The sequence below is a fragment of the Centruroides vittatus genome, unplaced genomic scaffold (assembly GCF_030686945.1).
Source record: "Centruroides vittatus isolate TY-2023 unplaced genomic scaffold, ASM3068694v2 contig_502, whole genome shotgun sequence".
NCBI classification, from domain to species: Eukaryota; Metazoa; Arthropoda; class Arachnida; order Scorpiones; family Buthidae; genus Centruroides; species Centruroides vittatus.
The window spans coordinates 690,975-979,332 of NW_027122289.1; the positions used below are offsets into that span (position 1 = coordinate 690,975).

A 288,358-nucleotide genomic window follows, 5' to 3' on the forward strand; every position below is an offset into this window, starting at 1 on the left:
GCATGTCGCATCGCAGTGGACAAGGAATACTTCAGGTCCGAAAGGTGTTCGATGAGAAAGAGATACGGCGAGGCTGCCGACCAGAGAAGGATGTGAATTCCGTTCAGGCTGGTGAGAATTCACCATGAGACGTGCAATCGGGCATTATCTTGCTGGAAAGCACATTCCTTCGTGGTGTAGAGATTTCAATTTTAAAGAGTGTAAAAGAGTTTATATTGGGCGCAGAGCCATTTTGGTCGTGCCTCGAACATTGTGTGACTCCAAATTTAATATTTTATATTTATAAAAATACATTATACTAACGTGATATAAATTAAGGAGATTTTTATTTAATTCGTTTATTTTTAAGGTTATCGGAGAGGAATGAGATCATATTTCTGTGCCGAATTGAAACAACCCCTAAACACTGGTTTCCATCTGATAAATTGACTTGTCACCTGAGTTTTGGGGTTATTTTATTTGTCTAACACCTAAATAGGAGCCACTTTTCCAAAGAAAGTCCTCCAGGAAGATCCCCAAGTGTTCCATTGTCTTATTTCATCGATCCAATCTCTACTTTCGTGAATTGACCATGAATGATCTCATCTCTTTCAGTTCTTATGCATTCAGAAATTAATTATAATTAGGGAAAACACACGAAGCAAGTCCTTTCAAACTTTTAATTGGAAAATTATATGCTCTGAGAATAAATTTTACAATATTTACTTCAAATTTTCTTTACTCGGAAATCCGCCTCTACCACCCCTTTTCTTAAATACTCACGTATTGCACAAATACAACACATACAACGGTCTTAGGATTATTTTTGATTTTTATGTTATAGCTCTTCCTGTTTTTTTTCTTTACTTTATTGTAATTTGACTAGTTTTTGGGGGGGAACTTATTATGTATGGGGATAGAAATCAACTGCCTGACGGCATTTTCGAGAGTCAGTGTAATAAATAAATAAATAGCCTAAATAACTGAAAAGAGATACCATAAAACGCTAACGCAAGCATGCAAATAATCGTGTTACAAAAATTCGATTCCAAGTCACCCAAAAATGCCGTTAACTTTGCAACTATAGAATATATTGGCAATTTTTTAAATATTTTATAAATATCTATGCATGATCCATCGAATTTCAAAAAACGAATTGAAATATTGATATATAAAGAACATTCTTGTCCATCAAAATTGTCATCAAAAATATGAAGAGTGTAGCATTTTAAATTCACGAAAGATCACTATAAAATACCTTAACAACTATTGTAAAATTTCACTTAATTACGAGTATAATATTTATTTATTCTTTAAGTACAAATCTAGACAGATTGTCTTATTTTATTTTATTTTTTGGCTTTTTCCGCTGTGGGAATTAAAAGGGCCTTTCCTGAGATCATAAATATTGTGCATTTGGCCAGGCCCACAATGGGGCAGCTGGATGGTGAGGAATGGACCCGACATATTTGAGGCAAAACATTTCTTGAGGTTGCTCGTCCGGATTTGAACCCGGCTCCCAAAGTGCCTTAAGGCCGGGCAAACTAGGCAATGCCATTGCTATCGACGTGACGTCAGAGGCAAATTTTATGGTTTCTTTCGCATCATCCGGGTATTTGCACGGACTGGCAAACGTCTGGATCGTGTAAAAGTGTCCTTAACTTCCTCGGTGATCCGGCCGACGAGTCGGGTGAATCGTGTTAAGTAGATGGACATGATTCATGCATGCCATTATAATTTTCGAATAAATATTATTTAACAGCACGTGAGTTATTCACACGTATAATTCCACCTGTTAACGACTGGTCATTGTTTCCATTATGCAAATACCTTACCTATTTATAACTGTTGCGTAGCATCAATCAACTAGAGTCAAACGTGGACATTTTAAATAATTAGTTTCCTCAACTATCCATTTAAACATAATTTAATTTATATTGTGTTATATAAACACAGTATAATTTTAATAATAATTTTTGAAGATTTACAAGAAAAAATTTATTAACTGTTAAATACTTATTCGAGATAATACTGTTAATCATATTACATTATATTTTTAAAATAATTTCTCTATTAAATCAACAATATTTCCAATTTACAAGCTAATCTTATCGTTATATAATTAGATAAAACAGAGAAAAACAACAAGAAAAAACATCTGCAACTGATATTTTTCAGTGGCTCTTAATCATTTAATAAGTCAATTTATCATCAAGATGAAGGCCTTCTTCTTCCTCTTTCTTCTTGGAGTTATCGCATTCGAGTTTGTTGAAGGTAAAACTCAATTTTTTCCAATTAAATTCAATTAAGTTCCTTTGTTTCAATTAAATTTACTTTGGTTTCTAGCCGTGTCTGAAGTAAAATGTCGTGATTCTAACGAAGTATATAGAATATGTGGCACAGCCTGCCCCGACACTTGCGAAAATTACCAAAAGGTCGTGAAACCCTGCACCTCACAATGTGTTAGGGGTTGTTTTTGTAAATTCGGATACGTTAGAGCTCCGGACGGTTTGTGTGTCCTGCCTGAAGAATGTGACATGTAAAACATTTCTGTAATAAAATATTATTAAACTGGAATATTATCTATATTATTTAATTAATTTATAAGTTCATTTATTCTCTAATTTTTCGATATTATTAAAACGTTATATTATAAACTAAATTTAAAATATTTTAGAATTTAAAGGCAAAAATAACGGTAAAAATTTGAATCACGATCAACCAATTAGCGATTTTGAGGTGAAAATTAACTCCCAAAGGAAGTGACGTAAAAATAAATATTATACGTCACTTCCTCATTGAATCGCTAAGTTAGAATTACCGATTAATTCTTTTTTAAGAAGATTTATTAACCATAAAAATTTGTATAAGGCATTCATTTATACTTAAATATAATTATAAACTTGAGCGATAAACTCTTAATTAACGCAATTTTTTTTTTTTTTTTTAATATATACATTAAAATTCAAATTTTGCAAGATACAATGTTTTTATTAGAATGGCGCTAAGAAAACCAATGAAAATTAAGTTCATTTTAATTAATTACTGATTAAAATGAAGTTGGGAAGAAGAAGTGATGAATATTACGTCACAATAGAAATGGTGTCTAATAACTAAACTCAAGCTAATTTACATATTTGGAGAATTATTATTGGGGATATTGTTTGAATGTTAATTTGTATAAATCAACTCTATTCAGTATCATTGTTGTATTTTTTAAAACTACTTTTAGGTATTTTAGAAGTTATTCTATATTAACTTTAATGTTTGTTTTCTTTATCTCTTCTCTAGTTTTTTCTTTGTTTTACTATTAATTTAAGGAATTTTATCAAAAATTTTCAGGAATGACGTCACATTTTTCATTGCTATTTTCTTAATTAGACGTATAAAGTAACAGTCAAGCCTTCTATTCCTATGAGAATTCTGAATAATTAAATGTCATGAGATATATCTTTAAATGATTTTCTTGGTATTAAGTAAACAAAAATACCAATTAAACCTGAAAATATACACAATATTCAATTTCACCTAAAGACATGAAGAATTTACCGAAAATTTCGCCAATAGATGGCACCACGTAAGAGTTTTTAAAATTTAAAATTTGAAATTTTTTTATACGGTAACATTAGATAAAATTATATTTTTAAATAAATCATTAATAATAAATAATTTAAAACATAATATAAAATTTTTAAATTTAACTATTTAATTATAAATTAATTTTAATATAAATAAATACGTTAACTAATCGATAACTAGGCCCAAGGCTCATTTCATTCAATTATAGATATAAGGCCCCAGCTTCGAATATAATTTTGGGGCCCACTATGTCCCAAAACGCTTTTCTAATCTCAGGGTCGATGCCAGGGAGGGGAAGGTAGAGCTTTAGCCGTTTATAGAGAGGACCCGGCCAAAATTTGTATAATAAAAATTTAATTATAATACCTACGAAATCAATTTATGTAACTTCAACTACATAAAGAAGGGAAGAGAATAGTAATAAACTAAGAGCATTACATCAAAAGAGCTATATAGAGGGACTCGAGATGCCCCAGCCCTAGGATCCGTTATGGCTTTCCCTGGCCTTCAATGTTAATTATTAATTTTTAGTAGATATGAGTTGTGGTAATTTTACAAAAAGTCACGAAAATAATGCCGTTTTTTTCCATAAGTATAATTCTGTAGTCGAATTTTTCATAGTTAAACTTAATTTTGTCATCGAGCCTGTCTCTGTCTAGGCAATTCGGTGGGATAGGGGATCCCGTCTTTCGAGAGGGGGGCTGAGGATTTTTTCGGATCCGGAGAAAACTTACGGGTCCTTAGTGATTCCTAACCATATAAAATTAATACATTTACTCTTTATATATATAACTTAAATATACATCATCCATATTACATTAAGATTATATTTACTCATTGGCGCGTTATCCCTTCATGTGGCCTAGGCGATTTTGAATTAACGGACCCACAGTGTAGACTTCAGGCATTTTTCTTCTGGTGATGTTTTGCAGGAAATATTATATATATATATAAGATTGGTTTGGGGCTCCAGGCAATTTTCTTTCTTGCCCATAGGATAACGCGCCACTATATTTACTAACAGAAAATAAAATAGTTAAAACGGCTTTTTATTAATAAAGAAACATTGTAAATATTTCAATTGTTTTAAAAAATGACTATAGGGGCCCTCTCTACCCATGGATCCATATAAGCTATTGACGGCCCCTAGGCCTAGTTCAATGATAAATGTGGGATCCCAATTCTCTTCGAAAGTTATAAAAACATATAAAATCAATAAAACAAATGAAACAAGAAAGGAAAATTAACTTATATATAAAACATTTGAAAAACTATTTTATCCGGAGCTCGAACCAAAAGGCCCAGCTGACCATCTATTCAGGACTGCACTGGATCGCACGTTAATGAGATGTGCTGGTTATTCATTTGCAGCAGATAACAATTGTTGTGTTAATTTAACAAAAGAAAAATAGTAAAAAAAATAATACTGTTTCCGTTTTTTAGAAGTATAATTTTGCACTTAAAGAAAAATAACTGTTAAAGACAGATGGGTAAGTTCTTCAATTATTTCTAGACGCTATTCAGAAAAGAGCGCAGTGAGTAACTGAGGTGACCCATTAGTGAGGAAACAAAATGCAGAAAGATTTATAACTCGTATTTTCCCAGCACCGTCTCCGCTTCGCCATTACGTTAGAATGCAACTTTATTGCCTTTCACAATCTCGTTTTATTGTCGCACTTAAAAATTCTAACCGAGTTTGTGGCCAACTTTCTGCTTTGCTGAAACGACCCTTTTTTGCATTTTTATAAAAATATCCATTAAATATTATAAATTAGACAGAATTAATGAGTTTCCATTCTCCTTTATAGCGCTGTAGTTAAGAAAGTTAAATCTCTTTACAAAATGTTCGGTTCTAGTTTTAAAGGATAACAATTTTAAAAAAGCCTATTTCTATAGTCCAAACTTGATTCTAATGTTATTCAATTTATAAAAAGCTCACTGCGTTATTTTTAAAATTGAGCCTCAAAAAATTCATAATTAAACTCGTGTGAGTTACTATAAAACTCACTATATTATAATTATAATAGTATTTGTTTTTAAATTAACTGTTATGAATAAAAAAAAATCAGTTACATTCATTCATTTCTATCAGTCGATTTAATCGATTACATTTTTACTTTCCTGGCTGTTATATATAACAGAGGAAAAGTATGGCAATCGGTCAAAAAATGACCCCCAAGATTTTTACATTTTTGGACTTAGGACACTATAAAACGTCGAGAAATGCAAAAAGAATTCGAAGGTAATTGTATGTATGTGTGGGGGGCAGATTTTGTTTATTCACTTTGAAGCTTAATAATTCCTGCATTTCTCGCCAAAAATTTCTGAAACTTTTCATGGAGGTTTGCGTATTTGGGGAATTGATGCTATTAAATTTTGGTGATTAAAGGTCGAGAGGGTGGGAAGATAAAGGGGGTCGTGTGTATCTCCAGTAGGGTTGGACTTAATGACAATTTTATTCGTTATTAGCATTTACAATTTTTTATAAAACCCATTCCTACCCTCGAAATTAAGCTTTTTGCCATTTTATAATAGTTAAAAATATAAAAAGTTTTTAATAATAAAATATCATAACAGATGACGCCACACGCACTTTTAGCTGTCGCCGGAAAGTTAAGTAACTTGTTGCTGGTTTATTATATGTTGAACTTAATTGTTATGAACGAAGAAGAAATCAGTTACGTTCAATCATTATTTTAAATCTATGAATGAATTGTAATTGATTAAGAAATCTGTATGAATGAACTGCAATCGATAACTAACGATATTGTAATGTATCTATAATGTTATATGTTTATGATTATTGACGAATTGTAAGTGATTTGTCTTCCATTCATAATTTATTCTAACATAAAAATATATGTAATCGATTAAAATCTACATGAATAAGTTGCAATCGATTATTGACCAGTTAATAATGTATTGATGTGTTTACAATATTATAATACATTTATGGTTATTAATAACGTTTAAAAAATTACGAATGAACGTAAGTGTTCGATATTATCAGATAATATTAACTGTTGTACAGGTCGTAGTCAAAGCTTATCATGTACATAAACTCATTCAGATTTATAACTTGCAAGGAAAGAAGAGTTACGTCCCTCTCAACAGGCTTAAAATTTATGATTTGAACAGATTTAGTAAATACGACATTCTTCGTATTTTGCTTATCGAACTAAACAACAAGATAGAGAGATAAGGAAGAAACACATTAGGCTGAAATAAGAGACTTCAATAAAACGAAGTTTCAGAATTGAACGGTTGAATCGTCGGAGAGTACAAAATGTGACACTTGGCCACATAAAAGTAACATCAAAGCTTAAAATTGCTGGAAGAGAGAAAGGAACAGTTGAGTCACAACTTAGTACGGATGCTGGACGTAAGGGGGAGCTGTTTATAGTCTGAGTTGGAGTGGACATCACCCAATAAAGTGAATTTTCATTATACGATCATCGACCGTATTCAATGACAATGTCCCCTCTTTTTTATTGTCTGATACTGTGACGAACACTTTTTATGTCTCGTTCACGAGCAGATCACCGTCGAAATACCGTGAAAAACGAGATTCCTGTAATGGCTGGATCTAATAAGAAGTTTTATAGACGTTTGTATTATTTATCCTCGCCCTTTGTTGTCTTAAATATTAAAATAAGTCTCGAATGTGGAAGGGTAACAACACAGGATTTAATTTCTATCTACGAATGGGTGAAACGGTTTTTTTTCCTGTTTTTATAGCTTTTCTTTTTTTCATGTATGCATCTGTGTCTTTCACATAATTATTAATCGATTAAGTTCCATTGCTTGCATCATTAGGAATCGATTACAGTTCATTCATTCATAATTAAATCGATTACAATCCATTCACACTTTGTAATTTACGTTCTTTTGTTTCAAACGTAATCAATTACAATTCATTCATTAATTTAATCAATTTCGTTCATTCATTAAAAAAATAACCAGGAATGAACGAAATTGATTAATTAAAGCGTACAAAGTCTGTAATCGACACAAATTTCATTCATAAATACAAAATAAAAAACAAATATTTACAAAATTCGAATATATTCTTTAAATTAACACAGATATATGTAACAGAAAGTTTACTTGTTTATTTATTATTTCCTAAAGAAAATATTTAAATGATAATTCAATATTTGATTTTTAACATTTACTAAGCAAGTTATATTATCATTTTAATAATAATTAATTAATCTGATTATCCATAGATAGCACGACAAGGCATGTAGGATGAAAAATACTAGCAAAATTTTGCAAATAAATTTAAACTTTCAACAATTTTAATTTAAATATCTGCTTAAATGATTAAACTTTCTGAATTTTCAACATTGATCCTTGCAATCTGTAAACTCTGTAAACACAAAAGTAATGAGTAGGAAATTTAAGAACGTTCAAGAGTCACTTTATTACTAATGAAACTACCAACAAAATTGCACCTCCAAAACAAACGACCAAAATAAAGCATAACTACTACTACTAAAGTAATAAGAAGGACCTCTAAGTATTATTAGATTGTTCAGATATGTTCGAAAGTGCTTCATTTACTACACTCCTATATACTTAATCTTGGGAACGTCACAGGATGACATCACTCCCTTTTCCACCCTTTAATTTTTTTTATATATTTTTTCTTTAATATCTGATAGATATCATCAACAGAATTCTATATGTATATATATATGTATAAATATTTTAATTATCTCGCAATAATTTTAATTATAAATTATTTTTAGAAAGATAATTTTATAAGCTAGGCAATGGACTCTTATTCTTTCAATTTATGTAATTTCCCCTGAGATTAAAATTAAATTAAATTTATTTTTCTAGACAGGATTATCACGTGTATAATCTAGACACGTTAAGATAATATTAAAGATAATTTCTGATTATTAATACTTTCATTTATAACACATTATAAAAGGGGAAAAGTAGAGAATCGAAACAACTCTATTACTAATACTATAAATTTAAATTATCGTAGATTCTAGTGATTTTATTATTGTTAAATAGTAAAATTAAATATCTAGGTAATCATGTAAGGAAGTTTTATAGCCTTATAAGTAATAGATATTCGATACAAATGTTTTATGGTGATTAAATGGGATGTTATAACCTAGACTTATAATGATACAAGACAATAAATCTTTAAGTTATATAGAAGGGATCAAAGATATTTGTTTAACCAATAAAACAATCGACGAATGATGGAAAATTTTCATAAATAAATGTAATTAATTTTTATTTAAATGAAGATAATTTGATAAATATAATTAAATAAACAGATATATAATAATTTTTCTTCGATATCTGTTATCTGTGATTGTATATGAGTAAATTAGTTATTTAAGATAAATTATTAATAAGTTAATTATATAATAATGCTAGAACTTAAAAATAAATTAAAATTTATATAAATTATCTCTACAAATTTTAGATTTTAATAATAAACTAAAGATGGTGATGCTCTTTTAAGATACCGAATTAATTACAGTAATTAAAAATTATTTTACAACTGATACATAATTATAATTTAATTTTATGATTAATTAATTTATTAAGTAATAAAAACGTGTATATTTTTTATTAATAAGTCACCAAATAAGTATTCTTATTTTTAAACGTGTAAAATATTCTAATAAATTAATTAATTAAATTAAAAATAGCAATTTCATTTAGATAATAAAGATGGATACATAATTAAAAATTTAAATATTTTCTTAATATATAGCAAATAAATACAGCAAAACCTGTCTAAAACGGAACCTAAATAACACGGAAAAAAAATCCGGTTTAAACAATTTTTATTGTATTATTTTTAAATTTTGTATCTTAAATTAATTAAATAAATTAATGAAACGGCGCTAATTATAAATTATTATTATTTTTATAATGTATTTTATAGAAGGCAAATCTGTCTAGTTGCATGCATGGAGTTAGTTTCTATATCCAATTTACCATTCGAGTTATTTTACAATTTATACTGTTTAATCAGTCCAATGACGTCACAATCAGCAGATGTCGCTTAGTTGGTTCCGGAACATTTCCCCCGCCTTTGAATGTGAGAATCAAACAGTTGCAAGCCATCACACTCACGTACGTCACATATCAATCACGTAACTCGAACGATAAGAGAATAACAGGTGATTGAACAACTGGAGAGGTTTTAAAACTCGACAAAAGTTTTACGCTTTCTTTGTTCTAAAGCTTTAAGATGTTCTCTTAACAAATGCGAGAAAATATCCGGTGCGTTGAACACAGATAATACTTCCATTTCTCATTTTTGTTGCTACTGATGGCTGATAAGCGATACTTGCAATAATTCACTGTTAATGCTCTTTATTACTACCACTTATATTATTAAAACACGAATCTTCCATTTATATCTTGTGTATATATGTGTAATTTCTACAGATTTATTGAGATTTTTCTTTTTTTCTCTCCCTCTCGACGGTAGATGATGCTGAAAGAAATGAGACTTTCAGCTTTATTTAACTTTAAAAAATCTTTATTGTTATTCTAAAAAAATGTAAAAAACAAACTTATTGTGAAATTATAAAAAATATAAATATAATAATTTTTGAGAAACTGTTTGAAAGAAGGAGTAAAAATATTTTTTAAAAATAAATTATTGTATGTAAAATGTACACAGTTGAACCTCCATCAACGGCCACCTCTTAACAGCGGCTATTTTTTCAGGAACTTTTTAACAAAAATGCATATAGAATAACCTTTAAACAACGACCACCTCCCAACAAAGGCCACATCTAAACAGCGGGAAATTTTTCAAAAACTTTTTAAAACAAAACTGCATACAAAATGGCTTCCAAAAAACGACCATTTTTTATATTCTCTTGCCATGTTCGTAGGTTTGACTGTATGTAATAATGATATTTATGAATTAATTAAAATATAAAATATTATTTTATTGTAAATTTAAGGAGTATTTACAATAAAATTATTCGTCGTATATTTTTAAATAATAATTGTGAATAATTTTCAAATTGTATTATAATTAATTTATTATTTAATTATATTTTATTATAAATAATCTTTAAATATTAAATAAAATATTCTAAACATATTTTTATACATAGTTAATAAATAATATTATAAAAATTTAAAAAATTTATTAATTATATTTAAATCATATAATAAATTTTATTTTATTTCTTCTATCGTAGATAATAATAATAATAATATAATATATTAGTTTATATACATATATATTTAATTAATTTCGAATTATTTTTTATTTATTTTAATGTTGAAATAAAAATATAATTTTATTCCTTTATTATTTGTAAAAATTTCCTATCAATAGAAGAAATTAATCAATTTCACAAATATATGACGTAAATAAATATGACGTAATAATGTGAAAATATGAATGAAGTTGTAATGGATTGTTTATGAATGAAGAAATTGATATATTTTAAAAAGAATGTTATGAATGAAAGTATTTTAATTGTTACGAGTTTATTTATGAATGAAATCGACTAATTTTTATTTATTTACTCGTAAGTTAAAATAATAACGTAATAACGTGATTTTAAAATCAAAATATAAATAAATAGGCCTAAATATCTATGAAATTAATAAATAATAATTAGAACGAGTAATAATCAATAAATTAATATATTAATTAAAAATAAATTTAAAAAACTGTTTTTTTTTATTTTATTTTTTTTATATTTTATTATATTATATTCGATTTATAAACGAAAAATGATTTTAAAAAATTCTCTTAACGACTTTAAAAATTATAAATTTGTAAGTAATAATAATTAAATACACCTTGTTTTTCCTAAAATATTTTTCACCAATTATATAAATATACAGAAATATTCATTTATTTTACAGAATATTAATGAATAAACGTAAAAAAAATCTCATTAGTTAACTCCTATTGATAAATTCTCTGGCTAACCAAGATTAATTAGCGATAAAATAACTAAAATTAAATTATAATGAACTACTCCTCAGTTTATTTACATTGGTAAACAATGGGGATATACTTTCAAACAAATTTTAATAAGACATTATAAGGAGGGAAAATACTCTTAGATTTTCATCAAAATTAACAATATAAGTTGTTGATGAGAACTCATGAAGATATTACAGTCATCAACATTAATGCAAACTAAATTAATGAATGAATAAATCAGGTAACAATTATCAACACGTCAAACACATGTAAGAGAATTTTCGTAGTAGCAAAACTTTATATACGGGCAACAGTATCCTCTATTGAATGAATACATCTGTTGAATCGATGCATTGTCCAGCAGAACGTCCCTCGAGTATGTCAATTGTGAGAGAAAAGCCGGACCGGATAAGAGAGAACGCTCCCATGTGGAGTCATTTATCACCGCACGAAATGTGTAAACATCGACAATAATTAATATTCCCACTAACGCTCCTGCTCAAAAGTGGGTTGTTCTCAATACAAAGTTGAACCGTTTAAAAGGGGTTAAAGTCATCGTATTGACAAAACCTACTTTTTCATCTTGGACCATTTTCATAAGGGTAATGTGTATATTTAGATAGAAATTCATTAAGATTTACCGCCAAGTATCGTTTAAGTGTGTGAGAGATGTTTTAATGAGAAACTCATCATATCGTCGTGGGATTGAATATTTTGTCTTTATTTGTTATAAAATACGTTTAGCGAGGCTTTAAAAAATATAATACGTGCAAACCTCCAATTGAGGCCACTTTGTAGGAAGGTCTCTTTATAATACATACAAAATAACCTCCCAACAAAGACCAACTGTAAAAGGCTGTCATTTTTCAACATCTTTTTAAAAATTGGATACAAAATAACTTCCAAACAACGACCAATTTTCAAGATTCCATCAGTAGCCGTTGTTAAGAGGTTTTGCTGGGTTTAAATCTTAGAGAAGATATATCAAATTTGCTTCTTAATTCTTCACTCAATTAATGGATACGTGTGAATTAAATAAGCTTAAAAACTATAAATTTTATGTATATTTTAAAAAAAATGCATTCATAAAATTTATAAAACTCATAAAAATTATATTAATTAAATATTAATAAAATTATAAACTTTACTACTCATTAACTCACATTTATCCATAAATTAAGTTTAAAATTATGTATTTTGTGGTTTTTTTTAAAGTAAATTTTATTTTAAAAAATTAAAATTAAATCTTTATGTCAAAAACTATACTAATTAAATTAAGTATGCTAATTAAAACTATAGTAATTTATTAAAGTTAAATAAATAAATAAAAGTATATATTTTTTGGCTTTTCTTAAAGAAAACTTGATTGAAATATTTGTAAAATTAGTCAGAAATTCAAGTTCATGTAGCAAAAAATTGAATGAAGTTAGTAAATGTACTTGTTAAACCGTTAACAGTTTATCATTTCGTCGAAGTGCTCAGTTAGTTTTAATGGAGTAGAAATTTTTAGAGGTTGGCGAAAATAATTATAATTATCCGGAAACTGATGATTTAAGAAAATGATAATTATTTTTAATGCTTTAACAGCGGTTATTAATTATCATAAGAAAGACAGCTGACACATTCCACATAATAAGGCTTTAGTAGAAGACTTTTGAATGGAAAAATAGGATTAGAAAGATTAATGAATCTTAAACAATCAGAAAATAAGTTAAATTATTCGTTATATCGATAAATTCATTCATCTGTTTTATTTTAATTAATTTTTTTTGTTTCGTTTATCGATTATATTTCCATTTATTCGATAGAAATTATAAATTATATGCTTTAATGATCATTACAAAATAATTATTTTTTTATTAAATTTAATTAGTTCAAATTTTAAAATGATAGTAAATAAATGCATTTATGAATGAAATTGATTGTATTATTATAAAGAATTTTATTTGTTGAAATTTACAACATTTAGAGAAATAAATTTTACAAATTTTATCAATGAGTTGTAATTGATTAATAAAGATTTTATGAATGAATTGTAATTAATTAATAAAAATTAACAACAATTATCCATTTATATAAAATGGAATGTCTGTTTGTCTGTTCTCTATACATTTCTAAACTCTTTACCGATCAGCGCCAAATTTTTCGTAGTTAATCTTTAGGAACCCGTGGAAAATATAGGCTATCATATTTCTTTCTCCTTATTTCGACATCCCATTCCTCCCAATTTCATCCTCTTTTATTAACTTCTAAACCTTTCGACCTATCTGGGCCAAATTTTTCATAGTTAATTAATTAACTCCTTAACACTTCCTGATAAACATAACACTGCTAGAATAAAATAACAAAAATTTTAATATTGTTTTCATTTTTAATGATTGTCCTTATTACTTTTGCTTGAGCATATTTACGTGGACCTATTTATTAAATTTAAGTCATTAAAAGTAAATAAATAAATAAATAAATATTCGTTTTCATTTCATTATAAATGAAATAGAGAATTATATTTGTTGAAATTTACAAGATTTAGAGAAATAAATTTTTAAATTTAATGAATGAACGTAACTGATTAATATAGATTTTCTGAATGAATTGAAATTGATTAATGAAAATTAATCGTAAATTAAGGAGTAGATTTTAAAAATTATAAATTAATGTATTCAGATTAATTTAAAAATAATTTATGAATAAACGTAATTTAAAAAAAAAACAAGTAAATTTCTTATTTTACAACTAAATTTTATTGATTAATAATGTTTGTGTAAGGTAAATTACGTTGAAGAATAACGTAATTTAATGTTAAAAATTAATATAATTTAAAATATAGGCCTACATATAATTTTTTTATTTAAAACTGTTAAAAAATGAACACAAAATGATTAATAATGCTTTCAAATTAAATTTAAATTAAATAATAATTATTTGCTACAGTTAATTAATTAATTAGAAAATCGATAATTAAATCGATTATTAAAGATTAAACACAAATGAATAATTTTATTAAGTTTGCTGGCGATTTAAATGAATAAAACATTTCGAAATTAACGTAAAAAACGAAAAAATGAGAGGGATAAGAAATGGTTTTCTCACTTAATTCAACCGCAGGAACAATTAAAGACTAAAATTAAATTTAATCTGGTTGGGATGACAATAAAAAGCCATTGAAAGGAGGAGAGAGGGAAAAAAAAGCTGTGAAAAACCTCCTTTGATACTAGATGAGGTGTGTATTAATATGTAAATCAAGGGTTACATTTAAGAGAAAGGGCTATTGTCCATGCGTCAAGTAGACAAATCGCACCCAAAGGTCCAAAAGGTTGGTAATTCAAACAATGAGTGCTTCACTCTCTGCTGTCACATTAATAAGAAATTAAGTGGAAATAAACATAGCTAGTGGTGGATTTATTTAAATCTGTCGGGACTCCCGTTTGAAGATGGATCGATTTTACTTGGATGCTCTGTCTAACTCACTCTCTTAGTCGCAAAGGGGAGTTGAGAAATGACACCTCCGAGAGATGTTGGGAGGGTAGGGTAATTGTCTCTGTGTCTTCCCTACAGCTAGTGATGAGGGATTAGAGACTTACTACCTACCTTCAATTTAATCGTCTGGTTTTCTGAGTGCTAGAAGTTTCAGGACATTAATTCTTACGCACTAACCTCGGGGAACAAATTTTGCTTTTTGATAATGTTCCTTAATGATAAATGCTACGACAATCGTTAATTCTAGTGTTTTTAGTTTATATTTAATTGTTGTAATAAATTAAATAGTTCTTTTTCTATTTAAATTGTTATAAATTCTCGATTGCCCCTTTTGCTCGGCTTTTCTTTTCAGACATTACTAATGCAGTGAAACGTAATTTACAGGAGAAATAATTCGATTTATTTGTATATAAACGGAAGGAAAAAAAGACTACAAAATGTATTAAAATTAAAAAGAAATTAAATAAATAAATTATATGAAGTTTACTAACTTTTCTTTGGCTCAAAAAATTAAAATTTTGTAAAATAAGAATTAATTTTTACATTTATTAAATCAGTAATAAGTTATATTAATTAATATTTTTACTCGCAAATAAAATATATTAATTACCTTTCACCTATAAATTAAATTAATCAATTAACAACTCTATTCACTAACAAAATGAATCAACTACAACTTCATTCACAAATTAAGTAAATCAATTACGTAGTAACGAATCTGTATCAAAGATCAATTACATTCATTCATTAAATTTCACTTTCATTCACGAATTAAAACATGCAAAAGTCACGAATGAAAGTAATCGATTAATTAACGTTCGCAACGTAACAATCACTCGTTCGTACGTTTATCGAGTATAAAAATAATAAAAATAAGCTAATATATTAAGAAAAATGGAGGAAAAATGATTTTAAGTTAGTATAAATTAGATAAAAAGCAGAATCGGTTCATTAAACATCCAAGTTGGTATCTCTGTTTCATTTCCTGCAGTAGCTAAGCTATTCCCGTTTGAAGTGGTGCATGAGTAATTTCATTAACAAAGAGGAAAGAGCTCAACAACAGGTAGTGGAGCACACTAATTGACCTTCCCGGATGTTTGTATATTGCAGGCGTTAGTATAAAGAAGATGGTCCGACGTCCAATAAAACCATTTCCAACTCGTCGTTAGTTTGTCAACAGAATAAAAATTTACGACTTTCTACTACTTTACATTATATAGTGTTAAGTATTTAACGCTGGAAAAAAAAAATGTAATTTCTGTCTAATTTTTTTTAATTAATGTTGACATTACACGCTGTAAAAATGTGTTTTGAAAATTAATGAAGTTCGTACGAACATAATAATGATTTATGTGCTTGGTTTTTAGTTAATTTTATGTTTGTTGCTTGATAATTGTGTTGATTTAATTAATATTAAGAGAGAGAATGTAATTACTAATATCAATATTTTTCATTTCTGCTTAAAATTTTTATTTTATTTCCTGTATTTTCACATTGTTTTGCTCGTGTTGGAGCTTCGATTAATGCAATTATAACTCATAGTTTTCAGTTTTAATGGTTATTTTGTGCTTAAATTACATTAAAATTATGAATTTTTGATAAAAATTCGAATAATTCGTGATAAAATATTAAAAATTTAAAAAAATTTTTAAGGGTTTCTTTAGAAAAATTAAATTCTCGAATTATTTAAATTTGAATTGATAAACGTGCCATAAATTTTAATCAGTCTTCATCCTTTCTTATCTTACAGGTTATTATTCTATCCTACGTATCCTTTCTCTTATCCTATCATATGAAAGGACAGGAAAGAATAGACAGTGGAAGATATTGGAAAGATCCTCTGATATCTTCCTACTAAATGAAAGACAATATGAGAAGATATGAAGAACTGTGGAAATGATATGAGAAAATAGTGGGGTTTTTATAGGAGAAAAATGGGAATAATTAAACTTTTCCACAAATGTTAGGCTTTTATCCTTTTATCTCTTCCCTTATAGTAGGAAGATAGGAAAGATGGAGAACTTGACGAAGAAGAAGATGATAACGTAGATGAAATTTATTCTAAATATTCATAAACAAGCGAACATTCCTTTAATTAATTCAAAAATTTAAGAATTATCCATTAAAATTATACCAAATTTTTAGTATTTTATCATGAATTATTCTAATTTTAACGGAAGTTATAACAGACCCCGAATATTTCTCATAGTTTAATGTATATTTAGAACTAAAAATTAAGCAAAATTACAACAATAAATATTTAATTTAGTCACAAGTAAGTGGAATATTAACGGAAATTAACAAAAATGGAAGAGAGAGAGAGAGAGAAAGAGAGAGGAAAAAATACTAGACTTGAAGTCATTTTCCAAAGAGCAATATAGAAAGATAATTAAAACTCACGTTATCCTACCTGTAGATTTTATGAGACCAAGACGTAATGGCCTGTAAGAGTTCTATCCCTCTCCTCCCAATTACTCCATATTGCAAGGGTAATTAAGTAAACGAAACCATTAAATTTAGCGCAATCATTATCTCGATATAACAAATTGTTTTCTAACCATTCCTCAACTATAACAACACTTCGTACGCTATACAGAGGGAAAGAGAGAGAGAGAGAGATCATCAATCCAAAACTATTACTTAAAATACTAAAAAGAATATAAGATAATGGAGTTGTTAAAGAGATAATAAAACTTTTAGGAAGATTTATATTTTTAAATAACATATTTATAGCCTGGGGATAGAAGAAATGAATCGTCTTTTGTCTGTGCTCGTGGCAATTATGATCCCTCCACTCTCTACGCTTAACCTCAATTTCAGTGGACAAGTGAACATTAAATAAACATCTTAACTTCCGTTAACTACTCGGTGCCACAAAAGCATGCTCTTCACCCATGGAAACCCTTTTGGGTCCTTTTTATGGCAGAGGAGAGAGTTCCGGTCATTATGACTGGCGACGTCTGCCAGGTCGTTGTAAGAGTAGAAGAGGTCACGAGCTGTTTCCGAAATGAATGACTTCTTCCATTCTTTATATGATTCTTTTGCTCTTATACTTTAGCATTTTATGTAGAAACAGCGATTTTTTATGAACAAGACTTATCGTAAAGAGGTTTCTTCCGAAATTAATTTGCTACCGGGTCCTGTCTTCTATTAAATGTTATGATCTTTGATGGTTGATGGTATCATCTCTAAGGATTAATTCGTTAATTGTAATTAAATAAGTATCGTGAACGTAAATTATTGAAAGTATATATATATATATATAATTCAGCGAATGTTTAATGTGTAAGAAGCTACTTTTTAGCTTTGCTATTCTAAAATTTGCAAAATTAAAGATATAAATTGAGATTAAAGTTTTGTATATCCTGTCAAAAATGGCCTCCTTTTAAGAAAAAATGGCGGTTTTAAGTAAAAACTGGCTTACTTTAACTAAAAACTGATTCGTTTAACCTCAAAAACATTTAAATGCTTCCAGTTTTTAATTTATAATTTTAAGAATTTCAAAGGATCCTGTCCAAAATTATGAAATATTGTGAAGTAAAATATTAAGTGATGGGTTACCAATAAACGAATTTGAAGGAAAGGGTCTTCTATCACCAAATTTCGAGCGTCTTTAGAATAACAATGCCCTTTTGACCTGTCCGAACTCTTCATAAACGAGACAAATTTGCATTTTTAGAAAGGGGGAGAAAGCTTCAGGCGAGGTATTAAAGGGTATGCTTGACGTAAAACGAATTTAAAAGCGCAGTTTTAACAAATTACTTAACGAAACAAAACCGCACAAATAACACTCAGCACATGTATCCCAATTAGACTAAAACTGTGTGGATCGATTAGTTTTAACACCATCTATTTGCCACCGAGACGAAATGATCTCCTAAGAGCCGATGATTAGAGAGAGAACCTCCAATTTGTGGAATGCGTTGCAAGTAGCCCACTGCACATTCAATTAGTACGTTGTAACGGTTGAAGACAGTTAAGAATAGCATCCGTCCCCCCTCCCCCTAGTGAATGAGAATCTGCAAGGGTCATAAAAATCGAACAGGGGCACGTCACTACTATTAAAAGTCGGGTTCAAATACTGTTTCAATTTTTATATACACCTCCCCCTGCGATGGGGACGGCTTTAATTTGGGCTTTATGGAAGAATGGAGTCTAGATTAAAGAGGGGTCGTAAATTATGGATTAACAGCTTTTCTTATTTTACTTCTTTTTTTTCCGGGGTGTTTCCATCCCCCTTTTTTATTGTTTGGTGCGGTGTACCGCAATTGTATCGATCGTAAGAGGGATGATAGAGGATGAGATTTGTTACACGCTGGGAGAAATAAGAGGTAATGGCCATTTTATGCAACTAGCCAAACTGTTTTGGGCGTTGGGAAAGTGGGGGAACTTAATTTGAGGTGTCGTGCTAGAAGAGTCGCTCCAATTTATAGGGACAAGGCCTGTAATATTTCAGCTCAGTGACTTCTAACGCTACACATCATTTTGTATACTCTTGATGAGTTTTAGGATCTTCATCACTTTTTCTACCTCTCCTACTCACTCCGCTTGATACTCTGCTACGTATTTTAAATCATCTGACGTTGATATTTTAGTTTTTTTAAAGGTTTTTAAATTAAATTAATCCTTAAAATTAGTTTTTTATGAATTAATTTTATTGATTATCTCTTTTGCTTCTCAATTTGCGAGAATCTTAACCATTAAAATCGTTTAGAATTCGTTAAAAATGTCTTCGTAGATAATTTTAACGAATTTTTAAATAAATTTACAGGATTTTTACTTAAAAATTTAACTAAAATTGATTTAAAAATTAAAATTACAGCATAGAATTTATATGTAGATGCGTCATCTTGCACAGTTGTTAATGTACTTCTTCCCGGATTAAGAGCTAAATTTTAAAGTTATTAACTATAGATTATAAATTATTTAAATGTTTAATTGGTAATTTAATATATTTAACAATAAAATTTAATCAAATTAACAGAGAAAAATGTCACTGTTCTGACGAGTAATGCCATTAAATTAAATTAGGTTCGAACCAGGCAATGTATACGCCTTTTTTTATGTAGAAACTTATTAATTTAAGGAACCAATTTATAATATTTTAATTAAAACTTAAATCTACAAATCATAAATTAAAACAAAATTAAAATTACAAAGCGTTATATCGAAGTGTTAAGCTGTTAAATCCGATTCCTAATTCTAAAAGCCGAATAAAATTATCCAAAATTTATCTTTAGAAAACGCATATTTTTAATTATAAAAGTAAAGTTTACTTATATTAATTTATAAAGCGTTATATCGAGGTAAACAAATCACTATATCAAAGTAAATTAAAAAGCGCAACATCGGAGTGAATTCCAAACGTTATATTAAAAAAATTACTTACTAAACGTTACACTAAATTTCAGAGCGTTATATCGAAGCGTTACATCGTTAAATCCAAGTATTATTTTAAAAAAAAGTAGTTTTAAACCGTATAAAGTGAACTTTAAAGCTTAAACTTTCAATACTTAAAATATTATTAATTATAATGTTAATTAACAATTTAAAGTTTAAAGGTCAGTTTACCTTCGATATAACGCTCTGAAATTTATTCTTGACGTAAAGTTTGGTAAATTATCTTTATATTCACCTCGATATAGCGCTTTGTATATTAAGTTTGATGTACTTCGATATAGCGTACACGGTGTAAAACTAGGATTTAAGGGCGTAACTCTTCAATATAACGCTGTGAAATTCTGGATAATCGAATTAGGAAAATTCGATTATCTAGAATCGATTCATGAAACAAATTAATTTATAAAGTTTCTTAAAGTTAAATATAAGTAGACCGTCCGTAAGTCTGTCCGTCATTGTTTAAAATAATAAAGAGAGTCCCGGCTCTATAGAAAAGTTTTCTATTTTAATAAACATTGTTGGATTAATCTTGTTTGTCTTAATGGACTCTTATCAGATTTAAATTGGAGATGAGGGTTTAAAAAATTTACTTTTAATCAGGTTTATGTAGATTCGTAGCTTGTTCATTGAATTAATAAGGAAATTGGGCCGCTCGGATATCAACCAGAGAACCCCCATCCTGTAGTTCCGCATCTGATTAAACTGTCACGTGCAATTGACGTCAAGCCTGATAGGGACGGATCACCTGTCCCCTACCCGATGACGTCACCCGTGTTACATAACCAAAACGCGAATGATTACATTTCTGCATTGGAAACGCTTAATTTGGGACGGATTAAGGTACTGGATCTAACTAAATAGGCAATCACTTCCGGCGCAACTCTTCGTTTCGTCAGATCGTGCTTGCACCTTTTCAGAAATTGCTTTCTTTTTAGGGAATCATACCATGGTTTCTTAAGGAGTGATGATTATTTTAAAGAACCCAATATGGCTTTTTTAAAAATTCAAGACTTTTTGGGAGTCGAACAGCGACTTCGTAAGGTTCCACGACTTTGTAAACTACCTTATAACGCTTTTCTAAAGCCCAAGATTCTTAAAACGCCGAATATGGTTCCTAAAGCTCCATGACAAGAAATTCAACAATGGTTCCTAAAGTCCCATGGCGAAGTTCAGCAATGGTTCCCAAAGCCCCACGACAAGAAGTTTAGTGGTTCCTAAAGCCCTATGACAAGAGGTTCAGCAATGGTTCCTAAAGCCCCATGACTTCTTACAGAACCAACAATGGCCCATGAAGACTTTGAAGGACTTCATAAGGATTGATAAATTTTTAAAGAGCCAGCAATAATTTCTTATAGATCGGTGACTGTAAAGGAGCATATCATCTTAACTAAGATGATGCCATTCCTAGAAATTATATTATTTTTAAGAAGCCCAATAATGATTTTTGAGAATAAATGGCGTTTTTTAAAGAAACCAATTATGGTTATTTAAGAGTCATCGATTCTTTAACGACCCTACTGATATTTATATAGATTCTAATAAACATAATCTCATTCTCAGCAATTAAATTAATTTTAAGGAGCATTGATGGATCGTTCGGGGCAATCAAACAGATGAACCTTCGAGTGATTTTAACTCACGACACCTCTTTTATGAGGAGCATATAAACAAGAATTTTGGAGCATATTCATATATATGAAAGGATTTTCTTCAAGAGCCACCATAGAAATCCTACTGTGCTTTAAGGTGCCTTACTAACCAGTATTTTACCAGTAGCCCACACTACACACAGATGATGAACATTCTTAGAAATAATCCTATTTTTAAGGAGCCAAACGATGACTGCTCAAGAGGCAATGTTTGTTTTTAAAGAGTCATTGATAGAACGTACTCATTTGAAAATATTGTCGTGGGTTTGCGTCTGACCAACAGACTGGTCGCGTGAAATTTCTTCATGTGTCTAACCCTATTTAGGTGTTAGACAGGTGAAAAAAAAATCCATAGAAAGTCCTCCCAGGAGGAAGATCGTCCTTATGTTGCGATCTATCAAACCTGCTCCGTTGGTTGTGATAGGTACTAACAGATGATCTTCACTATATATTAAGATATGTATGGTTTAAATTTGTACAGAATATAGTTGTTAACAAATAGATCAATCTTGTAAGGTGTTAACTACCAGAGAGGGGAGAAATTAGGGGTTAAAAAGTCCCAAAATCAAAGCGTAAAGGAGAAGAAAGTTGAGCAATAGTTTAAAGACTAATTAGAGCAAATTGGTGGTGTAAACACAAACGTTTAAAGCATTAAAAGTTTAAGTTAAACCGTTCACAAAACTTATTTCTCTCCCCCTTCCCCCGAACTAATGACGTCAAAGCGCAGAATTCGTAAATACTAAATGAATGTTATAGCAGCAAACATAAATTAAATTGAAAGGTGATTTTAATAGTTATAATCTGAGGAAAATCCGATTAGTCTTTAATGAAATGGTCGTTTAGCATGACATGCAACGTTCTGAGCATGCTCTTGCTGTTGGCATAGTAACGGCACAGCATCAACATCATTAGAGACAAATGGAGGCCTTTTATCTTCGGATGCACGCACACAATCGCCTTCATTAGCTTTTGTTAGGGAGAAGAGACGAGTCGAGTGAGAAGAAAGAGTTGTAGGGACCCCCTCTTAGAACCTCCTAGAATCGAAATTATCTATATATATATATATATATATATTGCTACGATTTCCTTATGCAAATTCGACATGCTTTTCGGGCCCGGATAATAGGGGCGAAAGATTTTCAAACGTCACATCTCTGGAAAGGCCTCGGGCTTATCGCATTATGAGTTGATAGATGGATGGATCTCATTATAAAGCACGAATAGTGATGTTCGATACGGAATTTTATCAAAAAAATTTATAAGAAATGCATTTAGAGTGAGATAATTTGACAAATTTTTCTGTCGCCAACGATTACAATTAATCAGGCGTGAAAGGCCTCGTTTATTTTTGTATAAATGTTAGCAAATTATACTCATTGGAGGTTCTCGGTAAAGTTTTGTAGAAAAATATATATATTTTATTTTAGTTGAGTTTTGTAAGTTTTTAAGTTAAATTATGGAATTAAATCGTTGTAAGAAGGCGACGAGTTGAAGAAGGTAAAGAATAAAAAAGAGGATAAGAGAGTTGTAGGGAAAATACTAAGAGGAAAACAACGAAAAAAATAAGGTACGTTATAGGGGAAAAATAAGAGGGTTAAGGGGAAAAATAAGAGAATAAGAGTTGTAAGGAAGCGAATGAAAAGAGAAAGTTGTAAGGAGACAACAAGAAAAGAGAATAAAAAAGTTGAGAGAGTTGTAAGGAAAAGAATGACAAGAAGAGAGAGTTGCATGGCGAATGAGAAGAGAAGAAGAGAATAAGAAAGATGAGAGTTGTAAGGAAGAGAATAAGAGAGTTAAGAAAGTAGTAAGAAGATAAGAAGAAACATGATTTCTAAGAAGAGAAAAGAGAGTTGTGGAGCTCGAATATTTTATAGACTAAAAAAAAATCCTATATAATTGTAAATTCGAGGGTCCAAGAGCCTCTGATTTAGGTAGAAACTGTTAAATCTCAACTAATTTATAATTAGATCCTGGTTTAGGTATAAGCTAAAGAAGCTTAAGTTTATAATTATTTGGTGGAGAAAGTCCTCATATATTATAATTCGTAATAACTAACCTCGGAGTAATAAAAATGTTAATAAACTGTTAGATAATACAAATTTTAAAACTTTAATCGTGAAAGCGCGTCGCGCCGCTTTGTGAAGTGACGCGACTATAAATATAAATTTTTATTATAACATTAAAAATAAATTTCGACAATAAAAAATTTGATTTACTTTGTAAAATCAATAAGATTCTGACATATACGTACAGAATAACCTTTATATTTGAAAATTTTTAAAGATTTTCTATAAGGCGAATATTTTTTTGAGCACCCCAAAAAACTTTTCTGTATAAAATAAACAATAAAAATAATAATATTTGTAATTAAATTTGCGACTCGTAAACCTTATAACTCAATCACACACCATTACAAACGCGTCGTAACCACTTCGCCTCGCTTGAGCGACGCGACGCGACGCGACAATAAAACTTTATTTTTAATCACCCTCCCGACAACAGCATTAAAAATATAATTAAATTTTAAGCATTTTAAACACCGGTAGAACATAAAAAAATTCCCGTTTATGATTAAAATAGACGATATTAACTTATACATAAATCATTTCTTGAGTTTATACTTTGCTATCGAACTATCAACCTCACTTTTATATGACGTTATTATACGTCAAGATGACGTTATACGATGTTATTTACGAGGGGGTAAGTTGTGTCCGAAGCCAAGTATTTATCGCTGCTACTATCCACTTCTATACTTTGTACCTATAGTGGCTGGGTGCAGTAAACACTACCGCTGACCAGTGTTAAGACCGGACAGCACGTGGACTTATGAGGAAAAAGGCGACGTTATCAGGAACCATCCGAGCGAAACGATGCTAGGACCAGGCCGAATTGGAAAGGAGCTACCAATAGATAAAGTCGAATCTCTTGGGGATGTACAGGAATGTCTTTTAAGACTGTAAAGCTGTGAAATGTATACAAGAAGATACACTCGAATTTACAGAGATTCAATTAAATTTAATACAGTATATAAATATTTGAGTTTATGGTCGAAGGGATGGAGGCACTTAAGAGCTAGCGGAAATTTTGTTTTACGGGACGCTTGATAGAACTTTTGCACTTTTCTAAAGGGCCGCTGTGTGTGTTTGTATGTGAGTTCTCCTCTGTCGAGGATAGTGAGAGACTGGCAAAGGTGAGAATAAAGAGAGCAAAGATGCCTCTGATGCCATCACGCTACGATGATTTAGCGCGTGAAGTGTCCTTACTAGCTCAATTTTCTTTGTTTTTTTTACAAGATTTACGTGTAAATTATGAAATTCAGTTGCTTTTTTAAAAGTTTATACAAAGTTTATGTGTATATAACATTTAAGGATAACCTTAGCAAGGCCTCATCCTTGAATAGTCTTCACTCCATAGGCCTCAGCTTCGTTTTTAGGCCCCAAAATGATTACAGATTTATAAATCGAAGCGAATTACAAAGTTTACTCCACCAAATTGATAATTTTAGAAGTTTAAGTTAAATTTTATCTCTGAGCACGAAACACCCCTCGCAATTAGCTTCTTTAAATTATTAAAACTAATAAATTAAACGATCTCGAAAATAATTTTAAGCAAAATTATTATTTAAAGTTACAAAACGATAGCGATCTGTAAGACAATTTAAGGTGATTTAAGTAAATTTTTGCAAAGCGTTAATTAAAGCACTCGCACGAAATTAAAAGTCGAGTCGATGGGGAAGAAGAAGGAGAAGGAGGAGGAGGAGAAGGAGGAAGGAGTTTGCATTCGATCGAAAGAGAGAATTTAGAAGGTTCAAAAGTAGCTGTCAACCTCCTATCTGCACTGGAGGTGATGGACGTACCGAGACAAGATTAGGTTTATCCAATCTCAATTTTGGTGGAAAGCATCGACTTCATCCTTGTTGTTTTATGACTCCCTTCAGACACGAGCCTTATCTTTCCACCTATAGATCTTCATTGTCAATTGTATTCATTTAGCAAGCAAATAACTTGTCAATACGGACATAAGGATCTCGTTACGGTTAAGTTGGGTTCGTAAATCTCAGTTCTGTTATTAAATAGACAGGAGAAAACACGAAAGAATTGTTATAAAATCGTGCTTTTAAACACTTTCTATATTTTAAAAAGTCGTGATTTTTAAGTGTTTATGAGGGGAAATTTCTGAATACAGGGAAATTCCTGTTTTTAAGAAATGATTGTACGGGGAAAAGCCCTGATTTTTAAGTGATTAGTACGGATTTTTCAGAGGAAATACCCGAATTTTAAGTGATTTATATAAGAAAGTTCTGGTTTTTGAAGGATTATATAGGGAAAAGCCTTATTCTTTAAATGAATGTATAAGAAAAAGTTCGCAATTTTAAGTGATTATATAGGAAACGACCTGCTTTTTAACGTGATTAAATAGCAAAAAATATACTTTATTGGTGATATTAGAGCTAAAAAATTCTTCCAAATATGTTTTAAAAATTCTACTGTACTGTATTTTAAAATAGGAATTTTTTATTTACTTGTCTATAAGTGACGCGCCGCGCCGCTACGAATGGCGCATCGCTTGTCCTATTCTGTTAACATTAATTGTTTATTTATTAGTCTGTTGAAAGTAATAAATAAAACTTAGAAAAACTTTAAATAATTTATATTAATTTAATTTCGTTAATATAAGTGTCTTTTTTTAAGACTGAAATTAAAAAATTTATCATTGCATGCGCTCGGCGCGTCGTCGGATGACGTGACGAATACGACCAGTCGCGCCGCGTATAGTTTATTTTCTTTTTTTTTTTTGTTCGTTTTTTTTTCAAAAAATAATAACAAAGAAACATTTCAAACGATCTTTCGACGTAATTTCTAGCATGAACGCAAGTTATAATCAATAATTTCCTGCATAATTTCTCTTATATACAAATTTATTTGCCATTTTCCACGCTATAAAGCGTGACAGACAGACGTAGATTATTTTATTTTGAAATAAATCTAGTCTCGTATAACAACAATAAAGAGTAAAATTTGTGATCGATTTCGTGCAAAGATATTAAATTTTCTTTAATATTTTTATAGTAACGAGAGTACAGGGTGATCCAAAAGTTAGTTAACCAGCATAAAGACTAAATTCCTCTTTCTAATAATTAATCACATGTTGACAAACCTGTAAATAACGGCCACTGACAGGAACGTAAAAAATAGACGTTGTTCGGAGGTTATTTTGTACGCATCTCAACAAGAAATGTTCCTTAAAAAACGGCCGCCGTTTAGAGGTTGTCACTATTGGGAAGTTCATAAAAAACACACAAGTTCAAACTCGATTTACGCAAGACAGAATATACAGGATGGCCTAAACTGACTTTTAAACCATCCTGTATATTCACGACTGATATACCGAACGTAGAATTTATAGAATTGCGTATAAATTATCGAATTGAAACTTTTTTAATCATAAGAATTCGAGTTTTTCGAATATCGTACCCGACAGAAGCATGGTTAACTGACATTTGGGCCACCCTGTACACGTCCTGTACGTAAAAATTATAGAATTTTGTACAAATTATCGAATTAGGATCTTTTATCGTTACAGGAATGTGATATTTCGGAATAAATCGCAGAAAATCGAAAGCGCAATAACAGCTTTCACACGATGAGAGTCGCATCCTCATCCACTCCAGCGTCTCTGCTAGATGTTGATAAGACATCACTCGTCACGGCTCATGTTCTATCGCCGCGATCTTAAAATCTATAAAAGAGATTTATCTGGCGTGTTTAATTCTAGTCTAAACTAGTTTAATCCAAGCCGTTAAAATTTTTTCCAAAAAATTTTTATTTAAAAAAACAAAAAATTATCGCCTGTTTTGTTTTTAATATAATTTACAACTCTCCTCGCCAGATGGCGTACGGACGTAGGCGTCACGTGACGATTCCAAGATGTCGTCTGGTGGAGGTAAATTTTGTTTTGTTTGAAAGAATTTTCGTTTGAAAGTAACGAATGTTTGTTTATTATGTCGATTTATGCGCGCCGTGTTATTAATACCAGCTCCTGTGCGTGATTTTTCTACCATAAATCAGTTTTGCACGAGACTGGACGATTCTCGTTTGGTTTTTTAGGGTTAAGTATTTAATCACATTTTTGCTTTATTTTTCACAATTTTAAGCTTGTTTTTTTCTTATATTAACGTTTAAACGTTTGATAATCGATAAATTAAATCATTGTAACGTTAAACAATACAAATTTATTAAGTTAAAGCAAAAGATGGTGAGGTAAGATGTGAACTGAAGGAGGGATTTGCCACCCCCAGAATTATAGACCCCCCTGCACGAGCAGACGGTCACGTGTATGGTTCCGTTCACTTTTTGCTCCTATACAGCTCTGGTAAGATTCAACCGTCTCATTCAGAAGTGTAATTGTACCTATTATTTAACTTTTAGATGTCTCTTATGTAATTACAATGAATAAGTTTCTAAAACCATTTTATTTAAAGTCGTTAGATGTCTTATATTGTAAGGCATCTATTCTCAAAGTTATTGATCCGAGTCGGACTTAAATTGAGTTGCAGACAAATCATAGAATACTCGTTTGCTTCTGCTTCTTGTAAATATCACCCTAAATAATTGCATGTTGAAATATTTTATTTGTTTTGTAACCCAGTGTTTTTCAACCACTGGTCTGCAGAAAAATATTTGACTACTGAAGCTCAATTACAGATGTCATTTAAATAGTAATCTAGAGTTACTGTACATACTTTGTTACGTAACGTAACCCTGGACGAGTATACGTAAGCATAATTTGTAGTCATAATTACTTGATCTGCATAAAATTATTTATAATTTTATTGGTCTGTGACGAGAAAAAGGTAAAAAAATGCTGCGGTAACTTAGTGTGCCGCAGTGTTAAGAGATGCCATGTGCGTATATCTCTTACATTAATGTTCTTTTCTGATTAACTATGGTTGAGCAGAATAGAATTGTATTTTAGTAAAATGACTTGGTCATTCTGCTTATAACTAGTAGTCCATAGACTTTATTTTTAGATCACTGTTGTATAGTTTGACCTGACAGTTTTTTGGGAAACTGAAATTTCATGTATTCCAGGATTTCCCAGAAAAATGTCCCATATTTTGAAGAATCTCTCTTTAGGATCCTGTTTTGTTTTAAAAATAAAACTACAGTATGGCTGTGTGTAGTTTTACAAATTTTGCAAGTAACCACTGCTTTAAAAGTTACATTCCTCTGAAAAGTATGTAGAGAATCCTATCAACATATATAAACTAAATTAATAAAAATAAAATTGTATGGTTTTTGAATTTGCTGTTTACCATTAAATTGTGGTTTATCTATTTTTATGATAAATGCAAGCTGGCAGTAAGAAGGATTGGGTGTAGGTGCAGGTACAGGAGGGAGGTGCTGGGTGTCTTATATTGGCCATACCAAAATTTGATCAGTTTATTTTATTACACAAAATTAGAAGAAGTTTATAAGTTCTCTTCTGCAATTATACACATTTCTGAAGCTGTAATACTGCTATAAACAATTCTGAATTATTTTCTTCAATTCTTAAATTTGTTATTAAATTCTTGATGGTGATGTAAAAAGTAAACAATGAAAATGTACAAAGCACAAGAAGGATTTACTCACAAACTGAAGAATTTGATAGAATAATGGTAAATGAATTGTCAACAAATTAAACGAAAATTCCTTAATCTTGATTGTTGCAACATTGTAAGCAATTGGAAACAATGGCATTTTACAACATCTTTATTAACTAATTAAAATTAAACATGAACATAAACAGGCTTTAATTTAAATGAATTCATAATTTATTACATAAGCATTTTCAAAATTTCTTGGCTCTACTATCAGCTGATAAAGCCATGAAGCTTTGGATGGTCAGATGACTAAGATGGTTGACATCAACCTAACACACAGGAATTGAATCCAGGAGAGAAATTCTCCAGGAATTTTTGTGAGTGTGTCCTGGAAATGTTGGCCCCATTCTGCATTACTTTTCTGTTCCATTGTGGATCTGGCTGAACTCATGGTGGGCAAGAAAAAAGCCTTCTAAGTGCCCAAAGGGAAGAAAGAGTTTTTAAAAAAAGGTATTTATTCACAATATATTTATAAAATTATTAGAATAATTAAATCATTAGTACTACACAATACAGGTACTCCTCACTTTACGACCTATCTGCTTAACGACCACTCGCACTTACGACCAATTGAGTTTTGATCTGCAATTTGGGGAATCCCCTTTCTCGGCTTGAGTGTTGATCAGTGGCGAATGGTGACATGCGCACTAAGCGTACTATAATAGTCTTTTTATGAATAAATTTGAAGTTTGTTGCATAATTTGTATAATTTTACAACAATCCTAGATTCCCGGCGCAAGCTCCTCGCTTGTCGACCAATTCACTTAACGACATTGTCGTCGGAATTGAACTTGGTCATAAAGTGAGGAGTACGTGTATATTTACTTTCAATTATAAGATACAATTAACATGTGAAACTATATTTTATTTCACTTTAAATATTAAGATATGTATGTATGTATAGAAATGTATAGGGTCTTTCAAAAAGAATGCCACATTTTAATTTCTGTAATTATGCTAATTATTACCTAAAAGTATGCATCATATGCCGTGACAATTTCAAAATGATCCACCACATAAAGCAAACATCCTTGTTCCACAATGAGGAGGGATTCTGAGTTTACAAACTACAGAACACAGAACCATTCTCTGTTTCAGAGTTGCTATTTTCGTTCATGGTACCTCCTAGAGGCAGTAGACAAAGATGTTTGAATGCAGATGGTAGATGAAACTCAGACATTTACTTTATCAATTGATGTACAGTTCATCACATACTTCTCAGACAACAATTAGCATAATTACAGTAATTTAAAAATGGTAGCTCTTTTGAAGACCCTGTATATATACATATACATTATACTATATATTGAATGGCCAAACCTTGTCTTGATAGGAGTCACATATCACCTATCAGAAATATGCTAGATCCACATTCTCTATTGGAACAGAATTTTATATATATATAATTAAAACACTACAGTTATCAGTATTCTATAGTAAATATCTCTGTTATGTTAGGTTAAGAATGCATATGTTTGGGTAGGTATGTAAGAAAGGCTATCATAAACTTCGAGAAAATAAGTTTATAGTAAATTAATTTCTTTTCTTTTTATCTATTGATAAATACATATCAATGTTGCTCCTTCACTACTTACTGATAGAAGGTTTGAAGATTTATAGTTGAGACAGTTGTAGTTTAAATAAAATTCAATTCATTTGAACATACCTGAGTATTCAGGTTGTGTGTTATGGTTACAACCCGTGTGTATGTCGCACTACGTAATAGTCTAAAAACTTACAGAAACTCTGTGTAAGTAATATGTTTCAAGTTTTTAAAAGGAAATTGTGTAAATATACTTATAGTCACAGTAAGGGTCTAGAAGAGCCACTGTTTGACTATACACTATATAGTATAATACACATTGTATACAATATAGTATACAGTTTCTCAAAGATTATAAGATAAATCATCAACATTATCATTTTTAAAATTAATGGAACAAAGAGAATGTATTATATTTGAACAGCTGATATTTGTTAGTTTTCAATAATCTGTGAAATCAATGTGACAGATTTTAAGATTCTATAATAATTCATTGTAATGATTTGACCATTTAATTTACCATAGTAATGGTGAACTGATACCATCCGATAGTGACATTAATATATTGTTGATCCAATCTATGTTAATGATGTAGAAAGTTGTTTGATAGCAGGATATTGTTTCCTGTCATATTATTGAAAATTCTAAGTTTTATGTTTAACGTAAAAGAATTTATCTGCTTAATAAATTGAAACAATTTTTTACGTAATTAATTCTTGAGAATTTCTCGATGTTCTACTTACTGATCGTAATTAAGGTTGTAATATGCAATGAAAATGATTTCAATGAAAAAATAATTTTATATGTAATGTATGTTTTAATATAATGACAATATCTTAATAAAAAGTATTTAGAAAATTGAAAAGTTGAAAAATATTTTTAAGATTTACAATTCTAGAAATAAAAAATGCAAACATAGCTATAATTATAAACAGTGATAAAACTTGACACCATCTTTGTAAGTAAATAAAGAACTTCATGCTGGTTTCAAGAAGCCAACATTTATTAAACAAAAACTTGTCATTGGTCACAATCTGACCATTTTAAGCTTAAAATCCCACACTCAACAGCTTATGATAATTGTATGTATTCTATGCTAAATTATAGATTAAGCCAAAGATAATTACATCATGTTGACTTCCGAAACAAGCCACGATTTCTTTATTTATACCGTGATTATAAACTACTATCATTTATTATAATTTTTACAAATCACATTAAGAGTAATTTTTACTTAGTTTCATTATATTTTTAACAAATGGAATGAAAAAATAATGTATTTTTTAAAATAAATTATTTACTGGATGTTTTGTAAGCGAGTTCTTAGGATGAATCTTTCTTATAACTTTGAAATATTTTTTCTTTTTATCTGTCAAATATTTCAGTTTAAATTTCAGAATGTTAAAAAAAAGAAATTCTGTTAGAGCCATTTTTTTTTATGATTCTTCAATTTGAATTTTGTCCAGTCATCTTTTTTTGCCTATAAGTTTTTTATAGTGATACTATAAAAAATTGAATTTGTAAACCCAGTAGGAATCTATTTTATTGCAAAAGAAATTTATCTGTCATCCCGGTGTTGGATTTTCTAAAGAATAGTCTTATCCAGAGATCATAATTTCATAGAGTAAGTATATAATTTTTAACTAATGCAGGAAAAAAATTATATTAAAAACAATTAAGCTCTAATTTTTTAAATGTTAAAAACAGTTGCCTCCATAATCTTCCTCTGTAAAGCTGTATTCTGTGCGTGACATTTAATGCTTGACAGGAAAATCAAATAATTTTATACTGTAATAAATTGATTTTTTATTGGCTTTATCAGTATAATAATCATATTTTTAGATTATTATCCTAAAAAGTAGTAGCATTAAAATAGTAAATTTTAAGTGTAAAAATTTATGCTAATACCTAGATTAGATAGTTTTTTTATATCATATTTTAAGATTTTAACACAATAACAAATTGATAGATGAAAACGTATTCAAAATACCTCATTAAAGATAGATTAATAAGAGAAATAGATCTTGGATTTTATAAGTAGCTGTAAATAATAGTGTTAAATACTGAATACTTACATTATTCTGAATAAATTTTAATTAAATTTAATTAAATAAATAAATCTGACTTGATAGCCAAGATTCTTAAGCCGAATCTACTCTTGTGGGGATCTGGGATTAAATCTAGGAGAGTATCTACAGGAACAATGATGGGCAGTCTGTCCAGGATATATTGGGCTCCATCCCTCACTACCCAGTTGTATTATGGGCCTGGCCAAACTCACAATGGGTGTGGGAAAATAGTCCTCTTAGTGCCCACATGGTAGAAAGAGTTAAAAATGAGGGGAAATGTAAATGAAAAATAAATAAATCTTTCAAATGTAATAAGAATAAGTTTTAATAAAATAATTTATATGCAAATTCAATTAGAAGACAGACTTAAAAAACCAAAAATGTTAGTTTAATAAACTTATCTTGTTGGGTTTTAGTGATTTTGAATGTTTAATGCTAGACGTTTCTTATAAAATTTTTGGCCCACCGGTTCTGTTCCCCAAACACTGGAAGTTCAGTCGTGAGTTAGCACCTAGTCAGGACGGGCTGGTCGTGTGGAGTTTGTGTTTTCTCCACATCTGTAACAATCTGAATAGGGGCCAGTTACCTTTAAAAAGACCTCCTGGAAGGCATTCCCCCTAGGCAGATCACCCAAATGTTGCATTGTCATAACTTAACTAAACAAGCAAATGAAATTTTTAATTTATGAAGTATGAAGCATTAATATGATCCAAAGAGAATTATGATATTACTAGAAACTGTGATAAATATTTGCATATGAAATTTATTTTATTTTGTATTTTTTTAAAAAAATGTTGATAACTGCTTTACTTATATGATTAAAATCCAGGGATTCCCAATCTGGTTGCTATCAGCCCCTGAGGGGTTAATTGATTTATCTGAGTTGAGGGATTGGTAAATTACTATAGATCATTTGGGGGGTTGGTGGACAAATGTAGTATACAGTATTTAGAAATATAATAAAATATCAATTGTTATCATGCGTGTTTAATAAAAAAAATGTTATTAATTTCTAGTTGATATTTTATTTCATTCTTTTGTTGTTTATTTTTATATCATATCAATAGAAAGAGGTTGGTGAATTAGATTTAATTTTAGAAAGGGCTCACTATGCAAAATAGGGTCAGAAATCCCTGATTAAAATTTATTGTATATTCTCAAAGATAATAATCAAGCTGATTCTAGAAGCTTTCATCTTTCAAGAAATAAATCTATATTTGTAGGGAGTGTAGATGATGTGTCTATTGTACACTTTATTTATTATCAGTTAAATTTTTACTATGAAAGAAGAGTAAGTAGTAGATTTCAAGGATTTCAATATATGATTTTGAAATATAGAGAGATTTTATTTGAACATTTCTAATATTGATCAACAAGAATATAAAAAATAGCAAAATAAGATAAAAATTTTAAAAAGTTTCTCTAGTTTTACATAATTTAGTCGAACATGAAATTAATTTCATTTCTATTATATTAAATAAATACAATACCTTTTAAGGTAATAAAGGAAATGCAATCTGGCTGTTTACAAGAGCACTTTTGGCACTTTTGTTCAAGGTTTATCAACTACAGTAGATCTGATTCACTCTGTAAGATGTTCTGTATTCTGCACACGATAAACTTAGATTCGTGCTAAGCTTGGATAAAAGCACAAAAGAACTTTGTAGCAGATATATTTTTTTTGAACAGTATTATTTTTTAGTCTTTCTCAAAGCTATAATGTATAGTTGTATATAAATAATAGTAATTACTTCAGTAATTTATAAAAATGCTTATAGATTATAATTAATATTTAAATTTTTTATGCTGATAACTTGAAATAAAGTTTATAAGTATCTATAAACATTTTTAATAATTGGTTAGACTAGAATTGAAAATTTTTATTGCTCACCAAATGAAATTGGCTTCACTTCGACTAGTTGCCTAGTTTACTGATTCTGAAATTTAAAATTCCACTTTAAAAAAAAAACCGCCTTTTATGTAGGAATTATTTATAAATGAAACAGGAAAACAAAATTGAATATGAAAGAACAAATAGCAGTGTACTTTACGACTTCTGTTTGTTTTCTTTGATTTTCTTTGCAGAAATTCTTGCAGAGAAAGGATTCTAAAGACAGAATCTTGAAAATTCCTGATGATTAGCCACGAACCTCAAAACTTATTAAGCTTTAACTGTTTACTCATTTTATGTTGACTCTTTAATAATGTATTACTGTATTTAATTATTTTCTGAAGATTTCAAAAATGTTAAATCAGGCAAAAGAAATTACTAATTGAAGTTATATGTTTTGTGAGTATTGCATTAAGGAGTTGATTGAAAATTAATCAATTCATTCATTAAAAACATTTAAATTTAAATTATGTTGGAGTTTTGCATTAAGTTACTTGTATATATGAAAAATTTTAGAGGGTTTGATGCTTTCTTCAGATAAAACACTTAAAAACATGCAAAGTTATATAAATATCTAATGATTTAGATAGTTTTTTAGTGTGTAGCAATTTATTATTAAATGTAATTATTTTTTGTTACTTTAATCCAGTGGTTCTCTAACTTTTTTGGCATGTGACACACTAAAACATGAAAAATTTTCTGGTGCACTTTGTGTACAAAATTATAAATGTAATATGTTTTAAATTGTAAATAGCTTTGTACTATAATAACTGCTACTCTAAGGCTTAATTTAGTTATTAGTTTATCATGAATGTAATAAATTTCTGTACAAATTTTTTTTAAATTTATTTTTAGAATATATTTTCATATTTGCTAAACATCTTGCCATTTCTCTGTTGTAATAATTTAAAATGCTTTAACAAAAATTCAGTAAATGTACTTTGCTATAAACCATTATGCATTAAATTAATTTTTATAATATTTCTGTATTTATTAATTGTTATTTGCTTAATCCTATTTAATAATAATAATAATAAAATTTTTATAAACAAGAGATTACTGTATTATAACTTTCAATTGTATTAAATGACAGGTTATCTACTGTTACCATATTTAAACGAGTCGGTTGTCATTACATAAGAATATGAAGATCTTAAAATTGATTAAAATATCAATTTCCATAATAACATCATACTCAAATGGACGTAGCATGATTAATACCATGAATTAAGATGTATGTGTTTGGAATATGTGTTTTTAAAATCAAGATATTCAAATTTAGTTATCCAAACAGATGGATTATTTGTTGCTGTCATGTATATCATTCATTACGATGTCAGCATAGTCAATTAGAAACAAGTAATTGGGGAAAGTTTATTAATGAAGGGATTAATATACAAATTTTAGCCTCGGGGATACATTTTATGATTTAATATGCTTCCTATTGGATCCGCTTCTTGTATCGATGTATGTAATTAAAATATTTTTAATTCCTTTAATATAGAGTGAGGGCAGATTAATATTATAAATTTTAACTATATTTAAGATCATTAATATAATTTAATTGGCTCAAATTCAAGAAGTCAAATCCTTGATGTTTAGTGATTATAGAATTCTGTTTTTAAACAATAGAATTTAATTAAAGAATTTGAAAGTATTAAACAATTGAATATTGAATTGCGTGTTAGTTTATTTTTAATTTAAAATTATTAATGAAAAAATATTATTATTAATAGTATCTGTCAATTAGTTGTGTGACATAATGAAGCTCATCAATAATTTAATAGTGTTTCTCATCTATTATACCATCTCCCAGTAGTAACATAATGAAGGCTAGATGGCTGAGCAGTTAAGGTATCAGCCTACCACTCTGGAAGACACAAAAGCAAATACAGATGGGTCAAAAAACCCTGGGACTTTTTTAGGGTGGTCTAACCCTGATATGTTGGGTCCTGTCTCTCGGCTCTTCCGTTGTGAGCCTGTTAAAAAAAAACCCACCTTTAGTGCTCATGTGGTGGAAACAGTAAAAATAAATAACAACATACCAGAAAATTGCAGATGTTTAAAAAACTAATAATCTGAAAATGCTACATAAAAAATATATTAAAAAGGTATTACTGATTAAAATACATTATGAAGGATTGATTTAATATGAATTGTTTAAAAGTAATATTGAATATTATATATATGTATACAAGAGAGTTCAAACCTCCTTGCTTCATCCATGGTTCATTGATTTCCATTGCTGCACTCTCTGTTTTACCCTAGTTGCTTTTAGACTGCCCAGTTGTTCTCAATATAGATTATTCATAACAAAAATTTTATGATAATTCATTGATTTCCAGTGCAGCTATTTCTATATATCTTTTTGGTTGTTTGTTTTTTGTGATTTTAAGCTAAGCATTTTGTATATTTAGAATAGATTTGAATTTTAAATTACAAGACATCAATTTATGATTTTGATAGTTGAGTTTTGTTTTTAATATAAATTCTAGTTATATTTAAAACTTTTTAAATTGACTATAAGTCAATTTTAAAAAGTTATTTATTTAGCATTTAAATGTACCAAGAAATTTTCAATCAATGAAATTATGAAATACAATTAATTGTTGTTGTAATTTATTGTTGCTAATCTTTCAGTCAGAGCATTGCTTGTGTCTAGAAACTATCTGAAATCAAGAGATTACATATGATGATTATGTATTCTTCTCTTGTACTTAACTATCTCATAGCATTATTTTTCCATTTACTTCTGGTTCATTTGCTCTATATTTAATGGCAAGAAAGTTACATTATCATAATCATTTTGAGAAGCAATATAGCTTAGTATCAGTTCAGATATTTGAAGAAGTTTAAACAAAAAAAAAGTAAAATTACTTTATATAAGAAATTATAATTGATTTTCCAGCAAGATCTGTGATTTTATATTATTATGTATCCAGTAAATGAGTTATAGCATTGCCTCTATTTAACACAAAAATTATATATTGTATTTTTAACAACGTTTCTCTTTTCTTTGTATTGGAATTTTTATATAAATATAAGAAAAATTCTTTAATATCTAGCCATTATTGGAAACGAACGTGTGTGTGTGTGTGTGTGTACACACACTGTATACGTGTTCACATATACTTGAAGCATGTAAAAAATCTAAACAGCCACTGATGGAAACATAAAAAACAGCTATTGTTTGGTGGTTATTTTGTATGTTTCAAAAAGAGACATTCCTGAAAAAAGTAGCCACGTTTAAAGGTGACTATTGGAAGTTCGATTGTATTTACTTTGTTTCTTAACAATTATGCTATTCATTCATAATACAGTATAATCTGCTTATTGTAGTCATTGATATTGATATCACTCATTTTATATTATCAGAGCAAATCCGAAAAGTTAAAATACACTTACAAAAGTTATCTTACTGTAATCAGGGTTTGGTTATTGATGTCTTTGGGTAAACATGCTTATTTATACAAAGAGAGAGTAACAGTAACCAAACTCTATATAGGTATTTTTAAGCTGTTACACTATTGGTCTCGAGTGTTTTTTATAATGCATAATCATTATTAGTTATTGTTATATTTCAACCATTGCTTTAAATGTTAATTGTTGTAATCATTGTTTGTTTAAATTACATAAATTACTATTAATTAATAATAATAATCATTTAGACTTGATAAACACTAATGTTGTGTGTTTTTTCTTCAAAGACACTTGGCAAGTTTTCTATCAGATATCTTTATTCATTCTTGTCAACGAGAATGAATAAAGATATCTGATAGAAAACTTGCCAAGTGTCTTTGAAGAAAAAACACACAACATTAGTGTTTATCAAGTCTAAATTATAGAACAAGACACGGTTTCACAAAACAAATCAACAAAATAATAATCATAATTAAGAAAATATTGAGTTATACATCTATTAATTGTTTAACGTATCCTTTTAACTCATCTTTGACTGCGTGACTTATCAATACCCAACTCGTACCACCTTATATAAGCAGCCTTGTTTAATAGAATCTAACTAACGTTTTCGATCGTGTTTAACGACCTTCTTCAGGTTAGAACATCGAAAAAAATCGAACATAAGAACGTTTAGCAGTAACGACCGCTCGTTTGGAACGTTTTAAGAAGAACATTTAAATAGGATAGCGTGCGCCATCTCTACGTCGATGAGTATTAAATAATACAATACAAGAGAATAATGTAAAGATAGATAACAAACAGTGAACAATAATAATAATAATATATGCCTCGTGGGGATATTGAAAATAAAATACTAACAGAAGAATATGGTGCGTGCTGAACATCTCATATACCGAGGGAAGGGTAGGGGCTGTGCGGAGACTGACCGGCAGGTTCAGCGTAAGCTTCTGCAAATCCGCCTTTCTGGCGTTTACGTGTCGCCTGAGCGCCAGGCCGTAGATATTTTACTAGCCTCTCGGAAGTTTATGGATTGCCCTTTCTGGCTAGCTTTGTAGATATGCCATGCCCCTGTATAACGTAGGTGCTTTATGTTACGAACTGTTTGTATTAGTCTTGCTTGGGCCCATTCGGCTTGGACTTCCTGGGGATCTGCTAGGACATAAGTCGCCAGCGCTGTGCAAGGCTGTTCGTTTCTTATGTTTCTCTGATGTTCCGCTAGCCTTTCCTTGAGTGATCTTCTGGTGGCACCAATGTAAAATAATTTATTCTGCCTCCGTGCGTCCGTAATTGGGATTTTGTAAACTCCCGGGAGGGAATTAGTGTCCGGGGGGTCTTTATCAGCTCTTAACAGTTGGTACTAAGTGGGACTCCTTTGTATATTATTCTAACATAAAGCACCTACGTTATACAGGGGCATGGCATATCTACAAAGCTAGCCAGAAAGGGCAATCCATAAACTTCCGAGAGGCTAGTAAAATATCTACGGCCTGGCGCTCAGGCGACACGTAAACGCCAGAAAGGCAGATTTGCAGAAGCTTACGCTGAACCTGCCGGTCAGTCTCCGCACAGCCCCTACCCTTCCCTCGGTATATGAGATGTTCAGCACGCACCATATTCTTCTGTTAGTATTTTATTTTCAATATCCCCACGAGGCATATATTATTATTATTCTTGTTCACTGTTTGTTATCTATCTTTACATTATTCTCTTGTATTGTATTATTTAATACTCATCGACGTAGAGATGGCGCACGCGATCCTATTTAAATGTTCTTCTTAAAACGTTCCAAACGAGCGGTCGTTACTGCTAAACGTTCTTATGTTCGATTTTTTTCGATGTTCTAACCTGAAGAAGGTCGTTAAACACGATCGAAAACATTAGTTAGATTCTATTAAACAAGGCTGCTTATATAAGGTGGTACGAGTTGGGTATCCTTTTAATTTTAGAGTCTAAAATTGCAACTTTCACCAATTATAGCCTTATTTATTTAAACTGCATAATGTAGTTAGTTATCATTGTCAGCATAGATAGGCTTGCCTTAAAGTGATTACAATAAGAATTATATATACTTTGACTGGAGGTATGTGAAATATGTGGAAAAATTTTATTATTCTTCCATTTCCAGTAAAAACAGACTTATTTCACCAAGATTTGATGTAGATAATGATCTTCTATTGTTTGTTTTCTAATGTAATCAATGCTGTTGTGACAATACTTGCAGAAAAGAGGGTTTCCACTTTTGTGCATTTCTTTGTCTTGAAACTCTTTTGCGTGATCTTTACCTGTTATGTTCACAGCTAAATGACTTTCTTTGCATGTTTTTGTTTGCACTTTGAGTAGCCATTTACCATAGCATTTTGTGGCAGCAGCACGAGATCAAGTGCATGCATAAAGTGAGAATGAAACTTGAGTTCTATTGCTTTAGGTCTTAAAACTGGAAATTGCATAGAACAGTCAAAAATAGTAAATTTTACAGATTTATACATTTTTTTTTTGTTGCTTAAACACTATGTAGTGTAATAAATTCGAACACTTGGCATTCTTTCATCTTCATTTTAGTTCAGTTGATACGCATTTTAAATTACTCGTTTTCGGTATAACATGCTCCTCTTCAGCCAGCTCAGGACTTTTTAGAAACTGGGCTCTATTAGATGAGTACATATGTATATAGCTTACACATTTATTATTGTATATCTTCATTATTATTCTTTTCGGGCCAACACAATTAAAGGGTAAGTATACTGGCAGTACGGAACTTTACATTCACAGCCGTATACATATGTACTCATCTAATAGAGCCCAGTTTATAAAAAATTCCAAGTTGGCTGAAGAGGGGCATGTTACACCCAAAACGTGTAATTTAAAACATGTATCAACTGAACTAAATAAAGATGAAAGAATGCCAAGTGTTCAAATTTATTACACTACATAGTGTTTAAGCAACAAAGAAGAATTACGACACGGTTTTGGATTATCAAATGGATTTATACATATTAATTAAGACATATTGCTTCTAGTTATTGCTATTACGATCAATGTAAACACCATTGTGGAAAAAGTCCGGATAATCTGCCTTCCTCTAGTAATGACTGCAGTTTTCTTGAATATTTTCATATTTTTATATATTAGATTATGATATTTATATATGTTACTAGATTAAAAAAAAAACCGAATAAAGCATTTCATACTAGAAAAAAAATTTGTTTAGTAATTTATTTAAAATTTTAGAAAGAAACTGGTTTTCATTTTTTTTAATCAATGCACAATTTATAAATAAACAAAACTTAAAGTGGGTTAAGAATGTCAAAATTTTAAAGATATTTCAAGTAATATCAAAATATTTTGTCATTGATGAATTTCTGTTTTCAGTAATCAAATTTGGAAGATCTTCAAAAGATAAATTATTCCGAATGTTTTCATTTTAGAATAATCAGTTTCCAAAACTTAATATTGAAAAATGTGCACTTTGGTAATTGTTTTCTTTAATTATGTTAAATTCATTCTGAGAACGTAATTATTTAATGTGTTAAGAATGTTACATTCTTAATTATTCAAGTGAATATCCCAATTCTCAAAGCTGTGTGGTTTTGGTTAGAGTTTAAGTGCTTTCTCTCTTGTATTCTGTTAAGAAAATAATTTCCTTTTAATAAAAAACTGCCAGCATGCATTTTTTTTTACTTTATATATGGAATAAAAACAGAAAAAATATATATACTTTAGATCTCTAAATTTCATATTTATAGAAGTAAACCAGCTGTGTTTAGTTAAAAATGGATTTATCAAATTATCCAAAGACTCTCTGAAATTATAAGTAGTTATATAATGATCTGTCATAAAACAAGAATGAAAATAAAGAAAAATGTCAGAGTGGATGATAAATGGATTCAGTTAAGCATCCAAAAAAAAAAATAAATAAATTCACTTATTGTCGGAATGAATCTGACCGAGAGCTGTGTGTTTTTGTTCGACAATAAATATGTTAAACCAGCCTACCAAATGCATATAATCTACTTACAAATTTAAATATCGACCACAGTTTCATTTTACAGTATAATAATTCTAATCATTTTTATCATTTGTCCGTGGTTAAGATTAAAATCGTAATTATTATTTACTCATTGAAGTTAATTATTACATATGTCATAATCTTATGCTAAAATATTCAACAAAATAGCTTTAGAAATGAAGAAAAATTTTGATTTATAAATATTCAAACATTCTAATCTGTTGTCTTCAAGCCAAGTCTATAATATTTGAGAAACTTTATTAATACAGTACATAAGAAGCTTATTTGTAAAAGCAGCTGATGTTGGATCCATTTAGCAAAGGATAAGTGACCAACAAGAGGTGGATGCAATCAAGTACTAAGATTTCCAATATCAATGTTGTAGATTTATGCTTATGGGAGTACCTGACAATGCAGGTTTATCATGTCAAGCTATTTGCAATTCTAATACTAGTATAGTATTATTACTCTCTGATTAAGCAGCAATTCTGATGCTGGAGGAAATTTGTCATTTTAGTATGTATAATATATCAGCATTTGAATCCTTTTTATTCTACTTTCAGCATTATTTTTAAAACTAACTTTTAAGCTGTAATTAATAGAATTTAATTAACTAATTAATTCTTAAATTTTACTTTTGTATATCTAAATTAAAAAAAAAATGTCTTTTTCCCTCTTTTAATGAAATTAAATTAACTAAATTGCAAAAATATATATTAGAGACTATTATTAAGAACTACATTTACATACTGGAAATGCATTAATTCCCTCGGGAAGCTGCGACATTCTCGTTTTGAATAATCAGATGTTCAAATTACTGGCTTCCACTATGCTCTTAATATAAACATTTATGAACAAATGTATGATATGACAGTGCTATCCATTTGCTGTTTCTGCTCGTACTAGATTACACCAGCCATAACTGATTTATATAACTAAACATTTCTTTTAGTGGCTTCCAGATTTTTAAATTTCTGTTGATGTTATATATATTATATTATATATATATATTTTGAATTTCAGAAACATTAGAACCATGCTTGCTGAGTCAAGAAAAGATCCTAGACAGATCTTCTCCCGAGTTATGGCCTGAACAGAGTGAGTTTAAAAGTTAATTTCTATACTATTGTTTAACGAATTTTGTTTAGGATAATTATTTAAAAAAATTTACCAAAGCTTACAATCCGTTAAATTGTTTTTAACTTTAGTTGTTGTTTAAAAATATAATTTAATAAATAACTCCAAAAAACTTGATTTTTGAGTAAAGTCAAATGATATGCTGAATTATTGGGAATTACTAACTTAGCCTGATAATTTGGCATATCATCTGGAGTATATTTTTGAATGTTTAACGTATACAAAACCCAAAATTTTGTAATTTGCCAAGTGTATTTGGATTATAATAAGAATTTAATGCTAATATCTTTTGTTAATAATAATAATAATAATTAGCAATTTTTAAAGTATATTATATACTAAATTGTCATATTTTTAGTTCCTGGTGTGCTGGAATTTGTTGCAATAGCTTCAGTAAGTTTATTTTTATGCTCTCCTAAAATTTTAAAGACATTTGAATAGTTTAATAGCTCAATTTTCTTTATAGCCAACCACATCTGTAGATAATAATCAGCCAGAGTGGTTAAAAGACTTGGATCAAGAAGATGTTAACATGTTACAAGGTGTGTGAGTTGCACTTGTGAGGTTACATTTATTGAATTTATGTATGTAGGAGGTATTAAATACAATTAATTTATACATATACTACTATTAAACAGGATTTGGAAGTCTAACGGCGGCAGCATTGTTAGAAAAAGTTAAGGATTTACAGAATTTAGCATATCAACTTGGTTTAGAAGAAGGTAAATTAAACTTTAAACTAAGTCTTACATAGCAATAAGCATATAGCGTAACTAAACTATCTTCATTGTCATTTTCAGCTCATGAAATGACAAGGGGAAAGTTTTTAAACATATTAGAAAAAGCACCCAGAAGGAGAAAATGAATTTGATTAAATGCCATTGCACCTTGAGGTTATATTATTATTATTATTTTTCTCAAATTATTATATTTTAAATGTATAAAATTAAAATATAAATATGTAAAGATGATAAGAACACATTCAGAATGTATGTATTGCATGTTTGGAATGCAATGTCACATGTACATTTTTTGAATGAGTAAAAAAAGAGAAAAAGTTTTAAAAATTTTGATGTTGTCTCCAGTTCTGTGATGATCTTTTCCTTTAGCCGGCATCAATATTTATAACTTGATAGCAGATTTGCATGCTTTAAACAGTTACTTAAATTTTTATGTTTGTCAAGGTGTGCAATTGTTTGCATGTGACTTGTAAGCTAGAAGAAGCATAATAAAATTTTCACAGCTTCCATTTATAGATCTGCTTGTTATTTTATCTAGAATTGTAGGAGTTACAGCCCTTAATTTTCGGAAATAATTCCCTACAAAATTGTCAATCGATAAGACAGACAGACAAAGTTATACTTTTTTATAGCTTTTTGGCAAATCATTATTAGGAACAATACTAAGCTATTATGTACATTTTCGTTTGTAAAGTCATAATAAAACTGTGGCAGGAAGTAACAGATGCACTGGACATCCAAAGCCACCTGCACTTTAGGTGACACCCAAAAACAGGTGTGCTAACTCCATATTTACATTATACTTCGGTGTTGGGTCGCATGCACAATTAATAATAAGGTTAGGGGATTTATGCGGTTTTCAAACAGATCGTTGTGTCGTTGCAATTATATAATTATGGGGATCATAGGGTTATAAAAGAGGCCCCATGTGTCTAATCGCACTCAGTTTACAGATAAAAATCGGTGGTTTTGATAAAACATCATCAATAACCAGATAGGAATGTCAGGAGATGATAAATAACAACTATAATTACTCTTGACGTATGTTCATCATTCTGTTCCTACTTGCCAACAATAATTAATATAAGCCTTCCGTAAAGTAAACAGAATTGGTTTAAAGGTTAAAAGTTGACAGCGAAGGAAGTCATTCTTCGCCCATTTTGTATATTTACACACAGCATCACTTTTAGGATAAATCTCCAATTAAATTAACCACTTAAGTTCATGATTTATTAACTGTTAAATGACAAGAATATTATAAAAATATATAAATTTTCTTTTTATACTAAAGAATTTTAAATAATGATTAGATTTGTTAATGTGTTAAGCTATGAATTAATTTTTAATTAAAAAAAAATGATTTTGCACTTGAAGTTTTAACGAATTATACTTATAAAATAAGTTTTAAAAAGTATAAATTTGTTTATTTTACTGAATTTAAAATGATTTAAACGTTATAAAATATATTTTTTCGAAGTGAAAGAAGCTAAAATTAAATACAGAAATCATTTATTTATACAATTTACTAACAAAAGATATAAAAGTTTTTTTCTTCTTTTTTAAATTAAACATAGAAACCAAATCTCAGCAAGGAAATTGAATAAAAATCACATTTAGGCAACAGATGTTTATGAAAGGAAGCGCAGTTATTTCATGAAAAGGAAGAGGAGGAAAGGAAAAAAAAATGTAGGAGAAGAAAGGGAAAAAAAGGCAATTTGTAACAAAAATAGAAAAAAATGATAAATGAAGCGAATGCACATCAACAAATTGACGTAATGGTCGAGTTTTGTGAAAACTTTGTATATCGAGTCGTCGTCAAAGGAGCCGCTCCCATTAAGTCCCAGCATACACTGGGTTGTATGAGCTTCACGTCTAGTTGTTAATCAGAGAGTGAGTAAAGGGTTTAGTCGTCTCTTCCGTCTATTCCATTAAAGAGAAGAGAGAGAAGTACAAGACAACGGGGAGTAAATGTTGTGGACTTAATTAAAACAAAGTTGAAAATTATCCCAAATGTCAGACGACGCCAAGTAGAAGAATAACAGTTTTGAGGGATACGCATTGCTTTAATGAAAATTTGCATCTCCCATACAAATATTTATGATTCAACATTTTTTTTTTCTGCACTTTGTTTGAAGGTTTATCAAGCGTGTTTTATTATTATTATTATTATGGTTTTTTTTATCGTCTTCGGTTCGAATTCCTTTTCAGTTACTCACTTTAACACTTAGATAAGTCGTCGATAAGGGCGCCGATAATTTAGAAAATACGCTTACAAAGTTATGCTTTGTTTTCCAAGAGAGAGAAATAAATTAACACTAGAAACTCTCCGGGAATAACACATTTTAGATCCATTTTGTCACTTGGTAGCAATGGTTACACTCATTTCTTCCATTTTTCACCATCGATTAACTTATATTTTATGGTTAACTATGGGAATTATTGCTTATATCGGGGTTTAGTTTTAGCACGCCCGCTTTTCTTCATGTTTTTTTCGGTTATAAATCCCCCTTTCTCGCTGATTTTTTGCAAAGATGGGACACCTTTACAATATATCACGCTTATCTCATAGTAAAATCGGAATTCTTAGTTGAAAAGAAGGGTCGAGCTATCAGAAATCGGAGTTTAGACCCTCGCAGAAAGGAATTTCACACATCAACGCGATAAAAAAACATTAATTGTGATTCTTATCTAGGTAAGAAGATTAAATCCCGTGACTGACAAGGTTGTTGGAGAGAGAAAGAGGAAAAAAGAGTGAAGTCACTACACTTAAAATAGGTTTTTATACAGTTATTTTTGGGGAATTTTTGAATTTTTGTTGTTTTTTTCCCCTTTCTTTGTCCTTCCCCCCCTTTTCAATTTCCAAACTGCACTTTTAAGTGCCGCTATTATCCACTAATTACTCCAGTTTCAGAAGTAATTTAATAAGGCCATTACGATTGTATACTTGTCCATTAACATCAATATATAAATACTGGTTTAGATCGATCGTATTTCAAACTTAAGTGTGAACAAATGATTTACGGCACTCTCACCGCACCGGCATATCTCAAGTTTTCAAAAGTCACTTAATACCAAGAGTGGTTCAACGTTAATGGTACAGGTTGTGGCTCCGGTACAAATTTTACGACCTTTCGACCAGCTAACAATCCGCGTACTCGTAAATTCATTAAGAATCTCGGCTATACTAAAGTGACTCCGGCCCGATCACGTGACAAGGGGGGTTTATGCCGTCGCGCCAACACAACACGTGATTAATAACCGATGGGTAAAGTCGGGAAATTAGTTTTGCTGATGGGCTGAAAGCGAACTTCTATCAAGTTTGTTCGTTTTATTGCTTCCAAACCTTCATTTTCTAAAAGTTTTTCCGCTTTTTCCCCTTCCTCCTCTCCATATACTTAAGTTTTTTTTAAAGATTTTCACACTTAAAAAAAGTTGTCGTCTTCGCAGTGTTGTAATTATCGTACTAAATGTGTTTTTGATAGTCTACAATAGTTGCATGTGCTGTTTTTTATAGTCTGTATAGTTCCTTATACTGTTTTTGATAGTCTGTATCAGGGATCTCATACTGAAACGCAGCAAAGGGCCAGTCAAATAGATGTATGCCAGACGTGGACCGTATTCATTATTATTCGATAAATCAAAACATACTGTAGACCAAAAAAATGGCTCTAACAATGGCCCTTTGTTGCCCATCCTTTACGACTTACGTAAACCGAAGTTTGAATTTTTTTTCTATTGTAATCCTTGCAAGATGTTAGAAATATTGATTTTTGGAAAAGAAATCATCAAGGCCGCGGGCCGATGTGAGGCCTTTAAGGTCATTATCCGGCCCGCGGGCCGCCAGTTTGCTACACAGTTCCATACAATGTTTTTGATAGTCTGCATAGTTTTCCATGCGCTGTTTATGATAGTTTAGAACAGTTCAGTATACGGTTCTTATTAGTTTGCACTAGTTCATCAGGCGTTTCGCCAATTACTATTGATATTATGTAATTTTACCGCATATTGGTCCCTCAAAAAGGGTGTTTCGGTTGGATAAGCTTTCATTTTAGTCTTTTAATTTAAAAGTATATGTTCTTAGTTCGGCATTGAAACAAATGCTCGCTTAATAGATTAATGTTCTAGGAAAAGGGTTATACACTTTTGTGTAGATAGCTTTGAATGCGTCTGGAATAACCCATTTAAAGTAATTAGATGATCACTAATTGGGTAACACAACAAAGACGAGGACGGAATACATTTTCCGGCCTCTTATTACGCATTCGAGAAAGCTCGTTACCAACAGATTCGAACCCGAAACCTCCAGCGGTGAAAGGAGAAAGTTTTTTGATACATTGTTACCGCCGACAATAGAATTATTTCATCTTCTCGTCATCCATCGACATCAGAAAAGGATCCCAAATTTTCGATGCGAAGCCAACAGACTCGAACTTCCGGCAGATCGGAGGAAGAGACCGGAAGCGAGGTGGATGACGGGTAATTTGGGTAACATTCGGGGGAGGAGTCCCTAAGTCGGTTTCGTATCAACCATTTCCTGACGTTGCTGAATAGATGGTGAGGGAGACGAGACGGAAAAACTGCAGTTCAGGAAGGAAGAAAGTCGTTTGTTCAGATACCTTCCTTCAGGTCGAAGTAGCGACCTCTAGTAGACATTTCCGTAGATACGAGAACTGATGAATGATGGGGGCTTTCGGATGACGTCAGCGAGATTTATTAGTTTTGTCAGCCTCTATACAAGTTCAGACGTCGACGATTTTAACTCAAATTCTTTATTTAAATCGAAAAAATATTGAATTTTTTTTTTGTTTTTTAAATTAAAAATTTCGAAATAGTAATTAATTAACTTTAAAACGTATTAAATTTTAATTACATTAAAAGTTTTCCGTTTCGTAATTGACATAAAGAAACGTGAATGGATTGTAGTAAAAAAAAAATCCTCGTGAATGAAAGCAAATTAATCGCTTTCATTTACACGTGAATGAGACGAAATTAATCAATTTCACGTAATTCATTCATAGTGAAATTGATCTTTTTAAACGACCAGTTTTGTTTTTATGAATGGAAATGACTTTGCGTAGTAATTTTTTTTTACTCCGGTGATTATTATTTTTTTTTTTTTATTGAATAAACAGAATTTTATCGAATTTATTAATTATTTTCTGAATGCAACTCATCGTTATGAATAACATCGAGGTTTTTAAAATGTCAGTTAACCGTATTTTAATGTGTTCCGGTTACATTTTTGAATGTATACGGTGCATTTTTCTTGTATATAATTTGTGAAAACACCATTTAAAAACGCGATTTAAGTAAAATAAGAGAGCAATTTAGTCTACAGTGACAACTGACTTTTGAGCTACCTTGTTTATACAAATTTATTATTATTTTTTATATCTAAATATATAAATTTTATACATTTTTTTTTTATGTCGTGTTATAAAATTTATCGATTTCGCTCTATTTTTTTGTCGGCTTTTATCTTCAAATCTGATTATTTATTTTGACTTTATTTACTTATCCGTTACTAATTTGTTATCGTAACATATATAATTTTTTTTCCTCGTTATCTGCGATGATCTATTCCTTGATTTATCTAATACTTTTCTTCTAATCTAATTTATTTATTTATATATATTTTAAACGATGCGTCTCTACAGAGTAGAATATCTTTTAATTTATTGCTATTATACAGAAATGCATTCCTACACGCCCTTATCTGCCAAATGATCTGTCACACTCACGAATTTGACCCTCGTGTTCACAATGCACATGAATGCTTGGTTTCCCTTCTTGATCAAACCGATTTCGTTCATGAATGAAATCGATTATCCGTACAAAAATATTGTTAGGTAATTAGAAGATCGATTACTTACATAAATTAGCTTTAAAAAATTGATTACATGCACCAGAATTTTACTCATTTCTATCAAATAAAATCGTGTAATCGATTATCTACGTAAATTAATTTCTTTATATTATTATTATTATTATTATCGTCTAACGAGTCGCTCCCTACTTAATTTTGGTAGAAGGAAAAAAAATCTTACACAGCATTTATTTTTATTGCTCTTACTATTATAGTAAGGGCTTTAAAAAATGAGAAGGGGAAAAAAGTTTGCCAGGAGAAATTTTATCCTGGATGGTGGACAGACAGCCACGCGACGATAATCCTGCACACGTGTTCAACAGAATGCAGTAGTTGAGACATTTGATAAGTGCAAACTCACGTCAAAACCGAACATCCAACACCTGGCACTTCATGCAGGTGGCAGAAGTTTCTTGTATCTTATATTATTACACAATTTTTTTTTCTGGTAAATTAATCGAAAATAATATAAATTAATTTTATTTATGTGTTTCTTTTTACTTTAATTCGTAGGACAGACATACAGACAAGCTTAAAAAAACCTTTCGTAGGGCAGAAAAAGACAACGATGACATTTACTCTGATGTAAGAGAGAGGATGATTTTGACCAGAGGCTCCCAAATGAATTTCCTTTCCTACTTTACTAATTTTATTTACAACAATGGACTCAATGACGTAAATGGGATTATATACAATGGTCACTTCGTCATTTATATATATATAATTTCCTTTTTTTCAGTATATAAAAAAGAGCATCTAGAGCTATACTCCCTCAGGTTTACTTTACTAATAACGTTACAGAGTTTCTCTCTCGTGTTCCACTTGCTACCAGTCGGTGCCATCTGGAATATATCAAGTTCGTCACTCGAAGGTAAACTTTGTAACTTACGGACTTCGCTTCGTTTATTTTATTAATAACAATAATTATTGTTAAAGTCGTCTCTGCAAGCATCTGTCCTGTGTATACAAAACTTATAGCCCCCCTTTACAGTAGGATAATCTGATTGAAACTTTCAAGAACTCGGCTCTCTTCTTCTACTGTAGCACAAAATTTACGTTTGGAGAGGGGGCGAGAGCTCGGTACTAAAATACTTTTTTTTCCAGTAGCTCAATCTGCTTCGATACGCCAATCTGATGGTTTAATGGGCAGAATGGCATCGGTCCACGTGCCAAGGGTGCCCCGTTAGAGATATAAAGGAGGATTGGTTGATAAATGGTGTGTCCAGAAGCAAGTATAGGGCTCAGTTATTGTATTGTCGTCTTATGCCAATAAAACTGTCTAAGTCACATACCGGAACTCTAACATTGTAGCTGCTTCTTCCCTTTTGTTGTCATCCACTAAAAATAATCGTTGTTCCTGTCATGTGACGTCTATCTCTCGCACCCTCTTTTGAAGAAGTTCGCCCATCGCAAGACAGATGGCGCTAACGTTGCTTGGCCATTTGTCTTCTATTCCTTAAATATTGCTAAGTTTTTCGGTGGTTCCATCTTTTGACGTCGCTTTTTAATTTTCCTGATTTATTTCTCGTTAGCTTCCTTTGTTCTTTTCATACATGCGTGCTGAGAGTTTAAGATGATGCAGGCCTTTTATTAATGTAGTGAATGGTAGGCCTGTTGCTTCTTGTATTGTACTTTAAATCAATGTTTTCGGACTGAAAAATGCGGTTTTTTTTCCTAACAGAAAAGATTTTCTGATAAATTTATAGTTTTAGAACGTTCTGTGTTTGTGTAAAATTGGCAAAAGTTGCGTATAATTTTCAGTTTTCGTGTAAAAAACTGGCGTTTTCTCGTTGTAATTTATTTAAATGTCTTTTTTTCTTGGTAAAGAAAATTCAATTATTATACATAAAAATAGTTACTAATGTTTTTCAAATACAGTATTCCATATAAAGAATTACAGATGATATTTATATCACACTATTAACTTTATACGTTTTTTATATTAAATTTAAAATATTAAACAACGGTCTCATTTTAAATATATTTCGAAATATGAGCCCATATATATAATATGGTGTAAACTGTATTATATATATGGGCTGTAAAAAACTAAATTACTCTACTTTTCAAATGCTTAACGAATTCAGTTTACGCTTTCTGGCCAATCTTTATGTATCTTATATTTAAATTGTTTATTCTATATCGAGAAACACTTTTATGTTTATAATAAATGAAGGTAGAGGAGTTTCTCGATACGCTTCTTTATTAGGAATCCATTGGCCCATAGAAACGTTCAGCGTAACGAGATACACAAAGCAAAACTTTGACAGTAGGCCTCACATTAGTCAAATTTGATAAGGTGGTTGTTTCTATTTTTAAAAATTATATAATTAAATAGTTGTAGGCTGAATAGGATTTACGAACGGTTAAACATATACTGTACTAGAAGGGCCTCACGAAATAATAGAATGCATATAGTAGAAGGGGGCCTTGCAAAATAGTAGAAAGCATACTGTAAAAGGGGAGACCTCACGAAATAATTGAAAGCACAGTCGAAGTGGGCCTTATGAAATAATAGAAAACGGCCTAAACTTTACGATTACGCGGTTTTAGTTTCGAAGATCAGCTTACCCGAAACGACATCGTAACTATTTTAATTTCTGTGCCAATTTCGGTAATTAATAGACAATATAACTTTGGATGCTGCTAATCTCTTACTGGTAATTACAGTCGAATTGCCTTACTATAACACAGTGTAACAGAATTACTACAAAAGTGCTCCATAGATTGAGTTGCGAGCTTATAATTTCGTTAAATTCAGATTTTAAATTATACACTTATAAACGCTCCCAAACTGGTTAATTTTGGAAATTTTACGTGTTTCTTCGCTACTTATACAGCTTTAAAATGTCGACGTTTTAAAGTTGGAAGAATTGATTAACTGGTGTGACGAGTGGATATTTTTGTGTACCGTGCAGGCCACGTGTCCGTCACGAGGTCTCGCTTCTCTTCTTTCGACAATTAGATCTCAATTTTAAAGATGGCCATCTTGGAACCCAACAGTGAAGAGCCCTCGGATTACAAAGGTCCTTCCTGAAATCTCCCGCTGCGCTTCCTATTATTAATTGGATACACTACTTATTATTTTGTTACGTCACCAACTATTTTTTTTTTTAAAAGTAATAGGTATGGCCGTCTTTTGACCTTTTATAAAGGTCAGATATCGAGATATCAAAGCTTTTATGAGAGGATGGATTGTGTTTTTCAAGGGGGAACTTGCTTTAGACGTTGAATTTCCGTTTAAGGAATCAAAATTCGTTTGATTTTTTTCTTTATAAGTGTAGATTTAAAATGATTTTTAGCTTAGGTGTGCTGTATCAGTATTAAAAAACTTGATATATAGGCTTACACGTTCATAAAATCATAAGATATAGGCCCTAGATCCTTGCACATATATAGGTTTTATTAATTAAAAAATGGCTTTGTGTGTGTTATAATTTGAATTTCATCTTGTAAATTGAAGTTCGAGTGAGTAATAAGTTAAACAGATATTGTTACTCTTTTAGTAGCTTGATAATAGACGAACTTTCGTAGATAAGCTCATAGGCCTACGCATGATTAGATAAGAAGGAAGCCTCTTTGTTAAGGGGCCTCAAATAATAACAATAAAATTGCTTTTATTCGATCTGAAATATTTTAAAAATCAGCATTTGCAAGATAGAAGAGCCTTCATTTTGCATCCCCTTTTGAATGGACAGCATAGGAATTTGAATTGCTGTTTTTTTAAGGAAATGGTGGCCGAAAAGTCGCCTGTTTCAAAAGCTAAATTATTTATTATCTTATTCAAATACTATTACTCTTAAACTTTGAAAATTAGTTATCTGATTCTTGGGCCATTCTGTACGCTTGCATTAACAGTTATTTTAATTTTGTTTGTTGATTTTGAATAGGGCCTGTGAGATATGTGATAGGACCCTATTATTTACCGGGAGAGGGATAAGATTTTCATAAATGTAGAACCTTACCCCTCTCCCCGAGCCTTAATATATAAATAAAACAAATAGAAGCATTTTCTAATCAGTTATCAAAAGGAACGTTATCATGTTTTTTGTATAAAAGATAAAATTTTGGGGCCTCCCTGTCCAGGATTCGGATTAAAAGGCCCTGATGGTATCTCTATCCTACTATGGCGATTATATTGATATTAAATTATAGTTTGTCAATAAAAAATTAACTGTTCTCACTTCAGTAATAACTGGCTGGATGGTAGAGGGACCCAATAACCTAATCCGTTCGCCCTCTACCCCATTCCACCCTGTAAAAGTAAAGTAACAAGTGGGAATAAAGATAAGAGGACATCTAATCATCACCTCGCGCGCATCTGTTCATCATCATGTTCAATGTTTGTTATTAATGCATCGCGATAGACAACTGCAATCGGATATCATTTCTCTTGTAACCTATGCAAACAATCAATAGAGGGTTGTTAAGGATTGAACTCGTTTCTTTCCCTCTCTCCCCCTCCGGTTGTCTTTTTCCGAACGATTTAATTCTGCGTTCGATTACCAGTTAACAAATGGGCCGTCACTAACTGTTGGCTCGCGTCACGCAGCGGAAAATCCCAATAATTTTCATTAACTTGCTTAATAGTTAACTTAATTACTTCTTGTTTCTCCCTAGTCTTACGGCATTACGTCCTGTCTGGTTGTCTGTCCGGTTCTGCCTTTCTTCTTCTGTTCGGCATCGGTGACCGGTCCGATAACCTATTCTCTCCCTTTTGGTATTGTTTATCGAATCAGTGTGTAGATTGTTTATTTTTCCTGTTTCTTCTTCCGTCTTCAAAGGATTCAAGTTTTAATCTTTGTTTTCTTATGTATTTATATATTTTTAGATACATTTTGTAAAAAAAATTTATCGTTTATCTCGCATCAGTTTATGATGAGGTCGAAGGTCTTGCGAAGGACTTGCAGCATTCAATTTTAGGAGGCTTCAAAACTTGAAATGCTCAGATCTTATCGTTTATTGAAGACATCAAAACAGTTTTTTCCCCTCGTCAGATTTTGAATGTCAGCAGTGTTTTTAAGCCCTCATCAATGTGGAGTATCAAACCAGTTGCTTAAAAAAACAGAAACTCCTCGACATGTCTTCAATTTTGGCTTCAATAACTTGAGATTTTAGAAGCCAAAATTGCAGAACTCGCGTAAAATCATTTTTGAAGCCTGAATTTTGCAGCGTTCTGCATGTAAAACTACCGAAAATCCGATAAACTTTGACAGTTTTTGCAGGTGAAATTTATATTCTAAAAATACCAAAACACTGATAATCGAAATCACACCACGACTTGATATCACGTGCGGAATCAAGGCCATCAACAGAACCCAAAAACGGACTTAAAAAAAAAAATCAGTGCCGATGACAAGACTCCAAAATGTAAATTCCCCAACAACGCCCTGAAAAAACACAAGAAAGTGAACGGGGAAAAAATCATTTCACTCACTCTGCTCCTCGTCTACTCCCCACAACACGCCAAAAAGCAAAACAGACCAGACCACGTGACCATCTTTACTCAACCGTCCAGATCGAGGCGCGTGGCGATTGGCTGGAGGATTCGGGGTGACGTCACGTGTTGCTAAACAAACGCACGATGTCATCGGGAGACCGAGTAAAGTAAAGCAAAGCCTCCGGACCATCAGGATCGCATGTGAGCGCTTCCCCATTACAGGTGAGATGACATTTTACTTTCCTCAAGTAAACATTCGTATAACATTTCCCTTCTCGCAAACGCATCTATGCACTCCCGAATGCAGAGGGGAGAGCGTTGCACGTGTTAATTAAGCGTCTGATAACTTAATAGTTGTTTTTTGGGGGTGGCGAGGGATTCGCTGCGTGCCGTTACACGCTCATATACGTCACGCTTCTGCTCGATTTCGTTATTTGGCGTTGGGGTAAACCGAGTTCGGTTTTGGGCAGTCGTTCTGCCTGTTTGTTGACTCGCTCGAGTGACATCGATAAGGAGAAGGTCGGAGGTCGGCTGACGTCATCGGTTACACTTATCTATCCGGGGAGAAATATTATCTGTGCAGGAGTAGTATATTGTGCTCCTACTAATTGGCGATAAGGAAAATAGATAGAGGTAAATCTCGCTGCCTATACGTTTATCCTAATTTACTTCTCGAGGAAGTGTGGCTGCTCCTCCAACCACGCAAGGTCACGACACTCCGTCGGACGTGCTGAAACACGAAAGTTTCTGGGCGACCCGCGGGAGAAAGTGTGTCGATTCTGTTTATTTCTGTGGCCTTCCCGTAATGCATTACATTTTGGTACTTTTGAATGCTCCAAACTTATGCAAAGTACTGTTTTAGCACGTTGCACGCTCGTAGAAACGAAGGTTACATTTTAAACACTAAAAAACACCCTCAGGCTTCGTTAAAATGCGTGACTGGCAAAAAATCACGACTTTTTTACACCCAAAAAAATCGGCTTCCTAGTAAGAAAGAACCATTTTGCACCTTTGCCTTGGGAGCTAGAGTGAGTGAGAGAGGGGGTGCAAAAACTCGCTCCTAGTAGTTAGCGCCCCTTCTTCGTCTATTATAAAGTCAATAAGTGGAGCAACAAGTAGTCCAGGAGCCGAGTAAATGGAACCGGTATTCATTATCGAGACACCTAATTGGCATTCGGCATCGAATCCCGTATCTATCTATATTGAAGTAAACGTAATCTACATCGGTTCAACAACCCTCCCTCGTTTTACAGAGTTAAATAAGAGGTAAAAGCGAAGCGGAGCAGTTCAAGGACAACTGGTTTGTGTCAACGACTGCTTCATCTACTGGAGAAGTGAAGCTGCGACACTAAAAACGGGTCTGACTACTCCCCGCGACAATAATTAAAGTCTCAGTTCCTCTACGAATACGTAACTCTTCTCTTTGCCCCCGTTTACGCTTGCATATGAAATCCGCTTGGTCCGCAACAGGTTGCTGCACTTCGGCGGAAGTGACGTAACACGCTTTCAACAGGTGAGTCACCGCCTCCTCGAACCCCATCCTGGCTCGGGGTTGTGGAAGTGGAGAGAGAGAGACATTGACTCGGGGCATTTTTCTCCGCTAACTGCTCCTTGTTTTTTTTTTTAGGGAGTGGATGAAGATTGACGTCATTGTTAACCTCATGGCATGCAGTAAAACGGACGACGGTCACTGTCACGTGATTGCGATACAGCACTCCTCTTCCGAACCTCACATTCACCGGATCGCCATGGAGAGAAGGTGCGACCTGCACAGGTGGTGCTCGTCCCCCGCTCACCTGTCCGACAGCTCCTACTTTATCTTGAGTGCTGCACATCCCTGCTCCTCCGTTAGGAACGTCGCCACGCAGACGGTGGACAGAAGTCAGTCAGGTGAGTGACCTTCGAAAATTAATTCATTTTCTCCGTCCCCTCCCTCTGAGTTGCAGAAATTCTGCATCAGTCCAAAAGCCAAGTGTTCTCGGTGACGTCTCCTTGGGTTTGGGACGGCTGAGGCTCTTGCCATATCGCTTTATTTATTAAATCAGTACCCATTGTGCCCATTAATGGCATTTCTGTACCATAAATCAGCATTTAATGCGCTTAGCCATTCGTAGGTGTATTCGCAGCAATAAAAAGGGAGAAAGAACAAGAAGATGGGGAGGAGTGAACGACTTCCGAACTTGAACAGGAGTTTCAGATTTATCGTAGGGCCCATTATGGCAAACGAGATGACCGGATGGACTTTCTGCCCTCTGTAGGTCGAGATATATGACCGGAATCGGACCGTTACTGCTAACTGCGACTCTACCGTTCAGCTGTGACGTCATAGACGAGGCTTTCAGTATCCGAGAGCTCCTAATTCGCTGGCTCTTACCCTTTAGAAATCGCTTGGATCGTCCCCAGATTCCGGCACCACAAACGCATTGTTGAAGCTGTCACCTAAACAAACAAAGATCTTAGCGAAAGTCACTTTCTTATATTCTAATCCTACGATATATATAGCAAAGAAGGTCTCAATAGATTTCTTATATAGTAGGGTAGAGTAACATTCTATTTCAGAATTAGAAGAGAAGGGCCCCTGACACCGAAAACTTTATATTCACGTTATATCGAATCCACATGTGGCTCTTCTTGCGACTATTTCTTAAATTAAACACTTAGATTTATAGGAAAGACAATGAAAAACAGGCCTTTTAATGGGCGTTTTTGCTTAATTTTAATCCCAAAATCTAACGGCAACATTCAACTTGTGATCATGATCCTCGAACTGAGTTCTAGAAATACGTCCCCTGGCCCTGTATGACCTAACTGTTATAGTATAACCCCGTATCCCCAGGTGAACGTCCCTCAGACGTCAAAAACAATGATAGGCCCTACACCACGTGTCAAGGAGCCAGAAAACGGATGTCACGAAGAAGAATGACTCATACAGGAGCCAGCTTCCTATTTAACATCCTGCACGCTATTTACGCCCGAGAAGATACAGAAATATGTCAAATTAGATTAATAATAATAAAAAAAATCAGCAGATATATGATTTAATCGTTTGGGACCCATTGTTGTGGTTTAGGAGCCACTTTATGGCAGTAAATTTCGCCCTTTGTTGAGGGAACCGATCAGGTGAATAGTAAATTATTTACTATTGTCTTGAATAGTATCATAATCAACAATGTATATATGAATATTTGGGGGGGGTAAGAGTTTTATTAACCGGGTAATAATTTGGAGAATTAATCAAGATAACAAGTAATCCTACTCCGCAGTGATTAATGTCCAAATGCCGGAATGTTGCTGCAGCACTAAATTGGTGACGTAACGCCTGAAGTCATTACTCATGTGTTCGAAATTCTTCGAGTTCATAATCTGTAGTTTGCTTTAAAATAATTTCGGTAGTTCTCTGTTCAGTGTCCAAATTGAATTATTGCTTTCTAACGTCAAATTTAAACATTTTGGCCCTAGTCTTGGAGAAATTCACTTCTTCCAGGTGTTTTAAAATACTCGATTTAACGTTTTCCTGTTTTTTTTTAGAGTTAATTTCGGTGTTTTGTAGATTTCTTTTCATTAGATCCAATCTGACCTCCCCCCACAAATCGCTACATTCATAAAAGAAATATTCCAAAATTACTCAAATTACCTCTTAACCACTCGTGACGTCAATAAAAGCAGTAATTTTGAAGGCAAAATCAACTGCACGCAATACCCGGTTATTCATCTCGTAATCTGATGCCTTCGGGGTCCATAAACCGCGTCACGTGACCCGGAGGCCCTAGCTAGTTTTCTAACTTACTCACGTAGACGACTCCGAAATTTTATTCCCGATACGCATGTAAACAGCGATTAAATTTACGACCGAATTTAACATCGTTTTTGAGGCCTTATCGAAGCTTATAAATTCTAAACCAAGCGTGGCTTATGGTGCCCCATTTATGGTCAAGTTATGCGAGTGCTTTTTGTTAGTTAAGCCCTCGAAAATACCCTTATTATAGGCTTTTAACCGTTGTTTGCAAGGCCTCGTAATGATCCTCAGAAGTGCACAAAACCTCAATCGATTAGGAAAACGTAATGACGGTTCTTCTGCCAAAAAATAGACGTTATTGGCGCTCTTCCTGCACTTTAGAAAAATAATTCTTCGATGAAACTTTCCTTTCTTCCACTTTCTTTCGTAGACGTTATCTTCCATCACGTGATCGTCCACGATAATCACACGCGAAAGTTGACAGAGTGGTCGATTCACCCCAAGTATTTCGTAGTGTTCTTCCCTGTTTTGCTCAGAAAGTTGCCTTATCTAGAAAGGAAGATCATCAATTATCAGATGATAAGTAGCTCGTGAAGATTATTATATAGTTGTTCACTTTTAAAGTCCTTCGATTTGCCATAATAGCAAGCGAGAGATAATGCCTCCTTTTAACGTATACCAAACGTAGAGAAGGGGGAGGGAAAAAAAGCGCTAGCGCATGATGCGGGACCGTCCCACCGCATCCCGACCGCGTAAAAGTGCAGCGATCAGCAATTATCAATCGATGAGTTGTATTGGTTTTATGAGGGGTCGTTATAGAGAAGAAAAAGATGTAGAACGGAATCGTGCAGTCGATCAGACGTGCTAACTGGTTTGGCAGCAGCAATCGGAGGCAAATGACGCACACATAACTGCAGAAGGGGATTATCCGAGGAAGAGCCGTTATAGGCTATAAAGCGCCGACATATGGCTCCGATGGTGTCCACCACTTTGTCATAAATACAAGCTATTGCCGCGCGCCACTCCCCTTTTTTCGTCTGGCTGACTCACGTGTATTAATCACTTAATTGTTCTCTACATACTACACATTCGGACCTATCGTTGTATGGATTTACATTCTTTATCTTTGTATCCTTTGCCGGTTAACCTCATAATCTACAAATTGCCTTTCCATAAATGATGTAATTGCATTTACAATGCTTTCGACGTCATAATTACGTGTTACCGAATGAATTCCGAGTCCTCTTTATATAAAAAAAATATATTGTTTGACGTCACGAAAACTTCCCATGGACAAATTCGTAACACAATTTTCTTAGGCAGCTGGGTACTATAAACGAATCTCCGTTAGAGACCTTATTAAGTCAAGAGACAGACCTTCTATTGCTCTTATCAGCAAGCGTCAAGAATACTTCATATCTCAACTGAAAAAAATCTACATAGGCCCTTTGCATTTATCGAACCTCATAACCATAAACACCCCGAAAATGTCGGTTCTATCGAGAATTTCGACAGAACAATTTGAGATCTAGTTTACAAGAAAGCGAAATCGAAGAAAGATGAAAATTTCGAGGCCCCTGCAACGTCTCAAGACGTAACAAAAATGGAAACGGAGTGTGGCGTCATTGTAGAGGAAGAGTTTTAGGATAAAGCAAAGAGGCAATTTATCATCCCGCTCGCGCCATTATTCTAATAGCTTATAGGAAATGACAATGTCATTAAGGCCAGCTTTGAGGAATGAATAAATCTGCATACGTAATACAGTTCCTCTACATCCGAAATCATAACCGGGGATGCCCTTTTCCAACTTCTCCTTCGAAATTTCCACAAAATAAATTAACTCCTGATAAATGCCTTCTTTACTAACTGCTTTCCTTATCTCCTCCAGAGTCTTCTTCTCTTACACGATTACAGCTCCCGAGTTTGCAATCTCCCCCATACTTCAAAAATCTTATATGGTCACAAAACCTCCCCCCAAAAAATAAAAATGAAGTCAACTGCAGAATCCCCCAACGACACCATTTTAAAAAATGGCTCCTCGATGCCATCCTTTCAATATCAGAACATCATTTGTGATCCAGTAATCCACTCTGATACACCCAGCTTAATTTGCGCTCTGCAGGGGCCCCCTTTAGTAATAGGACTTTAGCCTATAAGGATCCATACCCGTTTATATCTACTACGTGCTTAATTCCAAGGCCTCCTACATCCCAATAATCCCTATAATGAATATTGTAGGCGCATTGTTGATAGCTCATCAATTAATAACTTTCCTCGTTCGATCTTCACGAGTTTTAAGAGGCGACTTGGCCCCCCCTTTTAAATAAATTTGTCTACGAGTAGGAATGATGAGGTTTTCAAGTAAATGCTCCTCTTTTTCTTCCTTTTTTTTTTATTGTTAAAGTGCAGACATTGTATAATTTTCCGATATTTTCCTCTCTTATGCAAATGTAAAAGTACCCGCTGTGTTGCCTTCTCAGTCAGGTTCAATTAATTTTTTCGAGGGTTAAAGGCCCTTTACAAGTTGATTCACTCCGTCATTTGTAGAAGTGAAGAGTTGAGATTTCTCTTGCTCTAGAGTCTTTTGCATTTAGGAATGAAAAACTTGATTTATTTGTTCATGTTTAAATAAATAAATAAATATATATATATATCTTATATTAATCTTGTATGTATATATATATATATATATACATACAAGATTATAGTTTCTGTATTGAAATCAGGAAAATTAAATATTTGCATCATAATAAAAGTATACAGGTTTAGTTTCGATTAATTTCGTGTTTATATTTGAGGATTTTACATTACATTACATTACACTTTAATCTTTAAAATTTCTTTGAAGTAGGGATTTTTCTTTGATGTTTAGAACATTTTCCCCAAATAAAGGAGTTTTCCCTATATGGAAGAAAAATTTCCCGTTATTTCTTTAGTTCGTTAAAAAGTACTTCAAATAGGGAATTTTCCCTCTCGAAATAGGGATTTGTTTCAAGTGGAGAAAATCCCTTAAAGTTCAGGAATTTCTCCCAATTAGAAAAAAAAAATTAACAACGCGAGACGAATATTTTAGTAACATAAACAAGAGTTTCCTAATTTTATAGGGAAATTTACTTAAATCATGAAATTTCTCTGATAAAATTATTTATTCAGATAAATTTTTAATAACTAAATAATAATTTTAAAAAATAAAGGAAATTCATACTAGAATATTAAAAACTAAGGAATTTATTAAAATATATAATTTTAGTTTAAGTATATCCCGAAAAGTTTCCTATTTTGTATATAAACTGGCTTAGAGGATGATAAAATCGATGGTAATCTTTCCTAGAAGTTCTTTTAAACACAAGAAATTCCCATGTTTACAAATAACGATTACATTGTCCTTGAGACAGGCGTGCAAATCGTCGAGACAAAAATTCAAATCCGGTAAACATCCAAAATAATTGATTCAAACGTTGCAAATTGCTCTACTACTACAGCAACAAATGGGTCAAGTCGATCGCGAAAGTGTATCATGGGCGAAAGTAAAAGAAGATGAGCGTTAAAGACAAACTGGTGTTGTCTGACAGGTTGGGCTAGGTAGTTAGCTGGCCTGTCCGTTCCTTGACCCCATCAGGGACACCTGCGGGCTATGTACCAATGGCCCACTGCCATCAGGACCAGTTTAATCCTTGTTGTTGGCCCGGAGCGCTACAACGTTCTCCTCCAATCAGCAAGCTAGCCCGGGGATGACCCCCGGCTGCTTCGCCCTCCCCCCTCACTAGCACAGCAGACCCAGAGAGACCTTTGCCCTATCGGCACAGCCGTAACCTTGTTTGTTATATTGTGCTATAAATGATTTCGGCTGATGCCACTACACTCGTCTCTCTCGTCCCCCCTCCATTTTTTTTTTTGAATGCTATTAGCTGATGCCCATAGTAATAAATTAATACCCGAATTTAATTAGTAATTGATAATGACGGGCTAAAATTTGATATTATAAATTTCTAATAAAAATTTCTGCGCTTTATCACAATAATAAACACATTCCCCTCCGTGCTACTAGAGCAATAAATATAAATTTTCATGTAATCTCTGCTTCTATAACAATTTTTTCATTGTTTAAATGTTAACATATTCTTCTACGTCAGGGTTTTGATAACCTATAATTAACTTAACTGATGCTACTTAAGTAACATTCCTGTTTTGTCACTGATAAATTTATTTTGGATTCTATTAGCGTTTTTTCCTCCTTCAAAGAAAAAAACTCCAACGTTTTTAATTGCTATTATAATAACAAATCAGATAATGAGGTTTATTTTTCTTTAAAACGGGATTTTTTTTCAATTATAAACGGATTTTTCCCTATTTTCCCGTCTATCTGTTTAAAATTCGTTGTAAAAGCCTAGTGTAAAGGGAAATTTCTGTGACTGTTCCGCCAATTAAACGGGAAATTTGTCAGGGAAATATCCCTAAATTTGTAATTAATAGGGAACATTGTTGAAGGTAACCTTCTAGGAAAGAGAGAAAAAATTATTTAGGTGTTTTTTCTTTTTTCCCTAAGATTGATTGATTATTTTCGGTAATATTATTTATTAATGACAAATTTGGGGAAATTACTCAAAATAATTAAGTTAGGGAAAAGTTGAGGAAATATCCTTAAGTTTGTAATTTAGGAACGAGTATTAATGGATTTATTCTTTAAACAAAAGAAAATTTTACTTGAAAACTAGGGAAATATCCCTGAATCTGTAATTAATAGGGAATATTATTGAAGTTATTATTCATAAAAAGGGAAAATATTCCCGTAATTTGGAGAAATTTCAGACAATTTTAAGGGATATTTAATAGACTTTCGAATGAAAAAATTTCTCTTAATTAATTAAAAAAATTGACAAAAATGTGAGGTAATAACTTTTAAACGACATTTCCGTCTCCCTAACTCTACAAATGTCAAAAATATTATTTTGTTAGGGATATTTTTTCCTGTTTTTTTAATTCAAGTTTTACGTTTGGCGATTTTCCATTGACGGACCAAATTGTGGCGACCGAAGGGCTAACCAGACAACCATTAGATGCGCTCCACCGATTATGGATAAAAGAATAACTTTTGTGTCAAGTAAACAACACTTTGGTTTCTTACTTGATTTACTTCTTCTCATCGTCGTCCTTTTCCTCCCCGGGGGCAACGCGCCGCAGTACGCGATGGGGGGAGGAAACGCACGCTAAAAGACCATAGACCTGCGCGCGCTAGGCGCGTAGAAAACAGATCGCACGTTCGAGCGGCTCTGTTTACGGGGGGGTGGCAGTACTCTCGGCGCCTAGGTGCGAGCGTTTTTATAACCCCCACGTCACAATCCCCTCGCTGTACGCAACGGGGAGACAATGCAAACAGGGGTAGACGCGAAGAGATAAGCGAAGCAGTAAGCTGTAAAGATGCTATTGACGTTGTTTGCAGGACGATGCGTGTGGGGGTGGCACGGTGAGTCACGCAGCCTCTCTCACTCTCTGCAGCCGGCGACAGATGTGGACGCGGAGGTCACCAGGCACTGACTTGGCTCCTCTCCTCTCTTTTTTTTACGATCTCCTTAGCTTTATCTTGCCTCCGTCCCTTCCCCCGCCGGTGACGTCAGGGCGGTGCACCTTCCCCCCTTCCAAACGACTCGGCGATCGACTTATCGAGTGTGGTTTGCGCACGGCCGGTCAGATCAGGTGAAGTGCAGCGGGGAAACGTGATTATTGTCGGTGTGCATACCTCTACTTGATGGATTGTATCCCCAGCGAATCGAGTATCCGATGCGGATGACCATTGGGTGATTAACAGAACGGATTTTACGGCCGGTGATCTTCCAAATGTCATCTCTCTTGTTTGTCACATTTCGTACTTTGCCTCTTCTAACTTCCTCCCTCCCCCCTGCTTCGACAACTATGTCGATTGACTCTGTACTTTAATTAAGCAGGGAAAAAATATTATCGATCCGTTATTAACTCCCGCTACAGTTTCTAGTGAACTGGACGGATTAGTGCTATGTCCTTTTTGGTAGTTTTTGAGCGCTCCTTTTCCCCCTCTCCTCCTACTTGCTTATTGTTCTTGGATTCTTTTATTGCTTCTCTGCCATGTTTGTTTTCACTTCTGATTTGAACACATTTCTTTCTTTTCTACTAAGCTCTAAAGTTTCGATTTTTCTGTTTATTATCTTTCTCTTTTTTGTTTCCTAATCTTTGTTTTCCATCTCTTCTTTTCGAACTTTTTTCCGCTTCTTCCTTTAAAAATCCTAATCTCACCTTCGAGCTTCTTTGCTACTTTAGTTCTTTGGCAAACCTACCTTTATGTTTAATATACTTCATTTCGATCTCTGCGTGGCCAGAAAGGTATGAAAAAAGAGCTCAAAAGTAGCAAAAATGGACCACGTTTTCGCGGAAACCTAAAGTAAAATTCATCTTCCCAACTTAATAAAATATTTTTATTCACCAAAATTGATTATAAATCATTCCCATTTTCAAGAACTTGATACAAATTTTGTCTTAAATATGTTAAATACAGTATTACCATCTAACCAAATTCACCGTAACCTCCGAATAACGGACACTTTCGATATCGAGACAATTGTCCGCTATTTAGAGGTAAATATAATAGAAGGGTCTTGGATTGTAAAAATGCCCGTTGAGGTGTCCGTTAATGCAGGTTTCACTGTATAAATAGCCTAAAAATGATTTTTTTTCCAGCGTAAATCGTTAAAAATGACGTTTTATACTCGAAAAAATAGTTTTTAAAACGTTTTCCTCTTCAAAATAGGCTGAAAGGTAGGCCCAGATCGGTTATAACCTTTAAAAATCCCTCAAAATTGATCGCAGAGCGCTGAAGATTCCAAAAAACATGGCTGTTTTAATCTGAAAAAATCTAACCATTAAAGCTTTTATAGACGAGAAAAACACTATTCATAAAAACCCCGATTATAAAATAGGATATCGCACCCTTAAAACCCTTAAAAAATACGATTTTTAAAGACATTTTTTAATAAATAAGCACCTATAAAGTTTGTTATACGAGATAAAGCGGAACACCTAAAAAAAAAAGCTGACATCACACACGAAAAAATCGACCACAAATCTTCTCATCCTCCGTAAACTAGCGTGACGAACAACACGAGCGAAAACAATCAGATGCAAAACATTTACAAAGTGCAACCCCATAACCCTACAGGCAGGTGGCTACAAAACTCGACAACCCCTAACCACGCCATCGAGCACTCTACTATTTACCAATATGCCATTGCCTACATAATTAAAAGCGTTGTAGGTGAGAGAGTACAGCTGCTAGCTAGAGTTATTCTATGATTTACGCGTTATCGACCCCCAAGCAGAGAAAAGAGAAGTATCTGACATAAAAGTTGTCGATCGTAAAGTACTATCCAATGCGTGGCAGTGACATTCTAGTGGTTTATGCTTATCCTGTATATCTGCGCTTCCGTTCTCTCGCTGCCTTATTATTTTACGCTGTAATTCGGCGGTCGTTTGCAGTCGCTAACAGTTGACGCTAGATTTATGACGTTTTTAACCCCCACCAAGCACATTTGAATGACTTCTACAGCTGACATTTGTTTGTTGCGCTCCGTTAATGTTTGGGCGCGCACAGAAAATAAAAAAAAGAAACTGAGGAGCGACAACTCTATAGTGCACACCTGCTGATAGCCTATGCATAAATTCACTTGTTATCATTTAAAACGGTTCGAGGCCCCCCCGACGATTGCCACCACCCCCATTTATGGGCGGAAAAAAATTGAAGAAAACTCTGCACGCGATTCTTGGCGCTCTTTCTCTCGTCTATGCAACCACACCCGGTTTTAATTTTCAGAACTCCTTACGTAGTCACCCCCTCGTTCATCAAACAAACGGTGCCATCTCCGAGGCGTGACATCAGGTTTTTAAATATAGAGAAGCACGCGTTTCGCCACGTGACGCAATAGGCGCTCGTTACCGGATTAAAAACTATTTTTGGAAGGATCGTAAAGGGGGAATTTTCGTAGATTATCGAGCACGAGCGCGCACGGATCGGACCACCTGAAAGAAAACAGTTGCCAAGACTGAAGTGCCACAGGGGTCTTCTATTTTCGTACGGTTAATTGTCACTGCACTTTGTTAAAACCGGGGGGAGGGCGCGACTTTCACGTGTTTGAACCCTCTCCCCCTTTGCGCGCCTGTAAATGCTCGTTTTATTTATTTTAACTGAAGATTTTTCTTGTTTCTTATGCTAGAAAACGCACACAGGCAGCACTCGCCTAGGACATCGGAGGGTCCTCTACCGGATTTGGTACAAGCGAGGTCCACGAGAGAGAGGAGAAGCAACATGGCGTACGCGGGGAGGATGTTGAGAAGTATGGCTGACGATTTTGATTCCTATTCTCGAAGTACACTTCAAGCCGAACTTGAGGTAAGTTTTCTTCTTTTATACTCCATTTAAATCGTATATCACAAGAAACAAGACACCTCGATTGCTCTATAAATTAATTTTATTGCTCTGGGAAACACGGCGAGGTTATTTAGGTATAGCTTTGGCATTTATCGCTACACAAACAAAAAAGCTGATTGTGCCCTCATTTTTAGTCTCGGGACTAGAATAACAAGCAACACGGGGCCAGGCAAGAGCCATCAGCTGACAAACAGGTTGCTGCCATCAGCTGATTGTTGTTGACTTCGACCCACCAGCTGAGGGATAACAACGTCACGTGATGTTCCCTATCTGGTAGGGAGGGGCTGTTGACAAGGGATTCCCACGTAGCCTTAACACGTGTGTGCCTTAGCCACCTTCTATTATTAGATCACGTCAATATTTCTCTACCAGTTTGAAACGATCCTCCGTTTGGTTTGTTACATCTCCTCGGATGATATTAAAGGGGCTATTTTTTTAATATAAAAAGAAGCTTAATGGGGACGCAAATTTTCTCTAGTCAGTTTGGTTGCAAAATAAGGGGGTTTGGCGTGAGTAGAAACGGTGTAGAAGGCTCATCTTTTGTAATTTTTAAGCCAAAAGATTATTTAAAATTTCGATATTTCAAGTATTTACAATAAAAATAGTGCAGAAATAGCCTAAAAGCACGCGTTTTGATCCACTTAATCCACGCCCTTGCTTTGTGTTGTCTCGAAAATTTGACACGTAAGTGTCAAATTTTCGCGACAACACAAAGACTTGCAGGGCGTTGAAATCTCAAAAAAATGGAACTTTTCTGGAAGAAAACCACAGCGAAAAAGCGAGAGGGTCGAGATTTTGGTTTCATTTTTCATAATTCTCGACGGGGCAACGGAGAGCTACCCCCGTTTCCGCCCCCCGGGTGAATAGAAAGGGCTCGAGTGCAAAGCAACAATAAATCCGAGCATTGTTAGAAAAATTCGTTGCTTATGTTTCAAAAGAGGTGCAGGTGGGCCGAGAGACTAGCTTTTCCCACCGAGGTCCTCTTTATAACGGTTCCTCGAGTCTTTGGAGATGTCGGGGGGTTGTCCTCACCCCCTCAACGGACATTCCCACGCTCCCCACGCAGACACCTGTCTGGCTTCATCGCCTGTAACATCTGGTCTCATTTTCTTGCGACCTTACCAAGTATTGTTTGCCCTTCTCCTAAACACAATCTTCGTAAGGGCTCGCTCTCTCTACTTTAAACTCCATTAAGCCCTGCTCTTAATTTTTATATCGGCTAGCGAACCATAACTTAGAAAATTGTCCTACATCCCTTAAAGAAGTATAAAGGTCTAGCAATTAGAGAAGAGCGTAGGTGACTGTCGAGCTCATCAATACTTAGCTACACCATTACTTCTACAGAGCTCATCCGCGCGTAGATCCTTAAATTTGAGCATTTTAGGGTCCAAAAATATCTTTGAACTATCTAATTCGGGTGTAAAACAGTGCGGATAAGCTTATATAAAAATGAAAAAGGTCCGTGTTTAAGCTCGTTTTAGGGAAATCAAAGCAAAGATTTAAATTGCATAAGAAGCATAATCAAATCCTTGCAGTGTGATTCTATTACACCCTACTCTCAGCACTTTCTAACAAGAGATTTGAGGCTTAAAAGGCTCGCTAATCGTATAAAACCCCCTTACAAATTTGTTCATTTAGCAGTAATATCTCATAAAGAAGAGCGTGGAGAGGGGTGAGAATGTAGTTAGTTCTTACCATGCAAACGAAGCACACTGTGCCATTTATCATCTAGATAAGAGTCTTGATGCATCTTAATTATTGCAGGCTCGGGATCCATTGCTAATTGAGCTTTAAATTTGTAGAAGAGATGCAACACTAATGTATTCTTTCCTCCCCTTCCTCTCCATTTTTTTCTCCCCTCTGCCGCGTGTTCATCAAGTATTCACCCTTTTGTAACTTTTAACAAAATATTTTCTGCTTTTTTGAACTGATTGAAACGGAAGTTACAACAACATCAATTATCGTCGTGTTTCTTCCTGTCTGCCTCGCTCCTAATAGGCAGGATTTTTGAAAATCCACTCCCGAAATTCATCCTTTGTTTAAGTTACGCGCGACTCTACGCGATATTCCCGTTACTGTAACAGCATTATCGCAACAATAGAGTGACGGATTGACCCCCCCCCTTTTTTTTTAATTATTTCCATCGCGTGACTCGACACCTCGCGTTACGCCACGTCTGGTAGCGTATGCAAATTAGCTGCGGGTACCGTAACAGCACCTTTCTTTGTTTTTTCTTGCAAAGTGTAGAGTTTGTAAATACAGTAACACGTGCCTAACTTGAGATAGAGTTTATTACTTTAGAAGCACCATTTTTATTTATTGCTGCAGCAGTACTGAAGTGTTTTCTCTCTTTTTTTTCAGGGTTTCTCTCCGCTCAGCTGGTTGAGAAGTCTTTACCATTTGATCTTTCGGTGACCGTGACCGAAGGAGTGATAAAGAACCCCGTCCTTCTTTTAGTATTTCAGTCACGTTGGTGACTTCGACTGCCATGGACAATTATGAGAACCCGTTGAACACGTTTGCAAAAGTGAATTTCACATTTTTTTCTTTTTTTTTGGAAAACGTAACATTACTTTCCACTTCCAAAAAAAAACCGTTCACCAACCCAACAGATTGAAATTTTCGTGTCTGTGCCAGTCAACATCATTAATATATATATATATATATACATTAGCAGGCCAAATCTAGTCACTTTTTGGTCACACGAGCTCCTTTCCAACATCGAAAGGGAGCTTCCACTTCTCCTCGATAATCCGGAATTTCCGGATATTCGAAGTGAGCTCCTACTTAATGCTCCTCTACTTCTAATTACTCCTTCCCAACGGCTCCCTCTCTCAATCTACACTGCCAAAACGAACAAATTTGCCAAAAAAAATGCCCGTTTAGACTAAAAAAATTTGCCAATTTTTAGCTTTATCCCAAAATAGGTGCCATTATTATTATTTTTATTTTTAATTTTTTAATTATTTATAATTATTAAACCGCAAAAAAAAGCGATTTTTTAGAGCAATAAATCAAAAAGCAATCAGTCCAAAAATGACAAAAATAAATTATTTTAACAATGAAAAAATTTTTAAAAATTAAAATAAAATAATAAATTTCTTAGCTTATTTTTGTTAATGCTAATAAAAAAATTAATAGAGCAATGTGATAAAATTACGAACAAAAAAAAAAGTTTTATATCTTCTGCATCGTTTCTTTATAAAGAGGGACCACTTTTTCACTCAAAAAAAATCTATATTTAAGCCTGGTTTCCGTAGTTTCTCCTATGAACGACGTACAGACAAGCTTACAGACGTCCTACTTTAAACAGAAATAACTTGTAGGAGTTACACGAAACCAAGCAGACCGACATAACCCACCTACTAGCGCTTTTTACGCACGTTTACGACGTTATAAAGCCAGGAAACCAGGTAAATTAGGTAAAAAAACACAACAACCAAAGAAAAAAAAACTGTTTTTTTAGTAAATAACGCTCAGTTTTATATATATATATATAAATATATAAATATATTACTTAATTTTTATAATTTATTACACAATTTTTACCAAAGATTGCATATTAACAATGAAAAAAAAATACAATATTTTGACGAAAATTTGAGTCTGTATGGTTAAAAATATGCATTTTTTTTATACCCATAAATTACTATATATAATGATGATGATGATGATGATGTCCTATGCAAACAGGTTTAAATTTATTATAGAAAAAATGTGTTAAAAATCAATAAAAAAATAGAATTTTTATATATATTACATTATATATATATTATATATATAATGAAGAAACAAAGAAGTGATCTCTTTGATTTGTGATAGGGAAAAAGACAAGAGAAATAGTCGAAATTAACAAAAAAAACAATAAGATTTAAGCAAAAAAATGTTATTTTTCCCCATGTATATGTATGAAGTCGCTGGGATAATGTATATATTCGAATTTGTTGTGCTTTTATATATATATATATTCAAATACATACAGACGTACAGACAGACATTCATGCGCATATATAAACAGTATATACATATATAATTTTCTCTTCTTCCCAATTGTGGATAACATTTTTGTATTTTCTTATCTTTGTATATGTAAGGTGTGTTTTAAGAGTGAAAAAAATACAAAAAAAAAAAATAAAATAATAATAATAATAATTAAAATGTACTTTAGAGATTTTTTTGTACACATGAAAATAAAAGAAAAGAAAAAATTTGCCATTTTATTTTTGTAGTTTTTTACTTGATTGAATTTTCTCGGTTTTCGCGTGTTTCTATGGCAGATTCGAAGTCTGTCTGGTCGTCTGTTCGTCTGGGTCCGTGTTTTCAAGGAACTTGTGTACGCTATTACGTAAGTATTGCGTCATTCTATCATAAATGACGTAAATGTGTACACTAGACAAAACGCGTGCACCTGTGGTGTTTTATTTATGGAAGCCGGCGTTGATTGGTGCGCGCTATGCGATGCGACGCGACGGCACGCTCGAGAATAGTATTTCTTTCAGTTAATAGATTTGTCTACGTTGAAGTAAATAAAATGTGTTTAAGAAACTTTTATACACAGAAAAATAAAAAACTGATTTCTCTTGCTCTTGGTATTCGCTATTTCTGATGATAATTTTGTGTTGTGATGTTTGTTTGTCTGTGTGTTTTAGTTAATTGGTGTTTTTGCATGAAAAATGGCGATTTCTTGACGCGACGCGATACGGTGCGACGACGCGCGGCAGGACGTAATTGATTATTTCGGTTTACAGATTTATCCGTCTGTTTGTCTGGGTTTGTGTTTTTAAAACTTATTTCGGAAAAATAAATAAAATGTAATACAGAAATTTTTTGTATGCACGAAAATAAATAAACGCCATTTTTGAAATTTTATTTACTAAAATTTTCTATGTTTTGGTGGGAATTTCGTGTTAGATGCGAAGTCAGTCTGTGTGTCTGGTCGTTTAGATGGATACTTTCAAACCTGTTTCGAAAAAATATGGGTTTTTTTGTGATGTATGCGACGACGCGCGCGAGAAAGTTGTGTCAATATATTTGTATGGCTGTCTGCTTACATTTAAATAAAAAAAATTTATTTCGTAAAATGTGACGTTTCTGTTTAAGAAGTCACGATAGAAAACACCGATCGGTGAAAGACTAAACGTCGCGTGGCCATCCAATATGGCGGAGTGCGCGACTCTTCCAATATGGCGGAGTGGCATGATTCGGATACATTGTGACAAATGTCACTTTACTAATAAGTTAACACTATCTCGCGAGAGGAACAAGAATAACAGAATATCCGTTCTAGATAACAGAAATTCGGATTAATGTAAACAGTAACCGAAACGGATGATGATGATGATGATGCAGATAATATTGATAATGAAGATTGATAATACCGTTGAGTTAATGTAGATAATAGACGGAGATAGAGATTGATACTCGGGCATAAATAACGTTACTATTTTTAGCAGCAAACATCTTCAACCATGATGATAAGGATTAAAATAATCTAATATATTTAAACTCTATAATTAATTGTAGATAAGTATATAATATATATAACAAAATGGAGTAAATAACATGATAATGGGAGTGCTGATTAATGCAGATAACTCTAGGATGATGATGATATCTATTGTTAGATATGGATGATGATTAAGTAGATTAATTGGACGTTGATATTAAGATAAAGCTTATATTAACGTAAAATAATACGTATTTTAATTGTTAAAAATCTCAAAACTTTGCAAGCGATTTTCTTGAAATCTTTTAAGGTGTGGACAGAAGATGATGTATTTAAATTATTAACGGGATGATCTATGATGATAGCCTTATATTCCGCGTTAAAAATATCGCTTGGCAGCGTAATGAATAAAAACTTTGTTATGTATGTGTAATTAAACTATTATTTTTATTGTCTTTTAACGTTTACATTTACAGTGAAATCTCTCGACAACGGCCACATTGACAGAACATAAAAATGGCCGTTGTTTGGAGGTTATTTTGTACATTTTTTTTTTTTTTTTTTTTTTTGAAATTGCCGAAAAATGGCTGCTGTTTACAAGTGGCTGTTATAAGCTTTTAGAATGTAAGATAATGTTAAAACAATATAATTATTTACGTTTCTTACTTAGATTAGTGATAGAGTTGTTTTAATCATTCAAGAGACGAGATTTTAAAGTGCGCGTTATACGTGGAAATGAAAACATTACACTTGAAACATTCAAAAATATCAAAATAAACTGTTTAAAACGGCTAAATTTGCATAAAAACAAATTACGCAAGGCAAAAATGACATAATTTAAGCGTAGAAAATCGTCACCAGGAAGCAAGACAATATTTTTAGTGCGCGTTATATACGAATAAGTCTCAAAATTAAGGAGAAAAAAAAAAAAAGAAATGTCAACGCCATCTTCTATAGCCAATTCAAATCGATAAAAATCAGTTATAAACGCAGAAAATATGATTTCAGCACCGAAAAAATCGTGCGGAAAATCTGAATCTTTGACCAGAAAATTTACCAATTTTGATTATTAAAGGAAACGTTTATACGTCCTCGTCTCTTCTCCTCCATTCCGTATATTTACAAAGGGTCGAGACTTTGTAAAGGGGATGTCCCCCGATGACGTCGCTTATGCCATAATCTGTATGTTTGCCGAGGTAATTTGTTGAGGGCGCACGTAAGACGATGAAGCTGTCACCCACTTTGATTGATAGTTGCGCTATTCATTATGTGAGAAGGAAAAAGTGACTGTGAGCCGGATTGATGAAGTTTCTGATTAAATATCTTCACTTCCAATTGATTTACATGATGCGTTATGGTCCGGACGTCATCGACCAAACATGGACTTTAATTGGAGTGGTGTGATTTATTCCTCCAAGTTTTTTTTTGCTTTAATTAAAAAAAAGTAGTAAATTATACATTAAAAATTTAAAAAGAAACTCGAGCACTCTTGGGACTTCGATTTTATATTTTCTGTAATGTCAAGTAACTGGAGGGTGTGGATTTAAAAAAAGATTAAAATAAAGTTTTCAGTTATTGCTGTTATAGTACTATTGAAAAAACAGGAGGGTTGATTGTTTCAACACTCGAGTAGAGTCTCAATTTGAGAGAAATATTATTCATTCATCATTTAACTTACGTTAAAAAAAGCACCAGAGGCAAAGTACGTGTGTTAATGTCTGGAGTAAGAAGTGCTTCCTTTTTTTTTACGTCGCTTACTACTATAGAAACAATCCATTTAAAATACCTAAGGCAGTGCAAGAGTAATTACTGAACTACACACGTTTTTTTTTCCTGGTTTTTTCCTTTAAGTTCGGTGAATAAATTTACTGGTAGAATGCATATTAACAGAAATGTGCAACACAAAGAGTTGGACATCTGAATGGTGGCAACTCTTTTGATTAATGACAACGCGCGTTCGCGATGCGTGACCGCGTAACGCGCCGTTTCATACGAAGACGAGACACGCTCGTTTAACAGTATTACTCCTGATTAAGATCTGCATATGTTACCATGTTTTGCCCTTTTTTATGTTCGGGGGGGTTGTACTGAATTGGACTCTACGCGAGTCACAACTCGTTACCTTTTTGCTGACGGACAGGTGTGCCAGTTTGAAGCAACAACTAACAGAGAAACTTCCCCGTTTGGCCCCCGCTCTAGGGATATCTGTTACGCTTGGAGTTGGGTGCTACAGTCCCGGGTATCTACTTTAGAAACGGGTTTTGCATCCTTTACACAGTACGCTCGCATTTTACGCCCCTTTCCCATTTAGTGTTTTGTTCCATCCATAAAACAAGTCCTGCACGCGTTTTAGATTAGATTGAACAGATTCTGCTCTATCTACCCTTTAAGAGAGTCACGAAGATGTTAACTGGCAACACGTTCTTTTTTTCTTCCTTCCTTAAAGGGTAAATCAAGTAGAGTCGAAGTTAGTGTAGAGTTCACGCTGCGCGTTTCAGATTGATTCTTCTAATCTGTTTTACACGAGAGTTTCGAATTGTTGTAAATCTAATTAGAGGAGTCATTTGGGAAATTCCCCGACGTTTTGATGTCCAAAGAGTAATAGGTTGGTTGAGTCGACTTGATACTGAATCTCTAATTTGCTTTTCCAGATTAATAATCCCTTCCGGAAAGATTTTTTTCCAGGAGGGAATAATTGATCTTCTAGTACCTCTACTTAACGATAGAGAATTTTAAAAATTTACATTTTCCCATCAGTACTTCGTTTATCTAAAAAATCCAAAATGGCGGATCGTGATTTTTTTCAAACGTTGCAACAGTCGAATTTATTAACAAATGGGTCATAACCAAATTTTACATGTAAGTTTAAGATTAAAAAATATATCCTTACTACCAGATTTTATTTAGATTGTGTTTATATTTAATTATTGAATTTTAAAATATCAAAAATGGCGGATATGTATTTTGAAGCACGTTGCAACAATAGAGTTTATCTACTAGAGTAACTTAGTCTTTATATTTAAATTTAATATAAAAAATACTATCTTACTACCAAATTTAATTGAATTTCGATCATAATTAGATTTTTAAATGAAGTTTTAAAATTTCAAATTGCATGCGTAAAACATTAAATATGACGGATTAATGTTTTTAAAATGTTGCAACTGTCGAATTTATTAATAAATAATAATCAAATTTTATATATAAATTTAATATTAGAATTATTACTATATTGTTAAATTTGATAACAATTCGATCATAATTATATTTTTTACAGAATTTTAAAATTTCAAGTGATAAGCATTAAACGATTTTGAATATGGAAGGTGAAAAGTTTTAAACGTTGCAAAGATCGAACTTATTTACGGATTGTAATTAAATTTTTTTATTTAAATCTAAATTTTTTTAAATTTCTTACTGCCAAGTTTAGTAGTATTTCGGCCATAATTATATTTTTTATAAAATTATAAAATTAGAAACTGATATACGAAGAGCGCGGAATTTTTACTTCAAATGTGGCGAAAATATTTTACAATACCCAAAATTTTGTGTATTCAAAATATTTCTCTTGTGCATTTTGTTAATGTATGAGAAAAATAGGAATAAACTGAGAAAAAAATTAACATTTTAAAATTCAAATTTTGGGATATTACTGTTAAAAAATATAAAACATGGCGGCTTTCGATTTTTAAAATTCTGTAACCGTCGGATTTATTAACGAATCATAATAATTATTATTTTTTATTTATTTAATTATTTTTTTTTGTGAAAGTAAAACAACGATAGCCAAATTTTGCAGCACGACAATACAGTGTTTTGCTGTTATTTTAAAATTTTATTAAATTTTGAAAATTCCAAAAAAGTGCCTGTAAATTTTTAATTTAAAGATAATTAATTATAAAGTGAGATTTTTATGGAAATTTAGGGAACACGAAATGTAGATGACGTAAGAGAGTTTGAAAGGGGAAAAGGTATAAATTTTAAAGAGCGAAAAGGCAAAGTTGAGGAAACAAATACGACTTGTTATTCATCTAATTACATCTGTTGATGGCGTGGAGAAACCACCGGTCCTAAATGACAGAAGATGGTACGTTCCGAAGCTGACAGCTCCTATCGATTGTTACCGGACACTGGACTATCCAATCAACAACTTGCAGTCCAGCAACAACTTGACCTCATGTCCCGATCATTATGATTTACTCCTCTGCACTTCCTTCCTCCCCTCCATGTGCACGTGTCCTATTGATGTGCCCATTGTTGCTCCGTTACGCAACCCCTTTGATCTGTAGAAGTGTCTTAATTTGCGTACTTTTCTCTTTCACGGAATTATGCAAAGAAAATTATATTATTCTACGAAGTACTGTAGAGAAATCCTAATTTTCAAAAGGCGAAAATACAACGAAACTCTTTCATGGAAAAGTCGTCGCCATTTTGAAAAATCAGTATTCACGGTTTGAAGAGAATAAAATTTCGGTAGTAAATTAACTTTGTAGCCACAAATCCTGGTATGCCACCATTTGCTAAGTACGTAGCGCTCTTAATAAAAGTACACTCAGCAATACAGACAACGCAATTGATCAGTTAGGTTATTGTAGAAGCTATCGTCTACAGCAGTAAAGTGGAAGGTACAGAAGCTTTAGCAATCATCACCACAGGAGACTAGCAGTGGCTGGCTTGTCAAACAATGTTGGCATCAGCATCAGAACTTTCCGCATCCTCCAAGTGAGGCCAGCGTTTTACGAGGCCTTAAACGTCACTAAAACTCGGAAGCGAGATGCTTGCATCGCTGTATTTTATGGTTGTCATTACGTAGATGTTGGAAAGCTTCGACTTTACAGCTGCTTGTCCAGTAGTGTAGACGCTATGCTGACACTAGCAGCAATTAGAAGCATGACGATTCTCTTTCTGCGGCGTCCACCCCAATCGGTCAACGGGTATAAAATGTTTATTTTATTATATCTTCTATATTCTCGACACTTTCTCGCCATCCTCCGCACTTCCGATAAATGCATGAAACGCTGATGCATTCGACTTATGACGTCATTCGAATGTCATTTTTATATTAAGTGTTGTGGCAACAGTGATTTGAATTTTTAAAATGATATTGATTTTATAATATTAAATATGCATTTTTAATGTATAATTTAAAGTTAAAAATCGTTAAACATGAATAATGAAATATTTTAAATGGTTTTAAATTAATTTAAAAAATTTTTTATTAGTTGGCAACACTAAAACGTCAATTAACGCAGACGATCGTCGTACTTCGCTATAAATCTGAACATATTTTCTTAATTTTATGTGAAAAGTTTGGGTTTAAATATTAAATAAAGTTAAAAAATTAAAATAAATTAAGTTTTTAAATATTTTTAAATGTTTAAATTATCTGCTTTATATTTAATATATATTTTTTAATATTAAAAAGGTCTGGCAACATGGTTTAAAGTATTAAACACGTGCCTACTTTCATCAATCTGAATGCACTGTATCCATTTTGATATATTCATTTGATATATGGTCATAAGTAGGGAAAAGTGCCAAGTAGTCGTTGGCTTTAAATAGTTAAAAATCTTTTAAGGTAATGAAATGTTTTAAAACTTTAGATAAATCTTTTAAAACATATTCAATACAAAAAAGTGACTTTTAAAAAATTGTTTCTTAGGTTGCTGTTTCTTGGCACATAAACCAGGTTTTGCAAATTGGGAAGTTAAGAATCTTACCAGAAAAAAATTTAATAAAACTATAAAATATTATAAACACCTTTAAAATAATAGAAGTTTAAAACTAGGCCTATATTAAAAACTTTTATCAGCCTGTTAATTAGAAGGTAAGTTTTGGATTATTTTAAATCTCAAAAAATTCGAGTTTAATATTTCATTTATATGATTATGACAATGTATATTCAAATTTGCTTACTAATATCCATATTAATTACCTTATTATTTGTACATATCTTAATAGGAAGGTATATACTAATATATTTTCACTTTAAAAGTCTGTATTTTTTAAATACAAAATTTCATGGAAAATATAGCCTCTATCTATGTAAAATTATTCACAGAATTTTCTGAAAATATCATTTCTACTTCAATTTTTACATTTGATACTAAATGCACATGTGAACATTTGGTATTATGTATATATAGTATACATTTGATACAGGCTAAACATCAAATTGAAAATAATGATAATAATAATTTGAGTGCAGTGCCACATATATTTAATATTAAAAATTGTTTCTTAGGTCATTTCTTGGCACAAAGATCAGATTTGAAGCATTCGAAAGTTATCATTCACAAGTTTCCAGAATTTAAATCTTGCCAGAAAATCTTGCCAGTTAAAAAGAAAAAGAAAATAAAATAGTAAGTTACATTTCTTTAAGTAGAATGTTTTCAAATTTATAACTAAAAGATAGATTGTAAGAAATCCAACTTTGGAATTAATCAATCTTCATTGAAATTGCTTATATTTTTAATATTAGTGTACATCATGATATGAAATATGTTAAGCAACCTGCCTTCTAAATCATTTGTAGGGTGGTGCAAACTCATATTTTCTAAAGCGAATTACCTACCCTTTGAAAAAAACTATCCCTCAAAATATACCCGAAATTAAAATCTGCTTGCAGCTCTAGACATTGCTGCCATTTGTTAAAAGTTAGTGGGGGCGATAAGTAGATTTTGTAGAGTCGACCACAGTTGATGTACAATGTCACATAAATGAGGATTAAGACCCACCACACTGTACTTTGATCCAATCTGGGAGGAGATTTATTAGGCATACGATCCGGACAGCCCAGCTTCGTTTTGTACACAAGTCCTGTTATCTACTGAGACACATTGTTGCTAGTTCAATTGTCCGAAATATCGTCAGAAAGGATTTAAACGCAATCATTTTATACACTAAATTGCCCTGATAAGTATGTAGCGTTGGTTGGATGCAAATGCTTAGATTAACACCAGATTATTTATCTCTTATCTTATCTTAGATTAACGCAAAAGATAAAGTTGATTTAAAGTCCCAGTCGCTGCTAGTTTCTAAATGACCCTAATTCGATAATTGTACCAACGGGATCGAATGGCCTCTTTAACGATGAAGTTAGTTTCTCTAGTTAGAAAATTATAAAGTCTTGTATAATTTGAATCATATCAAAATGGGAATATAAAATTAATGTTGGAATGAGGTTCGAATTGCTGTTCAGAAGTTTCGTGACACTGAAAGAATGCGAATGCTTCAATGAAGAAGCATTTCGTCACTGAAAGAAGTTATAAAGAAATAAAACTAAAATAGGAATTAATTTTATTTGAAATTAATCTGTTGGAATCAAATTCTATCGAAGATTTGAATCTGAATAGGCGCCAAAATAAGATGAAGTCGATTTGCCACAGAGAATAAGAGTCAACTCCATCTATACTCGAGGTACAGAACTAATGAATTAACTTTATGTAAAACTAATTAGCTATGGAGAAGAAGGGTTAATCCTGTTTGAAACCGAGTAGCCATTAAGAGTTAATTTCTAAATGTAAATTTAACTATCGAAAATATGAGTTACTTGATAAGAGTGTAAGCTGGTTTTATGGTTTTTTGAATGAGAGGACCATTTCATTAAAGTGATCAAGATAGAAATATATTGATTTTCTATGGTACTGGGTTGAACTAAGATGAAATATAAATCACTGGTGGAGTAGAACCTGTCAAAAGGTCCCGAATAGGAATAACAGTCTCGGATGATTTAAATAGAAGTTACACCATGATATAATATTACACGGTGCAGGCGAGTAACTTAAAAGTTTATTTATGAAAAGGGTACTTTACGTTTCTGGAGTCAATTAGAGCTTTAAATAACACTGCAGTAATGTTTCTATCGGGGAGGCCCGTCAGGTGGAAAACCCATCAAAACTAAACTATTAGCTATCAAAGCATAAAAGAAAGACAACTGTACCTAACCGAAGGGGGATGGAAAGATATAAAATAAGTTATATTACATCTGCAGGTGTATGATTTCCCGGCAATCACTCAAAAGAGCTCATTGTGGCAGTAATAGCTGGGCCCTACGGATGATTGATTCTGTCATTGCACATCCATATCGTGTCATCGGATGAAAGAGAAGTCAATTATTAGTCACACACGCTTCCTCTAAGTATTATGATTACAAATTGGTTACTTGTCCAATACTTCTTTGCAATTTATGACAATTTAATCCGTAAAATTTATTTCTCTATTTGCAAAATTTTCTTTCATTAGAGGGCTTAGCAATTCTCATTAATCCGTCTCCCCCTTCTCCTCTTTCTACTGCTTTTTTTTTTTTAATTGCTCCTGTAAATTAAATTTCGCGGTAATTTGCAAAGATTACGTGTCTTTTGTGGGGTTCCTAAGCCCTCCTAATTGTTACAAACCCCATTTAGATAACTCGAAATTGATCTTGAGCCTTTCTAAATGGAGCTTGAACGCCGTAAGAGGTCTATTGAAAAACTCCAAAGTCGAAACATCACTGTTTCATTTAACCCCAGAAGGATTCGAATTTATATTATTCCAATCAAATCATACGTGCGAAATTGCAGAATTTTAAAGCTATACTTTTGAGAGTGTCGTTGATTAGATAATAAATTGCGCATGAAAGGGAACGAGGATGGTATTTTAACGGGGTGGAGTGCTCATAGCTGATTGTCATCAGAATATTGGCGAAGATAAAAGGATTAATTTTATTAATAATAAGATACCAGGCCCCTTTATTGTCGGCCAATTTAGATATTGAATGTCAGCAATGGTTTTTAAACGAGTAATTACTTCAAAGCCTATTCTCGATTGTAAGAGGCAAAGAAACCCTCCGAAGCAGTTTATTTACAGTAATTATCATGGAACGAATTGAGGAGTGTGAGAGGGAAGGTGTTAAATGTGTATGTCTCTTGAGTATCATAAAATTGCATCAAATAGTTGTTAACAGAAAGTATCAGAACACCTGCTCACCCTTCAATCTTCTGAGTTGTTTAATGGCTCTTTGGACAATGATGCAACATGCAAATAGCTGTTGAAAACGAAGAGACACAGCTTCCCTTCTTCACCCAGTTATTGCGGGACGAAATCCATTAAGTAAAAGAGAAGCCATCGAAATGGGACCTAGCCAAAATACTCACGACAATTGAGGCAATTCGTCATTGCAAATATCTTTCCGTCTGCTACGCCAATTGGTTTGTTTGTCCGGTAGACAAATTGCATGAAATGGCAATAAAAATCCAGATTGGAATGTTGCATATTGGATTTTATTTTTTTTTTATTTTATTTTATTTTTTCCCCTTCTTATCGAATGGCTTTTGCGTAAAGATCCACAGGAGAAAAGGCGCTCCTGCTTTAGATGAGATTGAACTTTTTTCTTTCTGGCGGAAGAATCTGGGTTTTTTCCCTTCTTGCTCATTCAATTAGATTTAAATCTGCAATGACGTCAAATTAGGCAATCAGTGACGTTTCTGAAAACGATTCAATTGGATTAAAATGACGTCTTTAATCATTAGCCAATAAATTTAACTGCGGGATTTTAAATTTCAGTCAGTTACCATTAAGCCGTTTTTTGTGATATTATAAGCAGATTTAAATTTTTAAAATGTATCAATAATTGTTAAATATAATAATATAAAAATTCTAAGATAATTAAAATAGATAATTAACCATCTTTTTAAATTTGAGCTGAAATAATCGCGATTTAAATTTAAATTTTATGACGTAAAAATCAAACTTAAATCTAATTGGAAGATAAAGTATAAAATTCAAATTTTTAAAAATATTATCACGTAATCTCGATATCGAATCTTTATTGGAGGATAATTTAAATTTTAATATGACGACAAAGGATACATTTTTTAAAAATTCAATATTTATTTCATAGGCTAGTTGTATTTTGTTACGTTCCATATATACTTACAGGCCCCATTATGGGGCCTCATTCTACATTTAACTAACGACTGATTCAACAAATCGATAGTAATTGTGACGCGGCAGTTTTATATCCGTTACAATACAAGGAATACCTGGAAAAATAATAATATTTTGGGTAATAAAATCTAAACAGAATCGATTTGGCCCTCATATCGATTTTCTTTTCGATTAAAGCAGCTGACATAACGAGATTTTCTTTTCCATTTTTTTACGATTTTCCGAAAAATATGCCCAAAAGACGTTATATAAATTTAATAGATGATAATAAAAGTCTATTTTAAGGATATGGGATCTTGCGGACTATAAATGCAGCTTATTAGCATATAATCAATGACAATTAATCATAAATGAGCATGTTAGGTCATTTTGATGACAAGTTATATTTTATGCTTAATGTAGGGTGTTATAGGCAACCCAATGGCCCTGAAGAAGGCTATAAAATGATTCCTTAAATTTTTATTAAATAATAAATGCAAATGGAATGATAGTAAGAGTTTTTATTATAAGTTTAAAAAAAAATTGTGCTCCTTCTCTAATTTACATAATACCATTTAAAATAAAATGCACCCAATCAAATTTAAAATAGGCAGTGACGTCATACCTTCTTAACTAATAAATTTTAAAATTACGACTATATATATTCGTTTATTAAAATTCCATCCGGTAATTTTTGCTTAATAAATAGTGTTATTAATTTCAAATTCAAATAAGCCAATTAGATTTATAAGAATGTATGACGCAAAATCTGAAAATGAGTCTAATCCAATAAATTTAAAACTAAGCCGTGATGTCATTTATGAGTTAAACTAAGCTATGACGTTATTTATGAGCTAAATTAAGCAACGATGTTATTTACGAGTAAATATCTAGATTTTGGAGTTTTGAAGACATGCGAATATATATAAATATATATATTTTATTTTAAAGCGTCACGAAGCAATTCAAACTTTAAAATTGAGTAACTCGTTAAGAGATCACGTGACACGCGCGGCCATAACGAACGAGATCAGTTATTTCAGGCGATACCAAAGATCAACTCCTTCCTTCCACCGATTAATTAAAAGCGATTCTCTTAGGACCGAAAGCGTCAAATCCAACAAGTGTACACCCCTCTAACGACGCCAGCCATGCACAACTCGCACAAGTGTACCCTTTTTTTCTTTTTACTTTCGGTTCCCCCCTCACCAAACACTGCCACGTGTTGCCGGATCAGGTAAGGTAATGAGAACAGATTAATGAGAGCGGTATAATTGCAGGTTCGGGTGTCCCGCATACTAGGCGAACTCACGATTTCTGTAGTTAGGACACAATTAATTCTGTCAAGTCAGCTGAGTGACAGCACGCTCTTGTGTCACGTGACAAATCATCCTTTGCTTCTACTCGCTGTTTTAGAACCGGACTAATGGAGTGCTTCAGTAATGCCTTTAATGATTCGAAAGATAATGAATGGTTATTGTGTCGAAATGTCTTAACAATTGTTGATTTAAGTTTTGCACCTATTTTTTTTTTTTACCCTCGATTTTTATTTTTATTGCAAGAAAATAATATTAATTGAACGTCGAGGGTGAAAGTGAGGAGATAATTTAGTTTTTATTATGGGTTTTTTTTTAGCTAAGTACCTGGAATTTTGGTGTTCTGCTGAACTCTCCCAGGCTAATATTCTTCAGGGTGAAAAAATAAAAAAAGAGTAGGTAAGGAGTTCGGCGAATTTTACGATTTTTAAAAAGATTTTTACTGTATTATGGGGCTTTTGAAAGTAATCAATCTGCAAGCTTTGTTGGTCTTGAAAGTAAGGACTTTAACCTCATTACAAATTCGCTAAACTGTTTTAAACTCAACTAGACACGAGCCAAGGCGCGATAATATTACATTAGATCAGCTTCCTAGACGGTGCAACAAAGCAGAAAACTCGATCTTGGAAAAGAAGTATGCTCCACTTAACATAGGCTGCAAATTCCCAATATATGAGTACTCGCAGATAAAAGAGTTGACTTTCTATAAACTCTCTATCTGAGATTGGCAGGCTACAAGCAACACTAATTAGATGTCAGATTAGAGTCAAGTGACTTACAGCATGTTACAGAGGAATAAAAACTCGTTCTACTTCGACTAGACATTCGGTGTCAGGTAGATCTTAGCCCTATAAGAGGTCAAAGATCAATCCTTTTTATTACTGTTATAACTCGCACAGTTGACGTTCCACTAATCCAATCACCGTTCTCAACTGACACGTAACGCTAACGTGCACCATAATGCATCACTGCGAGACGTCCACCTTTATCTGAGCTTTACTCCTAAATGCTTACTGTTAAGAGAAATGTTTAACATTATCATACATCGCCGGTTTGATTGATATTTTTGTAAGGGTAAAGAATGTTAAAAGCGGGGGCGTAGGCTTGTTTAAAAATGTTAACATGTTACAAAAGTTTCCTGCGTGTTTACTGGTTTGTAGCCAAAATTCTTTGAGGAGGAAACTTTTTAAAAATAGATTGAAACATTTCTTATTTATTTATTTATTGCATTAATTAATTTAGAACAATTTACGAAAATTTCCTCATTAAAATACACGAGCATTTTTTTGAAATCGCATAAGGTTAATTAGTAATTTGGCTAATTAATAAAATAAATTCCTCATAAATTCCCCAAAAATCTTGAATGCTTTGAAATTTCTCTAAAAATTTAGTTTATGAGGAATTTAGAGAGGGGGTTTTTAGGGAAAATTTCATCAAAAAATTCAGTCAAAATCTTATAATTTAGGGAATTTTAATGAATTTTCGGTAAATTTTTTTTATGTAACATTATCCTTCAATTGTATATATATAGCATTAAATACAGAATCTATAACAGAAACTGTATTTAAAATTCTAATTCTAATTAATTCATAATTAATTTAAATTACATTCAGCATTTTAAGAAATTAAATAATATTAATTAAATACTAAGCTAATTGAAATTCCTAAAATTTATATAAATTCCCTGCACAATTTATGCAAAACTAAATTCTGTATAAGCGCCATCTATTATTGATTTCATCACACGTAAGCTTAATTTACGACTTTAATGGTGTAAAAATGGTTTCACTTCGTTAACATAATAATATTTTATTAATAAATTAGTTTTTCCAGTCGGAATTAATTTAAAAAATCAATTAATTTCTGTTGATTTTTACAGAAACATATGGCCATATCGCTGCGTAACGTCAGCTTATGATCTATTGTTTGCCAATATGTTTCTGAAGTCACTTCCGTCCATTAATACAGTGTCATTGAAAATTATGATAGCGACAATTCACGGTATTCATTTTTCTTCTCCTTTTTTTTGTGCTTTTCTGAGAATTAAACTTTCTCATCTTTTAGTAGTTTTACATATAAAGTACTCGTATGCAAATTAAACCAGTCCATCATTATTTAAATGCAGAGTGCATCCTGTTTGTGAGATTTAGACAACTGCATCCATCAGTCGCGCGATTCTCTAACTTTATTAACAATAAAGTTAGAGAAGTTCAGGAAGGAAGGGTAATCAAATGTTTTTCTTCTCTATCTTTAATAACTTTGCTGTAGGAAACTTCATGGCAGTAGTGGACTATAGAAACTCTAGTGTTTTCACGCTGACGTGCGGACTATAAATGACTCGTATTGCATAAATGACATCTTGAATAAATGCTTTTTTTTTCCCTATTGAACGCGTTAATAAATGTTCAACGGGGTAACATTCGAGTTGACTCGTCGCATCGCGTTTAAACAACGCGTCATTTAACAGTCAAGTTTTATTTTAAAACGATAATCGCAGCCAAAAAAACATTGATTTAGAACAGTGTTACTCCGTTATTGTTTTGAGGCGTGCAATTCTTGAAATTAAATAGCGATAGTAATCAGTCGCAAGCGATGACGCATTATCGCTATCGATAAGATAACGCTTTATCGCTGTCAGCTCTCAGAAATTTCAATGAATTTTCATAAAATATGATTTCTAGCAATATTTTTATTAATATTTTTCGAATGCTCCGATGAATAAATAAAATTTGATCGCTATTTTGTCTGAAAATGGAGGATACGAAGAAAATTAATTTCTAGAATGTCTTCTAAAAAGGATGATAAAATAATAGCAAACTTTACAATAAAAATTCATTTTAGTAGTTTTTGTCCTGACAAAATTTGAATAGCAAAATTTTCCAACTAAATCTTGTAATGAGGGCCTACAACCGAAGCTCCATTGGGACCTTTCTCCAAGGAAACTACGGTCTCAGAGGCTTTACTATAGGGTCTATGATCTAAATGGTTTCATTTTAAGGTCTGATATCAGAGGCCTTACTATGGGATATGTGATTTCAGAGGTCTTTTCATGGGGTCTATGATCTCCGAGCCATGGTGAAGGTCTCCAATAGGTCGCTCGACACTTATCCTCTCATCTTATCCCTATAAGACTCCATTATTTCAGAAGTATGTTGACAGGCAGACATTCAGTAATTACTCTAAATTTTCAAAGATTGCATGTAATTATTTTAATTTTAAATATCTCAAAGAAGCGCTTCTACAATTTGTTCGCTTTGTTGTTGCGTTGCGACGCGTTATCGCTTACTCAACAACGCGATAAGCTCATCTAAATCCTTAATTTGAACAGAATTAAACTGTATGATCATATACCACTGAAAGTTATTCTGCTATTTATACTTTTATCATCATAAACGACTGCTCATGTAACACTATTTTTGTTACTTTGTTAGCATTTTAGGAACTACCTATGCCATGTTTTATAATGTAAAAGAACCCATGCACATATCCAAAAGCTGGTAAAGTGCAGCAGTTATCTAGTTTTATGACGTCAAAAGCAAACACTTAAATCTCAATTCATAAAAGGGAGGCAAATCTCTGCACAGTTTTGTTCAAATCATGAATTGCTAAACAGTTCAATTTTATTTTTTTAATATTTTTTTTCTTTTTTTCCTAAGAAAAAGTCGTAAAGTTCGAAGCTTTCATCAAACTATGAAATCAGACGTGTCGAAAATAATAATGTATAGAAAGCTGTCGACGTCTCACTCTTTTATAACGTGCATCTAGCTATAAAAATCCCGTATATAAAGCAGGCTTTCTCTATATAAAGATTTACAAAAATCCAAGATCAAGACTTTACTTTTCTGATTTTAAAATTACAGATTTGCTTCTTTACAGCACAGGAAGAAAAAGTTTCTCTAGTAAAAATCATGTTGGAAGATAATAATGGCGTAATAAACGTTATAACGAGGCAGTTTAGAGACGTTTTGTCTAATGCAGATCTTATATCCGGTCTGTATTAAGTAAAGAGGATGATGAATGCAGATTTATCGAAGTTATGAAAGGTAAAAATTCTTTTTTTAAAAAATCTTCTCCTTCCTTTGTTGTCTCGAAAGAAAAATTAGCATAGTTCTTATCAATTGGGTGAAACTTAAGAGCTGCATAAACTCCCCAATGTTTAATGGTCTGTCTGATTTTAAAAACATAATTTGTATCTATTTACAGACAATGAGAAGGCAGAAGACCATAAATTAGGAGGTTCTTATCTCTCAACGCGCTTTCTTAAATGCTTCGACAGTACAGAATATTAGTGCTTCAAAAATTCCAATTAACAGTATAATAATTAATTAAAATATAATAAATTGAGGTTGCGGGTAATGCGATGCGACTTGGAGAAATGGAAAACTTTAAGGTAAGTGGATGTTTTTTTATGGGAGGATGTAAAGATCTACATTCTTTATAAGACTTGATGTTTAGAGGTCTATGGATTACGTGGATGCTAATCTACAAAAACCATTAAATAAGATCATAAAACACATGGCATACAGCCCTTTAGAATGCTATCCCCTTACAGCACTTCGATACGAGATGACTAAACACGTGACATACGAGGTGCTTCCTCAACGAACTTGCCACAAGATCACTAAACACGCGTTGTATAGGGAGCCTTACGCACAAATGATGAAGCAGACAAATTATAAATGAAGAATTTTATATTTTAACTACTACTCTCCGTATAATAAATTACTTAAAACACTAAAAAACTAAGGTGACGTAACACACGATTTCTAATATAAAGAAGAAAAGATGAATTTATGGTGTTCTTAGGCAACTTTGTTACGTAAAGATTTTGGCGAAGTGTTTGATAATTTAAAAAGAAATCGATGTTAATTCATATTTAATTGATGGTAAAGGATCCAAATCAAAGATAATGAGGCTATCACAGGACGGAGTGTGGCTTGAAATGACAGTTCCAATGAGGTGTGACACAGAAAGCGCCCATTTTAACCCTATCTGTCCTCACAGGAGGCCTACGTCGTCCGGAACAGACGGAATATAGTTCGTATGCAAATGGACTCATATTTACGACTTAATTAAACATTCGAATTTTTCTTTTAAAAGAAAAATTCTGATGCGAGGAGCCATTAGGGCACCATAACTAAGAATTTGCATGGCGTTGCTCTGAATAATAATACTCCTGCATCGAATTGATAGCGGGGACTCTCGACGAGTGTTTTAGAAGTGATTTATCTTTATAAAGAAAGAAAAAGATTTGTATTCTCTTATTTTATGTACAGATAATCTCTTCCACATCTTTAAAGAATTTTAATTAATTAAAAAGGTATCAATTATCTCATTAGGAGAGAACCTTAAAAAAACACTAGGAATTACACCGAAAAAAGTGTAATTATGTGCAACAGATGGCGCCACACATTATCCAGATTGTTAGGCACTATTGCCTAGCTCATAATTTACAACATATTATTCACATTTATTTTTAATGCGCTAATATTATAACAAATACTCCCTTAAAAATAAGATTATCTTGAACTTTTTAAAATTTTGTTCATTTATATAGGTCTAACACAGTTATTTAATGTATTTCTGTTTCTTTTCATTGTAGAAACTCTATAAGAATCCATTTTGGTGACGATGCTATGTAATCTCTTCATTAACGATATTCTGTATCAACTAGAAAGACCAGATAACACGCGTGGTGTATGCTGTTGACATTATCATCAGCCACGATCATTTTAATGAATGCATTCGAAGGTATGTGGAAACATATAGTTCTAGATATAAATCACGAGTACAATCTGTTCAGAAACAAAAATTATTTGTATCGAATTTGTAATCATAAATTCCAAGTGATTATCAGCTAAGAAACTGATGATCAAGTGAGCATCAGCTAAATAATTTTAATATATTTAAAAAATTTTAAGCGTTTTTATTGGTCATGTGTTTTTGAGTTTAGGAGTGGGGAATAGTGTGGGTGTTCCACCCCCCATATACATCACTACAATGCGTTTACAGACAAACACGCACGTGAATAAATTCTTTATTTGGTTATGTTTATCGGGTTTTAAAGTGGGGAAGTTGGGGAGAGACCAACCCTTAAAATGCATTGTCATCAGATTTAGATATGTCCTAACTTTCATCTTAATTGTAAATAGGTTAAATTTGAGTTGAAAGATTTCGAGACACGATACAAAGCAAACTAAATAAAAGCGTTTAAAATAAAAATTGATGCCTCAAATCCAAACTGATCGTCAACTAAGAAACTGATGCTTGCAAGGTCAAGTGAACATCAGCTAAAAAATCGATGCTCTCAAGTCCAGTGATTATCAAGTAAGAAACGGATGCTCACGAGGTCAAGTGAACACCAGCTAAAAAATTGATGTTCTTGAGAGCATCAGTTTTTTAGCGATTCAAGCGATCAAGTAAAGACATTGACTTTTTAAATTATAAGTGAACGGAAATAAGAAATTGATGCTCATAAATTCCAGTGATCGTCAGTGAAGAAGTTCACTCGCCATTATGAAAATGTTAAGTTGAAAAGATAGATACGACACTCGCAAATGGCGAGTGTCGTATCTATCTATTCAACGCATTTATCCTTTTACTTCATCATTTAATTTATTATTGATAAATTAAATGGTTTATATATGAATTTAATCATCCATCGTTTCAATCTAACAAGTGATTTATCTCCTTTCGCCAGATTGGTGTAGTTATTGAAGCATAGATATTGAAGAAGAGCACACTCGACAGTGTGGCAAGTAACCTGTTAGATAGGCGAATAAATATTAAACAAAATTTATATTTAACCTCAGATTTTCATTATTTTTTAAGTTATTTTATTTTACAGGTGTTTATCGCGTATCATGAGGTGGTATTTCTAAAATATCGAGTACTGTGCTGGTATCAACAAAACGTAAGTAAATTAAGAAAACTTTTAATTATATTTAAAATTATTTGCTAAAAAAACAAGTATAGTTTTAGTATTAAACGTTCTAGCATGTTTAATCAGAACTTTCTCAAATATCAAACTGCACACCACATATTAAGCAACATATCAGACAACAGAATGGATTAAGCAACGATGCTACTTCATATATTTAATAACGTTAAATATAAATGTACACATCTGAGAAACTTCCTGATATATATATATATCAGGAAGTTTCTCAGATGTGTACATATATGACAGGGACTTCAATTTATCAATGGAATGTTGGGGTTTTTGTAAAAATTTCTTTCAAATCCCTTTCTTTTGCCCCTACCCCTTACTAAATAAAATAAAATAAAATGTACAAATAATAATACTTTAGTAAGGGATAAGAGAGGGGTCAGAACACACCAATATTCCGTTGATAAATTAAAGCCCCTATTGTATATTTATACAAATATAATACTAACATAACCGATAAAGTGTATGTAATTTTAAATATTCTACAGTGTAGTAACGTTATCATTTAAACATTAGTCTAATACCATTCGTCAGAGTAAATTTATGAGAAGAGTAGAAGCAAAGCAAACATGCAAATAGAGGGGTTGGATGATGTATGCTTATGAGATCTTAACAGATGATTTCTGGGTCTTAGGCTTCCTCTACGCTTCATGTGACAATGCAATCCTCTGGGATATTAACAACAGTCGTAGGAATGCACAATCGCTTTATTTTATTCCAAAATGGTCAGAAATGTCCGCCGTCTCGATCACTTATTCCACTTGATACAATTTTGGATAGGTAATTAATCAGTATAATTATAGTTTTGGAGTTTTACTCCTAAATGCTTTCCTCTAATAAATATTATTGCATTTATAAATATTTTAATGGGATAATAAAATGCATTCCTTCGCTCGTTTAATTAATATATAAAATTAGTTTTATATTATGAATGAATTCTGCAATTACAGATCTAAAATAAAAAATAATTAATTAATTAAACTATAAAATATCATGTAAATCAGCGAAATTTTTTTGTATTTGCTGTATATGTGTTCAGAGTCGACCCTCGATTTATTTTGTATGCATTTTTGTTTTACAAAAATGCCTGTCCGTTCTTTCTTGGTGGCCGTTATTGGAGGTTCGACTGTATTAATAACGAACTTACAATGTACGAGATATATTGAAATTTTAATATAATATTTAAGTATGAATAAAATATTATTATAATTTACTTTGAGTAATTTATACTCATTGATTCATTAACTCATCGACCCATTGATCCAACCTTTTACCGTGCTCTATTTGCAAAGTACGTTAAATCGAGGGTCTCCTGTAGTACAGTAGGCTACATATAATGGCTCATTGTCTGCATAGTCATATAATTATATGCAAGCAATGAGTCAAAAGTCTAATCAAACTGTATTAATTGCTCTAATAAGTTATTAAAAGCATATAATTTAATTGATTAAAACGTTATAATTTCTATATTAAAAAGGAAAAATCTCATTTTGTAATTAATAAAATATCTAAATAAGACAAATTTATTCTTTAAAGGGATTAACTGATTTTTGGGCCAGCCTGTATGTGTATCATGCATTTTAAGTATACAGCATGATCATAATTAGAGTGAATGTTCAGCGTATTAACCATTGGTGAAATCTCAACTAAAATATGGTACACACACATTCCCCGAGAACACGGTTTCGATTTTCGGAGAAAATTTTACTTCGAAATTCAGCCGCTAGAGAGAAATTTGGTGCTGCTGTCTCCTTAATGTGAATATTACGTGTTTTCCGGCAGATTTCAAGTATAAAAGGAGTTGCAAAACGACCAAAATTCCTTAAGTGTCGCGCAGGCATTACTCTAAATTCGTTAGAAAACGTACACAATATGTACAGTACTTATGGGAGTCAGCAGCGCCAATTTCGCCCTAGCGGTGAATTTTAAAGTATAATCTCATTTTTTTTCTTCCGTTTTAAGAAGAAACGATTAGCTTCTTTAAAACGTTAATAATTTTATTTTTTTTAAATATATTTTTAAAAATTATAATGTTTTTACATTTGTTTCTGTTTAGAGAATTAATTTTAATTTTTCTTGAATTTTTAGGAAGTTTTAAAAAAATGTCAATTTTTAAAAACAATTAAAAAATAAAATCAATGATTATTAATTTACTTTAATAATAATTAAATGGATAAACACCTAATACCAGTTTAACAGTCCTATTAATAATTAATGTCTAAGTTGACAAATATATTAAGAATAGAAATGAGGACAATAAGGCAATAATAATAGCCTAATTAAATGGAATTTATTACATTTATAATAATTTTTAATTTTAATTAATTAATTAACATCTTTTAAGACATTAAAAAAATAAAATTATAAAAATTATGTTATTTATTTTTAAAGTATAAATATTTTTAATATATTTTCCAGGAATTAATATTTTTAAGTGACTTTTATGGACATTTTAGGAAATTAATAATAAAATTTAGAAATTATTTGTTTATAAAATTTCCTCAAGAAATATTAATTTTTAAAAAATTAATTATTAAATTTATAATAAAAATAATACAATAAAATAATCGTAATTAAAATTAATCAACTAATTCAAAATAAATGAATTTCTGTACATTTAATAAATATATTATTATTATTATCATTATTATGTTTAAATTTATAAATAATAACATAAATACTTTCTTCAATGTATTTATTATATTTTAATATAGAAAAATTATTTTATGGAACTAAATATAGAAAAATTATTTGTTAAAATTTAAATCATTTTTAATTATTTATTTCATATTTATTACAATTATTTTATTATTGTTTAATTGTTATTCTCAAAGTAATTACAGTTAAATGTTTGAAATACAGGAAATTACCCTAAAACATGCTGATACTTAGGGAGAAAATTATTTTTTAATTTTCTTATTAAATGAAGCAGGGAAATAGCAGGGAAAATATTTCCCTGCTTCTTTATTCTGCTTTTCTAAAGTCATAAATTTACTCTTAACGTGTGACTTGCTCGACTTAGGCATATTATCAGGGAAATATCCCTATTCAAAGGAATCTTTCCTATAAAAATAGGGAAGTTTCGGGAGGGATATTTCCCTAGGGATTATAAATAAGGATATTTTCCCCTAGTTTTAGAGAAATGTCCTTATTTATAGGGATATTCTCTATACCTATAGGAAACATTTTCCTGTTAGAGGTGACATTTCACATTATATATCAGCAATAGGAATTTTTTTTAAAATTAATTAAGCAATAAATAGTTACAAAAAGTCAGAAGTTGAGTAAATTTATAACGTTAGGAGAGTGAGAGCAATCTAATAAAGCTTTACAATCAATAATTAAAGTTAATTCTCCTAAAATTTAATCCTTATGTCATCTTTTCTGATCCGATTAATGCAAATCTATTAATCATTTATGAGTAGAGAATGTTTAATATTTAATTAATACCTGCGAATTATTATGGATAATTTGCTTAATTTATCTACTGACGACATTCAGTTATGTAGATTATTTTATATAAAAAAAAAACTATAATGGATACATAATGATTATCTGACAATGGATCAAATGGTGTTTCTTCCAAAAGTATGTATGCGGTTTTTACTGTATAACCAGTTGTATATGTGCGCCAGATGGAGGGGAATCAAAAGGATCATTTAGCTCATTCTCACTAAATTTTTATATTAAAGTGATATAAATTATGGTTTTTTTTCATAATTCTTATTTGTTTTATTCTTATACGTTTATGTTTTTCGGAGAGAAGGGGCCCCACATTTTGTAAATGACTCGGTTCATCTCATGTTGTATGGGGCTCTGATGGTACTGTACAGTACATGCGATGTGTAGGGCCGTCGAGAGGGAAAAGCTAGGGATTTCTCCCCGAGCCTGGAGAAAACTTAGAAGTTCTTACCCTTATAAAATTAATTTTATTTTTACTAACAAAATATAAAATCTTTAAGACTGCTTCTTAATAAACATTTCACGTATTTTATTTGTTCAAAAAACCTGGAAAAAGGGGCCAGCTCTACCCACCAGCTTTCGATAGTCCTGTCAATGTGTTATATGTGTAGTGTGTAAGATGTGTTATATCTTTTGTGTACATATGGATGCTATACGCATATACTACACCAATGCAATACAGTATACGCATAACATATATAGCACACACAATACAACACGATACATGTTATTTACATGTGTTATATGTAGTGTGTTGTGTACGCGTATAGATAAACGTATGTGCATTTCTCCTCTATAATAACGTCTATATGTTGACGTAAATGCACAGTACATATATAGATAATTATTACAAATATGTTTATATATATATTTTTTATTACAAAAAGAGAATAAAGTTTTACTTCACATTAACAATGAGCTAATATTTTTCACTTATCTTACAAAACAAGTAAGTAAAACCCACTTATCATTACAAAATTACTTTAAATTAAATATAACATATTTAATTCTGATAAAATTGCTGAATTTATCATCAATAGAATATCATGCTGTATGTCTAACTGTTAACGTTCTCAATAAATTTAAGATAACCTTTCACCTTATCTCATATATAACTTCATTTTTTCATCCGCCGTTATATTTTATATTGACTTTAAGCCTGTTTTAACAGAATTTAAGCCTGTTTTAATGGAATTTAAACCCGTTTTAAACGAATTTATATAAAGATTCTTCACTCGTGTAACAAAAAATAACTTTTTTCTAAAAAAAATAACTATAGTATGAATTTAATATATATATATATATTTTGAATGAATAAAAACTTATAAATACATTTTTATTATATGAATAAAATATTTTCCTTTATAAATTTTACATTTAAAAGAAAATGTCAATATTTGATTTATTAGAAATTTATTTAAGAGAGAAAGAGGGAAAAAAATATGCTAGATATTGTTTACAATTATAGTTATTGAAAGTTATACGTGAACGTATCTCGTCTGAAAGCTGTATAATGCCTTTTGATAAATTTACATATTATTATATATATATATATATATATATATATTTTTTTTTTTTATATATTTTTTTCAAACGATGACATTCGAGACTGTCATAAATCATTGGTCGAGAATAACAAATACGAAATTTGAGAGTCAGAATTTGTAGTAGTATTATGAAAGCAGAGTCAACGTGCATGAGTTTTACTCATCTACTATTCTATTTCTGAATTTCTTATCCAAAGAAACACATTTATATGTTTGCGTTGCTCCACCCCACGTCTAAGCATGGAAAAAAAGCATTTTTGTGCATTTTTTCTTTTTTTTTTTTGGCCGAAAAAGTCTGAAAACTTGATTTTTTAAGAAATTTTTTAATTTCTGTGTAATTTGATTCTTGATAAGAGATAACTGTCATGACTTTAACTTTAGCTAATGGTTAATTTAAAAAATTCTAGTATTAAATTTTAAGGCATCTTTTAATTTTACAAAAGGGCCCCGAAACTAGATTAATACTTAACATTTTAGGTGTTTTAATTATTTAATTAGTTAATTTCAGTACAGTTTATTTTTTGATAAGAGATAATAAATACATAGATTTTGAGTATACAAAGTAAAGTCAAAAAGGTGGCAATACAGTTATTTGTTCAGGGCCCGAAGAGAGAAGGCCCCCGAAATTAGTTTTATGCGGAAAAGACGATAAGTTAAAATGTTTTTATATTTTTTACCTATTCGCATGGAGTCCACGTTTTTGACTAGCCCAGGCTGTATGTCATCTTCAAGACCCAATCAAGAGACGTAATATTATAAAATTATTATAATATATATACACTGTTAAATTCTTATTTATAATTATTATGCTAAAAAAATAAACTACAGGTCTAGATCCTTCTCCAACTAGTAGCTTGAAAGGGACCGAGTCCGTATTGGACTTTAGAGGGGCCCATTCGCCATGTTTTTGAACAAATGAAATACGTAGTGTTTGTTTCTTTATTAATGAAAAGTAGATTTTATTTTGTTAGTAAAGATAACTAATTTATGGGGGTAGGAACCACTAAGGTCCCCTAAGAAGTCTAGCGCCACCTCTCAACAATCACTGGAGGATTTAGAAATAAGGTCCACAATTTGCAGGCCCCAAATTAAAAGTACCCCTTTAGCGCCTCATGATTCTAATTTATGAATTGTTTCTACATAAAATGATTTTCTCATTATTATTATTATTATTATTATTATTTAAAATTTTTGTACTCCCAAACTTTTGATACGCCACTAAGCTCTGGGGCCTAGTGGGCCTAATGGAAAATCCGCTTACAATAAAAGTTACAGAATTGAAAACGTTACAACGGCTTAACACAAAGTTATTACGTCACACTACACGTCCGACACTATAATTAATTGTCAAGTTAGTTTTATAAAGTTTTTAAAACTGTTTTAAGACAAATACAATTAAATAAACTTAGGTTTAAAGTATACTTAACTAAATGCGTTAGGGTCCATATTCGTTTATGGAAGGATCAACAGTTCCTTCCATTTTCGGATACAAATCGCCAATAACTGTCGAGAAAACGGAAGAGATACGATCTTAAATTCTGTCGTAATTTTAGATCGGTCGCTACTCGACATGACTGGATACACTTCACGAATGCAATTTAAAGGATTTTCAAACTCACTTCTCTGTTTGTGAAAGTCAAATCTTTTGATTTCCATTCCGGTATTCCTTAATATATTCTTCACCCAATTGAATTTTCTAGATTTATTTTACAGTTGATATTACACAAATTTCCATAAAAAAAAAGAGGGAAGAACCACCCCTCAATTTCCTTCCTTTAAATGCCCGAATTAGTTTTCATTTTTTTTCCTTTATGGCTTACTTATTGAGGTTACTTTGTGGTGTTGTAATTATAATGAAGTTGGGTTACTTATAGTTAAATTTTTGGGTTTTCTCGATGGTGGATCGCGGTCTACTCGTTGGATCGTTAGTGAATTGATAGGTTTCACTGGAACCATCGATGGATTGCAAAGTATTCGTGGGGAATTGTAGAGGCTGTTGCAATGTGCAAGCTCTGTAGATCGCGGTTCACTCGTTGGATCGTTAGTGAATTGGTTTTTCTCGAACGGTAGTTGCAACCGGTTGATGAATTGTAGAGATTGCAAATCGTTGATTAGATTTTTCTCAACAAGTGAATCTTGACCTACTCGTTGGGAAGTGTTCAGGTTTTCTCAAGTTGTGGATCGGGACCCATTCGTTGGGGAGTTATGACGGTCCCTATTTTGAAAATTTGCGTAGATGAATGGACATCTGTTATATACTCTAATTGAACCTAACTCTGAGTGTTCTATTTACTTGTATATGAAAAAATGATGTTTTCTATATTTTAATTTCAAATTTTTTGTTCAAAATTCGTAAAAAATTGATAATTTTTATACGATATTTCATAATAATAATAATATTATTAATATTAATAATTTAAGTATTGAATACGTCATTAGAAATTAGTTTTGCAATCGGTAGATCCCGATCCACTCGTTGGATGGTTGCAGTGCCGCTACACTAAAAGTTTGAATTTATGAACGGAAGTTTCTCGTATTAGAATCTAATTGAACCTAATTTGGAAATTTTTTTGTTTTTTTTTAAATTTCGATTATATTATGTAAGTTTTGTGAGAAATTTTATGTTTATAAATTAAAACTTTCTATTCTTAGTAAATTCTTAACAAAATTTATTTAAAAAAATACTGTATATATATTTTATAATTTTAAAAGGTTTTAATTAATATAATTAAATAACTAAGTTCAGAATCATGCACTGTAACATTCTAATCGAACGTAATTCGGAAATTGCCATTCTAAAACGAGGGATTTTCTCGAAGTACACTTTAAAGGGGGGATTAAGAAGCATTATTTTTAATACGCCATTTAAAGCATAAATAAAGCCACTTTTGAAAATTTGATTCTCGTTCTTAACTAAACTTTTCGTATAGGAGAAAATCCCACTAATGTCGAAATTAGTCAAAATGGCAAATTCCGACTAGCCGTACGCGCCGAGTAACGACATCACCGCATGTGTTCAATGTCCTGTTGACGTACAAGTACTTTCCACGCGTTGTACTGCTAATGCATTGCACATTGGATAAAGGCCTGAGGGTTACGTACAGCAGTTGAGAAGCGGTTCCCGGACAGAATTACTCAAACCATTTATTCCAGTTACGTATCATGTCGTAACAGTAAGCCAGCGCCATCTACTAACAGAACATAGCCCGAAGGTTGACAAGTCTGGAGGGAGTTACACAATGGATGACGACGTAAATCTATTGTTACCTTTGAGTAACTTAATTTTTATTGTATTATTAAGCGAAATTTTAAAATTTTAAGCTTATTTAGCCGAAATTTAACGCGATTCTAGTACGTTAAACATACGTTATTTGACGTGTAATTTTTTTTTCTTTTCCATTTTTGAAATTCTACGTCACGATTTCTCAAATGCTCGCCTGTAGTTTGAATAATTTATTATAAAATCTCTTGATAGTAACGTGTCATAACATTTATATAATTCTGTACGTCAGCATCTATCTATCTAAACAACGGCGTTAACTGTGTTGAATGGTGATAATGCAATTAAACTACACTTCCGTATACAAAAATGGGCGTAATTGTATGTGGTTTTACACGGATTCTATCGTATAACACGCAGAATATTTTTCCTTTTTTTTAAATGCTAATTATCTTATTAAACTTTTTTTATGATCACGGACTCAAAAAGTTTCCTTGATTTATTGCATACAGAAAAAATATGCTGAAGATTATTGGCAGTGTAATGCTATCTAGGCATTATACAAATTTTATGGCGTGTCTTTCAGGTACTTAAGTATGAATGTTATAAATCTTTTGATTATAAAAACGTCCAATAAATTCTAAATTATCTGCAATTAGATAATTGCAAAAAATATCGTAGTTTCTTTTTATCGATTACATGTAGTAAAAATTTTATATGGACCCATATTTTATGATTGAGTAATGTCGTGATTTTTTTTTCTCTTATGAATGCATAAATCGTACCATATAACTTTATCAATATATTTAACTAACATATAAGCATTGTAAGCCTGAATATTATAGAGGGACTGAAGTGATTCGCCATTGAATGCCCACAGGCATCGTTACGGTAATGACCAGATTCCTCTTAGTTCTGTTATCCCTATGTGTAACAGTTTTGTGTATGTATACTTCGAATGCCAATTATCTTAGATTTTATTAAATTTCTTAAGCTTTCTTTTCTATGCTTCCCCTTACCATCAAGAAAAAATCTTAATATTCCTCTTTATTCTTGTAATGAATTATATATTTATAGTGGATATAGCATACTTTAAAGGTTTAGAGTTTCCTTCTACCAATATGATCCTAATCTTTAGAAAAACTTAAGATTTGGGTCGTGTTGCAAGAAGGGATTCATCTTTGCAATACTACTTTAATGAGGAGCCTTTTCCGATGATGGATTGGGAATATCCACGCAATATGCCAGAATTTAAGCCAATAACAATATATTTAACTACAATAAAATGAAATTTTATATTCGAATGACGTTGTACGATGATTTTTAAAATTTCCTCCGCCAATGTTTCCGGAGTTTGTCCTTGAAACACCTCTAAAATATAGAATTATATGCAATTTTTTCGCTCTCAATCTGTTTGTTTATCCATTATTACGAAATTTCTGAATTTACTTTTCTGCATTATGATATTGACGAGTCATTCAGTGTGAAACGGTGCGTACGATACTTGTATATACATTTCCCAGAAAAAGTTAGGATTCAAGCATTCGAAATGATTATATAATTATTATTTAACTTACAAAATGAAGCCACGAATCGCATCGTTAAGCAGGAGCGATGCGATATCGCGCTCCAAAACTTTGTATACAGCTAACTGCTGCAAACCTATCGGGTTATAGCCGATATTACATTAATATTTATAGAATTTTAAAGCATTTACTTGAAGTTTTATGAAAGCAAAGAAACTAGCACTCGGAAGAAAAAAAGAAAAAAAAAAAACTCAAATTTTGTGAGAAACGGTTTAAAAATGGCCAGTTTAACTCCATTAAAGGGTAATTTCCTTATTATTTCCTTGAAAATGGACCGTTTTACTCGTTTTTTCCCTCGAAGTTTACATCTGTAACCAGTTATTGCACCTTTCTTTGTAAGGGCAAGGAACCTGTAAGGTCTCCCGAAAACACGCCCTATTTTCATGAAAATTGAAATAATTGTAAATGTAAACTTAAAAGTAATTAAATATATTTTAAAAAATGTTTTTAAAAATACAGCCTTAAATTTGAATTTTTCAAGCCTATTTCTTTATATTTTTGAAATTTTAATTGAAGAAACAAGCGGAGTTTTTAAGTTTAAAGTTATGAATATTTACTAAATGAATTCTAGATTAATTAAGCTGAGAACATAAAAAATTGTTATTTAAAATACTCGTAAACACTACTTAAATACTTTCGATTTTGGAGGAAGTATGATGTTACCGTGACGTCACAATAAATATTATGCCTAAATAAAATTTCCAAATTGTGGGATATTTTTTTTTTTTCAACTTAAACACATTATTATTAATTCTAATAATCATATTAACAATTAAGTGAAAGTCGGAAATTATTGACTAATAATTAAAACCGAAAACTCCAATCAATCATCCTTTATATTTTCCGACACGTCATAACGTTTGAAGTATTTAATTGGACAGTTCAAACGGTAGAAGCGAATACGTCACATACTTCTAACGTGTAGTTGTGCAACTAGTGACGTCACGCATTCAAAGTCGACTTTCTTGTTACGTTCTTAACGTAATTTTCCTCATTCGTTCAAAAGTATAAACACGCTGTTTTATTTATCACGAAGATTTAATATATTTAATATATATATATTTTTAAAAAGTTATTTAAATAATAACAGTCCCGAATTTACTATTTTGCAGTCCCGCATTTAATGTGTTTCGTTTGCATAATTCGTCTGCTTTGATCAAGTAAGTGAATTTTCGTGAATTTATTTTGATTTTGATCGATTTTCTTAAACTTTATCCTAATTTACATGTAGATAGATATGTAATGCAACTGACATGAAGTGTTTTCTTGTCCTGAATTATTAATATTAACCATCAATTCACTCTAAACTGAATGCATAATGGAGTTGTGTTGACTTGGACTTAGATCTCGTCTCGTGCACGGGACGAGATCTAAGCCCAAAACTTTATTTTGTTTTTTGCTGAAATATAAATGTTCTAAATTTGTTATCCAAACGAACTTTGTTTTTTTTTTTTTTGTTATTTGCTTCGATTTATTAAATTTTTTTTCTAAATTTACTCATATTTATTAAAGAAAATTGCAAAAGATGAAAGCTGAGGCATTCTGGGAATTTGCGGTTAAATTCAAAGAATGTCGGGAATTTTTTTTTTAAATTTACATTTAAATTATACTGTTATTTGGTAGTGATCAATTTTAACGCTTTTTAAACAATTTTATTTAACTTGCTATTTATCATAGCCTCGAATATTGTTAATTAAGACAGAAGACATGTTTAGTGATGTATATAATGGGGGTGCCCCCAGTTCATCCTCGCTCTATCTCAGAAACGAGCAATAATTTAAATTTCAAGTAAAAATTTCTAATATATTAAAATTGTTTATAATTTTATTGCAATAAAATCTGGAAAATGGATGATGATGATGATAATGACATCTGTTAATGAAACACCTGTTTAAGTTAATTTTTGATAAGCTTGGTGTTTTTAATATAGCCTATATTTTATTCTTTTAAGAATGAATTTAAAATTATATTCATAAAAAAATTAAATTAAAATAGTGTAAAAAATTCATGAAAACACTTCAAATTTTTATAAATTTACGATGAATTTTACTTTATTGGAGTCAAAATATGTTTATACTAGTAGCCCGGGACACCCCTAGTGGGAGTTCTAGCAGCATTACAAATTCCTACGAGGCACGTTTAATGCACTTAATATATGAAAGTTTTATGCGCTTAATTTTTAAAGGTTTGATGAGAATTTGTATTATTAAAATATTACCTTCTGGGAGTGCACTATATAATTTTCAAAACTATTCAAAACTATCCGTTTTTTCGTTATTCTCTCCCCCCCTAGTGCACGTTACAGGTATTCCGTGACAATAATAAATTTCTATTACAAATATACTGAATTATTTATATTGTTATTGGCCAAATGAATAATAATAATTTATATTGTTAATTTAAATGTTTGAAATATGACACACGATAGTGCATCTAGTGCCCGTTTTTGGCATAACGTTACACGGACGGACACGCGTTCAACGGCTGGTATATATATACTGTAGATACTGATTTTTGACTGTAATAAAGTAGGCTTCTATGTAGATTTTAAGCGGAGTTACTATTGTTAATAACTTAATAGGTGTATACTGTGTAAGTTATATAGGCTATTGATCTTAAACACTGGAGAAGAAAGATTACTGGCAGCCAGATATAAGGTCTTATAAAAAACATTTCAGGTTACATAATACTATAACTACTGTATATGTATAGTGATGCAGAATACATATAAGCTTATGTATTAAAGAGTTTATATACATTAATATTTTCCCTGTTATGTATAACAGCCGGGAAAGCAATATGTAGGCTAGTTATGTAGCGATACTGTATATAAGCCTATATAAATAAGACGATTGGTCAAAAATGACCCCCAAAAATATTTTTTTTTTTACAATTTTGGACTCAGGACACCTTGAAACGTCGAGAAATGTAAAAAATTGGGTTTTTTCTGTATGTACGGATGTGTGTGGACGATTTTGTTCATTTTCTTTGAAGCATAATAACTCCTATGCTTTTTGTCGAACATTTATGAAATTTTGCAAGAAGGTTTGTTTATTAGGGGGATTGATGCTATTAAATTTTGGTGGTTAAAGATCGAGGGATGGGAGAGATAGAGGTCATGTGCCATATCGCGAGTGGGATCAGAGTTAATGATTTTATTCGTTATTAGCATTTACAATTTTTTTTTCTATAAAAGTCGTCTCTGCCCTCAAAATTAAGGTTATTGCCATTTTAAAATAATAAATAATATAAAAAGTTTTAAAAATAAAATCTCGTAACAGATGGCACCACAGATAATTTTAACTTTTTTGCCGGGAAAGTTACGCAACTCCTTGCCGGATTTCTAAATTTTAACCGGTAAATACAGGCTGAGTTATGAAAATAGCTTACAGTTAAACTGGAACGACGACGAAAAAATTGTTAAGAAAATCTAATAAATCACTCAAATTACAGCAATATCTTATCATTTTACTTATTTTATAAACAATGTTAATGTTACACAATTATAATGATACGAGGTTTAAAAATTAGCACTCGAATAACTTAAAATTAGCATAAACTTCAGCATTTTAAATAAAAAACTGAAGATAAATATTGATATTTTACATTAGTTAATTAAAGTTTTATTAATATATTTCTTTTATACTTGAATTACAAAAGAACAATTACTTATTGTGACATTGTCACAATGCCGGACTGCAATTTTTACTCATATTTTAATTTTAAAAAATCATGTGACTTCCGGTCAAGACCGGATGTTCGTATACAGTTAATCGAGACTTCCCGCCCTAAGCTTTCATCTCTGGTATAGACTTTCATCTAATTCCGTTCTCGAGATAAGGACGGACGACATTAGCCTGCAATTTTCAAATCGCAGCCCAATAAAAACATCTTCAATAATAATCTTCAATATATAGGATGAATAAAAGCTAAATATCTTTATTATTATTATTATTTTATACTTTTTATTAAAAAGTTTTTAAAAAATGGTTAAAATTTAAAATGTGTGAAGTCTTATATATACCAATATATTGATTTTACAGTTAGAGTATAAATGCTGTATTTATACTGTACTTAATAAGTGTAAATACACTTATTATGATAAATCTACCTACACTTTTATTTTTGTATTTACCAGGATACTGTATTTGAATTATATCAATAAAGTGCCAGTCAAAATGATTATTTTATCTGGTTTTTTGATAAGATAGTCATTTTGCTGTAAATATATCCTGTACGTTTAGAAATTTACCGTTTAGAAATACATTTAGAGGTAAATTTCGTTATATATTTTGAATTATTTTTTAAATTTCTAATAATAGAAAAAACATCTGGTTTATTCCATTTTATTATTACAATTCCACCGAGTGACTTGTTGTACCATGAATAAAAAATCAAAGAGATTACAGAATTATATTTTCTTTACTAAATTATAAATATTTAACGAGTTGTGATGATATAGCAGTTTATATCATTATTTTATATATATTTAATATTTTAGTGTATTGTTATAACTATAATACGAATTAATAAGTTTAAAATGAAGATATTGTCTTGAATCTTATATACAGTACTCTTTTGTTACAATGAAGGCCTGTGTAAGGTAAGATAATGTAGGGAATTACAAAATAATAACAATAAATGAAATAAAAAACTGCACCTTTTCTTTATTTTAATATTGTGCGATTATACTTTTTATTTTAAAATCATTTTTTAGGACCGCTTTTTTTTTTAACCGTCTCTATCTTGAAATGATTCTATAAATTTTGATATAAACGAAAGAATTTATTAAACTAGCTGACTCATTTTTGCTGGGAAATTTCAATATAACTTCTATACAGTTTTGTAATTTTACACGGTAAAAATAATTATAAGCGAGGTTTTTCCAAATTTTATGTCCAGATCATTTCTTCAACTCGTTTCTCGTTAGTAAATCAATAGAAAAGAATGGCGATTTTAAGAAAGAAAATGATTAAAAAAAAAGTATACTTTGTCTATTGTTGTTCTATTATTTTGTCGCCCACTTGGTTATAGCCCAGTTGACTGTATCCCCGATATAACGAGAGATTACTGTACTTACAGAATTATTTAATAAGTACGAAATGATAAAACTTAGCAATTATGTTAAAACACGTGTAGGATCGACCTGCAATAACGGTCTGGAGAAAACCTCCAAACAACGGCCACTTCCGAACAGCATCCATTTTTGTTTTTTAGGTCGTTGTTTAGAGGTCCGACTGTATTAATTGTGCACTTTTTAAACACTATTTCGAGATAAACACGTTTACAAAATGATTAAAGAACACGTTATTTTATTATAGAATTGAATTACCATTTCGTAAATTACTTGTTTAACGAATGTTTATTACTTTATTGTTAAACAAAACCCGTTACTTGCCGTCACTATTACTTATTGCGGCATTTTAAAAATCTCTTTATATTTAACAAAATCGCGTACGAAATAACCTGTAAGCCGCGGCCATTCTTTTGTGTTTCCGTCAGCGGCCGTTGTTTACAGGTTCGACGGTAGGCTCTCTGCTGTGGACATGTCTTTTTATTTTAGATTTCCTAAAAAATATCGGTATAATGGTTCTGTTTATATATATATATATATATATAATTATAATAAATCATAATTTAAGCATAGCATGTACTGTACAATGAGTTATTTTTGGGATATAAGACACTATTCCAAGTTTTCAAATTGTACTACATCATTGTACACATTGTTGATATTGCGTACAATGATGTACGCGATATCCTTGTATATATCCAAGTACCTTGAATAATTTATATGGAAATATTTGTTGCTTGCCTTAACTCTGTCTCCTACTAAAAAACGTGTTTAAACATAGGGATAATGAAGTGTCTATACAATTGCTTGAAATCCTTCCTTTTTAATTTATTAATTAATATAAAGAATATTTAGAAATATGTTACGAATATTCATTCGTTTGTATATGATTAAAAACTAGAAAATTTTCTAGAAAACGTGAATCATTTCCTGTTACCTTGATGCATTTGCTGATATTTAACACTTAACATCAAATATTCGATCAAATACTTAGTTTAAACTCAAATCCGAATTAATTATCGAAATGTGAATTAATTTATTTTGCAATAATTGAATTCTGTGGCGATTTAATCAGGAAACATTGTAATGTTTCGGGATTAAATCGCTACAAAACTTCTGATAAATATGAAAGACGTAAGCAAATTTTACATTTTCAATACTTTCAAATCAACGCTTTCAGAATGAACGAATTAAAGTGTTAAGATTCCTGTATTGAGCAATTGTTTAAAGTTTATACAGTGGTGAACTGAATTTTGGCTCACCCCGTATAACCAAGAACTTAATTTAATGAAAGTCGATTATTCAGAGTTTGACTGTAATTATTTTTCCAAAATTTAAACTATTAATGTTATTTTAAATTCACCTTTCTAAACGGGACAGTTTTGTGGATCTCTTAGTGTCCGGTTTAAGCAGGTTTGCTATACCTATATATATTTTCTATTTAGAGCACCAATATATTGAGTTACTTGTAAATTATATGGTTAAGACGTTAAATTGTCCTGTTTAATTTATGTTGATCATTTGGTATTCTTACGTGTTGCAATAGTTGTACATAATAAATTGCAAAATAAAATTTTAAAAAATTGATGATTTCACTACTTGTTGCGCTCATTAATTCAATTATTGCATTAGCTACATTATAGGAAGAGAACGTGGAACGTGTGCAGTTCAAGGTACAGTACAGTTACACATGAAGCGTATATATTGAAGAGTAGAGAAATTAACGATTACAAAATTATAGGCGAAACTATTAAAGTCCGCAATACTTGCAAGAAACGAGTAAGGTCAACCGATGGCTTGATGACAAACCAAACAGGTTTTTTGTGTTTTTACCAGAAGGCACGTCGAAAATACAAAGCATAAATTATGTGAATTAAAATACAATAACCTCTATAGAGATAAAACACAACAATTTTAAGAATTAAAATTACTACTCGTGCTCTTTTTTTTTTTAAATGAAATTTTACGTTTGTTATTAGTTCTAGAATTTTTTACTTGTCTTATATACGGCACGCTCTTGTTAATAAAAGCACTCGTATACAATATAAAGTAACAGTTACGGTATATTACGAACCATACGTACGGGGGTTTTATTTAATTTGCAAGAAATTCTAGCATTAATTTGAACAGTCGATGAGTAGTTTTCTATTTCAGGAACAGAACAAAACGTTGTTATCCTTGAACAATTACTCACAGACTACAACTGGCTCTAGAATATCAGTAACGTTTGGAGGGTAACGACCAACATCTGCAAGTCTTTAACTTTCTTTATATATATATTTATAGCCTATATATATAATTAATTTTACACATTAATCCTTATCGTAAACATAACTTTGCTTTCTCTGTTTTTTTTTTAATATTAGAGATATTAATCTATAGTTTAAAATTGTAATTCTCTTCCCTACTGCTATTTTGTTTACTACTGTAATTTACTGTTACTTTACATTATTATTATATGTTTTTAATTATAATTTATTTATTTACTGATAAAGTCTGTCTCGTAGATAATGTGTCTCACTCTAAACAATTAGATAACATACCCGATAAAATATATTAATACATTAAAATATAACGGATAAGAAACAATACGCTATAATATAACACTGTTACTATTATCGTTTTAGTATTTATTATTGATATTTTTGCATTTAATTTACACTAAATTATGTCTCTTTTTAAGTTTTTTAACACTAGTCCTGTTAGCGTAATTAGGTTACGTAAAGTTATGAAATTTCACTAGTGTTTTTAATATTTGTTAAGCTATATGAAGCTCGATACTATTTATTAGTTTCGTTCCGAGCGAGAAATTAATTAATTTATTAAAAATCTCCGAAAAGAACAGAAAAGTAACTTATACAATTAAACACTGCACTTAATTTTCATATGTATTTTAAGAACCATTATATACGCTTCGTAGTGTTTGTATAGTTAAGCGTAAGTACTGTTAAATATTACACAATATTCTAAAGTTAAAATGAAAGTTTCATAACAAAATACATCACGTTGAATACGTTAAGTTTGTTCAGTTTAATAATTAGATATTATCGTAATGATGATAAATTAATAAAATTTAAGCATAAAATCATAATCATAAACTTATAAAAATGTTATAATGATACAAAAAAATAAATACATTTTTCAAGAGTTTACATAATATCATACACAATAGATTTTTTTTTTTAATTTTTCGAAACAATAAACAATGAAATTACATATATTTGTCGATAATTCTTTGTCTCGTAGGAAATATTATTAGCCTAAAAAAATAGGAGCGTAGGATACGAAATTTTGATTGATAAATAAAAAAATATCTAGATACGTACCAATTGCTAACTTGAATTAGAACATTAAGTGAACTTTGACACACATGTTAAAGGTCATTTGACACCTGAACTGATTTAAAGTAACAGAAATTAACTCTAATTAAACTTAAAGATTTCTAGTGTTATTTTAATTAAGCAATTTAGGCCTACATACATTTTGTTAATACAGTAGAGCATCGATTATCCGACCCCCGATTAACCGACTTATCGGTTAACCGACCGCGTTCTAGTCGGCAAATTCAAATGTCCGCTAGTGATGTGGCGCTACAATATTTGGTTATGTCTTGGCTACTTTAATATTATTTTTGTTAAATTTTTGCATGTTTTAGCTGGCAGCACTGGCTCGACCATGAAAGGGAGGCTAGTATTTAAACCAGGTCTAATACGCTATACTAATAATGTATTTTTTCATACTTTTCGGTTATCCGACCAACCCGTCCCCAGTTAAGTCGGATAATCGATGCTCTACTGTATTTTAATTGTTTAAAGACTTATAATTAACACAATAATGATTTGTATAGGCATAATAAATACGCGGTAAATAATTATTTAATAAATAGGACATATTAATAGAAACATTTCGGTTTTAAATGTAATTAATGCATCCTGCATTTTTATCTTTGATATTTAGGTCTATAAAATAATTAAAAAAATAAGAATAAAAGTTTTTTAGGAAATAAAAATAATAATTTCATGCAGTTACATTAAATAGGCTATATGAATACGGGATGGCCCAAAATTTAATCAAACGTATTTTGTTCGTGTCTAGGTACATTTGGTCGATCCGAATCATAAATTGAATTAATTAAAGCGTTGTAAGTAATGAAATATTTCAATAAAACAACAAATTACGACGGTCAACTGACTCTTGGTCCACCCTGTATAGTCCTCGTGTTGTTATTGAGTTATACATAGGTTACATGAGATAATTTCATGCCCTTTATCATGCTTACATATGTTGTTTTCGTTTGGATGAAGTTCAAAGTATGAAATTAGATATTTTAAAATGATATCTGCAGTTACATAATGTTATTTTTCTTAATTTTAGTACACGTCTATGTTTTAAAAATTAAAAAAAAAAGAATTGTTATCTGCATATACGATTTAAGGTGCCATTCTTTATTACTATTTAGTGGAAGGAAGGACCTCTTAGGCCTTAGTTATATGTTAACAGATAGGCAGCAGAATACAGGGACTTTAAATAAAGTTCCTGTACTCTGTCGCTTGTCTGTTGTACATATATTATAGAGAATATACAGGGAATACAAATAAATTTACATCGGTATACAATGCATCCTGTATTGAACGCTAGATATTGGCATTAGTACTGTGTTTTGGTATTGTATGACAGAATAATGAATTTTAAATAAAGTATAAAAAGAAATAATTGGTATCCAGAAGTGCCAAATTTTCTATAGAGCTTTTAATATAAAATAGAAAAATAAGAAAGGGTAGACCAAAAGTCAGTTACTGAGATACAGCAAAGTTAGTTACTCGGTCACCTGACTTGGGCCACCCTGTATGTATTGCTTCAAGATTAAGGGAAATATCAAAAATTAAAAGAAAAATAAATTGCTTTAGTTATTACATTTAAATATATTACTCTTGTTAATCTGCCATTCAGATAAAACAAATAATGATTTCTACATTCAAATTAATTTAAAAAAAAATTCTTTTATAAAGAATTAAAATAAATTTCACTACAGAACATTTGCTAGACGAGACGAAAGTTAATATTATTTATTTTTTTAATACCCTCGTACAATGAGAGTGTGTCATTAATAGCGTCGTTACAATCAATCCAAACTATACTTAAGCGAAAATATTAATGGATAAAGAAAAATATGACTTTAATTCACTACTCAATGGTGCGTGCATTACGACCACTCAAAGTTCCTACATGCTCCTCTTCTACTGTAAATGTATAATTAAACTCTGCCTGTCTGCATTCGGCACTTAATAAAGATACTGAAGAAAGGGGGGAGCGATTTATTTTTTCGAAAACTGTAGCAATTTCGACTTCAGCACTTCAATTTTTTTACATTCAAATATAATGGGATGATGTATGAAATCTCCTTAATTATCCTTTATTCAAGTGCGTGTTTGCTTAGCTGCATTTTACATTAAAAAAAAAAAAAATGTCACTTAACAGTAGTTGTGTGTATGTCTTCTGTGTAAATTAATTATAATTATTTTATTTTTAATTACAGAAATGGTTGCTACATCACGTGCTTTGGGTGCTTGTGTGATAACCGGTATAGTTACACTAATCTTGGGACTTTTAATTGGACACTACGCCATCAAACCCTCACCACCTAGGCTAAAGAAACCACCTCGAAAACCTTATGATGAGCCTGTTGTAGGATTATACTATCCTTCAGTCGAGGATAACGTTATCAAAACTTTTTTGAATGATGTGGATGAAGTTAGGATAGAAAGTAACCTCAGGTAGGTAGGCCTATTGTATTTGTTTTAAATTATACAGCGGAACCTGTTTAAAACGGAAACGGTCTGAATTTTCCGTTTTGTTAGGTCCCCGTTTTATAGAGTAAATCTTCTAGAAAGTTGCGGAGAAAAGATGATTTATTGTTACAGCCACATTACTTTCTAGACAATGAAAGTATTATTTTAACAAAGAAAAACAAGGGATATACTGTAACTACCGTTACCCATGCCGATCGTCATTCAGGATTTTGCTATTACCGAAAAACTCCGCCTTACACAAGTTATAACCTGAAAAAATACGTAAAAAATTTCGTTTTAGACAGGTTTTGGCTATAAATTTTTTCAATTCTCTCCCATAAAATATGTTAACCAGTTATAAAATTGTAGAGAATTATCGAAAAAAGCCCACATCGCCGCAACGCCCAGGGACGAAGAATTAGCAGAATTGATTCGAAGAAGATGGAAAGACGAAGGATTCGATTACGTGGAGAAGAAATATTATGATATTCTTTTATCATATCCCACAAAGGAACACAATAGAGTATGACATTTTTGCATATTTAATCAAACTTAAATCAATATTTGAATTTAATATATCAACAGTATCAACACGCGTATCAATGGAGTCACATAGTATCTATACACAGAAAACTCCGTGTTTAATGACACAGTTCGAGTGAATGACGGGATATTTATTTCTCTATAACTTGTATTCTGTGCAATTTCATTGTTTCTAAACACATCTGTGGTTCGGTTGAAGGAGTTTTAACAATAGCCCAGTATGTTGTAAAATATAAAAATATTTAACTGAGTACGAACATGAAGGTAACTGCATGATAACGAGAGCTTCTTGATTTATAGTGTTTTTTTAATTATTATTTAAAGGTCTGTATTGTAAATAGGCATTATCAGTGCCAATATGAAGCAGCTAACAGAGAAGTAGTAGTCGACGAGCAAGACACCTACGCTTACGCTTTTAATGGTTTCTCTCCACCTGGTGATGTTACGGTAAGATATTTAATGGGACATAATAGTAACGGAAATGACGTAATTAAGATACTTTTTTTGTTCTCTTCGATAGGCAGAACCCGTTTACGTCAATTACGGAAGAGTTGAAGATTTCGATGAATTAGAGAATTTAGGAGTGAATGTTTCTGGAAAAATCTGTATTGCGCGGTATGGGAAGATTTTTAGAGGAAATAAGGTAAGATATTTTTTAAAATTAATTATTTTGATGAGATTAAAGAAGGTTATTGTTACTTAAGGGTGGATATGTGTCAAGAACAAACATTACTCTTTCTCAGAAAAGTTGCAAAACAACACAGTATTAATGTGTTCAGTATAATTTCATGTATTTATACTCTCTCCCTCTGTGTGCGCGTGTGTTTAAAGGTACCTTGTACCTTTACACACACTCCCCCCGCTCTATTCTGTTACACTTTCTCTTCACGCTCTATACATATACACCCTCCACCTTTGCTCTTTATAATACTTCTACACTCTTTTTTCCTCGCTCTCTACACCTTTACACTGTCTTCCTTGCTCTCTATACTTCAGCTTTACATATACAATTGCAGTCTGTTTCAGATAGGTTGCTTAGGGCGTCAATATCATGAACATTCACTTTCTAGGCTTGTAGGCTTTGCATAGTATCGAATATAGTGTGATACATATTATATATTATATAAAAGGGCTTCACATTCCACTCATATACATAATCCACATTATTTATATTATTACAGTAATAGAGTAACCCATTGAGTGTATCTATTACGGATTTCATTTATATCTTTCCTATCCTCTCTGAGAATTACCGCTTAGAAACTAATTTTCATCACTTCTGTACGATGTTTTCTAATGGTGCAGCATGGCCTTTGATGTCTTTGCTCCAAGGAACCACGAGAATACCAAGAAGCTTATTTTCTATAGAAAAGTTAAATTTTGAGGCCTCCCTTATCTGAGTATAAGTCCTTTTAGTTCCCAAATATCTATGTCTGCTTACAAGATATTTACAAAGAAATGTCGGCATTACAAAGGACCACAGTTATGAATACCTAATAATTAAATTATGGAACAAAAAAAATTAAAATTAATTTTCTTCTTTATTAATTATTTTAACACAATGATAGACTAATTTAACTATTATTGTTTAAAGACTCAGTGTTATAAGTATAAATATATTGCTTAAAACCTTTTCTAAATGGCATTTCTCCTGCTAGATTTTTTAAATACATTAATGATAATTTAATTCTAATTAAATTTTATTTTAGTCGAATAAAGTATTAAAACAATTTAACTTAAAAAGATGTAAAATGCCAAGCAGTATCTGCACACCGTAAAGTCGAATATATTAAAACCAGCTTAATATAAATCTGGAATATCCAAAGATTGAATAAATGTTTTATATTATAAACAGATAAATGGCATGTAAGGATAATATTTTTATGAATAAAAGAGCAGATAAAAGCAAGAAAATGATGCAAATCGTTTAGGTGTCACGATACGTTGAAAATCTTTGCAGCTGTGCAGCTGCTGTTGAAATTCCTTGGCATATACGGTACGCACGAATTGAATATTAGATAAGTTCTTGGAAAGAATTCATTCTTTTTCTACGAAAATTACCTAATTTCAAAACGATTTAAGCAAAAAATATTCAAACTCGATTACTATTTACCTTTCTGGCTCAAGATTCGATTATGTTTATTCGTTTTAATCAGCAATTAGCTTTAAAACGTTGTTTTAAAATACACGTGTTTGTAACCTATACACTGACACATGTATACATAAGTTCAGATTAATTATACATATACTCACAGTATTTGTTATATGCTGTATTTTTCTCTTTACACGCCCTTTTTAGTGTTAAGTTTACGTTTTAATTTTGATTAATTTTTTTATACTTTTACACTTGGAACAGTGTAGTCTTTATCATAATTTTGCCAAAAAATCATACCAATCGGTTAACCTGTATCGTCAAAAATACGCTCATTTAATACCGTTTATGTATATAGGCCTACTTGTATGTGAGATCCGATGAAGAGAGCTGTACGCAGTTTAACAATAAAACATTTAATAATTACGTGAAAGTACTATTTACAATAACTAAGTGTAAGCAACTGGTTGTTGCCTTGATGCACAACAATGCTGGCTCAGAACATCTACTTCATCCTTTGTTTCTTTCTCTTCTCTTCTTCCTTTTCTTTTCCTCTCAGAGCCTCCGGTCTTTGCCTTTCTTATTTTCTCCTAATTGTCTGGTGTCTGATGATTGGTCGGATTATGTCTTCAATCGGCCGATCTGCTCGTTACGAACTTTTAGTTGCAAGCAAACGATAAGAAGGAAAAACAAAACAACAACAAAATAAAGAAAAATAATTAATTTTGGCTTACACATATTTTTAATTAGCAAATTTCAACTGAAATTCACTTGAAAATCACAATATTGTAGATGTTAACAGCACTGTCACTCGCCGCATTATCATTTTCAGTAGAAAATTAATCTGGAGTAATATTTTAAATGGTGTTAGAGTGCCCTCCACCTGTGATCTAGTGAATAAAACAACTGAACGGTTGGTAGCGGGTTTGCTCCGATCTGGCCGCGTGATTTTCCGGGTTTTCTTCACGTGCTTAATACCTAGTGGCCAGTTTACTATAGAAAGTCCTTCGAGGAGGTATCCCCTTTGGCAGATTACCCACATGTTGCGTTCCATTGCAGTATTCCAACAAAAAACTATCAGTCATCAGCCCGTTAGGACACATTTTTAGTTTCAATACCCTCTTCACCTTTGTAGTAACTTAAAGAATTGAATTTATATTTGAATATTTTAGAAATTATTTTTGAGAGGTGCGAAAGGGCCTAGACTAGTTATTTACTGTATATATTGATGCCTTTCTGAGGAACCAGATTCCTAGAGAGATCTGCCAAGAATTCAATAAAACTGATGAGTGTCCATGAGAGATCGCCCATGCTGGGAGGACTTTTATAGGAAACTGATCTCTTCTAGGTGTTAGACTTGGAAAAACGCCATGCGGCCAATCCGTTCATAAAGCTGATTGGGGGACTTTGGGCACGTGCAACCACATTCTTTGTTTTCGAGACTAAGTTATCTCGAGTGCAACCAGCGCCACTTTGCGGGAACGCTGATCCGACGTTGAATCATAGTTTGAAGCTTTTAGTCCGCGGGCGCCATTTGTGAAGCCTATGGCACCCGCGGAATAAAAACACGAAAACGTTAGTAAAAGTACTATTTCGAGTTAATTTGTGTTGGTTTCAGGTATGTCTTTGTTTAGGTGAAACCTGAACCCACGATCACTAATTAACATGTTCAATGGTGTGTGTTAGGGGAATTTATACTATGAAATTTTGGAGGTGGGAAGATAAAGGGAGTCTTGTGTATCTCCAGTAGGGTCGGACTTAATGGCGATTTTACTTATTATTAGCATTTACAATTTTTTTATAAAACCTATTCCTACCCTCGAAATTAAGCTTTTTGCCATTTTATAATAGTTAAAAATATAAAAAGTTTTTAAAATAAAACATGATAATAGATGGCGCCACCAAATGTTGTCGGGAAAGTTAAGCCACTGGATTTTTTGAAATACTGTATTATTTGAAAATGGTTTACTGTGTTCTTTCAGGAAAGCAGTTAACGCTATAGTTAATTTCAATTAACTATAGCGTTCTGCCTTGTAGACGGTTTACTATTCAGATGTAAGAAACGTATTTATGTAAATAATATTGTATAATGTTAATTTCAATCCAAAAAATGAGAATACCATTAATTAAAACGTTTTTAAACTTGTGAAATGTTTTAAAGGTTAAAAATGCAGAAGAAAGAGGTGCAATTGGAGTAGTTATGTTCCTAGATCCTTCCGAAGTAGCTCTAAATGGTACGGATGCAAAATACGTGTATCCAAATTCTTGGTGGATGCCCGGTGATGCTATGCAAAGAGGATCAGTCTACGTTGGAAACGGAGATCCTTTAACTCCTGGCTATCCTTCCACAGGTATATTTTATATTTTTAGAGTAACAATATTTACGGCTCTACTACATGACGCTCCTGAATGGGAGGTGGTTAAGGCGCCATACTACCGTTCTAGAGGACCCAGCATCGAATCCGAGCAGTCGACACATGGACCATTCGTTTTTCACGAATGGTCTATATGTCGCGTCCCCATCCTCAACACCGTTTACATCCATTGTGGGCTTGGCCGAACCCACGATGGACTTTCCGGGTCCGTCATAGGGTTTCAAGATGGAAAGGCTTTCTTGATGCCCACAAAAATCCTCCCTCGATAGATCCCATCCCTGTTGCGTTACCTTATCCCATTAAGTAACCAATCTTTCTACGCTGCGGCCATTCGTGTCGTTGCAGAAGAGTTCCAGATTAAGGCAACGGTTTCTAAATTAAACCAGGTATTAATTTGTTCCATAAAATGGAAGAGAGAAATAAAAGCATACTATATACAATTCACAAGATAACACTTTCCTTTTAAACATAATCCTGTTTCGTTAAGCAAAATTATTCATTTGGAACCGAAAGATACCGTATCCTGATGATTTTCTTCTAACAAGTAGTATACATTTTAAACCAATCAGATGCTGTAATAACTTGCATAAATAGTTAATGAAGATGTGTATCTGGTTACTTCACGAAGGATTATTAAAGGATTGAAAACTTAGCTTTATTTTTATTTCTTTGATTGCATAATGCTTGGTCCTCTATTAACTTTTCTGTACATCTGAAGCTGTGCGGTGAGTGAGGGGAATTTCTTACAATTAAGGTACAGTATCTTCAATAATAATTAATGCGTATCAAGTTAATTAGTAGTGGCCTAATAATCCAATAACTACACCGCACAGCATGGACTAACATTAGAATTACTACAATCACATTATCTTGATTCCAAAAAAATACTATATCCTTAATAATGTCAAAAGGTACTGTGTCCATGCAAATTTTTCACATAGCGTTACATGGAATCGAGGATTACAATGGTTTTCATTGTTGTGTCCTTTATACTACGTGGATTATCTACATATATAGTATTTTTATAACTATTATTCATATGGATATTACTGTTGTTTTAGTTTAAATTTAAATTTTTCGTTGCTCTTTACAGATAAACTTGTAGAAAAACATTATTAAGATCCCAAATTGATTAAATTTTCTTTTTAAATTTAACTAGATTCCGTTTATCGGTACGACATAAACGAAACGGTTTTGCCAAAAATTCCCGCCCAGCCAATTGGTTATAACGATGCCAGACATATTATGAGGTAATCATTATTTATATAAATTATTTAAATATCTTGTATATTTTAAATAATGTATGTATATGCGTATAGTTTAATGGCAGGACCTATGGCTCCCGCTAACTGGACGGGAGGACTTAACATCACGTATCATTTAGGACCAGGATTCAACAGTGAAAATGCCGAAAAGTAAGTTGGTCGAACATTTTATGTCTTGAAATTTGAAACTATCATTTTCAAATACTAATCTTACAATGCATCGCGAGAAACACTTAATACACGTGCTACTGACTTGAGAAATAACATCTGAAACTCCTCACCAACATCGTTATTTCCAAGTTTACTCTTTAGAAGTAAACCACTGAACACTGGGTTTGCGCCCGATCAACGGTCTAGCTACGGGATTTTTCGGGTTTTTCACGTGCCAAACGTCTAAATAGTAGTGGCGTGCGGTGACATTTGATGATAGGGAAGCTTTGCCAACCCTAGAAACGTTATACGATATGTTGGTGTGTAGCATCCACCAGCTAAACCGCGAGGTTGTTGATCTGTAACGCGCATGCGCAAATGCCTGTAATCTGGCTGCTTTACACGATTCAAATATTTTCGCCATGGAAGCTATTCCATATTCGACAATACGGCGCTTCCAAAGGGAATACGCATACACGAATTTATATTCGAATATACAATAGCAATCTTATCATTGTTTTTCACGTGTATAGAAATTTGTAATAAAATACATAATGCGGTTATAATAAAATATTAATTTGAAGTAATTCAAAGTACGTTAAAATATGAAAATAATCGCACAATATGTATCCACAGCTTCCACAGCATTTTAGAAAACACAAGTGAAGCGGTGTATCCACAGCTTCCATGAACAGCGCGCCACTGCTAAATAGGGGTGAATTTCCCATAAAACATTTCCCGGAAGATATTTCCCTCGGCAGATCGCCGTGTCGCGTTGCCGTAAACGAATAAAACCAAACGAAATGAGAAGGATCTCGGTCTCTTACTTAAACTAGGAGTATATATGATCTCTGCTTATAATGTGGATAAAGGCCCTTCTGACGAGCCCTTCTGATAGACGCAAACCGGAAGTTACGTGATTTCAATTAAAAAATTTTCTCGCGAAAGGTCTTAAAATAGATGACCGGCACGAGTCTACTGTTAAAAGAAAAGTATGATGTACAGGGGCAAGACACTACCTAATTTGAGGTGGGGAGCATATATTGTAAATTAAATAAATTAAAAATTGCGGCCCGGCAAAAATGAATAAACAATTGCTCATTCATTATATTTTTATTTATTTTCACGAAGTGCGCCATTTATTGCATTTATAAATTTTTGGTAATTGTTTCCTTTATATTTTTTTAGTTTTTTTTTAACTCTCTGCCTTGCTAAAAAGGCCTTCTTTAGTGCTTTTTATCAAGTCCATTATGGGTTCGACCAGGCCCATACTAGGCGGCCGAATGGTGAGAGAGGGGCCCGACTTATCCGGACGGACCACCCCCGAAAAGTTTTGAAATTTTTGGATCCAAATAGCAGTTCAAATCAAAGCGTTTTCTTCTCGTTAAACTCCTATGTGAGTTACTTCTTGCAATGAACATTACAACGTTCATATTTACTTAGCACAATATTGCCGTTGAGAACATATCACACAGGAAACACTTTTAGAGGAAAAAGGTTGGTGTGAACGGATATGCATTTCGGGCTTAACGCCCTTCTTCAGTCCTGAGATAGTGACAGTTAAACCAACATGACTCGTAAGAAGATATACACGTAGTTGAAAAAAGGTGGGGAAAATGGAGCTAAAAATTCTTTTGGCTCCACACTTCAGCACATGTTATACTGTCCTGATGTGTATAAGTGTGGAGCCAAAAGAATTTTTAGCTCCATTTTCCCCACCTTTTTTCAACTACGTGTATATCTTCTTACGAGTCATGTTGGTTTAACTGTCACTATCTCAGGACTGAAGAAGGGCGTTAAGCCCGAAATGCATATCCGTTCACACCAATAAACCAACCTTTTTCCTCTAAAAGTGTTTCCTGTGTGATATGTTCTCAACGGCAACATTGTGCTAAGAAAATACATATAATAGAGAACAACAAGCAGCCAAGATTACAATGTTCAATTGATTAATTGAGTACACAATTTTAATGATATAAAAATTTCGAATGTTGTTTTCACGTGCAATGTGCGCTTCATCGTAACGACTTCGCAAGGTATATTGGATATCCTGGCTGACTGCGCTTATATTCATCCCGCTTCCTAGTGTAACTGGCATCACCAGCAAGATAACTGTTCATGGCGCGAGGCGTGGTTAAGGGAGTATTCTGCTGACTTTGCCATAATGAATTGTCCACCCGGAAACCCTAAATTTTCATCGAAAATCTTTGGGATATCATGGAAAACCCCAAAGTTTGGGCTCATGACACTTCAATTTATTATTGCAGACAAAAATTTCGTGGAAGTGTGTTGGCATCTATTTCGCCTAATATCTCGGAATGGGATAGAGATTAAGAAACGAAATTTGGCATAACTTCCATAGAAGGGGCATTGATACTATTAAATTTCGGTCGAGGGAGTGGGGAGATAGAAGGGGTTACGTATCATATCTCGAGAGGGATTGGACTTAATGATTTCACTCGTTATTAACATTTAAAATCTTTTAAAACCTCATTTCTACCTTCGAAATTAAGCGTTTTGTCATTTTATAAGAATTAATACTGTAATATAAAAATTTTTATGATAAAATCTCAACAGATGGCGCCACACGCATAATTTATTTATTGATATAAAAGTTATTTTTCAAATAAAATCTCTTAGCAGAAAATTTTGATTTAAAAAACGTTTTTAAATCAAAATTAACGGCACCACTTAAAAAAAATCGCGATTTTTTTTTGTTTGTTTGTTGAGAGTGCTATTTAATTAATGCGTCTTGCTTGCACTTTCGAATATAAATTTCTGCAAAATACTTTAATTTCGTGCGTAATAAATTCGAACAATTGTTTTAAAAGGCAGAAATTATTTTTCAAGCCTGCTAGTCGCGTATTCTGATAATTTGCACGTGCGAAGCTTTCCACCCCCCCCCCGACGGTGAGCGTGCTGGTTAGCCCAGCGATGAAAAGACACGTCAAACAGGCCATTCGTATTCCATTTATCGATACTTTCTGTATAATGCTATCCGATATTACTACATGCTTATACAATTACTACTACTACTACTACTACTACTACTTCCCCCCATTTAGATCTTTATGCGAAAAACTAAACGTTAAGAAACACGATCCACCTTCGGTTCGTCCCCAAACTGACGTCAATGAGCGGGTGGGACGAATTTAACATTTGTACCGACACGCCATTTTTCTTACACCGTTTATAAAGTTACTCAAAATATTATCAATATTTAAAAGTATACAAATATCCGCCGTTTCGACACTAGTAATTTCGTTTGATACCAATCAAACCGTGTTGTGATTTATGTTGCTTTATGCTGACACAATGAAGTGACTTTCTTTCGAACAAATAAATAACAGAAAGCAATTGTATAAAGACGAAACAAAAATGTAGCGTTACATTCGAGTATAGGACATTGATGGACTGGCCACGTGCATTTCTAGTATCTAAAAAGGGACCAATTTTCCTTAAAAATCTCGGGAGGAAAACCCCCTTGACGGATCGCTTCTCAATCACTTTTATATACAAAATATACACGTTTTCAGAATGCTGAGGATCGAGGTGAACAACGAATATAAAAGAATGAAGAGCAGCAACGTGATAGGATTAATAGAAGGCAGCGAAGAACCAGGCAAGTTATCGGTGGCCTCAAAGTTAATTTCAATATGGAATCAAAGTAAAATTGGAAAATTTCTTCGTTAGATCGTTACGTTTTGATAGGAAATCATCGCGACGCTTGGGGGTACGGAGCGGTCGACCCTTCTTCCGGAACGGCGCAGCTTCTGGAGGTTGCCAGATTGTTTGGCACGCTTCATCGGAACGGGTGGAAACCCAGAAGATCCATCGTATTTTGTAGCTGGGGTGCGGAAGAATACGGTCTCATCGGTTCGACGGAATGGGTCGAGGTGATTGGGTTTGCCAAATGCTTTAACATTTACTCTTGAAGGATTAACCTGGTGGTTCTTTCAGGAACATCGACACGCCTTAATGGAACAAGCCGTCGGGTACATAAACATCGACATTTGTGTTTCAGGTACTGTGCACGTAAGAGCAAATTAAAAAAATTATTTACCAAAATTTAATCTCTGAATGTAATTGGTAGGTGACGTGTTCAATCCGGCCGCTTCACCCGTGCTGGCCGAAATATTGAGAAATGCTACCAAATTGGTAAGTTTCTAAAACTAAATTAGCCACGAATTGAAATCAAAATGGTTTATAAATGTAATGTAATTGATACCGTGTTTATTAGATATCGGATCCTTCGAATCCCGAGAAGACCATGTACGAAGTCTGGAAAGATCATGTTAACAAAACAGACACCAGCTATAATCCACCGTGAGTATGAAATTTTTTAACAAGTCTTTTGTTTATTATGTTAGATTTGAAATATAACGTAGTCCTCAACAATTATGGCACACCCTTTAATTCGGACACAACTATCTTCTTGTTTGTGGAAGGACATGGAGTGTCCTTCGTAGCCAGCATTGGCTCGGACCAACCACATTGCACGATCCCTCTATTCCACACATTAGCTCGTTTTACTTACCATGCAAGTGTCAGTGTTATCGAACGTAAGCATATATTAAATTGAACTGGTGCTTGTAAGACAATAGTACATTCCACATCACTAATTTTAAGTTATATATAAAAGAACTTTAATCGGATTTGGTTGATTTTTCTTGCAGCCACACCCAGGCCAGTTATATATAAAGTGATTTTATATACATTAGTATTATACAGCACCCATACTACATAATAATTTTAAGTTAGTCTGATTACATTAATCTCACAAGGGTTTGGGTTTCCGGTGATGGAAAGTCTGGGGTTAATAAATATTTCAAGAAAAAATTTTTGAGAGAATGAACTTCCAGACTAAGAGAAAGTTTAGAGAGATGCAAGTAATCGAGCTAACATAAGAATCTTTCTCCTCTTTTACCCTCTTCTCTGGCTAAATACAGTGTGTTTGGCCATCACCTTTCAACCTGCAACTTATGACATTTCCAGTACAGTATTTTCAAAGAAATAGAATTAATTAATGTTAATTATCTGTTCTCTAGATATACACTTAAATGTTTTCTTGATGTCTTTTTAAAATTAATACTACTACTAGTATTAACGGAACAACATATTCTGTAGTTTTAAATGTTAAAAAAAGTGAATGAAAATCCAACTAACACAACAAAGCAATTAGACTTTGCCATCAAATCATTAAATTGTAGTCCTGAAAATTCTGACTTAATTATTCAACAGAATTTTTGGAATTGGAAGAACACTAAAAATCTTTCTGATGGGGTTTATACATTATTCTGGACAGTCTATGATTAATCTCAATAACTGTCAATACATACACTTGTAATCAGTGAATTTTGGTTATGTGCTATGATGGCAATGAATTGTGTTGACATAATTACACATCTTTTCTCAGAAGATTATTAGTTTTTGAGATTTTGGTGTTTGAAAATGAAGCCAGAAAACACTAGAAATCTGTTTAATGAATTTGATCTAATGAAACTTGAAATACCAGAATTAATAATCAACAATTTAAAGGGGTATGGCAAACGTCATTTGATTTAAGATTTATGTCAATCCGTCATGTAAAAATTGGGATAAAAGACAATTACTGACCTAGTATTAGAATTAAACAAGTATATGCTTTGATAGAAGAATGTACTGTACAACTTAATGACATTAATTTATTATACATCTCAGTGTATATATTATGTGTTCATTTCTGATCTTTATAAATTTAAACTGAAAACTAATTTTTACAATGTTACACTTTCCAGAGTGAAAACTTTAGGTTCCGGAACCGACCATGCTCCATTTTCATTTTTTGCCGGCGTACCTGCCGTCGACATCACTTGGTCGCCCGACAAGGTGCGATTTTAAATTAACGATTCTGTAAATTTTGTCATTCTTTTTAAATTGATTATCTTTTCTTCCACACAGAAAAAATACCCAATTTCGGGTTATCCGCCCTATCACACCGCTTACGAGACGTTCGAAATGGTGAAAAATTTCATCGATCCGCAGTTCTCGAGGCACAAGAAATGTGCCCAATTAAGTGGCATTCTGACCCACATGATTGCAGATTCCACCATAATTCCTTATGATTTAGAAGAAATGGCCAAAAAATTAAAAAGCGTCATTGAAAATTTTGAAGTGAGCGGAATTAGTGATAAGCTCAATAAAATCGGAATCTCGCTAGGTATGCTTTTCCATACGGATAAAACTAAACTAATTCCGTATATAATTGACATTTATCTATATTTATAGATTTATTAAAGACGGCACTCGACGAGTTTCAACAGCAGACGGAGATCTGGCATATGAAACTAAGTCAGATAGAACTGGAGGAGTAAGTTTATATTATAACTAGATGATGAGCCTGGTGTTGCACAGGCAAAAAGTAATGATAGCAAAGATTAAAATTATTAGATTATAGCCAATCTTACACATTTTCACTGGGTGCAAGAATTAGGTTCACCCTCTTCAGAGACTAATTAGAGAATTTTTAGATGGGTCTAAAAATATGGTTTTTGTGGGAAATCTAACATATCTAAAATAGTACAGAAGCCAACTTCTTCAGGGTAATCCTTAACCCTCTCCTTCTTCCCTGCAGGGGGATTTCCAAAATTCCTTCTTAGTGTGCATTCTCATAGTGTATAGTATACCAAATTTCAGCTTTCAACTCCTAACTGCGTGGGCTCGGTGCTTATCATTATATTCTTGATTATATTATAAGATTAACAAAAATACAATAAATGGCTGAATGGAGTAATATTTATGATTTAAATTTAAGTTTGAAAAAATTTAGAAATCAATTTATATATGGGCAGTCAAAAAGTTCCTGGCATTGTAATGGTAGAACATGGAAATGTTCACCCAATCACATGCACATACTTGTCCCATCAATCCTGCTGTTGTCAGAAGCACCATTGGAAGCTTTCAATTTGATGTCCTCCACTGTTGCGAAACACATCTCCTCGAGAGTGATTTTCAATGTAGGAAATGGCCAAAAAGTTGCTCGGCTCGAGTACGGTGGTTGGGTGACAATGGAAATCTTTTCTTGGCAAGGAATTGCTGCACAAGTGACGAGTGATACCAAATTAGCATAATACAGAAACCACCCTTGCTGCCACTAATTGTGTAATTTCCTCCAAACTACATCTCACAGTCTATGTAAAACCTGCATGTAGAAATGACTGTATCACCTGGATGGTGCACCACACTGTTCAAAGAATGCAATTAATGCAACAGCTGAACTCCTGAATATTCCAAAAGAAGACTTTCCAGTGCTTCCAACAATGGCAAGTGTGCACACACACACACACACCAAAGGGTCCTACTTTGATTAGGTAAGCATTTCCACAACCTACCATTGGAGTACCATACCACATTCAGAGAACTTTTTCACTGTCCATGTTATACATAACCAAAAATACATATATATATATATATATAAAACTTGTGACTCTGTGACTCACAGTACAATCAAAATGGCAATGAATACACGAATTTCACTTCATATTTAGATAAAAGGTTATTTTATCCCAACACTGGGAATAATACACAGGAATACACAGGGAACAATGGTACAGGGAACAAAAACAATTCAATACACAGGAAGCCTAGTGTCTTAAATTTGAAGCAATAGTGTATTAGTCCACATTATTGAACTGTTCACAATTTTTATTACATAAGATGACAAATACATCGCAATGCAACGTGCAGGTTTTATTTAGATCACAAAATAAAGGTGTATTTTTTCCCTCTCTTCCAGTGCAATTAAAGTGCGTGCAGCCAACGACAGGATGATGCAAATGGAAAGGGTGTTTATTAAACCGGACGGAATTCCACTGAGATCAGATTATAGGTAAATTTTTGATATATGATGCAAAAAATTTGAAATACGATTTTAATTTTTGATGATTATTCCCAGGAATGTAGCATTTGCACCCAGTCAGTTTGATCAATATTCCAGCAATGGATTTCCTGCCGTGATGGATCTCCTGTACGGCTACGACAAACTGCCGACGGAAGAAATGGAAGAACGTAAGAAACTAATAGAACGCCACATTTCTGACCTGACTGTTATTGTAGATATGGCAACTTCATTTCTTAAAACACATCCATTACTTTAGAAATTTCCAGCTCTAAAGATTTTATCGTCGTCATCATTTTATATTTAAAAATCAAGAAAATCTTATGTGGCTTTTTTGTGAATTAAGTCGTCTTTTTTATTTTTCAAAAATAATTTTTAAACAATTTAACAGTAGTTTGATTACAACAAAATAGAAAAACAATTTAATTATGCCTCACATGGCTGCCGCTACAGTTTTATTATTCAAGATTTCTATCCAATAGCCATCAGGATCTTGAATGAATGCTATGTGCTTCATCTTACCTGAAAGACGTGAGAAAATAATGGTAAATGCCATAATTTTATCCTGATTCTTCAATTTTCTTACAAAGTTTGATAGCAAATACATATTTCACACACAATATTAGATCTGTATCACTTATGAAAATAGTAGTAAATTTTTATGTGAAAAACTGAAAACAATAATTATTTAATAATGTAAAATGCAATTTTTTGTAAATATAAATATTAAAATCAGGTACTTAGACTGTAGACCAATGTTATGATTATTTTAATGCTTAGCTTTGTCATCCTAAAGTTTAATTTTATCTTTATCATAACAACTCACCGTCAGAAGGTCTTTTGACAAACTTGACTCCCAGACTCTCGAAGCGTTCACAGGCTTTGTTTACGTCAGGCACCATAAGTCCTATGTGTCCTGAAATTTCATTTAAAATAGAGCCTTTTTAGTTATGTTTGTGTTTGGTTTTTGTGTTCTTCAAACTAAATGAAGAAATTACAATGCACTTATTAGCATTTTTGAAAATGACAGTTTAGAAGGTCGTTCCTGACCCGATCGCTAGCAATTTCCAAGGGGAGGTCTTAAATTGCTGAAGTTTATTTGCTGCATTGTAAGGTACCCACCAATCCTCAGTCTATCTGACATGCACAGAATATACATATATATTAATTTTTATATATAGTGCATAAGGGGCTTTATGCCCACTCTACAAACTGTAACATTATGCACTTCTGATTCTTATAAATCAACAAATGATATTTTGCAAACTCGTTTTTTTAGGATTCTATTTCTCTGAACATGCTTTAATTGAATTTAAGGCTCTTTTACTGGGTGTAAATATTAAATGCCAATTCAAAGTTGCCTTTGTGTTTTGCAAAACAAATGACTAGGTCTGGATATGCCATGACAGAGCATGCATATTTTAAAGCAATAACAAGGAATGAGCTTAATTGTAAACCATATGCAAGATTATTCACAATTTGTATTACATGAAAATTAATATAATTAACCATCAGAATCAAATCTGCAAGTATGGAAATGTAATTTATTAAAGAAGTCAATTATGTGTGTTTGTGAATATACAAAACATTTCTAAAGGAAATTTCACATTCTCAGATGCACTGACTGAACAATAAGTAAAGATAATCCTTGGAAAGCATTTAATTGAGCCACTTTTACTTCTGTTTAATTGAATGTCTGAGGACAAGAAGGAAGAACATTTAACTTCTGTAATGTGCTATGTTTTGATAATGGAACTTATAGTAAAAAGTTGAGAAGCCAAGAAGTGCTCTTAATGGATATGAACACTTAAGTCCTTTGTAGAGCCAAAGACTTATCACACACTATTGACATTGTTGGAGTAATCACGGATTTATTATAATCAACATTGTGAAGCCCGATGAGTATATAATGAATTACTAACGATTGCCTTAAAGATCGGACTATAATTTGGCTAATTAAATGATTAAAGTAATTTGTCACTAGAGGTAGACGTTAGGTGCCATCTCTTAACTACATTAATGAATTAATAATTTAGAAGCTTCTGAAATAAAAGAACTGACCTGGGGCAGGGCTTGAATCTGCAACCTCCACTTGCCTGTTGTGCCACCCGGACCCTGAGTAAGTCTTAGCTTCCAGAAGTATATTAATTTAGATATAACCTTATGTTTATTATGACGACGGTATGCATTTCGGATAGGCTGTCTGTCCCTCTTAGGCCATATTTGTTACAATTTGGTGGGTTTACAGATGTTTACTCCAACAATATCAATAGTCTGCTATAAGTCCTTCACGAGCCAAAAACTTAGTCCTCATAAATTTGTATTGCAACATAAGGACAAAAAGCAATGCTTTTAAGGAGTTTAAAACAGATTTGATTCTTTCATAATAAACAGCAAAACCTGTAAACATTTTTTGTGCTGCTGCTATTTATTTTAATAAGTAACCCACATTAATTATCAGTAACGTATTTAATTGACGATGATAATTTCAGTTAATCTGGATAAATCTAATGGTAATATTGATAGGTCGGACTGGTTACTTTTAAAGATAGATTAATCCATCAAAAGTGTTTGCAGAAATTAAATGCCATGATTTATTGCCAAATAAAAAGTTTAAATGTTGTTTATAATTTTGTGATAACGGTTAGATAACCCACATTCAAAATAAACTTTAATCTCAAACGAAAGTAAAGATTACGTACCGAATCCTCGGGGGTCGGAATTTCCATTATGGTAACTCTGATCCGGGTCGTTCTCGGTTCCCCAGTTGCTACGCAACAGCAATAGATTTTTAATTCATTTGCAAAATAAATGTGTAATTTCTGAGTGTCTGCCTACTGTGTCAGTTCTAAGGTTGCCTTCCTGGACATGGCCCACTCGCATCTGGCTTTGGGATCTTCGGGTATGTCCGACGCATTTTCATAGCCCATAAAGAAGAGAGAGAATTTCATCTCGGGAAAATCCATCTTGTGTAGCAACCTTTTTAATAAGATTATAGTTTGGATTGGCTCACCAAAACAAAAATCAAATTAACTTCTAAATCAATATTGACTGATCTTACCTCATGCCAAGAACCCTTGTATAAAAGTCCAATGACTTCTTGGGATCTTTGATTCGGTACATAGTTTGTTGGAATATGAAGTCCTGAGAATACAAGAACAACAAAATGTTTGCCAAAATTAATCTATAATAATGAAGAAAGCATAAAGTTACCTTTGTGCTAGGATCCGGTTCAGAACAGGCATTTGACACTTCTTGCGTAGTCAGGGCCGACATCCTCAGTTTCTGGAAACACAGTATGGTTATAATTAAAGTTTCTTATTCAGGACTATTCATAACTGTAAGTAATAAGCAGAATGACACCTTGTATATGTAACTATTCAAAATACAGAAAGGAAGATTTAATGAAAAAATTTCTTTGAAAATCTGACAATAGGGGATATGGTGCTGTACAACAGAAAATACACAGAAAAAGAAAAAAATAAAAAGTTGAACTTTCAGTTTAGATTTATTTTTGTCCTTTGCAAAAATTGAGGAAGAGACTTTAATAAACTGCTATAGGAAACAGTTTCACAAATTCAAACTAGTTTATTCACAGGGTTGGACGATGCCATAGAAATTGACCTTTGATGCGTTTGAAACACTGCGAGAGTGGAGAATACAAAAGGTCTCGAAAAATGATCTACATGTGCTTCATTACAATCTGTATTAAAACAACCAGTTTAGGAATACTTCTTTGACAGATTTTGGCTCTGAGGTAACCACCAAGCCAAAAATCACACTAAGATTGATCTTGCAAAGAGAAAAAGTGACTAATTACTCTTTCTTTGGTGAAATGCTGTCACAAAAGCTTCTTCGCCAATTCTGTGATATGAGGCAGTACTCCACCTTGCACAAAAGCTATATCACCGAGGCATCCTTTTTGTTGCAGTTACAAAATTATGAATCTATGAAGTATATGAAGCTATCCTTGTGCCATAACAGAACTGATTACTGCACCTGCTGATTGCAATTATTCTTCAAAAATGGCCCAAGGATGAAATCTGATATGAAACTACACCAGACAGTGTTTTTGGCAAGTGCGAGGAAATTTTGCTGAATAATATGGAAAAATTTCGAAGCTCGTATTTGGTAGCTCTGTGCGCTGACTGTCCGATCAAGATAAAAAGCAATAAATTTTTAATGCCACCTGCTGGAGATTGCATGCCTAACCAAAGAGGTTACAATCAGCCTTAGTGAGAAAGGATTTTATCTTCTCAAATGTTTAATCATTCATCCAATTCCAGATAGTGATAAAGACAATGTACAAATTCTTTTAAGTACCTAAATTCACATAAAGCAGCATCCATCAACAGAATAATTTAACAATTAAAGCACAATCAGAGTGAGAGTGAGATTTTGCAGTATACGAGGGCTGTTCGGAAAGTTCGCGGCCTTGCCTATATGCGGTGCTGCGATCAATTTAATTTTTGGCGGGAATTATTCAGACATCTTTGCTAAAGATACAATACCAATTTCCACTTGATTTGTCGTAAAGTTTTGCCACGACCGCTTAGCAGATAGTTAGTGTGCAAGTGCTTTGTCAAAAATGGAGAAGACAGAGACTCGTGCGCAGCGCCGGATCCAATAGGTGCAAGGCCCGATTGAATTTTTTTTTGCAGGGCCCCTCAAACTTTAAATAACAAAATTAATTAACTGTTAATTTACATATTGAAATATGTTGTTTTATTTTTAATAATAATATACCTACATATTTATTTTTGTAACATGTACTATTTTTAAATATATAAATTTTGACGTGATGCGGGGCTCCTTCAAGCGCGGGGCCCAATTGGCACCAATCGCTCCAATCGCCTAAAATCCGGCCCTGCTCGTGCAGTCATAAAATACCTGACGAAAAAAGGGTTGACCCCATCTCAAATCAAAGCTGACATGGATGAAGTTTTGGGAGAGTCTGCTCCTTCGTACACCACTGTGAAAAAATGGACAGCCCTTTTTAAATCTGGCAGAGAGAGTGTGGAAGATGACCCTCGCAGTGGACGAGAGTCAACTGCTGTCACTGAAGAAAATATCGACAAAGTTCATGATTTTGTGTTAGCAGATCGCTGTTTGAAAATGCGTCAGATAGCTGAGACAACAGGCATCTCTGTCGACCAAGTACACCACATCTTAACCAAAAATTTGGGTATGACGAAGGTCTCAGCAAAGTTGTTGCCGCATCTGCTGACCGCCGAGCAAAATTGTGTTCGCACTTTGATGTCAAAGGAGTGTATGGACTTCTACCAGAAAAATCCACAGGATTTCTTGCATTGGTTTGTGACTACTGATGAAATGTGGATCCATTACTACACTTCTGAAACAAAAGAACAGTCGAAGCAGTGGAAACACCACAGTTCGCCACCACCAAAGAAGGCAAAGACAGTTCCATCAGCAGGGAAAGTGATAGCTTCGGTTTTTTGGGATGCTAAAGGCTTTATTGACTACCTAGAAAGAGGAAAGACCATCAATGCTGTCTATTACTGTGAACTTTTGGAAAACTGAAGAAAGAAATCGAAGAAAAGAGGCAACACTTGAAGAAGAAAGAGGGTTCCGTTCCACCACGATAATGCACCTGCACATTCCGCCAGAATCTCCGAACAAACAATAAACGAACTTCGCTTCCAATTAGTTCCACATCCACCGTACTCACCTGATTTGGCCCCAGTAACTTCCACCTTTTTCCAAACCTAAAAAAATTTTTGGCTGGAAAGAGATTCCACTCAAATGACGAAGTCATCTCTGAAGTGAATGAGTATTTTGCACACCTTGACAAATAGACCTATTGTGATGGCATAAAAAAGCTAGAACATCGCTGGAATAAGTGCATTGCTAATAAAGGAAACTATATTGAAAAATTAAAAAAGTTTTAACATTATTTTGTTTGTTGTTCTATTTGAGGCCGCGAACTTTCCGAACAGCCCTCGTAGTTCAATAATACACTTGCAATACTTGCTTTATAGGTCTCAGTTGCCAACAAAAGAACAATTTTTCTATCTTTCTTGGATGTCTTTATTTTAAAATGCAAATTTTAGGGCAATTAAGTTTTTCAATTTTTGTAAAGGAGAAAATAAAAATTTTAATTTTCATTTGCCTTATTTATTCTTCTACTTATTTATTGTTGTATAGCACCATCTTTTCTGCTATTGGCAGTTTTCAAAACTGATTTTCTTCTTCTTCCATGAAATTTTGGTGTAATTCCTCTTATTAGTTATGGCTACACAGACGTTTGAATAGGAAAACTTTAATTATAATCACCCCATATTTAGCAGGTAGGATGTGTTTGTTAATCTGATTTAGGAACTTTATTCTTGAGATCATTAATTACACTGAATAGTCCAAATATCTGCAAAATTCCTAAAATCATTTATTGAGGTAATCTATTTCTAACACCTTTCAAATCTTGAATCAAGGTTTGGAAGGTGTTATTTAAAATAAAAATTAACTTCAAATTTAAGAAATTTTTCATATGTAATCCATTTTAAACACAAGATAAAAGTCAGATTGAATTACTAATTACAGTTATTAACAGCTATTGTTTTGAAGATAATTTAATTTTCCCTATGGAAATACAAAATTTGAATAGTTTACTAATTATATTTAGACTAAGAGACTATTTAAGAATATTTTATTTGGATTTTTAAATTTTTTTTGATGCATTATCTAATCTTGTATGAGTAATTTTGCAAACAGTCTTAGAACAAATTGTAGGATACAGAACCTTACAAACCCCAGGCCTTTGGTGCTTGATTGGTTCTTGTTCTCTTGATAGTAAGCACAGAATTGCTGTAAAGAACTTATCATACAGAAACACCAGATGATTGTTCATACAATTTAAAACACAATGCATTTTGGGCTATTTGTCCCTGATCAGTCCTCTATACAATTTACCATATACATATATGGTAAATTGGAACAATAACTGGACTATTAAAAGAGGTAAATCTTCACTGTATGTTCATCAACAGAGCTGACAGTCAGGTGATACAGTGCATTATTAAAACCAGGGAGCAGAGGGGAGGACCCTAGATCTTATTCAATATAATAAATCCTATAATGTTTCTAACTCTTATTCTGTATCCTATGATATCTTAACTTTGTTCTGCAGTGTTCTATGGTATGCTTTATTCTAGGGCTACAACCACAGAATAAATCCAACACTAGACTGAATAGGTAACATAAAGAGATTTTGCAGATTCAAAAGTTACCATTACACTTGATATGCACTTTGGTTTTGTGGTATTATGCAATTGGAAACTCAACAAATGTCAGTAACGAAGTAAAGAAATTATTTAACTTTTGTATGTAACAGACATGAATATACTCATCCGTGCAACAGTCAAATTAATTAGATAGAAATTATGCTACAAATATTAATTTAGAAATTACATGATTAGAACAACTAGAGGTAGATGTTAGGCACCATCTCTTAACAATAGTAATAATATACACGAGTAATGAAAGTAGTATTTATATGTGAATATGCTGATTTAAAATCAAGTAATTACATTTTTTGTCTTTGAGATAAACTACAAAACTATTAATTGTAAATACCAAATTATGACTATCTAACTATGCATATAAATAATTGATACTAAAATCACAGACTCATACAGAACTTTCATTGAACTTGAACTAACAAACCTATTAATGATTAAGTGAAAAATGAATGATCTGATCAAATGATGTAACAAATGGCACATGAATTGAATGGCATAACAAATGGCTTAATGTAATTTCTTGATTCTAGACAATACAGCTGCCTAGAATTAATGAATGCCAGTTCAAATGTCCTTTTGATTACATTTGATTTAAATTAATTATATCCATTAATATTAAAAGCCTGCTAGGTGTGAGGCTAATGCATTCACATAGGACCTGCATTTATTTAATGCTCTGCCCTCGGCATCTCGAAAAGACCTCATATTTTACACGTGGTCCTACAAAATATGGAGCCTGTTCTGTCACTTCATTTTGGGTCTGGTTGGTCATAATGGACATGAAGACCTCACTGAGAACCAAGACGGTTTAAAAGAATATTTATGCCTATACACACAGCACACAATTTAAATTATATAAATATTAAAGTGGATAGTTAAAAATTCAGCAATAAGATTACCTTTTGATATTTGTTTCTTTACAAATGATCACAAAAAATGTTCTTAAATTGTTTCAGGTATAATATAATAATGATATATATGAACACTTATAAAACAAATAAACTGGCAGTAGTGCATTATGGTGTACCTGACAAAGTGCAAACATTTTAAAAATGTACAAGGGAATTAAGACATTGCTTTAATTGCTTACTAGTCAATAAAATGCATTCAGAATAAAACTTAATTTGCTGCTTAATAAATTATAATTTACAGTTGGCATTACTTTCATAATATTCATAATAAATTTCATGATCTTATATTTAATAATGGATGAATATATTGCTCCTGTTTAAATAAGCTCTAAACAGAAATCACGTGCAAACATTTAATTTCAAAGCAAATCAAAAATTTTAACAAACAACTTGGATTTTGCCAGGACCTCTCTTTTAGGGCATCAGAAAGCCACAAATATGCACCCATCGAAATCCAGTATTTAGTTTTGGTACTAGGCAAGATCCCAGATTTTCCTAAATAATGGGTATTAAGCCTCAAAAAGCTTTTGTTTAGGGCCCACACACCCTACACCTCTACTGCATCTAACATAATTCTATCCTGAATGAGGGGGTCACCATCACCACATTCAAAACTAGAATCTTACCCATAATTTTACTGCAAACAAAAGTTACAATTCATATTAAAAATCATCTTAAAATCAATTATTCTTTTATTATAAACATACAAAGTATATAAACTGAGATTTTGCATTCAAACATGAATAAAAAATATTGGAATAGCTGTATTTTTTTTAAAAGATATGTAAGCATCAGATAAAGTAGAGGAAAAAAAAATCGTGGTTTAACATAATATTTGTTTACGATACAAATCACAATGCTTTTAAGACGTGAAGCAATTATTCAAATTGATAAATTAGAGGGGAACCTCATATTTCTACAGGATGATAAATAGCAGAGAGGAATGACGCAAAAAGAATATCAAAGATTAATAGTTTCTGCAAGCAAATTTATGAATAAAGTTGAAAAGTTTAAAAGTTAAAAGGAAGAATTACACGATATTTAGCATTAACATTGCTAATTTGCATATTAAAGAGAGAGAGAATCGGGTATTAAATAATATAGAAGTTAGACTTAAGCCGACTCCTACCTATTCTAATCGCGAGAAGTCGCGTGACAATTCGCACCGCCTTCAAGAATTTTACTGAATGAAGTTGGGAGCGAACAAGCGCGTGCGAATCACGGTTTTTTTTCGTTAATTTTCATTCGTAAATTAATTTCTTCGTAAAATTAAACGTAACTGAGTTAATTAAAAATAAAAAAAAATATTTAATCACCTTGCAGAAATCCTTCACCCACTAACAAATTGAGCTTGTTTAAAGTGTTGCCAACTCATAAAGAACTTTAAATATAAAATTTTAAATTAAAAATATTAATTATTATTACAAGTTTTATGATTACTTTTTACATAATATGTTACTTTTATTGCTGTCATTGCCGAATATCGATATCGGCTATTTAATTTGACTGTAATAAATAATAGAGACGGTCGCATGACCAAGAGGTAGCAGCCTACCGCTATGACGCATTCGGGTTCGAATCCGGACGGATCGAAAAGCCCCAGGAATTTTTCGGAGGTGGTCCGGAATATGTCGGATCCCGTCCTTTACCATCCAGCCGCTCCACTGTTGGCCTGGCCAAATCCATAATGGGCTTGCTAAAAAAAGCTCTCTTATGCTCATAGACGGAAAAGATTAAATATAGATTCATTTTCTATTTATTTATATACCAGATATGCCAGGCCCCATCCCTCAGGAGGCAACCAGGTGGTTCACCACCCAGCTGTCCCATTGTAGACCTCAACGAATCCACGATAGGCCTGGGATAAAGTTCTCATAATGCTATAGAATTACAGAAATTGACAATTTTAAATATAGAAAAAAGTGCAGTTGAAGTGTTCGCTGCTAGAATAAAAGATAATTTAATTCAAAAAAGGATATCGATTTTATCTAATAAAATATTTTTTATTTTTCTCAATATTTATTAATTCGAAACGTATATAACGCGTTAATTAAGTATTGATTTTTTCTATGTCTGGTTTAAGACACAAATTGAAGTTACTGGTGTTTTCTTTTTCTAGATTATAGAATAGCTATAAAGTCCCTATACATCACATTGCGTCCTGGATTGCTCCCAAACATTTCAGTGAAGAATTCAGATTCAATGGTTATCCAATGTGGCATGCTTTATCGAAGTCCAAGATTAGTAAAAAGAAAACTGACTTTGAGGCATTTTAGGAAATTTTCCATTTTAAACTCTTTCTGTCCAGAGAGCACTAAGTCCCTTTATAATTATACCATTACGGGTTCTGGACCATAATGAGGACTGCGAGGTGGTGAGGGATGCGACTAACACATCTGGGAAGGATCACATATAAAAACTTTCTGAGATCCCTGATCAAGACACGAATCCGGATAATCCAGAGCAGCAGAGCGTTCGACCGTCATACACATTTTAGACTATATTTTCGATCACAACTACTCCCATTATGGACGAGCTTAACCCTCAATGGGGTAGGATGGTAGACACAACATAGTGAATACAGAACATCAGACATAGAGGCATCCCCATTATTTGAATATCGTAATATACTATTTTGCATTTAATCAGAAGAAATTTTGCACTGAGCTATATCCACAGTTAAGATAATTGAGAAACCAAAATGTTATTCAAAGTTGTATGAAGTTACCAATAAAATCTTGTAAAAAGTAAATGTGATAAGAACACAAACCTGTATATTGCATAATTAAGGCTAATTTTATACAGATTATCTTTTAACTAAATTCGTTAATTAAAAGTAAAATTAATTAAAATTAATTAAAATTAATAAACGAGTTAATGATAGGGTCTACGCATGACGGCCGGATGGCCAAGCGGTAAAGGTGGCAGCCTACCGCTCTGGGGGACCCGGGATCGAGTCCGAACGGTCGAATAATCCCCAGGAATTTTTCGGGGGGTGGTCCGTTCGGATATGTCGGGCCCCGTCCCTCACCACCCGGTCGCCTCATTGTGGGCCTGGCCGAACCCATAATGAGCCTACTAAAAGAGGCCCTCTTAGTGCCCACAGGGCGGAAAGAGTTAAAAAAAAAAAAAAAGGGTCTACGCATAGTAGTATACGTAATATGACAGCTGGAGAACCAAGCGGTTAAGATGGCGGCACTCTGGTAAACTCTGGATCGAATCCGAATGGGTCGAAAACTGCAGGAATTTTTCGGAGGTGGCCCGTCAAGACCTGTCGGGCTTCGTGCTTCACAACTGGGTACCCCATTGTGGGTCTGGCAGAACTCATTATGGGCTTGCTAAAAAGCGGTCCTCTTAGTGCTCACAGGAAGGAAAGATATAAAAAAAATGTATACATAAAATATAACATTATTCTTGATAAATTTTTGAATGTTTAAATAACCCAAACTATAAATTACTTGCGAACTTTGGACCCACCAGAGGCCAGCGGTTCCATTCCCTAAACACTGGGAATTCGGTCGTGGGTTCGCGCTTCGCCAGGACGGGCTGGTCACGTGGAGTTTTCCGGGTTTTCTCCACGTCTGTAACGCCTGAATAGGGGAAAATTGCCCTTAAAAAACCTCTCGGAAGGCATCCCCCTAGGCAGATCGCCCAAGTATTGCATTGCTGTAACTTAATAAAACAAACTTACAAACTTAGTGATTTCCAACAAGACCGTTTGACCTTAGCTCGGACAGAGAGGGCCCAAAATTTGACGTTTTTATATTAAAAAAAATGATGTAATTTATTAATTCCGTTCATATATTTTTATGACAGGCCCCACAATGTATGTGACGTTATCTCAAATATATAGCAGATCACATATTAAAGTTTCATTTTCCCTCTCTTCGTCTCTAGTTATTAACACATAAGTTTTGCCTTAAATTAACAGTTTGATTGAGGAGGAAGGATCTCTTGTATGCTACGTAAGGCTACAACAACTAAGATTACTAATGCTAGAAATTATTATTAGACAACAAAATTTAGATTGTTGGCATGCAAAATCCATTTGTTAAAACATTTATATTCTCGATTATACGTTAAGAGCAAGGTATTTAATACTGTATTGTAAGAGGCTGTCAACTTTCATGCTCCTGTATGTACAGGTACTTGCAAGTTGCATAATTTAGTTGAGTTGTCCTAAATTTTATTCTTTACAATCCTAGAATCATAAGGCATGGAATCCATGAAATGATAATCCATAATTGCGAATTTAAAAAAATATTTTAAATATAAAATGGAGAATACATATAAAGTTATTTAAGATACAGTATTTTTAAAAATAATTTTAGATTTGATAACTATATTATGATGGGCCCTTATAGACACCATCTGTTCATTATACAGAGAATAATAGTGCAATTTGTATGAAAATTGTGTTTTAATATGATTTTTCTATAAATTTTACCACTGCTTTTCATTTTTTCAGTTATGAAAATGGAGAGCAAAATGGCGTCGAACAACCTTCCTGTTGCTTTGTATAAGGTATGATACAGATGAGTTATCTTCTATTATCTATGAGATTGAGTGCAAGTGACTATCTTAACTTAAGATTTAAAAAAAAGCAATAAAAATTGGCTGCTGTTTAGAAGTTTGACTGTTTTATTAATACATAAAGCTTGATCTGTCAATAATATTAATTTGAAAACAGTTATGAGATAGATTTTTAAAAAAAATGTATTAATTTAACATAAAAGTGTTATACAGTATATTCTTGTAACTGAATACAATATATATAGGCCTAGATATAAGGGAGGCAAGAAGGGCCTCTTTTTTAAAAAAATTTAGTCCTTTATGTAACGGACTTGCGGACAGGATTAAGGCTCTGTACTCAGGCCTCATCTCATCACTCAAGCTCGGATAATATAATACAAAATATTCAAAATAATGATGTAAAGAAATTGTTTTAGATATTTCATATAGATTTAGAAGAAGGAAGCCATTTTTTATAATGTCAAAATAACGCTTGTATTAGTGCAACCTGGTTAGGTATTAAAGTTATAACATTTATCAACAATATATTAAAACCCTTATCAAATTAGACTGATTTAATGTTAATTATCCTGCTTTGAGATCAAACTAAATTTCCTGGTTTTATTCTTCAAATCAATCACCGCTTCAGCTGAATAAGATTGAATGAAATCATTCTTCTTTAGCCGAATAACCACTTAAATTTATAATTTAATATAATTTTATAGTTACCGAGATATAAACAAGCGTTTCTTTATATTATTTACAATTTAAATTATCGTTTAATACATAAAATTACGATAAAATTTTGGCTAGATAAGCTAATACTTTAATGCAGAATTCTTGTCAACATACAAATCTAATTAAAGATTAACGTATCTAACTTGTAAGTGGATAAATGTCGTGTTATTAAGATAAGAAAGAGATAAATGATAACATATATACATCGATGCTTATTTCATATCCTAAGAATCAAAAAATTAAAAAATATTCGTATATAAAAAATGTGTGTAAGCGTCAACAGATGGTGCCACGTGAAAAAATATATTTTACTTTAAATTAAATTTTTTAAAACAAAATAAGACCATTTTAAGCTTATTTCCAACAATATATAAATAATATATATATATATGTATGTATTTTTTAAATTAATAAATTAAAGTTTTAAACTAACTTTTTGAAGTTCTGTTATGTATATCAAGATATAATGCACCGAGTTATAAATGGCAAGTGGATAACAATAAATTTATCTTAACAACAAACAGTGATAAGGCACAAACTATGATTCACGTCCCTTTTGTATGACGCATCTAATTGCGTTGACGAAATAATCAATCAAAAGTTCTCCCCCTCTGCTCTGATGAATATTCAATTGGTACATTTCGTTAAACGTTATGAATATTTACCATTCGAAACGTTGACGAGACAATTTTGGGGTCGACAACTTCTGTATAGATAAAACTACATACTGTTATCATGATTCTTAAGTACAGTTTACGAACGTACGAAGAGAAATGCAAGTTTATATGGTGTCTTTCTGTACAGATAACACACAGCTGCCTATCTAACTAGAAGTTTGTGATCTTTATACACTTATTTTTGTCTTGGTTTACATACGAATGTTTAAGGGTACATACACACAGTAGGTCTATAGAGGCATGTATAAGGTTATATATAAGTTAGCGTGTAAAGATGATAGAAACTCATGGTCATTACTTATGTGTAAATACCATAACAAGTCTAAATCCAGCCCTGATGAATGGGTACCCATTCATCAGGGCTGGATTTAGACTTGTTATGGACCCAAGTTATAATATATAACAGGTCCTTCTCCTCCTCCATCAAATAATGATACTTATAAAAATGTGAGGCCCTACACTATAAATTCATAACGCGAGATTCTTAACTGAAGCTTCTTTAGCTTATGTGTAAATTCGACACTCACACCCACATAAATTATAAGTTATAGACAGGGTCGGTTGGATGTTTTGCGGGGCATCTGGAAAAGTTATTAGAGGGGCCCAAAATATTCGCAAAAACCTTTCTTTCTAACAAATTTACTTATAAATTTAAAAGTGTGGCCCCTCTAAGCGCAGGACCACGGTTTATGAGGACCGAAAAATTGACGACTGAGCCGGCGTATGTATTATCTATATTGCAAGAAATAATACATACATGTAGAATTTATCATCAACCCTACATAAGCTCTCACACACACATACATATAACGTTTCTGTGGTAATATATGTGTAATGGTATAAATTTAAACATATTACTAAACCCATACATTAATACCATAGTAAAAACTATCTAGATTATAATTCTTACATACACATACAGATATATTTTTTAATACATGAGTTTTATTATTGCATTTGTTATTATTATTGCTTTCGCATACATTTAACATAATCAATGTTTATGTTTATGCTCGTATTATTTCTGTAAATATCACAAATTACAAGGTTTTTTTTTATTAAGGTTGTAACTAAAGATTTCAATAAAAGTATGTAGTATATAGACTCATATACAGACAGACATACGCACGAGCGTCGAGAAACATGCATAATCAAAAAAAACCACTGATAAATTTTACCTAATAACTCATCCTTAAATCAATTGTAATGCTGTTATTACACGTTATCTATATTTGATCTTTATAGTTTCTCATAAATAAACTGCTATTATAGTAGTAAGCGATGTTATTATCGATCCACTCCAGATATATTTTGATAAAATATAGAAAAATAAAACACCAGATGGCAAAAAATCGCTAGCTTGAAAAGTAATGTATCTTCCCCCCCACTTTTTTTCTTTTTTATTAATTTTGTGGATACACGAGACTTAATTAAATACATTTTTTCAATTTTATATTATCAGAAAATATATTCTGAACTAATGTTAACATAAGCGCCTCTATTAAAAGCCTCGATAAATAAAAAGTTATTATTAGTTTAAAGTTTAAGTAACACCATTAAGTTAAATCTATTCTTGGTCGTCATCTTTGTGTACTCGATGCTCCTTAAACCCGAGCCAAAAAAATAATTAATTTTCAAATTTTGTATAATATTACTGATAAAATGTAGATTAATAAAATATTAATTATTAAAATATGATTTAAATATTTAAGGAATTATAGACTTAAACGTTGCGACTTGATAAATATAGTTCAGAGTTTTTTGAGAGAGGTCGTATTTATATACTGGATATTCTAAATTAAGCCGAAAAATTGTTAAAACGTAAATTCATAAGCTATTTAATATTTAAATATTTACGAACTTCCCACTTAGTTTATATACACCTATATACAACTTGCAATTTTTCATCCATGTGTATAGGAGTTTCTGAAACTAATCTAGAAGAATTTATAATGTTAAACATAAGTGAAATTACTGATAAATTGTAGATTAATAAAATATTAATTATTAAAACATTTCCTAAATTTAAAAAAAAAAAACTATAAACTGAAACGTTGCGACTTCAAAAAACACACTGTTTATAGTTTTTCGCGGCGTGACGAAATTTTAAAAAGATTTAAAACCTTTTATGAATGATAATAAAGAGTCTTATAGAAGGTGACAGATGAAATTTTATATTTTTTTCCTGCTCTAGTTCTGTTATAAATGGAAATATAGTACAGTTGTAAGTTATTTAAATCAGGAACAGGTGACATTAACATACTGTTTTGTGACTTAGAGGAAACGAATAATAAATAAAAATGATAAATATTTATATGTTGATTTCGATCTAGTTTTATTTAATTACTTTAAATTTTAAGTATTCTCTTTATAAAATACATATTTATAGGCCTAATATCAGAGATATCCGGCTACGCTCGACACAATGATATAGGCATATTAAATAAAGGTCACATAAAAATGTATATACAGAATAATAATATATACTTATAATAAAATACATTCTATAACCTGAGAAGGATTCATTCCTTCTCACGTAATACTCGTACAGACAGACAAACAGACGTGAATGTAGATTAAATGTATGACTCGTACACAAATAAAAGTCATTTTAAAATATTCACGCAGATGTTTAAATAAAATTCCAAAACAAGCGGCTAAATTAGATTAAGAACAAATGCAGTTTTCTCATCGAAAACTTTTTTTTTATACGAAATTAAAGAAACTATATTTATATCACACACCGCTCTATACAATTACTAAAATTATAATTTAACGTGTTTATATTATATTTATCTACGTAATGTTATAACTTTAATACTGCACAGTAATTATATTGTGACGTATTTACTACGTAATAAAATCGCTGTGACGTCGAGTTTTCAAATTTCAAATCACTGAACTAATTATGATTTTTTAAATTGTAACGAAGTAACAAATATACACCAAATTAAGTATTCTTTTCTCTTATTAACGACTTATTTTTCAAAAAATTATATTGTGACATAAGCAATACATATGAAGAGTATTGTTACGTGGAATTAAAAGCACTATTTAATCTTATTGTGACGTCACAAACGTATATAAAGATTGCTACGTAGAATTTTTTTAAGAGACATTTTTTTAAAATTTATATTGTGACATAATAAACATCAAAAATATTATTACATAAAATTATAAAGGTGCTTTAAAAAACTGAATTGTAACGTAACAAATGAATAAGGAAAATATAGTTATGAGGAATTTAAATAACGTCATTTTAGAAGAAAATGATGACGTTAGGACGTAACAAATGCATATGAAAATATTATGACATAATTTTTTTAAAAATGCATTTAAATTCTTTTCTTTTTTTGAAATTTTATTGTGACGTAACAAAAACGCCTTATCGGATTAAGTGTGACGTCGAATTTTCTAAATTTTAAATTTAACCAATTACAGAGAGTAAAATAATTTCAAATTTAAATTAAACATTGAAAATTCGAAAATGCGTTATGCGAAATGATCATGAAAGCCATTTCAGAACACGATAAATAATGTAAATATAATTTGAAAATGGCGAAAGTTATTAAGTCGGTTATTAAAATGTATCTAACGCGATTAATATTTAACAACACGTTATTTAATATACCGTATAAAATATTTATTTAAAATATATATATAAGACAAATGCCGAGTTATTTTCCTGTTTAAACACGAAATGGGAAAGCATTTGTACAGTATTTTAACTGGTTAATTAATTTGTATGATATGTTAATTACATTCGAAAATTCAAAATTTTAAAACACGTGTCGCTCCTGTCGATAGAGCCATAAATAAATTAAAATTGTAGTCATTACATCAGCTAAAAAATATTCAGTAAGGCGAATTAATCAAAATTAATTAGTTTACTTAATTACCAATGATTTAAACGTGTTTACACTTTCCAGAAACTTGTATAAAATTTATAATTAAATCAAACGTACTGTACAGTACTTTAATCATTACTAAGAACATTGGTATATTATAATCCTATCGTCCCCAAAATTAATTTTTTTAATATTAAATGTGTTAGAGGGGCTTCGTTTTTTAAACAACATTATGATAACATGCAAATTAGGTTTTTTTAAATTGCGTATAATTCGTCACTTCCGCTGTACGAACTTTTTTTTAAAAAAAAAACAAAACTGACGTCATACTGATTCAAAATTCAAAAATATACAGCACTTAAAATACATTTTTAAGTGTTGTATAATCAAAATAAATTACTTTGCCTAATTATCTATGATTTAAACACGTCGACAATTTCGAAAAATATATTTATAATTTATTAAAAATTCTCAAGAATTATTAAAAGATCTTTATTTTATGATTGTTAGGTGTAATACTTAAACAATTATTTTATTGATAAGTTTGTTAAGGGGACGTTATCTTAACGACACCTTTTATTATTATAATATGCTAATTAGCTTCGTAATACGTCACTTCCGTCACTCGAAAATTTAACTGCTGACGTCATACGATTCAAAATTTAAATATATAAATATACAACACCTAAAATACATTTTTAACGTGCTGTATAATGAAAATAAATTAGTTTATCTAATTATCAACATGTTTACAGTTTGGAAATATATATATTTCAAAAAATTATAATTATTTAAACACTGAAGAATTATTAATATGTTATTATTTTACGAGGAGTAGGTTAATGAAGCATTATTATATGGGCATCTTTTAATTATAATTTACAATAATAGTGATAATGTGTTAATTACGCTTAAAGTACAAGTACGGCCTTATCCGAAAATTAAAAAAAAAAAACAAAAACAAAATGGCGTCACACGGTTTACAAAAATACACACAAAAAACTCAAATTAAAAAATGTAAAAAGTGATTACGTCGTTAATTATTTGAATTTTAACTAATTATAACGTTCATTATATAGGATACATAAATTACAATAAAGTTGGAAAAGATATTACGCAGAACGAACAAATATTGTTAATATTTATCGTATTTAATACATTTTATTTCATTCCAAGTATTAATATATTAATTGGAAGGTTTAGAATTGTGTTATTTTTTTAATTGGCACATCAGAAGACGAAGAGCAACCTCCCCTGTGATTGGTGGAATGGAGCGACCCGAGCCAAACGAGGTCTGTTAGGCTTAGCGAAGTGTCGTCTGCAACGTCGTTCGCAACAAACGCCGAACAAAATCGCTTATAAATCGCCGAAATTTTAGAATTAAAGAAATGTTCGGTAATGGAGAATAGTGTAAATATAAAAGAAAATATATAATTAATGTAAAAATAACGCAGGTAAGTTAATAAATCTCCTATTTTATATAATTAGGTTTAACCCTTATATATATGTGTGTGTGTATATATAAATATAAAAATTAAATCAATCGAAAAATAAAATAAATATATATTTTAATATTTTATTAATTAAAATAATAAAAAATAATAAATATTAAAATATATTTTACCAATAAATTTATTTTCTTTATATTAATAATGTGAAAAAATTAATAATAAAAAAAAAACAATTGATACAAAGGGTTTCGTGTGACGTTATTTGCGATTGTTCTCACGATACATCAAAATTTTTTGAGATCGCGCGAGATTTTATTTTTTTTTAAATTCAAATTTAAATTTTCGAAATTTGTTTTCTTCATTATACGTTAACGCCTACGCTCTGTTTTATAAACCATATACCGCAGTAATGGTATTGTTTGGTATGTTCGGTCCCATACCCACGTGGCCTTGAGAGGAAAAACTAAAAATATTTGTAGGTAATGCCGTGAAGCTGAAATCTGATAAGGCATTAAATATTTCCTAGTAAGAGAAATTGATACTGTGTATAATACCTGTTTTATCTCGAATTAGCACTATTCGTAGAGTGTTTTCGTTTATAGTTTAGTGGGTTATCCGGTGTTGGTTGGCATCTTAAGAAAAATATGAGGTTTTTTAAGCCGCAGCGAATAGCTAAACACACCTATCTAGCCTACATATTTAAAATTCGAACGACAAAACAGGAAAGAAATAAATAAGTAAGTAAAAATTTAAATTATATGTACAGTACACACAGTACTTAATTCATTCACTCTCTACAAAGACTTTTTTATTCTATTTAATGACACGTTTTTTTTCTTTTTTGTCCTTTCTGTGTTTAAATTAAGAAATAATTAATTGATTTATTTAATACAAAAATCCGAAACGAGTGAATACAGTACATAATTAAATTTCAAGACTTTCTTCCCTTCTTTCTCCGTGCCACATTTGTATTGAAGTAATAAGGTTTTGTTCGAAAACATTTCTACTAAAAACACCATTTTTAATTATTCAAAATGCCAGAGAAACGAATGTTTCAACACACGTAAGATGTTATTTTTTAAACGCGTTAAATTTGTTTAAATCATTGTCTTGTTTATTCAGAAACATCTTTTGATTATATGTTTATTTATTTAAATTATGAAATTTCGTCGATGTTAGCTCGTCCAGGAGAATGTTTCGACGGCTTCAAAAAAGATGGGGAGGGGAAAAAATCGGACGCTATAGAAAAATACAAGCGGAACAAAATTAACTTACTGAATACCTTTACTTTTGTACATATTGCACTTTCCAACCTGTCCTTACAAGTCAATTCAATGGCATTAATAGACATTTAGAATGATGACACACACACACACATGCAGACTCTTCATTTACTCTTAATCAGATATTTTCATACAAGTCATCCAACACTGATTAAACAGTAATAAAAAAAGAAAAAAACTATATATACAGTCAACAACACGCTGACTTGCTTTGAATACATTTCCTGAGCGAGTCAGCACTTCCAAAAGTGTAAATAAATCATTTGCAATTCATAAGTTATTGTTGCCTTTATAAATTATTAATGATTTTTATTCCTAATTTTTTATTTATTTGTTTGTTTTTTCTCCTCCTCTTCCTCCTTGTCTGGCATCATTATAATCCAATGTAAAATCGTCTCGTGAAAAGATGTTTCCAGTATTTAAAATATTTCAAAGTTTTATTAGCATATTTATAACTTATATTTCGGTTTGATAAACAAATTGGGATGTTTCTCGAATAAATTAAAACACCGAATAGTCTGTTATGAGGAGGAGGAAAAAAAATAATAAAAACATACTGCGGTGTAATGAGTGTACATGCATCTTTTGTGTTTTGTCTCATTATCAGTAATCCTAGCGAGCTCTTCGCATTTTAATCAATTCCTTTTTGCATATCATACTGCATTTTAACTGAATAGTTGCGTGTCGTGAAAAGGATTTTTTTTTCTAGGCATTTTATTATGAGTGATCTGGACAAAATTCGAAATACGTGTATACAATACATCATCATCTTAACTATATGCAAGTAGTTATAAATAAGTAGAGAATGCTACGTGTGCATAAAGGGTGGCTCAAAAGTCGGTTAACCGTGCTCTAGTTACCCTCGGGTAAAACGTGATTTTAAAATTAATTCAATCGTATTTACTCGGTTAATTTGCAGTGTAGTCTTTGTAATGATTAATTAACTTTTGGCCATCATTTCTGCATATATATATATACACATACTTTTAAGATACATCTAAAATAGATGGGAGAATGTTAAGTTGTTGAACAAATTTATCTACATCGCGCGAGATTAAAATTAAATATCTATACATCATATCATAAGCCGGCTTTTTAGGCGTTTAAAGTATGCCTTTTATGCTTAACAAAACCATAATCGGGACTTTCAAAAGGTATACATATTTGCAAACGTTCCTATTGATAGCGATATTTACACAAAGAATCAATTCATAAGAAATGAGTTAATACCATAATACTAAAATCTCACAGAGGAGTACGAGATCAAAAGTGCTTTATTTCACTCTTGATACTTTCGTGATTTTTCTCCCCTCCCCCCATCGTTCTCGCTCGATAATTTTTCATTACATAACAGGTTTTCTATATGTATAATATTATATATTATATATATATATATATATATATACATTTTACATGTGCAGTATACGGCAAATTAGATAGGGGGCGAGGAAACGGAAACGGATAGATTATTTTTTAAAACGTCAAACCGTAACGAGGTTTTATAAAGTTTTCGGAAAATTGCCTGTGAGGATTTCTCGCGTGGATACACTCCCAATGACGTAATGGCATTTTCCGGAGTTGATTCGTGTTGTAATGACGAGCGGATATGTCTAATATTGATTATATTTATGATACGACACTTATTTTCTTCTTACGTGTATCTCGCTAGGTCAGGAGATGCAGAAACTATTATGATTAGTTTTCTCCCTCCTATAATTTGAAATTCATTCCATCCCGGATGAATCTTTCATTGTTTTTTTTTTCTGTTTAGAATGATGATAATTTATAAATATTTTTAAAAAAAAACTGATTCACTGGAGACGATTCTTGTGAGATGTTTTAAGTCTGTTTTTCGAACTTTAAATGAGAAAAACTGAAAAATCGTATTAAAAAGTTCTTCTTTACTATTTAAGAATAAATGGGATTATATTTTTTTCGCATCTAAAGGTTATCATCATCGTTATTATGACAAAATTTCATTTTATTTCTTTATTTTTCTCTCCTCTTCTGTTTTCTAACTTTGGAAAATTTTCTGTAATGTAAATCTGTCAGAGGCGATAAAAATAAAGACCCTGCATCCGTCATTCTTCCTTTTATTCAACTCTTCTCTCCTTTTTGTTATCGCTTTAATAATAAAAAATAAAGACTTTCTCTCTTTGAAAAGCAGTATTAAATGCATTTCTTTTTTATTTCGCTTTTAAAAATTCAAAACTCCTCCTTGTAATTTTAATACTTTGTTTAGGTCAGTACGCATACATAATTCCAATCCCGAGCCAGAAGAAGTAATAACACTGTTGAAAAAGTACTCGGTTTGCATTCAATTCCGGATGCAAATACGAGCCGAACGAGAGCAGCCATTATCATGTTGAAAAATTAATTTTAAGACCTTCTTTTATAAAATATATATAGCCTATATAATAAATAAAAAGGACATTTTTCGCTTCACAATTCCGAGATATTTATTATTCTAGTAAGGAATGTAACAAGATATTTCGACCGCATTTTACTTATCAGGCTTTTTACCTACTTTCTCTTTTTCAGGTGAAGATGTGAAAGCACATCTACAGTTATTCTTGGCCAGATCATGACCAAAGCTTACGAGTTTAACTGGAGGCGGCCCGTGCCAAAATTATTACTGAAAGGATGCATATTCGACCGTTGGGAGGAGGTAGGATTAAAACTTTACTTTCCATATTGTGTAATCGTTATACAATGTTTACCGTATTACGCAGATGTACAGTACCGGGTGCTTAAAATAGACTTAAGTGGAACAGAAAGGAATCCGAAATACCATTATTGTAGTGGAATGGCGGTTTTATCTTTCCTACGAGCGTAGGCCATTTAGAAATCTAAGCACGGACGTAGGAATTTAAATATAAAAATTGTTTGATGGCGATTAAGTTTGCCACTTTTCCTATATGTATTATCCAGGAAAAAATGAAAAGAACTTGTCTTTTAACAATTCGACGTCCTTGAACTCTGCTCCTCTTAAGCAATACTTCTGGTTTTTTTTTTATGCCTGAAATTTCAGCATTTAACAATAAATTACGTTTTAAGAGTAAGCATGCCGAGCAATTCTTAGAATAAAGTAATATATGCTTAATTTAATTAATTTGAAGCGCTAGCTATGATCAATATGGGGGGCTCGCATCGATTACTATGCAAAGCTGTATAGTCGAGCGTAATCAATCACCCGCACTATTACTGATCGCCATTAATAAATATTATTAAAATTATTGAACATACAAGTTAATTTCACAAAATGCAAGCGTGCTCTACAAGGACGCCTCGTCCTTGAGTGATTGGATTTTTTAAAAAAGATTTTTCCTTTTTCAGAAAGTCATCATTTTGTTTTTTCTGGTATGTAGCTGAGGGTATTATCGAACGAGATAAGGTTTAATCAATCGAATTTTTTGTTTTATTTTCATAAAATATTATCGTTATTTTTTTATAGGAGACTATAAATTTGCGGGGAATGATGATGATAACATAAAATAAACAAAGGTGTATAAACACGCATTTGAGCGTACATGTTTTTCGAATTGCTAAACTTAACAAAAAGTAAATAAAAATTCCATAATATACCATCGTAAACTGGAAATGAAAAGGACTGAAAACATCGACGTTTCTCCACGAAACTATATCGTTACTAAATTTAACGATCAAGCTTCAAATTCCGCTTCCGCTTCCATTTCCCCCCTATTTTATTTTACACAACTGAAATGTAAATTTGTCCCATAACATGCAAATACATCGATATGAATTCTCTCCACGCTTCATAAATTAAGTAGGAAAACGGAAGAAAGCGATAAAGACGCTAGCCATTTAAATTTTCTCGTAAATCGGGAGAAGCAAAAATAAGCCGGACGGACGGAACGATGCCATTAACGCCCTTTTAAGGACCAAATCGTATACGCGTCCTAATTTATTATTTTTTTTCTTTATGTATAAACATAAATTCATGGTTTATTAATGCTTTTATTCTCCGTTCAAACAATTAATTAACAACCTACAATCCAGTTGTGTTGTTCTGATAAAAGTCGTTTATCACTCGAGTTGACATTACATTTACTAGTTTCAGCGATGGCCGTCGGGTCAATGACGGATGACATTTTCTCGACACGGAAAGATCATTTTTAATGACCACTTCCCTCATTTTTATGCTCCCCCCAAAAAAACTACATAAATCGAATCAACAGCGCTTCACTCAAACAAGAATGTACGCACACATTATAATAATTGAAACTTTATGGATTATTGTTTATTGCCGTAATTTGCTTAATGCGTATCGATTATAGTATATAAAGTTTTTATTATAATAATTTTTTTTTTTATTATTCTATTGCCCTTATCCGGATCTCTGTTTTAGTTTCTTTCCTTGTGAAAGACTTGTATAAAATCATTCTCATCACGCCCTCTGATTTAATTACATTAATTGTGATTAATTGAATTAGTTAACAACTTCATTCACATGCTGATGAGTTTATATTTAAGTACCCAAGGCATGAAATGTTAAACAGATAGGATTTTTCCGTTCTCCATTTTAAGAAAATAAATAATAAAAAAAAAGCGCTTAATTATTTAATTCGATTATTTTCCGACCGACAGACCGATAGTACAATCCATTGATCTTTTTAAAAGTATTAGCTTACATCTTTTCTCTTCCTATTTCTTAAACTCGAGTGGTAAGGATCGAAGAGTCTAAACAAATGTCAAATTCAATTTGTCACCAAAGGATTTACTATCGATAGTCGCAATTTAACTTGACACGTTTTATAAATAAATAAATAAAACGTTTAATCTAAATAAAAGAAAGAGAAAAAAAAACGCTTTGTTGAAAAATGTGAATGGTCCCCCCTTTTTATGTTGATAGGAAAAGGAGCAAGTGGTTTACGAGCCTAACGCCTTGTTTAAAGTGGACGAATATGGATTTTTTATTTATTGGAAGAGCGAAGGGAGGGTGAGTAATTATTTAAATATATAATTTATCTTCTAGAAAAGAAAAAATATCTTCTTGAAGTACTTAAAAATTACGTAACGTTGCTTAAATTCATGTGAAATGTACGAGTTACTTATAGGCGCGCCGTCGAGTTTAATCCTAATAATAATTGTAGATTAGAAGCGAGGATTACTTCGATCTCACTTGATCAATCACGCTACATCGAATTTTCTTGTAGGATCCGATATCGAATCTCTAACGATTAAATTTTTCCCGTGGGAGTTGGAGATATAACAGTCCTGTCTCCGTTTCTGGCTGTCTTTTATTATTCTCCTCTTCGCGAATAATAATAATAATGATAATTAGTTTAGCAACGCGTTAAATCTGGGATATAAATAAACAGAAAATAGTCGGATTAATTGGAAGGATTTCCGAGCCTCGGGCGACACTCCAAAGTCATTTTTGGAGGAAATGGAAAGAAAAATCTGCGCTTTTATAAATCCTTTATCTTTCCTTCTCGGACAGACCGAACTATGGATCGATTTGCAACCTCTTCGATGCGACATGACGTCACGACCGTCTAGTTTCTACAGCCAAGAAGCGTGTTGCTTAAATAAGTAACAGTTTGGATGTACTGTACAGTACTGGTTCCCCCTTTTTGCTTTCACTTACATCTATTCCCCGTACATCTGGCTACTCTCCCTTTTCGTAATAAAGAGAAGTCACGAGATGCGGATTGTCTGTATGTGTGTGATAAGAAGCCGAGACTCCCTTATTTTTAAATAGAGCGAGCGCAGTATTCGTTATAGAAACTGGATCGTCACTCTCTCCAGTAACATAATTTCCCGTAACGAGGTTCCCCTACGTTACGCTTCTGCCATAAATTCTTCGCGTTCACAATTAACGTCGTTCCGTTAACTTGTTTTGACCCGATTCTTATTTAAAGACCGGAGCTAAGAAGTATACTTTCTTCTTTATATACGATTGATATTTTATCGATTTTTTTCTATTTTTTTGTTTCTCCCGTTCCCCCGGCACTCGTTTGTTTCGATCTCATAAATGATTCAGTTACGGATAAAGGTAAACAGATCATTAAATAACGATAAAAGAGAGAAGGGGAGGGGGAGGGAAAACAAAAGTTGATAAAATTTATCGCCGGGTCGTACCATTTTGTTTATATTAATTTGTATAAAAGCGTAATTAAAGGGTTTAATAAAGTAATCTAACGTTAATTCGAACAGCTGGTAATGTTAGCGCTATCAACAATCGGTCAGAATTTAATCAGTTTAAGTACCTTGGGTTTTGATCGAAATTGAAAATTATGGATCAATGAGTCGGAAAGCACGGTATGAATAAAAAATGTATATATATATATATTCTGCTGCATTTTACTTCGATTCAATTTACATCTTATAAGATCTGGAGGATTAAAATGTATTATTGTTTTAAATAGATTTCGCTCTTAGTAATTCAGGGGTCCTTAAGTTGTTTAGACGGGAATCAAGTGCGTGCGGAAAATAATCAGTTGTTTTAAAAATAAAGAGTGGATGTCTAATGGAATGAGATCGTAGAAATAATTATATTTTTATTTTTAAAGTAAAGTGAACTATTACTGTTTTTCTTGCTCTATATTATTAGTAAAGAATTTATATATAGTATTAAATTTATATACATTATTCATATACGTTTTTTAAATCAATATTAAAAAAAATATCTGGTTTAATATAAAAATTAATTGAATGTTTAAAAACCGTTTTCACTAGACCAGAACTCAGCAGTAATCTCTCAGTTTACATTTTTTTTAGAGTAAATTTGCATTTTTCTCCTAATTTAAATTTATTCATGCAAAGCTTTTTTAATTTAACAGCAAAATTATGAATTTTTCTAAATGAACATAGTTTCTGTGCATTTATTTCTTTGCCAGATAATATTAAAAATTGTCATTTTATATTGGATATAAGTTGAAACTAATTTAATAGCAGATAAGTGATTTTTTTATATATTTTTTTTTTTATAGGTAAATATAACACAGTATGTAGATTAAAATTTAGATATATGGGACATTTCATATATAAATAGACTATATAAATTTTTTATCAAATAAAATTACATTAAAAAAGAGATTTCAAAGTAGAACTTTTTTCATATTTTAATTTTAGTTAAGTATTTTGATTGAAATTGAATGATATTGATTGATAAACTGTAATAATATGATGGAAATTATTTGCCTTAAATAAAAAGTAAAAATAGATAATTTTTCTCAAAATAAAGAAGAAACCTTTTATTAAAGCTACAATTAAACTTCAATTTCAAGTGAAGTGATTGTAAGACAAATCGACAAACAATTGATTAGTAGTTATATGGGATTGGACAAACACGCACTCTAAGGTCGAAAGAACACAGAAATGACATTAGACCAGCCAGGATAAACACTGCACTCGACCAAAAACTACTACTTAAATAAATTCTCGTCGTCTGTTTTAATTATTTGGTGGACGCTTATTATTGATATAATTAAAGACTGTGTTACTACTTAACCAAAGAAACGACTAATGTAAACATTTGAATTTAGTATTAAATTGTATACAATATTAGGTATTAAAATTTCTTCGAAATTTTAATACCTAATATTGTATACAATTACCTAACAATACCTAATATCTTGAAGTGTATTTAGTATTAAATTGTATACAATACCTAATACACTTCAAGATATTATCTAAATATTTTGTGTTTTATGTATTCGTAACATAACCTTTTCTTTCTCATAAACTTAATATAAAGTTTGTTTCGAATCCATCGCTGCTTCTACACAAACAGAATAACATTAAATTTACTGTTTAAGGGAAAAAAAGTACAAAATGAAATTTTCATATAACGAAGTTGCTAAGTCATTATCAAAACATTTGTAATTAGAAATTTTATTATGCAGAACATCATGCATGTAATGTATTAAATAAAACGTTATGATATGATAGGAACAGTAAGTTTTTTATAAAATCAAAAAGACCTTGAAAAGTAGAAATAATAATTGAAGAAGTAATGAAAAGTTTTAAATTTCAGAAATTCCTTTTTACCACTTTATCTCCGACATAAAGATTAATAATAATGGAATAGCCTTATTAGAGTCTATATAAAAATAATAATAATTCAAAAAGTGAATTTTTATAATAACGGCATGTCGGAGAATTTTGTTGGAAATAAATTCAAAACTTTCTTTGAAAAAATATTAAAAAACAATATTCATGTGAAAAAAATCTTTGCCTGGAACTTGAAAATTTTCATCATCAACAAAGCAGCTGTAACAGTGACAAAAAGTTCTTTAAACATGGTAAACCACACTACTACCACTCAGATCTCTAACATACAGTACAATTTTAATTCTCGAACATTTTCAGTTGTGTTAAACAACCTTCTTCAGAAGTGCATGGTGTATCCTGGATTTTGAGAATATGGATGCTGCTCAAGGTAGATTCACAGGGAACCAAGAAATCATCAGCTCTTGTTTTTTGGAAAATGTTACTCAATTACCTTTAGAATTACTTTACTTACCTAACTTTTACTCCATTCTCCTTTCATTGGCTTTTTATATTCTTAAATAAAATTTTTAAATAGAAGATGAATAATTTTGAATTTAAAGATTGATTCTAAATTTTATAAAGTATGGCATGATCTGTATTTGGTGTGATTCATAAAGGTGGAATAGAAAAGTATAAAATCATTACATTTCTTATTTTCACTAAAAATTACCGGAATGACTTATTTTTAATTTGCATGCAATTATCTTTAGATTCTTCAATATGTGTTTCCAAGAAATATCAATTTTAATATTTCTGCTTTTTTCAGTTTATATAACCATTGAAGTCATGCAATATGAATTATTATATTTATTTTTATTTAAAAGTAATAAAAACTGATTGCTTTGGTATTAAGGGTTCATGCAGCACCATAAGCACCCCTTGAATTTTCTTTGAAATTGGGGCATATCCTAGTACAATTGTATTTATAGAAATTACAAAATAACATTCTTATTGACTCCTATGTAGCAATGAAATAATTACAAATTACTTCCTTACAATTGCAATTTCATGTAGATTACTGAACTTTAGACACATCCCTCAGTCATTAATTTTTATGTCAAGGTTAAAGCAGAAAAACAAATTACAGAAATGAAAAATGTTGTTATTTTCTTAATCATAATTTTTAAAATAGAAGGAAAAATTCTGCCGACGACACCAACACAAAATTTTGATGAATAAGCAAAACATATGAACGAAACATGCGAGTACTTTTAGCAATATACAAGCTCACCATCATTTGGTAAACTGAATGCCGCATGGCAAGAGCAAAATTCAACATATCTGAATAGAACAAAAATTTTAAAATAAATATAAACTATGACCTAAATTATAATTATTTTTTATAATTCAAAAAATGAAATATTTACACTATAAGTAAAAAAGATTTAAAATATTTACAATAGTGGGATAAATATAAAAATAAAATAGGAAATAATCAGAAGCTAAGGCAGTATCTCAGGCAGTACAAATATAGGACTGTTACATGTTTGATTGTTCAGAATGCATACTTTTACATAATTAAATCAATTTCTTGTCACCACAGGGATGAATTAGCTGAATTTCATACCAAAGGGATTGAAAGTAGGCAGTCAATACTGACTTAGCAAGTTCAGTAGTTTGCTTGCAATGTAATATGTTTCTTTAGTGTTCTTTGAAATGAGATAACATTCTGAGAGTCACCCCTATATAATGTGTTAGAATGCATGAAATGCTGAGTTTGAGGAGAATCTTGTATACGCCTGACCTCTCCAGTGCACATGTGGGTCTCTATCATTACAAAATAGTCTCCATAGATTAAGTTGTCGAGTGATAGGGTGAGTATAATTGTTTGAACTAAAAAAGTGTATAATTGCTAAAGATACATTCCTCAAGTAAAGAATTGTTGCTTTATTATTATTTAGTGGTTAGAATTTTATGTTAATGTCATCAGCAGAATTTTATCTTTGAAGTCAACATTGGAACATAAGACAAATCTTTTGGTCCTACCTGTCATAATAGCAACAAAAACTTGCGACTTTAATTCGGTTTGGAAATAGCAGCTTTATCTGAACTTTTAATCTTCCAATGCTTAATCTATCAACATACAGTGAACTCGGTGGTTATTAACAAGAATTGTAGATTGGTGAAGCAGTTCCTCCACAACGAGAACCTGAGACTATTAATTTCAGACACAAGTTTTACCTTCTATTCATTACTATTACTGACATAATCATACACTTATTTTCTGTTTTTTATTGTAATTTTTTGAAATTTTTATAAATTTTTTTTTTCTTGCTTTACTATAATTATTATTTAGTGGTTAATGCAAAAATTTGGCTTAAAATTTGAATTTTTTAGTCAAAGTGAAAAGTAGATTTACCTAGACACTGACAAAATATTAAATTATTATATTTTACAAGAATTAATTCGTGATTTAAATATTTTTCAATATCTGGATTAGTTTTAACATCTACTTTACCTGATATTTACATAAAACAGAATTGCAGAGTCAAATCTCATAATACGAGTCCTTTTTAATAAATAACCCACAGGATCCATTCTGTGTGATGATGCATAATGACCTACAGAATGACACTTATTATTAGCAAATTATTTGATTGAATGAACTTAAAAAAATAAAACTTAAGTTTTGATATATTTATTCAATCAGTACTGCAACTACTTTGAGACAATTTCTGTATCTGCAGTATTTTGTTAATCATCAAATCTTGTCTTTCTGTCTCAACACCTACTCAAACTATTACCATATTTCCATGCATATAAGTGCAGTGCTGGCACAAATAAGAGCATTCTATTATATATGAGGTATGTTCTTATAAGTGAAGCAGAGTGCATGTTTCAAAAATACAAAAACAGAGCATGCTCTTATTTGTGTGAAAATATGGTGACTGAATATTATTTGTAATACGGTTTGAAGCACACTCACTAAAAAGGTTTTATCTAATTTGAATGGGACCAATTTGATGGGTGAGGTGATGAAATGGCTGTCTCAAGTGGCAAAATGAGAGGGGAGCCAAAAATGTTTAAAAGAATAAAAAAAATTACGGAACTTCATTGTATTCAGCTTATTAATATACTTTAAAGCTGTTTACAATAGTTCATACAAGTAGAAATGCTTTCTATTGCCAACTGTTTTGGAAACTGGAAGAAAAAGTCAGTTTAACCTCAGGTGCAAGTTTCTGTTGAGCCAACACTGAATATCATCATTTCTGAGAGTCATATATTAACACTAGTACTAGTAATTAATTTAGAATTGAAGATCATTTACATTATAACAACTTGCCTTAGAATAAAAATATTGGAAAAGATAAATCCATAAAATTAAAAATTGATTGATTTTTTAAAATTCTTTTTCTGCTAGTAATGAAAGTAGAATAAAATTGAAATTTACTTGTGAGGAGCTTTCTTAAACATTAATCCACTTCAAACTACTTTGCTGGAAATGAAAACTTCTTAGACTTTGTAAGTTTTCTAAGAAGATTTACTCCAAGGAAAGCATTTTGAATTGAATTGAAATTTATTATAAACTGTCTTTCATCTATTTATAAATCCACAAATCATATATCCATTATACAAATGAGATATGAAATTTCTAGTAATAAAATTTGATATGCCCGATACATAGAATGAATGTTTTCACAGAAATCTCTAAGTACTGTGCTTCTTAAAATAATTCACATCAGATATAAATGTAATTTAAATCATGTTCTTTCCTCTAAACGTTAAAATTAAATTTAGAAAGATGTGACCTTGGATAATATTTCATATATCCTTAATTATGTTTGTTTGACATTGTTTCTATTGATTAAATTATAGGCTATAGTTATTTGTATGATGTACAGTACATGCAACTGTACTATAATACCTAAGCTGTCATAGTTTCTTTCATATTTAAACTATAATTTGTGTTTTTTACATTAAAAGAAATAACTAGAGGTTTCCATTAATTGCATTACAATAGAAAGATAAGTCTTTACAAATTTATTTTTGAAATTAAGTTGGAGAATATAATGAAAATTTATTTGAAAGAATGCAGAATGAAAAATGAGTTGCTATTAATGTTAATTAAATTTTACATTTCTTCTTTTATTATATTTTAAATTATTAACAAAGACAGTGGTATATACATAGACGCATGCACATAAGTTTTAAAGGGTGGGGTTATAAAAAAATATTTTTATGTTTTATGATATAGTTCATTAATTTTTATGGTATAGGTGTATACACTTTGTATTTTCTATAAAAATTTAATGAACAATATTATATATATAATATAAACTATACATATTAACGAGTTGCTTATTTTGTTGGTAAGTTAGTTTGTATTTTTAATTCAGAATATATTAAAATTTAAATTTTAATAGAATTATTGTTAGCAAAAATTTCCTTCAAGCAGTTATCATTTTATCTTGAAGTATGATTGAGACAAGAGGAAAAGATTAGATTATATATTTAAATTTTTTAGTTTTGTCTTTCTGATTTTTTTTATGTTAACTCCTTATTAATTACATCACATTTATCCGTTTTCTTGTTACATATAATTAGTTTAATTTAACTTCCGATTTTCTACATTAATTTTTTTACCGACGCTTCATTTTTTAAAATCACATTTTAATGAATTATTTTGCGTTAATATTTGTTCTTTTTAAAATTAACTTTAGTTAGTCAACTCATTCTTAACAGAGTAAATATGAATGATTCAGTGTCATTGTATCATGCTGTGCTATGAATTTAACACAGCTCTTCCTTGTAGTTACTGTAATTTATTTAAAATATTTATTAACTTATGGCTAAAACAAATGTTTTAAATAAACCTTAGCAATACAAAGCCTGCTTTATTATTATGGATTATGTTTCTCTCACATAAAATATTATCAGTTATGTCCAATTCACTTTAATTAAATAACTTCTGGGCATTTGTTCTATAATTATATTTGTTTATTGTTACATAATTTCCAAAATATATCTCCATATTGCACATGGAAATAGTCTGATTTAAATGAAAGAAAAAATATATATTTTTTTGTAAAATTTAAATATTTTTATTTTACATCTATATAATGATAGATTTAATTTAGGATAAAATAAAATAATAGTTTTTATAAAATTAAGACAGTATTTTAATTCCATCTGTTTGTTAATGAATATTCCAGGTTTTTTTTATTTTAACTTTTTCCACCTTGTACATTAGAAAAAAAAAAACCCTTTAAGACTCTCAATAGCATGACCAGGTAGTGAGGTTGGACCTGACAGACCACCTCTCTCTGAAAAATTCCTAAGAATTGCACACCTGGATTGATACTGGGTCTCCCAGAGCAATAACCTGACTCATTAACTACCTCGGCCATCCTGCTAGCAAATATTCCAGATGCAAATATAAATGTTACACAGTAAAACTTCTCCAATTATCCAAATTAATTGGAACCTCAGGCTATGGAGATATGCAGAATATCTGGATAATTGGATTTTTCCTTAAAATTGTCTTTCCCCCCATTCCAAACATCTTGTTATGTACTGTACATACATAATTATGAACAAATAAAATATTAAACGTGGATATTACCAACAAACGAATATACTGTCCTTAATTTTAACATTTAGAAAAAAATTAGTTTTCCTGCATATATAGTACATATATATTTAACAATGTATGTTTCTATACATTTGTTCACCTGGCTGATTGAGTAACTTTCAATATGTTAAAAGATCATACTCCTTGAAATTTCATTAAAAAAGTGGAAGGAAAAAAGTTTTAAATGTTTCAAAATTTAAAAAAAACCACACATCTCTTTATAAGAGTCAAGAAGCTTTAGTTCTTTAAGTAGTTTTCAAGAGTGCTTATATCCTTTATCTTCAAAATCCCAAAATCTCGCATAATCTTCAAACTACTGGAAGTTAGTTCGTTTTTTTAATGAACTAAACATTTTCGATTTTCTAAAAAAAAGGACTACTATTGAATTTTTTTTTAATTAAGAAATTGAAAGAAAATCGTTTGTTATGTTTATTTTACAAAATTCATCATACAGTTTTTATTTTTTGAATATTAAATAGTAGAAACAATTCTGTATCAAGGAATTCATTTACATATAATCTGGCATAATAACTGTTTACATTTGTTTAATATTTAAGTCATTCGGATATTTAAGGAATTCCTGCTACAATCCTATCATTTTTAATGTCTGCTAATTAAATGTAATGGAAATGAGAAGATATTTTTAATTTCCATTAATTTTCATTTTTGAATTTTTTTCCACTTGGTTAATTACATCCACAATCAAATTGTGCATTGTACTTAAGAATTGACATATAAAAATTTTGCATACTTGACAAAATTATCAGCCCAGAGAAGAAAGAATATGCATTGTATGTTTATATGCTTTTCTCCATCTATTTAGAAAGATCTCAATCTTCCTATTTATTGTCTTTTCTTTGTTAGTATATCTGCTTTTCTAATTTGATTATTATATTTTAATATCAATCTGACCTGTGAGTCATTCAGTTCTTAATGAGACATAATGATTTCATTGTAAATATCAGTGGTTCTTAACCAGTGTTCGGCAAACCTACCTCAAGTGTTCCATGAAAGAAAAGATTTTGAAGTATTTATTCAAATTTATTCCCATTGCTATATTTGTAGACAATTCCATGTTTTTTTTTTTTTTTTTAATATTCAATATATTAAAGTTTATTGGTTTATTGCTTTATTGTTTTCTGAGAATAGTAAACATCGAATTGCTTATCAGCTTTTGAATATGTTGATGCTAATGCTCCGTGTAATAAAAAGTATATGAATGGTGTTTCACAGCCTCAGAAAGGTTGAGAACTACTGGTATATATCGTCATATTCATCTTAAGTTCCTTCATTACGAGCCATTTTCAAATTTCATGTGCATATATTTTAGTATTGTAAAATTCTAACAGCAATAAAAAAAGCTAATGTGTATAATTTTTTGAGTAATTTGACATATTTGATGAAACAAAAAAATTTTCTTTTTCTTTCACTTTAAATATAATTTTAAATGAAAAGCAACTGCAATTACAGGAATTAATGTCAGAAATAAGTGAATAAATAATGAACTTGCTGTTGGATCAATAACAAAATTTATGAAGATTAGTAAACAGAGACAGCGAGTTTTAAATCCAAAATAAATACATTCACTTAATGTCCTATAATGATATTAACATAAAGGGTGTTAACAAAAGTCCTTCCTGGTTACTTTTTTTAAAAACTAATGGGGCAATCACTGTAGACTTTTTGATGATGCATATTATGTCAAGCATGTATGAAATGATGGGCTGGAGTGGGCAGAAATTCACATCTTTTTTTCAGTAGGTGCTGTAATAATCTCAATTCTTAATGAAAATAGGGGAACATTGTCAATTAGAAAGATGTAGAACATGAAAAGGCTATAAAATACTTCACAACACTCAAGAGAATGTAAATGAAAAGACATAGTTGACACTTAATGTATCATACAATTTCGATTTATCACCTGTCTTTGCAATCACCCTTTTGGTTTATCACCCGATGACCCTTTTCTCAGCCAGCTTTTTTACATTTATTCTAATTAAAGCATATTCATTTAATTTCTTTAAATATGTTTATTTGAAGTCTAAAACTTTGGCACGCATAAACATCTTTAAAACTAAATATGCTTAAATATGGTATGCGGGCTCAAAAACGTTCACAATCCCTGGTTTAAGGGTTAGCAGTGTTATGGTGATTAGATTAGGTGCTGTTTTATTTAATGGCATTTAGTATTTTCTATTAAGTTGGATCATTTGTAATCTAAACTATACAGAACAGTCAACCCTGTGGTTGACTCTTCTGTTTAGTTTAGATTAGCAATGACATCAAAGTTCTGTTCTGTTTCTCTCCCGGGATCCTGGTTGTTTTTTATTCTGAGAAATCCCACAAATTTCTTAAAAATTCACTTTTTTCTTATTTTGTGCTAAAGTTGAGGAAATTTTGCAAATAGAAAGTATAATTAACTCATGAACTGTCAGAATACATTTGTATTTATCAATTTTAAACCTACTTATTAGTTTTTTTTTAATTTTTCCTTGTTATGGCATGTCACAAATGGTCAATAATCAATATATAGCCTTATTTGTGGCAGGACTCTGAAAATTCTTTACTTGTCAGAACCTGTAATATATGGAATAATTGTGCTTATGCTGTCTTAATTTTTAACCATGCCCAGTATGCTTCAATAACTGCATAACACCAGGTTGTGCAGATTGGACAAGGATACAAATGAGTAGGAAGTATGAAGTTTTTCTTCATAAACCTGATTATTAAAGCCAAACGAATTATCAGGATATATAAGCTCGATGCCGCTATTAAAGCAGCCACAGCCAAGGAACAAATCAAGAATACTAGAAAGGAAAATAAGTACTACAATCTCAAAAACAAACTAGAAATCTTCCAGGCTACAGGTGATAAAACACATAACATCTGTCTTCTCTTAAATGCATTAAACACGATTCCACTCACATCAATTGAATCAGAAGGACATTCTCATGGTAGAAGGACTTTTCATTACTATAATAAAAATCAGATTGAGTGATCAGAATATTGACCATCTTTGCTTTTTAAAATCTTATTGTAAATTTTTATGATAATACAGTCAAACCTGTTTTTATGCGCTCTTTTTATGTGCGATTTTTATTTGTGCGATTTTTTTAATGCGAATTTTTAATTTATGCGGTTTTTTTGTGCGGTATAGTTGGTGACTAGTTTCGTGCGATTTGTCATGTTTCACGTTGACTTATTATAGCATAAATGCACTTATTATAGTAATATTATTGCATGAATATGCGAAAAATGAAATAATTTACTTTTTAAGTCAACAAAACACCACCTGGACAAAAATATGTAAAACAGACGATAGACCAGACGATGCAGTCAAGTGCTGACATCTGTTGTCAATAAATTCTATTTCGTACGGTTTTGAGTTATTTTCTATGTGAGACTTTTTTTATGCGGTCCCTGTTGACCGCATAAAAAAAATATTTTTTAATTGTGTTGCGAAAACTATTTTTTACAGCCATTCGTGAAGTTTCGTGCGATTTTTTTTTTTTTTTTTTTTTTTTTTTTTTTTAATGCGTCTTTTTTAATGCGGTCCCTATCCCCCGCATAAAAACAGGTTTGACTGTATTTTGTATTATGTTTTATTTAAAAAACGAAAATTTCCTTTTAAGTTAGAAGTTTGACCTAAGTTCATTTTTTTTAAATTTTCAACTCAATTCAAAGCATTTTGTTGTTGTTGTTGTTGTTGTTGTTGTTGTATGCAGTTTCCAACAAACTTCAATAATTTTTTTCTATTTGTGAAAATTTCTACGTAATTCAAAGGTAAGTTTTAATATATATTTTACATAGCATTATTAATATGATTTTGGAGGTTGCAAATGTATTAAATTACTTTAAAAAATGAAAAATAATTATATCATTTGATTTTTTTGTATATCTTAAAAATAATTAATTCTCTCCTGGGATTTCCTGGGATCCTGGGAAACAGTTTACTTTTATCCTGGAATCACGGGAAATGAGAAACCCTAACCCCCCACATTGCACTTGTGTTATGCAGTGATGCACTGCAACTCCTTACATGTTACACATTTGCCTGTCGGATTTGACAACCTGCTTCAAGATCCCACTTGATATTTCAGAATGTAGGCCCTACTAAAAGATAATAGTTTGTCAATTAAAAAATTATAGCACATGAAAAAATATAATGTTGCCCTATTTTCATTATGGGCTAAGATTACAACAGGTTTCTCTAATAGAAGTGTGTGAAGAGCCGGAAATTTGCACCATTGTTTAGTACATACTCAATATAGTATGCATTGGCAAAAGGTCTACAGTAATTTACTGATTAGTTTTTGAAATAAATGGCCGGGGAACGACTTTCTTTACCACTGTCCATCCTGTATATTTTTTTATCATTCTTTGTAGAATTCAACATTTAATTTTAATATGTTAAAAATCAACAGTCAATAATTATCTAATAAAATTTTATATTTTACTTTTTTCCTCTTCCTGAAAATCTGTAGTTTTGTTGATTTGATATCTTAAATATATTTCATATTAAACTTGCATTATTGATGATAAATCTAATTTTGGTATGGATCAGTCAGTTAAGTGTTTAAATTATTTTTATTGAATGGAAATGAATTCAGATTTTCCATTTTTCTATGAATTGACAAGTATCATTTTTCATTTGTTCTATGATTTTCATTAGGATAAAAATTTGAGGAAATTTTTATAGAAATTCAATTGTAAGTCAAATTTTGCATTTTCTTGAATATTATTGTTTCTTACCTTTATTTTACATTCATAATCATTTTGTTATAATAATTCTCACTCAAGATTTTAGTTTATAATAGTAAGTGTGTGTCTTATTTTTTTTTATATGTATCATAGTATCTTACATCTGTTATTCTTGTAATGCATCTTTGCTAATGTGCAAAGAAATTCTCTCTCTTCTAGAAATCATTTTAAAGAATTTAATAACCTTCAAAACTAAAATTTAAATAAAAATTTCATACTTAATGATTATCAAGCCAAATGATCACTGTAATTAATCGAGCTATTAATATGCTATATCAGTAATTAGAAACTAGAAATTATGGTGATCATTTGGCTTAGTATCAATACATCGGGTTTTGGGAAGTTGATATTTAATGATTATCTTTTTAGATATTAGCTCTAAATACTATTGAAATTAATATCTTGTGGAATGTCCTTTTTTTCTGAGACCAAAAACTTACCAGTACTGTTTAAGTCTGAATCTTTTTGATAATTTTTGTATAGTTTATTCTTTCAGAAATTTACAGATCTGTCAAAGAAATACTTTAAACATATATCCAATTCAAATTGCTTTTCTTAGAGCAAAATCATTTTAGAAAACCTGAATTTCTTTTGGCTATGCAAGAGTAAACACGAGTATCTCTTGTTGACTCCTAATAATAAGCAAGCAACCCGAAAGCACTAGTGTTTTCAAAAATGTTTTTTCTTTGAGAAAAGAAGTTTGAATTGGATTTTAGAAATGTACTTATAAATTTCTAAAATATATATTATAAAAATTGCTAAATCTAATACTTGTTGTTGATCTCAGAAGGATTATTAACAGAGCTAATTAAAAAACAAATTTCAAAAGTCTGTTTTTCATTTTTAAATAATTTTTAAAGAATGCACAAAAGTAAATATTCTATTTATTTTTATGCTCTTTCTGTCTTTTGTGTACCGAGGCTTTTTTCTCCATAACCATATGGATTTTGGTCAGGCCAACAATGGGGACAGCCAAATGGTGAGGTACAAAGACCAACAAATCCAGGACAAGACCACTCATAAAAAATTTCTGCGGAGTTGCTTGTCCAGATTTGATTTCACACCCCCAGAACAATAGATTGAAATATAATAATTCCACTCTAATGTACTTCTTTATGCAGAGAAGTGCTCATTTTGGAGTAAAAATTATTGTCTGCATGCATTTTTGTGAATTCTGTTTTGTTTGCCATCTAGTGATTGGACTTTCTTTTTCACTTTGACATAAAAATGAAAAATTTTCTTTATTGGTAACAACATGGCATTAAATTTAGAATTCAGAAGCTGGCTACCAGATCAATTATATCAGCAATTAAGTAACGTTTCTACTTTCAATACTACATTTTTAGCATTGTTTTACATTTTCTGTGTCTGATTCTGTATTGTTGTATTATGTTATGCTGTGAATTTAGCACAGCTTGAAGTAATCCTTCTATTACTGTACATCACAAATTCAAATCTATTGAATTTGATTACCAGTATTTGAAAAAAAAATTTTCTTAACCATGACCTTAGTAATTCATATCCTACTTCACATTTTACTTGAGAGAAACATAATCCAATAATAATACTAATAATCAGTTATGTCCAATTTATTTTAATTAAATAACTTCCAGACATATTTTAGATTAAAATTTTAGTCCAATTTAAACTTTGTTTAATCCTTACAATGTAATAAAACAGTCACAAGGCTTTCAAATGTATAATAATTTTGATGAACCTATAACTCCTATAGTTAGGAATTCTTTTTAAGACTTTAGGCTGAAATCCATGGCACCTAGTTGGTTAGAGGTGTTGTCATTTTGCGGTTTCACAATATGATAACCATATTCCAGAATAATGGAGACAGATCATTTGCAACTTTTGAATTGTCTTCTATGTGATTCCAAACTGATAGCATTAAAATTAAATGTATATGAAACATTGAGTGTGTCTGATTTGAATAAGGTAAATTTTGATTTTTTCTTTTTTTTAAATAAATGATGCTAAAAATATATATTACAAAAGTCTTTTAAATGGCAAATTAGTTGCCAAAACATATTCTCCCATATTAATGAATAAATTTGCTATTAAGTGCAGAAGTGATGTGATTACTTCACAATAATCTACGTGCTCTTTATAAGATCACTCTGTATTGAATTTTGATATTACCTAACTTATATACAGTACACAAATAAATTGAAAGGTAGTACCATGTATCTAATTTTAGTAAATTGTTATAATAATTTGACCCAGATTTTCATCTTTGCTTTTATATATCTGTTTACATTGCTTCAACTGATTATAGCAAATGTTAACATTACTCTGAATAGTGGCTCTGTCTGGTTCATGGACCCAGACAGTGGTGGGATCAGATTAAAAAAGTTATTTAGGTTAATAATAGCAAATCAGGATTTTAACATAAATAATAAAACAAAACGCTTACTCGTTAGTACAGGTTTACAGTATTAATTGTGGAAATTGTAAAGACATGCTGACAGATTCAAAATATTTAATTACAGTAAGCACTAGCATCAATAATTTAGTAATGAATAATAATGATGATATGTCAAGAATGTTTTAAGAAGCATTTAAAACTGAAATATATGCAATAAAATGAGTTAAAACAGTACATAAACAAATGATTTAATATATACTTAAGTCAGAAAATAAAATGAAAAAATTACTGAATCAGTAAAAGAATATAAATCATAAAATATTGTAAAATGTGTAATGATGCACACATTTCCATACACAGTTAAGCAGTTGAATACATTAGGAATAGTGCTCAATGAAACTGGGCTCTATCAACTCATGAATATTCTACCAATGTGCTAACCTAGCTAGCAGCAACAAAGTGCATTCCTAAATCTAAGCTATAAAATGTACTAAGGAAGAATATTTAGTAGAAAAAGGATGAGTAAAAATCTGAAAAGAGCTTTCTCCACATGTATATTATCTGGATATCATTGTGAATTGCAAAGATAGAAGAAATCTAGTGGAGGAAATATACCTTAAATTCAAAATTATGTAATGGGAAATCCCTATTTTGAATTTTATAATGTAATACTGGATTATATCAGGCTATATTAATAGTAGCATTAATATAGCCTGATATAATCTGGCAATTGTTTGGCATTAATCTTAAAGATTGGGTTAATCAATGTTTATATTTGTATATAATGTAGTGTTACTAGAACATTGTTATTTGATGACTGGATTAAATGTTTTTAATTATTTGTCAAGAGATGGTTGAACCCAAGATTAATGCTATTGTTCCAAAAGCATTTATTTCTTGACTCTTGTAAAGAGGCTACATTGCAGAAATTAAGTTTGATATAACTAATATTTACTTTATTAAATCCTCCTGTTTAATCTGCCATTTTTAATTTTATAAATTAAGCAATTATTATTTTAAAAAACTTAACCTGGTATATTTTTGTACAACCTGCAGAACTGAAATTGTTAATGAACAAAAACATTCAAAGTAGAAACCCGAATGCATATAATGTATTTCCATGCATATAAGAGCATATGGAGCCTATGGGGCATCTTATAAATGGGGCAAAATCTACAAAGTAGCAAAAGTACTCGTTACTTAAAAAACTTAAAAAGCCAAAATTTGATAGTCTATTTTTAATAATTGTTATTACGGAGATGTCACTGAATTGTAACTGTATCAATTCTTTTTACCTCTGTGTCCTTAATGTTTTACTTTTTTATCTATTTGGACCAGGTGAAAATAAAGATTTTTGACTTTTGACTGGGACTTTCTCTCTTTGCTAATCAGAAACTACACCAGTATAATAAGTCCTATTTATATTCACTATCCCAGTAGACAATATACAAACAAAACAGTAGTAACTCTATCAGTACATTTGTATTTAATTATTTATTGACACATCAGTACAGTGCTGTTATAAGCCGAACAACCTAGCGCACACGAGCATACTCTTACATGTTGGTGCTTTTATTATAAGAGCATACCTAACTATCACCTGTAATCCAGTTAAAGCAAATTTATTATATGAACAAACTTTTTCAAATGTTTTTAACAGCAATCCAAAGGTTATGGAATGTTACCTATATTTAAATTTTGTTTTTTTGAATTTTATTCTGTCTTTAATGAGTTTTCGTAATAAGCGAAGCAAACATGTTTCAAAAATGCAAAAAACTAGCAGTTTTTCATATATAAAGGATGCTTTTATTTGTGCAAAAATACAGTATATACATTCATTCAAAGAAAGAATCCAAAACATTTTTCTATTTACTATATTTTCGTGTGTATAATTCACAGTGGTGTATAACCCATAATGGTGTAGTACCTGTAGAAAATTGATAGAACAAAAATAAAACCTTTGCATAACATAGCCCCACCATATACTCAATACCTATGAAGCAGCCATTGCTCCATAGATGAGTTTTTAATCGCAGTTTAAAATCACCTTATCAAATATGCCCTCTTTTCAAACTGTTTTTTTTAACTACAATTACGAATAACCCAACTTAAGTATCAATTTCTTTCTTTGAACATGTGGTTTGTACCATAAGGTTTCTATTTTGCAGGGATTATCAATTAGACATTTATTTTACAGTATTTTTATTTGGTTTGTTATTACAGAAAATTTTAGTTTTATGTAAAAATAATAATAAAATAAAAATAGTAAATAATTTATGGATAAAAATTAGGTAATTTATAAGTATTTGTGAAATTAACAGTTCAAAATATATATATATATACTTTTAAAATCTGTAATTGTATATTTTGTCTTATTTTGATAAAGTTAAAATTTAAAATAAAAATCCTAAAGTTTTATAATAGCAATTTAATATATACAATAAATTTGAATTACAAATCTTTAGTCCAAAGTAATTTATTTCCTTAGATACTTTCAAATTCAAAGTATCCGTTTTCAGAAGCTAAAAATAATATATAATCTGTCGAAAGAACAAATTTTTTTTTATGCATTAAACAATTCAATGTAGTTGTATCGCATGATTTGTAAAAAAGTAAATAATAGAGTTATTTTTTCTGGAAATTTTATATATAATGCAAGATGGCACAATTTATTTTTTTATATGAACACATCTCTTGTTTAGTGTCGTCATCATCATCATCATCATCATCATCATCATCATCATCATCATCTGTATAGAATGACTCCATTAATCACTTTACAGAATTTCAATGAATGATTTGTCAAAGTTCGGCTTTATTCGAATTAAATATGTAAAATGATAAAAGGAGACTTTTTGATAATATTTTAGTCTAATACCTTTTTATACCTTCTCAGAACAGTGGCAGCAGATTGATAACTTAGTAATGAATTAAAAAAAACTGTTTAAATGTATCTGTAAATTAGGCAATTGCCAAGAACAGATGCATTTTGTTAATTCACGTTCAAAGTTTATTTTCTGTATATTGTCATTGTTATGTATATACAAGATACGTATTTCTAATGTGATACAGTCGTAGAGGAAATGCCATTACAGATGCATGTAAATAAATTTCATTTTGATAATATTCTAATTTCCTTATTAAAATATATAAAGAATTAATCTTATGTCATCCTATATTTTGTGCGCATTAATAAGGAAGCTATAAAACTCTTAGTAAGAAAGATAGAATACACAATAGGTACTTGTTAGTTTCTTGAATATAATGTGTGATTTATGATGTAAGAAATATGTTAAGATAATTATAATTTTGGATTTCCTTCAACTATTTTATTATATCTGTCTAGCTTATTTTGTTTCTGATACACAAATAGATAAAACGATAATCAATCATGGAACCTAAGAATATTCAACTTAACGGAAATTATTCAAGGAAAATAGCACAAATATTACATAACATATTTTTAAAAATGTTGTAAAAAATACAAAAGTGCAGTCTCTTTAGATTTATACATAATTTATAATTTTAAAACGTTTTAATTTCTACTCAAAACTGGACACCTTCAAAAACCTTAAGGTTCTAGTAAATAACTTTAATAGACAATACATAATTTGTAATATGTCATTGTTCTTTATTACATTCCAAAACTGGAACATTAAAGAGACCTGAAAATGGTCTTAGACAAATGTTTTTGATTTATTACTATTAAAATTATTTACTGGAATGTAGCGCTTCGCGGCTATTATGTATTATTATTTTTTTATCATTATCTTTTTGTTTTTCATTTGTTATGTCGCGTGTATGTTTTTGTACGGGTCCTTTTTCATTTCCTTCCTCAATACCACCAGTTATCTATTGGCTGGGCATTCTATTTGGCGATTGGCCCGTGGTGGGATCATGTGGGACGGAGTGATGTCGGTTAGCGAGGAGATATAAAAACGTGTGTAACCCATGTGAGACAGCTTTTTCCTCCTTGGGATTCTTTTTGTGTGTGTTGGTGACCGGAAGACATAGTAGGCTGTTAGAAATAGAGCAAAGCAGAGGAGAATCAACCATCGCAGGATTGAGGAAATTACAGTGCTGAAAGGTAATCTGTCTCCATCAAAGGAATTACTTGAAAGGAAGAAGGTATCGCCATCTAACAAAGAAGAGGACTAACTATAGGGTTACAGTTGTCAACGATTGTTGTATTACAAGAGAAAGTTCATATATTTGATTGTATACTCTGTTCCCCAACTTTTACTTGGTGTTAATTTTTGTCATTGAGTTCATACTGATTGTCGGGTAAAGGACGGCCTTGAGTTAGGAAGGAAAATTAGGAGGGGGTGCTCGAATAGAATTAAGATTGTGATGCAATCCGATTCCATGACTGAATTGTGTATTATTATTTAACCATGTTTTTGTCCCCAATAAACCTTTGTTTTTCAAACTACACGCTTCCACTGACTATTCATTTTCCCTTCTTTTTGTTTTATTCCTTTTCTTTCAAACCCAGACCACGTGCTGCGTGGAGTTCACAGGAATTTTAAGATTTTTAAAAGTGTGTAATTATCCTTTTATTTTTTTATTTTTAATAACTGAACACCACTGAACAGCAGTATAGTGGTTTTATAACCCAAAACAAGCTGGCATATGTAAAAGCATTATATTCTACTCACACTTATTACTACTCAAGTGATAATATAGCTCCAAACCTTCTTTGTAGAACCTTCTAAACAATTCTCCATAGCTTATTACCTTGATAACGACTAATGTTTTCAATCTCATTAAGCAATAACAACTAATGAGATTTTTAAAAATGCAATGCTTATGTTTGACCTTGAGAAGATCCAGCTAAAGGATTAAAAACATTAGTCATTATCAAGGTAATAAGCTACTGGAGAATTGTTTAGAGGGTTCTACAAAGATTTGGAGCTAAAAGCATCATGTTGTTGTGTGTGCTAATACTGTATAAATTCATATTAATATTCAGTGCTAGAGTTATTATGTTAAGTGTTATGTTTCAGTTTGTTTTGTAATTTTGGACTTCAAGATGTATTGTTTGTTGTAAGTTACCGAAGTGGCTAGTCTAACCTATAACTTTATTATTTATGATTTGTGAAACTAGTTTAAACTGTTCTTAAATAACTAAAAATATATATATATACCTTAACTGGCTTTTGGGTCACCTTTTTATAATATTTAAGAACAGTTATCCCTTTCCATTTTGTATAGTTTCGTAACATAAATCAAAGTTTAATATATAATAATGCAGACTATTTTAAGTTTTGTTTAATGGTAAGATTGTATCTCTTTAAATACTTTAATTCTATTTTATAAATGGATTTTATGTGAGAATTTTTAATGTAATTGTAGCTATAGAATAAAAACATCAAAAAATTATTTTATTTGATAAATCTTTAAGGAGAAAACTTTTTATATATTAATAAAAAGTAAAACAAGTTGTCTTTTATTCATGTCCAATTCCTATTCTATTTTATTATTTTATTTTCTAATATTTTGTTGCTTTTGAAAATTAAAGAGAGAGAGAGAACTAGTTTTTGATGTGTCCTATACTAATAAAACACATTAAAAAATCATGTATTATTAAAGTATTTTCCTCTTAAAACTTTGTTTTCCCAGAGATGTTATAAATAAATAAATGAGATCAGAGAGTACATTTTCAAGTATTTTTTATGTTTTCTCATCAGTGCAAGACTATCTGAAAATGGTGAACATTTTCACTGAGTGTATATGAAGTGTGTTTCAACAAACTGTTCTTCCTACTTAACGATAATGATTACTTTATAATTATAAATAGCTACAGGATAGCAGATTAGACTCTTTTATTCACTTAACTAATTGGATAAATACATAAATTTAACGAGACTTCATAATTGATTTTTCAAATATTTAAGGATGGTCAAGTTTTAGAACTGAGTCAAGTAAACGATATCAGAGCGGGTGGCATACCAAAAGTAAGCGATTTACAACTTTCTTTCCTGTTTACTTATTTACGGTGCTTAATGAGTGATTATGTTTATGTTTGCTTAACAGGACTCTAAATTATTAACAGAGCTTCAGGTGAAAGTCAAGCAGAATTTAGAGGATGTGTCATTAACAATATGCAGTGGAACAGACATGGTAAACATAAATTATACTCACGTCGTGTGTCCAGATGTGGAAACAGCGGCCGTAAGTATTATCTTTATTTCTTTAGGTAAAAAAAATCATATTCATGATCAATGTTATAATTGTAAAATGAAAAATTTAAGCAATTGTTTTTCTCAAGTGCAAATATATAATATCAATCTTTGTGACCTTTAGACGTATTAACCCCACTGGCTTTAGAATTTTTGCATTTATAACTGGTGTAGATTTTCTATTATGACTGTACAAAATGCTGCATTTAAATGCTATTTTTTTATTGCCTTAGCTTTGAAATATCATGTAATTAACTTGTCAGAAATGTAATGTTAATTTATAACACTGAGCTAATAGAAATGATATGACTCCCTTATGAGTTTTTCAGGAATCACTTGAGTTCAGGGATGAAGCTACTTTGGGGTTTCAGGGAACACTAAAACAAAAATATATTTTTTGGAATTATGAGAAATATAGCAATATAAGGGCATGACAGATGGGAAGAATGGAGGAGTTTTAACCTAAAAATTAATAGTAATAAAGTTAAACAGACTCAGAAATGTTGATTGTTTTGGTGGCGAATGATGTTGCCCAACAAGTTTTCAGAAACGTATTTCTGAAAGTAATGTTAAGTGTTGCAAAAAAGAAAAAAAAATCATGTTTACGTCAACAATAGAAAATGTAATCAGCAAGAATTTTTACTTAACACATTCACTGCCAACTACAAGATGACTTGTAGTTTTCATTACTGCCCAGGACGCCACCTACGAGTTATATCGTAGTTTGTTTCCTTGCCATATTTGTGCAGCTACGATGTAATTCGTAGTATATCAGTGTAAATATGAATAGATAGCCTTGGGCAAGAACAAAAAATCAAGTTTCGCCTAATTGAACAGAACATTTATTAATAAATGAACAGAAAATATAATCATAAAAAGTTTATTCAAAACAGAAAGCAAAACAATATTTTTATTGTTTGTGATAATTTTTAAAACAATCTTCCATGCAAAGGGCTGGCTTCTCTGGACAGATTGGACAGAAATAACACGTTTCTCGGCGTTTTTTAGCTTTGATACAAATTCGACATGGCTTTGTCAGATTCTTTTTTTTTTTTTTTTCAGTAGGTGGGATACTCTGTAAATAATGAAGCTCTTGCAATCTAATTTTTTAAAAACTAGTTGAATCTCTTCTCCAATCAACGTTTCGACGAATGCTTCTCTAAACTTTATGTTTTATTTTAGAAGTTGCTTTTTGAAAGAATTTGTGCGCATTGTGTATATATATCTCTATAATACGTAATGCAAACTTTTTGGGCTATCTAATAGTCTTTTTTTAGAGCTGTGTAGTACAATAGCATTTGATCTGATCGGTCAATGCCAGACATTCCATGATTGTAATCTCGAATTATATTCTGTCTGATCGAACATTCTAGTCAGTGGTCTTTTCTTATCCATATTGGGGTATTTATAATTTGATTATAAAAATAAGTAAAAAATAACACACTTAAAAGAGACGTAAATGTGATGTGCTCAACTCTATATTTGATTTATAACTAATGAACTTAGACGCACATCTCTGATTGTTAAACTGACAGCATGAATCGTGTCTGTGCACAAATTAACTCGTAGTTTGGCTTTAGCAAAGAGCTTTCTGTTACAGAAGCCAACTACGAGATAATTCATAATATCTTTTTCTTAAAAAAAACACATTCTATATGCTTTTTGATTATTACTATGTACTCTGATTAGAGTTTTTAATAATATAACATAATTAAATTAATTTGGCGTTTTAGACCAGAATCCTGAAAAGTCACGTGGCAGTCAACGTGTTAATATAATGTTGTTGAACACTAAATATAAAATTTCATATATTTGTATGTAGATTTTTAAAATTTTAGAATCAGAATTCAAATTCTTCAAATTTTTCAATATAAATACCAAAATAAAATTACAATATTGATCCATTATTGTTTACTATTAGTGATACTTTTTCAAATATTTCAGATAAAAATTTTGTTTTCCTACATTAAGCTCCATTTATTATTAAAATAAATGCCAAATTTTATTATCTTCATTTAGCTGATATTATATTAAAATTAACATAAAAAAAAAACTTTGGGTAAACAGAATTACCATCTCTAAAAAAATTTAATAATTTGCAAATGTTACGAGATTAGATCTAGGAAAAGTCAATTCAAGATTCTACGCATTAATTCAGAGACCATTCTAGATAATGTATTAATTCTAAATTACAGGTGATTTTTGGTTTTCATATATTTGATATACAACTTACTGGTGCTCTTTTGTACACAGTACTTTTGTACCTCTAAATTGCTTTTCATATGCCATATTCATACTGTTTTGTATAATTTAAGTCAACAATTTGGAGCTATCATATAGTGGCTTTGGTTTTTGTTAGCATCAAAATCATTTGGGATAATTAATTTTTTTCTATTTCCTGATTATTTAAAGCATATATTAATATTTTATGCATTGTAAACATTCCTACATTAATAAGAAATTTTATCATTTTTGTTTTGGTTTTCAGAAATGAAACACTATATTATTTGACTTTTGTGATGTACACATTTTTAGGAATACATCAGAATGTCAGGGATCACATACACTTATAAAGTATTATATTCTAAAGTAAATTACTTAAATGTTTACAAGATAGATTGATTATTAATAATGCCATCCAAGCATTTCTAATTACCTGTCATGCTTATAGAATTTGAATTTGAGCTCTATTCCTAATCAAATTTCTTTTATATATTTGTAAATTATTAATTAAATTTTAAATTAAAAACAAAAATTACTGAAATGTAGAAGTTAAAAATGATGTTTCTATCTCTTAGTACTGAAATGTTTGGCTTTTCATTTTCAATATAATTTAAGTTTTTACACTGGCACTTTGGTTAAAAACCATAAATATGATTAAAAAGGATCTATAAACAGATTATTTTTTTATTTATTGATTAAAAAACAAAAACCGTAATGTTTCCAGCAATAAAAACTATTTAATAATAACGTTTTCGACTGTTTTAAACAGCCATCATCAGTTACAACGAACTTAAACAAAAAAGAATGCAGAAAAAAATAGAACACAAGCAATACAAATATTTAAAATTCAAAAATAATTCCAAAGTAAAAAATGCCGACGTATATTAGAAACTAATAAAACTGCGCATGCGCTAAATATCGTAGTAAGAATAAAAATAAAAACAAAATAACAAAAATACTTCCGCAAAAATATTTCTATTACAAGAAAAGAAACGTTATGCATTTCGGTAAAACGACTTCCATGCCGTGGATAAAGCATCTGCATCCCTATGGTTAATGCAACCCGTGTTAACGTGGGCTTTGTATATTTCCAGCTTTTCTAGATGTTTCAGCATTTGTTTGTTGGTCGTGGCCCTGATAATAGATGCTTTGTCCCAATGAACGTCGACATCTTGATGCTTAGCGAAAGCTGCTAGCACAGTAGAATCTAAGCTCTTATTGATGGAGTATCTATGCTCCTTAAGCCTCTGCTTTAAATGTCTCATAGTTGCACCAACGTATACCAGATCTGTGTTAAATCGGCGATCTTTTAAAGGTATAGAATATACCCCCGTCTTAAAACTCTGGTTTTCTTTCTTCTTGTCGTTTCTTAATAATCGATATACTGTAGGATTACGCCGATATAACACCTTCATGTTGTTATTTCTGGCTACTTTCTTAATCATCGTGTGCAAGAATGGAAAATAATTGAGAATCACTTTTCTTCCTTGATTCATAGGAGGAAGCTGCCGATTTTTTGCCTTCCGAAATTTGTCGATAAGCCCATCAATCTCCTTACTCCGATATCCGTGTTGTAATGCTGTAGTGCGGATGTAACTAACTCCTTGTAGGTGTCAATAACACTCGTGCAATGCTTCCTCCTATGAATCAAGGAAGAAAAGTGATTCTCAATTATTTTCCATTCTTGCACACGATGATTAAGAAAGTAGCCAGAAATAACAACATGAAGGTGTTATATCGGCGTAATCCTACAGTATATCGATTATTAAGAAACGACAAGAAGAAAGAAAACCAGAGTTTTAAGACGGGGGTATATTCTATACCTTTAAAAGATCGCCGATTTAACACAGATCTGGTATACGTTGGTGCAACTATGAGACATTTAAAGCAGAGGCTTAAGGAGCATAGATACTCCATCAATAAGAGCTTAGATTCTACTGTGCTAGCAGCTTTCGCTAAGCATCAAGATGTCGACGTTCATTGGGACAAAGCATCTATTATCAGGGCCACGACCAACAAACAAATGCTGAAACATCTAGAAAAGCTGGAAATATACAAAGCCCACGTTAACACGGGTTGCATTAACCATAGGGATGCAGATGCTTTATCCACGGCATGGAAGTCGTTTTACCGAAATGCATAACGTTTCTTTTCTTGTAATAGAAATATTTTTGCGGAAGTATTTTTGTTATTTTGTTTTTATTTTTATTCTTACTACGATATTTAGCGCATGCGCAGTTTTATTAGTTTCTAATATACGTCGGCATTTTTTACTTTGGAATTATTTTTGAATTTTAAATATTTGTATTGCTTGTGTTCTATTTTTTTCTGCATTCTTTTTTGTTTAAGTTCGTTGTAACTGATGATGGCTGTTTAAAACAGTCGAAAACGTTATTATTAAATAGTTTTTATTGCTGGAAACATTACGGTTTTTGTTTTTTAATAGTTTATCTTTCCAGTACTAGTTTAATTATTGTATTTATTGATTGTCTTTTTATTTGTTATTATTGTAGTTATATTTTAATTAAGAAGAAATAGCAGTTGCTTATTAATTATTTCTTTACACTTGCCAAGAAAAAAATAAATTATTTTTTACTATATTGCATACATCAATATTTTTTTAATGCTATTGAAATCAACATACACTGGTGTAATTGATATCATTTATGAAATCAATATGAAATTAATTTCAATAACTACTACCTTACAACTGGTTAAATTAGAATTAAAAACAAACAAAACCCATACACCAGCAATTTTTACCAGCTTACATAACTCTTCCAGGAACCCTTCCTCAAGCATCTGGAGCAGGTGGAAATATATATGGTCATCCACATAATACAGCTATAAACTTTCATGATATTGACTCCTTCCCCACAGTGTGGAAGTCTTTTTACAAAATATAAATCTCAATATCCTCCTCCTCCCTGTTCTGTCATCTTACATCATACATCACCTCCCCTGCATACGTGTTTGGCAATCCCACATTTGTCTCGGCATTTGTTTGCCCGATGATGCCCGTTCAACATAGGCGAAAACATTCACACTTGTTTTAAAAATTGCTGGTATGTAGGTTTTGTTGTTTGAAATTAATTTCTTTTGGCCCATTTCTAATATGTAAAAACAAATTGAAAATAAGTTTTGTAGCTCATGCAATTTTTGAAACTTGTTTCTAAATACTTGATTCTAACTGTGCTTTCATTAATTATTTAAATTGTATTAATTTAAAAAAATTCTCAGTTGAATATTGCTTATGAAGAAACTGAATTGATGATTTGTAAGGAATAAATTGATTCATATAAATTCCACTTTTATAAAGAAATTATATATGGTATCAGGAAATACTGTATAATTTCTTCCCTATTCTTTTAAACTATGCATATTTGAGGAATTTTCATATCATAACATATAATGACTTTTTTTTATCTTTGGTTGAAGTAACAACTTATCCACTAAGATATTAATTTGCTTATTATTGAATCTTGTTTGATACTAAATAAATAAAAAACACAAATTTTTTGAAATTAATTTCAATAATGTAATTTTTTCATTATACTAAAACATTAAATTATATAGAAAAGTATATTTATTAAAGAATAAACTCCGTAGTTTATAGTTTTTCCTTAAGTAAACAATGTGAAATAACAAAAGTAGATTTTTATGCAGGGGGGAAAAAACATATTGGGTTGTTCGGAAAGTTCGTAGCGATTTTTGATAGCCGACAGTTGAGACACCGATTGACGCAAAAATGATTAGAATTGTACAAACCAATGAATATTACGATAAATGACCTTGAGACGCGTCCGTTACAAAAAAACCGTTAAGATTATTCAAATAGCATTTAATTTGGCTCATTGCAAAAATGGATGCGAACAACGTGCATTATCGACACTTGTTTCTTTTCTTTTTTCGTAAACGCAAAAATGCTGCACAAACAGCAAAAAAGATATGTGATGTTTATGGTGGGAGTGCTGTATCAGAATCAACTGTTCGAAAGTGGTTTGCAAAATTTAAAACGGGTAATTTCAGCCTTGAAGATGCTCCTCGCTCAGGAAGACCTCCTGTTATTGAAGAGGACCAAATCAAAGCATTATTGGATGAAAACCCTCATTACACAACTCGAGAGATTGCAGACATTGTGAAGTCATCAAACAGTACTGTATTTCAACATCTAAAGAAGCTCGGATACGTTATGACATTTGGATACCTCACGACTTAACGGAAAAAAACTTACTGGATCGCATCTCCATTTGTGATTCTCTTGAAAGACGAAATGAAAATGACCCTTTTCTGAAGCGTTTAGTGACAGGTGATGAAAAGTGGATCATTTATAACAACATCAGCCGAAAACGATCGTGGGGTAAGAAAAATGAATCGCCATTAAAAACTCCAAAGGCCGGTCTTCATCCAAAGAAGGTCATGCTCACTGTCTGGTGGGATTGGAAAGGAATCCTGTACTATGAGCTGCTTCCACAGAATCAAACAATTGATTCTGATAAGTATTGTTCCCAATTGGATAAGCTGAACATGGCAATTAAAGAAAAACGTCCGGAACTGGCCAATAGAAAAGGCATTGTGTTTCACCAAGATAATGCCAGACCTCACATGTCTTTACGAACACGCCAAAAATTATTGGAACTAGGCTGGGATGTTTTACCCCACCCCCTTACTCACCCGACCTTGCCCCGTCGGACTACCATTTGTTCCGTTCTCTACAAAATTCCCTTCATGATAAAAACTTTGATACTTTGGAAGCTTGCAAAAACCACGTGGATCAGTTTTTCGCGGAAAAAACTGGAAAGTTCTACGAAGAGGGTATCATGAAGCTGCCCCATAGATGGCAACACGTCATTAAAAACAATGGCGCATACATAATGGAATAAAAGTATATTTTTAGTATTAAAACAATTTCTTTTATTTCTCTTAAAAATCGCTACGAACTTTCCGAACAACCCAATATTATAGAAGAATGTACAGTATTTGTGTTTGAAAACAAGTCAGCATTTCTTCATTGTTGAAGTTGTAAACATGTTGTCAAATACAATTTTAAAAATATATGTGTATTTTTTTTATTTTGATTTATAGAAGCTACTCTAATTTGATTTAACTCAATGTTTTCTAGAGATAATGAATATTCTTCACAAATATTTTGAAAAATACAATACAATTGATTATGATATGATCAATAACAAAAATAAATAAAATTTCAAATAAAGAATTCTACTCAAATTCTACTTTATATATTAATACAGTATATTTAAAAACTAGAATGAATAATTAGTATAATTAGAACATAATACAATTTATGTTTTTGTTACCTGGTATTAAAAGTTTTATTTATACAAGTTTATCTACTGGATTTTATCTATGAAGGCAAAAGGTAGGCAATTTTGATCAACTAATCAACTGATTCACTAAAATCATGTCCTTAAACAAGTTTGTTTCAAATTAAACCATTAGAACTTCACATTATTTTGGACTGTGTTTTGAGTGCTAATAATTAATGCTATTAAGTAATTTGTATTAAAAGTAGACAGTTTGGCCACTAATATTAATAATTACAAATAATTGTAATTCTGAGCTTAGTTGTTTAAATATGCAGGTTTGTTTCTATTCATATTATATTCATCTGTCTTTATTACAGTGAATAATAAACATGAGTAAAACAACAAACAAAAACTCTAATTACCCCAAAAAACATGGCTTTCCAAACAATATAGTTCTTGTTTCTGGCTTAAAGGAGAACTCAAGAGGGCTCTTCTTGTCACATACGGATTACAGGCTAGTTACTTTATGTAACCATATTAAAATATATTTACTCTTACAAGCTTGCTTTATAGAATTATTGTTGAAAAAAATCAAATCTCAGGCAAGATATTGTCCTGACTTCTAGATCTTTCTTCTAGTTGCCCTTGTATGTTATAATGTGGTACAAAGGATTTATCATGTAATTACATTTGATTGAATGTTAATAAATATTTATATGGCTAATCCTTTATTATTCATATGCAGGAGTTTTTCTTATTTACAGAAGAAAAAAAAATCTATCCTCTTGAAGATTAATACTTGCTAATTGTTTGTTTACAAATACAGTAGAGCATCGATTATCCGACCCCCAATTAACCAACTTATCGGTTAACCGACCGCGTTCTAGTCGGCAAATTCAAATGTCCGCTAGTGATGGGGCGCTACAATATTTGGTTATGTCTTGGCTACTTTAATATTATTTTTGTTAAATTTTTGCATGTTTTAGCTGGCAGCACTGACTCGACCATGGAAGGGAGGCTAGTATTTAAACCAGGCCTAATACACTATACTAATAATGTATTTTTTCACACTTCGGTTATCCGACTTTTCAGTTATCCGACCAACCCCAGTCCAACCAAGTCGGATAATCGATGCTCTACTGTACTCAAATGAGACACACTTAAAAGAATCTAAAATGTTCTCAATATTAATATCTATAATTCTAAATTGAATATAATTGAATATTCAATGTTGAAATGTTGTTAATATCACATTTTAAAAAGATACCTTCAAAATCTACATTTAGCAAATTCTAATTAGTAAATAAAACACCAGAATTACAGAATGCAAATTTTTGTTTTATGCTTTAGTGTAAGGATGACAATCCAAACAACTTTTACAACTTGTGTTCTTATCTAGGTTACTGTCTGGATTTTCTGATATTTTCATTCATTTAATTTACGAGGTGTTGACCTTGTAACAAATCCAATTTAAATTTACATGAATGGTGAACATGCTGTCTTGTTTTACTAAAACAAAAAATATGAACTGATAATGGTTAAGTTGTATACTTTAATTATACCAGTTTTATATATATATATATAAATTGTCAGAAAAAATATAAATTATTTTTATACTTTCTGCTAATATTTTTCAATCAACTAGTTGGGTAAATCATTTTTATATTTTCAGTTTTAGTTGTTCGTATGTGTGCAAATTTACATTAAATATGACAAGAAACTAATTAAATTGGATAAAATACTTAAAAAATTTTTAAAAATTATTTTCAGATTACAATTTTAACAGAAATTAAATAAAGAGAAAATTCTTTTAAGGATTATTAAAAAAAAAAAATACAATATTGAACAGTTTAGGTTCAAAACTACTAGAGCATTTATCTTTAGGAATGCAATTCTGTTACTATGGAAGCATAAAAACAGATATAGGATAAAAAATGAAATGGAAATCTCTGTAGCAACCTCAATGTCATTTTTGTATTAAATATATGCTTTTAAATCCATAATTCTGAGTTAAATATAAATTTATAGGATATTTTTAAATCCTGAAGGTGGACAGTTTAGATTTGAAATCTCCAGAAAATTTAATTTTTTTTTTTTTTTTTTTTGTATTATTATACTCCATATTTTTCTACTTATTTAATTTTAATAAACAATTTTTTGTTTTGGAGTTTTTAATTTTGTATATTTAATTTTAAACGTTAATTTTGACGTTTATCCTTGTTATTTTGCTTCAACAGTATGTTGTTATTTTTTGCACTTTGTGTTAACAGTTGAGCAGCTGGTAGAACAAAGATAAATATTTATGTAGGTTTTGTACACAGTATTCAAAAAAACTTCAGAAGTGGGTCAAAAACTCAAAACATAGGATATAAAGATACTTATTTAATAACATTTTTCAAAGTAAAATCACCCAGAGCATCAATATACTTTTTCCAATTCAGGAAAACCAGCTTTTTTCAGTTTATATTTTATAATAGTTTTAAGAATAAAAATGTGTACTGTTGTAGTTACATTTTAAAAATAAATGGTTTCTCGTATTAAAGTTAAAAGTAAAATAATAAAAGGTAACGAAATCAAATCATTTTGTAATATATGTTATTAGCTACATGATCAAAATTGGAAGAGGTAATACAAACAGAATACACATTTTACTTGCTTTTCCAGCAGTTTGGAGTGCATTTTTCCAAACAATCATGTTCTAACTAGAAGACAACCTGAAGAAGGCTTCTCAAGAAAGCTGAAAACATTTGGAAAAATCCACACTCCAAACTGTTGGAAAAGCAAGTAAGGTATATATTTGATTTGTAATACATGTTATTGTTTCAAACTTTCTTAAAAAAGTCCTTTAGAGATATTTTTTCTTTTATAGCAGTTCCTCACTTCTTTGCTGCAATGTTCTGCAGTTGTCTCAACATTGAAGGAACAGTGGATTAGTAGCATTGCATGGGAGAGCAGTCTGCCTTGGGCAAATCTTTTGGTATATTGCAGGGGTTTCCAACTTGTGTTCCATGGACCCTAGGGTTCCACAATAAAATCTATTGAGTTTAGTGATGTATGAATGTACCAATGCAGATTTGGAATGCAAGGTGTAATTGTTCTAGTCTCGGATCAAGTCCTCTTATGATATCCTATACATATGCTAGTTATTTATAGCTTTATAAACAGTGGGTACCAATTTATCAGTAAAAGAACAAACTGAAATCATGATTTAATGTTATATAAAATAATGAAAACCATAAAATGATAAAACTTAACCTAAAACTAGAAAATCATTTAAAAAATAACCTTAAAAAGTATCCAATATATAAATAATAATACAAATGCTTTAGTAAGTAGATATCTGCAGCAACACTCATGTCAGACAAGCATCACATGTCGCCAAGGAGTTAATGTCTTATCATCTGTAGTGTATTGTAATGCAACAGTACAGCATACAAGTGAGCATATCAGTCAATGAATATTAGTTTTGCATTGCAATCATTTTATGATCCTTTAAGTATTTTTCATATAAAAAAATTTATATGAAAAATAAATTTATAGTGCTTTTAGTAGTGTATACCCAAAATTGAAAAATCATGGCATGTTGGCTGAGAGAAGTTTTGAAGAAAAATGTAGCAAGTACTTCAAATGTTTCTAGTGACAAGACTGAAAAGGGTTTCTATTTAATGTATGATCAATAATTATTAAAAATTGTCAGGGTTCCAATATTTTTTACCAAGGTGAAAAGGGTTCCATGATAAAAGTAAGAGTTGGGAACTGCTGATCTATTGCAATGAAAAGAAATTTTTGTTGTTGGGATAGTAAAAGGGTGAGACATCAGACACAATTTTTTATTTTTCCATGAAACTACTGCTTATTGTTAGAAATTTCTGACAATAGTAAGGACTGTGATAGCCTTATTTACCATTGTGCCAATTGTGCTTAATTAATAACAACATTGTTAACAGTGTCCTAATTTTTTTTCCATTTGGCTATATATATCTTCCATTTTTTGTCTAAATATTTTTGATGTGTATTATAGTTTTTTGAAGGGAGGGCAAACTCAAGGACTGCCCCAGGTGGCATAAATCCTAGCTATACCAATAAAACAGGTGTAGCAGATATGGAGATGTGGCTTTCTGCTGTTCAGTATATGAAAGAGGTATTTATGCTGTCTGTATGAGAAGTCATGTGCAGTCTTCATTTTCTTCATCATCACTGACATCTTTTTGTCGTATCACTAAATTAATGATAACATCACCAGTCATTTCATTTTGCTCATCATTTACTCACTCATCGATTACTTTGTCAGTTAGACCCTTGAAAAAATTGCAATTATTATTTTCAATTGAATTTGTAAATTTGTTTGTTTACACTGTTGATAATTGGTAGACCATTTGCCAGATCGAAGTGAGACTCTTCGGTACTAGCTATCATACTTTCATTGGTTTCCTTCTGATTGTCAGAACTATTATTCCAGCTCTTAAAAAGTGTTAATTCTTAACATCATCCCAAGATTCTGCTAACCAATAACACGTCTTTTACTTTAATTTTTATCCTTTGAAATAGTTTGGCTATTTGTTAAATCGTCTAGCAGATGTTTCAGAAGTTATTGCCTGTAATTATGCTTCATATTCTCCAGTATATCTTGATGAAGTGGTTGGATGAGAAGTGTTACATTGCGGGCTAAGAAGAGAGCACAAATATCGCCACTAACTAGCTCACTTTCATCTGAATGAGTCAGGGTTTAACATTTGGAACAAAATCTTTATGGAACCATTTTTTAAATAAAAATGAAACCATCCATACACTTTTTTTTTGGTTGGCATACTTGACAAGAAAGTTTAGTACACTAACTTGCTCTTGGGGTTTTTTATTTACCAATGGCAAAGAATTTAAGCTTATGCTCATGCAATTTGTTTGAACAAGATGAAATTGTTAATCTCTTTTTGTTTTGTTTGTTGCCAGGAGCAATTTTTTTTCTCTGAAAGCAAATGGTTTTCTTATTAGTATTTTATAGTTTAGCTGCAATTCTAAATTTTTTGAAAACTTAAGTTTTTATTTTTAATAACTTAGCATCACTTATTCTAAAATTCAGCTTCTCATCAGAAATGCTCAAGAGTGTCACCCCATATCTTTTATTCCAATAATAACAGTAAGCCAAATGAAACTTGTGATGAATTCTTTACCTCCATATTTTAATGGTTGTAAAATTGCAAAGCTTTTGCTATAGAATGAGGCTAGGATAACAGCTATCTTTCTTATTTGAATAAACCACAGAAATAAAGCTTCTATATTAGGTTAATTCTTTTTCAATATTTTTTAAGAGATCCACTTCAATTTCCATTCTATTTTATTTCAGTCTCCAAAAGTCAATTAATTAACACCTAAGTCACTAGTTACTTTTGTAATTGTTTCTCTCTGGTCCAACTATTTGAGAGTTTCCAGTTTCACACCTAAAAATACCATAACATGCTTCCTTTTCCCACTCATTGTGATAATTAAGATGCCAACACATCTTTAATAAACTTTCACAAATTTTTAACACAATGATGACACACTGACATTAGCTAAAAAGACAGCAGGTATACAGTTGGGGAGAGCGAGTGATTCAAGCTCACATTCTAACAATCACCACTTCTTTGATAGCTTGCTCAATACAGTTGAGTTTTAAAGTACTACAGTATTTACATGTTTGGCACCTAATTTGCAGCAAAGCATTTATGAATTAGAAAAAAAGTAGCATATTTCATGTTCACCTTGGATAATGCAGAACCTCAGTTAATTGTGGGATTTACCATGTGTTTTAATTAGTTCAAATTAATAAACAATTTTTAATTTAACTTCCAAAAATATCTAACACGTTTTGTAACGTTCCTGGCCAAATGAGGGTAAAGGTGAGTTTTATAAAAAAAATTAAGTGCTAATTAAAAGTACAATTTTCATTAAGTCCAACCTCACTCAAGGTACAACACATGATCCTCTGACAATTCAAACTTTCAGAAATTTTTGACAAACTCACAGGAGTTATTAAGCTTTGAAGTGGGTGAACAAAATTCTGACCCCCCCACACACAAATATCCATACATTTTTCATTTTTTTGCAATTCTCAATGTTTCAAGGTCCCAAGTTCAAACACATAAAAATCAAAAATTAAAAACATTTGAAAAATTACAAGCATTTTTTTTATTAACATGTGCAAGACAACTGTATTGTGAACAGTTCAAAAAACTATAATTTCTATTGTAAATGTTTTAAAAACATTTTGAAGTTTAAACAAATAAACTTTAATTTTTTCTTTCATCAATGAGGGAGGACTTAAGTCTATGTAGCCCTCATGGATCCATCCCTATAAATATTGTTAATACAATCACAAACATGATGATTAAAGAGTTATATATACATTTTGTAATTTAAAAATCAACAAGTCACAAGTTTTTGTTCTCTAAACATCTCATTCATTTATACATTCTTTAAATGAAATCATTCCCTGTGAATATAATTCCCAAAAACATTGTAAATGAAATCAGTAAAAATAAAAGCAGTTTCAAAAATAGTTACTCTAATCTATTATCTTTTGTAGTTTTTTAATAAATAGAAACAATAAGTATGATTGGAAATTATTTTTATCAACACAACTTAAAAATTTCACAGATTTAACATTCTACAATCATATAAATGCTTGTTTCAACAAATGTCTGTATATATGTAGTAGTTTTTAAAATTTTGATAACTAGATGTGTTATAATTGTAGACTCCCTTTTTGTAAAAAAATCTCAAAATGGAAATTTTGCTTTTTTTCATTCATCTTTTTGTCTGGTGGAAAAATTTACTCTAATTCACAAAACAACACCTTTACTTGTTGCTGAGATATTTTTATTGAGAGATCTAACATTTTCGGTCTACTCAATAGGCCATCGTCATGCTTAACTTTCGAAAACGGAACATAAGTGTTCCATTAAAAGAATACATTTGTTTAAAAATTCAAAGCATCAGTAACGAAAAAATAAAAAAACAAAAAAGAAAGAACGTGGTAATATATACAAATATAAATATTCTCACTATGTTGATTTTATTGTATAAGAAGTAAAAAATAAAATAAAATAAAATAAAAATGAATCTACTGGTGATACTTTTTCATAAACAGAGTAGCAAATTATTGAGGAATAATTGATGAAAAATGTAAATATAAGCTAAAGTAAGCCTACGAGTTCGTGATACATTTCTTGACTACAAATTTCCAAGCTGTCGGTAGGCTGTCTGCATCCCTTGCATTTATGCATGTCTCTTCCAACTTGCTTTTGTAAATTTTAATTTTTTCAGCGGTACTTGCTAACATTGGGGAGCTCAAGGGTTTCACAATAACTGCTTCCTCCCATTTAATTATTGAGCCTTGGGTCTGCGCGAACTGCGAAAGCACTGTTGCGTTGGAGCCTTTCCTGACGTTATACTTGTGTTCTTTAAGTCTTATCCCTAAATTTCTTGTTGTGACTCCAATGTAGTTTTTTTCAATTCCTAGTTCCATGTTCTCGTAAGGAATTTTGTACACTCCTGCTTTTTCTTCCTTTTTAATGTGATCTTTATCATTTCTTAAGATTGTATATAGGTTCGGAGCTCTTTTTAGAACCGTTCTGGTCTGCTTGCGGTTTGCAATTTCTTTCATAATGCCTTTTGAATTCTTGTTGTAAGTAAACTTTGTGATTTTACTGGGAACGTGTTTTGAATTTCTTGCTGTGCCCATCTCATACTTTCTAACTATTCCTGCTATTGTGCCTTTTTTATATCCTAGGGATTCGGCTACTTGTATGATTCTGTCGATTTCCTTATTTCTGTCAACAACGTTATCACAATAGATAAAGGCTCTTCTGATAAGAGCTCAGAATGCTGCCAGCTTATAACGGTACGGGTCGTTAGAATGCGATAGAATATAAAGTGGGCTGTGCGTTGGTTTGATGTACACGTTGGTAGAAAAATGCCCTTTTTTGAACACAATATTAATGTCTAGAAAATGGATAGCCAAGGAACTCTTTTGTTCCATTCTCAATTTTAGGCCGTCCTTGTTGCTGTTTATCCCTTCTAGGAATTTACTTATCATACCATTATTCCTCCGTACAATAAGGACATCGTCCGGAAAAATTTACATAAAAGATGTAATTCAGTAAAAACATGATTAAGAAATTAAGCTGGACTAATTATTGTACTGTACCTTTAACAGTGGAATTTTAGAATGCTAACATTTTTGGCCTGGTTAATGGGTCATCCTCAGGTGCTGTCAAAAGTTTCACTGTTAAAGGTACAGAAATGAGTCTAGCTAAGTTATCACAGTGGTTAGTATATCATCTTCCTTAATACGGAATCAAGCTGATACAAACATCACGATATACTTCTTGTCGTCATTTCTATTGCAATATCAGAAAATCTTCTTATACTTTTATATTTGTATAAATTTGTTTCAAGATATTTTTTTTTGATTTTTGTGAAGGCTTCAATAACTTACAAATAAATAAATGAGAAAAATAATACTTTTTTCAATTTAATGGGACAAACAACGATTAAAATAAGATCTTGTTTTTCAAAGTATATCATGACTTAACTGAGAATCATTGTTATGATGGATAATATACTTGATAAATAATTAACCTCCCAAAAAAATTATTTCATTGCTTATTTCTATTGAAAATCTGTTTTGTTATATTGGTTATATATGTTTTTCTAGACATTACTATGTAGGAATTAAATAAGTTTCAGAAAAAAAAAATACAATAGTAAATTTATCAGTTAGCTTTTATGAAAGAAAAAGAAGAAACTGTGAATTTTGATGGTATTTTCTTATTAACAAAACATATTTTCAAAAGAATTATATATTTATTTTGATTTATATAATAAAAATAAAAAAAACATCGTCTAAAGGCAAATTAAAATCACACGGTGAATCTATATTATTCAACTAATTTTATTATAAAAATTGTACTTCATAACTAGAAAAACTTACATTTCTCTCTCTCAACATTTTTGGAATCAAAAGTTTTTAAATTTTGAACAATATTTGACTTCTGCACCTGCAAGCACATTAGAAAACAGCAAACATTTAGTCTAAAACAAATTCTATTCATTATACTAAATATAAAATAATGAAAGAACTATGTAACACATTTGTTTTCTTGCATTTAGTTATTTTATGAAATTTCTAAATGGTTTGTTATAAGTTATAAAATACAATCATATGTTAAATTATAAATTAAAAATATTTATTTTAATGTTATCTGCTAGACATAAAACTGCTGATTTAGTATATCAAACTGGTAAAATTTGTCATATAAAAACTGTTGCATCTCAATTAATTTTGTTTGAAAATACAGTAATTTCATTGGTACTGAATTCTGTTAAAAGTGAAAAACATTTTAATACTTGTAATTAACTATATGTCATATTTAATACAATTAGCAAAATTAATTTATATTAAAATAAATGAAATGATTTTCATTAGTGAAAGATAAACAATTTTTAATATCTTATTTTTGGTATATTTATATCCCGTTATTAGTAAGTGCTTGATATATTATTACCTCTGTCTTAAATGTTTAAAAAAAAAAAGAATAATGAATTTTAATTAAATTATAAAATGACTTTCTCCCATTAACTTTCTAATTTAAAAATTAATATTAAATTCTAATTAAAGTAAGCATCACATATTTTATTTATGTAGAATATTTTTTAGTACAAAAAACACATCAGTTTTCTGTAACCATCCTAGTTGGGCTGCAATTTGGAAAAATTGTAGACCTATAAATTTCCACTGTCATCCATCCGTCTTTCCTTAATCTCGAGAGCAGAGTTAGATAGATGAAAGATGAGACCAGATATGGAAACCTTAGGACAGGAGGCTGCAATTAACTATATGAAAACTTCTGATGCAAACCAGAAGTCACATTATTTCAATTCAAAACTTTTTCCCTGACGGCAGTTAATAGACGATCGGCACAACTCCATTGCTAATGGAAAAGTATGATGAACAGTACAGGGGCAAGACACTACAGTACTAATTTGAGGTAGAGAGCTTATATTTTACATGAAATAAATTTAAAATATGATTAAAAATTGTAGCTCATCATTGTGACAATGTTGCAATAAATAATTGCTCGTTTTCAATATGATTGAATTGCCGATTATCAATCTTTTGATCTGATTTGAAATTGGCAGAGGATCCAGCCTCAGAGTGGGTTTAGATCAGAAGCTTTATTCCTGATGATCCATTATTAAAGAAAAAGATTTTAAAAATCTCTTTAGTAAATTATTCAGATTGAGATTCATCATATTGAAAGTAAGATGATGATTTACAGAAAACCAATGTCTTTTTATTGTTCTAAGAAATATTCTACATATAATAAAAGTAAACATCACATATTTCATTTATTTTAAAGGATTAATTAGAATTTATTATTAATGTTTAAATTAGAAAGTTAATGGGAGAAAGTCATTTTCTAATTTAAAAAAAGAGTAATGAATTTTAATTAAACTTTTAAGATAGAGGTAATATGTCAACCATTTACTAATAACGAGATATAAATATACAAAAAATAAGATGAACAATTTGAATATTTTTCACTAATGAAAATCATTTCATTAATTTTAATATAACTTAATTTTGCTAATTATATTAAAAATGACATATAACAGGAATATTGCCGATCATCACTCTATGCAGGGCATCATCTGGCTGTAAAATAAAGCCAGATGATGCCCTTCAAAAGAGGAAAAGCAACTTTAATAATGCTGAAGCACAGAATGAGAAAGTACCTTCAATCTTTAGTAGTCTTTACAATAATTGGATTATGAATAAGAAGTTAGTTAATAATTCTTTGCATGTATTTAAAATAAAATGTTTATTGATTACATTCAAATCTTAATTGAATTTTGAATTATAAAATTAAACATTACTTTCTAAATATCAAATACACATCTCAAAAGTGTGTGTTAATATATTAATTGTGTTAGCATGTACTGTATCACATATAAGATTATTTGAAATTTATCAAAGTATTTTACATATTGAGAATACATTTTTCTGCTGTAAGTCAAATATTTAATAAGAGAGGTAATATTGTACTTTTTTTTAATCAAGAAGTTTAAGTTCAAAATATACAAATATCCATAAGGATATCCTGCATTTGCTTTAGAGAATAAATAGTTCTTCAGACAGAATGTGTTTTTGCATTTATTTTTATTCTAATTATAATTGGAAAAAATTACAGAGTAATAAAATAGAATGATTTATTAATAAAGTGTAATCATCTTTGCATTTAGATTTGGCAAGCGGGTCTTCGTAGCATTACCAACAACATCAAAGCCAATAATGTTTGTCCAATGACTTGCCTTAAAAAACAGTAAGTTTTCATTCAAATAATTAACACAATTATCATTAAAATATAATAATTATCTAATGTAAAACAGAAATGCAGCTGAATTCTTTACATAAATTTTCTTTTTCTTTAATTAATTGGGATTGTTGTAATGGAGGTGGCAAATATTGTCTGCGAGACATCACCAAATTCAATGTAATAAAATAAATAAATAATAAAGATTATTTTATTTTTATTTTCAATATAAATTTTCTCTCGAATATTTTCAATATTCGAGCTTAGAAAATTTATTCGCGTTTTTCATATTAAAATTCTTCTAGTATTCTTTTCATTATCTTCACATGTAGATAACTTAGTACCAACCCTATTCGGAAGCCTTGTTTTAGGAGATATAGTAAGAGTTGAAAAACTACATAAAATCTTTTATCACCAAGAATTTTGTTTTTTTTAACCAGTTGTTTTCAAGGCTGGAAATAAACTCTTGTAATCAGTCTGCATATTTAGGAATGAAGTTTATATTAAATTGCATTATTTCAATAAATTTATTCTTTTCAAGTATTAAGAATTAGCTAGCATTATTAAATTAATTGTAAATAGCCATTTAATATATATAAAATATTCTCTCTGTTTCATAATATGATATACTGGAAATTTCTATATTAAATTTAAACAAAGTTTATATAATCTTTTGAATAACATTTACTTTAAGTTACATTATTTTCAAAAAAGCCATTTTGTTTTATCTAAAATTAGCAAAATTCTGATTATGATTTCTTCTTTTCATCTGTCAGCATTATTTTTACTATTGATGATATAGGCTTCAGTTGATTGTCCTATTGAAATATCCAAGAGAGCATTGACTTGGAGATTCTCTAAGACAATATTTTCCACGTCTGTATCACAACAGGTGTTATTTTGATTAGCTTCCATTTTAAACTTTTTAGAATTGCAATGTCTCATGAAATAATCAACTCCACCTAAGTAATCTGTTAGAATATTTTATTAAGAACCCTCAGTCAATCAAAACTCATTATTTCTTATTTTACAAAGAAAAATTTATCATATTATGGGACAGAGGGAGACAATTTTTAAAATATTTTATGTAACTTATTGAATAAAATTGCATTAATTTGAAATATTTAAAATAAGCTGGATGAAGTTGGGATATCTAGTGGACCCCGACGGTAAGATACCTGTCAGACGGATTGCACAGACATTTGCCTCAGGTAAAACAGAGAAGATTGTCTATCAGTATATTGGTGAAGTTGGTCTACCAAATGGAAAAGTAATTGCATTATAAATTGTTATTAAAATGTTATTTGAAATCTAATCATTAATTAAAAACTTTTTTAAAAATTAGAATGACGTAATAGAACAGGAAGCTTTTACCCTGGAAAAGTTTCATCAATTATACCATAAGATTTGTCCTCGGAGTGATATAGAAGAGTTATTTAATTTAATGTATGTATCTTTTCACTGTTATGTAAACATTTTCCAGTTGATTTACATTTAATTATACTGCATTTTATTATAGTACTCAAAATAGATCAGACACTATCAATACAAAACAACTTATTAGCTTTTTAAATGAGGTGAGTATATTTCCGTACTGCTTGAAGTATTTATAAGAAATAAAAAAAAATTTTTCTATCTTTTTTAATTTTTTATTAAAAAAATTTAAAATATCTTTAGGAATATAAACAAAAAAAACAATTTAACACACAAATCAATTTTAAATAAGAAAATATTCTAGAGAACTTTTATTCTCATTTTTGGTTTCAAAGTTACTGTAAAATCAGAATGCATCATCAGTTTGTAGAATAGAAGCTCTCTAAAACATGTTATTTTCTTGAAGGAATACTACTGAAAAGGCAAATCTATATAAAATATTTCTATTTTTACTTTATTTACAATTTTTTAATTATTAAAAAAATGTTGAATAATTAATAAAAATTTTTTCTTAAAGATTTTTACATATTTTGCATATACAATAATCTTTTACCCGACTTTATTAGAAATAAGTAAAGTTATTTTATTCAGATGGTATAAGTATAAAATAAGAAAACATTGCCTCTGTAGTTTCTTTTCTTGAGGATTTTTGCACACTTTTATAATGTTTTACATTTTAAAACATTTTTAGACAGTTCTAGGGTCTAAAAGAGAGATTAATTCTGTTATAAAAATGGTGTTTCTAGGATTGAAAGTAAATTATATACAGTATGTACTTTACATGGATTTGTCCTTGTTATTCGTTTATTAAAATAATATGCGATTTTTTTTTATTGAACATTTTACTCATTAACATGTTCCCAGCTAAGGCTGCGTCCTACGTGGCAGCATCCAGCGACCGCGGTTGTGAACGTGCTTCCAAGCGGAGCGGACAAACCGATTCAACCAAACGTGCGTGTCCGGAGTTAATGCGTTTAGCGTGTAGCGACCATCAGATGACGCTTCTACATGTGCTTGCAGGAAGCAGCTACCAAGCAAGTTTGATCACCGCTTCCACCGCTCGCGCTTCCAAAGAAGAAAATGGCTGATTTTGTAGATAAATGTAAACAGAATGACAAATAAATTGTGTACATATGTTGTTTGTACTTTAATTAATAATCTTTTATGTAATTTAATCATTTCTGATTTTGTAAATGTTTTAAAAATAAAACTTTTTTTAACTTATAAAGAATCTTCATAGAATAATATTTGTCGTGTATCCAGTTAGTGATAACATTTGTCTTTCAAATTTACCGTTTTAATGCTTGTCATATTTTCTATAGTAGCATTCTACCGAGTCTTCTCACTGCCACCTTGTAAACAACACTCGTCCACTTTGGGCAGAAGTCGCTCACAAGTTGGAAGCGCGTACAAAGATTCTTTCTGCCCGCGGTCACTGGATGCTGTCACATAGGACGTAGCCTAATTGACATGATCTTGCATCATGTGACCTCTGTTACAACACATCAATCACACAATTTTGTGTCATCCATATGCAAGAATTTTTGGTAAATGGCACGCACGTTATTTTTCAAATGTTGTTTCTCAGGAAAACGATGAAAAATTTCTCATCATCTGGAAATGTGAGAAACATTTTCATGAATATATTTTATTGCTTACATTTTTTGTTCCCCAGCAAAACATTTAATTATTGTAGCTTTTCATTTATTTCACTTGTTGTATGTATAAAGATTTCTATGTAATTTCTATGACTATTTTTTGTAAATTTGTACATGTTTTATTTGCTTCTTTAAAGTACATTTTACATCAAGTAAATACACAATACTTGCATTTTTTAATTCAGTGCTAATTATTCTTATCACTCTTGTGTGAACCGTCTTGTAAGCCAAGTGATGATATTGGTAGTTGGAGCGTCTACCAATATCATCACTTGGCTTACAAAGACGGTTCACACAAGATTAATATTCACAGCATCCACACCTACTATGTTATTCTTACCACGTGTATTTTGATCCTGTTAAACATAAGTCCAAAAAATAACACATTCCTTTACATTGTATTATAAAGTGAGTTTATGTATTTTTCTTCAATCTTATTTTTAACAATTTGAGCAAACTGAAATGAAAAAAAAAAGCAACTGAAATGAGAATGATAGCATACTGTAATAATGGATATAGATTGTGGAATCTGAAAGAAAACATTATCAGTGCTTGTGCTATTATGTTTGATGAAAGTGCAAGAGGCAAGAGCAATGACATAGAGAACTATGACAATGAACCAACAGAGCAGAGAGAACGGCTACCACTGATAGAAGAAAATACAGAAGACTTGAACACACAAAGTTAAGATTAACAAGAAATGGAACAGAATCAGGAGACAAAGATGAAAATGACATCTGCAAGCCAAATAGAAATACAAAATCTTTTGAGAAATTTAAAGAATATGAAATGTACACAGCATACTGTCTAGTGGTAAATAGTGATCCCTCTATGTATAACGAAGCAATTAAGTCAGAGGAATGGAGAGAGGCAATTAAAAAAGGGTTAAATACACATAAGAAGAAGGGAACATGGATGAAGACCATATTGCCAAAAGATGATAAAGCAATTGAAACAAGGTGGGTATTTAGAACTAAAACCAATGGAGTTAATACTGCACTCTTAGAACCTATAACTGGTGTGATATAAAAAAAAAACAAAGGATGCAGATCACCACAAATGTTTTCGAACTGCTGGCAGTTCTTCCTCAGATGTGAGATTGAATTACCAATGGGACAGAGCAAACTGTTAAAGAAAATTCGAGAAACAATTACAAGTGTTATATGAGACACGTGTGTGTTTGTCTAGTTGACCTACCATGACCTTAAAGTTCAGAGTCCATCAATGGAGTTAAGAAGGCGAGAATAGTGGTGAAAGGCTATCAAGAGAAATAGGAGAGCAATACATATGTCTGTCCAGTCTAAAACAGGCTCTCAGATGCTGGAATGAATTTTTCAATGAATTTGCAACTCAAATGGGATTTAAAAGATCAAAAAATGATTTTTGTTTATATAAGAAAGAGAAGATTATCATGATTATATGTTTTGATGATTTTGATTACAGGAATAGAAATTAAAGAAGTAATAGATCAATTAAAACAAGAGTTTAACATCAAAGATGTGGGAGAAATAAATGAATTTTTAGGGATAACAATTGAAAGAAATAGCACTCAAGTACTGTATATATGTGTGAGAGACCAAATTTGATGAACTTTTTCTATACACTTTCACACTCGTTTTTAAAATAAATTGAAATAGAATTTTCTTCCCATGAATTTAAATGTTATTTTTTTTCCTCAACACTTAATAAAAAAACTGGATATGATCATATCTTTCTCCAGATTCACTTCCTTTCAAAGGTGACACAGCTTCCTAATGTGTCATCCAAAATCAATGATCAAAATTCAACTATTGGGCTGTTGCAGAATAATTCCTAATAAGGTCATGGGAAAAACCCAGGACAACCCCCTAATAAAAAAGAGGGGTCTATGAATCAAAGTTCACCTTCATCCAGTTTTTCTTCAACTGTGTGTGCTCGCCAATATCAGTCATCACCACTCGTAGCCCACCGGAGAGAAAAAGGACTTCCTTTGAACAGACCTTTGAATCTAGAAGCTTCCTTGAACAGACCTTCGAATCTATGATTACAACAAACAAGTCTTACAACCAAATTCCAATAATTAAGGTATTTATCAATGCGCAAACAAATTTAAACTCTCTCTCTCTCTCTCTCTGTCAGGATCGCAATCTTAATCATAAGGTTCACCCCTCCTTTCCTATATGTTGTATAATTATCATCCACTAAGCATCTAAATTGGCATCTGTATATAGCTTTGTAAATAATGGTCAATAAATAAACGGGTATTTGTTAAATGATAGCTTTGTGGAGTGTACTTCTTCTGGTTGTCTCCATATGCCTCCATTCCGAGTCTGAAAGCCTACAAACATGATTGCTCGTGCGTGAATAAAATGTCAATGGCCATCGCAATTTTCGTGTCCGTGACACTGTGGTGTCAGTCCTGATGTGGCATCAAAGAGGTGCCGACCCTGAGGTCACATATGCATCAAAGAGCAATGATCCAAAATGTAGTATGAAAATTTAGGATGGAGAAATGTAATAGTCACGACTCTTGTGGAATCAAATCTTACAGTCAAGGAGGATGAAATAATTCAAGTTCCATATCGAGAACCAATAGGAAGCTTAATGTCCTGAATACATCTGACTAGGAACTAGACCAGATAATGTATGCAGTATCACGCTCAAGTCAATTTCTTAACAGGCCAATGACTAGAATATGGAAATCAATAAAGAGAGTTCTTTTCTATTTAAAAGAAACCAAAAATTTAGCACTGACATACGGTTATAATAACAGAAGTGAAGCAGTTGGATATTCAGTTGCTGATTGGAGAGGAGATAAGGCAGATCACAAGAGCATATCAGGCTCTGCAGTATATTTTTGTGGAAATATAGTATCATGGTTTGCACAAAAACAGTCTGTTTCCTTGTCATCAACCGAGGCAGAATACATTGCTGCAGCAGCAACAACAGTGGAGCTGGTGTCACTAAAAGAATTGCCTTGGAAATGGATAGCACACATCACACTGCAGCAAAACTTCCAGTAGACAACTAGGGATCTATTGAACTGGCAAATGGACATGAAAATGCTAAAAGGAGTAAGCACATAGACATTAGGCATCACTTCATAAAAGATTTAGTGTTGAAGAATATTATAAAGTTGGAGTATGTTGCTTGTAGTGAAAACATAGACATTTTCACAAAATTGTTATCTCAGGAGAGGTTTTCTAAACTGAGAAATAGGATCCAGATCATCTAAGATGTTTGCTTATGTACCCTTTTCTAATTCAATTTTTGCTTAATTAGTATTGTTTAATGTTTTAAACTGCAAATTGAGAGGGGGTGTTAAAAATTGTTAACTTAGCCAAGAGAGGCTGCTTTTTTTAATGTGGTCGGGGACCCTATCCTTGTACAGTACCTCTGTCTGTCTCTTTTTTTCACGTGTCATTCAATAAACAGGAAGCTTATTGTAGAGCTTTTTGTATGATTCTTTATTATAAAAAAATCTTAACATTAAAAAGCCATCATTAGGTTTCAGAGCATAAAATTTAGACAGAATTGAACAAAAATTCAATATAAAATCTGATAGTCTATGTAACTAGTCAATAACGTTAGTTTGTATTTAAACTTAACTGCTTTGATAAAGTTTGATGTATTTACAATTAATTACCACTTGAAAAAATATATTTAAATTTTAATATATTTTTAACAGTAAAATACTCTGTGGTTTTTTTTTTAATGTTAAAAAATTGCAAATCTAAAAGCCATTTTTTTGTTTTTAGACTACTTCCTTCAGTAACGATCAATGCAATTTTAATATTTTATTAATTTATATTATTTAGTATGTCAATGAAAAAGAGATTAAATAGGAATATCAATAATTAATTTAGACTCAATTAGTTGATTTAAATTAATAAGATTTTTACATCTTTATAAAAAATAAAATAATATCTAATATTATTTTAAATATTTTGTTAATAGAAAATACTGTATTTTGCAATATATAAGTTAACTTTGATCCAAAGCACAGACTTTAAAAAAAAATAAATAAAATATATTAAAAATTGCTCCACATCTTATATTTGAAGTTACAGTCTCCGATAGGCTAATGAATTCTTTTCCCTGATAAATAAGTGTGTATTCTAATTTTACCTTTTTTTTTAACCAGAATTCATTAAAAGATATTTTGGGGCCAAATGCCAAAAGTGCAGTTTAAGTTAAATATACTAAGTATTTCTTCTCTAAAATATTATGTGCTTGGAGTGTATCTTCTATGCTGTAAAAGATGATAGTTTAGAAATGTGCTTTAAGATCTAAAATTAAGTTTTTAATTAGTTACCAAAGGAAAAAAAAGAAACAGCTATCTTTTTAACTTTTTATGCAAAAATAAATATTAAATTCGACAGAAAACAATAGTTAATTATTGATCAAAGGAACTTTCCAAAATACCTACAATATAAAATTATTATTTGCTAAATATTTTGAAAAGTTTTATTAGAAGTTATATAAATATTGATTCTAAAGAAAAATGCTATTATTAAAAGTGATTCATTTTCTGAGATAAATTTTCAGATGCTGTTTTAGTTAAATAAAAAGAAAATTGTTCCAAATATAAACATCTGTAAGCCTGATAGTTATTTTAAAACCAAATAATTGCCGGACTTAGCCCAATCTAATCTGGGAGTTGTTTGGCTTTAAGAAAATTGTTTTCATATAAAGATACAAAGAGAAATTTTAATAAATCATTTAAAGTAATCTATATTGTGTGATTCAAAATTACAACAAAAGATGTTTTTGTTTTAAGAAACAACGTGATCCACGTCTGAATGAAATTCTTTATCCTTTCTATGACGAAAAACGTGCAAGGGAGATAATCAACACTTATGAACAAAATCCTGAATTAGCAAAAGAAGGTAAATATTTATTATTAATTTTCTGAAAAGTAAAGTCATACATTGAAAAAAATGCTTCGATTAAAATTATGTATGCATTTGAAGGAAAGTTAGACCAAGAAGGACTAATCAGATATCTCATGTCTGATGAGAATGCTCCTGTTTTTCTCGATCGCCTTGACATCTACATGGATATGGACCAACCTTTGGCCCATTATTACATTAACTCTTCCCACAACACCTATCTTACTGGCCGACAATTTGGTGGAAGATCTTCTGTGGAGATGTACAGACAAGTCCTTTTGGCAGGTTGCAGGTAATTTAAAATTATATAATATGGTAATACTTTTCAACTTAAAAATTAACACTTACCAAGATGTAGACAAGTTCTGCACTTAAAACATCCACAGCCAAATTCATATTTAAGTCTGTAAATAATAGAATTAATTATATATATTTTATATTAACAAAAAGATTCCTAATAAATATTAAGTATAATATATAATATTAACACATTATAAATGAGATCTTTTAACAAATAGAATTTATATTTCTGCTTCAATATCACAATAAATAACAAATGTTTGACACGTTTCCATTTGTCAGGTGTGTAGAACTGGATTGTTGGGATGGCAAAGGAGAGGACGAAGAACCCATAATCACACATGGCAAAGCAATGTGCACAGATATTGTATTTAAAGTAGGTGTCAAGATTAAATTACTATTACATTATTAATAGTCCTTAAATATTTCCATTTAAAAAATATTTACCATACTCCAGGATGTAATAAATGCTATTAGGGACTGTGCTTTTGTGACGTCAGAATATCCAATTATATTATCTTTTGAAAATCACTGCAGGTATCATTTTGATAAAATATTTTAATATTTCTGTAAAATTATTTGAGTGTTTTTTTATATCTAAGTTGATATGACACAAAATATTCTTTTACAGTAAAAAACAACAATATAAGATGGCCAAATATTGTGATGACATTTTAGGAGAAATGTTACTTCGAGAACCCATTTCAGGTTATCCAGTAAGTTTTAATAGTTCTTTTATTCTTTACACAAAAGATACATTGCCCAATGAGTAAAATAACTATCCCCACATTAACAATGATAAAACACCCAATTAAAAGCTAAAAAATAATAATAAATATAAAATGAAAAATATAAGTATACATTTAACTTGTTTAAAATGTATACTTATATGTAATCTTTCTTTTAAAGATGACATATAAATGTATAACATAGTTTTTTACCATATTATTTAAATTTACAGTATTCTAAGTAAAAATAATTTTCAACATTTTTAATTGAATTTATAAATCTATTAATATATCACAAAGGCCTTCCTTTTACTGTAAATTGGGTATATAAAAGCAAAGTTGTGTTGTACAAATGCAAAGTTATAGGGTACTAAATCTATCTTAAGCTGGAGTTTTTTATAAATTATATTTAACAAACACACTTTTACATACATTTCCAGCACTTCCTTATGGTTCTAATGAATGTTTTCAACTTGATTTACAGGTTAGAAGCCATTTCAGTTAGGAGTTATGCATTATGCTGTGTTCCAAAATGGAACAATTCAAAGTTTCTTTGAGGTTATTTAAATTTTTTATGATGTAACTAGAGATTTATAAATTTAAATAAAATTATTCATTGAAATGTAAAAGACCCTATAATGAATATTAAGCACATGAAGGTGATTATTAAAAAAATTATTGATTTAAATACATTTAGATAAAAATGCTTGCCAAACTTGCAGTATGCTGAGGCTTTCTCTGTTGCTAATGCAAAGTCTTCGGCTTGCTGCTTTATAGATGTTGATGGTTTCACTTAATTTTTGTATATCAAATATTTTTGGCCGGCAACTGTATTAATGCAAAAGATGCCATCAATATTTCATATGCATTCTCATAACGTAAACAACACTAGCATGTTGCTAATGTTTCTACACCAGCAAATACATTGTATTATTTATTTGTGTGGATGTAACAATATTTTTACCACTTCAGTAGCATGTATGGCAAAAATTAGTTTCCGATTTTTAAATAATTTGGAATTTAAAATAATTTTAAACACATTCAAATTCCAATTTTGAATTTTATACTGTGTATAAAATGAAAATATATGTAATCGTAAAATAAATTATATGTAATTTTATACTGGTCAATAGCCTGACGAACACCAAGTTTTTGGTTGAAAATGTTAGTTTTTATCTAAAGCTATTCATACAGGGATATAAAAAGGTTTTTAGTGTGTTGATTTATCCTTCCCAGGGATTGTGCAAAAAGTTGGTTTTCAAATATTTTTCTTACTAATTTTGCATCCTCCCAATACAGGCTCACTTGCTTACTGGGCTAAGGCAGTGTTATAATTTCCTTTAGAGATGTCATATTTATGCACTTTTATTCTGTCTCAATCGATCTGTTAGTTGAGCCTATATAAGTTATGTGTCTGCTGAATTTAGAATCTTCTAGAGGTATGACGTACACTCCAGGGGCTCTTTTCTCGTTTATTTCATCTTTTCCTTTGGTTAATAATCTGAATTTTAGTTGGGCTTCTTTTAAACACTATCTTTCACTATGCTAGAATAAACTTTGCATAACCAGGAGTCAAATTCAACTGTTACAAATTTGCAGTTGTTCTGCTTCCATACCTGACTTGTTTTTTAAATTTCTAGCCAATTTAGTAATTAGTTTATTACTGTAGCCATGTTTTGTTGCTAGCTTTTTAATAGTTTTAACCTCTTGCCATGTATCCTCTTTTCTAAAAACAATGTTACAACAAGCTCTTTGGATGAGTATTCTACATGCTGCCAGTTTAAAACTCTTTGGATCATTAGAGGTAGCAAGTATGAAAAAGAAAGGTGTATGTGGTTTGTGATAAACTTTTGTGACTTGCGATAACTATTTCCAGGTCTAGATAGTGCACTTTCATACTATCTAGACCTAGACCAATTGGATAAAGTTTTATCCATTTGGTCTAGTACTAGTCCTATACTTATTGTTATTAATAGTTTGAAAACATTTTTGTGCAGAGGCGATATTGAAAACATCTTCGATATTGGGCTTAGATTTCCAAATTATTAAAATATCGTCGATGTATCTTGCATATAAACTTGAGAACAAAATACTCACAAAAGTATATTTTGTGAAAATACAGCACATGTATAATTGATAATGATATTGGAATTTATGAAAGCTATGTTTAAGCATACCATCCAAAAACCAAGGAAAATTATAATGTTATCAGGGTGGATAAATGATAAAGAAAACAGCTGATTTCACTCTCTCAGAATACTTAAAAAGATAAGTAAATTAATTACATTAAAATTATTAGTTTCTGAAGTGTTTGTCTTAGATGCACTAATGGAAGTATTGCAGTCTGTTATGGGAAATTATTATAAAATACAAGAGAGCACTTAATCAAGTTGGGACACTTGTATGGTATTTTAAGGTGATTAGATTTCATAATTTGTTTGAAGCATTTTGGAAACAATTGTAATTAGTTAAAACCAAGAAGCAGATCCACTATTATTAATACAGGGTGTCTAAAAAATTATCTGAATCTTACTTGCTCTAAACTACAGTAATTCTAAAGATTTTTAAAAGAATGTATGATTTATATATTTTGGGTTATCTAAGAAAATATTAAATATTCCATATATTTGTGCAATAATTTACATGTAAAATTAACTTTTATTTCCAAACTGTCTACTGCTATTATTTGTATATTTCTGAAACCATTGAGGAAGAAATCTGTAAATAACTGTCAAGTTTTCTGTTAACAGTACTGTTTGTTTGATTACATGTAATACCATACATATATCATCTTTCAAGCAATTCCAAAAATAAAAATTTACTAGGATCAATTCAAATACTATTTCAATATCAATTTTAGTCATTAAAATGATAACTAGAAACAAAATTAATTATATCTAAGTAATCATTTTGTCTATGATTACACATTATTATTTGATTGATTGGGAATTAAAGAAATAATGCATTAGATGTCAGATAAGACATATGTATACATTTTTCTGTACCCATCCAATATATGACACTAAATCAATCATTTAAGTAACGAATTGTTTATGACAAATATCCAAATTTTATTTAAGGAATAAATTACTAAACCATGGTTTCATTTGTATGAGGCAATTTAAGCAGTTAATAATTCACATGATATATTTTGGTTTAAGAAAATACAATTTTACATTAAATAGAATAATAATTTTCATTGGATAAAGCAGTTTGATTTAGAAAAATTTTACAGTTACAAACTGTAATACAGTAGAGAACCGAAAATCTGAATCAATTGGGGACTGGGGTTGTTCAGAGTAGTGATTTGTTTTGATTACCGATTATGTACGAATAAATATATTAACCTGTCCGATGTTCAAATTTTTCTCCGTTGCGTGTCACTTTCATGTTGAATTTTCGTCGATTTTAAGCCTAACGAAAATTTTTATAATAATAATCGAGGCTATCGTATCGTTAAAAATTATTTCTGCATTTTGTACAAACAAAATAAATATATTGAAGAATATAAAAACATGAAAATTATACTTTAGAAGTAAATCTAGTATCAAAAACGTTTGATTCAGCACGACACAGTCCGACTGAAAATCGTTCCGATTACCGGCGATTCCGATTACTGGGGTTCCGATTAACAACTCTCTACTGTAGTAAGATTAATTTAGAGTTGCCTCAAACTAGCGCTTTGTGAGAACAAAACACTAGCAAACATGTGCTAGTGAACCCAATGATGTCAAAGGCCCCGCACAGCTATCCCTTTGCAGTGATATGAACATATGCTTGTTGTTGACAGAATTCAACAAGAGTATGCTTGTATTGCTGCTATAGCAAAGAGATAACTGCATGGCCACGCGTCGTAAGCTAGCAAAGGAATAATTGCGTGGCTGCAAAGAAAGAGGCGGGGCCTTTGACATCATCAGGTTCGCTAGTGGTAGTTTGCGGTGGCTCTTAAAGAAAAAAGAAAATTTATCTCTTGGCATTTTACATTAATGAAATTTCTTCTTCAAATGAACTATATTTTCTTACAAAATGTGGAACCATTTTAAATAATTAAAAATTTTTTTTATATTGATATTTTTACAGTTAGAAATGGGGACTCCTCTTCCAAGTCCCAGTGATCTTAAACGCAAGATATTAATAAAGAATAAAAGACTTAGACCAGAAGTAGAAAAACGTAAGAGAGATTTAATTTTTTAATCTTTGAATTTAAATCCTGACAAGTCTTGTTCTCCAGAGGAATTGGAATTGTGGAGGAAAGGACAATTACAGAATGACGATGATGATGAGAAAGAAGATGCAGCTATCAATCTTTCCATCTTGCCCACTGAAGATGCAGATAATGGTAAGATTCAATTTTATATCATAGAAAAATTGTCAATGTTATTTAAATACAAATGTGGTTTACTTTATTTTCTAGAAAAGAAATTGGATGACACAAATATTCCAGGAAAGGTGTGTTGACTCATTTGATATTCATTTGCCAAAAGATACTTGAAACTTTGTTTATTTTTAAACCTAAACTGTTTATTGAAGGAATCTGCTGTACAGTTAGATGAACAAGTAGCCATGGCTCATTATCAGTATACAGGAGCGACTATACACGTCCATCCATATTTGTCGTCGCTCGTCAACTATGCCCAGCCAGTAAAATTTCAAGGATTTGATGTTGCCGAAGGTAAGTGTTACATTTTACAGAAAGAATTTCTTGATTAAATTGTTACACACAAATGCAAGTTACAATAATCCGAACATTCTTGAACTTTGCATTTATCTCTATTTTGAAAAATAAAGAAATCTTTTATGCTTCCTCAATTGATTTTTAAACGTAAATATTTAATAAAAACTTATTCAATAATGAGGAATCTATTGTAAGAATTAATAAAATTTTTATTTTAGAACATAAACATCATAAACATTCTTGTTAAATTTATTATGTAGTAAAATAATCTGTAGTTAAAAATCAAATTTTCTGATTCTTAAATTTATAATATTTTGACTTAATTTAATTAATAAACCCAAATATGTTAAATAGTTATAAATAAATACAGTCAAATATTTTAAGACATGATGACAAAAGTTCCGACTGTGTGCGCCAAACTACGCATATTTTACTTAAAAATCTTATCTTTAAAATTTGCCAAAGTTTTGAGTTTAATAAATTATTTTTAAAGAAATGAAATGGATATACTTTAATTAAAATAAATTTAAAAAGGTAAACTGAAACCAGAATTAAAACTCAAATTAAATCATATAATTTTAATGTAATTTATAAGGCATTTACTTGGTTGGAATGGCATTCAGTGGCGTGCCGTCCATGGAAGCTGTGGAATCGCCACTTCCCTTGTATTTTCTAAAATACAAATACATATTGTGCAATTATTTTATATTTTAATATATTTTGAATTTATTAAAACTAATATTTTATTATAACAAATTTCTATACATGTGAAAAACAACGATAAGATTGCTATTGTATATTCCCAATGGAAGATTTGAATATCCCCATTTATAATATTTCAAATAAATATATTAAACGGAATAATTAATATAACAATATAAATTTATTACAATGATTTTTCTTTAAATAGATAAAAACCTCCAATATAACATGTCTTCGTTTGCCGAAAATACTGCCCTTGGTTATTTAAAGTCCCAGGCTATAGAATTTGTCAAGTATCCTTTTTGGGAATAGACCATTTTGTTGGCATTGTGTGGTATTTGTGAGCTGTACGAGTTAAGAAATAATTTATTTAAATTTATCAAAATTATCTAAAGAAGAATCTGACATCTTTCACTTAATATCATAACAATTTTTAAAACAAATCTGAATTATTAACTAGTAAGTAAATAAATAATTTCTATTACATCAGCTATGAACTATAAGGATAATTTCTATAAAATTGCAAAATGAAAAATATTTCTTTCTTTGATTATAGGAATGAAGTTAGTAATTACGAAAGTACTTAACACAAATAATGTATAATTATTGAAAACTTGTTATATTGAGAAAATTTATCATTTATTCCTAGAATGTTATATACTCAAGAAGTTAACTAAAAAGCAATAAAAATACACCACTAAATATTTTTAAAATCTAAATTAGCAGTTTCCAAACTATTAAGATCTATGAACTCTTTAATAAAAAATATTTGTAGACTGTTACTTACATTTGTGAGTCATATATATATATATTTTTATTACTCCTCAGTCTCATTTTAACAATTAAGAAGTATTTAAAAGGGTACATTAAATAAGGTATAGGATTATAGAATAGCATAGTGCTTACCAAACATGCTATGCCAATGAGTAATTTCAGCCTGTGAGCTGCTTTCCATTACCTGAATTTGTAAACAATTCATAATTGTATGTGTAAACCAGGAGCATAACTACCATACAATAAAAATACACAGAGACTAGGGGACTCTACTTCATCCTGGGTCCATAAACAGATGCATATAAAATTGTCCTTACTATCCTTAAGGCCTAGAGAAAATACAGCAAGTAATGAGAAATACTTTTTCTCACTGAACTCGTCAACAATATGATAAAAAGAAATCCTTCCTTGTGTATCATTAAATCAAAAAAAACCTAGGCAGCAGAAATCTTTACAAAGTTACATTTGAAAAAGCAAAATATAGTGATCAGACACTCATTTATTTACTGTATGTACTGTACTGTACATGCACCATATCATATGGTAATTCAGGATTCTTCAACATGACTTAAGGACAGGATCCCATGTATAAATGTGAAATTTTTAAACCAAAATTGCTATGGCTATCCATTTAGCCAGTTACAGTGATCAAAAGTTATTAGTTGATTCAAGTTTGTTCAAGTCATTATCAAAACAGCAAAATGTAAAAATGACATACAAAAATATAAGTATATTAGAACTTGTAAGTGAATACATTACTTTTCTTACAGTTTACAAAAGCTTTACTGTGAATGCACTAAGTGCATAAATACTGTAACACTTTCAACTTCAAGTGTATCAAACAAGTGATTTTTTTAATAACCATCCATCCTGTGGGCACCAAGAGGGCCTGTTTTTCCCCTGCCCATTGCAGGTTTGGCCAGACCCATAATCAAGGTGGCTCAGTGGTGAGAGACTGAGTCCAACATATTCAGGACAGACTGCCTATGAAAAATGATAGTGAGATGACTGCATAACATTGCAGCAGAAGAAAAGAACTGCTATAAAACAAAAAAACTAAACTACAATAATAATTTTTAAACCAAAATTGCTATGGCTATCCATTTTAGCTGAGTTTTCAGTTTTCCAAAGTGACATTAGTCCACATTATCCCATGTGGCGACAGCTTAGGCCACAAATCCAAAAGTTGCCACCAGGAGGACCCCTGAACTTAACAAACTGGCAACCTGACCATTTGATCTCACTTTTGGATTCGGACCTCACTGTAGACACTCGTGTTCATGCCTCTATGTTCGACTTGTACAATCGTGCCATATCTCATGTACATAATAAATTTTTTTTTTGTATGTAGCCTTGTTTTGTGCATTGTAAATAATTAAGTACAAAGTAGCGCTACAAACTGGTGACCCGAATGTGATATATGATTTATGGTATAGGTATGTGATACTCTACCCAATGAAAGACTCTACAGTATGACATGAAAACTCCATCCATTCACATCGGATACAAACATTGGACTTTCATCTCTTTTGGAACTGTCTATTCATCTAACTTTCAAAAAGTGTAACCACGGATATTTTTCGTCGACGGTCGACTGTTCAACAGAAAGGTATTGTACAGTATGTGCCATCCTTCTTTGTTCTCGTGTCACATGCATCTTCCTTTGTTTTCTCATTACATGCTTCCACGTGCCATCCTTCTTTGTCCTCTCATCACGTGCTGAACTGTGCGCGCAACATGTCATTTACCTATACCCGCCTTCACACTGCCCAACTACGCTTAAAATCATGGCTGAGGCAAAAAATAACGACAATCACTGTCATATGGCGCACGTTGCAATCAGACCCCCCCCACCTTTCTGGAAATCAACCCCGGCTTATGGTTTGCACAGTTAGAAGCGTTTTCCATTACCAACATAACTGTCAATGACATGAAATTTAAACACGTTGTTGCAGCAGTAGAGCTGGAAATTTTAAATTTGGTGCATGATGTAATCCTCACCCTGCCCAACCAGAATAAATTTACTACGCTAAAGGCTCGTCTTATCGACATCTATTCAGAGAGCAAGTCCTCCAAAATCAGAACGCTTCTTCAAGGGTTAGAGCTGGGAGACCAACATCCATCCTTCTTGTTAACACGAATGCATGACTTGGCCAGTAACCATTTCAGCAAAGATCTCTTGCAATCCCTCTGGTTGTCAAGATTACCTCACAATATTCAGGCCATTTTAGCCGCATCAAACAAAAAACTCCAACAACTGGCTACCATGGCCAACAAAATAATGGAATTAGTCTCCCCCGCATACATCCAAACAGTAGAACATGACCCTGTCACCCATCATAGGAATCAACTTCTTACTAAATTCAACTTACTGGTGGACATCAAAAAGCATTAAAAGAAGACATCAATGGTACTTGTGCTGAGATGGTACTGAGAAGGATTGTGCCATACAGCACAACCCGTCTCCCGGCAGAGTTCTTCCATCCTTCACGGGAACCATCAGCAGATCCATCATCCTTCCTCCATCACCTACGGTCCACAATGCAGTCGCTTACGCCTGACTCCAACATCTGCACATGTAAAACCTTTACACTTTGTTCATCCAGCACTTGACACCTGCTCCCACATTTTGGTGCAGAGAGAAGGTCATAGAACTTCTCTGACCTCCCCTTACAACAGTCCCTTTCCAGTTACTACACGGACACCCAAGCACTTCACAAATCCTAGTCAACGGAAAAATGATAACGATTAACATCAACCGACTGACGCCGGCATTTTTGGACAGCGAGAATGTCAGTACATCATCAAACTTGTACAGGACAACACATCCAGACTCCCTAGAGCGACCAATGATAAACACTCCGAGTGACTCTGCGCCTACCAACACAATGACGACACGATCTGGAAGAAGTCAGGTTCAACCCTCGATATCTCTTACTTCGTACCTATAGTACTGGGGGGACGGTACCTACGTTCCACAATTTCATCAATTGTTAAAGATGGTTCTGCTTCAACTAGTGCAGAGAGAGCATCATCATCAAAGTCAATGGGTCTTCCAGTACGAGCCTTATCCTCCACACTAAAATCATTGTTTCTAAATCTTTCAAACCACTTCTGTGCAGTCCTTGCACTAATTACAATTTGATTATGTACAGTATTTATTTTTTTGGCTGCATTTGTAGCATTCTCACCACTTAAAATAAAAGGTATAAAACATGTCTTTTGTATTTGTCGGTTACTTCCATTTTAACGAAAATAAACAACTGAAATGTTCACAATTCTGAACAGTATTATATGAATGAGATCCAATTTAACACTTCAGTGTAAAAATTATCACATTAGACTGACATTTTTAACTGCAAAACAAGATTTTTCTCAAGGTCATAAAAATGCCCATGGACTTATGGACTGACCTGATACATTGTTGTTCATTCTTTTGGCCTGTGTTTTTTCAATCTTGCATTTTTGATGTTCTAACATTCATTTGGATTTCTTTAATTTTGAAATTACAATTAGTGTATGTTCTGTTTAAATGTGATGATTCTGTAATCATACTTTGAATGTTTGTTCCTACATTCCTTAAGTACTTGTCTGAACCTAGAACACCTAAATCTGAATTATAGTGTATTTGGAGTGTACAGTACTTAAAATGATAAGTTAAATGTATATTTGAAAATCTGGATGGGATCCAGCCCCAATTAGTCTAGATTTTCAATGCTTCACTGTATAAGTGTAAGATATAGCATTTAAAAGCATGAAATTATCTAATTTTTTTAATTCAGATTAAAAACAAGTAGACTGCTTTAAAAATTAAAAAAAAAGCATTAAATTTTGTTGTATTAAAAATTATATATACTATATATATATACACACATTTACTTTAACTCTAAAATAGTTATAATAAGCGTCAGCTGAGTCGGATATATCCAAAAGGTACGAGAGCAGATTCAAGTAACTATCTACCTCAGGTAACAGATTCTTTATATTTATCATTAGTATTTTTATACTTTAATATATCAGAATGTTTATTAATGGTTTTTATTTTGTAGATATTTTGGAATGCAGGATGTCAAATGGTTGCACTCAATTTCCAAACGTCAGATCTTCCAATGCAATTAAATCAGGGAAAATTTGAGTATAATGGTGGCTGCGGGTAAGCAATTACAACAGAAGTTCAAATAGGTGGAAGAATAAGTCATATTGACTGTTCGCCCATTTACAGATATTTATTGAAACCGGATTTCATGAGACGTCCCGACAAGACTTTTGACCCGTTTGCCGAGTCGCCGGTGGATGGTGTCATTGCTGCACAGTGTTCGGTGAGAGTCATTTCTGGACAGTTTCTCTCAGACAAGAAAGTTGGAACCTATGTGGAAGTAGACATGTATGGATTGCCCACAGACACCATTAGAAAAGAATTTAGGACAAGAATGGTTCCCGGCAATGGTCTCAATCCTGTCTATAACGAGGAACCATTTGTTTTTCGTAAGGTGATTATCTTCCAAACTATTTATAGATAAACATTTCAGCATAATTTACAAAGTCCATCACCAGGTCGTATTACCAGACTTGGCTGTGATCCGCATTGCTGTGTACGATGAGAATGGAAAAATGTTAGGACAGAGAATACTTCCAATGGATGGACTTCAGGCTGGTATGTTTTAAGAACTCACTATTTGCAATTTTATTCAGAACCTAATTGAAATTTGATTGTTTCAAATTCAGGTTACAGGCATGTGTCCCTAAGAACAGAAGGAAATTTTCCCATGTCGTTAGCAATGTTATTTATTTGTATTGAACTCAAAATATATGTACCTGATGGATTAGGAGGTAAATTAATGATTTCTTTTATAAATTACAGAGTATTAACTGTTGTTTGGCATTAAAACTTTTTTATGATAAACTAAATATTAACACTAAACTAAATGAACATTTGGTTTACTATTAATACATCAAGCTTTTTGATGTTTATATATATTTTTTGTCATTTTTTTGTTTATATATAGTTATTATTATTAAAACAGTAATACTCAATAAAAGATGAAATTCTGTTTATTAAAGAGTATACAAGAAAGTACACAATCACAGATCACAGATGAATTTGTCACAAACAAGCATCATAGATGAATTTGTCAGATATATAAATACCAAATTTACAGCATATAAAATACAACTGTTATCCAAAAAAAGTGGCTAAAAAAATCTCTGTGTCATATATGTGAAGTTGTGATCTCCCATAGGCTAATGAATTCCCCAAATGACTATTAGTGGGTTACAGGTCAATGTTCTGAGCAGGTATCGTGCCATGAACGTGTAACTACCATATCTGTTTTCTCCATAGAAACAGGTGTGCTTGTGTGCCTAAAGCTAGGTGTTTGTAAATCAGACACTGAGTCAGTCTAGTTTGAGTCAGATACTACTTGTGGGTTGCTTGTTGCTTTATTTCTCCCCACAGACCTTACTGCAGTGGTTTCCAACCTGTGGGGCACGCCCCCCCTAGGGGGCCACGAGACTGTTGCAAGGGGGGCATGCAGCTGTTTCCAAAATATCATTTTCGAATACAAACCAAAAAAGTCAAATAGGTGTCAAAAAAATGAATCAGCAAAATAGGTATACGTAATCCACAATCCTCGCCACAAATTTTTCGGGTACAAATGCTAAAACATCCATCCATACTCTTGCTGGAACGAAAACATCTCGCTTTCGCGTTTGGAGCCGAGCGCCGGCGGGGCGAGGAAACAAAAGACAAGCACTCGGAACATCCCGGGTATTCTCGTGCTTACTCGCGCCAAACTTCAGTAAACAGAAGCATCTGTTTTTTTTTCTGTTGTCTATGAACAGAATTAGTTCGTTAGTAGTGCTTGCGATAACCACGTTGATATATAGAATGAAACACTTCGCTTTGGTAACTTCTAAATTAATATTGAGGTAAATTTCATAACTGTTATAATAGTACATTATTTTTAGTACATTTAAAATTATTATTTCTTATAATAAATAATTATTTTTTTTATGTATATTTTTACATAATATTGTATATTATTTTGTAGCCCATTAAATAAATTATAATACCAGTTGAGTATTTATGAAATTAGATTGTTAGAAAAATTAAGGGGGCGCAACAATTTTCTTTAAGGGGGGCGCAAGTACAAAATGGTTGGAAACCACTGCCTTACTGGTATGGATGGCCCTACTGGAAGCTTATGCTTGCACTGGCATCATGCTATGGTTCGTTGTATCTGCTGAGTTCTCTCACCTTAACAAGGTGATAACTAGCAAGAAAATTATTATTATTATTTTGTTGGGTTTAGTGAGTTATACTCAGTTGACACCAGTGGCTATGTACTATGCCAGACCAGAGTCAAGGCATAGTAACCAAAACAAGACACAAATTAAATAAGTGTGTCAGTGTGTGTGTCTGTATTCAGGAATTTTCTCACAATATGACATGTATTCAATATAACGACCTTCTGTAGTGTGATGTATGTGTTTCTATTCAACTGTAATGTGTAGTGTGATGTATGTGTTTCTATTCAACTGTCAGGCTTTTGTGTAGTGTGTGTGGTTATGACACCTATAGAAGAGAATACAATGGGTACAATATGCCCCCTATCCATCCTCCACAGACGCCTTATTTCCTGGGCAAGTTCTGTGTACTGATTTTTTTCAGTGCATTTGTTTTGTATATTGTGAGTGTTTGGAATGGATATGTCTATAATGTATGTGATTTTATTGTGTTTGTCAATGAGTGTGATGTCTGGTCTGAAGTGGTAAATTGTTTTATCTGTGATTATGGCTCTGTCATAGTACTGTACATCTTGTGCATGTATGTGAAATGTATTTGTAGTATGGTGTATGGATGTCTAATAATTTGTGTTTCTTTGCAAGCTCTTGGTGTATTATATTTACTACTTGTTACCACGTGTATGTTTGTGTTGTTTATGTGCTGTGATTTCTACAGCAGCCTTTGTTGTTGTTCTTCAACATGTTTGTATCTTTTGTTTATGATACAGGATGTCAATAATTTGTAGTGTGTTGGAAGACATGTAATTGGTCTGTATTGTGTGGGGTCTGTGATACTGTTGTTTTTAGGTTTCATGTAGGTGATGCCCTGAGTAAAAAATTTTGGCATGTCTTGTGGATTGATGATGATGTGTGTTAGGTGATTATTATTATTATTAAAACAGCTTTTTCATTATTCATGTAAAATATTTTAATTGTAAATCAAGTGCCAAAGGTGCAGGATGGATTAAATATACTAAATATTTTGTTCTAAATATTCTGTGCTGAAACAGGGGTCCATCTTATATGCCGTAAAATATATTGTGCAATAACTGTTACCCTAAACATAAACTAACTGCTCTTTTCATTGCTAGAAAGTGAATTTTGGCATCTAAAAATAATTGAAGCCCTCAGACATATAGTGCTAAATCTCAGTTTGTGACATTCTGATGTATTCAGTTACAAATAATGCATCCTAGCATCAGCACATATCCATATCAGCTGGAGAAAAAGTACAGCGGGAAATTGCCAATTTTAAAAAATAAAGTGAATGAGATAGGTTCCTAAAGTATACCAAGCTTTCTGTTGCTAGATCAGGCAGCAACAGAAAGCTTGGTATACTTTGGTATACTACTACTGATGTGGAAAACATTGATAAATAATAGAGAAAAAAATAATATTTTTGTTTACATTATTTTAAATGAAAATAAAAAGTATTTTCCAGACAATATTTTTTTGGTCTTTCAATAAGCAATGCTGTGAGAATTGCAAAAATTCTTGCAGACAATACAGTGTTATTCCACATTACCTTGATCCATGAAATCTTTCTTGTGGAATTTTCTTTATAAGATAATTGTGATCTTTTCTATTTTGAGCTTGAGATGACAGTCACATCTACAGGCCAAGTACAGCATGCATAAATATTAACACACACCTGTTCATACAATTTTAGGATTTTTTTCATTCAAACTCAATTATCTCAGAAACAGAATGCTAACTCTCACAATGACATGTCCCCAAGGGCTTCAATTATATACATTTAAAACACTAGCCCTATGCATGTTTTATTTTTCTTTACACTTTAAACTTTGTACATTAAATTTCCAGCTACTCTCAAAATATGGCCAGTCCATAGAATGAGTTTTGAAAAGTACTATTGCAATAAATGGCATGATTAAGGCTGACTATAAATACATTGTTTATTGATCAAACTGTTTTATATTACACTTAACAATAATTCTCTTTATTCATGTGTTGTGTTTGTGGGTACAGAAAATACAACAAAAGGAACAAGTCAAACGTCTTTATTGCATATATTGAAAGCATGGACCTACAATTACAGAGACAAAGGAAAAAGTGAGACAAAAGGTTTACTCCACACATTCTTACATCCAGTGCCTACTGGCAGCAACAAATGACTACAATAACAGTCAGGAAATTCAGGTTGATACATTACAATATGATTCATCATCCGTTTTGGATACATAAACAAAATGTGCCATTAACATCTGTTTTGGATAGATCATTATCATAGAAATCCTTATGCAATATTTTGTTGTGCCTTATTCTGCAAAGTTTTTACACATCTTTCATTTTGCATGTAACTATTGATTTTCCTTTGGTAAAGGGTGTCCCTCAGAAAGAAAAACAAATTTTTTGTCTTTATCATCAATTGGTTAAATTCAACAGTTGTACAGAAATTAACCTACAGAAATGCTCTGCTATTTTTAGCACTGCTGAATTTGACAATTACAGAGGAAAAGTCTGATTCTCTAGCAGCATCTCTCAATGAATAATCTCTCTAGTAAAAATCTCTCTTGACACATTGTTGATTAGAGGTATTCTTATTCAATTTTAACTTTGAAAATGATTGTTCTGCAGATGTAACAGATACTGATACAATGATGTTTTTAATAATTACTAATTTGATGATGTAATTACTAAAATATATTACCAAGAGAGAGAGAGAGGCACTAGGCATTGCTTTTTTCACCTTTATGTAAGGTCACTCCTAAGCATAAATTTATGTAGACATACAAATATCAATTTATATTTATAACTATCAGTTACAAGCAATATATATTGTTTGTAACTTAAAGTGTAATCAAAATAGCATTATATTTTTTAAATAATTATTATTATTTAATATATAATCTTAGTGTACTTTTTAAAACATTTTCTACAATTAATTTTCAATATACAATAAAAATTTGATCCATTGCAAATATTAAAAAACTTAAAATTTTATAGATTTAATGGATGCTTTATCTGATCCTCGTGCATTTCTTTCTGCACAAGAAAAGAGACTGGCCCAAATGAGAGCAATGGGAATTGAAGAGTCAGACATACAGACAAAAGATCTGAAACTTGGTCCCACTGGTTCCAGCACTAAGAAGGATGAAGAGAAAAAAGGTAAAAATTGCATGATGTACAGTGGTGCCTTGTACTTCAGATTTAATTCATTCCTGGAGACCGTTTGAACCTTGAATTGTTTGAAGTTCAAATCAATTTTCCTCATTATAAATAATGGAAAGTGAATTAATCCATCCCAGATCCTAAATGATATCCATTTCAATAAACTTAAACAGCAAATACACATAATTTAAGATGAAAAAAGAAGCATTTGTGTTATTTTTAACTCACAATAAAGTGGTATTTTAAGATAGCAGACTGTTGAAATTTTGTTTTAAAGTAATTTTAACAAACAAAAAGTAGCATCATAAAGATACATATCAAGATGTCATAAATTTTTAAAAAGTTTTAATTAATAATACTGTAAAATAATATAACAACATGTTCAGTACCAGTACTTTATCCAACAGAGGAGGGATATAGAACCCAAAATGCATATTGGCAAATGTAAATCGACACAGTATTAAATGAGCAGTTATTTATTGTAGCATCGTCACAATGCTGGATTGCAATTTTTAATCATATTTTTAATTTATTTAATTTAAAATATATGCTCTCCATTTCAAATCAGTAGTGGCTTGCCCCTGTATATCATACTTCTTCCTTTAACAATAGTCATGCTGGTCATCTATCTAACACCTTTTGGGGGAAAATTTTTGAATTGGAGTAATGTGACTTCTGGTTTGCATCAGAAGTTCATATATAGTTAATTGGGGCCTCCTGCACCTAAGGTTTCCATATCTGGTCTTGTCTGTTCTTGAGATAAGGAAAGAAGGATTTATGGTTAGACAGACAGGCAGATGACAATGGGAATTTATAGGTCTACAATTTTTTCAAATTGCAGCCCAATAAAATAACAGTCTGCTGTCTTAAAATACCACTTCATTCTGAATTGAAAAAAGAAATAAAACAAAAGACATGATTTTAACAAAAAAAGAACAATTAAATGTCCTACAAAATACCAAATGATTGCCAGAACATTGGACTATAATAATGCTAATTACTAATTAAATATCAAGTAATTTGGCCTAGAGGTAGGCATTAGGTGCCATCTCTTGATAAATTTTTTAAATATTAATTTAATTACAATTATTAATTAATTTAGAAGGTTCTGAAAGAAAAGAATTGGCCTGAAGAAGGACTCAAATCCATCTGCTTGCTGTGTGGATGCAATGCCAGTTATGTTACCCATAAGTCTAGAAGTGAAGATCAAACCTCTGTCTGATCTTTGCTTCCAGAACTATTAACTTAGATATAACCATACTGGTTATACACAGTGCCAACTAAGGACAAACTTCAGCACCCATGATATGTAACTCTCACCTTAGCACTCAGCCAGCTATCACTTTACCCCAGCATGGTGTATATATACAAATATAAACATCCATTAACTCAATATTTAGATTAATGCCAATAGGGCTGCCACTAGTAACTGTGGTGCCTAGGTCAATCTTGAAATGTGGTGCACTTCAAAAATATAAATTATGTAATTTTTACCACAGTTTTAAATAAAGATGTTTCTTTAACTCAGAAAGAAGAAATTTTCAGCATTTAATGTATTTTGAGATAAAATTGTTTTTACCTTTCAAGCTACAAAAGGAATTTGTATAGTAAAACCAGTCAAAAACAACTTACTCTTCAGCTGATTTCATCTTCAACACAGTAAGCCAGTTATGGACTTTTTGTGTTTAAAGAGTTAATGTATATATTTAAAAAATATAATAATAAAACTAAACAGATTGTATAATTTGAATATTTTTTACAACTTTAATATTTTAGATAAAAATTAAGAAAATAGTGAAAATGCAGTTTAGATAGCATAGGTTCCACCATTCTAGCAAACAATGTAACTGGGTAATATTCGTAAACAACAAACCACATAGAACCTTTTACCTGTTGTTTACAAATATTGGTGTCAAAAAAGGTTCTTGTGGTTTATTGCATAGACAGCGTTGTTAAATATTGTAATGGAATCACATTAGTTATATCATTGCAGTATTTGGCACAAAGTAAAATTTTGTTGTATAAATTGTCACCATTTTTACATAATTATTACCATTCCTTGGCGCTAAATCTAAATCCATATAATGTTTCTTAAGGTCATCTTTGTTTATCTTTAAAATATTCTTTATATTTTTTAAAGAAAACCAAAAATGGCACTTTGTGCTTCACTTTGTTTAAATCTTTCTTCTGTAGAGATTATTCTTTGATTGCTAAAAAATAGTTCCCATAGAAATATGTTTCAGGCGTATTTGTAGATGTATATATTTCTTCATAATCAAATAAACATTTTTGTTTTCTTCATCTGACTTGTTTGAATAAACGAGGAATATTATATTTTGTACAAATTCCATTTGTTATTCATTTTGATTTGAAGAAACCATTTTCTCTAAATAATCCCAGTCCTTTTAATAGTGAGATTACCTAACTTAAATTGGTGTCAACTTTTGCATACTCTCACTTATTTTATTTACTGCAGATAAAAGATCACACATATTGATAATACAAAATATTTGAAATGAATTTTGGTAAAAATTGAAAAACTTAAATTCAATTATTATTATTAAATACTTGATATTTTAAAAGAACTAAATATTAATCATTTTCTGTGCTATAAATGCCAAAATATGGTACAAAAAATTATTGTGGTTCAATATATTTCCTATGGAGTGTTATGTCTAATTACTGTGAAAAAGTGGAATGACATAAAAAATCCAAAACTAAACTTCTTAAGGATGGGGGCGCCTTCCTTCTCTAACTCTGGGTCAAATTTCTTTTGAATTGAGTGTTCAAAGTTTATTCAATATACGAGGTACCACTGTAGTAATACTCAGAAAATAATTTTTTAGTCATATTATTGTCATTTAGATGACTTCAAAATGGATCCAATTACGGGAGAGAATTTAAGGACTGAAAAAACATTCCATAAATTAATAAGAAAACAGCAAAAAGAATTAGAGACAATGAGAAGAAAACATCATAAGGAAAAAAATGCAGTGCAAAAGCAGCAATGTGCAGCCATTGATAAAATTGTTAAAGGAAATAAAAAGTAAGCTTTAGTTAAAAATAATAATTTGTAGACTTGATGATAATTGATTTTCACAAATGTTTCTTTTCAAAGTGATGATTTAGCAAATGATCCAGAGGTAAGAGAATTAGTGGTGCAACAAATGCGACAATGGTCAGAACTTCTTGAAAAACAGAGAAAAGAAGAATGGGAATTATTAAAAGATCATCTCTGGCAGCAGGGTGAAGTTCTTAAAAAACTTATGGAATTAGCCCAAGCCGGACAAATGAAACAACTAGAAGCAAAATTTGAAAGGTATATATACAATTTCTTCTTTTGAATTTATTAATAATTGTATTTATTAAACATATTTATTAACACTTACCGTGCTGGTCCAGTTGACCTAGTTCCTTACCTGTGCGCTGACTAATTTAAGCAATTTTATAATATTTTCTACTGAAAATAAAAAAATGATTGACTAAAGTTAGGTAAAAAGTAAAAACAGTTTCTGATATCGGAAACATTTATCTGTACAATACTCAACTTTGATGTGTGTGGGCTTTATTTTTATGTATTATGCTTTAATGTTATTTGGACTTGTTTTAGAGATAAAGATACAATGAAAAAAAATTAAAAACTGCAATATAGCTTTAAAATTCATATTTTTATGTATGAAATATATCGTACATTGATGAATTTATTCATAATAATGACGTTCTGTATCAATATTATTAGTAGACTTTTTTCTGACTGTAACTGTTTTTCATAATCGAGTTGGTTCGGCAAATTACATAAGATGGCATTAGCACTATCTAGGAATTTGACTTTTGGATTATAGGCATTGGATTTTAGACATATAGGAATTTGACTTTTGTATTGATAATATCTAAAAAGTATATAAATTATGTAAAATCATATAAACTATACAGGTTTAAAATAAAAACGAAGTTACATGGCTTATTTTTTTAATCTCAGTTAGGCCTGAATCATAATCATGACATTTTCGTCAGATAAATCAATATAATCGGCACTATATTTGTTGATTTTTTTATTAATGAATTCAAGCAATTATTAGTTAGTACGTTAATGCTCCATATCTAAACTTAACTTATATATAAAAATAAAACGACTCTATATTCACTTGCAAAATATGGCGACAAAACTCTGAATCAGACAATGATCGTGATTGGACAAAATCGCTGATATTTCAAATTTCTGAATAAATAGTGCCCACTATTTATTAACAGACACACTAAAATACGCAAAGAAATCATATTTTCATTGCTGGAAATGTATTGTTACATTTTGAAGCTAGAAATTACAGGATATATCAAGAAACGTAATATTACGTTTTTCATTTTTTGCGAAGGAATGCAGAAAATGTAATATTATGTTTCTAGCACAGTAAGTGTTAATAATTGTAAACTATCTCAGTAACATAAGGTGTGTTATGGTAATCTAATTATTTGCTGAGTACGTTCTGTTAAATAATTATAATAACCATAAATTGAAATCTAGAGAAAACAAAGAAATGAAAGCCCGACAGGCAAAGATTTCTGTTGAGACAGCTCGAGAAGTTTCGGGTGACAAGACTCTAAGAAATAAAGCAGAAAGGGAAAGGTAGGGAAAATGAGTTTTGTTTTATTTTGATTGACTTTACAGACTGATTAGACTTGTCATTCAGGCGCCTGAGAGAGAAAAATAGTAACAATACAAAAAAATTCATTGAGGAGAGGAAAACAGCAGCTTTGAAGCAAGGAAAGGAGAGAGAAAAACTGAAGAAAGTCCATGAGAAGCAGTTACAAGATTTATCAAAAGAAACAGGAAATGTATGCATTTTAGGTCTGCATTTTATATATTTCAGGTTTAACAAATTAAAAACTTTTTACCATTTTCTGACTTGCAGGCCGTTGAGACATACAAAAATGCCGAAGCTGAATACAAATTAGCAGCAAAGTTGGAATGCTTCATATGAAAAGCCAGCTTGTACAAAAATCTTTTTTGAGCAAAGCCCATACAAAGCACACCATCACTCTACCTCTAGTTATTCCAATAGCCTCAGTTTTATTTATAACAAAAGTTTTTAAATGAGAATTTTAGAAAACAAAATTTCACATAGAAAACATTTGTTCTTTACATTTTTAAAATGTAGCACACTTTTGATTTCATAAGAGTTTGGTAGCATTAAAAATTTGGAATAGCCTGCCATTTATAGGGTGGTAAACATCAATCTCATTTCAGTCGATACAGATACCTTCCAGGATACGAGTGCAAAAAGTACATATCCCTTTTTCCCATACTCCGATGTGTGCTTTTGGCACATGTGGCATCTTGCACTAATCTCTTGTATAATATTGTATTTATAGTGTGCTGCTTCCCAATATAAATTAATCAATGTGATTGTTATTTTGGTGAATAAGTTGTGTAAGCACTTTTCCATCAAATTGTAGACACAAAATTTATAAAACTGCAGTTTTCTAGATATTGGAAGATACCATAGTTTTTCACTGTTTGAAAACTTTTGCAAAAAACAAAAAAGATCAGAAAAAATATTGAATTTCATTTGATTGCCATTTTTAAATACCTTTTAATTGCCATGTAACCGCGCACTGCATCTTCCATGAGCGCAGTTCTCTTAAAACACCGCATGGTTTAAATCACTAGAATCTCTAAAAACTACAGAGGACCACTAAATTTTCTAAAAATTGATAAAGTGCAGGTCATTTATAGTCGGAATATTCTTAAAATGTGCATTTATATATTGTGGCTTTTTTAGATTGATGAATGCACCGCTCTTGTAAATAAATTGTAAATGGCTACGCTCACTAAACAGTGCCACAGAGTACACAACATGTATGGAAACAGAGTATTTTTATTTTCTTTTCAATCACCCAGTTTGATTCAACCAGTCCATAATCTCGACATCCTGTCACAGGTACCATATCGAACAATTATTTTAATCTCGAGTACTATCCATTTGGTGCTAATTCCTTAATTATTCAAAGTATTTATCCATATCATTTTAGACAACACAACATGTCACACACATCTGAAGTTTAATTATCACACAGCACACCTGTCCATTTTCTAGTCTACCATCACAGAGTATTGGATTTATTTATTATTTAGTTTATAGATTCACAAAAGGAGAAATGCAGAGGAGTGAAGTGACAGACACTGCACATTCTGAATTTTGTGTATATTATTATTATTATATATATACATACATACAGTATATAATTTAATGCATAAAACTGTATAAAATTAAGTGCCAAATTCCATGTTGTATGTGCTAGTGTTTCTCAGCCAGTTACTTTGTTGTTTTGTGGAAATAAAGTGATTGTTAAGTATTTATTTTTATTTAATGTTTTCAAATGACACATTGAGAATTTTGGGATTATCATACAAATTAATTACTGTTCATTTTCAGTGATTGTTTGTTTCTTCACAATTATCAATACTTCTTTAATCACTTACTTAGTTAAATATAATATTACTGTAGTAAACTAAAAATATATAGAATGCATTGTATGATACTTAATTTATTATTAATAGAAAATAAGACAGACAAAAATTGACGATGCAGAATTTATTTACAATAATTTCATACTGTTGTTATAAAATGTCAATCACCTAGAAAGTTTATGCTAACTTTTTGAGTTACTGGGTAAAATAAATTAGTAAAGATATATTGTGTCTTTGTTATCTTACAAGTCTAGCTTTTTAATCATGTAACTGAAAATGACCACAAAATTCAGATTAAAATTAAAAATATCTTGAACATGACTTTGAGATCTTTATGGATGCAAAAAAAAAAAAAAAAACTTGACAAAATTAAAGTTTTTGGGGACAGGAATGATGATCTGGAGAATATGAGATTCAAAATTTTCTAGTTGAACTACCTCAAGTCTTCCTACACATAGCAAACTTGGGGTATTATCTGATTTTTGATATCAGCCAAGGATGTCTTTCCATGTTAGACCCATGAATTTCCACTGAAAATTATTACAGGAATTCATTTTTTATTCCTGTTAGCAAAAGGCCTAAAAGTTTTTCATTTTTTATATGATGAAGCAATACACAACATATAACATAAAAAATTGCATATTAAATGGTCCAACAAATATATTGGTCATATTTGCTGTCTGTCTGATATAACATGTTTGTTCACACTGTTCCAAATCCAACTTCAAATATTTTGTTAGTTCTTCATCATTGTCATAATTTTGAATTGTTAAATAATTCAGAGTATAAGACAGCTCCATAAATTTACAAAAAATACCAAAATGCATTTTCAGAATATTTTCAGATTGTTTGATATAACAACATTCTATTCAAATATTTATTTTAAATTTAAGGAACATAAATTACATATAAGAAATTTAAAAGAAAAGCATTCTAATTGAGAACAATATGTTTGTATCAAGCAGATCTGAGAACAGAATTGAAAATATTAACCATTGTATAATTAACACATTTCTGGCTTCTTGAATATTATGAGCATTTTTTTTTAATTAAGTATTTCTTTTTGAATAATAATTAAATTTGGTCGTAGTGTTCATACTAGTTGTCATGGTCTTGCGGTCTTGACAATACCTTCCAAATCATTTGTGACATAGTTGCTTCTAAATAAATTTCACCGACAGTTTTTGCTGCAATGGTCATAGTGGTAAAAATACACAGTAGAGACTAAAATGCCTTCATTTTTCATCATGTCCAATGAACAAGTCTTCCAATGAAGAGACAATCTTTTATTAGAGGCTATGCCTCTGCAAAATTATGCAAAACAGTTTAAACAGTTCACTGGTAAGAAGCTAACAATTAAAAATACAGTTTCAATTAAAAATGGTTGATGATATTTACACAGTAAAAACTACTAGTGAACATTTTAAACTGTTTTGCATAATTTTGCAGAGTCTAATAAAAGGTTCTCTCTGCATTGGAAGACTGTTATTCCTGGTGATTGGACATGATGAAAAGTGAAGATATTTTAGATCTTTCTACATACAGTCAACTCCGCGTAAGTCGTCACCCAGATAACTCGACACCGTTGGTTAAGTAGTCAGTTTTCTGTGGTCCCAGCCGACTTACATAGGCATTAATGTTAAAAAATTCCGGTTTATTCGACACCGTTTAACTCGTCACTACTGGATAAGTCGAGATACTTTTGCTGTCCAACACTCTGATAAGTCGTCACCCCCTCCTGAAAAAAATGAATTCACTCCGCATGTGTGGTGTGAACTCATTTTTTTTCAGGAGGGGAGTCTATTTATTTATTAATATTATTAAGATATATATACATATTAATAGAAATGCCTTAACATTTTATGTATAAAATAATAACAGATAAACAAAAAGAAAATATACAATCTACATCAACGTCACACCAGAATCCAATTTTGCATTTTCTCACGCCAGAGGCATAAAGAATCCTTAGACGTTACTTGCCAACAATTGACAATTGTGAAGATGATATTTTCAAGGCATTCGTGATCGTTGAAAAAGAAAGTCGAGACAGTTAAGTGCTCAAAACAAACAACACTAAACAAACTTTTCAGTTTTCATCTACAGAGTAATTGTAAATGGAGGACACAATGTATTGTAAGCCTATACTACTGTTTAATGCACTACTGTATTTTCTTAATTGTAGTTTTGTGGGTTTTTTCCAACTTTACTTTAGTCGTCACATCGGATAACTTGACACATTTCCACTTCCCCTTGGGGTGTCGACTTATGCGGAGTCAACTGTATTTTTTTACTGTGTAAATATCATCAATCATTACAGTCAAACCTGTTTTTATGCGGTGGATAGGGACCGCATAAAAAAAAATCGCACGAAACTTTATGAGTGGCTATAAAAAATAGTTTTCGCAACACAATTAAAAAAATATTTTTTTATGCAGTCAATAGGGACCGCATAAAAAAAAGTCTCACCGAAAATAACTCAAAACCGTATGAAATAGAATTTATTGACAACAGATGTCAGCACTTGACTGCATTGTCTCATCTATCATCTGTTTTACATATTTTTGTCCAGGTGGTGTTTTGTTGACTTAAAAAATAAATTATTTCATTTTTCGCATATTCATGCAATAATATTACTATAATAAGTTCATTTATGCTATAATAAGTTTATTTAGCTATAATAAGTCAACGTGAGACATGACAAATCGCACGAGACAGTTGCCAACTATACCGCACAAATAAAAAATCGCACAAAAAAAAGACCACATAAAAACAGGTTTGACTGTAATTGAAATACTAACATGTTATTTTTGCTTATTTTAATCATCCAAATATATTCACTAAGAGAATAACTGATACTGATAAATGATTGATTATGATGTTATATCAGTTATGCTGATATTATATAATGGGTGGGCAAGCAAAAGTTCAGTGGGAGCTGAAATGTAGGTTTTGCAAAATGCATGGGAGCTGCAGTTCTGTACTGTCATGGCAGATAGTATGGTAAGGCGTGCAATTTTATTATATAATATAAATATAATATAAAACAAATACTGAAATTTTTTAACAAACATATTTTCACAAAATTATAAAAATAAAATTGTAAAAACAATAATAAAAAACAGAAATTAACACTTTCAGCAAGAGCCACATGTAACTCAAAAAGAGCCGCATTTGCCCATGTCTGTTATATAAAGTGCCATGAACTCTCTGGACAAACACAAAAGTGGACTCTCTTTTGACTTTGGTCATCCTCAGGTGCTGAAAGTTATTGATCAGACTGGAAACATAAGCATTCTTCTAGAAATACCACTGTTAAAAGTGCAGTAATTAATCCAGCTAAGTTATCACAAAGTTAATATATCATCTTTGTTCTGATCCTTTGAGTTTCTGGTTTCTGTAATCATGATGGTGGGCATTCATCCAAAAGTGGTAAAAAAGAAAATAGAAAAATAAGTTCTACTTTTAAAATTCCACCAAAGAAAATATTTTTTTCTTATATTGGATAGAGATTATTTTACTGTTAAAATGAAAAGTTTAGCTTTTTTTGATAAAACATTCTTTAATCAATAAAAAACTTTGTTGAGGAACTTAGTTTTATCTTTAGTACCACATAAAATAAAAAAAAAAATTGTATGTTATAGCTGGCATTGCTTGAAATATCTTTCTTCTTCAAGTTTCAAAAACGAACAAAAGGTTTAAGCTCTGAAGCAGATCTATAATTTTTATGCTACCATGTCCATATGGTATATTTCTTTTTATAGTGATATTCAGTATCCTAAAATTGACTCCACTCACTGGATATGATACAGATTAATTCAAAATGAATTCAATGGACACCTGTTAAAAACTTTAACATTATTTAAATGTACGAAACATAGAAATATTGAAAGTGGTCTCCTTGTACATCTATGCTCCCTTTTGTATGAATAATCATGTTCAGACTGACTGTATGTAAAATACTAATGTTGATAGCTTCCATGCTTCTGAGAATGGTTTCCTTCAGTTTGCATATAGTTCTAGGATTGGTTTCATACACTTTCTTTTAATATGTATAAAATTTTCTCAGTAATGTTTCAACATTTCAGTTGGACCAATTTTAAGTGGGACACTTTAACATCACTAAATATTAGTATATTAAGGAATCCCTAATTATTGCTTTAACAACAACATGAATGAAGTCTTGAAGTCAGCAGTTTCTATTTGAATTTAAATATTGATTATCATTCTTTTTATATTTACATATATAATTACCAATTTTTTTCTTTTTGTATACATTATTGACATACACTAGTAAAATTAGATGTAGTGGTAATGAATAATAATAATTGTTTTTAACCTGAAGATGATGATTTAAAAATTTTCAAAAATGTTTCTTTTCATTATTTTTGTGCTGAAGATTTGATAAAAACCACTTTAGAATATTCAGTCAACAAATTACATACATAAATTTTTTGAAAACTTTTCAAAAAAAAAAAAATGCAAATTTATGTAGAGGAAAGTATTTCACTCTGTTTCTGGTGTAATTGAAGAGATAAACTGAAGTATTTGTGAAAATATATTACAGTATGAAAATTGAAAAAAAAAAAAAAAAAGGAATATACATAATAATAATGCTATAATTTATTGTTATATTATAAAACAGGAGTATTCAAGCCAAAATAACTATGAAGTAACCATATAAAAAAATATATTACATATATATTAAGAAATATTCAAAAACATATTATATACATAGATTATAAAAGGAATTAGCATATTCTTTCATTTTTATAGAACTAGAAAAGTGAGGCATTTCCTTTTAATTTAATAAACTATAAAAAAAAATTAATTTTAGTTTCTTTGTATTACAATGGAATCTATTTAGTGTTGTCATTTATGTATTGTTATTGTGAAAACATGTTAGAAGAAATTTATGAACAAAGCAAACCACAAGAAATATGTAAAAGGAATTCATCCAGTGATATTTTCTGAAATAAAATTTTTGTGAATAATTCACAAAAATTTAATTGCTATTGAAGTTATTAAAAATGATCTACATGTAGCTATTTTCTACTTTTAATTACACCAGTTCCCTAAATAAAATAAGTTTCTCTCAAACTGCCCTCTATTGATTTTCTTTCTTTCTTTGCACTTAGCTTTATAGTAAAAGTTAATTATGATTCTGCTTATGAATATGCTGCATTATTATGAAATAATATTATTTCATAATAATGAGGCATCATCACAACACAATATGTTTATTACGTTTTGAAAATATCTTAGCTTTTTTAATTGAAATTTTTGTATATTAAATTTTCAAAGAAATCCATAAATATAAAAATAATAGAAAAATTTATAAATCAATACATTTTATAAAATTGAAGCATTCATTAATATTAGTAACATTTCTGAAAATTTTAATTAGTAGTTTTTGTTTTTTAAATATTCTAAATACAGTAGTCTCAATTAATAAAGACTCATTTAATTAACTGAGGTTCTACATTACCCAAGATAAAATGGAGAGAGTACTTTGCAAGCAAAAAAAGTTATTGAAAAGAAGAGTACTTTGTCAATGATTCCCAAAGTGGATGCTATCACCCCGTGGGCAGTGAGTAAATCTAGGAAGGTGGAAAGAAGAAATTGGGAGGCAAGGTACCAGATGGAAACTGTAGGCTAGGGTTAGGTCACTGACAACTTTTTCGTTTCCTCTATTAAAATGGGTAAGAAAAAACATTGCGTTTAATGGTTTCCACATGTGCAGAACAATGTACAGTAAGGACACAAAGTGTGAGGTTCATAGAGAAGTGTTTCTAAGAATATTTCCAAGCCTTTCTCATACAAGTGAAAACTGGTTAGGGAGCATTGGATATAAGTTTATGGAATAGGGGGCAATGGCTCAAAAAAGTTTGGGATTCACATTTGTACAGTGTAATTTATTTCAAAAATCTTGAGTGGATAATGTATAGCATTCAAAAAGGACTCTAGAAGTTTTAAAAACAATTTACTCTGGTGGCTTTACAATTAAAATTCATATTATAAAATCAAAGTTTTATAATGTTTTCATGGCAATATTTTGTATTTCACCAATCACCACACCACATATTCTGGCTTTACTGAGTTTTATATACTGGTTAACTGAGCTTTTCATTATCCACGATATTAGAGTCCACATTATCTCATGTAATTAGGACTCTACTATAAATACAACAAAAAATTTGAAACATTAATTAACTTACCAAAACTTTTCAGTTGCCATTTGCATATTTTATAACTGGAAAATATTTCTTCAATGATCTGTAAAACAAATATTTCAAATTGTCAAAAATTAAATTATATATTAAACTACTATTAAAAACATTATCCTCTTGGCATAATCTAGAAGTTAATGCAAAGTTGCAAAGTAAGTTGACAGGTAACTTTGCAACAACTTCCATATCCTGCTGTGAAAGATTGTAAAGCAACTTTTGACTCATTTCATGTAATACAAAGTATGACATACAGGTAGGATCTTGTTTCACATGAGATTGCTATATATGTAGACTTGCAAATTTTCAATTGCTGAATCTGACAACTCTTAAGCAAATCATACTTCTCAGCTTCCAACATTCTGAATACAGAACTATGGAACCGGAATGTTAGTTTGTTTTCTTAAGATACAGCAATGCAATACTCGGGCGATCTACCTAGTGGATGCCTTCTGAGAGATCTTTTTAAGGTAACTGGCCCCTATTTGGGCGTTACAGATGTGAAGAAACCCCGGAAAACTCCAAACAGCCAGCCCGTCCAGGCTAGGTACAAATCCACAACCAAACTCCCAGTGTTCGGGGAATGGAACTGCTTGGCCACCAGTGGGTTCCAAACCGGTCATCCGGATCCCATATCGACTTTACAATGTGTCGGCACTCTGGCATCTTTTGGAGTTTCCCAGGCTCCCAGATGAGGAGCCGACCACAGTCGAAGCCCACAGAACGCAGCCGGAACCCAGAATGGTCATCCACCGAAAAAAGGCATATAAGCCACCTCCTGCTTTTTCAAACTCCATAATCAGCCAGGTCCACATCCTGGAGCCTGGGCAACACCAAAAGGCAGTAGTGTGGACTCAATGCAAAATCAATGAATGTAAGAACCAGTATTACTGAATGCCACTATGGTCTGTATGTATTTTTCTCAAGTATTGTACTCAATACAGAAAACCTAATTACCTAAACGTAACTTCTAGTTAATTTAAATTCGGTTAAAATAATTAAAACTGTTTTTAATGATTAATTATGTTATTTATAGAGGTCGCTAATATACATAAAAAACAGACGAACTTTACTATCCGCCATTTTTAAATACGTAAATATTAATTATTATTTAATTTCAACAGTTGTTTAATGTTTAATTTGTCTGCAAACCTTCACAAATACGCTGTTTGATACATTTTAGATTAAATATGTAATTAAAAAGTAAAAATTATAAAATGGAACTCCAAACGAAACTTACAAACTTCCCGCCTTTGCAAGAAGAAACAATACGCCCTCTACGTAAACAAAACTTTTTAATTAAAATCTATAATCGAACCTAATTATAATTTTTTTCAAACATCAAGAGGAATGGCTCCCTTTTTTAACTTTGTCTTGTAGGCACTAATATAACCTTTTTTTTAACAAGTCCATTATGGATTCGGCCGGACTCATAATGGGACGGCCGGGTGGTGAAGGACGGGACTTAACATGTTCAGACGGATCATCCCCAAAAAATTCTTGAAGATTTTTAGCCCGTCCGGGATTAATTCCGGGTTCTCAGAACGGTAGGTCATCCGACCGTCAATTAATAATGATTGGTAATGAAAAGTCGGCCTACTGATGAAATTTTTTGATTCGATCCAACTCTGGCAGGATGACGAGGTGCCGTTCTGGGGATCCGGAATAGGATCTAGGCGGTAGAAAAACTCGTAAATTTTTATGGGCAGCTTGTAAGCTACTGGATATGTCGGGTCCTACCCCCACCATCTAGCTTTCTTATTGTAGGCTTGGCCGAATCCATCATAGGGACCACCGTTGGCCAGGTGGATAAATCACTGAACAGTTAATCGCGTGGAGTTTTCCGAGTTTTCTTCACGTGTCCAATGCCTAAATATGGCTCAGTTTCTCAAAAGTCCTTTCCAGAGATAGCCCCTTTGACAAATTGCTTATATGTTGTGTTGCCGTATCCCATCAAACCAAACTAAACCCATGATGAATGTGGAAAAATGGTCCTCTTGATGTCCACGGCGAAAAGGGCGAAAATTAAAGTACTGGTTTCCGAATTCGAAGCCCAGAGAGACAGATTAATATCCAAATCGCTTTGGTCATCCTGTCGTCGCTTTATTTTATTTAATTAATAATATCCATATCATACAATAAATTAGAAGCATAATTTCATTATGAAGAATTTTTCTTTCAGTTATAAGCCTAAATTTCATATGTGAATAATACCTTTAGATTAATTCGAATTTGATAAATAAAGCATTGTTAAATCTGTAAAATATCTTAAGTCTTGAACATTCATATTTTTAAAAGTTTGATTCCCCCATTTGACGTCACTACATTACTTTTTAGTGTCTGTTTCTCACGTGGATAAACAACGCCTAAATTAAATTAATATCTTATTAATAGGGAAAGGGAGGACAGGATGGAAGGTTTAACTTTATGATGTAAAAAAACATAATATTAAGTTTTTATTTTAATCAGTCTCGACAGAGATCTTAGATGGTTAAAAAATTGCGTAATTAAAAATAATTAATATTAAGTATAAAATCTGTTAGAAATCATGAAGTAAAAACGTCAAAAATTCCATCTTGCCCTCACCCTGAAGGCAAGATGGAATACATAGGATATCCCTACATTTTACAATTGACACATAAAAAACATCCATCTTTTGCGTCTGTACTGTACATAGTTCATGTGCCCAACCACAATACACTGGATACTGTACCCAGTCCTCTGTGGGCGGTTCCACATATGGTTCTCCACATAATACACAAAACCTTCATTCATCACCATCTGCATCGTTTCTTCAGTCCAAGAACTTCTGCTCTTTCTTATATACTTGTTCACCATTTAAAAACAATTACATCCTCAATTAGTTAAATAAATTGAAAACAGAAATCAAAATAATTGCGCGCGGGCAACATGGAAACTATTCCATCTTGCCCTGAAATGCAATTTTCCATCTTGCCCACATGCCGATTGCCAATAATAATATCAACGCTTTAAAAATCCTTGAAGTTTTTTCCTCTTTAAATATCAGTTCATGCAATATATCCCTAATAGCTACTTTGTATAAAAACAAAATAGTAATACTCAGTGGTGATATTCGAAATATTTAACAAAGGGTTCGCTAGCAGAAAATTTTTCCCTGACAATCACCAACAAACGAAATGGAAGTTTTATGGCTAGAAATAAATACAATACCTTTTCTTGCGATATATCTAATAATCAGTGGCGTATTTGGAACGTAACGAGCCCTGGGCGAAGACCAGGTACGTTACGTTCCATAAGAGAGATCCCACAATCTCACGTTCCATAAGAGATACGTTTCATAAGAGAGATCCCACAATCTCACGTTCCATAAGAGATACGTTTCATAAGAGAGATCCCACAATCTTATGTTCCATAAGAGAGATCCCACAATCTCTCTTATGACTGCATCTAGTTTCAAGAACTCTCTTGAATCGATCGCGATTAAACCTCGTTTCGGTCGAGATTGAAACGGTCGAGAGAGATCGCACCAAGACATAGTCTCCGACCCTGCTCACAATCTAGATTGAAATGCTCGGTGAGAACGGGGTATAAGGCTCTAGTTTAGTAGTATTACAGAGTATAATACGTATATTTTAATATATTTTTTAAAAGTAACAAAACTACTGAGAAATGTTCCGTGTGTTTAACAAGGTTCGGAAAACTGAAAATTTTAACAACGGGTTCGGCCGAACCTGTGCAAACCCGCTGAATATCACCACTGGTAATACTTACCTTGTAGGTATAAATAATAACACTGCAAAAGTCCAATGATTGCGTAATAATCTGCTGCGAAATAAGAAATACTTGCACACGTCAATTGGTGGCACCAACTGGTCCGAATCGCCGTTCATAAATACAAAATATCCGGGTGTCTCTGTGTGCACGGAGAATCGGGTGCTTCGTCGCGCGGTTCGGGATGGGTAAGTAGTTTCCATCTTGCCCTCCCTTCCCCTATATAATAAATATAGATCGTAGATTGTATGGGAGAAGGTCACACAGCACTGAGGCCTGAAGGACTCAACTAAGTATGTTTTTGTTTTAAGACCTTCGAAATTAAAGTAAAGCACTAATAACAAATTACATTCGTATCTAACGAGGCTTATATTATTTAAACTGTTCATCAAAGTATATTATATAACTATCTATGAAGCTTCATTGAGTTTCTTTTCACACTGCTAGCTTTAAGAGAGCCATTATAAAATGACTGGTTCAGCTAAACCCTCAATAGGGTAGCTGGATAGTGAAGAACAGGTTTCAATATCTAGATTACACTTGTCCTGCAGTTTTTGTCACCCTCATAAATGTCATTTCTTCAGTTCTGTTAGTGTGTTTCGTTAATACCCAAGCAACTCCAGTGTCTCAATTAATACATAACGCGATAAAAAAAAATCACTATTGTTTGGACAACTACTTGAAGCATAGATATCCCGGGAAGTAATGCCGACGGAAGAGGGGCTCGGGCCCGAAACGCGTTTCGGCAAAAAGAAAAATTCCCGAATAAAAGTAGAATTGCCAAGTGTCTGTATATATCACCTAGTAGTGATAACAAATCATCCAAAGAAAAGAGGACACAGTTTCAGAATACAGTAATACCTCGACTTACACTACCCCGACTTACGCGAACCCGGAGTTACGCGATTTTAAAATTTCGTCGATTCGTCTTTTGTTTGAGCGCCACGCAACTCTTGATTACTCACTCCCCCCATACTATTGTTCAGCTTACACGTTCTGACGTGTCGCGCGGAATCGACGCGTAGCTACAATTTATTTTGTGTTATTTATTTCTGTGCTTGTTATATCTACGGAGACTTGAGAGACTGTTCAATTGAAGAGGGAGAGTTTAATTGAAAAGGAGTTGCAAATTTTAGAAAATGTAGACTCCAACGAAGAGCGCATTTCTTCTACAAAACGAGAAATAAAAAAATTATTAGCATGCTACGAGGAAATTTTGCGGGAGAAAAAAAATCTTTCAGCCGTCAGACGACTTTGTTAGATTTTATGAAGCCTTCTACATCAAAATAACTTCGGTTTACGATTTTAATATAATTTGTTATACATATGTATTATCTAAGATTTTATTAAACATTTGTTTTCTAAATTATTGTTTTCTTTAGTCTCCGGCCCCAATTAAAAATAATTTATATGTATTTATATGGGAAATTATACCCCGACTTACGCGAATTTGACTTACGCGGTTATCGCTCGGTCCCACCTATCGCGTAAGTTCGGGGTATTACTGTATACAAAAACATTAAGATTATTACATTATTTCGAACTTCTAATCCTTCTATCTATATATATAATCGAGACGAGTTGATAATAATAATAATAATCAGTGCAGGGCCCAAACGGTTAGGAGTTGAAAGTTGAAATTTGGTACACAGTTAGGGTACGTCACGAGGACGCACACTAAGAAGGGATTTTTTCGAAATACCTCCTCACGGGGGAGAGGGACAGGATTAAGTCTTAACACTTCCATCAACAATGGAAGTGTTAAGACTTAATCTTAAGTAACAATGGAAGTGTCAAGTTACAATGGAAGTGTGAAGTAACAATAGAAATGTTAAGTAACAATGGAAGTGTCAACAATGGAAGTATTACGTAACAATGGAGAACAAGAGAAAGCGACGTGCAAGATTTACCGGCGCTGGAGAAAAAGAAAAAAAAGAAAGGAAGAAAAAGAGTAATATGTTAGAACATATTTGATTTTCAAATTTAAACACATTAGTTCGGTTTTTCTCGACCAATAGAATTTCATTAGAACATTCGATAAAAATCGAACGATATAACCAGAACAAGTCGTGGAAATCGAACAATATTAGAACATTCGATTTTCAAATTCGACCTTTCTTTAGAAATACTTAGTTTGTTGATGAAATTACTCTTTTTCTTTTGTGACTATAAAGTAATAATGTCAATCTTCGCTATCGTTACTCTTGCCCGAGCAACGCCGGGCCTACCTGCTAGTTATATTATAATATTTGATTTATATAACTACGAATTTTATCTTACGTAAGGGTTTATCACACCGAGTGCCCAATCTAACACATTCTATAAATTCTTTAAATTGTGTACAGTAGAGGATAGGATGTGATGGTCCCCCATGTTATCAAAGTTGCTAACTTCGATTACAACCAAGTTGCGTCTGAAAGACTTCATATAAAACTTGTTTAAAAAAAGAAATCTTGTAAAAATGCTAGAATAATTCCTATTATGTGAAAATAGTGTTTATATTGTTGCAACAGATTGTATAAATCACGTAGGAAGTATGTTTTCGTAAATATTGCGTTTTATAGAAAAATTACTGCAATTTGAAAAAATTGTAGACCAATAAATTCCCACTGTAATCCCATGTCTGTCTGTCCTTTCTTAATCTTAAGAAAGAAATTAGATAAATGAAAATTTAGATCAAATTGGAAAGCTTAAGGCAGGAGGCCCAGATTAACTATATATGAACTTTAAATTTGAAACGGAAGTCGCGTTATTTCGATTCAATGTTTTCACCCGAAGGAAGTTAGACAGATGACCGTCACGACTCTATTGCTAACAGGAAAAGTATGATGTACAGGAGCAAGACCACCACTAAAAAAATTGAGAACGTTCTGACGAAAAGTTGCAGCCCTGCATTGCGATGATGCTACAATAAATAATCGTTCGTTAGAATTAGTTTGGTTTATTTGGTTACCGCAACGCGACACGTGAGCGATCTGCTGGGGGATGCACCCAGGAAGACTTTTATGGGAAGCTGGACCCTCTTTAGGTGAAGAAAACCCGGAAAACTGCACGTTACCAGCCCGTTCGCCATACCCGAACCCAAAACTAAACTACCAGAATTCGATGGTTTTATGCACCCGGCTACTATAGGGCGCTTATTAGAAATAAGAAAGTACAGTTCAAAAATGAAAGAAATCCGATTCGTTAGATGTACAAAATTAAATACTTATAGCTTTTTCACAGGGTAACACTTTCGATTCCACGCACGCAAGTGCTATGCGCTGTTACAACACGTAGCACTTGCCTGCGTTGATGATATAGCGCGAAATAGACGTACTGTGTCATTGTCTCAGTAATTGAGTAAATTTAATATATATATTTTAAAATTTCTTTTAAGGCCTTACAACTTTGCTTGATATCTGATATTACAGACCACGTGATTAGTCGGAAAACTCTACCATGACGAAAAAAACCTAAATTTTTGCATAAAATCAAAGAAATTCATTGCTTCGATACAAAATTCAACAGCTGTATTGTGATTAATTTAAAGGGACATCAATCTTTTCCTTCTCACATTTGGAAATCTAAATTGAAGAACATTCTTTCGCTAAATTCCAACATATTACTACTCGATTGCGACTTTAGTTAAATTTAACACAGGAATTTGTAAATACTACCAAGCAGTGTAAGATAGGGCCAGCAAATCAACTGATGTTCTTTTGGGGCCCGTAGAATGAAAGGCTTGAGAGAATAGATTGTTTAACAACCGTATAATGCATCGCTAATAGATGCCAAATTTTGTCGGTATGGATGGAAATAATTTAAAAAATAATAACAAACAGAAATTAATATTTCGGCTATGAAATAAATTTTAAATTATATAAAATGATTTTGTTTTAAATAAATAAAAAGTTAATAAGTGATTAATATACTATTTATATATTGTTAAATAATAAAAACGTTGCCATCTTATTAAAATGCATCTGGCAACATTGAGAAAGAAATAACTATACGTAAACTTTCAAACGTGACTTTCCATGTGAATATTTATTCGAAGGCTACATGTTAGATAAATTATTTTATTTAATAATTAAGAAATGTCGACGGCTAAAGTAAGTAATCAGAATTTACATCTTCTGGTATTTAACATCTAAAAATCTATCATACATTAGCTCTTAAAAAAATGTAAACATCGCTAGTGATATTGAGATCTGGGTGAAGGACAACTAACGTAATCGATATTTTTGAACTCTGTATAAGTATTTTATAGTATTTCATGTGTACTATTTGTAGATAAAAAGTAATAGCCATTCAAGAATTATATTTTTTATACCTTTTCGGTTAATGTTACCCTTGGTGCCAAGATGGCGGCTTGTCTCTGATTCCAGCAAGGAAACAGTAAGACGCACGTTCTAACCTATACTAATAATTTGGTTGCTAATAATTATGGTAATTTATTAGAATAGGTTAGGTTAGGTTAGAACGTGCGTCCCACTGTTTCCTTGCTGGAATCAGAGACGAGCTGGCATCTTGGCACCAAGGGTAACATTAACCATATTTTCATATAAATGGAAATGACATGCTTTAAACGCACCATCGCCACCATGTTTGAACGGAAAGTGCCACTGTTTACAAAGTGTGCCTCTGTCAATATTTCTGCTTGCCTATATTGAGTAAGTTCATATTATTTTAAAACAGCTATTGACAGTCATAGTAACAGATGAAGATACGAAACAATAATTATGTAAACACTAGCCAGCCAGACAAAGATATTGATGGTAGTACGCTACCTATCTTAACATAGTGTCGAAATGATGGTAGTGTGTGCTTAAAATTTTTATTACGTTATTATCGTTATCGAGAAACTAAATAAAACTTACCTAATTTCAGCTTGAGTTTGATGTCGAAATGACTTGTCAGTCGTGCGTTAATTCGGTAGAGAGAGCTCTTCGGAATTTGGATGTAAAGAAAGTCGAGATTGACTTGAATAACCAACAAGTTGTGGTAGAAACCAGTCTTCCTTATTCGGAGATTCTACGTCACATCGAACAGACCGGACGACGGGCAGTCTTGAAGGGTTACGGGTCAATTTCGGGTATGTTTTTACGTTAAATTATAGAGTTTTCTTTTGTTAATTGATGTAAATTGCTCTTCTAGGTGGAGCAGCAGTAGCTGAAATCTTTGGAAAAAATGGCATAATGGGAATTGTCAGATTTGCACATATAAATGATAGAAGTTGTATTATTGATGGAACAGTCGATGGCTTAAAGGGAGAACACGGTCTTCACATATGTGAATTTGGAGATTTGACAAATGACTGTGAGAAGTGAGTCAAAAATTCTAGTTTAAATAAATATATAATTAAATTTTCAATTATTAAAGTGCAAAAATTTTATAGTGTTGGAGGACATTATAATCCGAGTAATAAAATGCATGGAAGTCCAGAAGATAATGAAAGAGTAGGTATTGACATTTTAAAACATTTTGATTACTTGAAACATTTAATAAAGGTGTTTTTATTTTAAAGCATTATGGAGATTTAGGGAATATTAGAGCAGATAAAAATGGAAGAGCAGTTTTTAGGAAAGAAGATTCAACAGTCAAAGTGTGGGAAATTATTGGGCGCTCATTAGTCATCACAGAACATAAAGATGATTTAGGAAGAGGAGATAATGAGAGATCGAAAATTGATGGAAATTCAGGACAAAAGTAAGTATAAAAATGACATCTTTATAAATGGAAATAAATATATATTCACTGTAGTAAATAAAAATCATAATTATTTTTAATTATTGTAAGCTGTATATAAGAAAATAATGATGTTTATGACATTAAATTTTTTATACTAATCCTGAAAATCAAAGCTGCATATACAATGGCAGTTTTAAACAAAGGCAACTTACTTTTATTTAGGATTTTTGCTTTTAGGGAACTTTGGCATGCAAATCCATTATTCTCAATGGTGAATTTTGATCCAGTATTTATAATCCAGGAGTAGGATTCATATTAAGTATTGTATAATAGGGAATTTCCATTATATATGTTTATAGAAAACAGACTTCATAATTCAATATTTGGCTAGAGCCTCACACATTCTAAAGCTGCCACTGTACACAAATATGAAATAGGAAAAGTAACGTTATGATTATAGTCTTTAATTCATGATCAATACCAAGTATTTGTCAAAAATTAATGAATTGTAACTTAGTTATTTAACATAATAATGACTTGATTTACAAAATTATAATCAATATTCAATAAATTATTAAATATATGATTAAAAAGAAAGGTATTTAAAATATGTTTTATAAAAATACTTTCAGACTAGCATGTGGTATTATTGCAAGATCTGCTGGACTTTTTCAGAATCCAAAAAGAATATGTCTTTGTGATGGTGTATCTGTCTGGGATGAAAGAGAGAAACCTGTTGCTGGAGAGAGCAGAGCAAAATATTAATAGTTTAATTATTCATTTGCTGTTGTGAAAAATATTATTAATTTCAGTTATACATTCATAATAGTAAAATATATGAAAGTATTATTGTAAATACTACACAAAGTACTCATTAAAAAGCAATGGTTACTTGATACATTTTAAAATATGAGTTATTGAATTTCAGGTAATTCATCAGTTGTTGATTATTTTGGATTATTTGAAATTTTTAACTATATACTTTATTAAGAAATTATCTGGATAAACCGTAACTAATTACACAAAATAGATAGTAATCAGTATTATTCTTAAAAATAAATTAATTTTTAATTTTAATGCAAGTACATTAAAATGCTTCCTCCTCTTTCAGTATTAATGCTCCTGCCTTCCTTGAAATCATTGCTTTTTTTTTATATTTGGCTGTATTCTATTCCATGTCCTTCCTGGGACCAGCTAGAGCCACTAGGTTTTGCATGGGGTTAAGCAACAGTACTCAGCAGTTCTGTCGTATGTAATTAGATTCTATCTGGATCACTTATTGCTTAACTTCAGTAATCTGACTAGAACTGGCATGTTTAGCAAAGTCTTATCTAAATGCCCACATATATTAATACAATAGAGCATCGTTTATCTGAAAGCCAATCAACCGAAAGCTTTCCGGTCGTACTGTGTCATGCTGAATCAAACATTTTTGATACTAGATTAACTTCTAAAGTATAATTTTTTTGTTTTTATATTTTTCAATATATTTATTTTGTTTGTACAAAATAAACAAATAATTTTTAACGATACAATAGCCACAATTATTATTATAAAAACTTTTGTTAGGCTTAAAATCAACGAAAATTCAACGCAAAGTGACATGCAACGAAGAAAAATTTCAACATGTGATAGGTTAATATATTTTTTCGTACATAATCGGTTATCCAAAAAACTCGAGTCCCCAATTGATTCGGATAAACGACACTCTACTGTACTATATGTTTTTAATTAATGAAATATGGAAATTATGACAAGTTAAATTTATTTAGTGGTAAATATAATATATATATATATATATATATATATATATAATTTTTTTTTTTTTTTTTGCAAATATTAACAAATAAAAATGGCATAAATTTTATTAGATAATTATTGTTAAAATAAATCAATATATACTTTCAGGCAAATGTGATAAAAAAAATTCACAATGAATGAAAAAATGATTAAAACTTACATATTTATCCACTAATGAATCATATTCTGAAGGGATTATTTTCAAGAAAATGATGCTCATATATTATTTATAGGACAGATATTTTTTCCATTGATATGTGAAAGAGGTGCTCTGCACTTTTTATATAGCTTTTTTTCCCTGATGAGATAAGCCATTCAGCTTCATTCATATGCATGATGATATTTGTTAACACATATATTATAATAAAGAACATTAATACAGAATTTACCAACATTCCTACCTCAGTATTTTTTCATGAGTTAAGAGAAAAAAAGTGATTTTCTCTTATTAAAAATTTAAATTTTAATGTAGTAAATTATTCAAGATAAATGTTTGCAATGATTTAGTATTAATGTATGTATAAGGTATAGTATGGTCTTGTTTTACATTAGGCTTGTGTCAGCAGGAAAAACAATTTTACAAATTGCAGCCCAGCATTGTGACGATGTCACAATGCTGGGCTGCAATTTGTAGAATATCATATTTTTAATTAATTTAATATATACGCCTCCCCCTCAAATTAGTATTGGCATGCCCCTGTATATCTTACTTTTCCTTTAACAATAGAGTTGTGTTGGTCATCTATCTAACATCTTTCAGGGGAAATTTTTAAATAGAAATCACGTGACTTCTAGTGCAAACTGGAAGTTTGTATACAGTTAATTGGAGCCTTGTGTCCCTAAGCTTTCTGTATATGGTCTCAGCTTTCGTCTATGTAACTCCATTCTGAAGATTAAGGAAAGAGACAGACAGCAGTGGGAATTTATAAGTCAACAATTTTTTCAAATTTCAGCTCAATTATCCATGCATCCTAGGGTTAACCTAACCATTCTGCTATCTGCTTTCTGCAGAATGGAAAAACATGTGAATCTTTACATTAAGCCTTATATAAAACAATGCTCTACTATAAATAACAATTCTTATAGTTGCTTCATTTTGTTTAACTAGTAGTTATTTTCCACCAGACTTGCATGCAAAATTTTTAATTAATACATTAATGTTAATAAAGAAAGAACTGAAGTGAAAAATGAATTTAAATGTGGTGCTATCGAGAAATGAAGCAAAGATATTTTAAAAATTGCTATTTTTTTAACCTCCAGGTTATCTATGTGAAAATAAGTATAATAATATTGCATTAATAGTAATTAGTTAATCTTCAATAACCATACAACTGTCTAAATTGTATGTTGTATTTAAATACATTTTTTTCTATAAAAATTAATTGTATATAATTATATGTAATTATTATAAAGAAAATAAAGTTTATTTTGTTTTATTTTTGGTTTATTCATATAAAATTTTATCGAATACAGGTGTGCACTGCTTAATGATGGCTCTCATATACAGTACAACAGAGATTGCATAAAGATTACAATGGAGCTGAAAATTTTATAGTCACCTGTACCTTTTCCATGTTTCAATACATTTAGACAAATACTTGTATAGGCTATATGTAACACAATATTTGCTTAATGATGTGTTTCTTGGAATGTATCCCCACCATTAAGTGGCACATACTTGTATTTAATATATAATATTTAATTCATAGTAAGGAAACTTTGTAACAAATTTATAATCACAATTTCTTAAATATTTTTTTAGGTATTTATCAGAGAAAATGAAATTTATAACTCAACAGTTACATATCTAATTATAACAGTACATATCTTCAAGAATTTCATATTAATTAAAAAATCCTCCTCTTCAGCCTATTCCTATAAAGTTTGGGATTAATGGAGAATTTGTTTCCTATACAGGAAATAGATTTTTACATACCTTTTTTTCCTAGGTACTCTTCCTGCCAACAAACCTTTATCAGGATTGAAGCAAGGCAGAGCTATCAAACTCAGTGAAAATAAATAGTACTTAATATTATTTATCAACCCTTGTTAGTGTGTTACTTCAACTTTCACTGATTTTTATAAATCATTACCTAAGGAGATAAAATTTAATTTCTTTTAATTTTATGCTCTATAAGCAAAAAATTAAAAGAAATGGATTTATCTGTCAGAAACCATTAAAATTCTATAAGAACTCTTACAGAATTTTAATGGCTTTGACAGATAAACTCTCAATTACTTTACCATTCTTACAAAATTTTATTATTACATAAATTGGAACATCTTATATAATTTGGCATTGTAACGCTAAATCATTAAAGCAAAATTAGATATCATATAAAAGTACAAATGTAGCTCTGAACAAGATGGTTGGGACCTGTACACCATGCCCACATGAGTAAAAATAGTGAAACAGAGGATCTATATGTAATCCTTCACGAGATAATCCCTCAAAATCAGCTCAGCCATTGTTAAATACACGATAGACTTGACGGAGCGTATGGCATGACTCCAAACACACCCAGAAATAGTTTGGGCAATGGTATTTCTCACAAATTTACGAGCTTTTAGCCATCTCTAGTAGTGTGGAAAACTATTTTTAGCAGTTTTGAGAAATAATTCCAAATTGTTTCATTTTTAAATTTTATCTCATCCTTGACAATCTCTAAAATTCCAGATATAACCCATCAAAATCAGCCTCAGTTCCTTTGACTTTCATAACTATAGGCACGATCTACAGCTCTGATAATGTTCCAACTGCCTCATACAGAATTGCATATGTAACTATTTAAACTTATAAGATTTACTTTTACGTGTTGTTTAAGCTTTGAAAATCATAATAAAATTATTACAACAACAAAAATAAAAAAGCAGGCATAACTTTAGAACTTTATTTTATGGAATATATTCCCTGAATTGATCTAAGAAAAATAATGATTAATTGATGGGAGTACAGATATTACTTCTATAATTAAAGATCTCATTTGCATAGACTACTACTACTCGATAAAGTAGCAGAATCCTAGGAGAACTTACTAAGAATTCTATCTTTGAGTCCAAATTTTTTATCCTTAAACTCTGTTAAATATTCCGTAGACAAAATTTGTTTACATTCGTTATGAGTTAAGCCAGTAGCAGAATACAACCGATTCAATTTATATTTCTGTCCATGTTCATTCCTCATTATACGGTGTAAGCTTTGATAATATCTTTCACACTCCTTTTCGTCATTAATTTTAGTACCTTCTCCTTGACGGAAGAATTGAAGAACCTCTTTTTTAATAAACTGTCCCAAATCTCTTCCAGTTTTCGTATCGTCTATCCTCCACTCTTTACACAACCTCATGTACTTATTGTAGGTGGACGCCATCTTGCGACTCTGCGCCACCTGATGTACGTAGATGGTAACTAAAAGTTAACTTGGAGCGCTTTTTTTTCCGCCGCGTGGACACTAATTTGGAGTTACGTTTGGATGAGAGTAAATTATTAGGTTTTGGTAATCAGTATACTCCAGCTGTAGGGCTCTTGGGAGATCTGGTTTCTGTTACGATATCTCTTTGACAACATCTCTTAAAGCACTACGTTCAGCTGCATTAGTTTTATAAAGACGTGACCATAAAGGTTTATTATTCTCAGTTTCTTTAATGTCCATCACCGTAAAATCTGCCAATTCAAGTTCACTTAGATTACATGCAAAACTGTTTTGCATGTAGTCATTAATCAATCTAGTAATTGTGAGCAGTGGTGATCTTCAGCGGGTTCGCACAGGTTCGGCCGAACCCGTTTTTTTTTTTTTTTTTTTTTTTTTAACTCTTTCCGCCCTGTGGGCACTAAGAGGGCCTCTTTTAGTAGGCCCATTATGGGTTCGGCCAGGCCCACAATGGGGCGACCGGGTGGTGAGGGACGGGGCCCGACATATCCGAACGGACCACCACCCGAAAAATTCCTGGGGATTATTCGACCCGTTCGGATTCGATCCCGGGTCCCCCAGAGCGGTAGGCTGCCACCTTTACCGCTCGGCCATCCGGCCGTCCGGGGACTATGCCTTGGTGCGATCTCTCTCGACCGTTTCAATCGCGATCGATTCAAGAGAGTTCTTGAAACTAGATCCAGTCATAAGAGAGATTCCACAATCTCACTCGCGCGAGATAATACAAGATGGCTGTGGAAGACGTGTCGGGCTATGGACAGCGAAATAAAAAGGATATTGTATTTCGAGAGACGATGACATCTGTCTATTATCAGCTGTCTATTATTCGGGGTGAAAAATTTCTCTGCCTAAAAAAAAGGTCGACAGCACTAATATACTATTGTTACCTGGTCTTCGCCCAGGCACCTTACGTTTCAAATACGCCACTGATTATTAGATATATCGCAAGAAAAGGTATTGTATTTATTTCTAGCCAAAACTTCCATTTTGTTTGTCGGTGATTGTTAGGGAAAAATTTTCTGCTAGCGAAGCCTTTGTTAAATATTTCGAATATCACCACTGTTTGTGAGGCTCCGGAAGTGGGCCGAAACCACACAAAAAACTAAGAAAACAAGAATTTTTTTTTGTAGAAAAAATTTATAAAACGATTTAAGCAAAAGGTAAAAACTTCATGCCCCTATAAAGACATGTTTGATGGAATTATTAGAAAAGATACTTCTCATGTTAAAACAATAGAATGATGTACTAAGTCCTAAGATAGATCATCTTCCATTGGAATCGAATTGACAGATGATGTTGACTCATTTTGCGATCTGGGATCCGATCTCGTTACACTTAGTGACGAGGGGAGACCAATTAGAAAGCGATGAGTAGGAGAGATCAATCGGAATGGTCGGTCTGGACCCAAAAAAGCTTATAAAAATGACAATTCCAAGGACACAGGGAGCTTCTCGGCCTGTCTTTGCTATTGTGTACATCCCTCTTGAAACAAAAGAAGGAGATATTCGACGTCATCGATCTTATTTAGGACCCGTTATCCATCGCTCCAGCCACTGATCGCCGACCGACAACGCCCTGGGGCTGTCAACCACAAGAAGAACCAGAGGAAGTGAATCCGCTCACCAACAGAAGACTGTTATTGTAAACATCTTTTGTACAATAAACCTGGATAATTATATTGTAACTGGAGAGTTGTCTCTGTATTAACATTCCTACAAACGAATCGACACTGCTCGGACATCCTGCCGTTACGAGCGGATCGGCGACCTCATATATCACTTCACGGTCATTATCACTCAGATTTATCAAATTTCACTTTGGGCTTTAACTTCCATGTTATTGACTGCAACTTTTTCTTCGTCCACAGCTTTACGTTTTACAGGTACTGTACCAAAAACACTATCTTTCGTAATGTCCACTCCTTTTTTTTTTTTTTTTTTTAACTCTTTCCGCCCTGTGGGCACTAAGAGGGCCTCTTTTAGTAGGCCCATTATGGGTTCGGCCAGGCCCACAATGGGGCGACCGGGTGGTGAGGGACGGGGCCCGACATATCCGAACGGACCACCCCCCGAAAAATTCCTGGGGATTACTCGACCCGTTCGGATTCGATCCCGGGTCCCCCAGAGCGGTAGGCTGCCACCTTTACCGCTCGGCCATCCGGCCAATGTCCACTCCTGTAAGAGGATCTTTTTAGAAGCCTGTTGGGTTCGGACAGATACATACCAGATAACGGGATGGTCGGATTGGGAGGTTGGGGCTTGACATATCCGGACAGATCACCTCCAAAAAATTCCTGGTGTGTTTTCAACCCGTTCGAATTCGATTCCCCAGAGCAGTGGGCTGCCACCTTAACCACTCGGCCATTAGGCCGTAAACTTGGATTACTTTTTTAATTTGTCTAATCAAAAGAACTGAATTGTTAACACCTAAATAGGGACAACTTTTCCATACAAAGCCCTCCCAGGAAGTATCCACCTTGGCATATATCTCTGGTTGTATCGCCGTATCCCACCAACCCAAACCTGTTAATTTCGATAGATCTTTATCTATCGAGTTGGAAATATTTTCTCTTAGCTACAGTTTAATTCAAATTATTGTTAAACAAACGTATGTATAATAATTATACCGTATTTTACTTTTTCAATAGTTGTTCAAAAATACTCGCAAGGTCGAAATCATTAATATTCCACATTACTTTCCTGTAATATAGATAATCTGCAAAATTTTTATAAATTATTAATACTGAAAATTGTCAAAATATATTTATTATATTCTCCCAATTTTGTTTGGGTAATATACAAAGGCCATATTATCTTTGCATGCTGATGCCAAATACAATGATACAGAATTAATTCCATTGTGTACGAAGTGTGCATTTGCACGGGGCTTTGTACGTGTTAGCCGTTTCAAATACTTTTAAGGGTTCTGATCCCACTTCTTTATAGACATTACACGGATACAGATATAGTAATAATAATAATAATAATAATAATAATAATAATGTGGAGTAAGACGAAGGCTCTAAGAAGGCCGGACTTTAGACAGATATGTTTGTGCGTTAATTTACCGCTGCCTATTTTCGATTAATTCTCGGGCCTCCAGTGTCTTCAAAGGACTCCGTATTTATATTTTGCAGCAAAATATTGACCCGATTCTGCAATTATGTCCATTATGAATGGATCTGATCTCTATGGGTTACACTGTATGAAAGGAAGTTAGGCAAAAGAGTTTAGCGATTTAAATAATAAATTACGCACGTAATAAACTGTTAAACTATATCTAATTAATTTAAGTAATTCCATTAATTATTATCAAGCAAACCGTATAAGACGTCTGAATTTTTGGTGAATTTGCTTGTTGAGTATGAAAAAAGGGTTTCTTAGTGTCCGCAGACAAAAAGAGTTTAAAAAATAACAACGGGAAGTGAATGGAAAGACGTCTTATGTTACATTTTCCTATATGCAACGTGATAATATAGGTCTAAACACATTTTGACGTAGAAAACACGAGATGATTCTTCCCATTAATTCTTTGCATACATAAAACTTTTTTTTAAATTATTGCCTTATGAAAATGTAATTTTTAAATGTCTATTACAAATGCATTAAGCCTACAATGGAAGTGGCGATGTGGTTAAGAAAGTTTTTTCATGCCTATAGTGGAATTTAGTCAGATTTACAAGCGGACAGACGAGGAACAAGGGGAATGTTTCTGAGATTTTCGGACTCGAACCCAAATTCCGCAAAGTGGCATCTGCTGCATTTACTCAACGGTCCATCCGGAAAGTCATAAAATTTGAACCAGGCGTTGAGTTCGAACCATAATCGATATAATTTGTTCTTCTATCCCAACAGACGAGTTTTATAATATTTTATAAATGGTGAAGATGGTCGAGGTAGTAAATGGATTAGACTAATGCTTTGAGGGATTCGAATTCGAGTCTAAAAGCTTCAGAAATGTTCGTGAGAAATGTTTTATCCTGTCCTTAACCAATTGATTTTCCATTTATTTCATTTTTAACTCTATTCTATAAACACAACGAGGATCTTTTTCCGAGCACAAGGTAAGTTTGACCACGTCCGTAATAGGAAACAGTGCAGGACCCAACGCAAAAAATTGCTGCTGTTTTACCCGCCCGGATTCGATCCTGGGTCTCCCGGAGTAGGTTGACACATTGACCTCATCTGGCCCCAACTTGTGGCCTGACTGAATTCCACTATAGTCATGACAAAAAGATATGACCATGAATAATTTCATCCTTTTCCTAATAACTTTGTCTCACGAGATCAGCAGCGGAAGTATGATCTGCTTTTGCAACATTACATGGCTGATCAATAAGAATGTAAACATGAATGGAATTTGTATTTTAAGTTTTATATTATTTATTTTACATACAATTTTAAATCTTAAGCAAATTTTTAAACTTCAAGAGGTGTTTTTTTTTAAATGTAAATTTGGATAGAGCTGTTCGTTATGTAAAATACTATAAACTGTTACCTCACAATTTATAGTATTATCTTTAAATTTTGAAACCAAAACTGAGTTTAAAACATTCAAAATATGATAAGTTTTCATACATCTGTAATGCATTTTGTTATTGAAATTAATTCTTTTTCAATGTGATCTATTCTTTTGTTGAACACCATCGCGGTATTCTCAACATTGTCTGCCAATTGTTGTAGTCTAATGAAGTTGGCTTCTTGAACGTTCGAATCCTTTGAAGAATGGAGACTTTTATCTTATAAAAAAGTTACAGATTTGTAAATATTCTATATTTTACGATGAAATTTTAAGTTTTGGTAGCATTTTACCTTGATCTTTACATTGAATCTTGCGAAAGCATTTGTACAGTGAGCGGCAAAATTTCGTTTTATCAGTTACCTTTTTCGATTTATTCTCTGCAACGTTCAACGTGTTGGAATTTTGGACACTTTTTCTATTATACACAGGTTTGTACAGTGTTGGAAGTGTCCCACCTAAGCTGTATCTATACACCACTCTATTCAAGTCTTCATCGATTGGTTTATTGTATAATTCGATGGTTTTCAATATGGATTCCAGAAGTACTTTCAAGTTTTTTGGATTTTCTGCTAGTTTTTCGGGTGTTATCGTGTTCAACGCATCCCGAAAAGTACTTTTTCTTTTGCTAGCCTCCATTTGCTTTATTCCCTCTTCTATAATTTCGTAACAATACCAATTCAACAATTAGCATATAGTAAATGAAACGTCCGGATTAATTTAATCTTTTGTAATTGATGCTTAGAATTAGTTGTATTATAATATTCAGAAACAACAACAAACCTTGTGTCAATTGAAATACGTCATAATTTATTTAAACAACGATTTCCGTTAGTTTATAAAAGTACTGTATAATATCGTACCGTATTAAACAGTCACCTGTAGTGTTACGACTTTATATAGATAGGAGGATAAATCTAAACTAAATATCATATTTAGTGCCAATTTATACAGTAATTTTGAGTGTTTATAATCATTCGTAGCCCACTGAAATGAAATTCTTCTTCGTGTTATTACTTGTAATGTTATGCTATGCGGGTCTAACAGGTAGTGTTTGTATGTTTATTATAGGTAATCGTTATGATTCTATTGATACACAAAAGCAGAATATAATTATAGAATGTGAAGAAGGTAGCGAAAGTGAAAATGGAGAAGGAGGCGAGGAGAAGGAAGGAGGCGAAGAAGGAGGGGAAGAAGAAGGCGAGGAGGAGGGAGGAGGGGAAGAAGGAGGCGATGAGGAAGGAGGGGAAGAAGACGAATCATGTTTCATGAATGGAATTAAACAGATGACTGAATCTGCTGTTGAAGTATGTAATAATATAATTTTTTTTTATTTCGTATATATGTTTTAAAAATAAACAATTTTACAGTTGGCATCTTCCACGTGTTTCTTTCCGGTAAGTAGCTTAATCAAATATTAATAGAAATAATAAGTATAGTCCTACAGTCTGATTCTCGAAAGTTTGAGAAAGTTTTTATACATTACAATTATAGTTTAATAATGTATTATACTCTAATATCTTAAATAAGTCACAGGTATTGATTAAATTGTTCTTATACCTTATGACTATTATTTAAATTAATTATTTTTAGTATTTTATAACCAATAGTTTAACAAGTAAAATAAACTGTTTAAATTAAACTTTTATAAAATAGATATAAAGTTATGCAATTTCCTGCAAAATATCACTGAATAAAGCATGATATAACTTATGAACTAATAAATCTATCTTGCCTTTTTCTGTATTGATGCAGTATATAAATATCTGGTTACTTGACCATTTTTTACATATTCACCATATTCTTTAATTTTATCTATAATACACCACCAACAATATTCTAATATCGCTTATATCGGAGTGCATGTCGAGTTTATGCGGTCCTTTTCAGCCCACAGCTGAGAATTACAGGCTCGATTCAAGATCCCAATGATACGTTTGGGACCTGAACGGATCTGTAGAGCATACACGAAATATAGTGAATGATTTACTCATTTCCCTTAGAGTCCACATAAACTGCGTATTCACTTAGACAGATAGGGATGCAGTTATGACCTTTTATGCTTCTAAATTTTTGTTAGACGCTCGAGAATCATTCTGTAATATATCTAATTATAAACCGGAAATCCTCGTTAGTTCAAAATTCGAGGGACGAAATAATCACAAGAATTCGAATTATCCGAGATTTACATATTTCTGTACAATATGCCAAATGACACGTAACTAATGTAATTTATTAAATAAACGGAATATGGCTACTTATACAGAACAGAACGCTATTTTCGTTAATTAATAATTAATAATAATAATGAGAGCCATAATCACAGATAAAACAATTTACCACAACAGACCAGACATCACACTCATTGACAAACAATAAAATCACATACATTATAGACATATCTATTCCAAACACTTACAATGTGCAGAACACATGCACTGAATAAGTCAGCAAGTACACAGAACTCGCCCAGGAAATAAGGCCTGTCTGTGGAGGATAGATAGGGTGCTTATTGTACCCGTCGTTCTCTCCTCTACAGGTGTCATACTTCACGCACTACACAAAAGCCTGGGCACATTACAATTGAATAAAAACACATAACAGAAGGAAAATACGAACTAACAGAATTCGAATTAACGAGGATTCCCTGCATGATTTAAATATAGCTAAATATAAATATATTTTTTAAATATTCTAGATTCCCGAATTACCTATTAATGAGGTAAGCGCTTTTTTCATATGTTCACCAATAATTTGGTATAAATATAGATAATTTAATAATATAAAAATAATGTTAAACAGGGTATGAAAAAGGTTGCTGGTAACATGGTTGATTTGGGGGCATGCGTTGGGCTTAAATTGGTGAATAGCGAAATGTTAGACAGGGTAGAGAAGTTTGTACCGACGTCTTCAAAGAAATAATGGAAAATATTACCATATAAATTACTACGAAGATTTTATTTTAATTTTGTAAGTTTTATAACTTGTTTCAAGCATAAAACATGTAAAATTTGAATAATGTGATATTAAAGTTAATTTTTTAAATCAATATGTTAATATATTTTGAAGAAATTTAAATTACTTAATCGAGTTCAACGTAAAAGATTCTAGATGTAGGAAACAAAAGGATGATTGACAGTCTTTATATTAATTTATATTCATAATATAAATTATTATTAATTTACAGTCACTTATAAAACACATAATATGATCTATGTGTTTAAAAGAAATGCACATATAAACGTACGTTAACACATGGTAAGTGGAGAGGGAGAGAGCATACGCGACAAACACAGCATACACGTGTTTAGTTATAGAAATTTGAGTTTATCTGGAGAGATAGCCCCTAAGTAATTATACATTTACAGATTATCGTAACAAACGGATTCTAGCGTAGACGTAAAAAACAGATTTTTAACTGTTCATTGGAAACAATTGGAGCTTCGTAACAATTCTTGAGCATTATAGCCCCGCATCCATCCGATCTCGTGTTAAATTTAATTCAAAACACAAATGATTATGAAATTATACTCTAATTAGCAGGGATATCCAATAAAAACACAAAATAAATAAATGTTAACTATTGTGTTTTACAAACAATTCATATCAGTTCTAATTATGGCCAATAGAGGCGCGACTTTCAACCCAACTTCTAACAGATCCTTACTAGATATTTCTTTCTTAATTTCCAAAGAGGACAAACAAATAAACATATTTGTCTATCTCTAAACTAGATTTTAGACATATTTTAAGCCTAGATCAATGGTTCCCAACCTTTCATTGGCCGTGCCCCATCTAAGCACCTTTAAATTCCTGATGTTACCCCAGTGGCATATAATTCTTATTATTCAAAAAGTGAACTCCTATTTACGTGGAGGAAGCCTAAAAAACCATTAAATTGGTTTAAACCAGCTTCCAAAGAGCATTGTATTTATGGAAGAGAAAAATAAAAGAACGAAACGACAGTTGAAGTGCCGAAGTACTAATAATAAGATATAAGAACAATTAGCGGGCTTTAAAATTCATTCTCGAATTGCCCCTTTAAAAATCAATTTTTCCCGCCCTAAATTGAGAACCACGGGCTTAGACAGAAACATATCTAAGCCAAACTGTGGCCTAAAAAATTAAAGTTGTGCAGATTGTACGGACTTCTGCGATATGTGATAGGTGGGAAGTACTAAAACAAATGTTATGTAACTTTATACCTGTATATTTCTAGTCAACTACGCTGTTAAAAAGTTTTTTTTACATTTTTGGACCGAGAGGACCTTGAAACATCGAGAAATACCAAAAAATTTGTGGGTCTTTTTTTGTATGTATGCATGTTTTTGTGTGGGAAGAATGATTTTGTTTACCCTCTTTGAAGCTTAATAACTCCAGAAATTTTCGAAAAAAAGCGTAGAAATTTTGCAGGGAGGTTTGTTTATTAGGGGCGTTGACGCTATTAAATTTTGGTAGTTTAACGCCGACGAGGTGGGGAGATAAAGGGTGATCGTGTGTCGTATCTCGAAGGCTGTTTACTATATTTTAATAATATAGGTCTATTTGTATGCAGACATTAAAAAAAAACTTGTGTAGTGTGGTTGTCATGGTAACGACTTATGACTAGTGTGCTGACCTGGATAAATGAAGTTTTTCAACAATTGGTTGTCACGGTAACCACCGTCATCATGACAACCAATCGTCATTAAGTCCGACCTTACTCGAGATACGACACACGACTCTCTTTATCTTCCCACCCCGTCGACCTTTGACCGTCAAAATTTAACAACATCAATCCTTCTAACATACAAACCTCCTTGCAAAATTTCAGAAATTTTCGACTAAAAGCACGGAAGTTATTAAGCTTCGAAAAGGTTGAACAAAATCGTATCCTCCCATACACACACTAACATTCTCGACATTTTAAGGTGCTCTGAGTCCAAAAAATGTAAACATCTTGGGGGTGATTTTTTAACTGAATGCCGTACTTTCCCGCTGTTAGCTGAGAAAGTTAAAAAATGAAAATGCAAATGACATGCTTTTAATACACGTGCAAGATTCGAAGTGTCTTTGTTTACAAAAAATCACGCGATTTCCTGTGTCTACCGGAAGTTTGTATACAGTCAAACCTGTTTTTATGCGCTCTTTTTATGTGCGATTTTTATTTGTGCGATTTTTTTAATGCGAATTTTTAATTTGTGCGGTATAGTTGGCGACTAGTCTCGTGCGATTCGTCATGTCTTACGTTGACTTATTATAGCTAAATAAACTTATTATAGCATAAATGCACTTATTATAGTAATATTATTGCATGAATATGCGAAAAATGAAATAATTTACTTTTTAAGTCAACAAAACACCACCTGGACAAAAATATGTAAAACAGACGATAGACCAGACGATGCAGTCAAGTGCTGACATCTGTTGTCAATAAATTCTATTTCGTACGGTTTTGAGTTATTTTCTATGTGAGACTTTTTTTATGCTGTCCCTGTTGACCGCATAAAAAAATATTTTTTAATTGTGTCGCGAAAACTATTATTTACAGCCATTCGTGAAGTTTCGTAAGATTTTTTTTATGCGTTTTTTTTAATGCGGTCCCTATCCCCCGCATAAAAACAGGTTTGACTGTATACTTAATCGGGGCCTCCGACCTTAAGCTTTTCATATGTTCTCGAGATTAACAAAGGACAGACAAACAGGCAGTGAGGATGTATAGGTCTGCAATTTTCAAGTATTCTGCCGTTTCGTTTTCGTTGGCCCACCCTGTATAGATGACTAGCATGACTCGATTGTTATCGGGAGAAGTATGATTTACAGGGGAAGACACCACTAAAATCTTGATTAGGTATGGAAAGCCTAGAGTCGGAGATCCCGACTAACTGTACAAGACCTTCCAGAATAGACCGGAAGTCACGTCATTTTGAATTAAAAATTATATATGCTTCCTTCTATGTGGCCTCCCGTTTAAGAAGGCCTAACAAAACTTTAGAAGCCATAAAAATAAGTCATACTTCCCTATCTATCTGCCTGTATAAGTGAATACACAGTTTATGTATAGCTGACCCTAAAAAGATTTACTCAATCTTTCCTTACCCTGTGTTTTGTGTATACATACATAAAGTAAAATCTCGATTCTCATTTATCCGTCTAATTTAATACAATATATCCTTAATAACTAAAAATGCATGAAAACTTTGCAGTGTTTTACATGTAATACAGGAATTTTGTTATACACATCAACATAACAGAGCAGTGGAGGGGCAGGGCAGAGGAGGCAAGTGCCCAGGGTGCCGAAGAGATGGGGCACCAAAATTCTAAACTTGTAACACGGGCGAACTAATAAATTCATAGAAAACTGTCACATACGAAAAAAAATTATATTATCATGTGCCATGCCCCGTTATAGTTTCGTGGGGCCCATACAAATTTGAATTGGGGAATCCCTGTACAGTGTCGATTTCAGAAGTTCGTCTTTGGGAGGAATATTTTCTTATAAAAGATTGGTTTGGGGCTCTAGTTTGTGGGACCGTAGGCAATTGGGCTTTTTGCCTTAGCCTAAGGTAACGCACCACTGCCTAACCACGAATAATCGAATCGAGCAAATATTGCATGATTTTTAAAAACATATATTATTTTTAAATGTATAACAAACTGACGAAAAGCTCCTTGTTTAAGTTTGCCCTTGGCGTCAAATGCTGTAGCCACGATCCTGCTATATAAAACTAAACTTGGATTTGTTATGGCCTTAAGCTATAACACAACAGGTCTGTGTCCTCCGTAAAATAACCATTATGTTAAAAATACCAGACCTAAGCTACAAACTTATATGCTGAAACCTTAAACAGCGGCTTGTTTAGCTTATGTGGAAATTATCCCCATCATCTACAATAAATTAATTTAATATTTTTATTAATATTTGATTAAGCTACTTACCGGAATTAAACACAGGAATTGTGCAGTATAATAATGTTTATTTTTAAACATAAGCTTACACATGAAATTATAGAAAATTATATTATTACCTACATTAATAACTATAATATATTTAACTATATTTTGCATTTTTCTAATCAAACGTGTATTTCTTTCTTCACTTCCTTCTTCCTCATTTTCTCCCTCTTCTTTCCTCTATCCACTTATTATATCCATATCTGTGCTTTCTGATGTAGTCAATTTATCTTCGCTTTCCTCTGCTTCCCCTTCGCCTTTTCCCCCTTCGCCTTCTTCCCCTTCGCTCTTCTTTTCCACTTTCGCTTTTCCCTTCCTTTTCTTTGTCTTCTTTTTCTCCACCTTCACTTTCACTTTCGCCTTCTTTATATTTTATAATTACAATCTATTTTAGTGGCCGATTAGAATCATAAACATTACTTAGGTAGTATCTTTATGTTAACTATATTAGACTTGCATAGCATAACATTGCGAGCAATAACACCAAGACAAATTTCATTTTGGTGTGTTACCAATGACTGCAAACCCTTAAAATTACCGTAGAAGTAGGCACTAAATGTGATATTTAGTTTATATTTATCTGCACCACTCTATAAAACCATAACACTACACTAGCCTCTTTATATAAGACGTGACACTTTCACAGTATTTTTTTTCAATGCATAAATTATGACGTATTTTAATTGACACAAGGTCTCTAGTTATTGAAAAATACTATAATATAATTAATATAATTAATTTTAACGGTCAGAAGATTAAGTTAATCCGGACGTTTCATTTACTATATGCTAATTGTTGAATTGGTATTGTTACGAAATTATAGAAGAGGGAATAAAGCAAATGGAGGCTAGCAAAAGAAAAAGTACTTTTCGGGATGCGTTGAACACGATAACACCCGAAAAACTAGCAGAAAATCCAAAAAACTTGAAAGTACTTCTGGAATCCATATTGAAAACCATCGGATTATACAATAAACCAATCGATGAAGACTTGAATAGAGTGGTGTATAGATACAGCTTAGGTGGGACACTTCCAACACTGTACAAACCTGTGTATAATAGAAAAAGTGTCCAAAATTCCAACACGTTGAACGTTGCAGAGAATAAATCGAAAAAGGTAACTGATAAAACGAAATTTTGCCGCTCACTGTACAAATGCTTTCGCAAGATTCAATGTAAAGATCAAGGTAAAATGCTACCAAAACTTAAAATTTCATCGTAAAATATAGAATATTTACAAATCTGTAACTTTTTTATAAGATAAAAGTCTCCATTCTTCAAAGGATTCGAACGTTCAAGAAGCCAACTTCATTAGACTACAACAATTGGCAGACAATGTTGAGAATACCGCGATGGTGTTCAACAAAAGAATAGATCACATTGAAAAAGAATTAATTTCAATAACAAAATGCATTACAGATGTATGAAAACTTATCATATTTTGAATGTTTTAAACTCAGTTTTGGTTTCAAAATTTAAAGATAATACTATAAATTGTGAGGTAACAGTTTATAGTATTTTACATAACGAACAGCTCTATCCAAATTTACATTTAAAAAAAAACACCTCTTGAAGTTTAAAAATTTGCTTAAGATTTAAAATTGTATGTAAAATAAATAATATAAAACTTAAAATACAAATTCCATTCATGTTTACATTCTTATTGATCAGCCATGTAATGTTGCAAAAGCAGATCATACTTCCGCTGCTGATCTCGTGAGACAGAAAGTTATTAGGAAAAGGATGAAATTATTCATGGTCATATCTTTTTGTCATGACTATAGTGGAATTCAGTCAGGCCACAAGTTGGGGCCAGATGAGGTCAATGTGTCAACCTACTCCGGGAGACCCAGGATCGAATCCGGGCGGTTAAAACAGCAGCAATTTTTTGCGTTGGATCCTGCACTGTTTCCTATTACGGACGTGGTCAAACTTACCTTGTGCTCGGAAAAAGATCCTCGTTGTGTTTATAGAATAGAGAGTTAAAAATGAAATAAATGGAAAATCAATTGATTAAGGACAGGATAAAACATTTCTCACGAACATTTCTGAAGCTTTTAGACTCGAATTCGGATCCCTCAAAGCATTAGTCTAATCCATTTACTACCTCGACCATCTTCACCATTTATAAAATATTATAAAACTCGTCTGTTGGGATAGAAGAACAAATTATATCGATTATGGTTCGAACTCAACGCCTGGTTCAAATTTTATGACTTTCCGGATGGACCGTTGAGTAAATGCAGCAGATGCCACTTTGCGGAATTTGGGTTCGAGTCCGAAAATCTCAGAAACATTCCCCTTGTTCCTCGTCTGTCCGCTTGTAAATCTGACTAAATTCCACTATAGGCATGAAAAAACTTTCTTAACCACATCGCCACTTCCATTGTAGGCTTAATGCATTTGTAATAGACATTTAAAAATTACATTTTCATAAGGCAATAATTTAAAAAAAAGTTTTATGTATGCAAAGAATTAATGGGAAGAATCATCTCGTGTTTTCTACGTCAAAATGTGTTTAGACCTATATTATCACGTTGCATATAGGAAAATGTAACATAAGACGTCTTTCCATTCACTTCCCGTTGTTATTTTTTAAACTCTTTTTGTCTGCGGACACTAAGAAACCCTTTTTTCATACTCAACAAGCAAATTCACCAAAAATTCAGACGTCTTATATGGTTTGCTTGATATATAATTACTTAAATTAATTAGATATAGTTTAATTCCATTAACAGTTTATTACGTGCGTAATTTATTATTTAAATCGCTAAACTCTTTTGCCTAACTTCCTTTCATACAGTGTAACCCATAGAGATCAGATCCATTCATAATGGACATAATTGCAGAATCGGGTCAATATTTTGCTGCAAAATATAAATACGGAGTCCTTTGAAGACACTGGAGGCCCGAGAATTAATCGAAAATAGGCAGCGGTAAATTAACGCACAAACATATCTGTCTAAAGTCCGGCCTTCTTAGAGCCTTCGTCTTACTCCACATTATTATTATTATTATTATTATTATTATTATTACTATATCTGTATCCGTGTAATGTCTATAAAGAAGTGGGATCAGAACCCTTAAAAGTATTTGAAACGGCTAACACGTACAAAGCCCCGTGCAAATGCACACTTCGTACACAATGGAATTAATTCTGTATCATTGTATTTGGCATCAGCATGCAAAGATAATATGGCTATTATATATTACCCAAGAAAAGTTTGGAGAATATAATAAATACATTTTGGAAATTTTCAGTATAATATTCAGTAATTAATAAAACTTCTGCGAATGTTAATCCATACTTCAGGGAAGCCACGTGTAATATTTACATTTTAAGTAGTGCCACGTACAGTATTAATGATTTCGACCTTGCGAGTATTTGTGAATAACTATTAAAAAAATAAAATACAATACAATTATTATTCATATATACAATAAAAATTGCAGCTGAGAGGAAATATTTTTTACTGAATAGACTATTATCAGATTCGGCTTTGTGGGAGATCAGCCAAGGGGGATGCTTCGAGGAATGATTGTGTATGGAAAAGTGGCCTTATTCAGGTGTTCGACACGTAGATAAAAACGAAAAACTCCACGTGACCAACGAGTTGGCCACGTGGAGTGTTTTCTAGTTTCATAATTGTTCAGTGATTTTATCCACTTGGCCACTGGTGGACCACAAAACTGTCAGATTTAACTGCTAATATAAACGAAAACTATTTAAATAACTAAATAAAATCAAGAACATTTTCTGAAGTAATATAGATTCAGAACGGATAACGTAAACTAATATAAATAATAAACGTAACTAATAAATAATGATGTGTTCTATATGTATAAAATGAATGATTATGTAACTTTATGTTAACTCGTCTGATGTAAGTGCATTCACACACACACTCAAAAAAAACACACAACATACATATGATATGTTTTTGTTTTTAAATAGAAATTTCAGTAGAAACTCTCTAAGCTATTAAAAAAATATCATTTCAGAAGTGTTTAAATTCAAAGTGTTTGTATTTAAACCATTTAACAAATTACACGATATGCAGGATCTAATTAATCTGCAAGGATGCTAAAATGTCTCGCTTTTAAACAATTACACGTTTGTATATTTTCGTGGAAAATGGAATAAATGATGGTAAGGAGGAAAAAAAATGGCGTTCAACTTCAGTTTTCTTCAATATTACAAACGGTTTTTGCGTGTACTGATGCATACATTTCTGTTACAGATGGATAATAGATCGATTGGTCAAATCAAACTCCATTATCCAAGATTTTTCTGTATTATATCATCTATACATCCCAGTGATATGATCTTACAAAGAAACAAAGAAATTTACTTAAAAATACGGGCTCTCGGGTCCCCTGTAAAGGCCTGGATCCCGTTGCTACAGTAAAGTCTTCTCCCCTTTCGTCAGGGCTGCCTACTTAAATAAGTTTACAAGGTTTAAAACCTGGTGTGTACTGTACAGTTCGGTTCATACCACACTTATAAGAGTAGAATCGCAACGTCACTAAATATACCGCCTACGTTGAAGCAGGCTCTACTGTTTTGGCTAAAATATGACTGCCATTCCCTATACGTAACCGAATTCGATTCCACATCCCCAAAGAGGAAGATTGACGTCTTAACAAGCTCTGCTATTCGTTCGTCATTAAATTGAATTGCAGCTAAGACGTAGTTACTGCATATAAAATAGCGTAACATTCAAACAACCGTAACAACAACGAGAATTTTATTATTTATTATACAAAAATATTAAAGTTTCATCATAGATTTAGAGATATTAATAAACATTTTAACCTGTTTGTTCTTCTGTTCATTACGCTCAAATCTCTCGTAACTGATACAAAATTTGCATATGCGAGTTTCGTGCAGTTTTCATTTATTTAACTTCGAATTAATAATACATAACTGAATTAAAATGTGTATTAAAAATATTCACAAACGAATCACGTAAATATTCTATTGTCTGTTGTTATTATCGAGTGCATCTTCTAATCGAGTTGGTTAAGAAGTGTCCTCGTTCAAGGGGTATTGGTGCTATTAAAAATTTCCGTGGTTAAAGGTCGTGGGATGGGGAGATAAAGGGGGTCGTGTGTGTCTCCTGTAAGGTCAGATTTAATGACGATTTAACTCACTATCGTCATCCCTACCCTCAAAATTAAGCTTTTTGCCATTTCGTAGTAATTAAAAATATAAAAAGTTTCTTTTATAACAAAATATCATAATAAAATCGCGTGTGGCGTCATCAATTAAGTTATATTGTAATTAAAATTATAAAAAAATATTTTCTAAATAAGTTCTCATAATAACCGGAAAAGTTATGCAACTCGTTGCTGGATTTTTTCGTCTACAATTCAGAGATCATCATCCTTTAAGATCGATTGAAAAGCCTTAAAAAAGAAAAAACATAACACATTTTTAGTATTAACTTTAATATAGCATTATCCAATTTTTACATCTTATCTGCCTGAGGCAAATTTACAAAACTTGCAAAAATTAAGTAAAATATTCGTATTTATCTTCCAATAATGTTAGTAGGAAGAAAAGGCAAGAAGCCGCTTATATCGTCTAACACGCCGCTCTCCGTTAATTCGATTCCAGCGCATGCCCCTAAAGCAACAATGTCACCAATAATCTTCATACACTGTTTAATTTAATAATATAAAAGTAATGTTATTTATTTTTATATTAAAGTATTAGTAAACTTTATATACAAGAAGCGTTTACCTCCTCAGGCTCAATCTTAGGGACCTAGATTATTTTAAAAAAGTATTTGTACGTATTTAAATAGTATATACAAGTAATTAGATATATTACAGAACGATTCTCGAAGGTCTAACAAAAATTTAGAAGCAAAAGAACAAAAATATTATAAATTTATGTCTGCTTGTATAAGTGAATACGCTGTTTATGTAGAGTTTAAAGGGAATGAGTAAATGATTTACTATATACATAAAGAAAACTTATGAAATTTCCTGATAAAGTTGTGCAAATCTATCTATTTCTCTCTATTTTATAGAAGTTTAACATCTAAATAAACTAATTAATTATAATTATTTATAGTTAGATCGTATCAAAATCTCTTGTCGAATGTGTCATTTTGTGTTATTTAGTATTTAAATAATAATTATGAGAAATAAGAACAATTAAGTTAATTACTGTGGCTTGTTTAATATATTCAAGTATGATCCACAATTAAACTTTATACGGTAGTTCTAATACATAAAAATATTCTCAAAATTTTGTCCAACTTTCGAGAATCATTGTAGGGCCTTTAATTAATATTTCTATTAATATTCGATTAAGCTACTTACCGGCACTATACATACGGAAGAAGTTATGCACTGTGAAGAAGTTTTTTTAAAACATGGCCTTACATTCAAAATTAAAAAAATTATATTGTTACTTACATTAATAAGAGATCCAACTATATCTTGCATTTCTTCCACGAAACTGCATTCGCTTCCTTTGCCTTCTCCCTCACTTTCCCCTTCTCCTCCTCCTTCCTCACTTTCCCCTTCTCCTCCTCCTTCCTCACTTTCCCCTTCTCCTCCTCCTTCCTCACTTTCCCCTTCTCCTCCTCCTTCCTCACTTTCCCCTTCTCCTCCTCCTTCCTCACTTTCCCCTTCTCCTCCTCCTTCCTCACTTTCCCCTTCTCCTCCTCCTTCCTCACTTTCCCCTTCTCCTCCTCCTTCCTCACTTTCCCCTTCTCCTCCTCCTTCCTCACTTTCCCCTTCTCCTCCTCCTTCCTCACTTTCCCCTTCTCCTCCTCCTTCCTCACTTTCCCCTTCTCCTCCTCCTTCCTCACTTTCCCTTCTCCTCCTCCTTCCTCCTTTCTCCCTCACTTTCCCCTTCTCCTCCTCCTTCCTCACTTTCCCCTTCTCCTCCTCCTTCCTCTTTCGCCTTCACTGTCACTTTCTCCCTCCCCTCCTTCCTCTTCGCCTTCACTGTCACTTTCCCCTTCTTCTCCTTCCGCACTTTCTCCTTCTCCTCCTCCTTCCTCGCTTTCTCCTTCTCTTCCTTCCACACTTTCTCCTTCCTCACTTTCTTTACTCTTCTCTTTGCTATCATCATCTTCGCTTTTCTCTTCTCCACTGTCACTTTCACTTTCTCCTTTTTCACATTCTATAATTACGATCTACTTTAGCAAATCACTAGAATCACAAAGATTAACTATAAGTAAAATACAATACCTGTTAGATCTGCATAGCGTAGCATTACAAGTAATAACACGAAGACGAATTTCATTTTTTCTTGCTCCAAATGACTAGAAACACTTAAAATTACAGTAGAAATAGGCACTAAATATGATATTTAGTTTATATTTACCCACTTTTTTATATTGCTTGTACAGTACAGGTGTTACAATATATTATCACGCCGTATTAAAAAGTATGTTTTTACATTATAATGACATTAATATTCCACGAGCGAAAATCGTTTGTTTGTATAGATTATGACGTATTTCAATCGACACAAGGTCTTATATTATGATATATTTACAATAACTAAACTAATTTTAGTACGGAGCAGATTAAGTTAATCCGGACGTTGCATTTACTATATGCTAATTATTGAATTGGTATTGTTACGAAATTATGGAAGAAATAAATAATAATAAAAAAATGGAAGACAGCAAAAGAAAATGTACTTTTCGGGAAGCGTTGAACACGATAACTCCCGTTAAAGTCCAGAAAATCCAGAAAACTTGAAGGTACAGTACTTCTCGGATCCATATTGAAAATCATGGCATTGCACTGCAAAATAAACCAATTGACGGAGACTTGAATAGCGTAGCGTACAGATACGCTTTCAACACTAAACAGACTTGTTTATAACGGAAGAAATATCCAACATTCCAACACGTTAAGATTAGCAGTGAATAAAACTGGTAAGACGAAACTTTACCGCTTATTATGCAGACTGGGTCTCGCAAGATTCAATCGTGGTAAAAATGCTATCAAACTCCAACATGAGAATTCAAATAAACTATTTGAAGGCACCTCAATGTGCCATGATATACTGGTTGGAAATCCTTCGTGTAGAATACGGTGGTATTTATGTAATGCAGTCAACATGAAGATAGTTCGCGTAGATTGCATTCTAGACTTTACTCATGTTAGCATCACTCACACGTAAGCTGTACTGTACGCCAGATTTCGTCGTAGCGCAGCGCACAGTACTGTACAGTACGTACTGTACGTGTTGAGTTACTAGAACATTATAAATACGGGCATTTTATTAATAAACTATAGAAATTGCCAAATATAACCAGCAAATAATTCTGCGTATTTGCGCCTCTATATACCATTCCAAACGTATTCATCAATGAATTTTTTTAATACCTTTTATATAAAAATTACCTGTTTATTTTTATTTTAACGGTATAGACTATTATTAACGTGTTCTATCGTCTAATCTTCATTTGAATATTATTCTGATATGTATTAACATATAAAACAGAAGGAAAGTATGGCAATCAGTCAAAAAATGGTCCCTAAGATGTTTAGAATTTTGAATTCCGGGTACTTTGAAACGTCTAGAAATGTAATTATTTTTTAATGTATGGATGTTAGTGTGGGTGCCGGGAGGCGGCCAAAGTCTCGTTCCTCCTTTTTGTCGGCTAACAGGTCCGTGAGACCTGCCCACGTCAAGATAGCGGTTCGGATGAGTTACGCGTTACGCGGTTTTTATGCGAGTGGAGGAAGTGAATGGGTCCGACGATAGAGCGGCGGATGATAATATTCGAATAAAAGACATAGGCAACGGATAATAACAACAACAAGAATTTATTTAAGCTAGCAGGATAATTACAAAAAAGGGCGCGCGACGGTCGCCTCTTTCTGGATTCGCGGAGGGAGAGTTTACATAAATTCGGGTCGGTCTTCGTAGTCGACAATATTTCGTCGATTATCGGCGGTTCCCCTCGATTTTTGTTCGCACACGCACAGTTAAAAGACAAACGTAACCGACCCCCCCCTTTTCTCTGTCGTCGCCTTTTTATTCTCTCGGTCACAAGTTCCAGTTTCACCAACCCGCGTTTTTCGACTCTTGTTCCTCCTGATTCATATTTTCTTTTCCTTCGACTCATATCCCTTTTCCTTCTACACGCGCGGAAAAGGATGTATCATTACCGGCTTAATTCCGGTGGGTTAGAACTTTCACACCACCTTGGGCTTTCTAAAATCGAAGCTGTCCCTGAAGGGCAGGTTCGAATTTTCTTTCTTTCGGGGAGGATGGCTATTTTAAGCGCGCTGTCTCTCCCTGATTGGTAACTTACAGGCGACGTTAATTAGTATCGACAATGATTTATATGGCGAATTTTTACACGATTTACCTGGCGACATTAACAATTTATTGATTTCGCGACAATCAAAGATTAATCGGGCGCGCGTTACAATAAGTTGTTATGTTAAACCAACCACGGTGGGTTTGGTAAACAACAACGGTGTTCCCGGAAGTAAGGTGGTTTCCTAGCTGGCACGTGGTGCAGACGTAGTTTCCTTTCGTCACTTGGGCACGAGAGTAAAGTTCAAGGTCTTGAGTGTTCGTTATGTCCTCTTGTTGAAGGGAGTTCGTTGACTTGTGCTACCTGGTTGGCGTGTTCGCTTGTTGTGAAGATCGAATTTAAACAGGAACTTGAGGGCTGGAGAATTTCGGTGAGTGGTGTCTTGATGCCGTTTGTTGTAGTGTGGCGATGTCGTCGTGCATGAAACTCTGTGCGGTGATTAATTTTGGTGGAGGGTCGTCATAGTCTTAGTCCGTTGCGGCGAGGATGTCGTCCTATTGGTACTCACAAAAGTTAATTACAAACAGTTATTTGAAATGAAAAGTCTATTTGTTCTCGGATCGAGGTACACATTACAAAAAGTTATAAATGGGGTTACTCTCCCTCAGGTCGCTAGGATGATAAAATCCTAACTTAAATCTAAATGGGATAAGCTAACACGTTGGTCTAATTCAAAACGTTGGTTAAAATGGTTAAATAAAATTTGAATATATGGAATATTTAATATAATATATGATATATATGGTTATATGATTATATTATAGTCAAAACTTCGAACGAGAAAAGTTAAACAAAAAGGCCTTAAAATGGCAGCGTTAATACGTTCGAACAACGGCACGTGGAGGTTAGTTGTGTTATATCGCTCCGGGGAGTTTCCTGTAACGGTGTGTCACTTCCCGGAAGCGGGTTAGCTTCTCGTTCTTAGTCTAATTCCCGTCAGGGGATGACTGTCGGCTTGTCGCGGGGGAAACGAACCGCGGGATGCGACTACGATTTCGGCTTGGCCGCGGCATTACCCATGGCTGTTCGGGTTCTGATTCCCCGCTCTCTATGTCCTCCTTCTCTCCTTCCGGTTCTGCGTTGGCAGCTTCACTTTCGAGCTCTGATTCTGCTTCCTCGCGTTCCCTTTCTGGTTCCGTTTCATCGCTGGGATTAGATTGCTCTTTTGTTAGTGAAGGGAGTACGGTCGTTAATGCGTCTTCGACGGGTGATGCAACCGGTGGCTGGATGATTGTGTCCGTGTTATCCTGTTGTATTCGGGGTCGCTTAGTCTTTCGATGAGCAGCGGTCCTTCTTCTCGCGCTCCGGATTTGTAATTTCCGTCTCTCCTTCCCTTCGGCGGGAGGTATTTGTTCTGCGCAGGGGATGTCTGACAGGATTTTCTTTCTTTCCTTGCGGTTCTTACGCCGCTTTCTCCCTCTGCGCGGCCGTCTAGGTGTGCAAAAATGTATCGTATTCCCATTTGATAGGATCACTTGATCATGAGCAAAATCTAAACTTAACTGTGCGGTTTCGATGAGGTCTCGGCCCAAGATTCCTTCACAGGTTTGTAACCTCGGCTCGTACGATGGCACATGGCATGGCATATTTCTTTCCCCGTAATTTAAATGTAGGTGTCACTGAGCCTATAGCGGTAATCGGCTCCCCTAAGCCGATTCTTAACTTCTGTCGGCGCCCGAATTGTATGGGGGCTTTCCCTTTCAATTTATTCGCTAAATCGTTTGATATGAGCGTACGTTCTGCGCTGGTATTAACAATATTCCAGTGAAAATGCAAGTTAATATAAACTAATATGATAGGTTCGTGTCTTGAGATAGTTTTACTTATTCCTATCCTGCCTTTCCACCTCGTCTCACTTTCCTCGGACGAATCTGTTTGGGGTAGAGAAAGGTTTCTACTCGTTTCGGTATAGTGTCGCTGTTGCTTAGATACAGGATAAGGGGATCTAGTAGAGTAATTATATCGAGGTCGCTGATCTTGGATGCTTCGAATAATACCTGTCCATCCGTTTCGATTTTCTTCCATAGGTTGAGAGCTATTTTGATCGATTTCGCTTTCGCGTCTCCTTGGAGGTTCATTTCGTTGACGCGTAGGAGAAGAGTTACTATTAGTATCTCTGCGATCGCGGGGGTTCCGGTTCCTATAGTTTTGATCATTTGGTCGGTCGGGTCTACGGCTAGTATTAACTGGGTGGTATCCTCCTCGCTGGAAAGGCGGATCATTCTGATTCCCTCGATTATTTCGCCTCCCTGGAGGGGTTCTAGCATTATTTGTCGATGAGGTTCGGGTTAGTCTTTCCACTCTGGCTGTAAGTTCCTGCATAGCCGACATTGAGCTATCTCGTCCTGTGAGGGGGAGTCTGTCACCCGCTCGCTGTCCCGGACTGTTCGTAATATTCCCCGCGGATGGGAGGTGAGCTGTTCGATCGTCTCCTCACTGATCGCTGCGTTGAGCGCCTCATCAAAGGTTTCAGCCTGGCGACTCATTACTCGCTGGCGGATCCTTATATCGATCCCGTTAAGGAATTGCGCCTTTAACCGTTCATCTAACTCCTTCCGTTGAATGCGCTGAATAATAGCGGCTTCTGCTCCGGGCTGCGGCGTGATCTCGATTTCCATCGCGAGCGCTTGGAGTCGGGCGGCGTACGTTTGTACATCCTCGTCTCTTTTTTGTACGCAGGTATAAAATTTACTAAGCCTAAATGAGTAAGGTTCTCGCTCGAACCGCGCAATCATTAAGCGCTTAAACTCGTCAAATTCGTCGACCTCTTTGATTCGTCGATCTTTTCGGACGAATTCTCGAGCTATTCCGGTGAGTTTGAGTTTGGCTACGGCCAACATTTGGGCCTTTGACCATGCCGCGACTTTCGTTACGTCCGCTAACGAGTCAAAAAAATCCGTCACTCGGAGACCTCCCGTTTCTCCGGAAAACACGGGCAGGAGTGGAATGATTCCGCCCAACCCTCCTAGGGTGAGGGGATTCGGATTCGCGGGAGCTGGTCCTACCGCGGGTTGCCCTCCATTTTTCGCAATAGGTCTAATTAGCTTAGAACTACCTCCGATACTATTCCTAGTCTGTCTACCTGTGATTTAGGTCCCTACTTCGACGGGAATTGTCCTTTTTATTCGAATATAGTCCTTTCCGCTCTATCGATATTTCGAAGGAGTCTAACCCCACTCCTGAAAAACCAATTTGTGGGAAACGCCGGGAGGTAGGACGGAAGTCGGACCTCTTTGTTCTCGGCGAATAGGTCGGCAAGACCCGCCCCACTGTCAAGGATGGCTAATTTTGCGCGATATCCCGACTTGTCGGGATCGGTCAGTTACTTGTCAGGTCGAGTGGAGGAGTGTGTGTGGGGTCGTCGATAAAGAAAGGCAATATCCGTATAACAGGACAACACAGATAATGGGTTATTGGAACATAGGAACTACTAAAGAAACGCTACGCATCCCGTCCCTAATCGCGGGAGAGAGAGAGCTCACAATTGTTAGGGGATTCATACCTCTCGGTTATCGATTTTGATCGAGAATATACTTCGACTCGGACGTCTTTCCTGGCGGAGCGACAGGTGGGCGGCAGGATTGGCTTGTCGGCGGAGGCTTCGGCGTCTCGACTTGGCCTTCGAGTCGGATACGGTGTCGCCGGGCAGTTCGTCTTCTTCGGACGTCAGCTCCCCGTTCTTAGAGATCTCCCCCCTATTTATACTCTAAGTCCCTTCCGCCACGATCACCAATCGCGAGGGAGGATGATGACTTGAATTCCGTGACTCAGGTCGGATCCTGAGAAGAAGGGAAGTGAGTTTGACGGCGGAAGATTGTACATCCTTCGAAACTTGATCGTTATCGCGGATCTCGATCGTTATCTCCCGAGAGGGCTTCGAAATAATTAAAATTTAACATTGGACCGGCCTAATACGGGTCTCACATTAGTGTGTGAAGGAAGCACGAGTTTGTTCCCCCTTTTTGAACTTTAATAACTCCTGTGCTTTTTGTCAAAGCAAAAAGTCTGAAGTTTTGCAGGGATGTTTACGAATTAAAATTTAATAGCATTAATTCCTCTAACGGTTAAAAAGGTCGAAGAGGTAGGGAGAGAGGGGGATCACATGCCGTATATCGAGTGGGTTCGAACTTAATGAAGATTTTACTCATTATTAGCATTTACATTTTTTTTTTTATTTTTATAAAAAAGTCGTCTCTGCCCTCAAAATTAAGGTTATTGCCATCTTTTAATAATTAATAATTATAAAAAGCGTTTAAGTTAAATACCATTACAAATGGCTTTACCATAAATTTAAATATTTTGCAGGGAAAGTTACGCAACACTTTGCTAGTTTATGTCGGTATGAAGAAATTTTTAAATTAAAAACAGAAAGATATCAATTGAAATAAAATTACGTTACACTATCTATTACCTGTATGGCTTAAAATTCTTCAAATAAACCTACTTAAATGTTATTTATGTATTAAGTGATTAAATCCATAACATAAAATATATTGTGTTAATAGTTTTAAATGTTAACAAGACAAAATAAATTAAAATAAGTCAGTGGGGGGGGATGCATTTAGGGTACACAGACCCCTCATCAGCCCATTGAAGATTAGACACATGGCAGCAAATACAATATCTAAAATATTGTAACAACGTATACGTAATGTATTATCTAAGTGCCAGGTTATTTATCCTTGCGTGCCATTTTAGGCACACCTGCCATAGATTCGCCACTTCTACTCTAGAACATCTGTCTAGTGAGTTTATAAGACACGTTCACTTGTCGGCAGCAAAGGGCGAGACTGATTCTGATCGTATTGTAAAGTACTATTTTTAGTATCTTAGGAAATCGACACAAAGTGCGGTCGGTAAAACTTCCGTTAACCTAACGGGTACTTTACGCGGATTCGAGGTTAGTTTTGCCAAGGCCAGACTTAAGCGTGCACCGAAAAATTAGTAATAATAACGATAAATATCAAGTCAGATCAAAAGTTCAAATATATTTAATTAGTAACTAGAATGGATTATTGACATTTGTACGTAGTACAAACAAAATTTATTAACGAAAATCAACAAGAAAACCCGACAATAAACTTAGCTACTTAGCTTAACTTAATAGTAATTCCCCTTTGAAAATTCGACAAATCAAATACTTAGCAAGAGATTTTGTTCATAGTTCCTAATTAAACGTGTATCCGTCACCTCACTATACGAAGAAACTGTTTCCTCACTCCTTTCGATATCGTCAAATCGTCAATCGAACTCCTCTTTAACACCTTGGATCGTCCAATTATCAATCTGGACTTCTATCAGAAAATACTTCGCTTTCGAATTCACCTCGCTCTCAAAGTCGCCTCGATTTGGAATTCACCTCTCTTCTTCGGTTAACGTACGGGTTTTATACTGTGAGGTGACGTCACACTTGAGCTGAGCTACTCCCCTTATTTACATACTTAGTTGCTAACATTAATTTTCTTTTCTGGCAGTTTTAAGTTTCCGACAAAGCTTATAAACCGTTTACAAAGTATTTATCATAATTTTCTGGGATGTTTAAGACGGTTTATCAAGTATTTCTTTACTAGTGAATGTGGGGACTCCCCCTCCATTTTTTTTCTGCGGACCGTTACTTCCGCTGGGCAGCGCAAGTGCGCAAGATTTTTCCTACGGCGCTTATTTCTCCGTGAGTTGTTTTATCTTCATGTTTTCATTACTAACAAGAGTGGTGGGAAACCTTCGTCCTAAATAAACAAGACCCAAACAGAAGATAATAAAACGGAAATAATAATAAAATAAAAATAACGTTCGGACTCAGTTTCTTACAGTATTTTTCTGACATTCAGATTGTACTTTTTAGATCATCCTCCCAAATCCCCAAGAGCAAACTCCTAGTCACGTTACTGCTTGTATTTTGACATATATACTGTGGTAGACCAAGTCACACAACGAAGTGCTATCTAACCCTTATAATAAAGACAACAGTTTCTACTTTAGTGCCCTTTTTTCCTACTATTCTTAATTTTAAACCAATCACACATAAGCACTGTTTCCCACAATAAAGACCCCAGAAAGAAACAGTGCCTACGTGTGATTGGTATCCGTAAGAATAGTGTCTTTTTCCACAAAAATAGAATAATAAATGCCAATTTCCTTTAAAAAAAATGAAAAAAGAAACAGTTATTTAATAATGAAATAGTTCTATCCGTAATAAGAGAGGAGACAAATAAATTATACCAAGAAACTACAAGAAAGGATGGTTTTTTTCTGAGCGCAGTTTCAGTGTGGGCTTTTCCACGTGCACTTTTTTCCGGTTAACGTCTTGGTCATATAGCCTTTACCAATTATTTTATGGGATGTTTGTAAGGCCTTCTACACGATATAAAATAATTTAATTGAAACACAACAATAACATTAGCCCAAGTTACGTTACGATACATTTAAGTTACGTTAAAAGGTGATTTAATTGTAAAGACACTAATAATCGAAGTATAACGTACGAAATCTTTATTTTTAAAAAAGTATCGCATTTTATTATTTGTATACTTTTGTATACCAATTAGCATATTAAATAACTTATAAATTCTAATAACTATGTTAAATTTACTTTATTCGTTAAGATAATATATTAATACGTGGGATTAATTTCGTTTTTATCATTTTTGTATATTTAAAATAATTTATTATTGAGGAAGTATATTACAAAAAAAATAATTTAATTTAAAAAATTGTAGTAAATAACAAAATCTTCTAATAGTAAGTTAAAAGAACTGTTCTGAACAAGAGTAACGTCTCCAACATCTTTAACCAATCACTAAGCAGCCTGATATTGATTGACCAATGACGCGACTTATTCAAATAACTTCAGAAATTTAAGAGAGGCTGAAGTATTGAAGTGCTGACACAGGTGTCAAGCTTTGGAGATTATTGAGCAAAAATGGCAAGTATCAAAAAAGAAAACATATCCATGAAATTTATCTTTTTTAAGTCATATAATGTAAAAAGTCAAAATGGAAAAAATCCTGCAAAATCATGGAGGTAAATTTTTGTTTTTACTAAAATTGTAAAGTATAAACGTTGTTCGAATATCGAGAATTGTTTCAACGAATAGTTCATTATTTTAAAATATTTTAAACTATTTTTACATTATTAAGGTCCCGAAAACCTTAAACGATTGATTAGAATATAGTTTATAAAGAAAATTAATATAGATTATGATTTATTTGAAGAAAATTAAGTTTATTCGTTACCCTATCGCGTATGTAGCTTGATAAAACGTTTTAGGTTTTAAAGCTAATTAAATAGAATATTTTGTAATATTTAAGAAGTACATTTTAATATAGTTATTCTAGTTTCAAATAAAATAAAATTAAGTTTAAATAAAAAATTATTTTTCCACGCTGTAGGCCAGATGTGCTTGTTACAATACAACCCACTAACGTAGAATTTAAAAATTAGAATGGGTACATTTCATAACGGGGGAGGGACTGACAGAAGTAAAAGGGTTAAAAATTGATTTAAGAATAATTAAAATATTTAGAATAAAAACGCAAAGTTTTAAAACTAAATTACTCAACGTTTATTCTTCTCTATTTAACTTTAAATATAAATTTTAGATATATTTTGTTGTATACTTAATTTATTCATATTAATAATATATATTAATTTTTGAATATGATTTATTATATTTTTGGAACTTTATTACATTTAAGACTCATATATTAATATAGTTAATCTATTTTTAAATTGAATAAAATTAATTTCAAATACGAAATTATTTTCTCACGCTCTTATGGGATTATGTGTATTAGTCATAGAATATTCTATAACCGGGTGGACCATATTTCAAGGAAAAACTAAACTTAAGCCTGCTTTAAAATGAACAATTCAGTTAAAAAGTACATTTTTGCTAGAAATATTTTAATATTAACTAACGTTTTAAATGCAAATTAATTAAATTAAATTGTAATTTATAAACTTATAATGTTAACAGACTATCGAAATATTAAATATTTAAAAATTTCTTATTAATTCGTTGTTTTAAATTATTGAATTTTTTATTAATTAAAATCGAATTATTCATAAATAACAACTAACTTGTTAAAAAGCTATACATCTACCAAAGCCGAATTATCGGTCTAGAGTCGGCTATAATAAATAAAATGTCTTATTAATTATTTATTCTAGCCGACTCTAGCCCGATAATTCTGCTTTGGATGTATATCGAATTATTCTTTTCGAAATTTAAATAATTTCGAAAAATAGTTCGAATATTTTAAGCTGTTAATATAAAAACGGATTCATTTTTGCCTAAATGTATAATTTGATTTTTAGAGAGTTAGTTTCGTGCTGTAATGACGGCGAAATTATACTAAATTGTAAACTGTTATATAGTTTAACTTAATAACAGTTTTAACCAGACAAATTTGTTAGAGAATATTAAACTTAAAAATTTCTTTACGTTTGAACGATTTTTTATGTAATTAATTAATTTGAAGAACTTTATTAACCATCAAAACGTAACAATAAAAACAGCGGTTTGAAAAGATAACCAATTGAATAGAAGTAGGAGTAGCTTAAATGTTAAGGATGAAGTGGATTGGTTGCTGATCCGTGTTTCTCTTAATGGCAAGCGAATAACGTTAACACTACAACTATTATGAGATGGTTTTTCTTTAAAATATAGAATTGTCATATTTGTAAATGAAAAATTTAATTATTTAATAGATTTTAATTTAGATATTTTCTTTTTATTAATACATGTTATTTCACATGATTTTATACATAAAAATATTATCCCACATTAGTTATATAGTCTGTTAAACTTACATATTATTCTATTAATAAAACAATAGTTATAAATAAAATAGTAGAATTAATAGAATAATATCGCGGGCAAGATGGAATAGTTTATGTTGCCCGCGCGCAATTATTTTGATTTCTGTTTTCAATTTATCTAACTAATTGAGGATGTACATAATTGTTTTTAGATGGCGAACAAGTATATAAGAAAGAGGAACAGAAGTTCTTGGACTGAAGAAACAATGCAGATGGATGAAGGTTTTTTTGTATTATGTGGAGAACCATATGCGGAATCGCCCACAGAGGACTGGTTACAGTATCTAGTGTGTTGTGGTTGGGCACGTGAACTATGTACAGACGCAAAAGATGGATGTTTTTTATGTGTCAATTGTAAAACGTAGGGATATCCTATGTATTTCATCTTGTCTTCAGGGTGAGAACAAGATGGAATTTTTGACGTTTTTACTTCATGATTCCTAACAGATTTTATACTTAATATTAATTATTTGTAATTACGCAATTTTTTAACCATCTAAGATCTCTGTCGAGACTGATTAAAATAAAAGCTTTATATTATGTTTTATGTTTTTTTACATTATAAAGTTAAACCTTCCATTCTGCCCTTCCTTCTCCTACACACGCAAAATGTAGCTAACGCGAACGCTTGCGTCGTAATTTTAGTATCATTTTATGATCATTTTTAACATTAAAACAAATAATTTTTATATTATTTATTTTTTAATTCATTCAGCGTGCCACTGAAAAAATGGTATCGCGTGCCAGACGTAGGTTTCTGACCTGCACCTGGTACGTCAACCAGATGCTTGCTGACACGTGCTTTATCTTACGTCTGCGAATGATTAGTTAAGTAGCCCTACGCCTAAAATGGAGGTGCTAGCGTACTGTACACTGTACAGTACACTAGCCAGCACTGTAAATCTAGTTAAAATGTTTTCCCCTGAAAAATTTTAAAAAAAAGGTGAGTTTTTTTTACAAAGATTCAAAAACATTTTATTTTATGTTTAGTGGAAGATTTCATTTCAATCTAAAACACTCGGCGTTGCTCGAGCAGAGAGGCCAATTAGTCTGATTGACAGGCCAGACCTGTCAATTAAACTAAGTGGTGTTAAACGAATTATGTTCAGTACAGATGATAGCTTAGATATCATTGTTTCTGAAACAATTAAAACCCCGGAAAGGATATATTCAGATCGTTTTTAATTACAGACATGAAACTCTACAATTAGGCTTATGTAAGAAAATCCATGCTCTTTAAAATATATATTAATTTGAAAACGTCGTTTACACACACAATTCTAAGATTTATCTATTATCCACACATTTAAAAATCTTTATTTAGCGCCATTAAAAATAGCACCAACACCCTGAGAGTCGCTAAATTACACGAATTTTAAACTTTCTAACTTAAAATTGTGTGTAGATTTCGTTACAGTATACAATTATTTTTGCTTGAGATACTTCAGTTTAGCGCCGCATTGGATATAGCGACAACTTCTTAAAATATTTAAGAATGAAGAAATTGTCTAAACGGGCGCTGTGGTATAAGAGACTGTAATTATGCCGTCAGTTCCTTTTAAACAGTTGTTAGTAAATAGTGTTAACGATCGATTAAATCAGTCTGTAAATTGAATAACGCTTAAATAACCAACTGTAAACATGAAGTTTGTTTTTACAAATATTTAAAGAAATATTATCAATAAAAACACCTCATAATTTTAATCTTATTTTAAAAGAAATAAATATTTAAAATTTCACATAAGTATACGAAATTAATGTGTAAATTCTACTAACAGACGTCTTTATTCAGTCTTTCTGTGACGTAATGTCAGACCTTTAAAGGGGCGAAGACACTCCTTTAAAGACCTTAAGACACAAAAAAAAAGTTTCCTACATAACACGCCCCACTTTAAGGTGTGTGAGAGTAGCTTTGCAGGCATCACAAAGAAAGCGAATTCCATCTGTAGTTAATTTTCAGAACTTAACCTATACAAAAGAAAAATATCTCGATGACTCATTAAATAACGTTAATTTTAAAAATGATAAAATCATCCAACATCTGATGCTAAAGAAACGTTTATTAAAGAAACATTAACGTTTTCGACCTAATATGATAGGCCATCTTCAGATGCAAGCATTCTCCAACGTATTTTAACTAAATATTTAAACGTCAGAACGTTCAAACACTTTTACAATTTAAATTATAAAACCAAAATACTGGATAAATTAACAAAAAAAAAATAATAATGAAATAAAACACATATACTAAATGAAATAATACAATAACGATGTAAATAATGTAATAAAATAAAAATAAAAAATAAAATAAATACACAAAAAATGCTACTAAGTATAAGGGCACGTGCGGGCTAAAAATTTGTGTTTTAGTTTTTTTTTTTTATGTAGATCTTCCACGCGAAAGCCACTCCATCCGCTTCCCTGGCGTTAATACAATCATCTTTTAATTTACAGTACTTATATATAATTCGATTTTTTCTTCGTGCATTGCCAAAAAGGTGGAGAACGCATAGTCCTGAGGATAGAAGTTTAAGTCAGAAAATAAGAATGAATAGAAACTAAACAAAATATTAATTCATCAGCCGAGATCAACGCCCGAGATAAATCTAACAGTTTTAGTTTCTATTTACAGATTTCACATATATATATATGTACACACACACACACACACACAAAATATACATATATGTATATTAATTTGTATAAAACGTATTGGTAGTGTACTGTACTGTACACTACCATGTACATATGTTTTATACTAGGAAATCGCGCCACTTTGTCGTATCGCAATAGAATTGAGGTGAAGCTGGAAAGAAAGAAGAATCGCTGTTTAGTTCTTGTATTTTGTTCATTTTTCGCGCCTATTTTCTGTTAGATGCACGCAATGCTGTTTGAATTTCTAACCCCAGGACTAAATTTCGTTAGGCGCTCTCAGACTTAACGAAGAGCACGAGCATTGTCATTTTAATACCTCTGTATATCGGAAATAAACTCATGGATCTTTATTTTTTACATTTAAATGCACTCTCATTACATTTTTTTGATTTCTCGCCTGAATTAATGGAAAATTGCAAAGTTTTATCAAAATCGACCCATCAAATTTGGAGAAAAAACGCGCTAGTGACCGTGGTGCATGACACGACAAAATGGCGCGATATCGCTTTCGTGAAACGACTTTATATCTAAAAAATGAAGCCATGAACCTTCATTTTTTATTGAATTTTATAGATTCCTCGTCGCAATTAATGGAAAATGGCAGAGTTTAATCGAAATCGATCGAAAGGATTTTGAGAACGAACACAATTCTGTAAGCTACATAAAAGAGCACTCGCACTGACACTACGTCTCAATGAATACATGAATATAAATAAATTTATTTATATATGTGTTTAATAAGTGTTTCAAAAAATTTAATTTGGTTTATAAAATGTTCTGTAAATTATCATAAAATGATGAAAGTTAAGTGAAATTATAAAACATTAACGAATTTTTAAAACACTTGAAACAAAAGAAATACCAGAAGTGAATTTAACGGTGGGAAATGGGAGCACACGGCACGTGGGTTCTACTCCTGGTGGGTTTTACAAGACTTTTTCCTAATGGCACCAAATTTAATTTCATATGTGTAATTTTAATTACGTACAAGTTTAAAATCGGCGGTAAAATTTAAATAGAATTTTACAAGGATATTAATTAATTAAAAAATATTTAGATACCTTTTAGATTTAATTAAACTTTAAACAAACAGAATTAAATCAAATTACGATAAATTAGTTACTTTTAGAATTATTAATTAGAATGAAAGCAAGTTTTATCTTCAGCAATCAGTGACAAGGTGTGTATTCAAGTTCAAGTAAAAATATTTGATGAATATATGGAAACATTTAGCTTCTTTTAAATTTTAAAGGTTTTTTTTTTTTAAATAAAATTAAATAAGATCAATTTAAATTTAAACATATATAGAAAAATATCAAATATTTACAAGTATAAACTCGCAATATTTTATTCGTGTATAATTCCCAGTTGGGATTCAATCGTTGCAATAAGCTTCTCTGTGGAGGTTGTCCATTAGTTACGTCATCATTTTTGTTTGAAATGTTTACTCCCCTTGCCTTTCTCGTTTCTGAAGCTGACACCTGCAGCCAAACAATGTGGGTATGTCAACGAGTTTAAAGTACAAAATAAAGGTTTTCAAAGCCCTGTAACGATGCTTATTTTTCCAATTTATTATCATAATGATATTGTTTCATTCAGAATTCTCTGTAGTTTCAGTCTGTGTAATGTGCACTTTATTCACATGTTGAGTGTTACTTCAAAATTTGCTTACCCTGTTCTTATGCCACAACTTTTCATTTAGATATTCTTGCTGAGCTCTACTTTTTCAATCTGGTTTTACCAATTATTTTATGGGATGTTTGTAAGGTCTTCTACACGATACAAAATAGTGTAATTGAAACACAACAATAACATTAGCTTAAGTTACGTTACTATCCATTTAAGTTACGTTAAACGTGAGATAAATGTAAAGACACTAATAATCGAAGTATAACGTACGAAATCTTTATTTTTTAAAAAATTATCGCATTTTATTATTTGTATACTTTTATATACCAATTAGCATGTTAAATAACTTATAAATTCTAATAACTCTACGTTAAATTTACTTTATTCGTTAGGATAACGAATTTAATCCCACGTATTAATATATTTTCATCATTTTTGTATATTTAAAATAATTTATTTATTATTGAAAAAGTATATTACAAAAAAAGTAATTTAATTTAAAAAACAAAATCTTCTATTAGTTATTTACTACAATAAGTTAAAAGAACTGTCCTGAGGCCCCACCAGTGGGCGAGTGGTCTCCGTTGCCGCTCATAGCGGTGGTGACCGGACCCTAAACACTGGGAAGTTCGGTCGTGGGTTCGCGCCGCGTCTCGGACAGGCTGGCTGCTAGGAGTTTTCCGGGTTTTCTCCTAGCCAATAACGACTGAATAGGAGGCCAGTTCCCCACAGAAGTCCTCCCGGAAGGCACGGTTTCCCGCGCGTACGTTTAGGCCGTGAAATAAACGGCTGGCTCTTCGGTCGTATAGCGATCAAAACATTACTCTTCAGAAAAAAAAGCGCCCAAGGCTACAACCTCCATATGAACATTCACAAAGACAACTGTTCTGAGCAAGAGTAACGTCTCCAACATCTTTAACCAATCACTAAGCAGCCTGATATAGATTGACCAATGACGCGACTTATTCAAATAGCCTCTCTTAAATTTCTGAAGTCGAAGTATTGAAGTGCTGACACAGGCGTCAAGCTTTGGAGATTAAGCGAAAATGGCAACTGAAGGATATCTTAAATCATATATTGTAAAAAGTAAAAATGGACAAGATCCTGCAAAATCATGGAGGTAAATTTTTGTTTTAACTAAAATTGTAAAGTATAAACGTTGTTCGAATATCGAGAATTGCATAAGAAAAAAGAGAGATTAGTAAGATATTTATTTTATAAATGAAATTAATTCATAATTTTATGCATGGTAGGTTAATCAAATATGAATGCATTAATAATTAATCAAATTATTATTTTAATTTAGAGTGCCACGCCGAATTCAACACCTCAAAGTAGTCCTGGCACAACACCTACTTATTCAGATAGAAAAACAAATTCAAATTTGAATTCAAGTATCGTGTCTTCGGACAGTAATACATCATTTTCCGGAAACAAATATGATAAGGTAATTTCAACTAATTTTGTAAAATATTTTGTGTATATGTTGTTATATATTACGATTCTAACTTTGATTCATTTAATTTTTTAGGAAAGTTCAACGTCACTTCATAAAAGGAAGAAGAGACTCTGGTGACGGTGAAATAGAAGTGAAACGATCGCGATGTAGCGAAACCAGTACGCCTTCATCTTTTGCATCATTTGGAATTGCATCAAATCAGTCTGATGTAAGATTGCCTTTTTTAGAGAAGACAAATGAGGACTCTGAAGATACAACTAATGACTCGCAGGTACAAAACGAGTCTATAACAAAAATTTAGTTTAAAATAAATAACATAAATCACAATAATTATTTTCTGTCCAGATGAGTACAATGGATGTATGAATTACTACATCAGAGTGCAATCCACCTCCAGAAAGAGCGCTAACAGAATTTGATGATACAAGTCGGTCCTCTAACATCAGTGTAGAGCAAAATGAAATATAACTGTGATTTTGTGAGTTTTGTACAATTAAATAAATGTTCTTTTTTACCAATTCTTGTTTTTTTTTCTTTTCTGTTAACAGAACAGTAATTCAAATATTCATAATCATCAGTCGGTTTCGAGTGTAATTTCAGACAGAAAAGTGAGTTTATAAATTAATTAACTCCTCCAAAAAAAATTTATTGCAACATTTCATGTAATTGTGGAAGATATAAGTATCAGAAGGCAAAAGTCAGGGTCACTGACAGTCGTTCCATTTTCTCTGTTAAATGGATAAGAGGAAATATTACGTTTAAACTATACCCAGGATTTCAAGTTAATTTTAATAGTGTATCTCTAAATCCCTCATCTGATATAAAAATTAATTGGTGTTGTGTTAGATTAATTAAAAGTAATGTTCAAAATAGTTCTAGTGGAACAATAATTGTAAATACAATCACAGATGAAATCAGAAATATTTTTGTAATTTCACAATATCAAGAAAAAGAAAACGATCAGAATCAAAATAATATGATATTCGATAACTTAGATATGATGAGATGTTGGTTAAGAATTAATAATGATAAATATCCAACAGAAGATTATAATGTTAGCTTTAAACTTGGAGAATTAGATTATTCAAGATATTATTGTGATTTATTAGCGGGAGGATTAAATACTAATAACACAGAGTCTGGTTGTTTAGTAAGTTATACAAACTATGGGAGACTGTATCCAATAATTCATTTCGATGTTTCTAATCATTCCTCTTATAATAATGTAGATAATTTGAAAGTTGAATTCTTTTGGCAATTAAGAGAAACACCTGCTAAACCGTATAGATTTTATTTCGTTTTAGTTGAAAAAAGAGAAGGAATTATGAATATGTTCAACAGGACTTTTAAAACTATTAAAACTTTAAAGTAATTAAATGGCTTGGTTCCCTTTTGGTCATTATTATGATGAAGTAAAAGAAGGTCCTCCTGGTCCTCCGGGTAATGGTTTCAAATTAACGTATGATGGAAATTATGATATGCAAAATAAGATCTTAAAATATTGAAAACATTCAATAGACAAAAAAGATGCTGCAACCAAGGAATATATTGATAATAAATTAAAAATAATCAATGAATTAAATAATGATTTTCAAACTTTTGCTAAAGAAAATGCTAATAAATTAAAAATATTAGAGGAAGATCACATAACGGATAAAACTAATTCACAAAAAAATATTGATGAATTAAATTTAAACATTAATAATTTCATAACAGAAACGAGTAAAAAACTTCAGCCATTGGATAGTAGATGTCTGAAAATGTATAATGGTGCATTCAATGCAAAAAATAAAAGAATTGGAAATGTTGATGATCCAGTGGAAGACAAAAATGTTGTGAATAAAGGATATTTAGAGAATAATACTTTAACAAAAAATAATAAGGATGCGTTTGATGCAAAAAATAAAAAAATAACTAATTTAAAAAATCCAATTAATGACACGGATGCAGTTACAAAATCATATCTCGAAGATTATTTCAAAATTAACCATTCTTTCATCTTAAGAGGTATTCTGTATTTACCTAAACCAGCTGAAGATAGAGAATTTTATTTAACCTTAAGCGATCTTCCTATTGATGATAGTGATATAAAAATTATGATGTAAAATATGTGTTAGAATCTAATGGTTTCATTAGTAAGATTTATTTTACATGTCATTTAGCAATATTTTGTTTATCTGTGGGTATATTTATCAATGGAAAATCAGCATTTTCTTTTAAAAAAGAGAAAGAAGAAAGTTATATAGTCATAAATGAAACTATTCCATTCAATGTAAGAGATATAATTACAGTTAAAACTACAGACAAAAATCCATCACACGAGGAAACAGATGATGTTGAGAATTTCTTACAAAACATTTTAAAATATACTATCTCAATTTTTATAAATTATAATGATTAATTTTTTCCTATATAAATGGAGACGTTGAAGAAACTAAACAACATTGGAAAACTTCAAAATATTCCAACAAAGAAATTATATGAGTTGGAAATTGATTATGAATATCCAATTGAATATATTAAAAGAATATCCACTGGCTTTGGTGAGAAAAATTTAGTAGTTCTTAGGGATAGAGAATTGGATGAATTTCAAGTTTTTCTAACTGATCGTCTTAATAAAAAATTACAGAATGAAGATTTAAAAGAGATGAATAATTTTAAATTTGTATATGGGGGAATGAGAGATTATGGGAATAAATATAAAGCTCATATTATTAGATTTGTTTGACTATTTTTATATTTTCTTTTTATAAAAAATAAATTAATGAGATTTAATTTTGTTTACATTTATTGATTTTGTTAAAATTCATTAAATTTTAAAGATTTTAAATTTAATAAATTTGATTAAATTTTTGTTTAAATTCAATGAATTTTAGTATTGATTTTGATTAAATTCATTTAATTTTAAAAATTAAAATTTTGGAGGAGAACTTTCATTTCTTTACTACTAGCCTGCTTTATAATTTTCAGATCGCATTTAAATAGGAAAAACACAATTAAATAAAACATAGTACAGTTTCATAATGCTTTACGATTATAAAATGCATTGGATTATCTAGATAAATTAGGAAGAAAAGGTAAGGGATGGTTCGTCTAGTACCGGATACCTCAGCTTTTCCTATATTATAAAGAAATTTTACAACTCCATTGGTTTAGATTACATTTTATACAAAACTTCATTCTTTTATAAAAATACCTGTTAAAACTCATTATTCTAAGATAAAAATATTAATCATTTTTGTCACACTTTTTACAGTGATTATATTTTTACCAAGTTCAATCGTGGAGGATTGTATCGAACATGAAAAAAATCTGTAAGAAGAGAATTACTTTTGGTTTCACAAACAACTTTTTATTATTAGGCAGAGTTATTATTAAGAAATTTAATATAAATTAAAGATAGTAGAACTAAGTTAATACATGATGAGAAAGTGGTATTAAATGAGAAAAATTAAAAAATTATCAGTCTGAAAATTTAACAATTCTTTTTATTTTTTGTGTTTATTTTTTTCGGTAATGTAAACATTACATTCATAAAAAAATTTGTTTCCTTGAAGATCAGCGCAATTTTCCCGAGCCCAATCTTCACAAATTCTACACTGAATCTGGACTTTTTCAACGGTTTCACCACAGATGATGTAGTGAGTCTTTTGGTCTTCTCTCTTTTCTTGAACTGATTTAGGCCTATTTACTGTTTTCTTTCTTTGTCTCTCTTTATGTAGACGATTTTCCCCCAGCAGTTTTTTTTAGCTGCATATATTCTTTCTTTTTCTTTTTTCTTTCCTTTATTCTTCCGTAGTTTACCCATTTTGTCTCGTAAAACAAAAACATTCCGTGAGAATATAATTCTTATCAATTTTAAAGTGTTGTTCGATAAACCCGAAACATCATAGAAAAAAACATCAGTTACCACATATTTTAATAAGCTTAAGGAGATTTCTGGCCTACAAGTTAAAAAACAATTAATGTTGTTTTCGACAATAAACAAAAAAACAACTTATTTTCATTTTCAGGCAAGCTATGACAACCAGAAGTCATCTTCGTTCACTCAAAACACTATTAAAACCAGCAGATTTTCTGCTTCGTGTCAACAACACTGAATGAATTTCAAAGTACCCAAGTCATATGCAAAATTTTTCTTTAAGGCCTTCAACATACATTTGTAGTTCATCTATGTTAACAGTAAATTTTCTTGCATAGACATTGACATTTGGAAAGTACTGTACAGGGTGGTTATAATTAAAGTTGCCCTACTCGGACCTGTCTAGAGCCCGTTCTCTTGAACGTATTTTGATGAAACTTTGTATATACGTTATATTGACCATGTGGAAAAGGAAAATGCAAAAAAACATTTAGTTTTAATTTTTACCACTAGGTGAAAAAATGGCGCATGAAGAACAAAAAACACAGAATGAAAACACGCAAAACGTTTTTATTCACCACGTTTGTTTATTGTACAATCCATCTGCATTAATTACGTGTTCAAAACGCCTTACAGCATTGTAAAGCCTGGTACTCACACGCAGCAACAAACGACGGAAACCGTCGCAACGGCAAAATAACGTCACTTTCGCCGTCGCGGAAAGCGGAACGGCAAAAATTAGACCAATAGGAAGGCCGTTTAGCAATGTCGTCATAAAGATCACGTGGGACGATAGCATTCGAACTATAGCGGTCGGCAAGCTAAAAAGCCTTATTTGTACACTAATACGCTAATATATTTCATTTATACGCTATATTACTATCCGATTTAAATATTCACGTCAAATAGACGTAACTTACGTAAAGTATTTGGAATGGCGTAATCGAAATTCGGTGACGAAAGCTAACTTTCAACAATTTAGAATATTTTTCCTATCCAAATTATTCGTTTTTGAGGTGTTTTATTTGCGATAAGATTAAAGGCAAACTTAAAAAGTTTAATTGATATAATAAAGCAATCCCGGTAGAAGCCATTTTCGACTACTGGCACGTGGCCTACCTACTGTAGTAGCTTGTTTATATTTACGGCTGGCAGATGGCGCGTTTCAATTGTAATTTCTGCGTGTGAGTACACGCGACACGGAAAGACGACGGAACGGCAACTCTTTCCGTCGTTCCTCGACAAAACTTCAAGGATTTTTAAAGCGTTGATATTATTATTGGCAATCGACATGTGAGCAGATAAAAAATTGCATTTCAGGGCAAGATGGAATAGTTTCCATGTTGCCCGCACGCAATTATTTTGATTTCTGTTTTCAATTTATCTAACTAATTGTGGATTGTACATAATTGTTTTTAGATGGCGAACAAGTATATAAGAAAAAGCAACAGAAGTTCTTGGACTGAAGAAACGATGCAGATGGCGATGGATGAAGGTTTTTTTGTATTATGTAAAAAACCATATGCGGAACCGCCCACAGAGGACTGGGTACAGTATCCAGTGTGTTGTGGTTGGGCACATGAACTATGTACAGACGCAAAAGATGGATGTTTTTTATGTGTCAATTGTAAAACGTAGGGATATCTTATGTATTTCATCTTGTCTTCAAAGTAAGAACAAGATGGAATTTTTGACGTTTTTACTTCATGATTCCTAACAGATTTTATACTTAATATTAATTATTTTTAATTACGCAAGTTTTTAATCATCTAAGATCTCTGTCGAGACTGATTAAAATAAAAGCTTTATATTATGTTGTTTTATGTTTTTTTACATCATAAAGTTAAACCTTTCATCCTGATCTCCCTTCCCCTACATACACAAAATGTAGCTGACGCGAACGCTTGCGTCGTAATTTTAGTATCATTTTATGATAATTTTTAACATATTTTATTTAATTATTTGTTTTAATATTTTAATTCATTCAGCGTGCAAGACGTAGGTTGCTGACCTGCACCTGGCAGGTCAGCCAGGTGCTTGCTGACACGTGCTTTGTCTTACATCTGCGAATGATTAGTTAAGTAGCCATACGCTTAAAAGGGAGGTGCTAGCATACTGTACACTGTACAGTACGCTAGCCAGCACTGTAAATCTAGTTAAAATGTTTCCCCCTGGAAAATTTGTAAAAAACTCATGTTTTTGAATCTTTAAAAAAAAGTTTTATTTAATGTTCAGTGGAAGATTTCATTTCAAGCTAACTCGGCGTTGCTCGAGCAGAGTCAATTAGACTAATTGCTCTGCAATTAGTCTAATTGACTCTGGCCTGCAATTAGTCTAATTGACTCTAATTGACAAACCAGACCTGTCAATCAAACTTAAGTGGTGTTAAACGAATTATGTTCAGTAACAGATAATAGCTTAGATAACATTGTTTCTGAAACAATTAAAACCCCGAAAAAGATATATTCACATCGTTTTTAATTACAGACATGAAACTCTGCAATTAGGCTTATGTAAGAAAACCTATGCTCTTAAAAGTATATAGTAATTTGAAAACGTCGTTTACAGACACAATTCTAAGATTTATCTATCATCCACACATTTAAAAATCTTTATTTAGCGTTTTTAAAAATAGCACCAACACCCTGAGAGTCGCTAAATTACACGAATTTTTAACTTTCTAACTTAAAATTGTTTGTAGATTTCGTTACTGTATACAATTATTTTTGCTTGAGATACTTCAGTTTAGCGCCGCATTGGATATAGTGACAACTTCTTAAAATATTTAAGGATGAAGAAATCGTCTAAGCGGGCGGTGTGGTATAAGAGACTGTAATTATGCCGTCAGTTCCTTTCAAACAGTTGTTAGTAAATAGTGTTAACGATCGATTAAATCCGTCTGTAAATTGAATAACACTTAAATAATGAACTGTAAACATGAAGTTTGTTTTTACAAATATTTAAAGAAATATTATCAATAAAAACACCTCAAAATTTTGAACTTATTTTAAAAGAAATGTAAAATTTTAAATATTTTTAAGTATACGAAATTAATGTGTAAATTCTACTAATAGACGTCTTTATTCAGTCTTTCTGTGACGTAATGTAAGACATCTAAAAGAGTGGAGACACCTTTTTAAAAGCCTTATACAATGCTTAATTAATAAGGAGTTAGACTATTTGAACCATCTCCCTACAGTATATAGAAAATATTTAAAATGAAAACAAATATCAATAATAATACTTAAAAGTAATAAGAATAAGACACAAAAATGAAGTTCCCTACACAACACGCCCCACTTTGAGGTGTGTGAGAGTAGCTTTGAAGGCATCACAAAGTAAGCAAATTCCATCTGTAGTTAATTTTCAGAACTTAACCTATACAAAAGAAAAATATCTCCATGACTCATTAAATAACGTTAATTTTAAAAATGATAAATCATCTAACATCTGATGCTAAAGAAACGTTTATTAAAGAAACATTAACGTTTTCGACCTAATATGATAGGCCATCTTCAGATGCAAGCATTCTCCAACGTATTTTAACTAAATATTTAAACGTCAGAACGTTCAAACACTTTTACAATTTAAATTTAAAAAACCAAAATACTAGATAAATTAACAAAAAAAATAATAATGAAATAAACACATATACTAAATGAAATAATACAATAACGATGTAAATAACGTAATAAAATAAAAATAAAAAATAAAATAAATACACAAAAAAATGCCACTAAGTATAAGGGCAGGTGCAGGCTAAGAATTTTTGTGTTTTAGTTTTTTTTTATGTAGAACTTCCACGCGGAAGCCAGTCCATTCGCTTCCCTGGCGTTAATACAACAATGTTTTAATTTACAGCACTTGTATATAATTCGATTTTTTCTTGTTGCATTGCCAAAGGTGGAGAACGCGTAGTTTTGAGGATAGTCGCTTCATTCCATTTAACCACAGAGTCCTGTGCTTGGGCCATAGAGGATAATACTGCGTTGCAGTGCCGTTTATTAATTAATATCGTATTTGCGCTCCTTAAGTCTTAGCTAAATTTTTTCGTGTGACCCCAATATAGTTTTTAATTTCTAATCTTTGATTTTCAAACGAAATTTTATAATTTTATATATTAATTAGCCCTTCTATTGTACTCTTTTTATATCCCAAGTTTGAAGCTGTTTTTTAAATTCTATTAGACCTGTGGTTAAAAAATGCAGAGGAACCACATACATTTTTGAAAAACGTTTACATAAATGCATTTCAGAGGAG

General features: G+C 31.7%; 8 protein-coding genes across 21 annotated transcripts; 6 read left to right on the forward strand and 2 right to left on the reverse strand.

Moving 5' to 3' along the window:
* The first annotated feature begins 27,905 nt into the window (after positions 1–27,905).
* lin-52 (DREAM core complex component lin-52) lies at positions 27,906–45,001 on the forward strand. Its single transcript, XM_067274008.1, has 6 exons — positions 27,906–27,975; positions 43,633–43,707; positions 44,105–44,139; positions 44,213–44,288; positions 44,385–44,468; positions 44,547–45,001. Exons 1-6 carry the CDS (start codon positions 27,960–27,962, stop codon positions 44,609–44,611), a joined length of 351 nt encoding a protein of 116 aa, XP_067130109.1. The 5' UTR covers positions 27,906–27,959; the 3' UTR covers positions 44,612–45,001.
* A 5,148-nt stretch (positions 45,002–50,149) lies between these two features.
* LOC136978297 (uncharacterized) lies at positions 50,150–71,599 on the forward strand. Of its 3 annotated transcripts, XM_067274005.1 has the most exons (5): positions 50,150–51,027; positions 51,092–51,223; positions 57,420–57,682; positions 67,766–67,941; positions 70,342–71,599. In XM_067274005.1, the coding sequence occupies exons 3-5, from the start codon at positions 57,427–57,429 to the stop codon at positions 70,393–70,395; spliced, it is 486 nt and encodes a 161-aa protein (XP_067130106.1). In that variant the 5' UTR covers positions 50,150–51,027; positions 51,092–51,223; positions 57,420–57,426; the 3' UTR covers positions 70,396–71,599. The 3 variants fall into 3 exon arrangements, with proteins under 3 accessions (XP_067130106.1, XP_067130105.1, XP_067130107.1); XM_067274004.1 differs by having other exon boundaries at positions 50,150–51,223; XM_067274006.1 differs by lacking the exons at positions 50,150–51,027; positions 51,092–51,223 and adding an exon at positions 54,273–56,014.
* Positions 71,600–90,265: 18,666 nt separating this feature from the next.
* Positions 90,266–127,326, forward strand: LOC136978281 (N-acetylated-alpha-linked acidic dipeptidase 2-like). 7 transcript variants are annotated; one of them, XM_067273977.1, is made up of 20 exons: positions 90,272–90,399; positions 102,525–102,572; positions 108,641–108,736; positions 112,023–112,260; positions 112,645–112,798; positions 113,143–113,265; positions 113,339–113,461; positions 117,072–117,261; positions 118,445–118,535; positions 118,605–118,700; positions 122,237–122,322; positions 122,394–122,596; positions 122,661–122,724; positions 122,794–122,858; positions 122,941–123,026; positions 124,478–124,568; positions 124,641–124,899; positions 124,968–125,049; positions 126,475–126,567; positions 126,634–127,326. In XM_067273977.1, the coding sequence occupies exons 4-20, from the start codon at positions 112,025–112,027 to the stop codon at positions 126,833–126,835; spliced, it is 2,244 nt and encodes a 747-aa protein (XP_067130078.1). In that variant the 5' UTR covers positions 90,272–90,399; positions 102,525–102,572; positions 108,641–108,736; positions 112,023–112,024; the 3' UTR covers positions 126,836–127,326. The 7 variants fall into 7 exon arrangements, with proteins under 7 accessions (XP_067130072.1, XP_067130078.1, XP_067130076.1 ...); XM_067273975.1 differs by lacking the exon at positions 108,641–108,736 and having other exon boundaries at positions 90,273–90,399; XM_067273974.1 differs by lacking the exons at positions 90,272–90,399; positions 108,641–108,736 and adding an exon at positions 99,778–99,857.
* Glo1 (Glyoxalase 1) lies at positions 126,331–157,803 on the reverse strand. Of its 5 annotated transcripts, XM_067273996.1 has the most exons (8): positions 136,060–136,077; positions 132,871–132,958; positions 129,790–129,861; positions 129,638–129,720; positions 129,415–129,555; positions 129,279–129,346; positions 127,403–127,492; positions 126,331–127,098 (listed from the first exon to the last, which is right to left on the reverse strand). In XM_067273996.1, exons 2-8 carry the CDS (start codon positions 132,931–132,933, stop codon positions 127,010–127,012), a joined length of 606 nt encoding a protein of 201 aa, XP_067130097.1. In that variant the 5' UTR covers positions 132,934–132,958; positions 136,060–136,077; the 3' UTR covers positions 126,331–127,009. The 5 variants fall into 5 exon arrangements, with proteins under 5 accessions (XP_067130097.1, XP_067130101.1, XP_067130099.1 ...); XM_067274000.1 differs by lacking the exons at positions 132,871–132,958; positions 136,060–136,077 and adding an exon at positions 157,730–157,803; XM_067273998.1 differs by lacking the exon at positions 132,871–132,958 and having other exon boundaries at positions 136,060–136,125.
* LOC136978279 (1-phosphatidylinositol 4,5-bisphosphate phosphodiesterase-like) lies at positions 145,795–223,917 on the forward strand. Its single transcript, XM_067273964.1, is given in 29 exon segments — positions 145,795–145,972; positions 149,794–149,920; positions 152,126–152,212; positions 173,876–173,935; positions 174,015–174,152; positions 192,934–193,013; positions 194,139–194,274; positions 194,350–194,450; positions 194,524–194,581; positions 200,856–200,964; positions 201,049–201,259; positions 201,550–201,643; positions 201,725–201,804; positions 201,899–201,983; positions 206,076–206,166; positions 206,227–206,334; positions 206,410–206,667; positions 207,581–207,665; positions 212,042–212,114; positions 212,196–212,299; positions 212,369–212,636; positions 212,701–212,800; positions 212,872–212,976; positions 217,399–217,560; positions 220,429–220,609; positions 220,682–220,882; positions 222,086–222,187; positions 222,252–222,396; positions 222,474–223,917. Coding segments are annotated over 28 exon segments (3,375 nt in total). The 5' UTR covers positions 145,795–145,972; positions 149,794–149,836; the 3' UTR covers positions 222,543–223,917.
* A 14,079-nt stretch (positions 223,918–237,996) lies between these two features.
* Positions 237,997–240,701, forward strand: Ccs (Copper chaperone for superoxide dismutase). Its single transcript, XM_067273949.1, has 6 exons — positions 237,997–238,106; positions 238,885–239,089; positions 239,152–239,320; positions 239,393–239,453; positions 239,522–239,703; positions 240,318–240,701. Exons 1-6 carry the CDS (start codon positions 238,092–238,094, stop codon positions 240,448–240,450), a joined length of 765 nt encoding a protein of 254 aa, XP_067130050.1. The 5' UTR covers positions 237,997–238,091; the 3' UTR covers positions 240,451–240,701.
* Positions 240,702–250,198: 9,497 nt separating this feature from the next.
* LOC136978265 (uncharacterized) lies at positions 250,199–252,482 on the forward strand. Its single transcript, XM_067273950.1, has 5 exons — positions 250,199–250,480; positions 250,553–250,740; positions 250,804–250,830; positions 252,132–252,155; positions 252,236–252,482. Exons 1-5 carry the CDS (start codon positions 250,426–250,428, stop codon positions 252,353–252,355), a joined length of 414 nt encoding a protein of 137 aa, XP_067130051.1. The 5' UTR covers positions 250,199–250,425; the 3' UTR covers positions 252,356–252,482.
* Positions 252,483–261,799: 9,317 nt separating this feature from the next.
* LOC136978266 (aegyptin-like) lies at positions 261,800–263,737 on the reverse strand. 2 transcript variants are annotated; one of them, XM_067273951.1, is made up of 6 exons: positions 263,578–263,737; positions 263,300–263,509; positions 262,795–262,856; positions 262,699–262,728; positions 262,112–262,135; positions 261,800–262,028 (listed from the first exon to the last, which is right to left on the reverse strand). In XM_067273951.1, the coding sequence occupies exons 1-6, from the start codon at positions 263,630–263,632 to the stop codon at positions 261,900–261,902; spliced, it is 510 nt and encodes a 169-aa protein (XP_067130052.1). In that variant the 5' UTR covers positions 263,633–263,737; the 3' UTR covers positions 261,800–261,899. The 2 variants fall into 2 exon arrangements, with proteins under 2 accessions (XP_067130052.1, XP_067130053.1); XM_067273952.1 differs by lacking the exon at positions 262,699–262,728.
* Between the last annotated feature and the right edge of the window lie 24,621 nt (positions 263,738–288,358).

Excerpts from the sequence above, each read along its gene's own strand:
- lin-52 (XM_067274008.1), top strand. Across the intron at positions 44,140-44,212 it reads AATTTGTTGCAATAGCTTCA|CCAACCACATCTGTAGATAA; the intron begins GTAAGTTTATTT and ends TTTTCTTTATAG. Across the intron at positions 44,289-44,384 it reads AGATGTTAACATGTTACAAG|GATTTGGAAGTCTAACGGCG; the intron begins GTGTGTGAGTTG and ends ACTATTAAACAG.
- Ccs (XM_067273949.1), top strand. Across the intron at positions 239,090-239,151 it reads GGGTTACGGGTCAATTTCGG|GTGGAGCAGCAGTAGCTGAA; the intron begins GTATGTTTTTAC and ends TTGCTCTTCTAG. Across the intron at positions 239,454-239,521 it reads GTCCAGAAGATAATGAAAGA|CATTATGGAGATTTAGGGAA; the intron begins GTAGGTATTGAC and ends TTTATTTTAAAG.
- LOC136978265 (XM_067273950.1), top strand. The coding sequence starts at position 250,426 with ATGAAATTCTTCTTCGTGTTATTACTTGTAATGTTATGCTATGCGGGT. Across the intron at positions 250,741-250,803 it reads TGACTGAATCTGCTGTTGAA|TTGGCATCTTCCACGTGTTT; the intron begins GTATGTAATAAT and ends ACAATTTTACAG. Across the intron at positions 252,156-252,235 it reads CCGAATTACCTATTAATGAG|GGTATGAAAAAGGTTGCTGG; the intron begins GTAAGCGCTTTT and ends AATGTTAAACAG.
- LOC136978281 (XM_067273971.1), top strand. The coding sequence starts at position 90,348 with ATGCTGTTGACATTATCATCAGCCACGATCATTTTAATGAATGCATTC. Across the intron at positions 113,462-117,071 it reads AGATTTTTAGAGGAAATAAG|GTTAAAAATGCAGAAGAAAG; the intron begins GTAAGATATTTT and ends AATGTTTTAAAG. Across the intron at positions 123,027-124,477 it reads GACACCAGCTATAATCCACC|AGTGAAAACTTTAGGTTCCG; the intron begins GTGAGTATGAAA and ends TACACTTTCCAG.
- Glo1 (XM_067273996.1), bottom strand. The coding sequence starts at position 132,933 with ATGATCTCAAGAATAAAGTTCCTAAATCAGATTAACAAACACATCCTA. Across the intron at positions 127,493-129,278 it reads TTCCGACCCCCGAGGATTCG|GACACATAGGACTTATGGTG; the intron begins GTACGTAATCTT and ends ATGAAATTTCAG. Across the intron at positions 127,099-127,402 it reads TGTCAAAAGACCTTCTGACG|GTAAGATGAAGCACATAGCA; the intron begins GTGAGTTGTTAT and ends CACGTCTTTCAG.
- LOC136978297 (XM_067274004.1), top strand. The coding sequence starts at position 57,427 with ATGAAGATTGACGTCATTGTTAACCTCATGGCATGCAGTAAAACGGAC. Across the intron at positions 57,683-67,765 it reads GGTGGACAGAAGTCAGTCAG|AAAACGCACACAGGCAGCAC; the intron begins GTGAGTGACCTT and ends TTCTTATGCTAG. Across the intron at positions 67,942-70,341 it reads CACTTCAAGCCGAACTTGAG|GGTTTCTCTCCGCTCAGCTG; the intron begins GTAAGTTTTCTT and ends CTTTTTTTTCAG.
- LOC136978266 (XM_067273951.1), bottom strand. The coding sequence starts at position 263,632 with ATGAAATTCGTCTTCGTGTTATTACTTGTAATGCTACGCTATGCAGAT. Across the intron at positions 262,729-262,794 it reads TAGTTGGATCTCTTATTAAT|TGCATAACTTCTTCCGTATG; the intron begins GTAAGTAACAAT and ends ACTTCTTCACAG. Across the intron at positions 262,136-262,698 it reads CTTCCGTATGTATAGTGCCG|GTCCCTAAGATTGAGCCTGA; the intron begins GTAAGTAGCTTA and ends AAAATAATCTAG.